The sequence below is a fragment of the Mustela erminea genome, chromosome 6 (genome assembly GCF_009829155.1).
Source record: "Mustela erminea isolate mMusErm1 chromosome 6, mMusErm1.Pri, whole genome shotgun sequence".
NCBI lineage: Eukaryota > Metazoa > Chordata > Mammalia > Carnivora > Mustelidae > Mustela > Mustela erminea.
Window position 1 is genome coordinate 58394138 of NC_045619.1, and position 265365 is coordinate 58659502.

The 265365-nt window shown below is 37.5% G+C and overlaps 1 protein-coding gene, 1 non-coding gene and 1 pseudogene across 7 annotated transcripts; 1 reads left to right on the plus strand and 2 right to left on the minus strand.

Annotated features, from left to right (window-relative positions):
• Window positions 1–1218: 1218 nt before the first annotated feature.
• EPS8 (epidermal growth factor receptor pathway substrate 8) lies at window positions 1219–183430 on the minus strand. Of its 6 annotated transcripts, XM_032347429.1 has the most exons (23): window positions 183148–183430; window positions 122712–122782; window positions 66572–66651; window positions 64246–64322; window positions 56076–56126; window positions 54331–54398; window positions 52772–52933; window positions 50459–50608; window positions 47601–47683; window positions 46900–47036; window positions 43803–43876; window positions 41396–41522; window positions 39371–39459; window positions 38706–38780; window positions 33486–33634; window positions 30888–31071; window positions 26310–26440; window positions 22748–22856; window positions 21729–21872; window positions 12390–12612; window positions 5618–5798; window positions 4245–4374; window positions 1219–2488 (listed from the first exon to the last, which is right to left on the minus strand). In XM_032347429.1, the coding sequence occupies exons 3-23, from the start codon at window positions 66628–66630 to the stop codon at window positions 2375–2377; spliced, it is 2517 nt and encodes an 838-aa protein (XP_032203320.1). In that variant the 5' UTR covers window positions 66631–66651; window positions 122712–122782; window positions 183148–183430; the 3' UTR covers window positions 1219–2374. The 6 variants fall into 6 exon arrangements, with proteins under 6 accessions (XP_032203320.1, XP_032203321.1, XP_032203323.1 ...); XM_032347430.1 differs by lacking the exon at window positions 122712–122782; XM_032347432.1 differs by lacking the exons at window positions 122712–122782; window positions 183148–183430 and adding an exon at window positions 102016–102244.
• Window positions 183431–238353: 54923 nt separating this feature from the next.
• On the minus strand, window positions 238354–238460 carry LOC116594568. Its single transcript, XR_004287283.1, has one exon. It is a non-coding gene; the product is annotated as a U6 spliceosomal RNA (small nuclear RNA).
• Window positions 238461–252364: 13904 nt separating this feature from the next.
• Window positions 252365–254619, plus strand: LOC116593333 (annotated as a pseudogene).
• The last annotated feature ends 10746 nt before the right edge of the window (window positions 254620–265365 follow it).

The window sequence follows — 265365 nt, forward strand, 5'->3', positions numbered from 1 at the left end:
AATACGTGTAGAAAAGTTAAAGTATACAGATTAGCCAGAATTAGAATGGGTTGGTTACTGAGCTTTTTCAAATCCATCCTTCTATTCTCAGCTTTGTGATCTGGAGCTTTGTCAGGTGTGTTCCCAACAGATTCTGCCCAAAGAGTATGCTGTGGGGAGATGGGAAGCTAGAGGGGAACAAGGCACCTGCTCCCTTCGGTCGTACTTCCGGCTCGTATTATCATCACCCGAATAATAGCTCTTCACTCTGTAAGTAGCAGCTGACCCCCAGTAGGCTCCAGTTACCAGTTTGTGTTTTCCGGCCCTCCCCAGAGCAGCCTCATCACGCCCTCACAGAAGTCTGAAAACCAGCTGGCTGGCATGGTCTCCTGAGGTCTGTCTGTATCCTTCTCTGAATTCCTGAGGTCACAGCACTAGGAAGGCCATGCCTCCTTCTCAGAGGTTTCTTTACCAGCTCTGGGGTCTTTCTTCTAAACTTCTCAGGTACCAGGGACCGAACTCCCCAGATGTCTGGATCCGAACTCCGCAGTACCTCTCCCTCGAGATTCTAAATTCTGAGAATCCCATCTCTTCCCTTTGTCCCCACAGCCCTGAAGAAAGCAACTGCTTTCTGTCATCGCCACCACTGTGCTATTTTCCATTGGAATTTCATAGCATAATGACATCTTTATAAATTACATCAATTCTTTTAATATCATATATGTCACATTTCATTCAGGCTATTTTAACTCTTCTATTTTCTCGAGTCTTATCCCTATATTTTCAGAGACTTTCAGTAAAGGCTAAGTTATAAATGCGTGTCGAGTGCTTAGGGCATGGAAAAGATCTAGAGTGACCTTCATCATTCTCGTGTTTGTTTCACTTTGTCCGAGGGGCATCGTTTAAGGGAAGATTAGCAACTCCCTATCTCTCATAATTTGGGGGGGAATGAGACCCTAGGAGGTCGTTTCCTTGTCTATAAAATATAGCTCACACAGTTACTATAGATACCTAAGGAAGCATTTCTGTGGAAGCACTTAGTAATCCTAAGTGCTGTCATACATTTGTTTTTACCCTGAGACCAGCTCTTACTAGATGCTGAACAGTACTAGAAATCAGTTAAAAATAAATAAATAAATAAATAAACAGTGGGCCTCTGTTTTTCCCCATTCCGCACAACCCTGGTCCATAGTCTACATACCAAAACATCTCTTTTGCCAATAAGACAGAAGCCATTTATTACCATACAGCAAATACTGTTTATTGCAGACTTTCCAGCTGACTCATGTGAAAAAGGCACTATGAAAATTAATGAATCTAGATAATCTCTCTAAATGGATTTATGTTAAAATATACAACATTCTTACATAACATCTGTTTTATATATGTGAAATAATATAACATTTAATGACAAAAATTGTGTTTCCAAAAATAACATTTGTTGAAGGTTAAGTATCTTTCTTTTCTCTATCTAGAATCTTTCACAGGATTAAAATATGTGTAAATTAAGTGTTTCTTATTACCAGAAAAACTTGACACAGATAAACACATGAAGTGGCCCCAATATCCATTTAACTACTCTTATCAATATTCAGAACTGAGGCCTTCATTAAGGAAAACACTGTAACGCACACCAACGCAGGACCTTCTGGGACGCATTTTGACTGCATCTGACCTCTCTTCCACTTGTGCTTTCTCATATATAAGAACACAGTATAGATAATAAGCGGAACATAAACTAAATCAAAATACAGGCCATACAAGGAATTGTGATCAACAGAGCCATGACAAGTGACTTGTCTTGGAAATGCTCCATAAATCTGTATTTGCATGTCCAAGGCCTTGTTGTATTCTACAGTCCATTAAATGTTTTGATTTAAAAAACAAAAACAAAAACAAAAACGGTTGGCATGAAGAACTTTAAATAAATCTAAATATTCTATCATTGAGTATGTCAAAGAAGAGACCTCAGTAAGCAGAGGCTACTCTAAAGTAAGCTATGCTCTGAATGACAGACACCAGGGTCATGGGGAAAACTTAAATTATTTAGATTTTAAATCACGGGAAATACCTTTGTTTTGCTGCAGTAAATAAATTCACCACTGTCAGAAGGTGCCTGCTTACACACTGAGATAGGGGTTGAAATAATTAATCCAATAAAAGAACCCTCACCTTGGTAAAGCAGGCAAAAATATTCCCCGAGGGCAAAACATCTATTTAAATTATTCAGTTTTAATAAAAATAATGGGCCTATGCTTACTTTATGTTTGCATTGTTTCTTTATGGCCATAACTTAGGGATTCCGAGAAATAAGAATCTGACATTCCCTTCATGGCTTCTTAAAACAAAGCACATTGGAATAATGCCACAGATTTAAATGGAGTTTAAAGACAAATTAGTGACTGCTCCCCTCATCAAAAGACTCCACTCCTGAATCACTGGCCGCGGCACTGATTTTCTCCTGCCGTCTTCGCATGATCTCTTGCAACTCGGAGCTGCCACTATTATCCTGAAAAATAGACATGGTTCAGACAAGATGGTTATGGGATTGTGCAGGCTGAGGGTCATGTGATGCAATGGGTCAGGATAAGAGAGTCCTTTGTTTTTCTCCAACTATCTCTTGGGGAGAAGAAGGCTGCCCTTCCTATAAAGTGATGCTTCTGGACTTCACTAATACATCACAGTAATCACTTTTCATTTATGAATTGTGTCTTAAGGCAATTCATTCACCATGCCTTTCACTCGGCCATGATAAAAATAAATCAATAATGTATATGGAATGCTCCAGATTCCCTGGGAGAAATAAGATATGTGTACAATAAGCATAATATGATGGCAAGTTATCAAAGAACCTTCTGAAGTTGAGCAAGATACTCATCTACCCTTAGGGGATTCTAAATTAAGCTCAAAGACTGGGCTCAGGGTACAGCAAGCTCCTTCCAGAATACAGGAAGGCTCTGACCCTCTGACCTCATGTTAGCTTTTCTCCTTGCCACACTCTTCCTACTAAGCCCGTGCACCCTGATTATTCTGCTCTCATCGGTGGAAGTTTCTGGCAAGCCAGGTGAGTCATCTAAAAGATGGACTAGATGCAAGAGAAGGGTGTGGTGGGAGGGCAGTTGAGGAAGATAAAGAACCCTGGTTCATATCCAGAGCAACTGAAGGAAGAGACCAAGAGGAAGTGGGAGGTGAGGGCAAATTATACGCAATCTGACACAAAGGAATTCAGGAGTTTTGGAACTTTCTCTCGTACCCTTGAGAAGGAAATTTATATACTCTCAATAAAGTTAAAATGTATAATGGTAAAAAAAAAAAACTGTCTTAGAAAAGATACAATCCTTACTCATATTCAATATATGGAAAGCCTGATCCAGGACACGCCCAAGATCCACCTAATATAGAACTCCCAAGATCAATGTTATAGGACAAATTTCCAAGGAAATAAACTTTCTTCTGACAGTAGTTACAAGGTTGCATGCATGAAGCTATTTCACTGTGAGTTATTTCACTGTTGAATTTAGAGGATATACTGGCTAGGGGAAATTACGTATCAATTTTACACCAAAGCCAATATTCTTTCAGTTGAGTGGAAGTATCATGAAAGCTATTAAGAGCTATGAGATATAATAGTGAAACTACTACCCTTACAGAGCCCATTTTAAGAAGAGTAGGAGGAGGAAGCTTAAGGATATTCCATCTAGAAAACATTTCCTCTCCTCCTCTCCCACCGACAATTATGACTAAATATTTATTCTTCAGCACTCTCTTTTCAATGAATATTACCTAATATTTTCTCTCTGATTATTTAGATATATAACAAGACCTAAGACCCACAGCCAGGGTTTTAAGACCTTATAGCCACTGGCCTACAAGAATCTTCAAACTAAATATTAAGAACAGGCAAAAATTCTGACCTCTTAAGGCATTTACTCATTCAGAAGTGAATGTCCATTACTGTGTCAAAATTTAAATTACTACAGAAGTAGTTAATGCATATAAAATGAGAACATTAGGCTTTTCATTAAATGCCCAAAAGCATATGCTCCAAGCTTCATGTTACAGGAACATTTATGATAAATTAATCTACTGCAAATGGTCATGGATGGTCTCCTGTGATCAATTACAAAAGTGGAGTCAAATTTAATTCAGCTCTGTATGAAAGGGAAATTGACAACTATGGACATAAACAGCTGATTTCAGAGCTTTCAATTTGCAGTGCACACTCTTAATTAATGCAAACACCAACTTAGGTTGACAAGTCATACCTCTAATGCAGCTTTTTGTACAGTGATTTGGCTAAAGACTCTGGACCCTTCAGGGCAGACTGTCCTCAATTCCTCTTTGTTGAGAGAGAAAAGTTGTGCACCGTTTAATACTCCAAGACTATTGACAGTCCTGAAAAGCACAGGAGAAAGAAAGAGAAATACAACATTAAAAATATTATCTAGATAGGGGTGCCTAGGTGGCTCAGCCAGTTAAGCGTCCTGCTCTTGATTTTGGCTCGGGTCAGTATCTCGGGGTCAGGGGACTGAGTCCAGCATCGGGCTCTGCACTGGGCACTGAACCTGCCTCTGCCCCTCCCCACCCCCAGCTCATGCTCTTTCTCTCAAAATAAAAGTTAAATAAATAAATAACTTAAATAATAAATAAATAATAAATTAATTAATTGACTTTCTTCTTTTGTTTTATATATATTTATATATAAAATAATAAAGTATATATATTTATATATAAAATTTAAAAATTTATATTTATATATATAAAACAAAGGAAGAAAGATTCTGGTCCTGCCATAACCTCTCTTTTCTAAGTGTTCCAAATAACAAAACTCTTATAAAATGGTACTACAGTGCTTATTCAGAGCAGTGACAAAGGACTTTCATGATGAGGACCCTGAGGCTATAGAAGATGATTATGAAGTATCAAAAAGGAGCCAATTGTACTTAGTATCATTATTGTGGAGTACCAATTCCCTGAAATATGGTGTTTCATAGGGGGAACACATAACTTTCTAACCAGGCAACTGACTAATCAATATATCTCATTTTTCAGTCATGTGGGTATATGAAGTTTATAAAATTCTCTTAAATATGTATGACTGAAATAGTTCCTTGTATCAAATACACGTAAAGTATTTTCAGATTTTTAGATTATAGATAAATTGAATTGTCGGGCTTACCCAACAATGGGCTTACTAAGGGAAAAGCTCTATTACATTATAATATATAATAGGTAATTTATCTGTTTTTTATTTGGTTGAGAATCTATATCCTGCAGCAGAACATTCTGCTCTATGCCCTCTAATATCTGGGGAGTCCAGCTAACACCTTAGTTCTACCCTGAGTGACCAGATGAGGGGGAAAGAACGCTACCGCTTCAAAGCTCCTGATGGTTTGCTTCAGGAACCACCAGTATGTAGTCATTATTAACTAGAAAACAGGGTAACACCAAATTATAGTTACAACTGATTCCATTTTTTTTTAAGCTACAAATATGTATAGTTATTTCCTGAGCATGGAACAAATGCAGTCTGGGCTCCCCAAATTTTTAAAGAGTCATGTGTGACATCTTAGCCACCACACTGAAAGTAAGGCATATGTTACATACAGAAACGCAAAGTCTTCCCAGAGAGACTTACACAGGGCTGAACCCCTTCGACTGTAACCACGTCTTCACATCTTCTGGTGTGGAGTCATACGTGATATTGACAACTGGCACATTCTGCCGTGGCACGTGGAACTTCTTCTGGGCGGCGCTCCGACCGATGGTCAGTCTGTGGATGAGCTCGTCCTGCACTTCCTCCATCTGAGATTTCCTTCCTGCACATCAGCATGGGGTAGGTTAGTTTCGAAAACCCGTAGCATGTGTCACACTTGCTAGAACCCCAATGCCCCAAATCCTTTGACCCCAAAAGAACTTATAATCTAGTGTTCCTACCATCTTTCCTCACTGTCATCCTCACCCAGAACAAATTCCATGATCAATTATTAAAATCACTCCTTGGCTCTTCTCTGCTCTCTTCATTGTACTCACCTGGCAAAATGCCAACCCTTGTTAAATCGAACTTTCTACTTATTCTGTGCCTGCACCTGCACAGTGAGTATAACACAACAATGCTGAATGATCTCATGTTAAATTCATGAATATGAACCTCAACCAGGCTGCTGTTTCCTGACAATCAGACTGCATTTCCTTAGGTCCATGGTAACAAGTGGGGGTAATTTTGATCCCAGGGACATCTGCCAATGGCTGGACACACTTTTGGATGGTACAAGTAGAGGGGAGGAGGAGAAAGGACGCAACTATCATGTCGTGGGGAGAGGCCAGGGCTGCATAAAACATTCTATGAGGTACACGCCAGTCTCCTACCACAGAGAATTATACCGCCCCGTGTCCACAAGATTCAGGTTGAGAATCAGCCCTAGGCCACGTTGCTGCCCACTGTTAGATGCGCATGTACTCTCTTCTTTGTCTGCAAACCTCCAACACTCATTCCCCAGTTCCCACCTGGAACTGATGATCTCACTTTCCTAATGTCCAACAAAATAAAGAAGTTAGAAGAGAACCTCCATTAAGTTCCCTCAGTGGTTCTCCTTGACTACTGGCACTTTCCCCTCGCACTCTGCCTCCCTCCTCTTCCTCCCTTCCTACTACATTATGGATCAACGGTTTCTACACTCCTAAAGCCTACCCCTCTACGTGTGCATATTTCCCATCTCCTCTGCCTATTTAAATATTTCAACAGTAATTTCTCTACTTAATCTAGGTTATCCATCTTCCTCTTTTACTGAGTCATTTCATCAGCACGCAAACACATTTTGTATTATTTTGATATCTTTCCTCTTCCCTGTAAGCCCTTTCTTGACCCCATGTCCCTCTCAGCTACTACCCATTTCTCTGCTCCCCTTCTTGTTAAACTTCATGAAAAGTTGTTTATACTCACTAACTCCCATTCTTGTTCTCCAATTTTCTCTTGAATTCATGGCTAAAAAAATGGGCCTTGGGCCCCATCCCTCCACCACATTTTGCTAAATTCCTATGGTCAGTTCCTAGTTACCATCTCATTTAACCTACTGGCAACAAATGACGAAGAAGATCGTTCCTTAAAATCCCTTCTTCCTGTGGCCTCTAGGACACCACACTCACCTGATTTTCTTCCTGTCTCACTGGCCTCTCCTTCTCAGTATCCTTCTCTGATTCTTCTCTTCTGCCCAGTAAGGGCACAATCCTGGAACCTCTCCTCTGCCAGCACTCACTCCATTAATGATCGCTCTGCCGTTTAAAAGCTGATGACTCCCCAAATTATTTCTCCAGTCCAGACCATTCCTCAGGACTCTAGACCCATATATGCCAACCGTCTACTTGATAATATTCACTCAGATGTCTATTAGATAGCTCAAACAGAACGTGTCCAAATCTGAACCACTTCCTGAAGCTTGCTTTTATGCTATATTTCCCAGCTCAGTTGATGGTAATTCCATTTCTTCAGTTTCTCTGGCAAAATGCCACGGAGCTCTGCTAGACTCCTCTTTGGCCTCTGTTATACCCAATCATCAGCAAACTCTATTAGGCCTATCATCAAAACATACCAAAAATCTAGCCACTTTACTCCATTTTTTCTGTGACGAGCTCTGTCTGAGCCACCAACCTAGTCACAGGTGGCCTTCCTTCTCCTCTCGACCACAGCACCCCTTGCTCTTCTGTATTCAATAGAAAAGCTAACGTGATCTTTTTAAAATGTATGTCAGATAATGCAACTCTCCGGCTCTAAGCCTTTCCAAGTAATACAAAGTACTCCCAGTAAAAGGCCTTAGATGACCATTTTCTGAGGTAACTCTACTGCTCTTGAAGACCTCTGCTCTAGCTAACAGCTTCCTTGGTGCTCTTCAAAATTAAGGGCCTGTACCTAGAATGCTTTTCCCTTATGAATCCATTTGACTCACTCTTCCCCTCCTTTAGAATTTCCACATTTAAAATTGCAACTCCCTCCCCATCAGCACTTCCAATCCACATGGCTTTATTTTTCTCCAAAACCACTTATAATATTCCCTATCAACTCAATCATCTACCTCTTTCCTTTCATCAAAATCTATACCTGAAAACAGATTTGTGGTTGCTTTGTTTTCTTTACCTGAAATACCTAGAACAGGGTAGGGACTCAATAAATATTCACTGAATAAATGAATGACTAAGGCATTCTGCTGAGGTTTTCAGTGAGAGAGACTTTGAAAAGCATCATATACAAACCCCTAAAAGAAAGAGCAAAGAAAATGGAGGCCACAAGAGATCTGTTGAAATCACAGTTTTAGCAGAATTTAGTTAGAACTCAAATTTCCTGATTTTCAGTTCATGGCTGCTTTACGATCAAAGTCACTGAAACTACCTTCGATCAACTTATACATTATCGCTCTCCCCAACCCATTTTATGCTTATGGGAAAGATGTATATGCAAATATCTTTATGAGAAAAATGGGGAAGAAATTAATGTAGGGGAAAGAGAATAATGTACTTGTGTATTAAAACATATATATACACATACACATTCTATATAATTACATACATAATATACTTATTATATATATGCACACACACATTATTTGTAAATAATCTTTAAGTAGAGAACTGATATAGTAATTCAGTTAACTAATTAGCTCGGCAAGTGGCAATGACCAGGCCACTAAGGGAGCTTTTTGTGACAACTCTTTCATGATCTTTTTTGTCTTTTTTCTTTTCATTCCTCCCTTCTTTTCTTTTTCAGGGAGAACATTTCAGAGTGTTTGGTGTCCTTGAGAAATAAATAAAAATGTGAAATAACCAAATAGTTCTTTCAGTCTAATTTTTTTAAAGCCTTAGATATTCAGGAAACCTGGAGAAGTCAAAAGACAGCAAGAGGAGAGATGAAGGCCGAGAGAGCCTGAGAGAGCGCTGCTGACTGGCTCATTTAAGTGACACACAGCATGCATTTCACTAGTTCGCTTTTTTAATTCACTTCAGACTGCCACACAGAATACGAGGATGTCTCAAAGGTGTAAAACGGACAGAGTATCACCACCCTAAAAGATTTATTTTCTTATCTATGAACGTAGACCCTGCATGATCACCTCTAGTTCACAGCATAACTTTCCAAAGAGTAAAAAACCCTCCTCTGCTGTGCTCTGGGCTTCTGGTTTCCATTTCCAATGTTCTAGCACACAGTAACAAAGCAAACTGACGTTACACCTCTTTCTGAAATAACACTTCTGATTACAAAAGATTAAACCCAAATAAAAGGACTAACACTTCAAAGGAAGTGGAAGAAATGCAAAATACCTGAAGCATTGGTATCTTCTAAAGTGATAAGAGAACCTTTTTGAATCCTGTGATAAACCAATTTGAATAGCTTATTTGACTCATGACTCCAAGCAGCCAGCTTAAATAGGCCTGTCTCTCTCTCTCTCTCTCTCTCACTCTCGCTACCTGTTACATTTTAAAAAACAGGCATGTTGCCTTTTTCCCCTTTTAAGGCTATTTGGTAACTCTTTTCTTTGGAGTATCACTTTTTTTTTTTTTTTGAGTAAGTATCACTTTCCAGTTCCTTCCATTTTATTTTTACCAGAAGTCTAGGTAGTAAGCAGAGAATGTAGGAAGTCTAAAAGGCTTATTTTGAGAGAAATCTGGAGATTGACAAATGTACATTTAAATATGTCTGTTTGGTTCTAAAAGACTATTGAGAAGCCCCAATGTTCATTTAGAAAAACCATTCTCCAAAAACGTGCTTGCTCAGGAAAAAACTATCATGAAAATAAGCATTTTATAAAAAGAAATACATTTAGTTAATATGAAACTATGCTTCTGAGTTATCTTTAAAAGGGAACTTTGTGTAGGGAAATGTAAACTTTTATTGTTAACAAAGAAACAAGTACAGATTTAATTCAGGGAGAGATATATATGTTTTATATACCAATGCTACCCTTTTACTTATGAAAAACAGATTCAAAAATGATGAGTCACAATTATCAGGAGAGTTCTCTATCTTTGAAGTGTTCAAACTATGCCCCTTTCCCATTAGGTTATTCTTAGTTTCTCAGACTAGGACAAAGAACAAACTGTCCCAACCCACAGACTGTTCCAAACGGGGACTAGATGTCTATGAACTCTGATCTAGGCCTGGAAAGAGTACTGCAGTGTCAAAGATTACTGTGCTGACGTATCAAGGAAGGGAGATGTTATAAACTTGTGGTAAAAATGAAAAAAAGAACAGTCATTTCTGAGAGGGAAATTTTCCTTAGGGAAATCAATAAAAATATTTACAGAACTTTCTCATCTCAAAACTATGTCTTTGAAAAAAATAAAAACATCTTTTAAAAAAATACACAAACATTTAAGAAAATTTAGTAGCACAGCATACTTCTACACACTTACACATTCTCACACGCACAGTTGTTTTTGCTGCACAATTAATCATTTCTCTAAAGCTTCACTTTTCCATTACTTTTTGGCAAGACTGGGATATGGATAAGAAGATGATAAATCAGCTCTATTTCGGAGAAGAAAATAAGGTATAAAAGTAGACTAATGCTTATTGCATTTAGCCAGGATTTCTAGAACAACTAAACACTAATATACATATCTTCTTTTAAAATTTAAAAATTTATCAAAAAATGACCACAACTGAATAGATGCAGTTATGACTTATTGAGATGAGAAAAATGTCAGATGAAAATGGAAGTAAAAGATTCGGTATTTACTTTAGAATCTAACCATCCAATGTCAGCTTTAAAGTTAATAGTTCAGGGGTGCCTGGGTAGCTAAGTGGGTTGAGCAGTTGACTCTTGGTTTCAGCTCAGGTCATGACCTCTGGGACAGGAGGTGAACCCCCACCTCGGGCTCTGCACTCAGGGGGAGTCTGCTGGAGATTTTCTTTCCCTCTTCCTCTACCCCTCCCCCCACTAAAATAATAAATAAACCTTTAAAAAAATAATAGTTCAACACTTGTATTTGAATGGCAGAAATGAGATTTGATAAGAAGACAAATTTGGGAGTCATTCCTTCTCTACCAATATGGATAATATTAAAAGAGATGGAAACAGATTGATCATTGACAGTAAAAGTTAAGTTTATATGGCGGGAAGAGCCCAGAACTGAGCCCTAGGAGACGCCACATTGAAAGACCAAAAGACATGCTTTATACATAAGCATACCTGCACGTTCATGTGCATACATACATATTGAAGAAGTTATCTTCCTGGCTCTAATTTTCCAAGAATGTTTACATGTCCAGGATAGGTAAAGCAAGGTAATTTTATAATATATATACAAACATAATTTGAAGATAAAATAAGAAAAATTGTCCTAGAATTCCTTTCAAATTTCAAATTTCCTACACTGCTGTTCAACAGTATAAACAAGGATAATCCAAAGTTTGCCACAGTGTCCTTTCAGCTTTCTAAAATCTGGTTTTTCACAGAAATTATTTATGTAACACATCAAACTTAGTGTTATGAACATATGAAGTTGAAGTGTAAAGCGAATAAAACCTGAATTTGGAGGGAAAATTTGAAACTGGTATTGGCAGGCTGATTGTGTTAAGTGAGTGTGTGTGTGTGTGTGTGTGTGTGTCGCAAATATGAGGAAGAGGAGCAGGAAAACCATGATGATGATTCTGATGATGATGGCAGCAAATATTTAAACTGCTCATTATTGGCCGTGATCGTATAGTGGTTAGTACTCTGCGTTGTGAACTGCATTATTAGTCATATTGGTCAAAAATCAAAGTTTTCAACCTCAGCATCACTGACATTTTGGAGCAGATAATTCTGTTGTCGGGGGCCGATCTGTTCTTTGTAGGATGTTGCTAAACAGCCCTGGCTTCTACCTGTTAGATACCAGCAGCATCCACCTGGCTGTGAACAAAACATTCCTCCAGTCAATGCCGGATGTTCCCTCCGGGAAGGCGGTATGACCATCTCTGGGTGAGAACGACTGATCTAAATGATTTATATGTACTAACCTCACTAAATCCTCACAATCATGCTATGAAGAAGAGGCCATCATTTGCCCTCACTGTTCGAACATGGAAGTGGAGAGAGGATTATTAAATTGTTGAAGGTCAGTGGCGCTAAGTGGTGTTTCACTCTACCAACTCAAGTATGTTCAGCTCCAGAATCCATATTCAACCACCACAATAGATTGGGATATGTGTATGAATATACACAATGAAACAGTGGAGAGAAGTTCCCGCTTCTTAGAATTACCTGAAGGACAAGAAACTAGATGAAAGTGTTTGCAATCCATGAAGTAGAGGGCAGGTATAAAGGGTCAGTATTTATATTTAATAATGTTTAGTACCCGTAGAACCAACAATATTTTACTTAGCGGTGCTTCTCGTTCACGGGAGAAACTGCAAATTGTTGCCTCCCTCGGAAACTTACGGTCCACGGGAAGTTGTTTGTGTCTCTGGTTATCTCGCACGATGCTGCCGCCGCTGTCGCTGGAACTGCTGTTCTGACGAGTGACATTTGCCGGGATCTTTGGCACAGAAACAGGTGCTGGAGTGGAAGGAGGAAGCGGGACAGGAACAGGAGCCGGTGTTGGAGGAGGTGACGGAGCAGATGGAGTGTCAGTTGGTCGGGGACCATACTCCATCCTTTGTTTCTATAAAGACAAATCATTAATTTGAAATGGCAAAATTATAAAGCCTAGGCTAGGAAACAGTATATACTTGACAGGACATTGCTGGCTATTTATTTGTAAACTCACCTGCAAATTCATAATAATTTGTGTGTGCGCACACCCTCTGATCTTTTATGATACAATGATGATTAAAAGTCATCTTTTAAATATTCTACATATTTGTTCAAATTCAAAATGTAAATTAAGAAGTCAAAAGATATATCAATAGCAAATAGTAGTATTAGTAATAGTAATAAATGTAAAAAAAAATAAAATCTGAACTTGGAATGACATAAGACCAGGGTAGGTCAAAAGATTATGATTATTTTATAATTTCCATCAATATTAACCTCTAATTACACTGGAAGTTTAAATGTCAGTAACATAAAGCATTACTTACTCCTTAGTTTTAAAGTATGCTAGATTAAATAATGTTTAATTATGCTGCTTCCACGTAGTTTGTTAAGAAAAAGGATAATATCTCAGCAGATAAAAGGACTATGTTTTAATATAAATAAATAATTTTAAAATGCTATTAATTTTTTCAAGTCATAACACTTTCTGAAAGGTGAATGTGTCAAAATACACAATAACTTTCAGTAATTTCTAAATCATAATTGTTAGGGTATTAGAAAACTGTCTCTTTGTATATTCCCTATTAAACTCCACAGAAGAGTTAAAACTTTAAACAAAATAATTTTAACTGATAGATAATTGCATTGTAACAAGTTCCAAATTCCCAAAAGGCAGCTTTTGGTTATTTTTTGGTTTTGGTGTTTTTTAGTAGAATCAAATATACAGAACAATGACTTACAATTTAGGTGAAATTTAGATACAGCACTAGCGCAATTTTAGTTATGCTAATATTCAAAATTAACAGGCCTTTTGGTAATCTGGTCCTTTGGTTAGAACAGTATTTACTTCTAATTCCTAAATTGGCCCAAATATAAGGTAACACTGATTTTAGAAGATGCCTCCCCAATTTCCACAGAGATGAAAAATATAAAAATACACAACACACACACCATTTTAAAATCAAATCATTACTCAAAAACAGAACAAACAAACAAAAACAACCAAAAATCACACCATCACTGTAGCTGTCTTCACAGCAAATGAGTAACACCTGTGGAAACCGGTATGGGAAGAAATCCTGGTTCTTCTCTGCTGTTTCTTTAAAAACTACCACTCGCCAGCCAGTGGGTGAAGAAAGTCGGAAAGGTATGAAGCAGGCCCGAGGAGAAGTGAAAGAAGGGTTTCTAATGATGTTAGATACTGAAGAGAGGACAGGAGGGGGAAGGGAAGAGGCAGGGAAGTAATAGAGGGTAAGATTCCTAAGTGCTCTCCAGGAAGTTAGATGGGCTAGAAACAGAGACTACTGACCCACTCAGCACTGGAGGCCTACAAACACTCCTAATATATTCAATAATAGACTTTTATTATTATTACTTCCCATAAAACAACTTTCCTATATTTGGGCCAATAAGATATTTAAAAACAACCAAAGTACAGCAAAGATCACCAAAATATCATACTTAGCACACACCAAAGTCATCTGATTAATGTATATGCAATGTTCCCGTGACAAAAATATCCTTTGCATATGTAATTTCATAAAAGGTTAGTGAATTCTCACATCCGGATCTCAAAAGTGTCCATTTATGTTATTGTTTTTAGAGCTTAAACAAACCAACAATGCCAGCAGCTCCGCACTCCATGATAGGATGCCAATTTTCCTGCATTCATAAAAACAAGAGCTGCCAGTGTTCTGCCATCCATCAATACAACTGTGAAAAATGGGGTATGTGCTGTGTGTGACTGTCACCACTGAGCCTCGAGACAGGCTCACCAAATCTTGTGCCTCATTCCTCTGGCATTGCTCTATCATGCAATTTTAGCTGCGTGACCTAAGAGAACAAGAGGCTTAAAACACACATATTTGATTAAAGGGAAACCATATGAAAACTTGTCACGAATTTACTTGCATATTTTCCCCTTTTCTTGGTCCTTTCTTCCTGCCTCATGTTTCCAACCCATGGAATGAAAGGGGGAGGCAAGTGTTTCCTCAAATCACTAGAACCTGCCCCGAAACAGCAACCAAGGCTTTTCCGGGGAAACCGATTCCTCATTCTTGGCACGGAGGAAGTGGAAGGTCAGTGTGGACTCCTGAAATCACTTTTCTGTGTCCCTCCCAGTCCTCCGCTCCCCTTCGCCTACCACCCTGTCACTGCTCCCCCCTTCATTATTTGTCTCTTGGTTATTTTTGGTTGGAGGTAGATCCAAATCGATGGCTCCTCAATATTATGGGAAGTCTTGGAGAGCAGAACTACACCCTGAACTTTCTTCTCCTGAACCGAGTGCTGAAGCTCTACATCCTGACCCCCCAAAATCCTGACTGAACTCTTTCTGGTTTGCCCAGGACTTTCCAAGTATTACACTGAAAATCCCACATCCTTAAAAGCCCTCAGCTGTAAGCAAACCGGCATGACTGGTCACCTTGATGGGGACCAACTTCTGTACAGGGACTGTCGCCCTTTGAACTCTTGCCTTTTATTTCCCAGAAATATATTTAAAGTTCTGTTTAAAACAAAATCTCTTTCTCTTTGTCTTCTGTTTCTCTGAAAGGAGTCAGAATTACTAGACCCCATGGCAAATGTACTTTCTTACTGATAATTAAGGTAGAATGAGTCACTTTTCTTTAGCCACTAAAGCTGAAATTCTCTAGGCTTAAAGAAAGTTATTCAGAGATAAGCTCTTGATTCATGCAAGATACTGCTTCAGAGGGGAAGTTATGCAAGCAAGCCTAACAAAGCCATTGAAATGGAACTGTTCTTAAAAATTTAACCTAACATTCTTCCTTTAAATTTGGTTTCTTTGGAATTCTGCAGTGGAGGGGGGGGGGAGGCACAGCTGGAACATTTGGAGGGTGTTAAGTCCAGAAATTGAATCCAAAATATGATATTAAAAAGAAGTGCCATGAGGGAACAAATGTGGGTTACCTCTGACAGCTCGCCAAGTAATTGCTATTAGGAAAATGGAGCAAATCACATCAAATGAGAAAATTAACACAGGAGATGGAACTAAAATAATATCAATTACAGTTCACATCAGATATCAGAACATATGAGCCAATTAGTTTTTGACAGTAAAATTACCTGCCCGCAAATCAACCAGTGAAGATGCTTGTAAATATATAATTAATTTCCATCATTCTTATCTAGCCGTGGAAACTAATTACATAGAATCATGCTACAGTATAAACACTATAGAGTATTTCAGTAACTATTTGTATATTAGAGTATTTTTAAAATATTAAGATGGGTTCATCTTACTCTTACAACTTATAAAGAATACAATTAAAGCCGATTAAATATAAGGCTAATTCCTCTTTAAAAGCTGACTTTACAAAAGGAAATATACATCAAGGTGTGTTTTAGTGAGCTTTAGGTTTAAGCTTGTAAGTGGTATAAATAAAATTTTATAATTTTGTACATGTGCATGTTTGTCAGGCATTACTATATACAAATAGTAACCATATAGGGTCATCTCTACCTACATAACATGTACAGAGCTATAGAGAGACAGCACGCAAGAGACAAGAGATGGAGAAGACTATTCAAATTGTTACAAGAAATCTTGGGAAAATGTCAACACGTAAGGTAGAGGAAGAGTAAGCATCCTTATCTAAAAACCGTGCCTCTAATTAATAGATGAATAGAATGTTCTGACATTAATTTTTAAAAACACACTTTTGGGGGGTTAAAAAAAACCCTTTTTACTATGAAAAATTTTAAAAATATACTAATATAAAATATATAGTACATCATATAGTATAGTACACCATATATTGTGATGAATACTCATTGCCAACATTTTGTCAATCTGTTTTTATCTATCCCCCTCCTTTTCTTTTACTGCTAGGCTATTTTAAAGAAAATATTTGAGGGGCAACTGGGTGGCTCAGTCACCAAGCGTCTGCCTTCGGCTCAGGTCCTGATCCCAGGGTCCAGAGACGGAGCCCCGCATTAGGCTCCCAGCTTGGCGGGAAGCCTGCTTCTCCTCTTCCACTCCCCCCACTCATATTCCCTCTCTCACTGTGTCTCTCTCTGTCAAATGAAAAACAGAATCTTTGACATCAATTAATTTCAGTTGTATGTATTTTGGTATGGATCACTGAGAAGGTAATTTTTTTTTACATGACCTACTTTTTTAAAAACACATTTTAAAGAACTGAATGAATATTATCAGGAAATTGGTCTGCTGGAATGAACATGGAAACATCTTTAGTAAAATGGTCCCTGTCTGTCCAGCTGTATCTGAATTTCCAGACTGAGCTTGAAAAACAGAGCAATCATAACATGGGGTGAAGTTAGTGCCGCTAGTGGTTTAAAAGTCGCCCACAGAAAATATTTCCATTTCTAATTTAGGGCTACTTAAACATGGATAGAGAAAAATACCAAAGGTTTATATCTAGACCGGATTGTGGAGATCATGAAAGTTGTCGACCCCCTCCACGTCACAGCTGAGCAAACCGGGGCACAGAAAAATAAAATGTTTTCTTTAAGGCCACACAGCTCACCAGTGACAGAACCCAGGACCAGAATCCTGGACTATCAATACCTAGATTGGGGCTTTTTTCCATATTATCACAGTATCCCTTGCTAGGAAACAGAGAAGACAAGAAGCTTTCTGTTCAATTCACAGGACCATAATGACCAGATAATCATAATTATTTGCCCCTTTGTAGAGTAAGAGTATTTATAATAATAATAAGCATGTAGACTTAATAATAATAAACAATAAATGAAAGACTTCTTTAGTCCAGGCGTTGAGTACACCAGCAATAATAGCAGGGAGGGGTTAGTTTCTGCTTCCCTACAGCTGAGAACCTACATGGGCAAAAAGGTAACTCTAGCAGCTCAACAGTCACAGTGCCAGAGGTCTGGGAATCAAGTCAAAAGAATTATCAGGAAACTTTACGTGGCAACTAGACTCCACATGGGGAGAAAGCACCCTGGATATCGATCTGTTGCCCAGCTAAAATACAACAAAGTCCTAGAATGCTCTACAACAAAAATGTTACCAACAGGTATGTCATTTATCTCCATTTCTCCATAATCTCTCATAAGCACCTACTTCCTTTTCCCTGTTCACTAAACATTCACTAAAGATTCACTAAATCTTTTTAATGTACCATATCTTTCATAAATTCTTCATTACCTCCCTCCTTTTCATTTTTAAAATTTTGTGGAACCCATGGGGGAAACACATTTGGTGGGAATGGCAGTCTTTACAGAGCTGTTAAAAATCACTCCAAATGTGAGGATATTAAATAACCTAGACGCTCGGGGACTTCAGGTGGCAATTCAACACCTACTGGCTTCTATTGCCAGGTACTAGCATCCCTGCTATCAGAAGAGAATCTCCAACCCAAAGTGTGTGAACAAAGGCAAGTGCTGCCCTTGTGGCCCCCGACCCCCACCCCGGGGGACAGCCATGAGTCTTCACAGGACACACGGGGGTATAAAAAAGGAAGAGTCACAACTGTGCATTTCCACCAAGTTGGTGACTTGTCAATGCTACATGGAACAATTTACAGGTAATTCCCTTATTCCCACCACTCACAAAATGTCTAGTTTCTAAGTAAACTCTGTAACTTGGATTATTTTCCTAAATGATGAAAAAAAAAAAAAAGGAAGAATTGATGAAATCCAAGGAATTGATGGGTAAGGCAGAAATCCCATTCTGAGGATGGTAACTATCAGAATAACTTTTATAACAGTACAATGTATGGTAAAACTATTCGGAGAAAATGTCCCTGAAGCATTCATGTAGTGAGAACCATATGTATATACAAAATGAGAATATAATCTTTTCTAAGCCTGATTCCCCACGGGCTCTGAATCCAGAGTTGTAGGTCCCAGTCCTGGCTTCACGCAGCTGTGTAACTGTGGGTGACTTACTTTTCCATGCCTCGGTTTCTTCATACATAAAATGTACCTAACTTCATTAGATTTGTGGTGGGAATTCAATGAATGAGTATTTGTGAAGTCCTTAAACAATGCCTGGCCCACAGCATGAACACTGACCCCTGGCACGCTCTGCTTTGGAGGTAATACTATTACCTCCAGTAACGAAGCAATTAACCACTACGTATCTTTCTGCAGCCCAGTCCAGGTTTCTAAAATGTTTTTGCAAGAAGTAGTTTCTTTAAATTCCTTCCAAATTTGATCTCAATGAATAGAAGATACCAGGGGAAAAGTATGTCATCCATTTCTAAGGAGAGGGTCACTGCTCGTCATACTCCAAGCACAAAGGAGCAAAGCTGTGACAGACGGGTTGGAGGTTCTGATTCCAGACAGTAAGCTTTTATGGAAGATCTGCTCAGTGCTAGGCTTTCTGTCTTCCTTTTCATCAAATGCAAGATGCTGGTGCTCAATAAATATTTGGGAGGTGAATGAACAAAAAGATGAGTAAGACACAGAATTGCTTTTGGTTTGTTTATAATCCAGTGGAGTTCTCAAAGGCTAGGGAGTTAGATCACTGGAATCGACATAGATAATGTGGGACCTTTATTATCATTTTGAAATAAGCCACGGAGTTTTTCTTTAGATATTGTAGATAAAGGTAACAGATTGGCATATATTTCCAAGGATGTCCTTCTTTTCCAGCTTACTTTATCTAGTCATTGTGTGCTTGTTACAAATGCTTTGAAAAACAGGAATTCTTTTAGAGTAGGATTTATGCCAGATAGCAGATTGTCAAACCTACTTATTAAAATTTTACAAGATTTTGGCGGTTTTGTTGGGCTCAGCCCAAAGTTTTCAGGAGCTGTTAAAAAATAAACTGTTTTTAATAAAACCTTTAAAAGTAGGGCTCTTAACCTAAACACACACATACACACACAGCTTCTATAATGTTTCCACATACATTTCACTGTATTCAGAGTTGCATCCAGAAATTTTTAGAAGACAGTCAAATAGTTTTGAAAAGTTTAAAAGGAAACAGCCCAAACAGGCAATATCCACACATTTCTATTTACATAAAGTAGCAAAACAAACTCCTGAAACTTGTGAGCACTTAAAAAATTTCTTGGTTGTGCCAAGGTTGATGAAAATATAAGACGAGGCTCTGTTCAAGGAAAGAAGGATAGAGTTCATGTTCTCAGAAAGTACTCTCCTTACCTTGGATGTGTATTAATAGTTTTGCTTCAGTTTTAAACAGAAGCAATCATTAAACAGAAATGTCAACTGATGGCTCAGGCCAAGGGTCAGAATTGAAGATAAAGATAAGACTGTACATAAATAGATGAAGGAGAAGAGGTTAAATTCACTAGGAAATCTCGGATGGGAAAAAATACTTCTAATTGATATTATTTGCAAGTTTTAGGTCTGTATTGGATTTGCTTATTCTTAGCAACTATGTGCACACACACACACACATACACCAAACTTGAATAACTGTTTTTAACTCTAAAATATAAATCTTGGCTCCACTCATAGAGAGGCATCTAGCGATAGCCTCTCTGAACAGTGTTTGTTATTGCTTCTCACAAGTTAATTGCTAAAAATATTCCATAAGTTCAAAGAATATATACTCTATACCATTTTAGGCATATATTTCAAGCATATACTCTTTAATATTGTTGAAGGCATTTGGTCTAAATCTCTACAGGAAAGAATGTAAACGACATCATTTATAAACCAGGCAGGAGCCTATGTCACGTCAGGTAACCACATCTCAAAATCAGAAAAGAAGTTAGGAAACAAAAAGGTATTCAGACGGAGTTAGAAAATTCACTTCAAAAATCCACAGGGAATGGAGTAGACCATACCTTGAATAACTCAAACTCCTTCTTTGGCATCAACAGCTAATGACAAATGATGAACATAAATTAAGTACATGATACATCCGCACATCCAACCAAATAAAACAAGCGAACAGAATTCCCACTGCCATCACTGTAAGGTATCAAGATACATAAATTGTACATAAATTTATTTTAAAATTTGCTTGACTCTTGGATTCTAATAAGGCTGAGGGTCACTCCAGGTAAGTAGAGGACTGGTACTCCACTTGAATGCTATGAGAAGCTAAAAGTAACTTAATGAATGGTCATGACAGTAGGAGTATGATCACAAGTCTAGGTTTGGTCAATCTGTATCTTACTAAGCGTAGACCTGGCACGAAAATGAACTATTTCACTGAATATTTATTCTATGTTGCTTCTACTCATACTTATGACATTATTATGGGGTCATTTGTGGTCTTTTGCTCAAGATTCTGAAAATTAAAATTTTCCTGGGGGCACAGTATAGAAGCCACCACAGGTTCAAAGCTATACATGAGATGTTCCCTCCATTCTGCCTCTGCTAGCAGACCCGACTCTAGAGATCCTGTCATAGGTCAAAAATCCCAAGGGTTTAATAGTGAGTGAGTTCAGATATCAGGGTGAATGGGATAACCAGGGTCACCAAAGTCCTGAAACTGTGGCATATCACTCAAAACTTATTTATGATCAAGGAGAGACAACCTGCTACCCTATATCTTAAGTATATTTTAATCATAAAATCAAGACAGGAAAAATATTACAGTTCAAAGGAATACTCATGTGCTAGTGTAAGGTGAGAAGGGTGAAAGTTCAAGGTTAGTCAGGGATGGAACACTTAAGAGAATGGGGCAAAGGATGGTGAAAATGAGTTGCTGGACACTCCAGCCACTGTCACAGCGCCACCCTCTATCAAGAGGAAGCCACTGGATGGGAAGGCTCTGGGCAAGAGTGAAGAGGCAGAAATACTACTTATCCACATATCAGAAGCATTGTAGGATGGGGGAAAAATAGCATTCAGAGAAGCAACATTTACTGGTAAACATTTTGAGCAACTTTCTGAAGAAATACATCAGAAAAAACATATATATAATTCTTCCCTATATCCGTAACCATTGCCCCTCAATTACCCTAGGAAAAAAAACTATACAAATTGTACAACAAATTAAATCTCAAAATAATTAATACACAAAAGGTATTTAAACCCCATGGAAAAGTGATGAATTTGAAAATTTAAAAAAATTAAATTTAGCCAAAATGTCATAAATACCTGTATGGTATGCGTGTAAGGTGGATCAGCACGCCCTAATCCTGATTCTGGAGGTCTCACAATATCCAAAATGTTATTTGGCACAAATCCAGAGTCTCCACTTGCATTTCGAACTTTCCACCACTGCTTTCTATCATCAAGGATCTGTCATCACGCAAAAAGATAGAGACATCATTCCATACCAAAACCAATCTATGAAAGAAATTCAATTTTTATTCCTTAGAACAAGAAGCTCTTTTCACTTATAATAAACTGGCTTACTATCAACATATTGCGGGCTGAATGATTCCCAGGAGTTACACTAATAATTATAATCACTAGTACAGGACAGGCATGGAACCACCACTATCATGAATATACCTGAGGTTCTCATTACCTGCCAAGAATTTTTAACTATTGGCATTATTGGAAGTACTTATAGATGATGAAGATGACTTGCTTGGAGAGGCCTATGTCCTTTGAATAGGAAGGAACAGTATGAAAACCATTATTTTTCACAAAAACTATGTGACTATCTGACATTATTTACCACAGAAGAGGAACTCTCCATTATGACCTAAGAAAGAGATTTGGAAGTCATAGTAAATTACTCCCAGGATCATTAGCTTACTCACTGATGGGTATATTTGTGCAAGGGTACTAGGACAGGAAGAAAAAAAATGTGTTCTTATTAAAATATTATGATGCATCTATATAACTAGCATCGGTTACAAAATGCATAAAGCCCAGAAGAAGAAAGAGGACAAAGTAAGCCAAGAAATCCAATCTCTGTCCTCCACATCCCCATCTCTGTCCTCCACCCCCTCCCCCAGAAAAACCCAATGAACAGAAAATAAGAAAAAGCAGCTCCCCCTCCTAGTTAGATATAGGCATCTATAATATACCTATATCCTTGATAAAATAACACTGTTTTAAGAATAATTTCTTGATCTCGTCATTTCTTTGAGGAAGGTTTAGATATATACCACATACAATAAATCCATTTTATTAAGAGTATTAAAAAAGTACAATTCTATTACCTCTAAAATATCATCCTTTAGAACAGAGAGCTCACTGTTGTTCCTTGCCACAAAGTCATACTTGGATTTGGCATATTTCTTGGGTTGTGCTTTGAGTGGTTCATAATTTCTATAAAAAGAAAGAGAAAATATCATTCAGCTAGCTCTTCCTATAGGCTGAAAACAGAAGTAAAACATCAGGGCAAGCTAATTCCTACCAGAAAACATCCTGACAAATTATTTCTATAGCAGTTTAGTTGATCACATTACATAGAATACGAGAACTAAGTAAAAAAAAAACAAAAACTTTGAAGTCCGTCTATTAAAATGAGCAAACTATGCCTACAGCAGAAATAAATAATGCAAAATCACAAGGTTAGTGGGTACTAAGGCGAATCTAGAATGCAAATCTATGAATTCTTTGTCCATTAAATATACTGGGGTATTGCTTTGTTAATTAGCATCTCTACCATGGAAGAACTACGACAAAGATCAATGTTAGCATTTTTTATAAAATTAAAGAAGACGGAACATAATTTCCATAGTGGTAATTTAAATTATATGTTGATTTCAGTAATTCAAGCAATGTCTTCAATTCATATTAAAAAATTATGACTAAGTGTCAATTTTTAGGAAAGCTTTGTCCAGTTCCTAAATTGCAAGGGAAGGTATAGATTAAGTACAAGATTAATAACACATCCTAGTTAATTAATTAATTCCTTACAAACTTATTTTAATAGTAAAATTTTAACAGGTTCAAGAGTCATATGTTTTTTTAAAAAAGAAAACTTCCTTAAAGAACCACATAGTTCCTTCAATCATTAAATGATCATAAATAGATTTAACATAATTTAAAAAATACTTCTATACATAATACAATAAAACTTGGCTATTATAAGTTTATTCATTTCAATAATCAAATAACTGGTTTTTTTTTTTATTAATTTTACTCCCTGTTCTCCTTCACTATCTTTCCAAATTTCCTTACTCATTTCTACAAGAGAAAGAGCAGAAAGGAACTAAAGATGTTTGTTCATCGTTCCGTCAAGTGGCCTACCAGGGTCCTCTGGAATCACCGCATGGTCAGCATTATAATTGTGGACACAATGTATCCTGTGGTCACAGGTAATCTGCAACCTCTTAGCAACTCCCGAAGAGTTAAGGTACAATGAAAAAGATGGCCCCTATGCTATGCTACCAATTGGCCATTTTTGATTTATAAAAAAATAGTAAAAAGGGAGAAAAGTAACATTATAGCCAAATAATTATTGTATAATAATAATAACTTAAAAACAGTTCCATGGGCTTTCCACCCCTATTCCCTAGTTTATATGTTTACATTCTACTTAGATTTCATTTGGGGGAAAAAAAATTCAACTACTTCAAAAGTCAGAAAAGCAGTAATTTCAGTTTCCTATCTCTCTTCCCTCAAGTTCTGCCCTTCCATGATCTAGAAAACAATCACTGTTAATAACAGAGTTGAATAATCTAGAAAACAATCACTGTTAATAATAGAGTTGAGTACACTGTAACAAAGGGTAGAGTAACTCGCTGCCACTGTGTAACTGAACCAGCCAGTTAAAAAGAAAATTTTGCTGTAGTTCTTGAAATCTTTGTGATCCTGAGTGTCTCAGAGGTGACTGCACTTTGTAAATTGCTTTAGAATGTACAAATCTTCATGGTTCAGTTTCTCGTCCTCTACAGATTAAACGTAGCTATGATATGGACCACAGTAATCAATCTGAAAATCCTATTTTGGAATTTTTCAGATATATGAAATTTTTTAAGAGATCTATACTATATCAAAACATATGGTTTTGAAGTAATAAATATGCACTTGAGCCTGGTGGTGGGTCTTAAGGAGCACAGATTGCATGGAGCACCAGGTGTGGTGCATAAACAATGAATTTTGGAACACTGAAAAAATAAAATAAAATAAAATACTTTTAAAATGCACTTGATAGAGAGCAGACGTGGAGTTGGCAATGATCAGAGACATCTCTAAAATGGAAACTGCTTTTGGATAGCAGTAAACTATAATCCCTAGGTGGTGAGGGCTCTATATTCAATAGGCAGTTTACCTAATGGCATGGTAAGTTTCACAGAAGAGTGACTATACTTCACGTCACATTTACTGCCTTTCAGGCATGTAACAGAATTTACGGTAATAAAAATAATTATAAAAGCAAATTTCAAAAAAGGAAAAAGAAAATATTAGGATGAGTAATAGGTTAGGGCGCCTGGGTGGCTCAGTGGGTTAAGCCGCTGCCTTCGGCTCAGGTCATGATCTCAGGGTCCTGGGATCGAGTCCCGCATCGGGCTCTCTGTTCAGCAGGGAGCCTGCTTCCTCCTCTCTCTCTCTCTCTGCCTGCCTCTCTGCCTACTTGTGATTTCTCTGTCAAATAAATAAATAAAATCTTTAAAAAAAAAAAAAAAAAAAAAAAAAAAGGATGAGTAATAGGTTAGCCAAAAAGAATTTCAATGAAATAATTTTCAAACTTCTGAAAATAATGTTCATGTGTTATTTACTAAAAATTAAATCTACAATTAAAACTTATTTCGTATGTTGTATTTTCAAAATGTATTATTCATTGCTGATACTCATTGCTGACTTTATACTCAATATAATATGTTACAGGTGTCCTTAGAGTAATATCTGTGTAATTTCCACACCAGTTATTTAATATTACCTATTATCATTCCTAACAAAAATCACACATTTTAGATCCCATCTTCTTTAGATTCTATTAAGAAAAAAGAATAATGAGAAGAAGGAAAGGGACTGTAACACTAATAGTGAGTGAGGCTTTGAGGTAGGAAGGTAGCTGGGCAAATTCTCTATCCTACTTCCTCTGAATGACCATGCTCCCGCATGTTTTTCACTTCCTTTTCTTTCCTTTTTGTAGAGGGGTTGGTCAATCTCATTTGCACAGGTTGGAAAACAAGACCGAAGAGGTAAACCTACTCCAAAGTGCCTTTATTTCTCCCCCATCTCCAATCTCCATCTCTGCCCACACTGAATTTTTTTCAAGAGTGAAACTATGGGAAAATAAATGAAATATAAAACTGGAAAGTGAAAATACAATCTAATAAGATGAAATAGCAAGAATGGCAAATAAAGCACTGAGTCCTTCTAAATATTTAGTTTATACTTAGAAACAGCTCTATCTACAGGAAGGTTTGTTTTTGTTGGGGGAAGAGAAAGATGGAAATCATTTCCTTTAAAAGTTACAGAGCTAGAAGGATCCTTAGAGACCATCTGGTATAAACTAATGGGGAGTTTCAAAACAATTCTTTCTTCTTAATTCACAGATTTTGTCAGAGCATCTTTTTAAAAAGGGGAAGACATCCAAAGGCACTACACTAAATTAGAGTTATAGGCTGGAGGTTTTCCAGTAAGAATTATAGACTAGAGGCTGTGTTTATCAAAGCCGATTCTATAAAGGAACAACTGAAACTTCATTAAACAATTAACAGATGGAAAGTTTAAAGAAGTTGTGAACAATGCGGACGCTGGGACCTCTATTTGCACTAAATGAGAGACAGGTATCTGTCTCTTCAAGTGGTGCCCATGAAATGTTACCTATCTACGTGGCGATTAGGAGTTGGCTTAAAAGCCACAGCTGCTTCCCCTTGGTCCAGATGGGGCCCTCTTGTGTACATGTTATTGAACGCATACCCATCTGCTGGAGGATACTCTGACACACCGGACTGCTGAAAGACAAAGGAAAAGAGATTAAAGAGTCACTAAGACTATTGGAATGACAACTAATATTAGTCAACAAAATCCTCCACTACATTGTTATGTTTCTCATTTTTAAGTATTTGACCATTATTAACAAGTTATGAAATGGGGGTGATATACTTTTGTCAAAGACCTATTTATAATAGGAAAAGTCTTTAGTATAAAAATTCTGAAAATAAGTGGGTATACAAACGATAAATTCTCTCCTCGGGAACTTTAGTAATAGATGGTTTTGGTAGTAGGTGGACTTTAACAGTTTACATAAAATAAAGCTGGTTTAAAAACAACAATAAAACTCTGCCGACTCGCTCTCTATGTTTAAGAAACAGACCCTTACCACTCTAGCAAAGTAAATAATATCACATGAAAATCATTTAAACTCTGTGTATTAAAATCACACTACAATCTCATTTTTTAAAGGTACACAGATACTTTTTTTTTTTTTTAACTTTAAAAAAAAATGGCAGCCACTTTTACCAGATTTACTATTGAGGGAAATACAGAAAGACAGAAGAAAATACAGAAAGACAGAAACACATTGATCTTAACATTCAATACAGGATCAGACAATGCTGAAGTAATTCCTTTTTGTAGTTAACCAAATTTCAACATGAGCCCACTGGGAGCTACCAGGAGGGGGAACTGAGGTCTATGGGCCTCAGTGAGCACCATGGTTTCAAAGCTATGGGGAAAAAACAAAGAAACAAAGATTAAAAAAAAAAATCATGTAAAGACAGTAGCCGTTTCTTTATGTGAAATGAAGTATGGAGAAGGCACAACAGACCATGAAGTACTGGAAGTCCTTGGCTATTTAAATTGCTTGTGAACTCATTGGGGCAAAATATCTGAAACTGGAAATGTTTTAGAAAAGTCTTAGATACATGTTTACCATAGTTCATCCTAATGACAGAGTTGGCAGGGGTATAGATGTGTTTAAACACAGATGTGTAGGTAAGTTTTCTCCAATGGGCTAGTGTGACTGTCAAAACACCCACACTATATTACTCCTTTAGAACAGGCTTAACACATAAATACAAAGAAACAATTTTCACCATTTAAATACCTTGGTTTAAACCATCAACAAAATGAAAAAGCAACTATGGAATGGGAGAAAATATTTGCAAATCATGTATCTGATAAGGACTAAAAATCCAAAATATATAAAGAACTCATATAGCTCAAGAGAAAACAAACAAATAAACAAAAAACCCAATCCAGTCAAAAAATGGGCAGAGCAACTGAACAGCCACCTTTCCAGAGAAGGTGGACAATGGACAATGGGTTCATGAAAAGGTGCTCAACATCACTAATCATCAAGGAACTGTAATCAAAGTCACCATGAGACGTCACCTCACACCTGTTGGGATGGCTATCATCTAAAAGACAAGATAAAACAAGTGTGGGTGAGGATGTGGGGGGAAAAGGAAACGCATGTACACTGTATTAAAAAATAATAAATTTAAAAAAGAAAACAGTATGGAGGTTCCTCAAAAAATCAGAACTAGAACTACCATACTATTCCACAGACTCGCTAGTGGGTGTAATACTAAAGGAAATGAATTTAGGATCTTGAGGAGATATCTTCATCTCCATGTTCACTGCGGCTTTGCTCACAATATGGAAACAACCTAAGCGCCCATCAACAGATGAATGGGTAAAGATACAGTATTAATATATAATGAAATATTATTCAGCTATGAGAAAGAACCAAATCATGTTATTTACAACAACACAGATGAACTTTGAAAGCATTCTGCTAGGTGAAATAAGCCAATCAGGAAAAGAAAAATACTGCATGGTATCACTTATATGTGAAATTTTAAAAAATGTTAAAAAGCTGAACTCATAGAAACAGAGTAGAAAAGCAGTTGCCAAGGGCTGGGGGAAATTGGGAGCAGTTGGTAAAAAGGTACAAACTTTCAGCTATAAATGAATAAGGTCTGAGGATCTAATGTGAAATGGTGAAGATAGCTGATAACACTATATTGTGCAATTACAATTACAATTTGCTAGCAGAACTTCAATGTGCTTACCAAAAGAAAAACAGATAAATATGTGAGGCGACAGATGTGTCAGAGCGCTAACTAACTAGATGGGTGGTGGGGGGGGGATTCTTTCACAGTGCCTTACAAATCACCAGATGAACACCTTAAATATCTCATGATTTTGTCAATTATACCTCAATAAAGCTGAAATTAAAAATGACAAATAAGTAGCTTAATTAATTCAGTTTCTCACTTCCCTAGTTGAGAGGAGAGGCCCTGGATGGTTAGCAATGTTTTATAGACGGGGGGAGTGCAAGAACCTGTCAGAATCACCCTCACCTTTGGCTAACTCTGAACAGAAGAGAATGTGGTCAGTCAGCATGAGATCACCAGGTCCTGAGAGTGACCGGAATTATTGCAAGGGAGGAGAGGAATGATGCCGAGTGACTAACTGTGATGACTACACGAGCTTGTTTAGGTCTGCTGCTCCTTCAGAGGAAGGAAAGAAGTTGAGTATTGCCACTAATGTTTGACACACCATGTCACCTATGTCTTTCGATTCTACACAAAACCACCAGATCCTGAATCATCCAGGTCTTATCCTGAGTGTATTTATTTTAGTAGCAATAAAGTATAATAAAGCTCCTCTTCTGGGGATGACTGCATTTTTTTAATGCATTTTAAATCACCATTAGTTGGTCTCTCTTCCAACAAATTCTTAAGGCATAAAAATCCCCCTAAAACAGCTAGCAGGCGCTTTTCATTTCATTTTTTGAAACCTCTGAATAAGTACTTAGGCCATAAAATGGAAAATAGTTTACAACAGGAAAGTGATAACTCATTTCTAGGAAAGATTCTCAATAATTCTTTCTTTAAAATTACTTCTTCGGTGAGGGTAGACAACTTCTACATTGGAAGCCCAGAACACGTTACTCACTCTTTAAATACGTCAGTTTTTGAAAAAGAATGTTCGAAAGTGAATTTCTGAGGCAATACATTATTAAGTGAATGTATTTTCCCATTTAAGATATAGGACTGTAAGCTAGAAATTTCTGTGATTTCAAAATAGTTGGCTGTAACTATAGCAACAAGTGTGTCATAATTTCATGTTCAATTACACCTTTTTTTTCCTTTAGAAAAGCTGCCCTCTATGAGGAAAGGAAATCCACAGTGATGAGGTCTGAACTATAAAATCCACAGTGCTAATGTCCAGAGAGGGACTGCCAACCAGTGCAAAGGCTGTGAGGTCATCTTCTTAATCACTTGGAAGAAACAGCAGTTAGAGACTCTACCCTTCGATGAGCCAGAGGAAAAAGCAATTATGTTAAAAAAATATATATACCTTCAAAGCAGTACATTTGTTTTATTTCTAAAGTTTCAAAATCTAACAAATCTTCTATAATATTATGGTTACAGTCCAAGGGACTGATTTTTAAAAATTTAACTTATGTGCTTTTCCTTAAAAGTGAAGATTTACTCTGGTTTGTTAATCATTCCTTCATATTATGTTTGCCTTATTACAAATACCCACAGCATGCTGAGAAAATTAAACTATGGAATTAAATAAAGGAAATGAGCCAGACTTCAAAGAGGATCTAGTCATCATTTACTATTTCTTCTCCAAACTAGACCTCATTCATCTAATTCCTTGGGTTCTGATCCTTCTATTTGGTTTCATTCGGCTTTAAGCAATGTTTGATTTTCTTTTCTGACAGGACAAGAAGAGTCACAGGAAAATCATTTTTAAGAAACGTGCAGAGAAAACTTACCTAATTTCAATGCCTCAATTTGCTCCCCATGTAGGTTATACTCTAAAGTTTACTAAAATACTTAAAAGGCACAATAAATTTTGTGATCTCCTCAGGGTGTGTTAGTGTTATAAATGATCATTTGAGCCTAGGGACTGAGTCCAGAAGAAACTCTGGCTTTCTAGAGCCAGGCAGAGGTTTCAGAATTTAGAACTAGGGGGAAGGAAGGAGGGAAAGAGGGAAGTCAGGAAGCAGGAAAGAAATGGGACATTTGGGAAAGAGCTGCTTGGGACAGGCTTCAGGGACCTAGGTTCAGGGAGCTGTATTAAGCATCTGACGATGGAGAGAAAAAACAGAAAGAACAAGCTGAGCAGCAGTCAGGCAATTTTCTACAAGGGGAGAAAGCAGGCACTCAAAAATTGAGACGGGATCACCGGGCTCAGGGAACAGCAGCAGGTGGGTAGGGGTGAGAGCTAACAGGATTCTAAGGCTGGCATTAGGCTTCACAGGGAAACAAAACAACTGTCACAGCAATGACAGAGAAGTGAGAGGTAACCAATGGCAGCCAGATAGATTATTCATTAGTTCTAGAACAATCTTCAGATCAATGAGAACTCACAATCAGAATTACAAGAGAATCCACGTTATTACACGCTCTTAAAAAAGTGGTGCTAGAAAATTACCTCTGTGGATAATCTTTTCGTCTCCTGTTTGCGCTGATGTTCTGCTACATTTGCCACAGACTCGGCCAGCTGATAAAGATCTTGTTCCATTGGGGCTCCCATGAAGTTCAGCATGGGGGGCTCCCAACCATTGCGGAACCGTGGGACATATGGTGGGATGAACTGCTCTTTTGGCCACTCTGCTCTGTAGAGGAACATTAAGGCACAAAATTAAGAAATGTATCTATGTTCAAAATTACTTTCAACAAAGTTAGCCACAAAAAACAAAAACATGGCAACAAACAAAAACAAAGCATACCTAATCTGCCCTCTCTCCACTCAAAAAGGGAAAATGGACATGCTTATAATAGTCTGTAATGCCAACGAAAGGAAAGAGATTGAATTCTGCTTCATGATCTGTTTTCAGTACACTGCCTCAATTCTCCATTAACTCAATTTTGTAACATGGATACAGGTTTTGAAAATTTGGAAAGGGAGCATGAGGCTAGAAGTGTTAAAAGTATTTAGAACATGAACTTCTCTGGTATCTAAAGTAGTTTCAGATTCTCCTTCTCTTCCCTCCCTCCCAACGGTATGAATGCTCCTGGTATCAGATATATCTTTCAAAAGAGAAAACAACAGAGAATGTTCTTAACATTTATGATTTTTTAAGTTATAAAGTCCCCTAAATGAAACATTACCAATTTTATAAATTAAATTTATCAGTGAGCCATTAATCAGTAAAATCAAGTTAGGACTAATCTGAAATTGCAATCATTGCCCATTCATTATTTAATGACTCTAAGTGAGGCTTATTTCTACAAGCTCCTAATCACTCATGAACCACAAAAATAACTGGGACAGAAATTATAGCTTCATTTCTGCTATATTGTGTTGTTTTATCTTTCACAAGTGAAAGATTAATTCTTCAGGTTATATTTCTACTACGATGAAATGAGCCATTTTATTCAGATTATTATGTACCTTCATGATCTTTTTATCTTTATGAATTTTTAAATCAGTACATCCATTTCCTAATACTCTCAACAATTAGGATTTTAAAATTACTTTTTCTCTTGTCAAGAGCTAACAATATATTTCCTTTTGATGTAGTTTTTCCAAAAGTCAAATATTTTCTCATTTTGAGGTATGACCCAAAATTAAGAAATTAGAAAGTCTGAGCTATTTTTATACTAGGAGATCTGATTAATTTAGTAAGTTTCATGGGAAAACACTAAAAGATCCTACCTAGGCCTATCATTAGATTATAAACTATGAAAGTCCAATAGATTTAAGAAATCTATTTAGCCAAGTACAATATACAAATAGCATGATACAGTAGGTTATATTAATATGTAACTAAATTTAAATCTTGTTTTCAATATAAAAGCAACTATGATGCTTTTAAATTTTTTGCTTGGTAAATCATTCAATATGTAAATCGTATTCCAACACAAGCTATTGCCTAAGTCCAAAATATAAGTTTTATATTTTGTATACAAACACAGTTTATATGTTTCAACAGAAGAAAAGGAGGAGAAAAAAAATTGTGAACTGATCCATTACTTTCAGGCTAGCCCATTCAAAAGCATTAGGAAGAAAAGCTTCTAAGTGACCACACTGAATGACCCACTCTAAATAGTGAGAGAAATAAAATGATCTGAGTAAGTTAGGAAGGCAAAATTATTTATTTGCATATCATAAAATGAGAATTTTGCCTTGCTCAGGAAACTTTAACACTGCAATGTTAAATGAGGCAATCAATGTAAATGATTTGTCTTCCACAATCTCTTGACTGACAAAATACGATTTTTAAAACGATCCCCTCATCACAAAGCTATTGGTTCTCCACAGCCCACCTGCTTCTTTCCATGTACCTCATTTAACACCATCCCTCCTCGCCTCGTTCCCCACCAGCGCCTGCTACCCAAAGTCGATATACCAGCCAAATGCATTTTTCATTCTCCATTCTCTTGACTTCCTGCTTCATGCTCTCATTCATGCTTCTCTTTCTATTAGGAAGGCCCATTCCCCACTATGTATTTGTGGAAATCCTACTCATCCTACTGAAAGGCAGCACAGCGAAATAATTAAGAACATCAACTCCAGAGCCAGACTGCCAGGTAAAAATCGCACATCTGCCACTAAAGACTTACATGGCTTTGAGTAAATTACTTAACCACTCTAGGCCTCAGTTTTGTTATCTGTAAAATGGGGATAACAATAGTACTTATGTAAAGCATGGAAGAGTGCCTGGCAAACACTATCTGTATAGTCTGTACATATATATTACATAATAGACTAGTATTATTATCTATTGATTTTAAAGGCCAGCTCTTCTTTGAAAGGTAACTACCCACCCCCCGAACCCCCTCATCAAATCTTCTCCCTCATGGCTCCCCGTTGCCAAACATTAGCAGTTTATGGTCACTCCTGCTACTTAATATCCTTATACTTTATATCTTCTCCACTAGACTAGCTTTTTAAGGGTTTAGGCTTTTTCATCTGTAATGCCTAGTCTTTTATAAGTAGAAGGTTAAATAACTATCTCATTAGATTCAAGTAATAACAAAGAACAATACTTGAAGTATTACAGGTATTAAACTCCTACACATTTACCTGGCTTTCATCCAAGTTTCTCCCAGTGATATCCAAAGCTGTCTTTCATCATTGTTGACAGTATAATTTAAGAAATCAATTGTGTCCTTAGTCAGTAGGGGGCTGAGTACCGAACTGGCTAGTTCAGGACCTCCTGTTGCCTGCACCACCTAAAATGACGATAAATCATTTTTTAGCAAGAAAATAATGATTAATGTATATTTTCCAAATATGTAAAGCCATGCCAAAAGCAAGCACTGTTTTTATAGACTCAAATTCTGATGTGGTGCGGTGTATTCCTGAATGAAAAACAGCTTATTAAGTCAACCTGCCCAGCCCAATCATGACTAAAAATCTAGAATGAAAAGTCAGTAGTTTAACAACTTTCACAGGATCTGTCTATTGGCTGCACAGGACTGTATTTTCCCTGGAAAATACTAATGGCTATCCAGAGAATTCTTAGTCAGGTGGTTTAACTATCTCTGCTTTTTGCTTAAAAAATGACATGTATTTTTCCTGGCAAATCTATTATCCCAAGCTTGAAAAATATGGTTCTATAAATGAAGACTACAGAGAGAAATAAGGCTCAACTTAATGGTCTATGGCTATGCCTATAAAGACATTCAAAAATAAAAGGATCCAGAGAGAAAAGTGAGCGACGAATGAAAACTGGTACTCTGAATCTATAATATTTTTCTCCAGAATTTAATTCTAGGAAATTGTCCTGATTTAAAATGGGTAATTTAATGATTAGCAGAAACAAATAAGCAGGTGCAACTCTCTGATAAACAAAATGATGATAAGTGCATGTCTGGAAACTGCTCCAAATTGCCTTCTCAGAGGCTATTTCCTGGCTAAAGAATGGTAGTTATCTCCTAGAGCAGAAACCAGAGAGCTTTTATAAAAAATCTCACCTTCCCAGAGATATGGCACAAGAAAAAAGAAAAAAGGGATTTTTTTTTTTTTTTTAAATGGCTCCAGACCAAGAATCAGTTTCTCAGATTCTCCCTGGTCATCCAAGTGTTCTGAGCACACTGTGCTGTTGTATGCCTCTGTGTATCTGCATGTGCTGCTTCCCAGTTCCCCAGAAGGCCCTTCCTTTATCACTCAGAACTCTACTCCAGTACCACCTCTTTCAAGAAGCCCTACTTAATCCCAAACCATTGCTCTAAGGCACTTCAGAGTCCTCGGAACAATTTATGCATATAAGTTGTTACATTTTAACTTATGGCTTATTTTTCATACTTTTCCCTCCAATGAGGACTTGGACCAAGTCAACTGCAGAAGACATAAGTGTTAGGGGGAGAACTGAGAATCAGTGAAAGAAAAGATGAGAAATAAGAAGGGAGGCTGAGTCTTACATGAGAACAAAATTTACCCTGACAGCCTGGTACAGTAATTTTCTTACGTCCGAGTCCCATAAAGCACTTCTGGTGAATATGCAGGGATGATTAAGAGGGAAAAGTACAGGAGCAAAATCTAGGAGTAGAGGAACTTTAAAATCTGTGGCTTCACAGCGGGAAGAGGGAATGAAATAGAAGAAATGTAAAGGAAAAAAGCTTAAAGACAAAGTTCCCCCTAGAGAATGGATGCTAAGCCCATATGCATATATAGACACTACGGGTGGGTTTGTGTGTGGAGATGCTGAGGGCAGAGAGTGGGTCTTGCAAGGTTTAAAACCACAGATTTGGTGTGGCTGGTCATAGGCCCTAAATAAATGTTCCTTCCCATGTCTCTTGTCCAAGTAATATGTCTGGGGTTCTATAGGCAGAACATTAAAAGGAGCAACAGATACATTCTGATTGGAGAGACCATGAATAAGGAGTCATTTCTGATGAAAAAAGATCCTATTTTCAGATACACAGCTTGATCATTAAGGCAAATTTCTACATTTTAAGGAAACCAAACCAGTCCCATTATTTTATAGATCTCCTTTATGTAATGACTACATATCTACTTATGATGTGTGAAAGAGTGTGCCAAGAATGAGGAGGTGGCAAAAACAGCTTTAGAGTCAAAAGTTCCTAATATTCAAACTAAGACAGTATCAAATGTGTTAAAGAATAAGGAATATAAATTTTGTTAATTAGCTACTATGGGCTTCTTTGCATATGAATGTCCTTGATCTAATTTTTAAAAGAGCTTATAAAGCAAGAATTATTCAACAGTAACTAGACAAGTAGAAATCTGATGTTCTATACGTAGCAACAACATATGGAAGCATTCATAAATTATTGATGTAGTCTTGAACTTTCATCTTCTAATCTCTTATTGCCCAGTTCTGACATTTATGCTGATGTTACTTTCCTATGCTGGTAAGACAATATTCATTTTACATTCTACTTCAGGTCTTGTCTAGTTGCCCTTGGGGAAAGAAGGAGATTTATTATCCCTTTCGTTACTTGGATACTTTCTTTCTCTCTCTCTCTCTCTCTCTTTTGATAATCAAGTAAAACCTATGGGAAATGCATTTGAATTTGCTCCATTTTCAGTAAATACTAGAGTACTTCAACCATAGCGTTCCTATGCCCTAAACCAAAATTAATGAGATTTATTTATTTCATACAGTTCTTACTCTTTAAAAAAACAAACAGAAATAATACACTGGATAATCACACATTACTAACAATTACCATTGCTACTAGTGTCATCCTACAAAGGAATCATTTGCTCTTCTGACGGAGAGAGCTATTCACAACCATTCCACTCGTGCCTGCTTTAGCCCAGAAAGTAGGAACTCTGTCCTCCTCGAAGTTTTTAAAAGAGATTCCACTCTCTTTCCACTCCTCCCTCACTCACACTCCCACAAAAACCGGAATGCCCTATCCGATAGAATTGTAGAAAAGGGTGATTTGTCACCTACTCTCTTCTCAGATCTGTCTGTATGTGAGGGCAACAACTGTCCCATCTACCTTCTGCCACACACTTTCCCCAAACCCCTGTACTCTTCTGTTGTGTTCTCTTAAATATTCCAGTAAATCCTCCTAACTGCCCTGTAGGACAAGACGGTTTGTTCATTATGTCAGCCTAGAAAAGTTGCTATTACACCATTTGCAGATATAAGAAATATATAACAGGAAGGGAAGTATATTACCTTACTATATAAGGAAAGAACATAGCTGCCTATTGAAAATCTAGATGTGTATCTTGGATCCCGGCCTATGGCAAAGGGGTATATAATCTTTGGCTGGATAAACTCATAGGAACCTCCAACTCCTTCACAAAGGGAATTGTTCTCAACACACCCTTTTGTTAGTTTCAAAAATTATACCTTAGGTAAAAATACACATGTATGAGAAGGGAGTTTTCTGGGGAAAAAATGTATTCTATGTATATCACTCGACCTGGAACAGAGTGAGCAGGTAAAGACTACGAATTGTTCCCTAGTGTCCACTCTCTTCTTCCTTCTAGAAAGAGAAGACCCTACATTTTAGATAAACCTACAGCCAAAACAGTTGAAGATATTCCTCTGGTGTTCAGTATGGCCCCATGAAAACATTCAGGCCAAATGGGCAAAGGTAGAAATTATCTAAATTCAGAGTCACCTCCTGAAAGATAAATCATCTTTCTTTGCCCTTGTACAGCTATGACAAGGGCACAGAGGTAAATCAGCTTCCACTACAGAGATAACTGACACAGTTGCTCAATTCTTCTCTTGGACACATTTTCTTCATTTGGTTTCCAGAATACTATAGTATCCTTATGTTTCCTCTCCTGACTTAACTGCTTCTTCTCAATTTTCTTTGTTGGTTCTTTCTGTTCTCCTAACACTGAAATTGCCCAGAGCTCAACCAGTCCTTGTTCCTCTTCTTAATTATAATTACTACTTTGGTGATAATTTCATGGCTTTAAATGCTTTCTATATACAGGTGATCCTCAAATATGTCTCTCTAGCCTTGATTTCTCCACTGAACTCCAAATTAATCTATTCAACTACGAAATCAAATTTTTCCATTTAGATGTAACAAAATTTTGACATGTCTTAAACTGAATTCCTTATCTTCCTCCAAAAAAACTGTTTTATCTATTGTCTTCCCCATCTCAATTAGTAATTAGTCCGTCCCTCCACTCTTAGGCCAAAACCTTTGGAGATACCCTTGGTTCTTGCATAGCACATCTAATCGACCAGCAAATGTTGCTCTATGTTTTATAATGAAAATCCAACTTCTTTGTACAATTTCTAATGCCACCAGGTCCAAACACCATCATCTCCAATCTGGATTATTTTAATAACCACCCCAGTTCCTTCTTCCCCCAGATTTCTAAGTATTCTAGCCAGAGCAAACCTTTCCTGCTGAAAATATTCCAAAGGTTTAAAAGATTTCATAATCACTTATAAAGACCAACAAAATATGACCTCCTGTTGCTTTGCTGACTTCATCTCCTAATTAAGATCTCCCTCATTCTGTTCAAGTCACAATACTTATTTATTCCAAGAACACAATTTGCAATTACCATCCCAGAGCACTCACAATAGCTGTTCTCTGTCTGGAATTGTCTTCTTTCAGAAATCTGCATGACTCATTCCTCAATTCATTTGCTGAAATGACACCTTCTCACCTTAACCAACCCTATTCACAAAGGCTAATACTCCATCTCACACACATGTGTATGGTTGCATGAGCATACACTGGAAACCTTCCCTATTCTGTGTCCCTGCTGTATTTTGTCAAATAACACTTCTTTTTAGCAAAAGGTACTATTTATGCATATATTCAGGTTACTGATTGCCCAGCCATACTACAAGAGGTTATAAGAGGGTAAAAACTTATGTTTATTTTATTCCTGATAAGCTACTAATAATGCTAAGCATATAATAATAGTCTCTAAATGAATATTTCTCAATGAATAAATAAATGATCAAAGCCCTCCATACAGTATCAGTACCCCCTCATGCCTAGCCTATTTTGGGAGAAAGAGAAAAACTTCTATATTATTTTAGCCATTTGTATTATATCCTAGTATATTTTGAAACATGAGCATCTGATAAATGTTTCTTTTCATCTTCCTTGCTCTGTCACAGCTATTGGTTTCCTCAGCTATAAAGTAAGGCACTTGAACAGGATGATTTCTAAGGTTCTTTCAAACTCTCAAAGTGGACATTCTAGATGCTTACATAGATGCCAAGGGAAATCATAACTATGCAAGGTAATGAAGGAAAACTGTTGAGATACGTCAGACAGAAACTTGGGGTTGAAAATCATACTAAGAGTGATTACTTTCTTAAATTAACAGTCTTACCATATTTAATGGAGTAAATAAAAAATGAACCAAATCTGCAGCACTCGGATTCTGGATGTGAGACTTCAGTTTGGACTGTAGCATTAAGAAAACAGATGAACAGATTACTATGATGTCATCAAGCAAAAAACAGATGCTCCTAAAGGTCCAACACAGACTCAAAGCAAGAGTTCTTTACTATTAGTTTCACTTGTGAGATACGAATCAGCCTAGGTAAATCAGATTAAAAGAATTTAGTTTAAAAAAAAGTTAGGAGTTGCTCTTTTTTAAAAAAAAATTTTTAAAGATTTTATTTATTTATTTGACAGACAGAGATCACAAGTAGGCAGAGAGAGAGGGAGAAGCAGGCTCCCCGCTGAGCAGAGAGCCCGAGTGGGCTCACGGGGGGCTCCCGGGGCTCCATCCCAGGACCCTGAGATCATAACCTGAGCCCAAGGCAGAGGCTTAACCCACTGACCCACCCAGGGACCGCAGGAGTTTTCTTTTTTGATAATTCACTTGGATATACAAGTTTTATTATCTGTTGGCCTAATGAAAAGCAAATCGAGACACACATACCGAAAAAATCCACAACTTTAGCTCTTCATTTCATCAGGAATATCCTGGCTAGAATTTGATCTCTTTCATTTGTTTCTTTTAACTATATACAAACAAATTTCACTTACCAGAAGGTTAAATCCATGTTTAAACTTTTGTAAACAGTCAATGAACTCATCAGGAGGGGGAGGTTTTGCTCGCAGAGTTAAAACACCCTCTAAAAGAAATAAACGGGAAGCGGGACAGATGAAAGCAAAGTTGTCAGAAAATCTATTAAATGAAAAAGTAAAAAGCCACATTGGTGTCTGTAAAATTTGATCATTCCAGATACCGCGCTTCTTAGCTACTCTACTGCGTCTCATAGACTTACTGTAACAAGCTAAGACAATCCAAGACATCCTAAGACAATCCAACATTTCAAAAGGACCCTTCTCCGCTTAGGCAGTACTAATTCTTCATCAATTCCATAGATATACGCTGTATCCTTTTTATGTCCCAATGACTATGCTTATCATCCCAAAGACTATAAAAATGTGTGATTTAGAAGACACAAATCGGTACATAAAAAGATACACCAAGGAAGTGCTATAGAAAGAGACTGCACTGGGTTGGGAGATGGAAAAATGGATACCTAAAAGATGTTTCAAGGGGAAAGTAGCTTTTAAAACGGGAACTGAAAGGTCTGTTACACAGCAATTTGGTAAGAAAAATGTCATAGTTGGATATAACAGCATCAGTTAAAAAAAAACAAAAAACATGGGGAAAGGAAACTGCATGTATGTGAGACGAAAAACCAAAGCACAGAAACCTGAGAATGGGAAAGTAGACCAAGGTTGGATTGTGGGGTGACCATGACAATCAGGGGATTGGAGTAGACTTAAATCTTAAATAGAACATGGACTTAAATAGAACATGGAATTAACATGCTGTTCAGAAGAATGAAGTGACTACGTTAGAGCCCGAAGACAACTGTCCTCCCAGAATAAAAGACTGAAGGCTTGAAGACTCTTAGAGAGCTAAAAAATGATGACAGCTTGAAGCAGACATTAGCTATGAAAATGAAAAGGGAAACAACTGGATATAAAACACACTGAAGGAGTGCCTGGGTGGCTCAGTGGGTTAAAGCCTCTGCCTTCGGCTCAGATCATGATCCCAGGGTCCTGGGATTAAGCCCCACATCGGGCTCTCTACTCTGCGGGGAGCCTGCTTCCCCCTCTCTCTCTCTCTGCCTGCCTCTCTGCCTACTTGTGATTTCTGTCTGTCAAATAAAAGAAAAAAAAATCTTAAAAAAAAAAAACCACACTGAAAAACTAAAATCGATTTTGGCTGCATGCTGGAGAATGAAGTCATGCAAGAATCTGTGCTCTTAAATCTGGATGACCAAGAGGATAGTACACTGAATATAGTACACAGATAGTACACAGAATACAGCAGGAATAAGTGTTTGAGACATAAGGAAGCAATAATACTTAATTTCAGACTATAGGGAGGTGAGGTATATTCAGATGTACACATCTGGAAGAAAAGTTTACAGGTCACAGGCTTAGGATGTAGACATGAGCCAGAGAAAGACTGGGAGGTCATGCGTCATTAAAGGGATATCTACTTACTATTCTTTGATGTACTTCATTTGCTCCACAATTCTAAGTTTATACATTTTGAGGCCTTTTAAATAACTACCTACAACATACCCCAAAACCGCTTGCACATGAGCTGGATATATTGTTTGGGAGTTATGGGATTAAAAAATTCAAATCTATTGGTATTTGTTAACTATTTTAATGAGAAAAAATCAATCCTTTTAACAAAATAATGAGGTTCTCTATAATAAAATAAATCAAAATATGGTAGGAACAGAGCTATGATTTTAACAGACATTAACGAAAGGGTCACTGGCTGAATCTCAGAGTCTCTGTGATTTAGGTTAAGTATCCCAGAGTCTTTTCTTACCGTAGCCAACTTGGAACCAAAACCAACCGTTCCCTGGGCTCTGCTTAGTCTCTGCCTAAATCCCAGGTGCAATCCCAACACTAGAAAAGGGACTTTTTGGCCCACTGTCAGTGGAGTTTTGCTAAGCAGTTCCCAAGGGCAGAAACTCTGCCTAACACTGGAATTCTGAATGGTTTTTAGAAGATCAAGAAAATCCAACTCACCTCCTGGTCCTTTCTTTTTACCTTTCTTACTTTTCTTCCTTTTAGAAAGCTCAGAAAATGCTTCAGCTGCTTTTTGGAGTTTTGTGATAAAAAATTCAATGTCATCCAAAATATGGTTTAATATTTGCTGGAATTAGAAATCAGAGAATAAAATATAAGCCAAAATAAAACCATTTTTGCCTTGACTGTATACTGTTAGTCAATAAAGGAAAATCAGAAAGCTTAAAAAAAAAATACCTCCCACATGTAACTCTCAAGTTTATCACTAATTCTATGAAAAAGAATTGAACTAAATATACGTATATGTGCAGCTAAAGTCTGACATTTTTCTTTACCTTAATTTTGTTCTATTTTCAATACCATAAAGAAAGCATTCACAATATCTATTCAGATTATTATTTTCAACTACTTTAATTCTCTCATGGTGTTCTCCCACATAAAGTTAGGGGGAAAAATCTGAAGAAACACCTTGTTAGAAGAGCAATGAGAAATTTTGTTTTTCTAATAAATGTGCCAACAATATTATTTCATGGAATTAAAGGTTTATAGAATGTTGTGATAACCAAATAAACACACAGATAATCTAGAATCATTATTAATGAGTTTCCATGTGGTAAAATAGAATTCATGGTGAACTGTTTTCAGGGATTATTGGATCAGTTATTTTTCTCCTTAAATGGTTTTATTTTTAATTTTTATTTATTTTTTAAATTTCTTTTCAGTGTTCCAGAATTCAGTGTTTATGTACCACACCCAGTGCTCCATGCAATACGTGCCCTCCTTAATACCCACCACTAGGCTCACCCAACCTCCCTCCAAAAGCCTCAGTTAGTTCCTCAGAGTCCACAGTCTCTCATGGTTTGTCTCCCCCTCCGATTTCCCCCAACTCTCTTCTCCTCTCTATCTCCCCATGTCCTCTGTGTTATTCCTTGTATTCCACAAATAAGTGAAACCATATAATAATTGACTCTCTCTGCTTGACTTATTTCACTCAGCATAATATCTTCCAGTCCTGTCCATGTTGATACAAAAGTTGGGTATTCATTCTTTCTGATGGAGGCATAATACTCCATAGTGTATATGGACCACATCTTCTTTATCCATTCGTCTGTTGAAGGGCATCTTGGTTCTTTCCACAGTTTGGCAACTGTGGCCATTGCTGCTATAAACGTTGGGGTACAGATGGTCCTTCTTTTCACTACATCTGTATCTTTGGGATAAATACCCAGTAGTGCAATTTCAGGGTCATAGGGAAGCTTTATTTTTAATTTCTTAAGGAATCCACACTGTCTTCCAAAGTGGCTACACCAACATGCATTCCCACCAACAGTGTAAGAGGGTACCCCTTTCTCCACATCCTCTCCAACACATGTTGTTTACTACTGTATTTTTAATTTCGTTCATTCTGACTGGTGTAAGGTGGTATCTCAATGTGATTTTGATTTGAATCTTGGATCAGTATTGATTATCTCACATACTATAGTCTTAGGTGACTTTCTCAAGTACATGTGAAACCTGACATTCTTCTAATTTAAAAGACTAGAAACTGGGATTAAATAAACTTTTAAGTATAATAAATAATGGTATAATATAAAAATTAAATCCCAATCTTCAAATTCCTGTATATGTTTCCAAACAAGCTAGGAATGTGTATAACATAAATGGGAATTATATTGAGATCATATTTTATTATTACATCACAGGGCACTGTCATTCTGTTAAGTAAATTACTATTTTATTGCTAATAAAAATAAATACAGCTTTATCTTGAATAAAGAGTTAAAATCTACATATCTGCTTTTTAAAAATTCCACTTAACTTTTATGTTTCAGGCATTATAAACATTTTTAAATAAATGTCATGAAGAGATATTTAGCAGACATTTCAATTATGAATTACCAACTACCAAAAAGTTAAAATTCCCCAAATCTGATAATTTAAATTCTTTTATAAACTAGTTAATATGCTAGTTCTTCTACTAGAGCCCTATGCTACTAAATATTGGCCTCAAGGCAAAAATGGTTAAGAAAAAAACAGTTCAAAGGGCATAACCACCAATGGAAAGAGAAAATACAGTATCCACAAAACATCTTTATTTAAATCAACTTTGTTTTCTCTGCTGATATTTTTTTCCTCTTCAAAAAAAAAAAAAGGCAATGGGGGCTCCTGGGTGGCTCAGTGGGTTAAAGCCTCTGCCTTCAGCTCGGGTCATGATCCCAGGGTCCTGGGATAGAGCCCCACATCCGGCTATCTGCTCAGCAGGGAGCCTGCTTCTTCCTCTCTCTGACTGCTTCTCTGCCTACTTGTGATCTCTCTTTCTGTCAAATAAATAAATAAAATCTTTAAAAAAAAAAATTAAAAAAAAAAAAAAAAAAGGCAATGGCCTAAAGAGGAATGTTGGACCTACCACGTCTCTGTCAATTCGGGCCGCCATCATCTCTGGTGGTTCCTCCTGCTCATGGTACTGCCTTGGTTTCTCAACTGAAGGAAGAAGAATCACAAGTCTTTCAACCTGTTACCTAAGCAAGATCAATCTAGGTAATGAAACATGAAAAGCAGCTACCAAAGAGTGCCACTTGCAAAAGGAAACACCTTCACTGGACACAAAATCAAAACTGCTCATCATCTGTGAATGACATGCATTCTTGACCTCACTAAGAAGCACTTGGCCAGGCTGATGTGCTGGCCTTCAACCTTTATGATGTCTATTTACCCTGTAACTTTCCTCTCTATTCTCCCTCTTCTCAATGACAGTTGCCTGTAGAACCAACCCTAATTTCTCACCCTATTAACTCCTACACAAGAAAGAAATATAAACTCACATTTAAGCACCTGCTCCTCGAAAAGGGGTCAACTAACTTCTAATGCAACCTCTCAAGTTTATACATTCCACCACTGTGATTACAACAAAGCTCTGGGGGTTCTGACATTAATGTACTTTTCATTACATTCATTACAACAAAGCTCTGGGGGTTCTGACATTAATGTACTTTTCATGTACATTCTAGTTGTCATTAAGCTTAAAACCCACAGTGTTGGGCTTACTGATTTACACTTTCAAAGTATAAATACCTACAGGATTTGCAAATTAAGTAATACATATCTTAAGAGCATTCAAGATGTTAAGTTGGCTCAGTTAACTAAAGCATGTTGTTAATCATAAGGTTATTATAATGAACTCCCTTCTGGTTAATACTACCATTAAACAGATACTTCTACATATATTTCACAATAGATTAAATAAAAGAAAAATTGTACAGATGAAACAGGAAAAATGTAAGATCAATAATGGAAAAAACTCATACTACATCATCATGACTCATGATGTTCAATATAGAAAACTACAAAAAATACTGGGACTTCTGTATTGCTATACCTCTTCTATGCCTTTCCCTACAAATGGAATACTGGCCCCCAAAAGAAGAAATTATGGAGTCTTATGAAAGTTAATTAGTGGTTCTTTAGTACTTTAAGATAATTAGAATTTATATTTATGAAATCTTGCCAGTTAAATGCTGTTTTACATGGAGTTAGTGGCTTCCTTGGGTATAGTATACTACAGAAAGCAACATGTTGAACTTGAAATATAGCTAGTAAGAATTCCAGATTAGCCCCAAAATATCATTTAGAGGGTGAGGTAAGCAGAGATTCAGTATCTCGAAGGCTTTCTCACAGTCTGTGGCACCACTTGGAACCCACTGCCACTACTCTACAGAGTTCACTGTTGGAAGTCAGGATAAGTGCATGTCAAGGATTCAAAGGAAAAGTTTAGTCTGAGTTAGCCAGAGCCTTCAGAGGGACCAAAAAGATACTCCTTTTGGGGGGATTTCCAACCAAAAACTGGCTTGGATCCAGACAGAGCCTCACATGATAAGTGTTACATTCTATTTGGCCTAGTAGAAAATAAGAATTTCTGAAAATTCTTACTCTCATTTAAGTAGATAAGCTTGCACAGCATTTTTTAGACAAAATCTAATTAGAGCCCAAAAACATCCCAGAAACAAAATTTTCTCTTTCTTGTAAATTATATTAGGTTTTACAGATGTTTTCACAAATTTACTCAGAATATTTAGAAACTCCTCTTAAAATATTTCCTCAGCTTCAAGGAGGACTATTTTGATCCCTCTCAAAAACCCACACCTCTTCTACCAAAACAGTAGTAACAAAAGTACCATATGAACACAAAAAGTAGGAAACACTCTAAACTCCAGTTTTCTTAAACACAAAATTTCACAGAAAAAAATGGATCAACAGAAATTTGTATGATTTCTAAAAATAAATTGTTATGAAGTTAAGTATTCTGCTACTTCATTTTTGATAAATGGATGTTTCAGAGATTTCTTTCTTTCATCTGATTGGTAGCTGGATTTAAGTGTAAATCTCTAAAAATAACTTCAAGAATACAAAAAATATAAGTAAAATGGAAAGCAATTCAGAAATAAAAAAGTCGATTTGGCAAAAATGAGACAAACCACATGTTGTATGTATTACACTGCAGTAGAGACTGTTGTAGACATTTGCTTTCAGATTCACAGCAACCCATGAATTATTATCCCTAATTTACAAGTGAGGTTGAAACACACAGAAATACTGTCCAAGGTTATTACACAGCAGATCCTGGTCGTACTCCAGGGTCCAGCCTTTGACTCAGCAGACTTAATGTCCAGAGTCACTCACTGATGGCCACCAAGTTCTATTTTTTAACTACATTGTTAGTTATCTGCATGAATAATGCCTTATTAGATAAAGGATAAGTGACTTAAGTCCATTGAACAATAAGGCAAAAGAGTGATGCTCTAGTCTTCATCAAACTCAAACTCACTGGATCACAGTTTATTTACTCATAATGAAGAGACTGGACCAAACATATTTGAAGGCATTTTCAGTCATAAAAATTTCAGATTTGATAAAAAAAAATTAATAAAACCAACATTCTTACATATAAAAAGTTATGCTAAGTTCTATGCTAGGATTATTTGTCTTTGAAAAAAAATGTCAAGGTAAAGTGATGATGCACAGAGAGGGCCCCTTTGACAAGTTTAGCAAGAAGGAGATGCTTTTACTCTTGTCCTAATACTGCCCTGATAGCCTTTATCATGTAAGCACAACAATTTTCCAAACAGGAGAGTGGTAAGATAATAATAATGGAAAGAATTTTGAAGGACAGTCTTTGCAAAAAAAATTTTTTTTGTATATAAAAAATGTATAAAATGTATTACCATTTTTTGTTAGTTGAGTCAAACTTCCTATTTTTGATCAGATTTTTTTAAAAAGACTGTAATCCTAATGCCATAATTATTTAAATGACTGATCTGAACCCTCATATACAATAGTCTTATAGTGTCCAACACTTAAATTTCCTTCATCTAAGTGTGGTATTTTTTTTTATTAATAAAAAGCTAACCTCAAGCTTCAGCTCAGAAATCAGTACCTGAATTTGAGCAAGAATTATGTCACAACCCAAAGTCAATGTTAAATAAACAACAGTCCCTAGAGATACTCACAATCCCCTTGGTCAGCGGCCCATGCAGACCAGGCTGCCACCCGACTACGAACATCCACCTGGGTAACAGTCCCAGGGGGCACCGGGGCAGGAGCTCTTGGTGGAGGCGGTATACCGGGGTCTGCTTTGGAAATCATCCTAAAAAAGATGAAAAAAAATAGAATTTTTACCATCTCCATGTCTATCAATTCTCAGTTTATGGTATTAGTTCTTCAACCTTAAGAACAATGTCAGGGGGAGGACAAAAAGGATTTCCTAACCATTTCATATTATGTATATTTACAAGTATATATGAAATACAAAAACACAGAAAATTTTTAATTCATCTGAACATTAGGTTTAATTTTTTTCTGGGTCTCCCATGACTGGGAGAGGTCTCCACATACCTATTTGTACTCTCCCAGGCTACCTTCCCTTAAACTGCCACTCAGCTGTCCTGACCCTGACTACACATATGAGAGAAGGCTTCTCAGAGAAAGACCAGAAAACACACAGAGAAAGGTGCACACGTGTACCGGACAAACTCGGAAGAGCGAATGAGCTGAAATCACAGGCTGTATTCTGTAAAACAGACCTTCACTGAAGATAATTTTTCTAAGTCCTTAGAGCAACAAGAAAAACAAACCCAAAAAACAAAAAGAAAAACACAAATAAAAAAACCTTAAAATAATTCTACCCCTTAATTTCTTTCAATGTTTTTACCTCAGGGCTTCTGGCCGCCTCTTCTGTTTCCCTCCTTTACTGTCACTGATTGCACTCTCAATGTCTTCACTAATGAGGTTTGCCTGCAATGGAAGACAAGTTACCTGGGAGGTCATAGATTTTTCTTGTCTTGATGTATAGGTTCAAACAGCAACAACAAAAGGGATTATGTTCCCTGTCTGAATCAGTAAGCGTCTTGATGCAAAAGAAAAGTGTTCTTTTTTGAAAATGTGCTTTCAAAACATGACTCTTGGCAGTTTTTTGGTGTGACTTTTATAATGACAAATTTCAAAAACTGAAGAAATTCTCAAAGATTATTTAATCCAGATCCCATTAGTTTAGACAAAAGCTATCTCTGCATACAGCCAAAGAGAAAAGGATTTGCATATGCTGGAAATGTAAGTATATATGGAAAACGTAACTGTGAGAAAATGTCTGCCTAGAAGGGGTTAGAAGTGCACGCCTGTAGAGCAGAGCTCCTTCCCCTTTCTCATCCTCAGGCTCCAGGAGGGGCACCCATTAACCTATTGGAACAAATCACTCAATCCCAGGAGACACTTCCAGTTTGGGACAAATACAATATAATCATGGGATGAACCCCAACCCTAAGATAGAGAGAGCATGAGCGAGGAGAAGGTCAGAGGGAGAAGCAGAATTCCCATGGAGCTGGGAGCCCGATGTGGGACTCGATCCCAGGACTCCGGGATCATGACCTGAGCCAAAGGCCATCGTCCAACCAACTGAGCCACCCAGGCATCCCAGTTGTACCCTCTTTGATATCTACTTTATTCTGTCATTTTAGGTAAAAGCTAACGTTCTCCAAACAATTAACTTCTCTAATACTTTTCCAACAAGAATATTTGATTTGGTCTTCTTGGGAAACAATGAGAAGTTAGCAGCTTCTTAAGTTTATTTTGTTTGGTATGAAGTTTATTTATGGCCAGTGATTATTATTGCATATTAAATTCCTGCTGGGATGTACTTACCTTCTATCTTTGTTCCTGCCTGTTCTCTGTCACTATGTATGTTTTTCTCAAATATGTACAATGTATATTCTTTTACCATAAGCACAGATAATCATAACATTTTAGAGCTGAAAGGAAACGTCAAGATTATCTAATCTGTCCTCTTTGCTTTATAATTAATGAAACTAAAGAATTCTCATATAATGGCTTGGCCAAGGTCACATTCCCTATTAAATGTGAGGGCTAATGCACCCTAGTTCAGAGTTACTTCTATAAAACTATCTTAGTTTCAGGAAGACATCATAAACATCATGTCAAAGACTCTGTTACGTGTGATATTAAATAAAATTGAAGATGCTTAGGAAACCTGAACTTCCTGGGCTCATCTTTCTAAGGAAAATTTTACTACAGAGGTGGGCAGGAGCGTTGTATAAAACCCCGTAATAAAGAAACTTCAAAACTCAAAAGTGATGTTGTAACATGACCCGTATAAAAGAAACTACATCATATTTCATTGTGTTTATATTTTCAATGTGTCAAGGGTAAAAAAAAAAAAAAATGGCCTCATGTGGAACATAGCACTCATGAGCAAAAACACAGAGCTGCATAGTGTTATTTGAGTTTTTAGACAAAACAGTAATTCAGTAAATCTGTTTCAGACCCATCAATACCACCATCCCCGATCAGATAAAGCAAGCCCTTTATTCTCAACATTGAAATCCAGAAACTTTACTCAGCACAGTAACTCTTAGTTTCACAGTAAATTTTAGAGCACTGAAGCAAACACCAGATTTAAAATGTCTTTTAGTTTAGTCCTCTGTTTTAAAAATATTTTAATTAAACTTCAATATATTTTCAGAAAAAAATATTCACATTAATACTTACTTAATACTTAACAAATCTAACCTTGCAAAATTCTTAATACCTTTCATGACTTTCAAAATGTACTACATAATATTCTGATGAACATCACTATGTAAACTATATAAATACCACAGTTATTTTCAAGTAAAATTTTTAGAAAGTCATCTATACATAAAGCAAGAAAAAGAAAATTATGAAATAGACTGTTGACAGTCAATCTTAATTCATCTATCATATTTTAATGTCAAAGAAATACAGAAAAGATCAAATGACACTTCATGCTAATCTCCCAACATTTCTTTATAAAATAAAAATTACCTGTATGTTTTATAATATAGTCACAGTGATAAGTCACTGCTTTGGCAAAGCACCAATCAACTCAACCCAAAATGATTCCCCTTTTGGAGAAATCAACTCATCACCTAAAAATATTCAAGGTTGGTGATAATTTCTAATGTCCAACAAAGCACCACAAGTGATATGTATTTGCAAATTACGGTGTACTGTGAATACCAATCTTCAGAATACAGCATGTTTTTACTGGTAACTGTGCTTAACTACTTTCACATTATTACTTAGGGATTACCCATCCTGAGCAATTATTCAAGTCACATAATTAAATGGTGAGCTTTAAATCTGTATCATGGAAAATGTCTAAGGGTTTCATTGCAATAATCCATGTTATGTGATTAGTGCAGAATAAAATAGGATGGCATGATTATTTATTGTCCATAAAGCACAATTTTAGAAGAATCAATTTTTAATTATATAAGTCCAAGTAACTCAATGAAGAATTCAATATATTACCTATGCCTGTTTTTTTAAATTAATAGAATGCATCTTTCTTTTTTAAAATACTACTCTATTTCCTCTTTATTTACTGGAACTCCCAGAAAGATATTAAGGTATTTGTTTTCCTTACAAAATCCTAAGAATCTAGAAATCCACTGGTCATGTGACTAAAGTGGCTAATCTAATAGCTGTCAGAACATCTAACTGAAAGGGGGAAAAATTTTGCTATTCTTTTACCTTAATCTCATCACACTGGAAAAGATGAAGATCTGGCTTGTTCTGAGTTGGCTCTTTGCACACCAGGGCAAGAATTGAATCATAGTTACAGGAATGCATCACAGCTTGGCAGTGCTGGATTGTGCTTAAAGGAAAATTCTCTAGTTCATTCTGTAAACAAAGTAAAAAAATAACTTGTAATTTTTATTGAGTATCTAAAATCTACTGAACAAAGAGCTGTAGACACTGTACAAATAATTTTTGAAGTCTGAAGTCCACACTGACCGTGAATACTAGTAAACCCTGCAGACATAGAGAAGGAGTAGATACAAGGTGGCAACAGAGAAACAAGGTGGAGCTAGAAGGTCAGTGGGAGAAAGAGCAACAAAAAGGAAATATTTAGCAGAGGAATGAAGTTATGTTCTTAATAAACAGAAGAAATACTGAATTTAGCACTACTGACTTCCTCGGGTTGTGAAGTAGAAATGATATTTTTAAGAGAAAAGTAAAGTGGGGCCTCTTTCCACAATGATTCACCATTTTAAATGGCATTTTTTCCTCTCTGCCTATATAGTGTCAGAATTTCCTTTTACTTGAACATTGAACAGTCATACTCTTTTAATTTCTACCTTCAGTAATTCCAAATGTTAGGCTAAAAATAATACATCATTTATACTTTTTAAAAAGATTTTATTTATTTATTTGACAGAGAGTAAGAGCGCAAGTAGGCAAAGTGGCAGGCAGAAGGCAGAGGGAGAAGCAGTCTCCCCACTGAGCAGGGAGCCTCATGTGGGGCTTGATCCCAGGACCCCAGTATCATGACCTAAGCTGAAGACAGACGCTTAAGGACCGAGACACCCAGGAGCCCCACACTTTTTTTTTTTTTTATTTCAATGACTATCTCAAATGAAAAGTTCATTATATATATATTCATTCATTCTAGCCAAAAATGTTAAATAGCTGGGCCAGAAGGATCTCACTAAAAAATACATTCTTCAAAGTAATTAACATGTTTGTTAGTATAAAAGTGAATACTCCCTAACCTATGAACAGTTACCTAAATAAAATACTGACAGATACTTAATGAGCTTTCTGAATTCTATACTTAATGAGATATATTTAAAATGCTTATTGTGATACTAATGCCTTTATACAAATAGTAAGTGGATCATAATGAATTAATGAGAGAAACTGATTTTTTTAAGTAAAGAAAATACAATATCTGCAGGGCACCTGGGTGGCTCAGTGAGTTAAAGCCTCTGCCTTCGGCTCGGGTCATGATCCCGGGGTCTTGGGATCGAGCCCCGCATCGGGCTCTCTACTCAACAGGGAGCCTGCTTCCCCCTCTCTCTCTGCCTGCCTCTCTGCCTACTTGTGATCTGTCTGTCAAATAAATAAATAAAATCTTTAAAAAAAGAAAATACAATATCTCCAATAAATGAAAATTGTTAAATAAAGAACAAATAAAAGAAAAAAAGCAGCAACTTTGATTACAGATAGCATATACACACATACAGCATACCATGAATTTATTCTAACTTTTGATTCCCTGAGGTCCAGCAAAGGCAAATTTGGGTTCCATCAAAATAAAATGCAATTTATCAGAGGACCAGAAATAACAAAATTTTCTTTCTTTGAAAAAGTAAATTAAGTACTATCCTTCCTTTATATATAATAACGTAAAACAATGAGGATGAAAGAAGCACTCAGTTGCTGTTCTCTCACTGTGTCCGATGGAGTTGAGAAAACAAAGGGCAGATCTTACTGAGTCCTACCAGAATAGTCTAAGATGATAAGGACCGTTGTTTTCTTTATCTTAGCAACTCAAATGCTTATCAGATGATGGGGCTCAGAAAAGTCCTGTATTGAGAGCTCCAGCATCATACCTACCAGTGGTTGTGCAAATTAAAGGTGCCTGCTACAGGGCTGGTGAAAAGTTAACACACACACACAAACACACAATCCCTTCATCCCAGGTTACTCAGTGACGGTTTGCCTAGTATATAATTAATATATGTCATAATGAATAAGGCTCCACTGGGGCCTTATTTCAGTGTTACGATTTTTTTTTCTCACTTCCTCCATCTCATCCTTTGTGGTTTAAAAAAAACAAAAACAAAAAAAACAAAAACATGTATCCCTCTATCTCTAGTTTCAGGAACTGATTTTTGTGGGCATAATGTGTATGCAGTAGTATATTTCTTCTTTAAATTCACTGACAAATATTTTATTTTGTCAAACTTTCATCCCTTTTAAACAATATGACCTGCATGCCAACATAAATACCTGTGGAACTTTCCTGGAAGTGAAATCATCTAAATTTTACAGACTTACCTTTGATTCCAAATCAATCAGGCTCACAGCTCTGTCGTCCACTTGAAGAATCATATCCTGGGTCCACACTTTGCCCTTGGCATCGAGCAATTTCAGCTTCCTTATTCCATCATCAACAGTTATCATAGCATCTTTCCGATCCAGAACAAAGGTAGTCAAGTGCTTATGATTGACAAGAAGGAAAAAAGTACTTATAACACACACATCCAATCCAGAATAAAGGCAGTCAAGTGCTTACGATTGACAAGAAGGAAAAAAGTACTTATAACACACACATTCTCTTAGTTTTCCAAAAGAAAGCGACCTAACCAAAGTGACCTAACCAAAGTCAGTGACCTAACCAAAGTCAGCGAGTGGAGCAGGGAGGGGCCAACACAAGGTCTCCTCCAACGTCTTGGCTCTCTTATTAAGATAAGAAAGTCAAGCAGGTTTTTGGTGAATTGAGTCATAAAATAGCTAAATCTGTATAATACTGAGCCATGCTGAGCTACATAAATAGAACATAAATTCTGAACAGCTTAAAAGCATTCTCTTAAGACTGATCCCTCCCACATCATTCCAGGCTGGTTACTTAGGTGCTGAGCCACAACAGGCCCTTTGCGCTGCGGCTAGAAACAGACACAGGCAGACAGGAGTGGGTAGTCAGCTACCACTGTAGTAACTGTCAAACTCGCCACGGTACTGAAACGAAACCTCACATCTCATGAAGCATGCTTGCTATGGGTAGAAAACAGAAAATAAGAGCAATTTAAAAATTACTTCCTACTTAAATATGTTCTATAGGAAGCAAAAGTCACCTATGTAGATTCCAATCAAGAGCAAATATATCTTAAAAGATAACTACACAGGAAAAATCAAACAAGAAAACCGTTGTTTAAATAGGTCTAAATCATGACTTTAGATAAAACTAAAACTATCATATGATCTCCGTGATATGAGGAAGTAGTGATGCAACATGGGGGTTTAAGTGGTAGGAGAAGAATAAATGAAACAAGATGGGACTGGGAGGGAGACAAACCATAAGTGACTCTTAATCTCACAAAACAAACTGAGGGTTGCTGGGGGGAGGGGGGGTTGGGAGAAGGGGGGTGGGGTTATGGACATTGGGGAGGGTATGTGCTTTGGTGAGTGCTGTGAAGTGTGTCAACCTGGTAATTCACAGACCTGTACCCCTGGGAATAAAAATATATGTTTATAAAAAATAAAAAATTAAAAAAAAAAAAAACTAAAACTAAAACTAAACCACTCAGTGAAATCAAAGGTGTAATTTCAAAAAAAGATTCTAAAATATAAAACAGAAGCACCTGTCCTGTTTTTAAACAAAATAAAGCTGCCAATGATAAATAAGTGGCCAATTTATTTTCTATGAAAACGGACCCCAGATGAACAAGATACTTTGTTATTTTACACCTCAGTTTTACAAAAATCACAAAGAAAAAGATGAACACAACTCACAGCACATCACAGGAATAAAATAAAACATAATTCTGATTTTACTACCCAATTTTTAGGTCCCTCAGGGTTCATTCTAAATTTTAGCAAACATCAAAACATCTTACTTCGACACGATATTGGGATATATCGGACACACTGCTGACACTGTCCCGAGCATAATTCTTCCTTTGTTCTGAAAGAGAGGTTGAAGAAGTCATTATTTAGCCACTAACAGGCTGAAGTTCATGTATCAGTGTCTTGTGGCCATCTCTAAAACGAGTCTATCTCACATATAAATACAGTAGCTGAAAAGTCACCATTGTGTGGCATATCTGAAAACACTCATTATTCACATTAAATGAAAAAGCCTACAGAAAGCTTAAATGATATGCAAGAACAATTTGACCCAATACAAATTTTCAGAATCCCAAAAGTAAATCTAGAGTGTCAATGTTGTCAGAAAAAGTTATTTAGTGTATGGGTTTTATTCATCAGATATCTACTCTTTGGTAAAAAGATAAAAACTGGCTTATAATTCTCTTCTCTTAGTGTACAGAGAACAAAACAGAATTGCCCAATACTGTCATAGATACTGTATTCTAGGAGTTAGACTACCTTATCAAGATAATGGCCACTACAAGGAACACCTCCTTTCACAACATCCAAACTATAGAGAGTGTCAGAGGAGATTCAAAACATGATTTAATCATACCGATTGCCATTAAATTTTAACAGTTTCCACACAGCTACAGAATAAACAAATGTGATACTCAGAATTGTAGATATTGGCTTTTAGAAAATAGGAGAGTCAGGTAGAAAGTTACTGCACCACACATTGGAAAAAGCAAAAATAAAACTTTATTTTCTTTCGTAAAATGCTGCAAAACCAAAATATAAGATATGTGGAGGCAATATTTTGTATTTGTTGTTCTCTAGTCAGGTAACTTGCTTATTTGTCAATTCAGAGCTGCCTATTCTTTCTAAAACAGAATGGTATGATGAAAAAGAAACCTGAGTAAGAACCAGAAGATTACTGACTCTAGCTTTGGCTCTCTCACTAAGTAGGATGCTCAATTAAGGCAAGATGCTTAGCTCTGGACCTCAGCACTCTTCTTGTAAAATGAAAGAGTGAAGTAAGATCAGACCTCAAGATTCCCACAGCACTAAGATTCAGACCCACACAGACACAAACACACATGCACACGTGTGCACACACAGGCACACACACACGCTCCTCAGCTTTCCTAATATCTAACTGCTTTCAAATATAAATATGTTTCTTTCAGTTAATATAGAAACTTTTAGATCTTCTTACAACTTCAGAAGTTGAAAAGTTCTCCGGAGCTATGAAAGCAAAGCAAGTATAAAAATATAAAGTATGGGGCGCCTTGGTGGCTCAGTGGGTTAAAGCCTCTGCCTTCAGCTCAGGTCATGATCCCAGGGTCCTGGGATAGAGCCCCGCATCTGCATCTGGATCTCTGCTCAGCAGGGAGTCTGCTTCCTCCTCTGCCTGCCTCTCTGCCTACTTGTGATCTCTGTCTGTCAAATAAATAAATAAATAAATAAATCTATCTTTAAAATCTTAAACAAACAAACAAAAAATATATATATACATATATATATGTATGTATATAAAGTACATATACAGATTTGGAATGTTAACAGAATTTTTGAAAACTCTGATAGAGTATTGTTTCACAATATATACAGTAGTAATCATCTTCTATAGTTACCTTAAAACCTAGATGAAAAATATCCATATTCCTCATATTATATCAGTCTGATATTATTCCTATATCTTCTATTTTGCTTTTGCAGCATTAAGTTATGTAACTGAAACAGACACACTACAAAATTCGGTATCTTCTACCTTTCTTCTTTTGTTTGGATGATGACCTGAAGAAGTATGATCCATCTGTTCCTACCAAAATAATGTGATCAAAAAGAAAGATCTGGTTTCACCTTAAATTTTTCTATTTCAATATAACAAAATGTACATAAGCTTCACTTACATGACTATATTCTACATACTGAAGAAAAAAAGACCATAAACAACCATGAATTTTCTGATTATTAGCCGAGCATTAATCAATGTGAGATAGTTAACAAATGGAAAACTGTTCTCAGGAGTACTGGTGACACACAATATAAAACTGAGGAACATATCTGACAAAAGCACTTTGAGAAATAATCACTATTTCAGGATCACGGGTCTATCGCTTTCCAGCACGACTCTCTATGGCAGATGCAGGACATGGAGGTGGTTCTGTTTCCTGTGGTCTGACCGGCACAGCAAGAGAAATGGCCGTGGTTGCCATGGTAGCCAGTTGTGATATGGGAACCCCAGGACACTCAAATGCTTCACCGAGTCTTTCAAATAAGTGACTGGTAAACACAACTGAAGCTCAACTGTATGTTTTGTAATTAAAGATTCTCATTATGAAGTAGTAAGATGTGTTTTCCCCCATTTTTTAATACAGTTTCTTAATATCATAGAAACGTATTTTACAAGTACAAGAGAAAAACACTGCCTATTTGATAGTCTTTGTAAAGAACATGACATTCACTGATCACTGAATGCCTAGAAGATACGTGTTATTTCTAATACTCCAAATGCAGAATCCATTTTAGAAATTGTTAACCTGCTTTCTCTGCAATGTTGCCCAATAAATAAGAGGCATGTGTTACAAGAAATTACCTTTTAAAGATCCTAGCAGTATATAAATGCCATAAAATGGATTTATAAATAAGCTAGTAGTCCTAGTGATTTAAGCCAATGAATAAATAAAGGTTAATATTAACATTTTAATACAAAAATTTTGAAAGAAAGTTCCTAAGAGGCAATTATGATACATTTCTTTTTTATGAGCATCGTATGTACTCTCAGGCACAGTCGTAAATAGTAATTATGCTCTAAGCAGAAAATCTCACCAAAAGCCTTAAAAAAGCATGAGAAATCTAAATGAAGTCTCAGTGATACTCAAGATAAAGCCTCTAATGACGTTCCCTCCTTTCACAATGGTCGTCAGCCTGGGCCACACACCAGAGTGAACTTGGAAAAACAGTGCCTGGATCCCCCCTGCTAGGGACTCTACTGTAACTGGTTCAGGATGAGGTCTGGGCACTGGAATTTATAAACGCCAATTCTATTGTGCAGTCAGGACTGAAAACCACTGGTCCAAAATTTGTACAAACGCCAACTCATCTACTACATGTTACTCCCTGATGTCGAAAATCTTTCTTTCCAAATTAAGAGCGTAAATCATAGTCAAATAGTATATTAAATCATCACTGAAGAAATCTGGCAGCAGATTTCTGGGTTTCTCATGTTACAGGCAGCTCAACTGCTCAGACAAAAGCCTCAGTTTCTATCTCCTTTTCTCTCTCAATCTGAAGTGATTTTTCCTACTCGCTTCTATACCACAGACCAGAATATACAAACCCAAAGAAATGGAATAAGGTGAATTCAGTAACCAACGATGAAAATCCTTTACAGATTATTTTAACATTATCGGATTGATGCTGCAGAATTTGATAATTCACTTCCAGACTGGGAGCATTAAATTCAGGTTTCAGAAGACTTCGGGTGCCTGTGATGTATCGATGTAGGTTCATCGACTGTAATAGCAAACATACCACTCTTGGTGCGGGTTGTTGATAGTGAAGGCTACATGTGCAAGGTGGTACGTGGGAAATCCCCGTAGCTTCCTCTCAATTTTGTTACGAACCTAATACTATAAGTCTTATTTTTTTTTAAATGTATGTTTTGGGGTGCCTGGGTGGCTCCGTTGGGTAAGTGTGTGACTCTTGATTTCAGCTCAGCTCAGGTCATGACCTCAGGGTCCTGAGACAGAATCCCATATCAGGTTCCGTGCTCAGTGGGGAGTCTGCTTAGAGATTCGCCCTCTCCCTCTCCCCCACACTCTGTCTCTCTCAAATAAATGAATAGATCATTAAAAAAAAAAAAGAGCTAATATTCAGATAATTTTATTTTCTCTTTCTCTGAAAATAAAGCATAGCTTCAAAGTGAGGATTTGGCAATTAAAAAGAAAAAAAAGTAACATAAAAGTAGCTGCTGAGTATTTATTTCTCTCTCTAAATAAAACAATGGGCTACTGTTTTAATTACTTTAGACTTTCAAGCACAGTAAAAGAGAATTCCTTTCCCACTATTTTAGTGTATAATTTCCACAGAGGTGAGGTGCTTAATGGGAATCAGGGGAGCACTGCGGGGTAAGAACAGCCTCTCATTATCTAGGCCGCCACAATCACAGTTTGACAAATCAGTATCAAAACTAAGATACTGTTTTTAATAACAAACAAGGTCATTTTTACAAAACTAAATTATTTAAGAGTTAATTTTACTTGCCTGTTCAACAAATTGTTAAGACAGCTTATCCCATGAGGAGAAAAGAAGCTTTAAAATTTTCAGGTAAGGTGAACACTGCCAGTCTTCTTGAGTCATAAAACACCAGCACATTCTATGAAGCTGAACTGTGACTCTAACATGGCCTAACTGCCTGATAATATATACTCATGGGCCATTTATTTCTTAAGAATTAAAAAAAATTGTTCTTAAAAAAGATTTGGGGTGCCTGGATGGCTCAGTTGGTTAAGCAACTGCCTTCAGCTCAGGTCATGATCCTGGAGTCCCGGGACTGAGTCCCACATTAGGACCCCTGCTTGGCAAGGAGTCTGCTTCTCCTGCTGACCTCTTTCCTCTCATGGTCTCTGTCTCCCTCTCTCTCTCAAATAAATTAAAAAATAAATAAATAAAAATCAAATAAATAAATAAATAAATAAATAAATAAATAAAAGATTTACATATTTTCTCCAGTTAAATACTCACTGTAAATGAAGATAGAGAAAAGAGAAATGGATTTTAATTCCTGAATACCACCTGAATGTGTAAGAGATTGCTTGGCCTCCAAATCTGACAATACACAAAGAGATTAATTCCCATCCAAGTTCAGAAGATAGAAAGGGACAGGAAGGGAAGATAGGTACAAATTAATTAATGAATTAAATAAGTAAATAAAATGTGGGGTACATATCTATTAAGAAAAGTGCTATATTCAGGAATATTCCTATGAGATAAGTCAAGCACTGTATAAAAATAAAGAAAAGTTTATTGTAAAGTCAATTATATAGAACTGAATTGTATGTTTACAGATTAGTTATACTCAATTCTTACTAACCCCTCCTTCAGAAGAAAAAAGAAAAACAGGAAAAACACAAATATATTTTCCTCCTTCCTGGCTTCACAAAAAAGTTCAAACTTGAGGCGCCTGGGTGGCTCTGTGGGTTAAAGCCTCTGCCTTCGGCTCAGGTCATGATCCAGGGAGCCTGCTTCCCTTCCTCTCTCTCTGCCTGCCTCTCTGCCTACTTGTGATCTCTGTCAAATAAATAAATAAAATCTTTTTAAAAAGTTCAATCTTAAGGCTGAATGAAGAGAGAACTTGTCTATCACATTTAACCAATACAACAAAACAAATCTCATAGTTACTATAAATGCCAGTAATGATAAAAAATATATATATATACAGCTAACTGGTAAGTCTGTGAAACCTGAGTTTTTCTGGACAGAGGATGACTTTAAACAGCCGATTAGTATAAATGACTATATTACAAATTCAGCAATATTGAATTTACAGAGAAGTTACTCTTCTAGGAAATTAAGCTATTCAGAACATAGCAGAGCCCACACTTAAATAAGTCCTCTGAATGGCAGACCGATGTCACAAGTCTGTACATTGAAACTTGCACATTTTAATATGCAGACTTTAATGCGATTCTTGATTCCCCACTTATAGCTTACTCTACTAAAGATTTTCCTTCTAGTTTTTCAGCCTGTACGTATCAAAAGCAATGCTAGAAGGAGGCACATTGACAACAGGCAAAAGAAACAGGCTTGGGACATAGCCACATGGAAAAAGTAGCCACAAATGTTCAAAAGGGAAAAGATTTTGAATGATTTGGTATAAAGGTAGAGAATACAGCCTCTGAGCACACCAAGGCACACGAGCTCATGTGCACTGATGACTGTGTGAGTCATCAACCAGAGACTACAGGCACCGCGCCCTGGGGGAAGGGAAGTTTTAATATATTTTACAAGTACTTCCTTAAAAATGATATTAAATTTTAGTGCTTAAAGACTCTGACAAGCAGGCTTTTTGGAGAAAAATACAAAAATTTCAACTCCTCAATAACAGTAGCCAAATGAAATGTTACTGTCATGAGGTATGTGGAGGAAACTGAAATTAATATTTATTCTCTATTTATTTATGCTGTCAGGGACTTTGGTGATGTAGAGCCTCTCACATCCTGGCTTTGAAATTTCTTGTATCATAATGAAGAAATGACAAAACAGGGTTATTAAACTGCAGTATATTTTAACTCCTTTCCGTGAATAAATGAGCACATATCCAAAAGAAGCAAATATATCATCATAATCGTATAGTTCAGAGTACAAAAAAATATTTCTGGTAATATCTGGAATATAAGCTTAAAAATATGATGAAGATTACCCTTGATCCTGTCCAAGCATCACTGAGATTACACATATAATATCATTTGGGGGTAACATCAAAATATTAAATTTGAGGGGCTTGATTAATCTGAGGACCAAGGACAAAAAGTGACTCTCCTATGTTCTTCCTCAATGCCATGACAGACTCATTACTTCTATTTTCTCATATAAACTTACCACAATATTATTATCACTTCTATTTTGTAGATGAGGAAACTGGGGCCAAGAGGTAAAATTATTTGCCCAAAATGGCAGTCCTCTGGTAGAAGACCCATAATTCAACCCAAAATTGCTTGGCCTCCAGAACCCATGTTGCCTCTCCGAGACTGAAGTTACTGAGTTCCTGAAGCAATATAGGGGGGACATGATGGTGTCAGACCTGAAAAGCATTCTCATGAAAAAGACAAGCTGCATGAAACTCTAGAGGCAGTCAGTATCAAACCTGTGGCCAGTGTATAAAAAACAATGGTCATTACCAAAAAACTTATGTTCCAGTGCACTAAATAGTATCTTCACATACCAAAGAAGTTCATGTACCATCCAGGAAAGAAACTAATTCTTGAAAGATTTATTCAACTGGCTTAGTCACTGTGAAAGGAGAAATTTTAAAGAAAATGGATACACTGTGATAAACTACACTAAAAATCTTTACCAATTCCTGAGGAAAAAAAAAAAAGAAAAAGAAAACTCGGGAGGCTAAACACTCAATGCTAACTAACTACAGTTGGAACTTCAACTACAACTTGCTTACTGCAAAGGTTCGTTCAAAATCTGAATGTATTTCTTCCCTATCTTTCACACCATTCATTCCACGGGCACCGACTGAGCGTTTCTTTTGGGAGGGAAGGGGGAGGATTAGATACAAAGAGGAATGAAACATTATCTGCAACTTCAAGGAACTTAAAACCTGCTTGTTTCTCAGCCAAATACATTTGCTAAGTCTTCTTTCTTCTTAATAAATGTCTCTTGGATTTGCCCCTTTCTTTCCCTCTCTTTGTATCCTGTTTTACCCATACACCGTTCATTTTTGTGACTATACAAAATTGTCACATTTTCTTATAATCAAGATTTGTAAAGTTATGTGACTCGGACAAATCATCTCACCTTAGAAAGGAACCTCAGCTTGTTCTATATGTAAAAAGGGGAAAACAGAAATTTCCTGCTTATAGGCTACTGATTTTCAATCCCCAGATCTATGATTTTTTGAAGACCCTCTTAACACAAAGTAAACATTAAAATTTGCAAATGACTTCTACATTTTATCCCTTACCCCTTTTCTTAACTCTCTGAAAACAGATTTTTGGATCTATGGTATTTGCGAGATGATTGACACTCTTTCATCTGAACAAAAGTCTTAGGGCTATTACTTAGATGTCTGACTGACTTATTTCTATTCATACTCATCATAACCATCCTCAATACTGCTATGAGTGACCCAAGACAACAGACCTTTTATACCCCTGACTAAAAAACCTCAATGGCTAGGCATTTCCTGCAAACAACGTCCAGACTCCCTAGTATGATTCTTCCCACTGTGGTCCATGTTTAGATTTCTAAGCTTACTTCCCAACGCACCACCTTGCACCTTCGAGTTAAGACCAAACTGTGTGCGGTTCATTCATTCATTATACATTCATTCTGCAAGTATTGACTGAGTGTATATTATATGTTAACCACTGTGCTGTGCTATGCTTGGGGGATCCTGAAGTACTCAAGGCAGACATAGCCCAACTTCACAGAGCTCACAGTCTTGTTTATAAAGGGTTCGTACTGCTCTTTACAGCACCCACCAATCTCCCAAATGCCTGCCGCAGAGTTCAGCTCAACGCTCAGCTCCTCTATGAAATCCCTTCTGACTCCCAGCCCTACCACACAGAACTGACCGCCCCCACTGCACCTCAGACACTGCCATCCAAGTTTACGTAGCTCTTTACTATAACAACGCATTTACTAGTCTACCTCACCAAACCAGTGCATAAGCAAGGACCACGTCTTGTTCATCTTTGGAATGACTAGATCGTCATGGAAAAGAGGCTATGAAGACTTTGGCCTGGCACACAGAAGTCCTTAATAACTACCTGCCTAGAAATGAAAGACTGAAGGAATTAATCATTTTGGTTTTTTTTTTTTTTTCAAAACCAAACCAAACCAAACGACTTACTTTCTTCTTTTTCAGATTCTTCAAGTCATTCTCTAGACTGCAAGTCCATTACAGTCAAGAACCACATATTACTAGCTCTATTCTGTGCACATATTAATCTACAAAATAAGCATCTGTTGGATAGATTCTCTGGATCTAAAACTCACAACTACTAGGACACGGTAAGGATGTCTTAATATAGTACTGGAGAAAAGTGAAACTAACACTAATCAGATAGACAAAGCCATATGAAAATCTATCCGTTATGGTATAAAATCCATTTTATAAATGTATGATTTGAGTCCTAAGGCCCTGTCACTCACTACACAGGCAGAAAGAGTCACAAAACCCTAGAATTGTTCCATCTTACCACAGCCAAGACACTGTGGATCCAGATAATGAAAAAAAAAAGGGGGGGGATTCCACATTTATAAAAGGGTGTTAGTTCCTATGACGGATAATAATAAGGATACTCCCAACAATAACAACAACTGTATACACTACTTCCTGATTATCAGGCACTACTAGGCACCACATGAAGCATTTTACATGTACTAACTCATTTAATTGTCACATCAACTCTGTGAGATATCCCACATTATAGAGATAAGCAAAATTAGGTACAAGAATCTTCTCCAAGATCATTCAGCCAGTAAATGATAGAACTGAATTTGAACCCAGGATGTCTGGGTCCAGAGTCTTTGTTCTTAACCACAATACTGTTCTGAGTCTTTAACCATAATACTATTCTTATTCTTTATTATTGTACAATAATCAAAGCCCATGCAGACCCCGTGAAAAAAATACATTTCCAGACTTATGGGGTATATTTCAGGAGTCCTTCACTTCTTTTTAGTAATGACTTCTAATTTATACTAAAGTTTAAAAATACATTATTTACACATGAGACAATCTAGAGAGAACAAAGGAAATTAAAGCAGAATCAAGGAGAAATCCTGCTACTTTCGCAGTACAGAAAGAAATGATACTATTACACTACTAAAGTTCAAGAGCTATAAGGAAGAAGTCCTGTGAACTGTCAGCCCACAATGAAACGGGTCATTCATGAAGATCAACAATTATATCACAAATAATTAGCTGGGAAAATCCACCTAAGGGACTGACTCCATTTAAAAGACTCCTTAGAAAACATTGCAATACATCCGTGGTTGCAAATCACATGACAGTAAGCAGAAGTCATATCTTAGTAGATTTTTATAAAAACTTTTTTAAACAATCCTTATCTCTCACTATGTCACTCCAAATAATATAAACAAGGCATGGGTTCAAATGACGAATCTGAATACAAAAATACAAATTTGTAAAATGTGGTTAGAAATAGAATTACACCTTGTCAAATAAACACACATACCATAAAGGGCCTTTGCACTTGTTTTTGAACTGTGCTCTCTGTCCATTTGGGAAAAGGTGGGTGATGTTCCATAGCCACTGTAATTTAAATAAATAAATAAAGGTCATTGTTCTCGGTTAAAGTCCAAAGTAAGCAATAAAAATTCAAAACTACAAATAAAAATTCCAATGTACCACAATCATCATGTGTTTTTAAAACACATAACTTAGGTTTGTCAAAATGAGACAGATCCTGCTCTGGTCAAGAATATAAACCACACTACCCCAGTGTAGACTGAGGTAGGTACAAGTCACAGCCTCCTCTCAAACTCCAAGTCAGAACCTTCATAAGAAGGAAGTCAAGAAGGCTCAAACTATCTCAGAAGAGTTTAAGTGTGCCATACTAAATTGAGTTGAGAGCAGTGATCCAGTCATAAAAAGTACTCAATGACTGAACCTGTCATGGAATAGACATTATTTTCACAAAAACTTAAAAGGTAAAATAACACTTTATCATTAATTGGACCCGCTTTTCCCTATTTCTAGCCTCCTGCTACTAATAATGGGAGGTGGAGTAAACATATCACTTGAATTTAAAAAAAAATTATTCAGTAAACATTTATAAACCCAAAAACCTATTAGAATAAGGAATATGGCGGGGGACATGATCCTTTTAATATAACAAGTAAGTAAAATGGTTACAATAGAATGTGACATCTGGATAAAACTAACAGATATAACAGGTGAGATCAAAGAAGGATTCAATTTTTATCAGGATGTGCAGAAAGTCTTCACTGCCAAGTTGGCATTTCCGCAGAACAGAAAAGACTGGGAAGAAGTTCTACAGACAGGTGGAGAATTAAGTGAGGAAAAGGCAGGAGGAACTGGCTCAGTGACTAGCATGGTGTCCAAGGGAACGATGCATCTAATGGGGCATGCCTAGAAGAGAGGAATGGCTTCAGACATAGGGAAGGCAAATAGAGGGGATAAGAATTTTGAACTTTTATTCTTTAGATGCAGCAAATTATTTTATGCAAAGACATGCCATGATCAAAAACATTTTTAAAGAAAATAATTCAAATGGCAAGGTAGCCGGGTAGAGGCTACTGCAAAAATCATGGTAGGAAAAAGGCCCTACGTAGAACTAGAACAGAAAGAAGGAAGAGACAGGGCGCCTGGGTGGCTCAATGGGTTAAGCCTCTGCCTTCGGCTCGGGTCATGATCTCAGGGTCCTGGGATCAAGCCCCGCATCAGGCTCTCTGCTCAGCCTGGAGCCTGCTTCCCCTTCTCTCTCTGCCTGACTCTCTGCCTACTTGTGATCTCTCTCTGTCAAATAAATAAAATTAAAAAAAAAAAAGAAAAAAAGAAAGAAGAGACAGAATCAAGAGTTCTTTATAGAAGAAAATGTTACACATTCATGACTAAATGGATATTTATTGTAAGAAAAGGGAGGAAGACTGAGGGTGTGGCCAAACTTTCTGGCTTGAATAACTGATGGACATGATACAATTTACATCATGAATAACCTATGAATTCTGAAAAATAATGAGCGAACTCCAGACCACAATGGCCAACATAAAGTAACTACAATATTATCCACAATAAATAAAGGGACAGCCACTTATGTCAGGGACCTGATTTCAACTTCTACCCGGAGCCATAGGGATTGCTTTGTTTGCTCGCCTGACTTTTTATTTGATTTACACAGTGAAAACTATCTTGACAGATTGGACTGGAAGACATTTAACTCTCCTCAAATGCCAGTGTTTTATAAATAAAAGTAATAGCATACTCCAGAGAAACGGAAATCTCGGAAGTATACATTCCACCATGGAAAACAGTAATACATAAAATAACAGAAGAAACTGCCTTCTAGTAGGTCATTGTCCTTGAGGCAGATATTACTTAACCATCTTTTTCTTTCCAGACACAGTAAACTTTTAAATACAATCACAGCTTAGAATTAGAAAGAAATTTTATATTAATGAAGAATAAACTACATAAAGAACTGGCAGTTAATCTTTTCAGTTAAAATATAAAACAAAACCACCAAATCAAATCCAAAAAGAACCCCAACAGGGGCGCCTGGGTCGCTCAGTCAGTTAGGCTTCCAACTCTTGATTTTGGCTTAGGTCATGATCTCGGGGTTGTGGGATGGAACCCCATGCTGAGCTCTGTACTCAGAGCAGAGTCTGCTTAAGGTTCTCTCCCTCACCCTCTACCACCCCCACCCCTGGCCAAGAGTCCCGGCTCATGCATTCTCTGTCTCTCCTTCTCTCTCTAAAAATATATATATAAATCATAAAAAAAAGAACCCCAACAAATTAAATATAAACCTTCCAACTTACTTCATTTGAGCTGGGTACATTCCAAAACCACTGGGATGATTAGAAATATGACCATTCATTGTGGTTTTCAGTCCTGGGTTCTGAAAAAAGAAAGGCACATAGATTAAAGGTAATAAAAAGGTCAAGACATTTCAGTTTCAAGTTATGCATTCAACATATACATGTCACTGCCGGGATGACAGAAACACAAAGATAAAGATCTCCATCCTTAAAGAGCTCTGGCGCCAGAAGTGCAGATGGACATATAAACAAAGATTCAACTGGCCTTTAACATTAATGTATTAGAGCGGTAAGCAAATTGAGGCAAGTTAAAGAGAAATCTAAAATATAGTTCTGAGTCCACTACATATAGAAGGCATAACTGTATATTCTGCTCAACCCTTAAACAATTCTTGGTTTTACGAAATGTTACTTTGTTTACTGTTTCATTATGAAAGTACTATAGGTTTATTAACTTTAAAAACTTGAGAAAAGTGCAAAATACAGAAAAGAACAAAGGGGAAAAGCAGTACCCAGAGCACTCTCATTTAACAATCCTGTGAGCTCCCTCCAGTCTTTTTCTTGCATCTACTTTTCTTCTTTCTCCCTCCTTCAAAGCACATTTGACAACATTGTGTATACACACACTTGGATACACCTTTTTTCCAAGAAGGTATCCATTTACACATTCTTTTCACCTTTTGTGAGAAAGCAATTTCAAAAGTTATCACCTGACATTTCACTTCAGAAAACATTTTTAATATGTTTGACAAACTTAACAAATTCTTTCAAACAAGATGAATAAACAAAACTTCCTTCTTGTTAAATCCAATGGCCTTTTCTTTCCTTGTTCTCCGAGGCAATACTGCTTACACCTAATTTCTTTCCCTTTTTTTTTTAAGATTTTATTTATTTATTTGACAAAGAGAATCATCAGGCTCATGAGCTAGCACAAGCAGGGGGAGGGGCAGGCAGAGTGAGAGGGAGAAGCAGGCTCCCCACTGAGCATGGAGTCAGACAGGACTTGATCCCAGGATCCTGAGATCATGACCTGAGCAGAAGGCAGACCCTTAACTGACTGAACCGCCCAGGAGCCCCACACCTGATTTATTTCTATTTACTCCTGGACACTTCCTCCTTCTTGTGTTCTGTGACACAATTCTGGATCTTATCTTACTTCTCTTTGTACACATTACATTACTATGTCTTTTCAGTAACTAAGAGGTTGGTAGGGCGCATGCCAGCACTATTAGAAAACAAAGGCAGAGGGAGCAGGAGATTTAACAACTACTGAGTGACTATTATAGGTCAGTAATAGGACAGATACTTCCAAGGTGAACAGAACACAGTCCCAGCTTTGGGCCAATAATCTACTGGGAAAAACACTCAGTGAATAAATATGAAATTAAAAATTCTTGTTTCTGTTACAAAGGGTGATATGGGGGTCCATTTTGAAAGGGAACTTCATTCAGATTAGAAGGCCACAGAAAGCCTACACAAAGAAATTATATTCAAAACCACTAACTTCAAGTTAATTCTCTCTCATTTGTCAGCTTTCAATTCAATCACAATGTCCTCTGGGAAGCTTTAACTGAACTCCCTAAAGAGGGAAAAGCCCACTATCAGACATTCTCAGACTATACACTTTTTTAGTTTTGTCGAAATACTTTCCCCAACTACAAACAATTTTCAAAGTACTTATCACAGTTCTAATTTTTCATTTGTTTAATTCCTGACTCTTCACTGGACTAGAATTTCTAGAAGGGCAGAGACTTTTGTTTAATGCTGTTTCTCAAGCAGTAAGAACGTAGAATAGGTATTAATTAAATATTTATTCAAAGAAAGAAAAAAGAAAAAAAAAAGAAGGAAATCCAGGTCCCACCTTTGAAAAACTTTACTGCATTCTTAACAATACAAAATTAATTCAAATGGAACACATAGTAGATAAGTTCCAGTGTGTGTGGCTTGATTTTAAATCAACTAGAAATTCAAAGGGAAAAGCCAAGCTGACTGCCATAATTTTTGGAAGGGGTGAGACCTGACCTAGTTCTTAAAGAATAGTTAAGGATTTATAAAGGTCCTCAAAACACTCAAGTTTCATTCAAGATTTCCCAATAGTCCTGCCCATACTTATTCACAGCTTAGAAGCAAATTTCTAAATTAAGGAACAAAGAAATACTTCTCCCTTTGATTTACAAGATTACAAGTATTACATTAATTCACAAATTACTACATTTACAAAATTACATTACACTTATATTACATTGTTATATTGTTTTTATTGTTGTTTTGTTCTTCTTCAGTTTATACTTCGATATGATCAGTCATAGGCAGGTAAACCAGTTCTCTGGGAAAAAATTAAATCCTGATTTGTAGTGCTTACTGATTTCCATAGTATAAATATTTCCATTATAGCTCATCTCAAGCTAGCAATACTTCTACAGCGGCTTACAAATTTCCTAAATATCTCACAATTGGTTCTCATTCACCTGTTAAGCTCCAAACAGAACACATCATTGTTTTATTCTAGAATTTGGGCCAGGACAGAGGCCTGGAATCACCTTCTGGATCTAGAGCCCATGGCTAGACACAGTCATTCACAGAAGCCTGGAACTCTGCTTCTGGCACTAACTAGCTACACAAGTCAAATAAGCCTCTGTCTCAGTTTTCTCACAGTAAAACAGAGATAATTCTTGGGTCTTTCTAACCCACAGAGCTAGTGAAAAATTAAATGATGGATGTATAAGTTTCTTCTCAAGTTTTTTTTTAAAGCACTCTTTCAAAGCAAGCTGGTTCGTTCAGTATATAAATTAAACCCCCAGGGTTTGTACTGGTTTTGATCTGGTTTGCATTTTAAAACCACAGCAGCTGGTTTTAATGAAAAGTGATAGCCACAGCATCTCATCCTTTTCATGTTTAATTCTTCATGACAGTCAAATAAATGCATGGTTTGTGTTTTGTTTTAAAACAGTGATCTGTCAGAATAAGAGAATATTAGAAAAGGGAATAGAAAATGTCAATTTGCTAAATTGAATTTTAAATATAGAAACTTTTCCTATTTGGCAATCATAGTGTCACTTGTCACAGATGCTCATGTAGCAATATGGAGTTTTCAAATATTCAAATATAGCAATTAGAGTGCATACCTTGCACAGAAAACAATTACAAATGCCTGGTTTTTCCCCAGGCTTTTAAAAGACATATCCAAATTATAGCTATGTAGACCATATATATAGTTTAGAGGAACCTTCAAGTCTTACTAAAATAGAAGTATAGTATTTTCTCAATATCAATCAAGAGTAATTCTGTACCTTTAAACTAATACATTGTAATCACTTAAAATAATTATTTTGATTTCTCTCTTTTTTTTTTCTTTAATAGTGCAGAGAAAATTCTGAGGCTGTTTACAAATTAGGACGATTTGGCAGGCAGTCTATATTCAATCCAGAATGTTGTTGGCTTAACAACTAGCTGAAGAACAATACTTGTTGCAGAAATTTAATAAGCAACTAAAAAGCACATTAGTACCAACTGTATGTTCGCTATTGTGATAGATTTCATAAGAAGGCCTAATACAGAGACAAGCCATATATATATACTTTATCACTGCTTTCTGAGTATTTCCCTCCAACTCTAGCTGCTGTGACGGCATCGTTAGAGCACATTTACTGCTTGATTTTATACATGGGAAATGACTAATATCTCAGTTCAAGAACACGGTCGATACTTGACTGATCTGGGAAAACATGCTGATTTTAAAAACAACTACTGTTATTTATTGACACTTTAACCTGTACCAAGTATTGTGCTAAATGTTTTCTAGCCCTTACCCTGTTTAATAGACACATTAATTTTTGATGAAGTACTATTTTCCATTCTCATTTTATAGATGATGACATTGAGCTCAAGAAAGTACATGCCATTTGCATGTGCCTTTGAAATTTTAAAAATCATCTAGATCCATGAATGACTAGAGAGGAACATGCTATCTGGGTGCCTGGGTGACTCAGTCAGCTAAGCATCTGTTTTTCGCTCAGGCGATCATCCCAGGGTCCTGGGATCACCCACCCCGCTGGGCTTCTGGTGGGTGGGGGTTTCTGCTTCTCCCTCTGCCTCATAGCGCCAGCTCCCCCCCCCCCCCACAATACTCACACTCTTGCTCACTCACTCACTCTTCTCTCTCAAATAAATAAAATCATAAAAAAAAGAGTAACATTCTGTTTCTTTATCAGATATAATCATAAGCAGAGAACAAAAAGGGGGAAAGAAAATGACATTTGATGAGCCCCACTTCATAGGACATTTTAGAAACCTCATCTCATTGCATCCTTAGAACAGCCTTAGCTCCATTTTGTAGGTGAGCTGTCAATTTCAAATAAGTTAAGACACCTGTCCAGGTGGTAACACAAGAAGCTAGAACCGGAAACACATGGGTTCACTTAGATGCAGATTTATCTCGGTAACTCCAGTACAGTACTGTAAATGGATTTTCTCTCCTTATGATGTTCTTAATAACATTTTTTTCTAGCTTACCCTATTGTACTGCATAGAGTACATAATACATATATAAAATACATATTTATCAACTGTTTATGTTATCAAGGACACTTCCGGTCAATGATCACTATTAATAGGTAAGTCAAAGCTACAATCAGCTAATAATAGGAAATCAAAAGTGCTATGTGATAGTTTTTGACTGTGAGGGGTCCGGTGCCCCTAACTACCTCATGTTGTTCATGGGTCAAGTGTATAAAAGTAGGTCTTCTGAGTGCTTTAGCACGTGATACTCATATATTTACCTGGATCATTTGCATTTTTTCCATTATAATTAAATACATATTAAAGGAAGGGAGAAATAAGTCTCCAATTTAGCTGGAATCCTCCAACAAAAATAAAAATACGGTAGGACAGGGAACAAAATTCAGAGAGAGAAGAAACTGTCTTAACCCTTCTTCATTACCAGGCTCCCTATCCCCTATCCCACTAAAGCATACCTTGGGGTTGAGTTCTGGGAGAAATAGTGGTACGATTGGCTGTTGAACTGTTTCTCAGCAAAGTGTCCATTAAATTTCATAAATGACATGAGGAATTTTAACCGAAATCTCCACATACTTATTTAGGTATGAGTTTTCCTTTTTTATATATACCTTGTCTACATAGGCTTGAAAAAAATCTTTTATCAAAATGTTTATCTCCCTGATTGTATTATTTCCATAATTCATAATGGACTTATACTTAGCCTTATATAATGACTGCTGCAATAAACTGACATTTAAAGGAGTATATACTTTATCAGTGGAAGTTCCTGATTTAATCATTCTGTGACATAATTAATCAGCAAACACAGCCCTCAGTGCCTGGTCACCATGGCCACACCCCTAAAACAGACTGTCATCTACTCCATCACATATCATAGAGGGCTCATTAAAATTACAACTGAATTTGGGGTTTTTACATTTTCTTGTAATCAACTTTTCTATTTTTGAGGCACTTCATATTTACAGAAAAGTTGTGAAAATAGAACACAAAGTTCTTGCATAATCTGCACCCTATCTCCTTATTGTTAACATTTTGCATTAGCATGATGTATTTGTGACAATTAATGAAGAATATCAATATTTTATTATTAATTAAAACCAATACTATATTCAGACTTACTTCACTTTTTTATGTAATGCTTTTTTCTGGTCCAGGATCCTGTCCATAATACCACATTGCATTTAGTCCTCATGTTTCATTAGGCTCCTCTCCACTATGACCATTTCTCATACGCCCCTTGTTTTTGAAGACTATATTAGTTTTCTAGGGCTTCCATAACAAAGTATCACAAAATGGGTGGCTTTGAACAACAGAAACTTATTCTCTCATAGTTGCGGAGGCTTGAAGTCCTAAATGAAGCTAAGCTCTCTCTGAAGGCTGTAGGGAAGGAATCTTCCTTTGTCTCTTCTAACTTCTGATGGTTGCTGGTAATCTCTGGCTTTCCTTGGCTTGTAGATGCATCACTCAAATCTCTGCTCTGTCTTCATATGGCCTCCTTTGGGAGTCTATCTATCTCCAAATTTCCTTCTTCTCGTAAGGACACCACATTAGGATTCACTGGCAAAGACCCTGTCCAAATGCGGTCACATTCTTACGTACAGAGTGGGAGGACTTGAGCAAATCTTTTTGGGGCACACAATTCAACCTGCAGTAATGACCCTGACTGCCTTTTGAGGAGTGCTGAATTTTGATATACTATAGGGTATCTCACAACTGGGATTTGTTTGAAGTTTTTCTCATGATTAAGATGGAGTTAAAGGCTTGGAGGAAGAAGACCATAAAGATATGTGCCACTCTAACCACTTCATATCCAAAGTCCATGTTGTTAGCTATGACAACACTGCTTATGCTTACCTTGCTCACTGACTAAAGCAGCATGTGTCATGTCTCCCCATTATTAAGTGACCTCCCTCCCCACCACTCTACAGACCTGTTTAGAAGAAGTCACTATATGTAGTCCACGCTTACATGGTGGAGAGTTAAGCTCCACCTCTTAGAGAGGGAATGTCTGCAGGAATTATTTAGAATTCTTCTGTATGGGAGATTTGTGTATTTTTCCACTATCTTCCTATTTATTCTATTTTTTAGTTAACAGAAATGATAGAAAACTGTACAAGAGAGGATCTGATTCATCAAATAGAAACTCTTGATTGTTCATCCCCTGCTAAACTCCTATTCCAGGTGGTTCAGATGAGATCTGAATTAGGCTTCCATTCTGCACTGGGTACAGCACAGTGTTGAGTGAGAGAGAGAAAGAGAGAAATTGAGGCATAAGAGAGATCATAGCCTTTAACACAAAACCTTGGCTAACACCACCAAAAGACAAAAGGAATTTTAAAAAGTAAACATTATCTAAGAAGTTCAGATCTTCCCAGAAGCAAAAAGCTGTTGAGTGCAGATTCTCAGAAGAGGTAGAAGAATATTCCCTGTGGGCATTTTCTTCCAAAATAAGAATAAAAGTACAGCTTTTCCTGCCAGATCAGTTCTCAACCAAACACGTATCAGGGAACAACATTTGGGAATAAGAAGTAAAGAAAACCATCTCACCTAACTCACCTCTTCCCTCCCCCCGAGTAATTTTTTTTTTTTTCAAATCTCTATTTTTTGAAAATTAACCTTAAGGGTTAGTATTCATTGACATTCTATGAACCTTTTGGAAAGGTTCCAAAACGAAAGTTTGTGTCACTGACTAGTGCAAAACAAAAGCTACTGAGGAAATACTCATAGGAGTATTTTTATTATGAGACAGTGTTTTTCCATAGTAGTACCACAAGCTAAATTTTTACATTTCAACTTATTTTACAAAGGCAAACAGATAGAGTATGTGGGCCAGACACGACCCAACCTGGAAGAAGCAAAACTATGTTCTGAAATCATCTTTAATGAAATGGAAACTCTGGAATTCAAATTTTATTATGACGTATTAAATGGCCTCTAAAAATAGTAAATCATAAAACCTTACAGGTACAGTGAGAAGAGTTTTAACCCACGGATGAGATATAACATTTTAATATTTAACTACCCTGTTGCCACATGATTACCTTTCTCTGTCTTACCTCGAGCAAAGGACATGAAGAGGTAAACAAAACAGTGCTGGCGCTTTACTCTGCATTTTTAGTACAGCTCAAGTCGATCTACGGTTTTACAAACTGTACAACTTATTGTTACAGTAAATGGTTACAACCTATAGAGTGGCGAATGTCACCTTAAAGAAATGATTACACTGAAGTCATCCTGCGTTTCTAAATCATAAATCCATGCCTTCATGGTTATAAGTAAGAAATGTTTAATTTCTAAACTATATAAAACATTAAGCAATGCAATTCTGTTTATTTTCTTTTTAAAGATTTTATTTATTTATTTGACAGACAGAGATCACAGGTAGGCAGAGAAGCAGGCAGAGAGGAGGAAGCAGGCTCCCTGCGGAGCAGAGAGTTCGATGCCTGCGGAGCAGAGAGTTCGATGCGGGCTCGATCCCAGGACCTGGCATCATGACCTGAGCCAAAGGCGGAGGCTTTAACCCACTGAGCCACCCAGGCGCCCCTGCAATTCTGTTTACAGGAAGGTTAAATAAAGCTTTCTACTGTATTATAATATATATCACCCTCAAATTGTTTCCCAGATATTTTTATTAAAAGATGCTACTTTTCATCTCAAGCTCATTTCTTTTTGTCTGACATACTACTCAAACATTGGTTATTCTGGTAAGAGGACACAGAGGTATCATATCAATAATTACTCATTATTTCAATTTGTTCTATTTTTCTCAAGATATGGTTTTAGAGATACAAATGTGAGCATAATGGTTATATGGGGGCAGATGTATCAGGTTTAACATCCTTAACTTTATAAGCCAACAGAAAGTTGATGACTTGGGTTAATAAGGTAAAATTCTTCAATCATTAACCAACCCTTTTTCCTATTATTCCACACTGCTTAACATTTTGTTGATAAAGATAAAAATGGACTCCTTTCAAAATACTACTCTTCACTTATCTTCAAAAACAGAGGCAGTCCCAATATGCTGTGAGAAAGTGATTTGACAAAGAACAGTCAAAACAAAACAAAGATCAATTCCAGTAATTATCTACATTTGGCTGAATATAAAAATAACTGATCATCAGTCAGTACTGCTCCTAAGAAAACAAATCCTAACAAAATCTTCCTTGAAAACTTTCCCATCATATTTGGAAATTTTAGGTTAAAAAAGAAAGAAAGGAAGGAAGGAAGGAAGGAAGGAAGGAAGGAAGGAAGAAAGAAAAGCTATATTTAGGGGAAAAGCACATTACAAGCAGTGTTAGGACAGCATAGTATCAAGTTTAAGGAAAGTTAGATTAGGAGTGGGTCTAGAAAAGAAAATCTCCCCCAAAGAAAGGTTGAATCAAAGAAGGCAACATAAAGATCTTTAGAAATGTATAGAAGAGGAGGGGAGGCAGCCATCATCAGGATCATTTAGTTCTATGTGGCAAGGAGAAAGCGCGAAATGCAAAGTGGGCACCTTATGCTTGGTGGGGGGCATGGGAGGGCATTCAGTTAATAAAAGCCTTCCTTCAGGCTGTGATGCATGGGCTGAGTAAGCTGAGAAGAGCAAAGACAAGAGTCAGCATGGTACATTTAGGAAACCACCAGCAGTTCAGAGTTACTGAAGAATAATTTAAGAGGTATGAAGTAATGAGGGAGCTAAAACAGCACTGCCTTTCACAGGGGGCAAACTTAATTTACATCAAATTTTGTTGGACCAAAAATCCATGTTGTGTAATTGCTATTCACAATAAATATTAAGATTACATTTCTTTCTTTGTATAATCTCTTATCTTTAGAATGATCATCTTACCTTCAAACCTTAGTTTTCCTTCCTTTCCATTAATGTCATCCCTTCCCTCTGCGCCAGGAGTGAAGTTTCCTTTCAATGCATTTAAACATAATCTATTCCACTTTCATTTCTGTCTTTCTGCAGGCATCTCTCCCTGATCTCTGTGCATTGCCTCATGCACAGTGTTCACTGTGGTATCCAAATCAACACTATCCAATCCATTACTTTCATTTCCTCCTCAGATCCTTGTTTCCTGGATCCCATAACTCCCTCTTCTTTACTTTTACTTTTTTCTTTTGGGAGGGCACATACTTCAGAGGGTACCAAAGCTAATTTCTAAAGCTTTACATAACTGAAACATGTTTAATTCAACCTTCACAGAGGACCAGTAGTTTGTCTTGGTTTCCAGATCTATACTGCAAATTATTTTTGCCCCAGAATTTTGAAGCCATTGATCTGTTTTCAGTGTCGCTGCTGAGATGTTAGGTGCCATTCTGTTTATCAGTGACCTATTTTTTTTTTTTTTCTTTCTGCAGTTCTGGAGTTTGGGAACCTTCACTTTTCTCCCCCTGATTTTTCTGAAATCTCATGAATATACCGCTATAGCTGTTTTTAAAAAATTCAATATATTAGAAACTCAAGAAGTCTTTTCAAATTTGAAAATCACTGTCCTTAAATTCTAAGAAATTTTCTTGAGTTCTTTCTTTGAGCATTTCTTCACGACACTCTTCTAAAACTCTGCCTTTCTAAAGAATTCTACTGTTCTATTCTGAGGACTGAGTCTCTAATGTTATTGCCTTTTCGCATTTGTTTGTCATTTCCTGGTGTTTCTGTTCTATTTTTTGAGTGGCTTCCTTAACTTCATCTCCAAAAAAATCATTTTAAATTTTTCAAATCTTCTATCAATTTTCAATTTCCAGGAGCACATTTTTATGCCTCTCTTAAAAAATAATACTTGTTTTTAATTCCAGATTGCAGTATATTCTTTGATCTTCCTGAAAATATTGAAGATAATATTCTCCTTCTTCCTTTGTGTCTACTGCTGTCAATTTCTTTGTTTTCTCCAGGTTTGTGTTGGTCTCCAAATTTCTTTAAATGTCTAGCGATCATTGGTTACCATTCACACTGAAGACGAAACACTAAAAGACCAATTAGAAAGTCTGTGTAGGTGAGTGGGGCTTGCCGAAAGGTAGGCTTCACTGTGGAACGGTCTCCTTGGGCTATTCCACTGGGAGACCACCAACCATTAGTATCCACAGGTCTTTTGCACAGAAGCATCAGATTCTTCAAAGAAGCATCTTCCAACTGAGTATCTGAAGAATATAAAACTGACTGCCAAATTTTTGGAGATAAATAGGAGAATGTGCACTGGGGGCATCACACTACTTAGTGTTTCATTTAATTTCCTACCCTCCTTCTGTACCTTGGTATCCCCCACTCAAGAGTTCTCTAGCTCACATTCTCCAGAGAACTGACTTCCACTGTTGCTCGAGTGTGGGGAGGCATCTGAGGTCTAAGTTCACTTTAAACACACTTACCACTGCTTTCACGTCACTCTCATTGTCAAGTCTTTCTAAGATTCTGAAGTGTCTCTCCCTAGCAGCTCAGGTTCCAGCTTCTTAATACTTGTAGGCCAGTTACCATCACCCATGGGCTTTCCAGAGTCACTTTATCTCACTGGGTTTCTACAGGTTATGAATCCCCTTACTGTCACTGTTTTGGAAGGAGTGGAATAAATCTGTGCTTGATCTGCCTTTTCCTGTGACATATTTTCATTGTCAAACACTGGTAAATATTTATTAATGAAAACCTTAGGAGAAAAATTCAAGTCACCTCCACTATGAACTTGAGAGGTTAAGATGGACTATGAAATATGAGCACAAGTTTATACTAAAAACAAAAAGACTAGGATAGCCAGAGGGAAAGCAACACAAAAATGAAGAAAATTTACCTAACATAAAGTCAGCTGATATTTTGGTAGTGTGTGTTTAACTACCTGTTGTTATATATAACAACAAATGCTATTTTCAAATCCCAGGAAAGAAACAACAATTATAGTGTTTAAAAGTGAGGCAATATCCCCAACTAAATCAGGGATTATTGTTAATTTTAAAAATGCCTTAACTGTTTTTCTAGAAATTAAGTCATACCTTTAAATGCCCAATAGAGTTAGATGACTAAGTGAAACTTAGATAAATAATCAGTGATTTAAATTATTCAGATTTTTTTTCCAAAGAGAAGTCCTATTTACTTATTTTTTTTAAAGATTTGCTTATCTATGAGAAAGAGAGAGAAGGTGTGTGGGAGAAGGAGCAGAGGAAGAGAATCTCAAGAAGACTCCTTGCTGACCACAAAGCCAAACTGGGGCTCAAGCCCATGACCCTGAGTTTATGACCTGAGAAAAAATCAAGAGCAAGAGCCAGATGCCCAACCAACTGAGCCACCCAGGCACCCCAAGAAGCCTTATTTAGTGAATACAGGTGGGAATGAATTCTTTGTCAGCTCCCCAAAAGAGAAATCAGAGATATCTGCATTAGTTTTAAAATCAAGTTGCCCATAAATGTAGTGTGAAACTCTTTTATTAGGAGATTAGATATTTACATAGTCATAAAAATTAAAGAAGAGGGGCCCCTGGGTGGCTCGGTGGGTTAAGCCTTTGCCTTCGGTTCAAGTCATGATCTCAGGGTCGTGGGATTGAGCCCCATGTCAGGCTCTCTGCTCAGTGGGGAGCCTGCTTCCCCCTCTCTCTCTGCCTGCCTCTCTTGCCTACTTGTGATCTCTCTCTGTCAAATAAATAAATAAAATCTTTAAATAATAATAATAATAAATAAAAATTAAAGAAGATAAAACTTTAAGTCCAATGGGAAAAAATTTATAATTGACACTACTAAATTTCATATTTAAAGGCAGTAAATATAAGCTTTGGCTATGTATAATACTAACCTTGAAAAATGTCTACTATATTCTAACAACAGAAGCACTCAAAAATAGGAGCACAGTTCTTCATAAGGCTCAAATTACCCATGCACTGGGATAAATCTAGACATATTTCTGTTTGCTACTGTAAAAAAAAAAAAAAAAAGATAATTTATTAAGCATTTTAGTGTGCGAGTTACTGTGCAAGCACTTTACATACATTATCTTACTTAATTCTTATCCAGCTTACGAGGTTGTAAGAGCTTACTTATACCGGACAGGCCAAGACCCCTCACCAAGAGGGTTCCTGGCTTTGTGGGAGGAAGAATTCAAGAGGAAGTATTTTAGAGAAAAAGGACAAAGATTTATTAAGTACAGAAGAATGGAGCTACCTCACAAAGAAGTGGTCTCTCCTCCCACATAAGAAAGAGGACCCCCACTTCACTTCTAATGAAGGATTTTATTAGGTTTTTTGTTTTTTTTGTTGTTTATTTATTTTTTTTAATAAGCTAACGTATAGGGAGGGGCTTACTCTAACTTTGGATTTATCACTTACCTTAGGTGGTTAGTTATTCCACTGTCTTAGGGTTAGGGAATTACCCACAGTAAGCATTTTTTAAAATGTCCACCTTTTGTAGCTTTTATTCCTGGAGGGAAGGGAGTCTCATAATTTTCCATGAGTTGAACCTTGTGATTCTGTTTATGATACTCATTTTTAGGTTAAGGGTCAGCCTAAAACCAAAATGGCTTTACTTTGGTCAGCTTGTCTCTTTAGTCTCCCTTCCCTCCTGCCTCATCATTATCCTGTGTTAATGAGGAATCTGGGACTTACAAAAGCTGTAAGTAAAGACGACTTGGCCATGACAACTACGTACCATGGCTAAGGTATACCAAGTCATGTTTTTAACTATCACATACTTCCCTTTAACTATTGATAAATCCAGTATTTTTAAATTGGTCAGGGATATGTCAACACTGATTAATTAAAAGCCAAAATGACCTTCGTAAATTCAAATAAGATCCATTCAATAGTAATCGTCACCAGCCAATACCGGTACTAATTTATTCAATCATTCACTCATTCAACAAACATTTACTATGTAACCATTATTTGCCCATCAGTGATCTAGATGGGCACTGTTAAATAAAACTTCCTGTGATGCTGAACATGTATGATATCATCAATATCCAATACAGTAGCTAAGCACAAGTGTTGAACACTTGAAGTGTGGCTAGTACCATTGAAAAACTGTAATTTTAATTTATTAAGTTTAAATTAGCTTAGGGCTACCTGGGTGGCTCAGTTGGTTAAGCACCCAACTCGATCTCAGCTCAGGTCTTGATTTCAGGGTCATGAGTTCTCACCCCATGTTGGGCTCCACACTGGGCATGGAGTTGTTTTGGTTGTTGTTGTTTTAACTAAATTTAAATTAGTTTATATTTAAATATAAATAGCCACATTTGGCCAATGGCTATCATACTAGACAGGAAAGCTCTAGATACCGAGGGCCCAGTTGGCAGAAATAGCCACATTTGGCCAATGGCTATCATACTAGACAGGAAAGCTCTAGATACCGAGGCCCCAGTTGGCAGACGTGGTTCCCACTTTCATGGAGCTCACAGTCTAGTGAGAAAGCCAACATGAATGATAATAAATATTACAGTTTCTGTTAATGGCTTAGAAGGAAAAGAATAGAAAAGGTGTATTTATAAGATATAAAGTCAGACTCAGTCACATCTAGCAATGAACATCTAAAAACTATAGGATTAAGAGATTCATGCTGAAAATGTTATTTCAGGGTTTCCTCATTTAAAATCCAGGATAGGGGCGCCTGGGTGGCTCAGTGGGTTAAGGCCTCTGCTTCGTCTCAGGTCATGATCCCAGGGTCCTGGGATCGAGCCCCAAATTGGGCTCTCTGCTTAGCGGTGAGCCTGCTTCCCTTCCTCTCTCTCTGACTGCCTCTCTGCCTACTTGTGATCTCTGTCTGATAATAAATAAATAAGACCTTTAAAAAATAATAATAAAATCCAGGATAATTAGTGAACCACTGAAACAAAGAGCTGATGCATTTTTTAAAAGTGCCTTTAATATTTTAAGACTGATACACAGAAACAGTGTTCTGTGAGCAAAGAAATCTATGTACAAATAATTCTGAATAAGGATAATTTCTTTTTATCCTATTAACAACCTGAATTTAAACAAAATAAACTGAAAGAAAGTAGGAAAGAGAAATAAAAAAATAAGACAGTAAAACCTATAAAATGTTAACTTTAGAATTTTAAGAAGTTTAAGAATCTGAATTTGAGGGATCAGGAAGTGAGAGAAAAACAAGTGACGTACTATCCACTTGGAAAGAAATGGAACTTTTTTACGGCAACAAGTCCTTTTTTGGGCCAATGTCAATTAGAAAGAAAGAAAGAGAGAGAGAGAGAGAGGGAGAGAGAGAAAGAAAGAAAGAAAGAAAGAAAGATAGGTTGGTTGGTTTTTCCGGAAATTACATTCCTAGATTTGAGCACCTGGAAATGTAATAGAGCAAACAGAACTCTATATATTAAATTAATAAGATAAAAAGAGGTGCTTGGATCAGCAGAGGAAGGGAGAATCACCAAATACCTTCATGCTCATGGATCATATTGTATGGATTTTTGTTTGGGAAGTTAAGATAGATTTGTTTGGGTAAGTAGGCTATTTCAAGTCAAAGGGAAGAGGAAATTTGAAGAGGGAATTAGCACAAGCACTAGTAATGCCACATTTGCATTTTCTTCCTTTCCCATCTTTCCCATCTCTAAGCTACTAGAATAGTCCATAGACTGAGATAAGTAAAACTGGGGGAGAAGCATGACCTGATTTAGTTGAAATGTGTTGTTCATAAGAAGAACAAGTTTAGCAATTCTAAATAGTTCCCCAATTAATTCTAGCTCTGTATTAAATAAACTAGGTGGAATTTAGCTGGCATAATTGCGGTCTACCATTTTAAACCAACTGTTTTATAAAATCAATGCACTAAGAGAACTGAACTACTACTATAAGTGCTAACAGCGATGGAGGAGGAGGAGCAGGAGCTGCCATTTAGATAGCACTATATGCCAGGCACAATTCTAAGTGCTTTAAATATATTTGTCACAACCACCTCATGAGGTAAAGACCATTACTAGCCTCACTTCACAGATGAACTAAGCTAGGGACTGACTTTAATCAAATTCCCAATGTCAAAGAGCTAATAGGGAGTAAATATGGAATAAAATCTAACCACTTTGCTATACAGAAGAAAACAATGTTCAGAGAGTTGGTTTTTGCCCAAAATCACATGATCACATAGCATCTAAACAGAACTAAAAGAATTTTTTGTGTTGCTATAAATTTATTATAATAAGAGTACATGCATTTGTACAGAAAAGAACTAACAGTGTAACTTATAAAGAAGAAAGAAAAGGAATGACTTTGAATGCTTATGAAGTAAAGGCAAGACAAAATCAGGATGCAACCTAGAGTTTCAAATGATTACAAAATTCCAAAAGGTCATGGTATCACCTTGACTTTTGATCAGCAAAATCCCTGCCTATAACAGAGTATTTCTCTATGGGAACACATTTCCAATTGTATAATAGCAATCAATAAAACTAGAATTGACTTTTATATTCAACTTTCAGATAGCAAATGTTTTTACAAACATGGTAACATATGAACTGTTTCAGGGTTCAGCTATAAGGTAATAAAAAAGGCTCTATGAAAATGTAGAAATAATCCATTTTATCTCTATTAAGCAGAAGTATATACAGTGGGTGATTTTCCTCCAACTTCTTTGGAAAATATATTTTCTCAGAAATTTCAACAAATCAACTTAAAAAACCTTTGCTGATTTTCCTAACATAATTTTACATATTTTTACTGAATTTGATAAGGAAAGGAGTTAAGTTTTCCTGAAGCTACTAAACTAAGCATCAGCATAGCTTAAACTCAGCAAACTCATTTCAATATATTACACTATAAGAGAATACATGATTATTTCTGATAAAACATTTTTTTTATATTTGGTACTATTTCTTTTTTTTTATATTGTATGATTTCATTTTTTCTTTTTTTTATTAATTTTTTATTTTTTATAAACATATATTTTTATCCCCAGGGGTACAGGTCTATGAATTGCCAGGTTTACACACTTCACAGCACTCACCAAAGCACATACCCTCCCCAATGTCCATAACCCCACCCCCCTTCTCCCAACACCCCTCCCCCCAGCAACCCTCAGTTTGTTTTGTGAGATTAAGAGTCACTTATGGTTTGGCTCCCTCCCAATCCCATCTTGTTTCATTTATTCTTCTCCTACCCTCTTAAGCCCCCATGTTGTATCACCACTTCCTCATATCAGGGAGATCATATGATAGTTATCTTTCTCTGCTTGACTTATTTCGCTAAGCATGACACGCTCTAGTTCCATCCATGTTGTCGCAAATGGCAAGATTTCATTTCTTTTGATGGCTGCATAGTATTCCATTGTGTATATATACCACATCTTCTTTATCCATTCATCTGTTGATGGACATCTAGCTTCTTTCCATAGTTTGGCTATTGTGGACATTGCTGCTATAAACATTCGGGTGCACGTGCCCCTTCGGATCACTACGTTAGTATCTTTAGGGTAAATACCCAGTAGTGCAATTGCTGGGTCATAGGGCAGTTCTATTTTCAACATTTTGAGGAACCTCCATGCTGTTTTCCAGAGTGGTTGCACCAGCTTGCATTCCCACCAACAGTGTAGGAGGGTTCCCCTTTCTCCGCATCCTCGCCAGCATCTGTCATTTCCTGACTTGTTGATTTTAGCCATTCTGACTGGTGTGAGGTGATATCTCATTGTGGTTTTGATTTGTATTTCCCTGATGCCGAGTGATATGGAGCACTTTTTCATGTGTCTGTTGGCCATATATTTGGTACTATTTCTTAAAGTAGTTTTTAAACTCCATATATTTGTGTCATGTAAGCAGTAAAAATCTGTTAATAAGAGGACTGCCAGGATATTAAGTGATTTTTTTTTTTTAAATTGGGGCTGGGGGTGGAGGGTCAGAGGGAGGTAGAGAATCTTAAGCAGGCTCCACATCTAGCACAGAGCACAATGCTGGGCTCAGCCTGATTTCACAACCTCACAACCCTGAGCCAAAATCAAGAGCTGGACACTTAACTGACAGCCACCCAGGTGCCCCTTAAGTGATCATTTGATGAGCTAAACTGGAATCATTTCAGATGCTTCTTGTGATAAAATCTGAATCAATCTAATATTATTGTCTCCTAAAACTTAAATTTTTTTTAAGATTTTATTTATTTATTTGACAGAGAGAGATCACAAGTAGACAGAGAGGCAGGCAGAGAGAAAGAGAGGGAAGTAGGCTCCCTGCTGAGCAGAAAGCCTGATGCAGGACTCGATCCCAGGACCCTGAGATCATGACCTGAGTCGAAGGCAGCAGCTTAACCCACTGAGCCACCCAGGAGCCCCTTAAATTTATTATTCTTATACTTAAATCCAAACAATGATTCCTCACCACTCTCCAGAAAGCATCCAATTCAATTAGCTAGCATAGTACTCTTTTCTGATCTAAATTTTTATACATTTAAAGCTTCCTTTAGGGGCACCTGGGTGGCTCAGTGGGTTAAGCCTCTGCCTTCAGCTCAGGTCATGATCCCAGGGTCTTGGAATCGAGCCCCGCACCAGGCTCTCTGCTCAGCAGGGAGACTGTTTCCTCCTCTCTCTCTCTCTGTGCCTGCCTCTCTGCCTACTTGGATCTCTGTCTGTCAAATAAATAAATAAAGTCTTTAAAAATAAATAAATAAATAAAGCTTCCTTTCCGCCATTTCTGCCTTCCTGCCACCTCCCCTGTTTCATCCCAGACCACTCTTCCACCCTGAACCCTCCCTATACTTGCAAAGGCAGACTATACATCATTTTGAAGATTCTTGCCATCAAGTAACATCTTCTATCTGGAATATTCTCTCACCCAAAAATCTCCCTGCCACCTTCATCTGGACAGCTCCTAGTCAAACTTCAGATCTAGAGAGGTCCTCCCTGATTTCCATTTAAAGTAGGATGGAGAGATGCCTCTTTCATGTGTTCCCATTATATTTGAGACTAACATGAAGATGCACTTAGCATACTACAGTAACTTCCTACTTTTGTTGTTTGTATACAGGACTATGAGTTTCTTGAGGGCAGGGGCTAAATAATTTTATTGAACACAAAGTGTGAAGCAGAGTGCCTAATACATAGTAAGTTCTCAGTAAAAATGTATTCAATGAATGAAAAACATTATGCCAACAATTATTTTTTTACTTGGCCAAATTAAGATGTTTATCTCAAATCTTCTTAAGAAAAAACAGAATGAAACTATGTTCTAAAAGTAAGAAAAACTAACAGGAACTATTTTAGTTAGTCAGAGTTAAAAGCAGACAATATTTCGCACCAACAGCCTCTAACAGAAGCCACTCAAGGAAAACAGCAAGCACCGTCCACTACTATGCCCAAATCCCTCTAAGTTACCCCGTTCACACTGTAAAATACACATCTCCCTCCTCTTGTCTTTCCATCTTGACTTCACTTACCACCAGCCACCTTCCTTATTTTTCCCAAATGGAAAGGAAAAAAAAAAAAAAATCCTCATCTACTCATCTAACCATATCCTCTCACCTTTGCAATTCTGCCCCTTGTCTGATAGTATCAGTCCTACCGGAATCTAACCACTTTCTGCGAGTGTGAGGAAATTCTGTTCCTAGACTTGCCATTGCGACATCCTGGATGCCAACTTCATTTAGGTTTGTTGTGAGATTAGAAAACACTGAACACCAAAGTTAATATTATTCCTTGCTTTGTGAATACTATTCCTAACTCTGGGTCCTTGGACATGTTAAACTCATGGGATGTTCATTTGTACTTATTAATCTAGAAATTAAGGTATTTCCAGGAGTTCTCTGCAGCTCTAAAGTCTAGTGCATTAGTTCGGTGACATCAGTCACAGAGGCTAGCACACCGGCTCAGTGTACTTCTTGTCATCTAAATTCACTCTAAGGATCACCTGACAAAACAAATGGAAGAAAGTATCGTATTTTCTCATGGTGTTGGGGAGAAGTCAGGGGGAGTTAACATAGGTAACTTTGAGGACTTGATATACGTTACCCTCAAAACCTCTAAAGCATGCCTACACTGCCTATAAAGAAAGCATGTAATATACATAGATATAGATATATCTATATACCTATAAATAAACAGATCTATTTTTTTACAGTTTAGCTGGTAAGAAGCCCTGGGAACAGCACATAGCAGCACAGAGTAGCACACTCCTCCAAATTCAGTTAGCTAGGAAGAATAAGATTTAAGATGAATGTCCCTGTTCTCCCAAGAACCAAAGCTGCTCTATTCTGGGATGCTAAAAAGGAAATGTCTCTAGGAAACAAGTGTTTGAATTTTATGAGATATGATATGTTTACAAGAGTGGTACTTAATCTTAACTGCCATTGTTGTCACCTCGGGGAAGGCTAGTTTTGCCAAGAGCCCTGTGGCTGCTTCCCTGCCATGAAAGAAGTAGGATGAAGCAAATTGGCCCTACTCCAGAAGCAGCGGTAGGTGCCAAGACAGAAAATCAAAGAATCCACCTGATCTAGGCCCAGACGCTTAAGAAAGAAGAAGTGAAAAATGACCGACTAATAATCTACTGATGTAAGTGGGCAAAGGACAGGTGATCCACAGCATGGATTTGGCTGCCCTTGCCAAGCTTACAAAGCCTCAAATGGCAATGCTTGACTCAGAAAACAAAGCCCTTCTGCTCCCCTGCACCCCCCGGAGGGCATAAGCAAGCTTGCACATAAGGTAATTCCCCAGCATCCAAAGACCACTTTCCAATTCCTAAAAAATAATAATAGTATTTCTGCCAAGAAAACAAAAAATGGTTTTGGGGCGCTATTTCAGAGCTCCTGGAAACAATCAAAACTTACTCCAATGTTTGTGCTGTGGTACCTTGGGACAGTGAAAAGAGCATACCATGAAGATAGAAGAGACGAAAAAGCACACGTGGCTCACTTAAGATCTATTACCTACAGCTACATCTTTTAGTTCTTTATTTTCCTGAAGAAATGTATATTGGGAGGGAAATAGAAACGGAGAGGTTTTCTTTAAATATGGATTTTTAAAAATGAGATTCACTGAAGTAAAAACCAATTCCAATCAATCAAATACAACTCAAGAGAAATACAAGATCCTCAGAGCAAAAACATGTTACCAAATACATTCTCTCTCTCTCTCTTCTCTCTCCCCCCCCACACACACACACAGAAATTTCCTTTGCTTACCATTCCAGGCCCAACACATTCTGTCCTCAGTAATTTCTCCAGTCCTCCACATTCTCTCTCGCACTCACACCTATCAACCTTCACTTCGTCTCACTCTCTTCTGAGCATATCTTGCACTGATTCACCTTCAAGCCTCTGCTCTTATCTTAAATGTTCTTCCTGCCACTTCATACCTCCCTTCTAGCAACTGCTCAATTCTACTCTTAGTACCTACATTTTAGTCTTCCCAGACCAGACATTAACAGTATCTAGTCCTTTGACAACGATTTATCACGTTTAGTATTTTCTAATGTAGTTACAAAGAAGAACTCTATTTGTTCCTTTGTATCTCTGACACAATTCTGGGGTGTGGCAAATTAGTACAATCTTCTGCAAAGTAAATGCTGTACTAAAGTCAAACGTGTGCTAAGAGACGAGACCTGGAATTGTAGTGATCAAAGACATTTACACATGACTACCTGATACAAATGAGTCTTGAGGTAAAACTGATGCAAAATAAAAACTAGTTTAGAAGTACAGAAACAACTGAACTGTTTTTTAAAAACATTATTTAACAGAATTTCAACAATCACAATAGGTAAGAGTGGAAATACCAATAAAAGTACTATTGTTGATGTGGTCATGTATCAATGATTTTAACACATGATCTAAAAAGCAGAACTTTGGATAAAAGTAAGCCTATTTATATCAAGGAGGCTCAGAACTGACTCAGAGGAAAAAGTATTATCCTCTGACTCATCAAGACCACTTCCTGAAACACCCAATGTTTTTCTTGGAAGGAAGTCTATACAAGTGCCATTTCATTAAACACTGATTAGACAAAATTGAAGTCTAACACAAAATGGACAAAAAGACATGTATTTTCCAAAGCCAACCAAGTTTCAAAGTAGACCATTCCATAAACATATATTATCTGGTCATAAAAGGGAAGCTTTTAAACACAGAGAAAAAGGAATAATCCCACATATATTACAATGACTAAATCACTGACTACGTACACATATCCCTCTTTATACCATAATCTCTTAATAATAAAGAAACAACCTTATGATTTTAATCCACAATTAACTGATGTCTTTGGCTTCAAAACAATCATTTTTTTTTCAAAGTAATTCTTTTCCCTCTCTGAATCAACTCTGTAGCCAATATTTAATAATAATTTACAAAAAGAATAAATGATACTTATTAAAGGCTTACTAAATATGGCACACTAAATATGTGCCAAACACTGTTATAGGTTCTTAGCATACATTAATTCAACTGATCATCACAACCCCTCTAAGAGGTAGATACAATGATTATCTCAATTTTACAGATGAGGAAACTGAGACACAGAACAATGAAGTACTTTGCCCCATGACACCTAGTACATAGGAAAGCCTCAAATAGGCTTTAGACCAACTCAAGAGCCCATATTTTTTCTCTGCTGTGTGACCACATGCCTTCCATTAGAATGCCTAGTAAGCATTCTAGCACACACACACAACCCACACATATAAGCAAACATATACATATCTGTATAAACAGTTCATTTACATAATTTGTGCCAAAATTTCCTATGTCCTCTCACATTGGTTTTTAACTCCTAATGTAACTATAACATCGATGATATAGTCTTTTACCTAGAAGAGTAATTACCTAGATAAGCTTTGAAACACTGCACTTTCCAGATACATTTATGTCCTTCTCATTTGTTTTTTATTTCTAAAGCACTGGAAATATCTCACAGAACTACAAAAACACCAAAATGATACTGTCCTGGACACAGCCCTTGGGGAAGAAAAATACACATAACATTTCCTATTTCAAAATAACAAGCAATTAAACTGAATCTTGCTGTTTGTTTCCTCTTGAGTAATCTAGACTGGAAAGAGTTCAAATATCTGATTCTTGCAGTATTTTGCTTTCAGTAGAAAGACCATCTTTTAAGATGCCAGTTCAGCTAGTAAGTATTCACTCATATCTATACCTGGTTCACAAAACATAGTTTAAATACCAAATGGCTGCATATTTCTAGTTCTAAACATTTGAAAAAAAGTTCCTAGTTAGTTAATGAGGCAGAATAAGCACTTTGAAAAAAGCCCCTCCACTCTGCCCTTCAGATAATTAAAAAGCGATATAAGAAGGGCCAATTTATCCCAGAGTGTGAGGTCCTTACAGCAGCAGCCTATGGAAATACAATATCCCCAGGGTCAACACCACTCTGGAGGTGCTGAAGATGGACAGGTGCTGTTGGAAGCTGGCCTGCCCAGGGTGATTTTAGGGCCAAGATAGAGTCATCCTGCTTTATTAAAGTGTATCATTTACCCAAGTGACATAGTAATTGAAATTCTACCACTGGAAATTAATTTATTAGTTTGAATTAAGTGTTTTCACCCCTAAGAACCACTTTTAAACTTCAAGCACTTCTAGAAGTAAAAATATATGGTGTTATGGAGACATAAGTATGAATTACCAGATACTTTCTACTAGGATAGGCAGAATTTAAAGTAATGTGAGAATAGCTATGAAGTCAGTGTGCCCATTAATGTAAGAAATCTGTACAGAAATAGAGCAGTAGTAAGTTACCGAGAGAACATGACTAAGAAAGGATGATTAAGAAAGTCATCTAGTTTTTTTTTTTGCCTAAACCTACCAGGTGGTGGGCTTCCTAGCAAGGACATATAAACAACACGGCTGCTCTGTCCTAGGAGCATTCAGTTTAGCAAAGATGTAATTACAATGCAACTTAGTAAACGCTATGGTCAGGGTATGAACAATGTGCTATGGAAGCATCCACCTAGGGTAGATTGTTGGTAGGTTTCATATAAGAGGTAACAGTAGAACCAGGTGAAAGACACAGTGTGTCAATCAGTAAGTGTAAGGGGGCAGTGAGAGAACATTCTAGGCATATGCAAAGAGTAGTACATGGAAGGACATGAGTTTCAGGGCATAGTCAGATAATCAGTGTGGCTGCAACCTAGCCTATATAAAAAGATAATGTGATTGAGAAAAACTTGATGCCAGAATATGAGTGGTCTTATAGAACATGTACAGAAATTTGGGTTCAATTTTTATGCCACCAGTAAATCAACCGTGGGATTAAGTCATATTGCCAATTTTTAATAAAATAATTATGGGGCATGCTGGAGGCAGACTGAATAAGGAATCAAAGTTAATTAATTTTAAGAAAATTGTATTGCTTTCTTTCATTCTTACGTGAAGTATCCCAATTGGATTTTGCTCTACATATTTTTTTGAAAAACTAAGACTCACCTATGTCATAATTTCTGAGTTCTCCAAAGAGAAAGAGGAGGATAGTTTAACTAAAATGTGTTTACCAATAATTTACAAGGACACAGCCCACATTTTCTAGAGTTACAGGTTACATAAGGCATCCATTGAAGCGATATTCATCCTATTTTAGAAAAGTTCATTTTAAAAATCCAGAAAGAAAGAGAATTGAAGGTAGTTTTTTGTTTGTCAGTGAAAAAACATTCTTTTAATTATGCATTTGCTGTGGAGAACTATGGCAGTGTTCCTCAAAAACTTAAACACAGAATTACCATATATATTCCCATAGTTCCACTCCTGGGTATATACCCAAAAGAACTGAAAGCAGGTACCTAAAGAGATACTTAGACTCCATGTTCACAGCAGCATTATTCACAACGGAAAAAGCTGGAAGCAATCCAAGTGTCCACCGACAGGTAAATAGATAAGCAAAATGCATATATACACAATGGAATATCACTCAGCCTTCAAAAGGAAGGAAATTCAGATGCGTGCAACAACATGGAAGGAACTTAAAGCCATTATGCTAAGTCAAACAGGCCAATCACAGAATGACAAATACTGTATGATTCCACTTATATGAAGACCTAGAGAAGTCTAACTCCTAAGAATAGAAAGTAGAACGGTGGTTGCCAGAAGCTGATGGGGATGGAAGAATGGGTAGTTACTACTGAGTGGCTTCAGTTTCAGCTCATGAAGATGTATACTTAAAGACAATGAAAATGGTAAATTTTATATCATGTATATTTTACCATGATAATAAAAAAAATAACTGAGGAATGAATGGACAACTGAATGTCTGAAAGCCCATCAAGTATGACCACCTGGTCCAAGGTAAAGGCTATCAATGACAAGTACTGAATGCATAAAGAATTTCTGTGGCAAATACACACGTTAAAAAATTAAAATTAGGGGCGCCTGGGTGGCTCAGTGGGTTAAGCCGCTGCCTTTGGCTCAGGTCATGATCTCAGGGTCCTGGGATCGAGTCCCGCATCGGGCTCTCTGCTCAGCGGGGAGCCTGCTTCCTCCTCTCTCTCTCTGCCTCTCTGCCTACTTGTGATCTCTCTCTGTCAAATAAATAAAATAAAATCTTTAAAAAAAATTAAAATTAAAACCATCCCTACGGTTTTATGTTTGTGTCTATGTACCTATCCATATGTACAAATGTGTGTGTGTATATATTTTTTAATTTGAAATAAACTAGATCATATACTCCACTTTAGTAAAGATCAAGACACAAAATCCCTAATCTATAAAAACAGTGAATTAAACTGTGGGGGGGAAACCAAGAGCCCTGATCCAGATTTTACCAATTCTCAATTTTAGGTTCATCTCTCACATTATTTAGCAGTCTCTCTTGCAAATGCCATTTCTCACTGATCCTTCATTTTCTCACCAGTCAAAAGGAGTATCTATGTTTTATCCTAAACACAATCTCACAATATACAGAGTGGATAAAATAAGACAATGTATACATACAATTACTTATAAAATTTAAAATAAGCTGGAATAGATATGTTCCTTACAAAAGGATCATTTGACTTATGAAACAGGTTAAAGGAATCTTTAAAATTTCTCTGCATTTTTCACTTTTTTATTGAGCTCTTAAACAATATGAAGGACATAGAAACTTTAAGGAAAACATGCACTGAACAAAATAAAATACATCAGTATTCCTAAGGGTATAAATACATACAAATATCTAAGTCACTAATTTCAATACTCAAGAAAGAATCTGTTTAAAATAAACACCTAAGAGTGGGCACCTGGGTGGCTCAGTCAGTTAAGTGTCTGCTTTCAGTTCAGGTCATGATCTCAGGGTCCTAGGACTGAGCCCTGCATCAGGCTCCCTGCTCAGTTGGGAATCTGCTGCTCCTTCTGCCCCTACCCTTGATTGCACACACACACACACACACACTCTCTCTCTCTCTCAAATAAATAAAATCTTAAAATAAATAAATACATAAATAAAATAAAATAAACACCTAAGAGTTTTTCACATGCCAGTACCACCCCCCACCCTGCCAAACACACCCTTTGAAAACCATGTATTACTGCAGGGGGGCAGTAATTGTGTTCTCATTTTTTTCTCAATGACAGAAACAAAACTTAGAGCTCTTGGTAAATACCTACCTCATCTGCTGGCCAGTATTACTCTTTTTGTAAGGAAATAGATTTATGACATCCAGTAAGGAATTCCTCAAACTTCACAGGAAACCTCCAACAATGTGATGCCATTAGATGGAAGTCCTCTGAAGTGTAAGCTTAAGTAAAGCATATATAAGTGTCACCATTAAATCCTTGTATAAGCAATTCTATGTATGTTGTTTTTACCACTTAGAGGCTACTTTTTTTTTTTTAACTCAAAAATGTTTTCTTTCCTTGTTGTCCAATTCTCATTTACCTTCCCACCTAAAGTTATCCTCTCTCTTTCCTTGACTGTTGCAAGCCTCTACTTCACTTCCATTGTATAGTCAATACTTTGTAAAAATAGTCCTTCCATGGCTGCTATAACTTTATTTCACAGACTTGGCAAATATGCAATCCTCTCCTCATTCTTTCTACTTTATGAATTCCTCATTGTGCTCAAACCGCTAAGTGAAATTATCTAAAAGTCCAAATATGAGTTCGAAGAAATATTCTCCACAAATAAGTATTTGAGTACTTAACTTCTTAACTTAAACCTAAAAGCCTGATGCTCATGTGCTATTTGGGCACCAGTGATCACTCATGAACCAGGGATTGTATGTTCTAGTACAGGACACCCTTCCTGTACTATCCTGTATTTTAGAAAAGTGGCTACATTCATTCCATCTCAGATTCATTCCTGACATTGTAATAACGCAAATTCACTTTCCTTCTCAGGATCACATCCAGCTTGAACAGTCCACGTTCTTTTTTCCTGCTTTTTCTGTGCAGTCTATCTCTAGGTCAAAGCTCCATTCAGATACTTTGACAGAGGTTACCAAGGTTTGGAACACCTCAGCTGCAAGTGACCCAGGGTAATCTGGATTACCAACAACCTGAGTAGTTTAATGTAATTAGGTAGACTTCAGAGAGAGGGTAGTAGTCTTCATCTGGGTAATCGCTGTACTCACAATTATACCATGAATTTCCTAGAGAAGTGTCCATTCATTCTTTGCCCATTCAATAAATCTTGCCAAGGGCTTTCTATTTGCCAGCAGATGCTATATGCATGAAGCTGGATAAACAAGGATAAACAAAGCAGATATAATTCTCGTCCTCAGAATTCTCAGGGGATACAATGACCTTCTTTGATATTCCTTTGAATATTCCAAGCTCTTACCATCCTCAAGGCCTATCATTATCTGTCTGGAATAATTATCCTCTTTGTCTTTGCCTAACTCCTATATTTCAGCTTAAATGACCCATCTTGGGAAGTCTTGTCCTGACCTTCCAATCTATACTATTAGATCCTTCATTATATGATTTCACAGAACCTTGAAATCTTCTTCTTCTTAAGGCTTTATAATTAACATATGGGCTAATATTTGTCTAACATGGGCTTTTCAAAAATAAATTGTTGCCTGGTGCACTTTCTACTGAAGCAGAATAAACTTTCCTATTTTTTACTTTCTACTCAAAACATTTTAAGTCTCCTCTTTCTTTTAGGTGAATATTATTTTTAGTTTTTAACAAGAGTCCTGAATTTTTTCTTTATCTTTGTAACTCCACAGTTTAACCGAAGATCTTCCCTCATATGAAAATTTTATAATTAGGGGTGCCTGGGTGGCTCAGTGGGTTAAAGCCTCTGCCTTCAGCTCAGGTCATGACCCCAGCTCATGGGATGGAGCCCTGCTTCGGGCTCTCTGCTCAGTGGGGACTCTGCTTCCTCCTCTCTCTGCCTGCCTCTCTGCCTACTTGTCACCTCCGTCTGTCAAATAAATAAATTTTTTTTAAATCTTAAAAAAAAAGAAAATTTTATAATTACAATTCTCCAACCAATTCTAATTTTTGTATGTAAAATTTAAATGTTTTGTTTATATTTTTAGATACTAACTTAAGTTACTACAAATGTCTACATATGATACCTGTTTAGATATTTTCAAGCCAGAATTCTGAATGATAGATACTCAACTTTTACCATTTTCTTATCTGGGAAACCCAGAGAAATATATATGAATCCCACTATTTCTTAAGTGTGAAACTTTTGATTACTTAAGCCTCTATGAGCCTCATTTCTTCATTTTAAAGTAGTTATAATATCTTTCAAGGGTACAAGAAATAAATATAAAGTATACAAATCCCCCAGCAAAATATATAAAGTAAATATCAATTCCTTCCCACATGTGGAAGGAAAGAAAGGCACAAGTTCAAAAATGTAGCCCTCTATGAAATATAATAACAGTTTCATGACCAAATCTGATTTCCTCAGAGAATAAGTCTAACTTTTTTTTGGACAATATTTCAGGTCAGGTGTTGACAAAATTTCTGTAAAGGGTCAAGTGGTAAATATTTGAGGTTTGTGGGTCCCATATGGTCTCTGCTGATATTCTTCATTTTTGTTTTTGTTTTTAATAACCTACTAAAAATGTAAAAATCATTCTTGGCTTGTAGAAAGAAAACAGCCCACTGGCCAGAATTTGTTAATCCCCTGCTCTAAATACATAAATACTCATTGGTTCCACCCTTATTTATCCTATTACCTGTATAATATTTAGCTTTTAATCAACACTCAACTGAAGAACTACTCTCTCTACTATTTATAAACATTTCTGTTTAACAAATATCAATTAAACACTTGTTTAGTTGTTTTTATGTAAAGCTCTATGAGGTGACTGGCCACCTAAACAAAAAGTGATTCAGGACATGCAATAAAAGAAGTACAGATAAAGCCTCTCTCCTCCCAAGCCCTCCAGAATAAAGCCTTTGGAATTCTTCATCTAGTGTCACTTCTCTCTTCCCTCTGTTTGTTTTGTTTTGTTTTGTTTTCTGAGCATACTACTAATCAGGATTTACAGTATAACCAGTTTATGCTCAAGACCTCAGGTTTCTCTCATACTATAACCCTGTACTGAAATTGGTGCTAGTTTTAGCTCCTTTATGAGAATCTGATTGGGCTTTCTGTACCAGAGTCAGAGGTCTGTGTACCACAGAGCTAGAGGTCTCTGTACCACAGAGTTAGAGGTCTGTGTACCACAGAGCTAGAGGTCTCTGTACCACAGAGTTAGAGATCTTTGTACCACAGTTAGAGGTCTCTGTACCACAGAGTTAGAGATCTCTGTACCACAGTTAGAGATCTCTGTACCACAGTTAGAGGTCTCTGTACCACAGTTAGAGATCTCTGTACCACAGTTAGAGGTCTCTGTACCACAGAGCTAGAGGTCTCTGTACCACAGAGATAGAGGTCTCTGTACCACAGAGCTAGAGGTCTCTGTACCACAGAGTTAGAGGTCTCTGTACCACAGAGATAGAGATCTCTGTACCACAGTTAGAGGTCTCTGTACCACAGAGTTAGAGGTCTCTGTACCACAGAATTACAGGTCTCTGTACCATAGTTAGAGACTCCCTCCTTTCAATTCTGACATAATGTTATAAATTCATCCCCTTTTATTCCAGTTTCCAACACAATCATTTCTCCTACTCAGCTCAGTTCACCTTACTGTTAATTATCAAAATTTTCTCCTTTTTATGTATAAGCTCCAGAAAAAAAAAAAAAAAACCTGAATTAGGTATTAGAATTAATTTCTGTTATTATTCTGCCTCTGACAATCTGTGCATTTTTTAGCCTGGGCACATTTGTTTCTTCATTTATTACTGGGGTTGAAATAGCGTGGGATATCAATCAGACACAGTTAAGTGTCGAGGAAATAACACTTGTAGAAGTTATTAATTTATCATCTATAAAGCACTCTGAAAGACCACTAAAAGGTAAGTCTCAGAAGTCAGGCTTGCTTGTAGAACTGGCTCTGTCATTTATATTTATGAGTTATCTACCTTGGGCAAGATAATTAACCCTTCTAAGTTTCATTTTTCTCATCTGTAAAATACAGTAATCACATACTTTATAGGGTTTTATGAGGATTACATGGCATAATCCATGTCGAGCACTTATCTTAGTGCCCAGTACATAGTAAAGGCTCAAAAACGTTAAACATAATTATTATTATTATTTAAAGTAAAGATATATTTTCACTCCAGAGTCCACAGGCTTTTTATATTTACATCTTAGCCTCTACATGCTTTTGAAGCTATCCATTTATTTCCACCAGTAAATTTATGTCCTTTTTTTTTTTTAAGTCCTTTGGCATTTTGCTCTGTTGTGCTGTGTTTCTCCTACAGCTTAGTGTCTTCCACAATCAAAAAAGAGGGTAGACGAGGATTGGAAATGAAGGAAAGAGAGAGAGAGAGAGAGAGCCATCAGTTCACACTCTGTATGTTAGCAATTAGTAAAGCCAGTTCTCTTTTCATGAACATACATATTCCTAAAGATTATGATGCTATACAAAAATCACATCATTAAAAATCACAGGGCTTATGACAAAATGCGGTTACAAACACAACACTCAAAAACTCTTGTCAGTGATGCTTCATAAAAAAGAAAAGAACCTAATAAATATCACAACACAGTTTTACATGTGTCAAGTAGTTAGAAAATCAATAAAAACTACAATAAACATGGCATCTGACCTTGAGAAAGATCTGAAGTTTGCCTGTGGAATTGGCTGTCCAAAGGGTTAAAGCTTAGAGTTATCGTGAAAGGGTGGATAAAGGGTTATCTGAAAGTGGAGGGAAAATTATAAAACAAGATAGAGGTCTTTGTGGCTCACAATGTGAAATGAAGTTAGGTGGCCGGAGGATGTCTGAGGTCTGTGCACATGCATTTTATGTATTCGTATGAGGTTCAGTCCAACCAGGGGGCACTCTCTGTCACCTCCTGTTTCTCAAATAAAATCACATAAAACAAACGTGAAATTTACATTATCCTCAAATTGTTCTCCAGTACCCATAAAGTAGATAGAAACTCCCATTTTCAAAACAAGCATTAGAGCTGAACTGACTGTATGCGTTCCCAAACTATGAACTCGTGACAGATGTTCTCTGACTCAGAACTGTAGTCATGATTTACAAGACCTGTGTTACTCTTCAGTTTCCTATCAACCCAAAGTCTTTAACTACAAAAGATTGTTTTTTCTTTATCAGTAGTGAGCCATTAAACATGATCTAAATTTTTTCTTAACTGCATCTTTGACGTTTATCAGCTTTTGCTCTTGGGAACAGCTCAGACTCAGACAGCCATGCCATAATTGTTTAGTTCCCTAACTGCTCTCCCTGTTCCCCACATGTCCATACCAACAGAGCAATAAACTGTCTGGTGGTCAATAACTCACTGTCATGTCATGCCATTTATTCAGTCACCAAATATTTATGAGCATTACTGGATACAAGGAAAAACAGGAGAAATATGACGAAACCAGCTACACCCATCTTAGTAACAGAGTAAGAGCCTTAACTCAGTGGAACATTTAAAATCAGGCAGTGTTATACAGGAGTTGTAAAATATTATAACATGTGTTGGGGCACCTGGGTGATGCAGCAGGTTAAATGTCCAACACTTGGTTTCTGCTCACGTCATGATCTCACTGTTGGGAGAGCAAGCCCCACATCAGGCTCTGAGCTCAGCGGAGAGTCTGCTTGAGATTCTCTCTCCCTCCCCCTCATGCTCTCTCTCTCTCATTCTTTTTCAAATAAATGAAATCTTTAAAAAATATATTATAACAGGGACGCCTGGGTGGCTCAGTCAGTTAAGCCGCTGCCTTCGGCTCAGGTCATGATCCCAGGGTCCTGGGATCGAGTCCCGCATTGGGCTCTTTGCTCGGTGGGGAGCCAGCTTCTCTCTCTGCCCTGCCTGATTGTGCTCTCTGTCTCTCTGACAAATAAATAAATAAAAATCTTTAAATAAATAAATAAATAAATAAATATATATATATATATATATATATATATATATATATAAAACAACATATGTAAAAATAACTAACAAAAGATATAACATGAAGCACCTTAAGAAAATGTAGAAAAGAAAAAAAAAACAGATTACTTTCAAGGTTGTTATAAGGAACTAGGAGAAATTTAATGGGGGTGATTAGCAGACCTAAAGGATGATGTGAATTTTGATTATGAAGGAAAGACATTCTAATTGCTGCATGAGTGAAGAAAAAGGTAGAAAATGTGAGATATATAAAAGCATGAAGATCAAGTAGCTCAGGGATTAAGATACACGACTACAAACTACAAATAATAAGTTATATAACACACTTTGGGGGCACCTAGGTGGCTCAGTGGGTTAAGCCTCTGCCTTCAGCTTGGGTCATGATCTCAGGGTCCTGGGATAGAGCCCTGCATTGGGCTCTGCTCAGCGGAAAGCCTGCTTCTCCCTCTCCCTCTGCCTGCCTCTCTGCCTACTTGTGATCTCTCTCTCTCTCTGTCAAATAAATAAAATCTTAAAAAAAATAAAAATAAATATTAAAAAAATGTTACATAACATCCTTTGAATTTTATCTGATGGGAAATGGGAAAGCCACTGACAATTTTTAACCAGAAGAGTACAGCATCAGTTATGAATGGGCAAAAGGGAGCCCAACAGGCTTTCACAAATCCAGGCTTTGAATAAGTTAAGAGACTTCATTCAGAGTCTTTGGAATGCCAAGCAAGAGCAGCAGGAGGGCTTTCCCTAACAACAATCCCCAGCTTTGTGTCCAAGATTGATATTCACAGCTCTACTTAATGGATCCTAACTGTGTCATTTGGTCTGGCAAATTATATAAAATAGTGGAATAAAAAGAAATTACCTGCAAAATCAGAGGGAAGTATATTTCTAGAAACAATGAAGGAATAAAAGAATAGAAGGCAATCTAATAGTAATAATAATATTATCAGATATTTAAATCTGATCATTAGGGTCATGTAATTAGGAAAGTTAAATAATTTGGTTATGAATTACATCTACATAGCTGACACAACATATTTTTAACCCTAAAGAAACTGTTCACCAATGCTCCCCAAAGCAAAGCCTTCTTGGATAAAACTTCATATAAGGTCTAAGGAAAGCTTAAGAAATATACATTCCATTGTAGATCAGATTTTACCTTGATAAACACAAAGAGATAGTATATCACATATTGCTCTAAAATTTTAGAAACTATATTAAGAATTAAAACTACCACAAGTTTCTTCTAATCATAGTCCTGAATATACTTTTTTTGGTTTTTTTTTTCTAAATCTAGTTAATAAAGTTTATACAGAAGACAGAAATATCACAAATTTTAACTAAAATAAGAAATATACTGAGGGGTTTGGAGGGAAGGGGGGATGAGGGTTGGATGAGGCTGGTGGTGGGTATTAAGGAGGGCATGTATTGCATAGAGCACTGGGTGTGGTACATAAACAATGAATTTTGGAACATAAACATACACAGACACAAAATTAAATTTAAAAAAACTAAAAAATATATTTTTTCATACAGCGGAAAAATCAAAAAAATGTTTCATGAAAAATTTAAAAATACATACACAAACCTAAACTCTAAAATTTAAGAAAAACAATTTTTTTTTAAGAGAAGGAGAGATTAAGATTCAAGGCAGGGAAATGGGGAGGGACAGAGGAGAGGGAGAGAGAAAATCTTAAGGAGGCTCTAAACCCAGCACAAAGCCCCAAGTGGGGCTCAATCTTAGGGCCCTGAGATCAGGCAGAACCTGAGCCAAAATCAGGAGTAGAACGCTTAAATGACTGAGCCACCCAGGCATGCTTAAAATAGTTAAGAATTTTTAAAGAATAATTGTTTAATTAAATTAGAATTATCCTACAGGGAAAATGATCAAAAGACTATATGAAAATCTACTTTGTTAAAAAAAAAAAAGAAAGAAAAGAAAAAGAAAAAAAATCTACTTTGTTATATTATCTGCACAAAAATTTTACACAATTCAAGTAAACTATTATTTAAAATCTAAAATATAATAAGCTAACTTTTGTCCACTTAAAATTCCAAGGCAGTAGCTTGATGAATTAAAGAAAGATGATTTCACTGAAAAAAACAACAACAACAAAAAAAGAAACTGAAAAGGAAACTTCTCTACACAATTTATTTCAGAATTATATAGAAAATGAGTTTATACATCTTATCCTCTCCAAAGTCATTTTCTCATATGTATAATTTACTAAAACAGAAGAAACTGTTTCCAAGCCTATCTGTAGAAAAACAGAAACCACTTTTAAAACACCCCAGGTACAAGAGATGCAGGGATATCCTCCTTAAGGTGAGAACAGGTCAAAGAACAAAATACATAACATTCCCAGAGCACATATGAAATTTACACTCAACAGGACACTGACACTTGATTTAGAATTTGGCCTATAAAGCTGACCAAGACTTTGCAACAAGGTTAAGAATAACTCAAGCCATAAACATTCCAAGGAACCTCACCTATGTATGCTACCAAACAGCTACGTACATGATGTTTGCATGGGTAGTTTCTGGTATAAATTAATAATGTTCCTTATGGTGTAGTCCTAATACAATAACAGACACATTAGAGGAAAACCAACATATCCAAGAATGTACTTCAAAAAGGATCAATGCAGGCATAACCATGGCATGTGAACTCAAGAATGCATTACATTCCCCAGCACCAAATCAGAATGTAACCAGTTATTTACTTTTGTTCTCCATCTAGTTTATAATGATACAATATTAACTCTTATTTTTAAATAGTATAAATCTTAACCTCTCATTTAATCGCCAGTAACAGAACAAGGAAAAGACTCCTCCTGAGTAAAATTAAATGTAACAAATCTATAAGAGCTACAAAAAATAGATCTCTATGTAAGAATTATATAAATTTCTCGCTAAGCTCAAATTTGATATTTAAAACAACATAATTATATAATTGATTTTTTTAAAGAGTTGTTCCTTAAAAATTTCCATTAATTGACTATTTAAATGTTTACAAGTTCCAATAATATTCGTGGGTTTAGGGGAAGAAAAAAACCTTTAAATACACATATTCACCACATTTTAGGTCCCAAGCAAAATGTTTACACAGAAATTTGGCAGTGTTAAGTTGGTGGACTCAAAGCCAATAATAACCTAAGAAAACTGAACTTAATAAGCAAATTCTCACAGTACAACTAACATTGTATAAATAATCCAAAGCAGTTAAGATTTATAGTATAATCACAGTATTTTGCATATCAGAGTAATTTAAAAGTAATTTTAAGAAAACTTGATATGTTCTGTCTGTGCTTCCCCAACTATTATTACTCAACAGATTTCTTCATACCTATAATCTGGGGGGAAGGGGAGTTTTTCTCTTAAACACATGACCTAAGAGAAGGAAATCCTTTAAATCCCCAAGAGGCAGAAGGCAGGAGGCAGGACTCTGAGGAAGCTGAGGTACCAATTTCAACAAGTTCAGAATCCACTTGGAATACCAAAAGGGAATTTAAAATATTGTCAAAAGGCTAACGGGTACTAAAAGTATTACTGCATGTTTCAAGGTCTACAAATATCCTCTGTAATAATTATGCCTTTGAGAGCCCTCCTTAGCAAAGTAAATATTCACAAACTCAACTTACCTACTCACACAATCCAGGCAAGACTCCTCTAAGCGATCTTCCAGGCAATACTGAGAGGACATTCCTCTCAGTTCCCTCTTGGTGCCAAGTGACCTTCGGCATATCAACAGAAGGGTGGGACTCTAAGCTTCAGTTTCAGCATTGTACTGTAGCGAACAAAGTTTCTCCTTTGGTTTCTCTAGGGCGTTAACTAAGACTTCCTCTTCTTGTTAACTAAGTAAACGCAACCACTACTGCATGTCCAACTCTTCCCTAAAGTGATAAAATAAAGCTTTAAATGGTGCAAATAATATGGCTAACACTAACTGAGAAATTATTATGTGCTCCAAACTAATACTATACACACAGATACTATTATTATGCCCACTGTAAAGAGGAGGAATCTCAGGAATAGTGGTTAATAAGTAACTTGTAGGAATTTCAGATACAGCAATATGGTTAAATGAGCTCATGAAGAAGACCTCCCATGGGAGACAAATAAATAGACAAAAATGAGTATAACAAAATTTTAAAATAAATACACAGCTTTACTTACAATAAAGAAAATCTGCTGGTACTAAACCAAATCTAGAACCAATGGCCAAAGTGGTATGCACAAAAGCAAATATCGCCAGTTATGGCCTCCAGGAAGGATCATGGCTATTTCTTTAGTATGCAAGTCTAACAGAGATTGGTAAGAAGATGTCCCCTCCAGTAAGGAGCTCAGAAGAAAGTACTCTCTCAGGAGAAGAGTTGGGCTAGATTTCTGGCCCTACTTTTTCTCAACATAGGATACAACCTACCCAACTGTACTTCGGTGGCCATGTACGAACAGAAGAAGAGATCTCAGGCACACAAGGCATAAAGTCAATGGTGAGGTCCCTCTCATAAAACCAGAACTATTTTCAAAAGGCTGAAATCACATTAAAAAATGATGAGGAGAACAGAACAAATCCACCCACTGTCTTAATAAGACTTCAAGCGAACTTGTCTCTAACAATCTGGAGAGAAGTGCCGAGGAAATGCTACAACCAGAAATTAAAATCCCTATGCCTGTGTCACAACAGTTTTGAAGTCTGAATTCATATAAGAATCTTCAAGCTAAGAAATTAAGATAAAACTGGGTTCTGTGCTTATGATATCCCTGGAGTATCTGGAAGAAACAAACATGAAACCACTTTAGAGTAACACTTCATAAACAAGGCCACATGGGATCTCTACAAGCTAGAAAAACCAAACCAAACCAAAACCGAAAAACAATCCCCACTGAAGATGAGCCTATAATTCAGAAATTACAAAATATGTAAGAAAAGAATTTCCTGTGACTGGGCATTGACAAGTATACCAAATAGAAAATTTAGCACTCAACTAATTTTATAATATGAAGACAAAAAAACAAAGCATTATTAGTAAGAAATGGAGGAAGGAAAAAAAAACCTATAAGGAATAGGTAACTGAAAAACAAAGTAGGTTTTACAAAAACCATACAGAATTTATGTGTAAAGATATACACATTCTCTGCATGGAGCACCCAGAGTTCTCATTAAGTTTTATAACTTAAAAAGAGAATAGTGTTGATATAGATACATAGAATTTTAGACTTACTTAGGAAAAAAACAATAATCAAGGCAGGAATTCAATTATATGGTAGCATCGATTCCATACCAACTTTCCCTGTCTGCTACATCTGACCACTCTGCCCTTGCAACTCCTTATTGCTGGAAATTCTGACCCATCCCCAGGCCACTGTGAACCATCTCCAGCACCCTTGCAAAAAAGATGGAGTGGAAACTGTGATGTGCCACCCAGATCCCCTTTCAGGACTGAATGATTTATTCCCCTGCTGTACAGCTGCCAGCAGACAGCCCTCCGCGATCAGCTCTCTTGAGAACAGTCTTGGCTAAAGATTCTCCTCACAGAAACTCTTGCTCCCTTCCCATGGAGCCCACATCCAAAGACTGGTTGACATGGGGACTATAAAGACTTGGCCCTGTCTCCCCAACTGGAGACAGTGGTGAACAGCCACTGGGCTTCAGAACTCTCCGTTGGGTCAGCTCTCCATGAAGACCAACACAAAAGGGACGCCTGGGTGGCTCAGTCCATTAAGCGTCTGCCTTTGGTTCAAGTCATGATCCTGGAGTCCTCGGATTGAGCCCCGCATCAAGCTCCCTGCTCAATGCAGAGCCTGCTTCTCCCTCTGCCTGCTGCTCCCCATGCTTGTGCTCTCTCTCTCTCTCTCTCTCTTTCTCTCTCTCTCTTCCTCCCTGACAAATAAATTTTAAAAACCTAAAAAACAAAAACAAACAAACAAACAAACAAAAAACCACTGCACAATAGCCTAACTTTCCTTCTGCCCAATACTGGTTTCTCCCTTCCCCTCCACAGGGGCTGATCCAAAGAGCACTTTCTAAGAAACTTCCAGCACACTAGTTTCCATCTCAGAGTTTGTATCCTGAGGACCCCAGACTGCAACAGAAGAGCATCATAAACAAAAAGGACAGGATATGGGGCAGCACTATTAAAGGAGTGAGAAGAGAAAAATAATAAAGCTTTGAAACCAATGAGGAGAACACTGGAAAGTGCTAATATTTGTTTGGTGAGATCAGCAGCACAAGGGAAAGTCTTTTTCAAAATAAACAGTATAATCACAAAATTCCAACACATTTCAATTGTCTCGCTGAACTTGAAAGCGAACAGGGATCCTACGGGGTATCCCGATTCTGACCCATCTTTTTTAAAGATATCAATTCTTAGGTCAATGGGTTTGCTAAATGCCAAATATGTTGCGGCTTATACACAGGCCATTGATACTTCTAAGACAATCATTTTCCTAATAATAAGTTCAGTGGTACATTTAATTCCCAGCTGGAGAGCAAGGTTACCAATAGAGATGTATGTATGCAATTTCCAGGTTCCTTCAATAGTCCTAGAAAAATGTTCAGCAACCAAATCTATATATAAATATATTTCTTATGGCTACTTCTGGTAAATTCCCTCTCTCAGAACAGTGAGGGACTCAACAAATATCCAAAAGCCTTGTTTGTATTTGTCCAAGTAACAGAATTTTGATATACCTTTTGGTTCTAAACCATCAGTAAAGATGTTAATGACAGCTTTATAAAAGATCAATCTGGTTCAAGTTGGTATATAACTAATCGTTATAAAGAATACTAATAAAAAACTGAATGGACTAAAACCACATTTACTCATAGGCACACCGAGGATGCCAATGACATGGGACCAATCTAAGCAAGGCTCACGAGTGTTTGTTGATCGTCTCACTCTTCTACAATAGGGCAGTTTACCAGACGTAGCTATGAGAAATATATTTGGAACACAGTAGATTTGGTTGCTGCAGGTTTCCCTGTAACTAATGAAGGAAGCTGGAAATTGGACACCCACACCTCTCTACTGGTAACCTTGTCCTACATTCCACACTTGGTAACCACAAATACAGAGGCAGACAAGATAAGCTGTAGCAAAACCTGTCAAGTAAGACCATTGGATCCGAAAGGACAGGAAGTCATTAACATATGTTATTAGGGCAGGCAAGCAGAATGGATCAAAGTGTCACAATGCATTCACCTTGGAAATATGACAGAACTTCACTCTCAGTTCCTTCATTCTCAGTTCCTGTACACCTTCAGTTCAATCACAGTTCCTCGCCTGTCTTTCATTACTTCCTCTCCTAAGAACCACCATCTGCTTCGTCTTCTGTAAATCGCTCCTTCTACTCTTTCTGACTTTTTAACTCTTTTAATGGAAAAAAGAAACTAGTAAGTTACTAATACGAGAATCCAAAAGAAGTTTCTAAATTCTAAATTGCATATTGCCAAATATCGATTACATACAAGTTAAGCTAGGCTAAATTCATATGGGTAGAACAATCAACCAAATGCTTTAACAAATTACCTAGAGATGAAATAGCAGTGCAATATAATTCATATTTGGTGAGAATAATATAAAATTATTAATACATTATAGGCAATAGAACAAATATGCATGACATGTGAATGAGATGAAAAACCAACTGGTTCTTATGAAAAAAGACTGAATGAGTCATTATCATTTTGGAGCTACTATTTGGACACAGAATCTGGATTAAAGGTGGAAAAAAAAACAAAAAAAAATATAATGGACACTTCTTGGAATGAATAAATATACACAGTAGGACCAACAATATTCATTCTTAACATAAGTTATTTAGAAGAGTGGTAGCATAATTAAATTTTCAAGCCTACAGATGGCTTGAGTCTCTTAAGTTAGGGAAATACTAATTCTGAGAAAAATGAACTGCAAAATTAGGTAAAATAAGGGTAAATGGTAGTTTCACCTTTACTGGCAAAATTTAGGTCTACACTCTGGGAAACACCATAGAAATTCATTTGTTTATGGATTTTTAAATGTCACTTTCAACCCACTATTTACCACACAGTTCCAGTAAGTCACACTCTTATTTGGCCATCACATTCAAAAAGAAAAAGAAAATTTAATGGTGGAAAAAAAAGCGATTTCTCATTTCTGTTCATGTCCTATAACCAAAGACAAGTAGAAAAGTTAAAGACCTCAATACTAAGAAACTGAAGGCTGGTGTTTATGCACCAAGTTTGCCACTTAATAGCTCTGTAACCTTGGGCAAGTAATTTAACCTCTCTTGGCCTCCATTTCCTTACCTGTAAAAATGTGAGATCAAGGAGACAAATTTTTAAGGTCTCATTCAGGTCTATTCTAGAACATTTACATAGTTCAAAGTTAAAAACAGAAAATCTACTTAATTAGATTTTGGCTAAAACATAATAAATGGCAGTTTTACACTTTTCAACATAAAACGGTAAATTTTCAGAAAAAAAAATCACCGAATAGTCAGGAAATCTGTGATAACTAAGGAAAAAGTAGTAGTTGCTGATGAGGACATTGTCAATTCACATCACAAATTATGAAACAACACTTTTCATAGAAACTTCAATTTATGCTGAAAAATTCTGATTTAAATGAACTCTGCCAAAGCACAGTAAGTAAAAAGAATTTCTGGGAGGCAGGAAAAATAGAAACTTTCAGCATATTGTACCAGTATTTCCTATCATTATTAAGATTTCACTCAGAGCTTCCTCATTTCACCTGACTTGGAAGGTGCCAGCATTCCAATTGGCTCAGTGAATGCACATCAAAAGAACTGACAGGGTGTTCCCTGTAAAACACCATTTTAAAAAATATCATCTCCCAAACCTGTGCTGTCCACAAAACGTCAAACTCTACAAAAAAGAGAAAAAAAATGAAAGGACTACTTAGTTTTAATAAAATCATGGGCTGCTTCTGGATTCTTAAGTGCCATTTGGAAAGAAAAAGGCATTTCATTTAAGACTACTAATCCTTTCCAGATTATCTTTTTTAATCATAACTCTGTAATACAGTCAAGAAATTATCACATTAGCTAGGTAATGAGACTTACCCTCTCCTAAAAAGTACAATCATGTGCTAGAGCACTGGGAAGAAAGTCACAGAGGAAGGCAGGGGGCAAATCAGCAAATACAGAACATGAACTCCAAACACTCATAAGGTACTATCATATCCGAAAATCAGGAGAAATGCCCAAGTTTAATTTCAAAGCATCTACCTACTGAAATACTGCAAAGAATCATCCTATATACACTTGAGCAAGCTAAGTGAGCAAGCCGCCTTGAAAAATTAAATCGGGAAGCATGACAATAGACAGAATGAAATACATGTTTTCAGAGCAGCAGTTTAGAAAAAGCTGTATAAATCGCTGTTAGAATGACATAGCTTATGTCATCCTTCAAAAATAAAACCTGCAATTAAATTTGCACATCCAGTGATCCTTGAAGCTCACATGTTGTCAGTCTGTGGGGGTGGGAGAGGACACTCCCATTAGACAGGCTGCACAGAGAACTGCAGTCACAGAAAAGACAAGACACTGCAGCGAACCTACAACAGGATCCGAAGCTGAATGTCACAGTGATACACTGACAGGAAAGTGCCAGAGGTTATATCCATTTTAAAAGCGATTTAACTTGATAAATACCACTGGACTAGAGTTTGCACAGGCAAAAGAATATATAACGATATGGCACCTTTGGCTGAAGAGTTAATACAATGAAAGTTTACCCTGGTTGGGCAAAATAGTAAGAATTACTTTCAAGTTTATTTTCAGTGAATGAAATATTGATCCTCCAAACTTGTTCTCAATCTTTGTTTAGTGTAGAGTTTCAAGATCTTGCAGTGACAACTCTAACATTAGTATCTAATAGGTTTGTATTCAGGACATGGAGCCATGGAAAACAGATCCAATAAACTTAGGTCAAGAGGTTAAATGTGATGGTCAAAAGAGCCACGGATTGGAAATCTAAAAGCTTAACTTCTCTCCTCCTCTATAGTTTAGTCACATGACCTGAAGCAAATCATTAATGCAGGCGACAAAATATAATTGTAAACAACCCAGATTCATATGTAAAACTGGTACAAATACCAGTGCTGTTATTGACAGCCCAAATGACTTTGGCCAAGTGACTCTACGAAGTCTGTTCACTTGTCTACGAAATGAAAATAATAGTTTCTTCTTCAGAGACACTGAATGAAATAATGCATGTACAGGACACAGCATAGTATAAAAAAGCAGTTAAGTAATAAACAGCTTAAAAAAACACCAATATTTCTTGAGTTTTCTTTACCTTTTAAGTAATCTGTCTTGTATGTTGTCTTAGAATAATTCCCTGTGCTTCATGCTATCTTTATTGGGTCTTTGATTACTTAAGAAAACTGAGTTTTCTCCATTTTAAAATGGAGAAAATTTCTGTATTTGTTTTTAAAATCTTTTTTCACTTTCGTTAAATAGATAACTGAATATTATTTGTACAGTCATCTGTGATCCCATTTGGTCAAACCTGTCGGTATTTTTGACAAAATTCCCAAAGTCTTTGAGGTCAAATTGATGGTAAAGTTTCCCAGGGGGCCCTCAGAAAATCTCAAAGGATTTGTGTCTCCTCTTATAAAAGAGCGATGTTAATATAATTAGGTTTATTTGGTACGGTAAATTACATGGGAAAGACTGTCAAAAAAGAAATGTGATAAACACTCACCAGTTATATGTATATAGATACATCTTATTCTTATTTTCATGGCAATATAGTTATTTGCATAAGTTCAATAAGCGTCTTTCCTCCTTGTAACAGGAAACCATTGTAAACATTGGTTGTATTAGAAAGACTTTGACTGGAATGCCATATTTGAGAATGACATGCGCAGAATCTGATACGACTGGACAGCTTTAAGGAAGTAAGGTTGGCATTAAAGAACCAAAGCTTATAAAGCGTCCCTTCTAAAAACTGCCCAGTGGCTTACTTATAGGATTTCTACCTAATAGGAAAGTAAGGAAGGTCACTTCCTAGCAGAATCTACGAACCTCAGGATATTTGGGGGACCTCAAGAAGAGAGGAATTCACCCACATCTGTAAGTGTTGCAGGCAAAATCTGATGAGGGCTCACTGACTTAGTGTCCTAGCCTCAAGAAACTTTTATTATTTTTTTTTTACTTTTTTTTTTTTTAGTGTTCCAAAATTCATTGTTTATGCACCACACCCAGTGTTCCATGCCAAAATATCATCTTGGGTTCCTCATTATAAGTTCCAGCAAATATGACTTTTAAAAAGCATATATGGTGAATAATTCTTCTTGAGCACTGACATAAATAACCAGGTCAAGTTAATGAAATGAGACTTATTTTGCAAATTGGTCTTACTTAAATTATCTTTGATTGAAATGGGGGTGACTGCAGACATGAAAATTAAGTTTCAATGGAAAACTAGGGTATATTCCCACGGGTATTAAATTCTAGTTCTCTTCACTATCCTTAAGGTTTTGTTATCTATCTAAAAGGTGTCAGACCCTGATTTCCTCCAGTTTCCTAGCCACAATTCTCCAAACTAATACTTCCAATTTTTCTCCCATCCTTCTGACTTAGAATCACTAAAAATTAAAACTGCCTCTTTCCCAAAGCCCTGCAAGTTGAAGCTGGACAACCTGATATCATACTCAAAGAAATCACAGCCTTCCTGCCTGTTGCTCTATGGGCCACTCAGAAAGTTCACCAGAGCACCTGATAACATCACAGAGACATTCACACTACAAACCAGGAAAACCTGCCAGATTACTACCATCTGCCCTCATGCTATCTATAGATGCTTTGAGTCAAATATCTATAAATATTCTTCATGACTAATTGCCCTCTGGACTCAACCATGTTTATAGTTTGTTCTAACCATTAACCATTAAACTTTTTTTTTTTTTTTTTTAATCTCCATAGAAAGGGCCAGGATGGAGAAACTGGTTCAATGGGCTACAGGATAATCCACTATATCATTTTCTAGATCGAAGTTGGCAAAGTTTCAGATGGGAACAAATGACATGGTTCAGGACATACCACCCAAAATATGGCACCTCGGCAAACTGAGTATTTTAAGCTAAAGGGATTTGAGACAGGATGGTCATTCTGACCTTCCCTGGTGTTTCTCTCCTCAAACAAGTCACAAAATCCTTGTGTCAAAGATACCCTCCATTCACCAGAAAGATAGGAGTATCCTTATCTCTGAAGACCAAGGGACACTGAGAAGAACCAGAACAAACAGGTCTTGCTAAGTTTCCCTCAGTTTACTATACTTACCCCCTACGCTTCGTTCTAGCATATTCCTCCATGATTTGTCACTCTTCATCAAACATAGATAAAAATACTCAGGACTCCTTCGTTTCTTCTGTAAGAAGGCTCCTACCTCATGAAAAGCTTCTTACATAAATCTATGTTCTTTTCTCTTATTAATCTCTGTCAGTTTAATTTGCAGATCCAGCCAGAGACCTAAGTTGGTTCAGGTAAACTTTTTCCGCCCCTACACTCCACAGACACTACACTTCACTCTCACCAAAGCTGCATGTATATCACTTGTAAAAATCTATCTCAATTTCACAGAGAAATTTTTTTTACACAATTCTTAGTTTAGCAGGGATCCCTCATTAAAACACTTTGCCCATAACTTCAAATTTTTCTTGCTGATTTTTCACCTTTTTCTTTTCTTCTAGATCAACAGGATTCATTCTGTTAGTTGTCAGAATAGATTTTTTTATTGTTTGTGTAAGGCATAAACATACATTTTTCCTCTAGACCAAAATAAACATACACCTTGCATTTATGTTATCAGTGTGTCAAGTTCTAACTTAGAAAACATAACATAGACCTATTATAAAGCTATATCTTAAAAGAAAAAAAAGTAGCAGGTTAGGTCTGTCACTACTCTCAATAATGTCAGACATTATTCCCTAAATTAACAACCACATTTCTGTTTCTTTTTTAAATCTGATACATATGTCAATACTTTCTATATACCTGCCTAGATTATTCTAATTTTACTTATTTCCTTAAGCTTTATTTATTTGAGAGAGAGAGAATGCATGGGTTGGGGGGAGAGGGCAGGACAGAGGGAGAGAGAGAATCTCAAGCAGCCTCCAGGACAAGTGAATAGGACCCTAAGATCAAGACCTGGGCCAAAATCAAGAGTCAGACACTTAAGCAACTATACCATCCAAGCACCCCTATTCTAGTTACATTTAATCCAAAACCAAAAGTGCCTGTTGGGTAACTCCCAAGTTAAGATCATTTTACATATTAAACCTAATGCCACCTTTTCCATCTTAAAGAGGGCACACCTTAATTTCTACTGCAAACACAGAATTCAATTTTTAAGACAATCAATATGTTGACTGTGCTAGTATTAAAGCATCACTTCATTTATATAAGGATTCTTATTGTCATTCTTTCTTTATTTCCTATTGACTTTGAGTATTACAGTATTCATTCACACAACAGAAAACTTCTACGGCTTCTTAATAAGAAATCAAAATATAACCCATGAGTCAGTCCCTAAGGTTTATAAACTTTCAGAACTTGATGTCAACATCTAATTCACATCTCAGACCCCCAGGATCAACTGTACACTTGACGTATAAGATATATTTTAGATCCCACAAAAAGTCTCCATTAATGGACTTCAACAGTAGAGAAGACTAAGATGCAGAAAGAACAAGACAGCTTCTTTTGTTAATAAATTTTGTCAGAAGTTTTCTACATCTTTAAATACAAAAATTAATTCAAGTCAACTATAATTCTATTTTAAAATTTGGCTGCTGTGCTATAGTAAGTACATATTAAAAAGTCACTTACATGGATTTTCAGATTTTTATAGTTCTTTTAAAAAGACATATACATATACATAACTCCCACACAGATTCTGCTGGCATTACTCCATTTTGTAAAAGGGCTTGTTTACAGACAACTCAGGATCTGCAAGTAATAGATATTGCTTTCTTGTTAAAAACCTATTAATCTAATCCTCAAGGTCCCCCCCAAAAATTAAAATAGGATAAGATGCATTAAAATAATGAGTCTTTAGTTCCGTTTGTAACATTTTGATTCATTTAACAATGAAATAAAATTCAATATTGAAACAAAAGATCACTTAGGTATCCTGTTAGGGAACATGGAAAATACTTTGTTCACTTCAAGAACAAACAGTATTCTGCATTCAGTTAGAATACCACTAGCCCAACGATCCATGCCAATAAATTATGATAAGCCAGCAGATCTTCTACTTGCATGTTAGATCTCTATACCAATTTGTATTCATTTATGGGAACTGTCAGTAATTACAGCAGCAACATGTTTCATCTCTACCACGAGCTTTTGCAAGGACTGAAATCATTCCCAGAGAGTGTGTGTACGCACACATGCTATAGTTTACATAGCACTTTCACTTGCATTACTCTTTCTAATTCTTGTACTTTTGTTACCTTATCAAAAATTATTCAATGGGGTTACACTAGTGACTCTTAGTCATATGGTGCCTCAACCACTAATCGGTACTGACCTTGGACATCAGATTTGTAGAAATCTCACTGCAACAGCTCACTGACTCACCACCAAAGAACAGAGAGATGCATGAGGGGAAAAAATACAAATGAGGGGGAAAATATGAATTTTAAAAATTCATAAGCTCTGTCAACAATGTCTTAAACTTTTGTTGGAAGTTCATCGCACGTAGTAGTGAAGGGGAAAGGAAAACTTTTGCTTTGTCCCCGTCCAGGTTCTTTGGCCGGTCTAATAATTAAACTGACATAAAACAGATGAACAGGAGAATAACAAAATTAATTCTTACGTAAGGAAGCTCACAGAAATAAGAGTTTCAAAGAAGTAACCAGAAACAGGCAGCTTTTATATCTTTTAGACAAAGAAAGAATGTATTTGTGAGGAAGTGATAAGACAAAGGGGTTTGGGCTTAGGATAGGAAATCAGTAAAGAAGTAGTAACAAGGTTTGTTTATGCAGCCTTCTCAGACTTGAATTCCCTCTCTTTGGCAATAAGGATGCTTTTTACCCTCCAGGTGCAAGGAGGGTAACCCTTCTTCACATGGGGAATTTATTTCCTGCTTTCAGAGCAAGAGAAGAGAGTCAGTGTCCTTAAGGCTATTTCTTAAGTGACTTTAATTCACAATAATCAATGTGCCAAAGCAGCATATTTTGGGGCAGCCTGCCCCGAACCCTTCAATAGGCTGACTGGTTCATAAAAAATAGGGAATTTGGGGGTGCCTGGGTGGCTCAGTGGGTTAAAGCCTCTGCCTTCGGCTCAGGTCATGATCCCAGGGTCCTGGAATGGAGTCTCACATCGGGCTCTCTGCTCGCCAGGGAACCTGTTTCCTCCTCTCTCTCTCTCTCTCTGCTTACCTCTCTGCCTACTTGTGATCTCTGTCAAACAAATAAATAAAAATTAAAAAAAAAAAAATAGGGAACTTACCCTTTAGTTTGTATTAGAGATATAGATACACATACTAAATAGAGTTTGCCCTTGAAGTTAATCTGTATTACAGATCTACATACATATACTAAAAGCATACAAGTAACACAGGTATACGTATAGACATTGAACACAGCATAAATCTAATAAAATCATACTTACATATAAATAAAAGATCAGAAGCCTTTAATATGATAGCCAGTGAGGAGTCAGTCAGTCAGTCATAAAAACTGAATAAAAAGAAAGGTTTCAGGAAGTGAATTGCCACTTCTTTTCCAGTAAGGATAGAAAGGCTTTGTAGGGAGTTGATTATCTGAAGATAACACCACAATAAAAATTAAAGAGCCTGATAAACCTAGAAGGATTGTTTCTGTCACACGAAAGACAAGTTGAAAAGAATACAAACAGAAAACAGCAAGAAACAAGAGGAATCCTTACTGCTGGGGATGACAGAATCATGGGTTTCAGGAGGGAAGTGAGAATTTCATATTCACCTATGGGATATAAACTTCAGTCCCCGTGGTTGGCAGGAAAAAAACATCTTAAAAACAAATCACCTGGAGAAGGCAGCACTGGCTCAGTAGAATTCAAATATGTGCCAAAGTCCAGGAAAAGAACTTGAACAAAAGTTCTACAGTGATACGTGCCAGGTGGATTTATGAAAAACAGTCAAGAGGGAAGTGCCAGGTTTTGTCAAAAGCCTGTTTGTCTATGGAGTGACAGCAATGAGTGAAGAGAAATGCATATGTATGTAGGTCAGTACACACACACACACACACACACACACACACACACGATGCTTTCTTGCTGGACACACATTAGTGATACAGTAGGCATTCCTCCCAACAGTGAAATGGTAGTAAGAGGCAGGTTTTGAAGTAACAATGTAAAGCTTTATCTTTCAATTTATTTAATATAAGTTGGTGATTAACCATCCTGCCACTCCTTGTCACCTAAAAGAACAAATAAATATTTACTGAGTGCCTATTATGTAATGTGTACTACATTAGGTATAAATGAAATCACACAGTCCTCCTAGGAGCAGAAATTATTATAATTAGATCAATAATGTAGAAGTAAAAGAAAGAGAGAAAAACTCTTCAATTCAAACTAACTAAATGGAAAATCTTTTCGATTACTGAGAGTCATGGGTTAGAGAGGACATATGGATATATCATAACCAGAACTAATTTAAACTTTGTTGCATCTATGACTTCTTAAATTTAAATTATTAAATCGATAAGAAAGACTGTAATTCAGTAAGCGATATTTTCCTCAGGGTTTGAAATTTACTAAGCTCTCTTAAATCATCATTCCATTCAGGAAATCTTATAATTTGTATGGTTAAATCTGAATTACACACAAAAAAGTAGTTTTACTGTTTAAATCTCACAAAGCCTGTGGCACCTGTGTTCTATTTTCTGGGCTGATTTGACTTCTAAACACCTAAAGCTGGGTTTGCTATTGGAGCACTGACCCCAGGTAGGAAATCCTCATTATATCCAGTTTGGACATTTGGCAAAACATGGTGTGGGCACCTGGGTGGCTCAGTTGGTTAAGCAACTGCCTTCGGCTCAGGTCACGGTCCCGGAGTCCCAGGATCGAGTCCTGCATCGGGCTCCCAGCTCCATGGGGAGTCTGCTTCTCCCTCTGACCTTCTGGCCTCTCACGCTCTCTCTCACTGTCTTCTCTCAAATAAATAAATAAAATCTTAAAAAAGAAAAAAGAAAAACATGGTGAGAGTGTGTGTGTGTGTGTATACACGTATCCATCTCCAATCAACAAATCACCATCCCCAATTCACTGTTCTGCTCTGTACTCACCCCTTCTCATTCTTGTTTTGTATTGTAAACCTACCTGAAACAACTTAACGTTTCTTTTAACGTCTGTAGAAACCTACAGGTTTCTGACAACTGATTCCTTGCTTATGCAAATAGAGTAAAGAAAACTATATGCAACACATGCAATGTTGCCTCAGTAAAATTAAGAATGGATAAGCCTAGTTTCCTTCATCATGGTGTTTCTGTTGGTTTTCTTCTCTCTCCCCCCCAGTGCTTCAACAAATGATGAAAAGTTAACAACTACAGTACAGGATAATAACCCCCCACAGTTCTGACTGCAATGGAAAAGCTTAAAACTGTGAAATGAATAAACTCCTGCTAGTTAGCATAAAAGGAAATAATCAACAGATTAAAAACACTGATGTAACTAATTCTACTAAACAACTAGTTTTGCATTCTAACTATGCTTTTTAGTGGTGAAAATTTAACTGTTGCCGAAAGTGTGGGCAATGGGTAGTAGGCAAACTCAGGTGACCCTACCTGGAAGAATTACGCCAACCACAGAGCTAATAAGCAGACTATTCATCCCCATGGTAATAACTCTTAAAAAAGACACAGAAGCCAATTCATAGATTCCATTTTCAAACCAGAGAGCTATTTGGGGGTAAACACACATATATAATTTATACAGTACCCTGTGCCAAACTCATAACAGTCCAAGAGATGAAGCTTAAAGAAATGACAGCAGTGGCCCTTTTAATAATATTGACTGCTAATGCATAGAAAGGTAATCTGTTCTCAGGCAAAGAACCACAGTGGATGTTACAAAAACACAATAATAATCAGGGGCATTCTCCAGGGTGTGGAGTCATTAACTGAACTCAACAGGTCAAGCATTTCTCCTAACAGTACCATACCTACTTGAGGACAGCATATACCTTCTGCATGAAAATACAAGTCTGATATTTACACTTTGTGACTTGAATACAAAAGAACCTTAAAATCTAAGACTTTATATATTTGTTATTATTATTATTTTTTAACCTGTTCCCCTGAGCTCTGCTTTCAAGCCCTTTGCTTTGCAGGTGGCTCTTGTAAGGGAAATCGGGTTTGTCCACATACACAGATTCATTACAGCCCTCTGCCCCCCTATTTATAGGGCCTCTTACCATAAAATGGATCCCAGGCTTAGAGATTTGAGGTGAATCTGGAGATGTGTCACCCAGATACCCCTTTCAAGGAGTGGTTTGTTCGGGTACCTCGATGGCTCAGTCTGTTAAGCATCTGACTTCGGTTAGGTTGTTGTTCCTGGTCCTGGGATGGAGCCCCAAGCTGTACTGGGCTCCCTGCTTGGCGGGAAGTTTCCTTCTCACTCTGCCCCTCCCTCCACTAATGCTCTCTCTCCTCTCTCACTTCTGCTCCCTCTCTCTCTCTCTCCCTCTAATAAATAAAACCTTTAAAAGAAAGAAAGAAAGAAAGAAAGGAATGATTTGTTGCCTGAGAGTCTGGCAGCACAGTCAACAACAGCCTTGAGCAATCAGCCTTTTGAGGGGCTGCCTCGGAGGCAGCAAGCCACCATGCTGAAGGTCACACCCTTCCCAGGGAGCCCCACAACCAAGGAGTGATCAAGGTGGGGTGTAGATACTTGGCCATTTCAGTCCAGTGCAGGACAACTTTTCCAGGCCATTTTTGCTCCAAAACTCAAGGTGGTTGCCTGCAGTCTGTGTCACTGATTTTTACAATGTAACCTGATTTCTCCCCCTGCCTATTCATGGCATATCTAAGATTTTAAATAAGCTTTACTGAAAATAGTCATTTCAAAGATAAGATTTCCAGAAATAGTCAAAGCACAATATATTTTGGCATCAAGTTTTGGGAGCAAAATATTTAAGCCAATAAAAATATGCTAAAAAACACAATTAAAAAAAATAAAGAGACAAGCCACGGACTGGAATATTTACAAATCATCTTTCTTTTAACATTTCTTTCAAGGCACGTGTATGGATGACAAATTCCCAGTGAGGTGCCGTCCTTGTTTTTTTGTGGTTTTTTTTTTAAAGATTTTTTGGTATTGTCATTGTTTTATCTCAGAAAGTCTTTATGTCTCCTTCAGTTTTGAAAGATAATATGGGGATATAGAATTCTAGGTTGGTGGTTGGAGGTGTGGTTTTCCCATAACTTTAAGTATTTCACTTTCTATTCCCCTCATGCCTACATGGTTTTTGAAGAGAAAACCAGTGTAATTCCTCTATAGGTAAGTTACTTCATGTGCTGTTAGTCACTCTTAAGAATAAAAGCACAGCCTTTCCCTCTAGCACTTGATTCCATATTGACAGTTTCACTTAACCAATATATATTCCAAACACTGGGCTCGGTACTTGGAAATGATCTAAAAAACACAGATTCGGTAAGATAAATTAGAACTCAGCTGCTCGTATCTACAGGGAGCTTAGAAACTCAGAGGCTTTAAAACAGAACATTGGTCAATGAAACTATGAAGTTTTTGAGGGCACAGGCTTTACTGTGGTCTATCATTACTCAACCTTCTTTACATATGCTTCCTGGGTTACTAAGGAGAATTATAAACTTGACAATCAGACATTGTATAAATCTCTATCAGTCTTAGTTGGTCTCCGACAGTTGGCTATCAACACTTTATCATCTTGTTGATTCCACAATAAATTCCCCATAGTAACCATACCCTCAAGTCATAATACGGCACAGCTCTACTTTTCCAGCACCTGTCCTCAGAAAATAATTACATTTCCCGCGTAACTAAAAAATTAGAAACCACATGAGCTCCTTATCTACATGTAAATAAGAAAATCTTTTTTTAAAGAAAACGTTTAATAGTACAGAAGACCTATTAGATGTTAAGCATTTTTTAAAAAAATGGGTTGACAAACGACAAACTTCCATATGACGTCTCAATATTCCAGTTACTCATTTCAGAAATGCATCTGAAGCAGAAAGTTCAGTCAACAATATGCCTTATAGGACCTTAAAGGCACATCTTTACATCCTCTGTTATCAATTCTCTTTGGATAGAAGAATCAAAATGTTTGTTATCCAAGTTTTTCACTGATTTAATCAAATCCCCTAAACAGAATCTTTGTCCTCTCGGAAATATTTATTCTCTTTTCAAAATATTTTAAGGGTTAAATTCAGAATATAAAACTTTCAGGACAAGCTTTTCACCATTTTATATTTTTTCTTTTTAATTAAAGATTTTTCTTTATTTATTCGCAGACAGAGATCACAAGTAAGCAGAGAGGCAGGCAGAAAGCGAGAGAGAAACATGCACCCCGCTGCACCGAGAGCCCAATGCAGGGCTTGATCCCAGGACCCTGAGATCCTGACCTGAGCCGAAGGCAGAGGCTTAACCCACTGAGCCACCCAGGTGCCCCACTTTTCACCATTTTAAATATTTCACTCACTCAGGTCTTTTTCACCTCATGCAAACTTTACACTGAATATCCAAAGAGCTAGGGTATTTTCCAAATAGAAACATCTTTTTTCTTGCATAAAAAGATTTCATTGCATTCTATGTAAGCATCACTGTCTTCAATCATCCCCAAATGGACAGCAAGAAGTCACTGGGTGTGCTGTTTGTTTTCTACTGCCTATGGCCTGTATGCTCACACTCTAAGATGAAAGACAGAAATTAAAGTGTGCCACTGTGTAGGCAAAAAGAAAATGAATGATTAATCACTATATATCTCTGTTCTTTAAAATGTGATTTTGAGGGCACTGGGTGGCTCAGTAGGTTGTGTCTGCCTTCAGCTCAGTTTGGGATCCCAGAGTCCTGGGATCAAATCCCACATCAGGCTCCCTGCTCAGTGGGGAGTCTGCTTCTCCCTCTCCCTCTGTGCTCTCTAGTTTTCTCTCTCTCAAATAAATAAAATCTTTAAAAAATATAAAATAAAATCTTATTTTGTATAATTTTTTCATCATATCCATAAAACAGAAATACACACTGAAAAGGTAAATGTTTTAAGTGCTTAATACTTCTTTGTATGTTGTTTCTGCAAAGATAGTTCAAATGACTGCCTACTTCTGAGAGCAATTAAATCCGAAGCTAAACTGTGCATTTCAAAAAACTTTATCTAACACTATTCTCCAAAACAGCTCAATAGTGACCAATTAACCATCTCAGTAACTTGAGTCAGACATGCTGACCTATCTCTAAGCTTGGACTTGTAATGATTCAAAGAATCCACAACTCCACACAACTTCAACAAGAGACCGGATCTGTCAACACTGCATACCATTACAAGCTAACCTATCCTTAAGTCCCTTCCGGCTTTATCTCACAACCATGACAATGATAAAAAATTGAGGGAAGAGGATAAATCACCAATGACAATAATTACCCAAGCACATATTTGTGTCCATACCACACTGGACACTTTTTTTTTTAATCCCTTTTAAGATTTATTTACTTATTTATTTTAGAAAGAAAGGCAGAGAGAGATCAAAGAGCGGGGGTGGGGAGTAGACGGAGAGGGAGAGAGAGAATTTCAATCAGACTCCCCACTGAGCACAAAACCAGATGCAGGGCTCAATCTCACAACCCTGAGATCATGACCTGCGCCAAAATTAAGAGTCAGAGGCTTCCTCGACTGAGGCGCCAGGCGCGGCTGTCCTGGCTGCTCTCTGCATGCTATCTCTTTTAATCCTAACCATCCTATAATGTCAGTAACACGATACCCATTTTACAACCATGAAGTCTGAGGCTCAAGAGGACACTTCACAAAATTTTATTAATGTCAGATGGTGACAACTATGAACAGGCTTTCTCCTACAGGCTACACCAACCATCTAAAAAGAAAAGCAATTGGTAAAATCCCCCTACAATTATGCTTCTTTAGACTGGTCAATTACTTCTTCTGGGAAGCCAAAGAAATGACTTATAAGTGGAACTAAATAAGCCACTTATTTACTAAGTAAGAAACAAAATACAAAAGAATATGCCTTGCAACTGTATTAAGAGAAGACAGAAGTAGTTGCCAGATGACTCAGCCAAACAATAAATTAGAGGTGAAAGTAGCAGCAGGAGAGTTAAAACTATTGAGCTGGCACTGGAGATTAAGAGACAGTCCCTGATCGCTGGGAAGGACCTTGAACACCACCTCCTCAGTCACTCCACAAAGAAAGAGTAAATCCATTGTGTGAGAAAAACATCATATTTTCTTCTGGACGAAGACCCAGAGATAGCAGTGGCAACATTCGACCAAATGATCTAGCTACAGTCATGACCATCACACCAGAATCCATGACACCCGAAGACAAGAGTGCAGGAAGACAGGAAACTTATTACCATTTTCCCGATTTACTACCTACCATCTTTCTCTCCCAAGACATAAGTAAATTACTCTCAAAACATAGTTACTAGAAAGAAATACAGTAATCACATTTGCTAAATAGTATCCTGGCACCTTTGAAAAGCCTTGGGGAACAATCTGGGAGACCCAGAATACCAGGTTATGTGCCAACACTGAAGCCCAGAAAGAGGTAAGACATGACATGGGCCGGGTGAGCTGAAGAAAAACAAGACAAATAGAGGACATTAAGAAGACAAACAAAACAAATGAACAAAAACCGATGGAGTGAGAACAAACACCTATTCCGTTTTATTCAGGCCTCAGATGCTAAGGCATCCGGATGAATGGCTGAAACTCCAGGGAAGAAAAAAATCAGAATTAGATGTTTTTCCCACAGCAAGAAAGTAAAATATTGAATATAAAAGTACTAAAAAGATGTAACAGGTTGTCTTTTTTTTTTTTTTTTTTTAAGATTTTATTTGTTTGTCAGAAAGAAAGAGAGGAAAAAAACACAAGTAGGGGGAGCGGAAGGCAGAGAGAGAAGCAGGCTCCAGGCTGAGCAAGGAGCCCATCTGGGACTCTGTCCCAGGACCCTGGGATCATGACCAGATCTGAAGACAGACACTTAACTGAGCCACTAAGGTACCCCAATGTAACAGGTTTTCAATAGAAAATGCATTTTTTGTAATCCACAGATTAATAATTTTTTCAAATACATCCTCATAAGTACAGAAATTTTTAGTTCTAAAAATGCCAATACTGGGCGCCTGGGTGGCTCAGTGGGTTAAGCCGCTGCCTTCGGCTCAGGTCATGATCCCAGGGTCCTGGGATCGAGTCCCGCATCGGGCTCTCTGCTCAGCAGGAAGCCTGCTTCCCTCTCTCTCTCTCTGCCTGGCTCTCCATCTACTTGTGATTTCTCTCTGTCAAATAAATAAATAAAATCTTTAAAAAAAAAAATAAAATAAAAAATAAAAAAATAAAAATGCCAATACTTTCAGAGCCCTCTAATTGGTTTGGCTTTCTTTCCTCTGCCACTTCTTCCTCCTTTTACTTCCCTTCTTCCTTTGTGCTTGCTAGTTCTCTCAGAAACAAGATGGCACAGTCTTCCTACCATTCCGGTGGCTGAGCGACAGTTACATCCAAAAATTTCATACTTACCTAGATTCTCTGCACATCACTGTTCATTCCCATTTAACTCACTGACAGTTTACAGTACTAATATCTCCACCTTACATTTTTCTTAATAAGACACTTACATATCCATGATCTCAATTTATTCTCACAACATGTAATCTGGAAGGTAAGCAGAGTCCATAGGCCCATCATTCCCATTTTAAAAATAGGCAAAACAGGGAGCCTGGGTGGCTCAGTGGGTTAAAGCCTCTGCCTTCAGCTCGGGTCATGATCTCAGGGTCCTGGGATCAAGTCCCGCATCGGGCTTTCTACTCAGTGGGGAGCCTGCTTCCCTCTCTCTCTCTGCCTGCCTCTCTGCCTACTTGTGATCTCTCTCTCTGTCAAATAAATAAATAAAATCTTTAAAAAAAAAAAAAAAAAAAGGCAAACTGACACAGAGAAGTCAGGTAACCAGGACTGGGCATGAAGGTGGGGAGAGCTCCAGATTCAGCCTGGAGCTCTCCCAAAACCTCACACTAACGGCATGTCACAGATAACCATAGTATTTCTCAGAATACATGCAAATGTCAAAATTTCCTAAGAAACAGCAGATGGCTTTAAATAGCTAAATTTTTCTACAAATGGACCCACCTTAAAAATGAAAATATGCTCCAATTCTTATGCTTCTACTTCAGTCCAATGAGAGCAGTGTTAAAAATAACCTGTGAATAAAAATAACTGAATAAAAATAAAATCTCATTTTTGAGGTATGACAGCAGTACCTGCTCTTGTTTAATATGTATATTGGTTCTCTTTCACTTAAATTTTTTGTTCTCTTTTTATGTAGATTAAAAATTTAATGGATGGAAAAGTTAAAGAGGAAAGAAGTCATAAAGGATCAAATATTGCAATGGGCACACTAACATGCCATCTGATGAATCCTTGCAGTACTCTGAGAAGTACTTAACTTCTAAACAAACTGAACTTCTAAGACTTATACTAGGATCTGAACATACCCATGCCTCAGAGTTACTTTATTTTGCATCTTTTTATATTTATCTAGCATTTCACAAACTATATTTATAGAACAGGAATATTCCATTTTTTCCTATATATAATTAGACTTGTATATTCAGCTCAAGGTGTACAAACACACATAGTAAACTAGGTATTTACAATGAAGACCCACACTATGAGTGCCTGTTTTTAAATGACATTATCTGTGTAACTTACAATATTGTAATATATTGTAAGTAGGCACCTATCCATTAGATAAAGAATCCATATGTGTGAAAATGTTTTTAAAGTTAAACAAGACAAAGAGTTTGTGCTTTAAATTAAAAAAAGATCACTAAAAAGATTAATTAAATGAAAAAAATCAAAACAATCACTAATACCGTATAATGCTTAAGAACTAATAATTGCAGAACTTAGAATTTGTCACATGATTCTAAGAGCAATGAAAAGGGACTCTGGAGTACAGGAGTTCGAGTTTGAATCCCAACTCTATAACAGCACAGAAATCCTGAAGATCGGCAATTCATTCTTCTGTTCAGATCCTCATATAATCTAATCTCACTTGCCTAGAGGCCACATATCAGTGACAACCTCAGCAATGTCACAGAGTAAATTAAAAAGTTACATGGCTAGTTAAATAGATGCCACAAAGTCTATGTGTTAAACTTCTACATTTTACTCAGAAAATGCCCTCAAGCTCAGTTTAGATCATTTAAAATCTCATTTTAGAAAAAGTTCAAATGAAGTTGGCAATCAAATGAATCCATAGCAGTTTAGAAGTACTGGTCAGATTCATTAAATCTGAATTTGCGGAGCTAGGGTTGCTAGAGGTACATAAAGAAAAGAGCAGAGAGAAACTGATAGATTATAATAATAAGAGAAATATGACATACAATGGGAAGAAAAAATTCATAAGGCATCCTGAAAATATTTGATATAGAACCACAGGACCATGTACTATATTGCACCCATATTATAATCCAAATAAAGAGTATGCATAATATATATGCATATTCTAAATTATATTCTATTTAAGTGATAAATTTTATTCTATTTAAGAAGACAAGAAAGTACTTGATACTGGAAAGAAAAATTACCATATTAATAATTTAAAAATAAATTTTAAAAATTCTAATATGTAAAGAATTATACTTGAGGGGTGGAAGGGATAGGGTGGCTGGGTGATGGACACTGGGAAGGGTACGTGCAGTGGTGAGCGCTGTGAATTGTGTAAGACTAATGAATCACAGACCTGTACCCCTGAAACAAATAATACATTATATGTTAATAAAAAATAAAATAAAATAAATTTAAAAATAAAGAATTATACTTTAACTCAAGAAGTAGATAGCTAGGAAATGCACTTGTTTGTGAATCTGAAAAGGATATTACTAGTCAAACCTAATAAATGAGATGCTAATGTAGTTAAATGAGCAAATACAGAGGACTTACGCCACATAATTAAAACCAAGCACTATAGTAGATACAATAGTGTGAAGTCTCTCCCCTCATAAAGTTCACAGTTCAACAGAAAATGCCACCATATATATGAATAAATTTTAACACTATTTAGTAGTATAGTAGAGGTATAAGTAAGACACATAGTATTTGGTTGTCTCTCAAATGTTGATGTGCGATGCTTAGACACTTTAATTTAGAAAGGGTTATAAGTGTGACTTTAAAAAAGCTGGAACATATAAAGTACACAAGAAAAGATATATCAAAAGTAAAACTCTGTGACACGTATTAAAAATGAGCCATCAAAAATTCCCTCCCTCCGGGGCACCTGGGTGGCTCAGTGGGTTAAGCCTCTGCTTTAGGCTCAGGTCCTGATCTCGAGGTCCTGGAATCAAGCCCCGCGTCGGCCTCTCTGCTCAGCAGGGAGCCTGCTCCCCACCCCCCTTCTCGGTCTGCCTCTCTGCCTACTTGTGATCTCTCTCTCTCTCTCTCTGTCAAATAAATAAATAAATAAATAAATAAAATCATTTAAAAAAAAAATTCCCTCCCTCCTTTTTTACTGTAATAGCAAAGAAAGCTACTGACAACCGTTAACATTTATTGAGAATTCATTATGTTCTAAGCTCTGCTCTCAGAGCCTAACATGTTTGAACACATTCAACCCTCAGCAACAACCATATGATGAAGGTTCTATTATTTTCCCGGTTTAAAAATAAGAAAATGGAGGCACACAGACAGTAATTTGCCCAAAGTTATACTAGCTAAGAAACAAAATTTAAATACAGGAAGTCTGGCTTTCAAATCCATGCTTTTCACCACTAGATACCTAAGAGGGAAATAAATGCCTAACGATGTCTTATAGAATGTATACTTCTCGAGACTCTTAGCATCCATATTCATCAGAGATATTGACCTGAAATTATCTTTTTTGGTGGGGTCTTTGCCTGGTTTGGGGATCAGGGTAATGCCAGCTTCATAAAAAGAGTCTGGAAGTTTTCTTTCTGCTTCAATTCTTAGAAACAGCTTCAGGAGAATAGGTATTATTTCTTCTTTGAAAGTTTGGTAGAATTCCCCAGGGAACCAATCAGGTCCTAGGCTCTTGTTTTTGGGAGGTTTTTGTTTGTTTGTTTTTTAAGATTTTTTATTTACTTATTTGACAGAGATCACAAGTAGGCAGAGAGGCAGTTAGAGAGAGGAGGAAGCAGGCTCCCTGCAGAGCAGAGAGCTCCGTACAGGGCTTGATCCCAGGACCCTGGGATCATGACCTGAGCCAAAAGCAGAGGCTTTAACCCACTGAGCCACCCAAGCGCCCCTGGGAGGTTTTTGATCACTGCTTCAATCTCGTTACTAGCTATCGGTCTATTGAGGTTGTCAGTTTCTTCCTGATTCAGTTTTGCTAAGATTCTCAACAAGATCCTAGCTAATAGGATCCAACAGTACATTAAAAAGATTATCCACCATGATCAGGTGGGATTTATCCCTGGGTTACAAGGGTAGTTCAACATTCACAAATCAATCAATGTGATAGAACAAATCAATAAGAGAAGAGAGAAGAACCACATGGTCCTCTCAACTGATGCAGAAAATGCATTTGACAAGATACAGCATCCGTTCCTGATTAAAATGCTTCAAAGTATAGGGATAGAGGGAACATTCATCAACTTCATAAAATCTTCCTGTGAAAAACCCACAGCAAATATCATCCTCAATGGGAAAAAGCTAACAGCCTTCCCTCTGAGATCAGGAACACAACAAGGATGCCCACTCTCACCACTGTTGTTCAACATAGTATTAGAAGTCCTAGAAACAGCAATCAGACAACAAATAGAAATAAAATGTATTCAAATTGGCAATGAAGAAGTCAAACTATCTCTCTTTGCAGATGACATGATACTTTATACAGAAAACCCAAAAGACTCCAACTCCAAACTACTAGAACTCATTCAGCAATTCAGTAATGTGGCAGGATACAAAATCAGTGCACAGAAATCAGTTGCTTTCTTATACACTAACCATGAAAATACCAAAAGGGAAATTAGAGAATCAATTCCATTTACTACAGCACCAAGAATGATAAGGTACCTGGGAATAAACCTAACCAAAGAGGTAAAGGATTTGTACTCAAGGAACTACAGAACACTCATAAAAGAAATTGAAGAAGACACCAAAAAATGGAAGACCATTCCATGCTCATGGATCGGAAGAATAAACATCGTTAAAATGTCTATCCTGCCTAGAACAATCTATACTTTCAATGCCATTTCGATCAAATTTCCACTGGCATTTTTCAAAGAACTGGAGCAAACAAGCCTAAAATTTGGGATGGAATCAGAAGAGACCCCGAATTGCTAAGGAAATGCTGAAAAAGAAAAACAAAACCGTGGGCATCACATTGCCTGATTTCAAGCTTTACTACAAAGCTGTGATCACCAAGACAGCATAGTACTGGCATAAAAACAGACACATAGACCAGTGGAACAGAGTAGAGAGCCCAGATATGGACCCTCAACTCTATCATCAAATAATCTTCGACAAAGCAGGAAAAAATACACAGTGGACAAAAGTCAGTCTCTTCAATAAATGGTGCTGGGAAAATTGGACAGCTAGGTGTAGAGGAAGAAACTCGACCATTCTCTTACACCATATACAAAGATAAACTCGAAATGGATAAAAGAACACAAGTGAGGCAGGAATTCATCAGAATCCTAGAGGAGAACATAGGCAGAACCTCTTTGACATCGGCCACAGCAACTTCTTTTAAGACATGTTTCCAAATGCAAAGGAAACAAAAGCAAAAATGATTTTTTGGGACTTCATCAAGATTGAAAGCTTCTGCACAGCAAAGGAAACAGTCAACAAAACAAAAAGGCAACCCTCGGAATGGGAGAAGATATTTGCATATGACAATACAGACAAAGGGCTGATATCCAAGATCTATAAAAAAGTCCTCAAACTCAACACGCACAAAACAGATAATCATGTCAAAAAATGGGCAGAAGACATGAAGAGACACTTCTCCAATGAAGACATACAAATGGCTAACAGATACATGAAAAAATGTTCATCATCTCTAGCCATCAGGGAGATTCAAATCAAAACCACATTGAGATACCACCTTACACCAGTTAGAATGGCCAAAATTAACAAGACAGTAAACAACAAGTGTTGGAGAGGATGTGGAGAAAGGGGAACCCTCTTACACAGTGGGTGGGAATGTAAATTGCTGTAGCCACTTCAGAAAACAGTATGGAGATTCCTTAAGAAATTAAAAATAGAGCTACCCTATGACCCTATAACTGCACTACTGGGTATTTACCCCAAAGATACAGATGCAGTGAAAAGAAGGGCCATCTGTACCCCAATGTTCACAGCAGCAATGGACAAAGTTGCCAAACTGTGGAAAGAACCAAGATGCCCTTCAACGGACAAATGGATAAGGAAGATGTGGTCCATATATACAATGGAATATTATGCCTCCATCAGAAAGGATGAATACCCAGCTTTTGTATCAATGTGGACGGGACTGGAAGACATTGTGCTGAGTGAAGTAAGTCAAGCAGAGAGAGTCAATTATCGGATGATTTCACTTATTTGTGGAGCATAAGGAATAACATGGAGGACACGGGGAGATGGAGAAGAGAAGGGAGTTGGGGGAAATTGGAGGGGGAGACGAACCATGAGAGACTGTGAACTCTGAAAAACAATCTGAGGATTTTGGAGGGTCGAGGGGTAGGAGGTTGGGTGAGCCTGGTGGTGGGTATTATGGAGGGCACATATTGCATGGAGCACTGGGTGTGGTACATAAACGCTGAATTCTGGAACACTGAAAAGAAATTTAAAAAATAAATAAAAATTAAAAAAAAAAAAGAATGTATACCTCTCAAAGCATCACACATTGTTTGTTTTAAAAATATCTACTATCAGGGGTGCCTGGGCAGCTCAGTTGGGTAAGCATCTGACTCTTGATCTCAGCTCATGTCTCCAGATGCTTTTCATAAAAATGTCAAAATTTCCCCCAATGACTCCTACTTATTATAAAAACTCAAGAAACTGATATAGAATCAAGCATTTACTCAAACTTTTTTTTAATATTTTATTTATTTGTCAAAGAGAGCACAAGCAGGGGAAGCAGCAGGCAGAGCAAGCAGATGGAGCAGGCTCCCCGCTGAAAAAGGAGCCAAATGTGGCACTCAATCCCAGGACCTTGGGATCATGATCCAAGCCAAAGGCAGACACTTAAGGACTGAGCCACCCAGGTGTCCCAACTCAAACTTCTTAATATAAACTGTACAATTAGCTAAACAAATAGGAGATGTAGTAGATGAGGGAGAGTTTTTCTTTGTAGACAATTCCAGATAATAAATCAATATAAAGTAGAAAGTAAAATACCATATTCTGCAACTCCTAATGAATTAAAGTATCTAGGCAAAATAGCTAATAAAAGCTAATAAATAGCTGAAAAAAAGAAAAACCACCATATATTTTTTATATCTCTAGAGGGAAGAAGAAATACCATTTATGTACAAAACATGGGAACAAAGGGAGGAAAAGAAAGAAGGGAAGAGAGACAAAGGAAGAAACAAAGAGAGGGAGGGAGTGATGGAGGAAGAAAGGGAATATGCATTTGATTAAACCTCTAGATCCTTCTATCATTTTATAAAAAATACACAGGAGAGAAGTACATGTTAAACTATACCACAGAGACATCATCAGCAATATCTAGCAAAATACATATTAATAACCATAACGAACATTATTTGGACCTTGAATCAAAATATAAAAAGAAGACTTATGAAACCACTGGCAAATCAACTATTAACTAAATATTTAATAATACTCAGAAATAACTTTTATTTTCAGGTATGATAATTAAATTTACAACATTTTAAAAGGGGCTGAGGGGCTCCTGTGTGGCTCAGTCAGTTAAACATCTGCCTTTGGATCAGGTCACAATCCCAGGGTCCTGAGATCGAGCCCCACATCGGGCTCCTTGCTAAGCAGGGAGTCTACTTCTCCCTCTCCCTCTGCCCCTCCTTCCTGGGATCATGCTCTCAATCTCTCTGTCTTTCCTCTCTCATCCACTCTCTCTCAAATGAATAAATAAAATCTCTAAAAAAAAATAAATAACATACTGAAACTATTACATACACAATGGTGGTATCTGAGATCTGCTTTGTTTCACAAGGGAGGAAAGAAGTGGGCAGATGGATGAACCAAGATTAGACCAGAGTTAATAACTGCTAAAGCTTGATGGTGGCTACATAGGGGTTCATTCTGCTATTCTGTCTACCTCGTATATTTGAAGGTTTCCAAAATACAATTTAAAAAAATATGAAGTATAAAATAAATCAAAATAAATGGTACTTAGATATTGTAAGAGAAGTACTCTTAAGAATTTAAAACTTAACTACATGTTCCTATGTTATAACAAAATAATAATTCTTTTTTTTTTAAAGATTTTATTTATTTATTTGACAGACAGAGATCACAAGTAGTCAGAGAGGTAGGCAGAGAGAGAGAGGAGGAAGCAGACTCTCCACTGAGAGAGAGCCCGACATGGGGCTCGATCCCAGGACCCTGGGATCATGACCTGAGCCGAAGGCAGAGGCTTTAACCCACTGAGCCACCCAGGCGCCCCAAAATAATAATTCTAACTAATGTCTGAACTAGTAGAATGTGTCTTAATTGCTAAAATGTAATGTTCTGAGACAATTATCATATGATCTCCCTCATATGAGGAAGTTGAGAGGCAACATGTGGGGTTTGGGGGATAGGAAAGGAATAAATGAAACAAGATGGGATCAGGAGGGAGACAAACCACAAGAGTCTCTTAATCTCACAAAACAAACTGAGGGTTGCTGGGGTGGTGGGTAGGGAGAGGGTGGTTGGGTTATGGACACTGGGGAAGGTATGTGCTATGGTGAGTGCTGTGAAGTGTAAACCTGGTGATTCACAGACATGTACTCCCAGGGCTAATAATACATTATATGTTAATTAAAAAATTTAAAAATTTTTTAAAATGTTATATTCTGTATATAAGTAACGGTTGAACTCTTTTTTTTTTTTTAAAGATTTTATTTATCCATTTGACAGAGAGAAATCACAAGTAGACAGAGAGGCAGGCAGAGAGAGAGAGAGGGAAGCAGGCTCCCTCTGAGCAGAGAGCCCGATGTGGGACTCGATCCCAGGACCCCGAGATGATGACCTGAGCCGAAGGCAGCGGCTTAACCCACTGAGCCATCCAGGCGCCCCACGGTTGAACTCTTTATTAAGTATAGCTAGTACACAGAAAGCAGCAATTTCTCTGAAATTCATTTATTATGTATCACAACCAATATGATGTTTGTTTTTTTTTTAAAGATTTTATTCATTTATTTGACAGGCAGAGATCACAAGCAGGCAGAGAGGCAGGCAGAGAGAGGGGGTAAGCAGGCTCCCCACCAAGCAGAGAGCCTGATGCAGGGCTTGATCCCAGGACCCTGAGACCGTGACCCGAGCCGAAGGCAGAGGCTTAACCCACCGAGCTACCCAGGCACCCCGAGAAGTGAGTTTAATATCAGGTGACATAACAGTACTATTAGCTATCAGAATAATGATTGGATATTGACAATTAGAATATTAGCTACTGTGAAACACTAACAGAACAGTGCTAGGAAATGTGTGTGTGTGTGTGTGTGTCTATACTGGCACTTTTGTAGCTTATATGAAAGATTAAAATATATTGCATCTTTTATAATATATCAAATCCACATATCACAACATTACATGGAAGAAACTATTTTTTTCATTTTACAGATAAAGGAATTGGAACTTGCTTGAGATGATGTAAAACATAAGTGAGGGATCAAAATTTGTATTTCTTTTTTTTTTTTAAGATTTTTATTTATTTATTTGACAGACAGAGATCACAAACAGGCAGAGAGGCAGGCAGAGAGAGAGAGAGGAGGAAGCAGGCTCCCTGTTGGCAGAGAGCCCAATGTGGGGCTTGATCCCAGGACCCTGAGATCATGACCTAAACCAAAGGCAGAGGCTTTAAGCGCCTGAGCCACCCAGGCGCCCCCAAAATTTGTATGTCAAAGCCTTTGTTCTTTTCACCTTTTTGTGATGAATACAACTGTTTCTCACTTAACAGGATTCATCATACAATAAAAATTACATATGTATTATCCATATATGAAGAATTTGAGCCATACTGTGCACCCCAGTAGTTCATTATGTGTCTTCCTAGTGCCAGCTGACATGAGCAAAAACCTTTGTAAGTAAAACATTTAAAGTCTGACAATTTGCTTATATTTTTAAAATCACTACTTTTCCATTTTCAGAAAAATTGCAGTTTTGTAAAGTGATCTTTTTCTGTAAAATTTGTTGGTGTACAATAGACAGAGCTGCAACACTGCACTGTCAATGACCTAGCCAGGGTTTCTGCTGTCTCCTTAAAACTGTGTCATATCCAGGGGCTCCGGGGCGGCTCGGTGGGTAAAGCCTCTGCCTTCCGCTCAGGTTGTGATCTCAGGGTCCTGGGATGGAGCCCCACATCGGGCTCTCTGCTCAACAGGGAGCCTGCTCGCCCCCCCCCCCGCCCCGCTCTCTGCCTGCCTCTCTGCCTACTTGTGATCTCTCTCTAATAAATACATAAAATCTTAAAAATAAAATAAAATAAACTTACTTCTTTCCAAATGCCAACAATATTCTCCACTGGTATAAATAATAATTTGGAAAACATATCCACTCTGATGAACTAAGAAACCCCCTTTATACACTGAAGCTATGAGTGTCCTTTATGTAATCAGCAGGACAAGAATTTGCCTATAACTTTTATTTACCTAAGTTGTAAAGATTTGGGATAAATAATGTTACAAATGTTTCAAGATAAGCTGCTTTCAGTCACATAGCCAAATGTAAGTTATATCTGGAATTTATCTTTAGTGTTTGATGGATAAGTCTACCCTAAAAATACCAAAGTAATTCACTGGACTAATGGTTCTGTAAGAAAATTCTTATCCTTGAAGATAAAGTAGCAATAAGAATGACCTTCCTTCCAACTCAACTGAGGCCCTAGGGCATATCTCCCATGTACCTTAAAGCTTTCTTTTGTCATTCACTACTTTACATACTAGTCCCATAATTGGAATATAAGCTCCAAAAAGACAGAGGAAAACTTTTTTTTTTTTTTTGCGGGGGAGGGGGGCTATCATCAGCATAGAGTGCCCAGCAACAGCAACTGCCTAATATGTGTTTGCTGAATTCACATATGAGTATATACACTTGCTTCCCTAAGGACTTAAGTACCCCCTTGTTAAACACTCCATGATGGGACTGAGCCTGCCAATCCTGGGACCAGAACCTAGAGAGACTTCCACTGTGGTCTTATCCTATCCTTATTCTGCAGAGGACACATCTACTTCAGATCATTCAAATTCAGCACAGACCATATCCCTGGGTTCCTCTTCCAAGCCTAGCCTCCAATCTGCCATACCAGCTAACATTCACTGACAACACTCTCTGCAAAAAGTACTCTACCAAAAGTTCACGTGATCTTGATGATATCCTAGGAGTAAGTATTAGTATTATTCCTATCTTACAGGTGAAGGCTAAGGCTTAAAGAGGTTATGAAATACATCCAAAGTCCCAAGGTCATAGACCAGAGGAAGGATTTGAGCCAGGGCTGTCTGAATGTGGTCCATACTCTCAATCACTGACTCCCCTGAAGAGAAGACTACTATTAAACAAAATTTTTCAAAAAAAACTCTGACAGTCCCTTGAGATTTAAATAAGCTTTAGTAAGCAACATTAGTTTCCTTTGGGGAGGTCTTTCATTTTTTCCTCTTACATTTTCTGACACACAGGGACCCTAATCAACAGAAGCTACTCTAAGCAGCAGATAGAGTTTAGGATAGAAATCATGCTTAAAGAAAAAAATCTGAGCAGTCTAGAAATCCTGTGAACAAGACTAGAAAAATAATGAAAAGGAGAGATGCAGAATCTAATTGTATAAAAGACTAGATCGCTATTAATGACTAACATCTATATAGAACTTAAAAGCTACAAAGCCCATAAAAATACACAAGCTAATCCACTAAACAGGGATTTCCTAAGGTACACGGTGTAATGTAGATTTGACACTGAAACTTTCATTAGAGTAAAATAGTAAAGGCTAATGAGTAAGACAGTTCTTCCCAAGTTTACGTCTCAGCTTTGAGAATCACTGCATGGCTTTAAGAAAGGTACTTATCAACCACACTGAGCCTCAGTTTCCAGGTATGTAAAATAGAAATAATACATCCTGTACAGCAAAATCATGAGAAAAACCATTAATACATCATGTTGTCCAAAGCCATTAACCTAAGTACATCTGTTCAAAAGCAGCAGCAGCAAAGAAACTATTACTGAGCTGTCCTCAGGCTTAGATTCCCAGGTAGAACCCAGACTGCCTACATGGGGCTCCCCACCCATATAGGTATATCTAAAAACACTGTTCTTCACCAGAGCAGGCTTCAAGGACAAGCAATAAGAATAATTAGCACAGGGACACCTGGGTGGCTCGGTGGGTTAAGCCTCTGCCTTCAGCTCAGGGTCCTGGGATTAAGCCCCAAGCCCTACATAGGGCTCTTTGCTCAGCGGGGAACCTGCTTCCCCCTCTCTCTCTGCCTGCCTCTCTGCCCGCTTGTGATCTCTGTCAAATAAATAAATAAAATCTTTTTTTAAAAAAAAGTGTCAAATAAATAAAATCTTTAAAAAAAAATCTAAAAAAAAAAACAACTTTTTTTTTTTTTTAAACTGAGCTCTATGCCTAACGTGGGGTCTGAACTCATGACCCCAAGATCAAGAGTCTCATGCTGTACCCACTGAGCCAGCCAGGCACCCTGGTTAGCACATACCTTCTAAAGGGTAAAAGCCACTGGGAAACTATTAACCACTCCCAACTTAGATTAACCAAACTGCTTTCCTGATAACACCAAGTTGGGATCAGTACAGTCATTGTTAACAAGTAAGGAAACAGTTTCACCTAGAGTGGAGGCGAGCAAGAATGGAAATAGCTCTTGTAACAAAAAGGCTGGCCTCTTCCTGTTTCATTCTATGAGAAACCCTGTGACACCTCCCTCTGCCTCCCCCCTTAGTCAGTTACACGGCTCTAGGTCCAAGGCACAAAAGGATGAAGAACCATGAAGGTTCACAGGAGAGTTAAGGGCAACAGATCAGTACCAGTAACCATAGCATCTGAGAGTTTGCTGTGTGTCAGGCTCTTCAAGTGCTTGACATCATGTTTAATAATTTAATTCTCACAGCAAGGCCACAAGATAGGCAGTAATATTGTTAGATCTAAAAAAAAAAAAGGCATGGAGAACTGTAATAACTTGCAAATCCTTCAGCCACTAAGCAGTGAAGTTGGACTCAAACCCAGATAGATAACATAATGTGATAAATGCTGGAACGCCAGTTATGAGAACATCAAGGCCCCAAAATTTAAGTAAATCAGTTAGGTATAGATCCAGTTAATACATATATTTTAGGGGCACCTGGTAGCTCAGTCGGTTAAGCGTCTATCTCTTGATTTTCGGCTCTAGTCTTCATCTCAGGGTTGGGAGATCGAGACCTACAGCAGACTCTGCCCTCTCCCTCTGTTCTTCCCCAACACGCTCATGCTCTAAAATAAATTTTTAAAAATCTTTAAAATAAACAAATAAATAAATATGGTTTAAAGTCTTAGAAATCCTTACAAATACACAAAGGGAAGGTAAACAAAGACATGGGCCGCATCTTTAAACCCTTCATGGGCCATATAGATAACAGCTCAGGTTCACTACCTCTTAGCAGAGACATCAACAGTTGTTGCATTTGGTTTTGTTCATACAAAGAAGTTTAAAAACAGTAAATTGTGAGTGATTAGGGCAAAGCATTGCCCTAATGAAACCAGTTGGCATTATTAAACTGATTTACAATCAGAACAAAAAAAAGTGATCACATCATAAAATATCATGAACCACTCTGGCAATGAATGGCTAAAAGGTTAGGCCATCTTCTGTAATACATAGGTTTTACATGGAGTTGCACATCCACCTGATACCTTTATTAGAGAAGAAGAAGCATCACACAATCAAGCCAGTAAAGGTCTTTTTGAGGTGAGCCTGCCCACACCAGTTAATTAACCAGATGTTTCATTCAGTGACACATCTAACAGATAAGTTATTGTTTCTTGAAGCAACAGTCTTAGGGAGATTTTCTGGAATTAAACTGCCCTCGGTTTTACCGTGTGAAGAGATTAGTTCTATAATACATGCTATCCTACTAGTCAATCCTCATTATCTGCAAAGTGTAATTTAACATTTATAATATTAGCCCCATACTTTTGTCCAATAAAACATTTCTCCCTGATTTCCTAATTTATTCAACATAGAACTTGATCTTCCCCCACAAAACAAGTTTACTCTCCAAATTTACTCATTTATTTTAATGCAACTTTCTGATCACTCAGCTTGAAACTCTCATTGTTACTGACTTCTCCATCTTTTCCACTCTGGATCTCCTCGTGCCAGGATTATTAAAATATACTTAACTGGTCTTCCTATCTTCTAATCTTTTTTCTAAGACTGAAAATTCACTCTTAGAAAGCAATGCTTTTACTTTGCTTTCTTCTATCCCAGAACCAAAGATGGCAACATATAAGATCACCTAGAAGCAATATTCACTTTGGTAATCAAGAAGGCTGGGTTCTAGCCCCAATTTCTCCACTCACTTATTTGAATGATTCATTTTGGTTTCCTTACCTGGAAAACATGAGTCCTAGGCTATAAGAACTCTGTGATCACTTACTTTGAGAGTAACAAATCTCTTGTCCTGGAATTCATGGTCCAACGTAACGGAGCTAATTGAACTCATCTACAACTATCCCCCAGCAAGTATTCTCCTACCCTTAGCTACTGTCTATATGCTCCTAAATATGTCAGTCATGCTTGTGCCATACTTATTCCTTCTTCTAAAATGACCTCACCCTTCTCTTATCAAAAACATTCTCAAACAGAAGGGTTACAAGGAATTATGTTCTTCTTTGTCCTTTCCTGACATTTGCAAATTTTTTACACTCTGTATTATGTATGCACTAAATTTTCGGGGGGGGGGGGGAATTCCCAAACCAGAGCTATAAGGAAAAAATATCTCAACACACAAAGCCTAGTGATAATTACCTAGTAATTATCAATAATATGTCCTTTTTCTTCCTAGAGATTTTATTCCTTGTACACATCTGGCCCCATTAACTCTAAAATTTAACTTTTAAGCTGTGGCCCCCATTAAAGGACTCAATAGTGAATGAACTGATTTTATTTTGGTTCTTTGAAGAGCACAGTCTAATTTATCAATGCTCAGATGAAGTGGATATCAATGTAGTTAGTGAAAGTACTTAATTTTAGCATCAACAAATTCACTCCATTTCCAAGGAACAACCAATTTTTAAACACCAAACCATACTATTTTATGAGCAGCGAGTTAGTTCCAATCATATCAATTCAGTAATTTTTAAGTTATTTTTTATGAGCTGATCTGAGAACCCCCAATTACCCTCTCCAAAACCGCACTGATAAGAAAATGCCAGTTGATGAAATAATAACCGGGAAGGAAGGCCAAACATGTGCTCAGCTCCCCCCGGGGATCATTCAGCTTACCGAAAGGAGAAAACAAGGACCCAGAGATACCACACAGACCTGATTTTTGACATACAACATAACCAATACTCATTTACAAAAAAAAAAAAAAAATCAGTGCCCCTTAACATACTAAAAAGAGCAAAGAATGTGCTCTGAGAAGGCCTGTGCCAAGCCCACCATTTACTAACATATCACCACAGGAAAAGTCTCACAAACTCATGTCCTCAGGTATCTCAGCAGCAAAATGGGGATCGTCATAATACCAGCCTTGTCTACTACATAAGATCTTTGAGACTCAGGGGCGCCTGGGTGACTCAGCGGGTTAAGCCTCCGTCTTCAGCTCAGGTCAGGGTCTCAGGGTCCCAGGATCGAGTCGTGCATCGGGCTCTCTGCTCAACAGGGAGCTTGCTTCCCGCCTCTCTCTGCCTGCCTCTCTGCCTACGTGTGATCTCTCTCTCTCTGTCAAATAAATAAATAAAGTAAAATCTTAAAAAAAAAAAAAAAAGACCTTTGAGACTCAAATAACACAATTATATAAAAGTGTTCCCATAACAAAAAAAGGCTTCACAATGCAAATTAAGATATTATGTAAATCAAATATTCACCAATTGTAAGTATTTATTATCAAATAAATTTACCTAATAGGAAAACTAAAATGATAAGAGAAGAATCATCCTTAATGATACCAATTTTCTAAGTCTGGGTTTTTATATGTCTTGCTTTTTAAAGTAGGACACACCTAACTCCACATAAACAATTTCAGACAGTTAAGTGTCTGAGCACCTTTTCTTAAAGATCTCTAGGGAGAGAAATTCCATAGCTCTCTTGGTGTTTTTCCCTCTGGAACTGAACAACTCAATGTATAAAAAAGTTCTGACTTCTTTTATCTGACATAAAGAAAATAAAACACACCAAGGTGGTGTAAAACAGTATTTGGCTAAGAAAAATTCTATTCTACAATAAGTTTTATGGCAGATAAAGAGACAAAATATCCAAGGAATGATGGACCTAAGCTTTCTCTCTTTCAACAAATCCCTCCTTGCAGAGGTGAAAACATACATTGCCTAAACAAAAGAAAAAAAATGCAGATCAGGTTTCTTAAATTTCATAATGGAATACTAACCTTCACACTTGCCAACGCAGCATATAAAACAAGGTCTTCTTTTTAATCCATACCACAGAACATCAGTGCTTCACACACTTTCTCAGATGTTATCATTAAACTCCTGACAAAAGCAAATACTAAGACAATTGATGCTAGAAAGAATTTAAGGCCCATTTAACCAAATTTCACAAGATCCATGCCTGGAACAAGATCCATGTTCCTTTGGAAGAGCTGAATGTAATGTACCTTAACTACAGTACTTTCATTGTTAGCAGAATGTTTTATTACCGGACTATTTAAGGTTATGCCTTGGCTCTTACTAAGGGGCAATGTAAGAAATAAAGACTTTAAGAAGGGTTTTTTTTAAGATTTTAGTTATTGAGAGAGAGAGATTGAGAGAACAAGTGGGAGGAGAGGCACAGGCAGAAGGAGACTCCCTACCTAGCAGGGTGCCCCACCCTGGGGCTTGAGCCCAGGATCCCGGGATCGTGAGCTGAGCTGGAGGCAGACGCTTAACTAACTGAGCCACCAGGCCAAAAAAATGTTTTTATTCTGGCTTCCAAACTGTCCAATATGCTATTTCATACATCTTTTAATATAATATCTTCCTATAGCAAGCACTCTCTGTGGCATTTCACTGACAATTCACATGTTACAATTTATTGAAATTCTTACTTGCTTGCCCATCACCTCCCCTGGACATTAAATTTAAGGACAGAAACTCTATTTTATTCAACATTATTTCGCAAATACTCAGGGCAGTGTCTAGCATATAAGGGAGCTTAACGATCATTTACGTAATGAGTAAATCATATATCTGAATTTTACTTTCTTAGGTCATATGTTCAGTCCAAAATAGAAAATAATCATCTCCTTTAAAAAAAGAAGTCACATCTTCCACTTATTTATCCTCTCCACCTCTTCCTAGAACTTTCCTTACTTAATAAATATCTGATGAGGAGAGGACAAAGACAAGAACAATTATGCCAATAGTAGTGGTGGAAAAACAAATCCTCCTCATCAAAATAACACAGAGCAAGCATTTTGTTCATCATTAAAATCAAATACAGAAATAGTAAGCAACTGTCCTTGTATATTAAAATTATAGATCATTATTTTCCTATTTTCTAGGTTTTCCAGCACTGGTTAGGAGATTTTACTTGTGATATCCTACAACAATAAGCCTAAAAAGAATCCATACTCAAGAATCTAGACGGGCTAGAATAATTCATCAAAGAAAAATTGATCACCTGCCGTAGAATATTTACATTTCAAAAACCTCAAGCTTCCTGCCTTTTGCCCCCTAAGGCCATGATTTCAGATGATAACTTTCCCTGGTTCCCTCCTGCTGAGGACAACTGCCTGGAGAGTTGGACTCTATCTTTCTGAACCTGCCGGGTGCTTGGATGATGATAAGGAAAAAGCAGGGAGCCAAGAGTGACAGTGATCTCCTACCCTGCAGAGGACACACCTGCCATTCTGGTGCTCAGTGTGAGTTTGCCATAGCCCTGCCCTAATTCCAACTCCAGTTTTAGGTTTACCTGGCAGAAACAATTACTCTTCATTTAGCAAGCCTAGCTTTACACACTATCCTATGGCAGACACACATGCTCAAAAGAAAAAAAAAAAAAAGAGGGAAAAAATACTCCTACTTATATATAAGACTAATATTTATCATCCCCTAAGCAGTACAAGCACTCAGTGAAGATAAGACGATTGAGAAGAAATTCCTTTAAGTGCATCTATCAAGATAAGCCCTCCTCCTCAATAAAAGCCTTTAGTTTATATGCTGGATAGGTTTCACCTTTCCAGAGTAATAGTATAGGGAAAGTATACATCCTTATGGCCTAAAATGGCTCATGTGAGTGTCCAGAGATAAAGGCAGACGAAGAAGTGTATTTTGATACCAGAAACACTCACTCCAGCACCCGGATTCAAGGAGCCTGAAGCAGTGAATACTTGCTTAACACCACAGAATGCCAAAGGAGACCAGAAAGAATGAAAACAGTGGATGCCTTTCATCACCTTGTTGAGTCCCTGAAAGCACAGCTTTATTCACATGACATTAAAAAGAAACTCTTTCTGGAACTGATGTATATAAAAGTGTTAACTATTCATACAAGCAATTTTTAAAAGCATGTTTTGGAAACATATCTACCTATTTAGATGTTAGACTTAACTCAGAAAGGAATATCCTACATAAAAATAACCCTTCTTTCCTCAGCTTCAAAGGGATTTGCTTTCTGAACCCTTTGGCTCAAGAGTATACTTAGAGAGTAAAACTCGGACTACATTAGGCAGTAGATGTGGACAGTAAGATCCTGAATTCTGACCTTTTTCTTGTCATGAGACCCACCAGATCCTTGGTATGACATTCAAGATTTTGCATTATCAACTTCAGCATTCTAGCCTCTACTCCAGTAATCCTATTACTTATTCATTCAACAAAAATAGCTGGAGTTCTAGTGATAAACAAGGTTAAAATGATCCCAGTCCCTAAAAGTTCACATTAAAGTGCCCTCCGGGCAAACCAGTCAATTCAGTGTATCTCCCAGTCACTCAGCAAGTATTTACTGCACAGGTTAAATGCTGGGCAGTTTTAGACAGTTTTATAGAGATAGAGCAGTAAACAAGGAGACAAGATTTCTTCCTTCTGCAAAGTTCACAACCTTGTGAATGAAGAAATGTATCTGTCTTTTTATACTTTTCTGCTATGTTCATGTCACTTTCCCCTTCTTTGTACCTGTGGACACCTTCCCTTCTACTTAGCACCAGTCCTACCAAATCCCATGTATACCATAATTCAGTCCTACCAAATCCCATGTATACCATAACATGTGAACTGGATTGCTGGTGAAGAAATGGGAGACTCAAACAGGACTTAAATCTGTGTGGATATGGGAAGGTTGGGAAGGGTGGTCAGCTAAATTTAGGAGATTAAAGAGAATTAAGGGATTCTGGGCAGGTTCTTAAGGCCGAGACAAAGAGTCAATATAGGAAAACTGTGACTAGGTGTGGGGTAATTACCATACCAGCAAGACAGAAATCCAATTACCAACTGTAGCACAAAGTTAACACAGAATCAACAGCAACAATATTTGCTATCAAGTCAGAAGCTAATGAGTCAGGCTTCTTAAAAGTCTCCAAAGGACAGAACTGGCCCTTCATGACTAGACAAAGCCTTAAAACAGAAACCAAATACTCTCAGGAATGAAATTAAATGGAATGTGTCTTTGCAAACCATATATCTGATAAGAGGTCAATGTCCATAATATATAAGAAACACAATTTAATAGCAAAAAAATAATGGTTTTTTTTTTTTTAAAGATTTTATTTATTCATTTGTCAGAGAGAGAGCGAGCACAGGCAGACAGAATGGCAGGCAGAGTCAGAGGGAGAAGCAGGCTCCCTGCGGAGCAAGGAGCCTGATGTGGGACTCGATCCCGGGACACCGGGCTCATGACCTGAGCCGAAGGCAGCTGCTTAACCAACTGAGCCACCCAGGCGTCCCAAAAAAATAATGGGTTTTAAATGAGCAAGGGACCTGAATAAACATTTTGCCCAATAAGACACACAAATGGCAAACAAATACATAAAAGATGCTTAACATCACTAATCATCAGGGAAATGTAAATCAAAACCACAGTGTGATATCACCTCACACCTGTTAGGATAGCTATCATCAACAAGAGATAACAAGTGTTGGCAAGTGGATAGAGAAAAGAGAGCCCTTATTCACTGCTGGTGGGAATGTAAATTGGTACAGCCATTATGGAAAACAGCACGGAGGTTCCTCAAAAAATTAAAAATGGAACTACCATGTGATCTAACAATCTCATTCCCAGAAGCAATCTCTTCTGGGCATATATACAAAGGAAATAAAAAACAGTATCTCAAAGAGATACAATCCCATTTTCATTGTATCATTATTTCCAATAGTCGACATATGGAAACAACCTAAGTGTCAGTCAAAGGATGAATGGATAAAGAAAATGTGCTACATATATACACACTGGAGTATTACTCAGCCAATGGAAAGAAGGAAATCTTGCCATTTATGACAACATAAATGAACTTGGAAGACATTATGCTAAGTGAAATAAGCCAGGCAAAACAAGACAAATATTGTATGATCTCACTTATATGTGAAATCTAAAAAAAGATAAACTCATAGAACCAGCAAATAGAATGGTGTTTTCCAGGGGCTTGGGGAGTGAGGGGGGAAAGGGGAGATGCTGATCAAAGGATATAAACTTCCAGTTGAAAGACAAATAAGTTCTGGGGATCTAGTGAATAGCATGGAGACTAGACTCAGTAATAGTGTTTTCTTTTTTTTCCCTTTTTTTTGTATTATGTTATGTTAGTCACCATACAGTACATCATTAGTTTTTGATGTAATGTTCCATGATTCATTGTTTGCATATAACACCCAGTGCTCCAGCCAATACATGTCCTCCTTAATACCTGTCACCAGATTAACCCTTCCCCCCACCCCCCCCCCCCTGAAATCCTCAATTTCTTCCCAAGAGTCCATAATCTCTCATGGTACATCTTCCCCTCTGATTTCACTGTTTTCTATACTTGAAATTTGCTAAGAGAGTAGAGATTTTAATTGTTCTTGCCATATCAAAACAAAAACAAAAAACAAAAAAAAGTTAACTACATGAGGTGAAGGGTATGTTAATTGATTATGGTAATAATTTCACAATGTAATCAAACCATCACATTATATATTTTAAATACATACAATTTTTATTTATCAATTATACCTCAGTTAAATTCAGCAGAGGGGGGGAAAGAAATTTAGGGGTCCAGAGTCAAGATTACTATTACAGTGAGGCCTCAGATTCTCCAAGAAAAACAATTAAAAAGTCTCCAATTACAAACTCCAGATTACCAATTGGCATGATGTGCCTTCTCTTTTCTGGTAAATTTAGTCAGTAAATAGAGAAGATGGGTCAGAGAAATTATACTCCAATGGTGAAGATGTTAACAGTGATGTTGGTTGTGATAAAAGTAATAGTAGAAAAGTTAAATTATAATAATAATAATAATGTCTCTTTATAGTTATTGATCACCTAAAATCTTAAAAAAGACTTTTGAATCTACTACTGTATTTCATTTCATCAAATCCTACGAGGAAGGCAAGGCAATGATTATTTTTCTAATGACATCAACAATATTAACTACATCATTGCAGTGATGTTATGTTAGAAAAAGCATTTGTAGGATAAGCATCATTCAGTTTTAACATGTCTAACAGAAACGTGCTTCAGGCTGTCCTTATGAAATCAGGACATTTCCCAGAGCTACAGATCCAGTGGTGAACAAGAGACCCAAGTGTAGGCCAAAAGGAAAAGTGTTTTTCCCCTAAACCTACCAAATTACTTGGGTTTGTTTAGAAACATTTACATGTCTCAGAAACATCAATAAAATTCCCGGGTTTTCTCTGTTACTGTCAAAAAGATCTTTTTTTTAATTCAATAAAATGTAATTTAAGAATGCTATTAGGAATGCATCATAATTTCAGGAAGCAAAGCTAGAGTTAAAATGGAAGATCCATGCAGATGAATCTCTATGAAATGACCAGGTCTTTGTTCCTTTTTCAGAAGTCTCTCTTGATTTCTTCATATACCTCCAACTCCATTTGAAACTTTAAAACAAATTGTGACAGGTATGCATTCTATTACCACTACTCAAACGAGGCATACTTCATATTATACTGCAACTCAGGCACAAAAGCGTAAGTACCATCTGATTCAGCAGATACACATCCACTTGAGGGGGACCTCGGATGCTCATTTCTGTCTTACATACGTCAGAGAGTGACAAAAAGAGAAAAGGTACTAAAACTAATCCAAACCTTGCTACAAGTATTTCTAGTGATCAAAATAACTATATATAGCACATGAACTACACTAGTTCCATAATTCTAGTCTTCACACTCCCTCTCCCACGCTCACTCCAGAAGCTCTTTCAATACTTAAACAGCCTGGTGTTAAATGGATTCCATTCTTGAATTCTGGCAAGCAATCTGAAGCTTTCATGTTACTAATAAAGCCATACTGGTAGTACTATAGTTACAAATTTAAACAAAATTATGTAAATACCATGTAACAGTGAGAGCAATTACTGTTTCCACAGGGTAAGGGCTGCAAAGGGACAGCTGGGCATTTTATCTTAGACATGAGGGGGTTGGGGAAAGGCCAGAGCCTATGGTTCCCCCACCAGGTTGCCATCTGGCTTGGGACCAAGCAGAACAATCAAGCCTGGCAAAAGAGGTCACTGTGTTGTGTCTCCCAACCGGGCATTAGCTTTATCCCAATGGACACTGTTAGGAGGCACAGCTTCATGCCATTCTTCTACTGTGAATTCTTCCCCTGTGCCAGGCGGATGAGGAGAAGATTCTGTCACAGTCAGTGTTGGCCTGTATCAATTATCAAGTATCAATTAAGATACTTGTCCCATTTGGAAAAAAGGAGTTTAAATGGCTCCTGTTCTATCCCAAAGAGTCCAGAATCCGAAACAAAACTGCAGGCAAATGAAGGAAAGGATGGAGTTAGCAGGGGTCATGAGCTTGGCAAGAAAGGGAAAACAGAAATGGAAATCCTGAATCTCTCCCCACCATATCATTATAAATCTGGAAGACAGGGGAGAAAGAGAAGGATGAGTCACATAATAGCAGATTCCTGTTTTATTCAGTAGCTCATCTGAGGATCTAGTAAATGAGTGAACAGGTGTTCAGGTGTAGGTCCCGGGTGAGCAGAGTACCAGTCATGTGTGCTAACAGAGACAGAGACATCCCCGAATAACTCTCAAACTCTTTTCCACAACTGGAAATGATGACTCCTGTCCCTGAACACCCAACTCCTTATATTCCAAGCAAACTGTCAACAAGATTTAGCTAAAAATGTGTATGAAACATGTGAAAGAGCCACACACACACACACACACACACCCCCAAAAAAATCTCAATGAGCAACAAAACTAGCTTTAATTTCTCCCCGTGTGATGGAGACAGGGACGCAGGCTGGCTCAGCAATGTGTAATGGGATCCTGCGACGTGAAGAGGCCAGGGCAATCACGAGGCGCCCTGGGTGTTCCCTGCCACCCACTCTCCTCTCCACCTCTCCGCCGGAAGGGAAAGAGTGCTTCCTGCCTAAAGCCTAAGCCTGTGAGGCCGAAGTTCCTCACTTCGGTACCCTCTCCACCACGGTACCTCAAGGCCCTATGTGCACCTACCCACAAAGGGTGTGTCCTAGATCAGGTCTGCTTGTTCCGACTGGTTAAAGCTGTCAGGAGAGTAACTGTTTATGGATGACATCTACCAAAGATTCACGGAGAGGCCATCACTCACATGTAGGCACACTTTCAGAGTCTTTTAAGTCTGTCAGCCAATGCTTTCTGTCTCGAGATTTGGGAAAACCAGCTCTTCCACCCAGACACTTTAAAGGATTCACCTTGCCACCACCTCAAGTGTCTTGTTCTGCGGGTTTCCTGCTCAGCAAATCCTAAGGCTACTGTCTGTTTCCTAAGCACCCAAACCCACACCTCTACTTCAAAATTTAACAGGCTTCCTCTCCCCTCTCCTCCCCTCCTGTCTGCCAACATCCACACTTAACCTAATGATCTCTCCCTGCCCCTCCACTGACTCTTTACATTGCAGTTTCCCTGCAGATTTCTCGAAAAATCCCATGTTCTTGCACATTTATCTCATTCTCCCAGAGTGAGGACTTCCTATCGCCACATGCCTCTTAGAATTTCATACTTCCAGGCAATATTCTATTTGATTGCTCTTTTCCCAGCTAAATACCATTACTCATATATTTTAGATGATTCTGAACTAGCTCCAATCACAATTCCCCTCTATTAAATATATACCATTTTTACTTAGCAAGAGTTGTACTCTCATATCCTTCTCTAAATTGTTGATTGATCAGTTCACTCTCTCATGGAATTTTTCCTTTAACCAAAGTTACAAGGAAGAAAATGTTGCTAAATATTCAGTCCTCGAGTAAGTAACAAGTTAAACTGTAGAGTTTACAGAGAAATTAAATATTGTGAACCTCATAACATTAGCAAAATAGTCTAACCAACAGAGTTTCACCAGAAAAAGACAACAATGAAATGCTCTAAGTAAACCTATAATGATACATTAAAATGATGAAAACAATAAGTAGCTAAAATCAAAACTTATTGCAGGACTTCAAGAAGTGTTTTTAGACTCAGAAAATCCCAGCATTTCAAATCCATGAGCTTTCACAATCTATACACAACAAAAGGATATATATTTAGTGTTCACAGTATACACAGGGATGAAGTCATCCTTTGGGGAAAGTTTAACACAACTTCAATAAACACATGTAAAACTGTTTGATTACACAAGACATTATGTGGCACATTTCGTACTTTTTAAATATTACTTACCTATCAAAAACCCAGTTAAGATCCCAGGATTCTAAAGTGTGGGATTTATTCCTTTTCATTTGTATTAAATTATATATCCTACCAAGAACTTTAAATAGAACTCAAAACGCATAGATCTGTAAATTTACCATTATCAAACCAAAACAAAAAGTGCTTCTATCATTCTTATGTCCCAGAACAAAATAAACAAACAACTATAAGAAAATTATGAGTTCTTATGGGCAGAACAAACTTTTAAATCCCCATAGAGCTAATTTATATGTATTCTAGTCAAAATCAAGTAACAGTTCCTCTGGTTCCTCTGGTTCCTCTGTATAGAATTCACTCAACAACTATTTGGGGCACTATATTAGATACTACCATGGTTCCTTAATCCACTGTTCCCCATATTTTTTTAAATATCATACAACACTACCCTTACAGTCTTGAATTAATAATTATTATTTACTAAGTATTGAATAATAAATTTTAGCTATGATGGATGTTGTAAAACACATACATTTCTATATTTAAAAAACAACACATTCAAATCCCTAAAATACAGGACTCAGATATTCTAATATAAAAGTGCACTTAAAAAGTCTGTGGGGCACTTGGGTGGCTCAGTCAGTTGAGCAACCAACTCCTGATTTTGGCTCAGGTCATGATCCCAGAGTCATGAGAGGGAGCCCCCTATTGGTCTCCATGCTGGCATGCAGCCTGCTTGATTCTCTCTCTGGGCGCGTGGGGTGGCTCAGTTGGTTAAGCTCTGCCTTTGGCTCAGATCATGACCCCAGGGTCCTGGGACGGAGCCCTACACAAGGCTCCCTGCTCAGCCAGGGTCTGCTTCTCTCTCTCCCTCTGCTGCTCCCCCTACTTATGCTTTTTCTCTCTCTCAAATAAATTATATCTTAGAAGAAAAATAATTCTCTCTCCCTCTCCTGCTGCCCCTCCCCCCACATGCTCTCTCTCAAAAAAACAAAACAGAAGGCAAAAAAAAAAAAGCCTGTTTTTAATTTCAATTCTGTCTGATAAAAGTATAATTCAGACAGCACCACTGACCAGTCTTTTCTTTTCTTTTCTTTTTTAAGATTTATTTATTTGAGAGAGAGAGAGGGAAAGAGAGAGCATGAGCGGGAGGGACAGCAGGAGAGGTAGAGTGAATCCCAAGCGGAATCCGTGCTGAATCTCACAACCCAGGGATCACGACCTGAGCCAAAATCAAGAATCAGAAGCTTAACAGACTGAACCGCTCAGGTGCCCGTAGTCTTAAACTACAATATACAGTTAACATAATGACATCATTTTACTCTTTTAGAAAAGAAAATGTCTTCATTGAATCATCTTGGAACACAAATGTAGTATCACCCAGACTGTTTTGAATTCCAGCCATGTTAGCTTTCCTCCACATGTTTCAAGGCAGTAAAATCAAATTTCCTGTATTTCTATGTCCCTTGTTACAAGGCAGTATCTCCTATGGAAACTTAATTATGTTTACTAAGTAGGCTGCAAAATGACAAAAGTAAAATGATTTCTAGGATCATTTCCATTTTTAGATCCACTCAAAACAGTAGTGTAGCATGACATGTGGACAAGGAACTTGGTGGAAGCTTATATTATTTGCAAAGTTAAACCTTCTCTAAGGCTACTTATTACTTTTAAGAGGAAAAAAGTTATTTATGATGGAGAGACAGGACCACCATCTTAACCAAGTGATGAAATACCACCAGTCAGTCACACTGACATACGTCCTGATGTGACGCAATGGGAAATTCATACCATCACTCATGGAGTATCTTACGAAATCATCTAACCTGTGAAGTTATCTACACTTAAAAAAAAATAGTAATTTATGAGCGCTCTCTGTTTCTATGCACCAGTTATTCAGACAGACCCCACTAGGACTGTACCTTTAGTACACGTAGGACCTCAGCTAGCAGAATTAAATCATCGGAAGGCCTATTCACTCACACATCAGGCTGTCAGCTGAGACCTTAACTGTAACTGTCAGACGACCTAGGCTTCCTCACAATGTGCTGGCTGGGTTCCAAGGGTAAGCATCCCAAGGTTGAGTGAGTGAGACTTAAGGGACAGAGCATGACTTCCACCTCACTTCAGTGGTTAGCTATCACAAACCCTTGCCCACACCCAAAGGGAGGGAACAAAGGCTCCACCTCTCATGTGAAGAATGTCAGTCACGATTTTAAGAAAAGGATGTGAGGGGACACCTGGGTGTCTCAGCGGGTTAAGCATCTGAATCTTGATTTCAGCTCAGGTCATGATCTAAGGGTTGTGAGAATGAGCCCCCTATTAAGCTCCACACTAGGCGTGGAGTTTGCTTAATATTCCTTCTCCCTCTCCCTCTGCCCATCCATTCCACCTTGTGGGGACACACACAGTCTCACTCTCTCTAGAAGAAGAAGAAGGAGAAGGAAGGAAGGAAGGAAGGAATAAAACAATGCAAAAAGAAATAATCTGCTACAACCAAATGTAATCACTAAGAAGCAAATAAGGCAAATTCATAGTGTGGAATATTCAACAAGACAACCAGCCTGAATGCTTCAAAAAATAAATTTCATGAAAGATAAATGAGGTGGGCTTGTCCTTGATATGTCCAATACAACTTTCTGTGATGATGGAAAAATTCTTTATTTGTGCTGTCCAAGGGAGTGGCCACTGGCCACATATGGCTACTCAGCACCTGAAATCAGCAAAGTGTGACTAAGGAACTAAATTTTTTATTTTATTAAATTGTAATCTATTTAGTCACATACAGCTAGTGGCTACCATTGGACAACACATGTATAGATCAGAGGAGGCCGGTCCTGAAGAGACAGGATAACCAACTATAATACATTTGCCTTGATAGATCCTAGCTCAAACAAACAAGGAAAATCAAGAAAGGCAATTTTAGTACAACTAAAGAAATCAGAAAATGGACTATACAATTGATGATAGTCCCCAATCACTGTTAAAATTTTTATAATAAAAGTGGTATAATGGGTATGTAGGAGAATATCCTTGTTCTTTAAAGATAATATAATGTAGTCAGTGATCAAGCACCTTGACATCTACAGCTTACAATGAAATGACTGGGGGGGAGCATACATGTGTATGTATCTATACACAGAAAGACACATATATCATACATGGGGGGGAGAAAGGAAAGAATGAATTCAAATGTTGGTAAAATGCTGACAATTGGGGGAATTTAAATGAAGCATATGGGCAGGTGCTTACTGTACTATTCATTCAACTTTTCCAATGGTGTAAAAAGTTTTTAACAGAAAGACGTAGGGGAATTAAGTTTTCTTTCTTCTCTAATACCTATTATACTTCTTATATAAATTGTATTATCAAAATTAGCTATGGTTTCATGTTTTATGACTTGGTACTGTATAACTCCTACATTTTCAATGGATTTCAATAGTAACCAACAGAGTGCTATGATACACCAAAAATGTCCTAGTAAATATGTTTTGAGGGGTGTCTGGGTGGCTCAGTTGGTTAAGCATCCAAGTCTTGGTTTCCACTCAGGCCATGGTCTCAGGGTCCTGGGATCGAGCCCCATGTCAGGCTCTGTGCTGAGCAGGGAATCCGCTTGAGATTTTTCTCTTTCCCTTTCCCTCTGCCCCTCCCCAGCTCGTACACACATGCACACTCTTTCTCTCTTTCTCTCTCTCTTAAATAAATAAGTACATTTTTTAAAAAAATATATATGTATTTTGATTGACTAAGTTTAAAAAAGTAACACTTGTTACTGTGAAACAAGGGCCCCCTTGGCTGGCTCAGTAGGTAGAGTATGCAACTCTTGATCTCAGAGTTGTAAATTCAAGCCCCATATTCGGTGTAGAGATCACTTTTAAAAAAAAAGAAATGAAGAAGGAACATTTGTGCATTCAATTGAAAAGCAGAATTACTCCCTGCCAAATAAAGATACATCATGCTTTCTAAAAAATTTTTTTTACTATTTCCAGATATGTTTTTACTGAGGTATCACTGACATATAACATTATATTGGTCTCAGGTATACAACATTATGATTCAATATTTTATGTGTTGCAAAATGATCACCACGCTAAGTATAGTTAACATCCTAGTTATGTCATGTTTTTAATGTCACAATTAGTATATTTTCAGAATGTTGATCTGATTCAACACATAAATGATTTTACACAATAAATAAAATACTAAAGACCCAAAGTATTTAATACAAGTCAATTAAGATAATACAAAAAAATTATATTGAAATGAAAAATATATTAATTAAAAAAAAGATATGAGCATCAGCAAATTAAATCTCCATATACTAAAAAAGCTCTCAAGCTCTTTTAAATCTCGGGTTATGTTTTCACTATAAAATTATAATTAGATGTTTCTGATATAGACTTATATTTTAAAATGGTTTTTATTTCTTTTTTTTTTTTGAGGAAGAAGTCATAATCATAGCTGGATAATAAGAAGAATAGTTACGTATGCTAATGACATCAGACAATGACATCTGGCCAAGTTCAAACACCCGACTTTCCAAGTTGGGTTATAAAAACGAGGAAGGCAATGAAATGCGGAATTTAATATTTAACAACCCGGAAGGATAGCCCATCTGGATCAGTTTCAAACTAAATGAGAGACTGAGCCAATAGAGAATACAGAAATAGCCCGACGGTCGCCTTAGTCTTCCAACAATGGATCCTTAGGGCATGAGAATGAGAGGCAGGAACAGACTTGACATGCAAGGCCACCTACCACCTTGCACCCCAGTGACTGTGCTGGATTTACAACAAGGGGCCTCTGTTCCTTAATGGAAAACACTCAAAGATTCTAAACTCTTAAGTGACTTTGTAAAGGTAATGATGCTTCTCTCAACTAGATACTAAAACAAACAAACAAAAAAGATAAATTCACAAGGTTACACCGGCACATGTTACACGGCACCCTCCTTCCTCTCTCCCATTTTAGCCTGGCATTAGATTTTAGTGAGGCTCTTCCAATACTTCCAAGCGGCTCTACCAATAAAGCCACTGATCTAGTTTAGACTTCAGAGTCACAAATTCCAAACACATTTCACACTCAGGACATACCTATCCCATGGCCCCTCTACTTATTTATGTCTCTACAGTTTTTTGTTGAAGTATACAAAATTATTTCTTTTTCAAGTAGCTTCCCTGTTACTGTGAAACAATGACTTACTCGGTTTTTTATGCAGAACAATACTCAGCACAGTATTTGTACAATGCCAAAGTATAAAAGATATTTTGTCAGAAAAGTTAGCTGTAGCTAGACAAGAGGTCAAGAGACAATCTATTCAAATCAACATGGTTCTAGGCAAAAGCAAATTAAGAAATCAGTAGGAAAGAGAATGAATATCATATAAAAGCTATCAGGACCATGGACTGACTGACTGTATGAAAACTTTAGGAAGACCTTTGAAGACCTATTCTCTCTTACGTCTATGACTCACTGTAAGTCATAAAAGTTGTATTTTGTGGATTTAGTAAAGCTTCAATGTGACAAAGCAGGAAAAAGTAGGAGATGCTGAAATTATTGGAGAGGGGAAAGGGTGAAATAAACAGGAGGCCAACAAAAATAAAAACTGAAGAAACAAATTTCTTCAGAAAAGAAGTATGATCTGGGTGCCTAAGTGGTTAAGCACTGACTCTTGATTTTGGCTCAGGTTATGATCTCAGGACCACGAGACCAAGCCCCGCATCAGGCTCCGAGCTCAGCATAGAATCTGCTTGGGAATCTCTTTCTCCAACTGCCCCTCTGTTCCTCTCTCTCTCTCACATGCATGCTCTCTAAAAATAAATAATTTTTTTTTAAAAAGGAAGTGTAATCATTAGCATTACAAAGAAGTGCTTTTCAAACTGTCTACAGGGAGTGAGAGAAATTACAAATATCTCATATAAATAAGATAAATCTCATAAAGTATTTTTGTTTTAAATAAATGCCTACACTTGGAGAAAAGTTTGGTTAACAGAGGAATGAATACTCTATAGTGATTTGTTCTGGTATTTAAAAAAGAAGTTTAAGAAAAAAAGAATGTGATACTGACCATGACACCCTTGTCAAAGTTAAAAGCTAAGTGAGGGGCGCGTAGGTGGCTCAGTGGGTTAGAGCCTCTGCCTTCAGCTGCTTGGGTCATGATCCCAGGGTCCTGGGATTAAGACCCACGTCAGGCTCTCTGCTAAGCGGGGGGCCTGCTTCTTCCTCTCTCTCTGCCTGCCTCTCTGCCTGCTTGTGATCTTTGTCTGTCAAATAAAGAAATAAAATCTTTAAAAAAAAAAAAAAGCTAAGTGAAATTTATTTTCATCTAGGCTCAAACATGCAAAATAAGACTCCATAAGGTCATTCATATATACATCTGACTTGATTCTCTGAAATAGGGAAAATCATTCAATTATTATTACCAAAAGGAATCTGTCTTAAGTTGTAGCTGTTCATAAAATTTCCTCTAACTTTAAAAGACAAGGTCACATTTTAAGATTCCCAGATGTATACTTTTCAAATCCTACAGGCCAAACAGCAATCCCTGGTTTTTGACGAAGGGGACTATGCCAGTGGTGGTGATGTTGGTGGAGAAATATAATGGCAGAAGCTAAGGTCTGGTGTTCAGTGAAGAACAAGAGACTGCATGATTACTTATTGTATTCCACTCAAAAAATAACAGTGCATTTATACAGTTAAGGAGCACTTAAAGACTGTTATTTAAAATATATATCCATACTAATGAGCTTACAAAATGGAAAGAGAATGAAATATAAATAGAACCAAGGGAGTTCATGCCACTTTTGTCACAAATTAATTTTGTAGAAATAGACTAGTTCTATTTCTAGTTCACTGAGACCTGGGGAATACTGCTTACCAGTTGTATTTTATGAAAAAAAAATTTGTTTCTGCTATAAACTTTACTTTTGAAGATTTCTATTCTAAAGGCACATGTTGTACACAGGACAAGGTCATCAAATGACAGAGAAGAGTGGTACAAACAAAACCCTTCTTGAGCAACATCTTAGTGAAAGGAAAACATAAGCGTTCACAATAACAGTCAGGCTCGGTGCATAAAAAAGTACTTTGTACCAACACTGTGAGTTTCGCTAGTCTTCATAAGAATACACTAAATGCTCTATTTTTCTAATACATTATGAAAGTTTTATATTCACCCACCCCCCCAACACCAAATACTTGTTTCAAACTGTGGTATGTCTTAGTTTCTACTAAACATAGTTGTTGTAATAAGGAAATTGAAAAGATTGGTGGCTATAAGCTCTCCCTCCAGGAATGCTGGAAAATGTCCATTTGTCAGTTTCAAGCTGTTTGGAAATGTATTTTCCCCATAGGATCTCCCAAAGTAAAAACATATCAAGTAGAAAAATATATTACAGAATTACCTTTCCCTAGAGAATAAAAGCTAGATATTTTGGGGTTGTTATTGTACAAACAAAGTTTTCCATTAGATTTAGAATAATGTTAAAAAAATGATAAACATTATCCAAAAAAATTAGAATGGTGCTACCCCTTCCACTGTATTTGAGAAGTGACATAGATTAAAATGAAGGACTTGTAGAATATTAGGGTTGGGAAGGAATCTTGGAGATACCCAAGTTTTTAATGATTGTTCTGGGTTATATAATTAATTACTGAATAAAATCCTGGGGGAATGGGGAAAGATTGGGATCTGTGAATTTTAAAAGAGATTACAGCAGTTTCCCTGCAAAATATACCAAGTCAGATATATAGTAGTTACGAAATAGTAATTAAAAAATACCACTTTAAAAGTTGGATTCTTGATACTTTAAGTCACAAAATTAACAGAAACCAATTTTCTAAAAGGGGAGAAAAAAATTTAATGTTAATATCAATCAAATATAATCTCTTTCTAACATAGTAGTGGTTTGTCTATCCACATACACCTATATAGGAAAAAACTTTTTTCCTATCTGTATAGGTGGATAGCTAACATTAAACAACTCATCTTAACAATGATACCCAGGGAAATGTGATACAATAGTGATAAAAGACAAGAGAGAAGGCCTGGCACTCTGTAGGTTTTCTAGGTTCACAGACCTTTTGATTAGGTTGAAAAAGAAAAAGGAAAAAGAAACTAAATGGACCAAAACCATTTCTTAGACACATACTATTTTAATCAGAGTATACTTCAAACATTTTAGATGAATTTAAAATCATCTGAGCATTTAAAGTAGAAAATAAAAATTAGACACAGCTACAACTGATCATAATTGTAGCAGCAAATAGTTCTCTGGAAGATTCTTAAATTCTTTGTGAAGAAATAGCCCTCAAGTTAAACCAAACATTTACTTTATGTTCCAAGAACCAAAAAGAGAAGGACAGGAGTGATCTTTCTATAGAATAATGTTGGTAAAATAAATTGCTGTGTACTTATCAAAAAATAAGTGATATAATCAGGTACGTGTTATAAGTCATTCCTCCATCATTAAGACAAAATAGAAATTCTACTTCTGTAAATTTTATCCAGAGACTCTCATTAAAATACATACAACAAGGAAGAGATAAATGAAAAATGTATTTTTGTGGCACTATTTAAGGGAATCATTCAAAATTTCAGCTAAAAGGGTCAATGGGGGAGGTTCAGTTGGTTAAGCACCCAACTCTTGATTTCAGTGCAAGTCATGATCTCAGGGTTGTGAGACTGAGCCCTGCATCCAGTTCCATGCTAGGTGTGGAGCCTGCTTAAGATTCTTTCTCTCTCGGGGCACCTGGGTGGCTCAGTGGTTTAAGCCTCTGCCTTCAGCTCAGGTCATGATCTCAGAGTCCTGGGATCGAGCCCCACATCGGGCTCTCTGCTTAGCGGGGAGCCTGCTTCCCCCTCTCTCTCTCTGCCTGCCTCTCTGCCTACTTGTGATCTCTGTCTGTCTATCAAATAAATAAATAAAAATCTTTGAAAAAAAAAGAAAAAAAAGATTCTTTCTCTCTCTCTACCCTCTACCCACCTGGCTCATGCTCTCTCTCTTAAAAAAGAAAAAACAAGTGAAATAAGAAAATTAACTTTATGGTTATCAATCAACTTTCAAAAGTTCAAACAAATATGGTATAAGACATTATTGTTGGCAAAAATTAAAACAAAACATTCCCACAGAAATATCTTAAGTATCATATCTCGAAAGCAAGATACATTTTAAGACATTAATATATAAAAGGCACTTAGGATTTAAAACAGTCTCTACAAAATTATTCCATACATGTCATGAGAATATTCAAGATTCTGTTGCATTTCTCCTTAAACAATGAACATCTCTAAATAGTAACCATATTTTCTGTCCTTTGTCTAATGCTAGCATTCTCCAGAATCTGAGAACACAGCAAAATGAACTGAACACAGTACAAAAAAATTTCCTGAGCATGCTGACCAAAGCCGTATTTCATTATTTTTCAAAGGTTTTTCAGTTTTATTTGTTTTACTCCAAGCAGCTGAATAATACCCAAAATAGTTTCACTGCCATAATTATTTGAAATTTTCATATTTTTAATTGGATTTGATTCATTATGAAAACCTGGATTAAGAATCACTTAATAATACCCTAATAGACAACAGTGAATCTAATTCACTTTACCACAGAAAATGTACAAAAGGAATTAAAAAAGAGCAGGAAAAAAAATGGATAGCATTATTCATACTATTAAAAAATTCATAATTACTAGTGAGCTGATAAAAACAATGTGCTAAAGCATGGCTTTTGAGGACTTTTTCATGAGCGGTTGTTTTTTTTTTTTTTTTAATGAAAATACTCAGAAAGATCTCATTGTCTTACTCATAGGTTGTTACTTTACACAAACCTTGAAAACTACTCTAATGACAGGAATGGATAGGAAGGGAAGGTGTAAAATTGAAACACTCTCACCTTTGCTGGCCTTTATTTCAGTTCCGTTTCCCCGGGGAGTAAGTTATAAACTACCTTAAGACAACAAATGGTTTAACTTATTAAATCTGTAAGATGTTTAAAGGGAATAATCATAGCCTACATTTAAAAGACCTTATAAGAACTTGAAAAACAGGCATGTTTGCCAGAGGTTTTATTCTAAATAACAGAGTACATTCTGATTGTCTCCATGATTAAACTTTTTCAGAGTATTTCAATTTAGACTCACTAAAAATTATGGCCACTATCACATTTTTCCTTTTCAGACTGAGAGTTGATGTGCTACTGGTATAAAACTCACAATGGAATATACAAAATTCACAATGGAATATACAAGACAGGAAATCATTTATTTCATCATTTAACACATGTATATTGAGTTACTATCACATACAAAATCCCCACTCTAGGCCTTGGTTGTCTCAAAGTAGAAATTAGATATAGAACCTCTCTTGGAGAAGCTTAATATCTGCTAGAAGGTAAGACATATATATATATATATATATATATATATATACAGTGCATGTTAAAAAGAAATGACAAAGGATCCTGAGAAAACATATGAGGAGAACAATCAGAGAACATAAAGATTATCCCATCATGGCTCAGAATAAATTTGCCTACTAACAGATTCGATTTGCATATGAAGATAAAGTCAAACATATTCCAGTTAAAAGAGGGAGGAAAAATACTAAACACAGAGAAACTGGAAAGACTGAGGTGGACGGGGAGAAGCGCTCAGTACTTCACCTTAGCTAATCAGCAATTCATAGGAAAGAGAGTAGCAGGGCTAAACTTAAAATGAAGGGAATTCACCAGGTTATAGAGGGCCGAAATTGAACCTGCTTCTGTTGGCAGTATTTGAAGTAATGGACCGACATGACCTAAACTCAGCTTTAGCAAAGCTGATTTAGAAGTAGTACTTAAGAATAAATTGAAGTAGGATGGCGGCAGATGTAGAGACCACTTAGAAGGTAACAGTTTAAGAAAATAGTCATATGGCCCTAAAATAGTGAAAGTAGGGCAAATAAGGCAAAAACAAGGATAAACTTCAAGTGAAAATAGCAGTACTTGGCAACCAACTGGATATGGCAAAGAAAGAAGTGGTCAAAGATATGTTCTTCTAATGGGCTAGAAATTCTCCCTAAAATTGAACTATTCCTGGAGCTAACTCACTGTAAGGATTATTTGTGCCAGTATTGAGAGTGAATTTCAAAATACAAAGAAAGGGAGGGGATTTATTTTGTACAATTTCATCATGAACTCAAATGAGATATCATAAATACACTGTCCACATTTGCTTTACTCTGCCTTATATTTTTATACCTTTGGAAATGAGTTAGAGAAAACATACCCATCATATACAAGTCATTCAAGTGACAAGGAAACACAAAACACAAGTATTATCCAATCGTAACATTCTTTTCAAGCTGTAGGCAATAAGCCACTGAATGGAAGAGTAAGCTTTGCCCAAATACTAAATGAGCATTAGAATAAGCATAGGGTTAGCACTTGAGAGTGAAAAGCTTTGTTTTCTAGAAAGTCGTGGAGTCAGATCCACTCCCTACCAAAACAAGAGAGCTTAACTTTTGGACATCAACCAAAGACAAGTCCTAGCCCAAGCAACCCAAAATAACACACTGTCACAAGAAGGAATAAAATTACCCATGAAATATGGCTGAATAAATTTTTGTCCCTCAAGCCTTTTACCTTCAATGCTTTAATTTTGAATATTTTACCACCAGTCTCCAACAAAGTTTAATTTCAGCTGTATCAGTCTAGTAGATGATCTGGGGGGGAAAAATCAATTTATCAGGATGTTAGAGACTTTGGGGAGTGTCTGGATGCTAAACAAAAGACAGTTGACCCTTGAACAATGTGCAGGTTAGAAGCACCAACCCCTACAGAGTCAAAAATCCACAAATAACTTCTGACTCTCCAAAAAGTTAACTACTAATAGCCTACTGTTGGCCCAAAGCTTTATCAATAACATAAAAAGTTGATCAACACATATTTTGCATGCTATATATATATACATATATATATATAAAACATATAGTTTTCTTATAATAAACAGTGCTACAGAAAATATTAAGAAAACCATAAGGAAGTGAAAATACATTTACAGTACTATACTGTATTTATAGAAATAAATCCAAATATAAGTGGGGTACAGTTCAAATTCATACCGTTCAAGAGCCAACTGTATCCACAAAAAGGAGATTTAAATAGCATAAACATAAATTAAGAGCAAAACAGCTGAAATGAGATAAACCAACTTAATCATTTTATCATTCAGAAAATAGTATCTTCTTTTGGCAAAAGAAGTTCTTCTACCCTGGCTTAGCAAAAGGAAAGAAGAGATGAAAACCTCTCTCACGAGGACAGTGGGTCAGGGGGTACAAGGTGGAACAGACTGGTTAAACACATGAGAAAGGGGCACCTGGATGGCTCAGATGTTAAGCGTCTGCCTTTGGCTTGGGTCATGATTCCATGGTCCTGGGATAGAGCCCCACATCGGGCTTCCTGATAGCAGGCAGGAAGTCTGCTCCTCCCTCTCCCACTGCCCTGCTTCTGTTCCCTCTCTGACATATCTCTCTGTGTCAAATAAATAAATAAAATCTTAAAAAAAAATAAAAAACACATGAGAAAGGCTGGAAAGAATATTATTCAAGAGGTTTTGGCAACAATAAAGATAGAATATGTTTCTCAGTTTCCCAGATGGATCTTATGATTCTTATTCCTATTAGGAAAACAGAAAATGTAGTCCCTATAAATCAGCTCTACTGGGGATTAAATAAACTTCTGCAATCTCACCTGAGAATAGAACATTTTTCAGAATGTTTTGGGAAAATAATTTCAAGCTGGAGACTTTATTTCAGTACTCAGCCAACACATTTATAATCTCTGTAAGAAACCCAACTCTAACTCTGGCACTGGACAAGAAAGTTCTTTTTAAAGTTCCTACTCTTCAAAAGGTTATATGTACACTTCTAACGGGGTATAAATATAAGTCAACAAATATAGCCTCTAAATAACAAGAATGATAAAACAGACCACTTCTCAGTTCACTTCAAGTATAACATACAGCTTTTCCATATACATGACTTTTCTAGATAATAGAGTACCTCTTTAAGTAATTTTTAAATTATTTTACTTTTATTTCTATTTGTATAAAAGTTTAAAATATATTTTATTACAACAATTTATGTATTTTACAGCATTTTTTTCTTACTTAATCATTTAAAAAATCTTCTTCATGCTTCCATTTGTCAATCTTTCCACAGAGAATTTTGAATATTACAACCATTTCTTTTTTTCAGCTTTACAGAGATATAATTAATATATAACATTAAGTAAGTTTAAGGTGTGCAATGTGATAATTCGATACATACATTGTATACTGCAAAATGATTACCACATTAACCTTAGTTAATACCTCTAAAACCTCAAGTAATTCCATTTTCATCTATGTCATGAGAACATTTAAGATCTATTCTCTTAGCACCACTCAGGGATGTAACTCTGTACTATTGACTAAAGTCACAAAGTGGTTTACATAAGATCCTTACATAAGATACTTATTCACCTTATAACTGGAAGTTTGTACTCCTTGACTAACATCTATCTCTCCATTTGCTACCAACCAGCCAAGGCAACCACTATTTTACTCTTGTTTCTATAAGTTCAGCTTTTTCAGATTCCATATATAAGTGAAATCATAGAGTATTTGTCTCTCTCTGACTGACTTAGCATAATGCCCTCAGTCTATACACATTGTCACAAGTGGCAGGATTTTCTTCTTTCCACTGGCTGATAATATATATGTATGTGTATATTCACAAACACACATACACACAACACGTTTTCTTTACCAGCTCATCTACGGAGGGACCCTTAAGGTGGTTTCCAAGTCTTTCCTATTGTGCATAATGTCTCCTTCATTATATTCCCCATCTTCAAAATTCTTTCAGTTTTTTTTATAATTACTATCTCTGTTAAACTTCTCATTTTGTTTGTGTATTGTTTTCCTGATTTCACTGAATTGTCCTTTCAGTGTTTTGTTGCTTATTTGTAGTTCCCTGAGCTTCCTTAGAGTAACTATTTTGAATTCTCTCATCAGGAAAATTGAAAACACTCTCCGGAGGGGAAAGGGTATCAGTTACTTGAAAACTGTCTTCCTTCGGTGGTATCATTTTTCTTTGATATTTTTAGGTTCCTCTAAGTTCTGTGTTGCTGTCTTTGCATTTGAATAAAAAGTCATCTTCTCTAGTCTATACTGACTGGTTTCAGGAGAGAAAATCTCCCTTCAGCCCTGTTAAAGATTCTGAGGCTTTCCCAGATCTTTTCTATGGATATCCCTACTGCATACTTCTTATTCCCTTCTCTAGGGGGAATTCATAAGATTGTACACCTTCTGTGGATCCTGCAAGTCAGGTCAAATGCTGATAACCTTCCTTTGCTTTCCCTAGGGCAGTACTGAATGCTCAAGCTTGTGTAGTTTCTCCCAATTCTCTAGAGTCAGGCCAGCTTTCTGCAAGTGCTCACTGTCTGCAAAAGTTCATTGTCACTGCTTCAGGAGCATACACGGAAGCTGGCCCGCTATGAGGTCCCTGTGGGGAAGAGCAGGGGTAAGGTACATGGAGTGTTGGTGGGGAGGGAAACTGGGGCCAGTTGTAGAGATCTACAGGGGAGGCATCCACCACAGTTCATGGATGGGTTTCCTAATACAGTCTACAAAGCTGTCAGTAGGATCTGCAGCCCTTTGATACATTCTCTCCTGAGCCCTAACTGCTGTTTTCCCAGTCATCACTACTTGCTGCTTTCCCAGCAAGTCACTACTTGGTATTGATGGGGCAGAAAAGAAGTAGGTCTCTTTGGTGGCATTCCACATACTGGGGAAGCTGGACACTCATTCATATACTCTCCACTTTCCCCCACAGGAAAAATCGCAGGCCAAGAAGTTCTCTTTTGGCACTGAGCTATGCCTTGGGGGAGGGGCAACACAGGTAAAATAAAATCGCCCCTGTTACCCTCTCCACTGGGTTCAATCTCAGATTTTTTTTTTCCTCCAATGGTATGTTTGCTGGCATCTCTGCTAGATTCCCAGGCTTTCACAAGGGTACTACTGTCCATGAGTGATTGTCAATGTCAAAACTGGTGTTCTTTGCAGGAGGGAGAGAAAAGAATGGAAAAAACTAAAAAAAAAAAAAAAAAAAAAAAACTCTTATTCCACCATAATAATAACATCATTCTTCAGTAGCACAAGGGGAGCTCACCCACCAGCATTCTGCCATGGTTGCGGCCTAGAATCATTTCTTAGTGGTCACTTTATGGTTGACATTTTTAATATCAAGTACCATAATGTGTTACAACATTCTTACAGTGTACTGAGGTGTAAAACATAGTTTTCCCCCTTAATTAAAATGTCCTTAGTCTATAATGATTTGGGTTCTTTTACTTTATATATATATATGCACACATATATATTATATAAAGTATATAGTATATAATATGAGCCAGAATTTTTTCCTCTCTTACCAGCCTCTCAGCTGTCTCTTCCCTTGCTATTTATATACAACTCTAGAACCTCATCATAACCTTCTATTACTTTATTGCTCTGGGAGCTGGAAATAAGCTGAGCAAATTAGTTCTAAAATTTCAATAAATAAATTTTAAATAAAAGCCTAAGTACTATACCTGTGGAGAAGATGAACGATCATTTATATTATTGTAATTATTTATGCCTCTCTCCATGATTTAGTCCCAGCTACGTAGGCTACCATATTATACCTTACCATCCTTACTGCCTAGCACTACACCTAATACAGAGAAATGGAAAAATAGAGCTGATAAACATTTTGAGTAAAAGAATTTTCAAATTCCTGACCAAATTAAAGAGAGCATCAGTACAGTTACACAAAGGCTTAGAATACTTAGATTTTAAGACTAACTGTGCAATGAATTAGTTGTATGACATTGGACAGATCATTTGGCCTGCCTTGGTTTTACTTTTTTCATTAGCAACATAAGATAGCTATACCACACAGTCTTTACATATCTCATGTATCATACATTTAAAGATTCTTTATCATCTATTCTGATTACTAATAATCTTTTCCCTTAAATAAGTAAGATTATAAAATAAGTCAGCTCCAGAGAGGCATTTTGATTAAATCCTGATCCAGTGGCAAATACTGTAGGTCCACTTTTACTGAAAAGGAGGGTTATAAAGGGTGGTGGCAAGAAGCAAAGGTTCAATTTTAAAATTTCCCATACTGGCCCAATCCCCTCATTTTACCTATAAATCACAGGCTCCAGCTGGATATAAACTGAATGTTAAATTTCATAAAGGTAGAGGGGTGGGAACAGTGATGTGTCTCGGGCAGCTGGAGGACAACCTTGTGACATCTATGGTAAAATATGGAAGAATGACAAGAGATAAAGAAATGGGATGATATTGCTGATAAACTCTATCTACCTTTCAACTTCACCTCCAGAACACTCTGGTAGAGAGAAAACATGAAACAGTCAGTGAATAAATGAACCCTGCTCAGTTTTTCTACCATACTTTGTTTACATGTAGAACAGATACTGAGACAGATACTGAAATCTCACTAACATCAAAAAGCATTTTAAACATTTATTCCTTGGATATGTATTAAAACAAAAACTGAGTACACACTGTACACTTAGCATTGTGCTAAGGCACATGAAAGACCAAGATTACTCAGACACATTTTCTACCTCCAAGTGTTGAGACTAGTTAAACGGAAAAACAAGTAAATAAACCATAAAATGCAGCCTAATTACTACTTTAAAGTGAGTATAAGATATCACTTGGGCACAAAGAAGGAATTGACTAATTTTTTTCCAGGAAAGTAACCTTTAAGCCAAGTGGAAAATAATATAGACAAAATGATGAGGTTGACAGAGAGCAAACTCCAGGCCAAGGGAACAGCTTGTGTGAAGTCATGGAAGCATGAAGCTAAGTGTATTCAATTACTTCAATTATTAAAGCATTTGTGGAATAAAAGAGTCAAAGAATGAGACCTGAAAGTAAACTAGGAAGACTTTGTCACAGAGGACTTTCATTTTGCGCCACTATAAGCAGGAACGGGACTTCCTAATGAGCATATGGGGAACACTGAAGAATTTTAAGCAAGGTATTAATATGATCAAGAGAAGAAGAGAATGCTCTGTCAGCCATTCTGTAATAGGAATCAACAGGATTTGGTGACTGATCACTTAAAGGTGGGACAGAATGGTGCATAAGGCAAAAAAAGAGTCCAGAAAGATGCACATACCATTAATGTTACCATTTCAGTAATAGTGGCTCCATTTAGAGGAACGGGAAAAGAGAGGGGAGCAGGTTTAGGGGAAAATGCAACAAATATATTTTGGTAAATGTGATGTCTTGGAGGCCTGTGCAAGCTTCAGGTATAGTCAGAAACAAAGGATTAGAGTTTAGGGTAATGTTGCCAGCAGGAGATAAAAAATTGAAAGTCATCGTTCTAATGAAAACAATGTGAAGTGCTGAAGTCATCTTGGAAAACAATGAAACATGAAATGAGATGAGAGCTGAGAAAAGAATTCTGGAAAACTATGAAACTTCTCAATTTGTAAGTTTTCAGATTATGAACAAAACCATAAACAGAGAAAAAAAAAAAAAAAAAAAAAAAAAAACCACTGACTTTCTCTGCTATCAACAGATGGAGTTACAATTTTCTTGAGATTACCACTTCGCAACTCTCCCAGTAACTTTTAGTTACATATTATACTCCTAGAAGTAGAGATTCTGAAGGAACATCTAAGTGCAAATAAGTAACAAAAGAGAGGTAGGATGTAAAGCAGAAAAGAACTGCAAAGCACCATGAAAGCCAAAAGAAGACAACATTCTTTGAAAGAAAAAAGTGATCATTACGAGCATACCTTCATTCAGTAAATGGACAATCTACAAAGTAGTACAAATTCTAAGCAATAAAAAATACAATAGTGAACAAAACACAGCCCATGTCCTCTAAGAGCTTGCAGCAAATGCTACAGCAAAATCAAGATAAAAACTAAACATTTGCCTTTTGGCATGGATTTTTACAAGACTACAAATGACCTAGAGGTATAATGAGCTCAGGCACTAGACTACAGTGGGTAGACAACTGCAGGAAGAGTGAGGAAGAGGAAACAACAGGTAATAAGGTTCTCCTCAGGAATCTCACCTGAGAACAAGACAGAAATAAGACAGCAGAAAGAGGGCATTAAGAAAATAACTTTCAAACATGCATAACATCACATCAAGAGAATTAAGAGACACATGGACTCTAGGAGCTTACAATATAAAGAGTCTGACATAGACAAATACACGTAAGACAGAGAAGAATAACATTTTAAATTGATTCCATAATACTTTCTACAAGAGACAGAGGTCTAAATTATTAAAATTATATTCCAATGTTATTAATTTTGATTAATAATGATTCTCTTATCACAATTTGGTTTAAGTCAAGTTGAAATCAGAAGAAAATCCTGAGGATCAAAGAAATTCAATCACCTCCCCCCATCGAAGAAAGGAAAATGAAGGAGATATTTTGATGCAATTGGGTATTAAAGATATGTATGGGACCAGTTACCTGGTAAAGGGAGATGCATAGACTATTTTAGTACTGGGTTTACTGGCCCCTTCAAGAGATGTTAGAGAGAAGTCAGAAAGTGTTGGGCGTGGGGAGAGATGTCAAAGAAGTAAATAAGTATTCTCAGTACTTACTAGAAAAAAATAGGGTGATTTATGTAGGTCCAGTTGACATAAGTCTGTGTCACTTTCATCATCCCAGCTGGTTCAACGTATTTCAAAATAGCATATGACATGAACTATATCCATACCAGGAGAAAAAGAAAGATCTCATCCATGTCTAGCTAACATTATAGAGGCAAGATGGCAAGCAGAAAGCAGTGTATGACCTAATAAAATTACCTCATACTGGTGTCTAAAATTCTCATTTTTGTAGTAGCAATTTGTAAAACTTATAACAAAGATTGGAAATCTTATGTAATTTTACTAAACATAATAACTACATGTACTCATAAATATTTGCTTAATGAGAGGAAAACAGTCTTATCATCTTGGGACCATCAGGGAACTGCTACCAGAAATGCACCTCCTAATCTACTGCACAAGAAAAACATAGAAACAATTCCATCTTTAACCAACCAACACACTCTCATACTACATTTTTCTTAAAAAAAAAAAAGTGTTCAAAATAAACTTCAAAAATAACTGAGTATGCCATCAATCTTTAAAAAAACAAACAAGATCCTCTATTAATTATTTTTTTGAGACCTATAGAAGAAGGAATAACTAAAATGAGGAAATAATGAATTAAGTTTTCTTTTTTAACAAAAGGGCTTCTATGTTATGGGATCTGGCAAAACTAGAGAGAGAGATTTATATATCTATTCCTACTTCCTTCTCTTCCCAACCCCCAAACTTGTATACAAACCTAGTGTTATTCAAGATAACAGCATATAGCCATAATTCTACAGTTGCATGGACAGAGCTTGGAAAATTAGGTCAAAAGCTTGCCACCGGGACTCCAATCATCTGTCTGGCAAGTTTGTATGACTTCCTCCTCCCTGGGATTCTCTTATACACTGCCCAAAAGGCAAGATAAGGGAAAGGTTATCAGGACTTTCTATAATAGCTACAAAAAGATTTGGTTCACATCACTAACAATGTGGGAAAACTCAGGCACTTTTATCCTTCTACAGTCAACATAGCAATCAGTGCTTCGATAAATATTTATTGAGAACCTTCTTTGCACAGAAATTCTCTCTTTTAAAGTTCAATGCCAATCATGGCCCAACCTATACATGCCAACTTACAACTTGAAAGAAATTCTTGATCCTGTTTCCAAACAATTAAGCTCTTTGCAATGCAAATAAAGATGTTTTTTGAAATAGATCGTTATGAATCTTTCATTCTTAGTAGCTAACTAGAACCACATGAGCCAAACACATTGTGGGGATCATTTCAATGGTGTGTAATTTGAGAGGTGTGTCAGAAAGTGCTTTGCTCCACTAAAGGAGTATACATTTTTCTCTTGTAAGTAAAATACAAAGGCAATGTTGCTTCATACAGCATACAGTTGCTTCATAAAGTTACCCACATTCCAAATTCAAGATAAGAAATATTTCCCCTTCTCCAAAGATTAACACTTTACAACCAGCCTTAAGTCTTCAGCATGACTTCATTTTACAAATAACAATTTCTTCATTCCTAAAAATTTCCAAGAACAAAATATTGAATAGTGTCTATAAAAATAACACAAACCATGCTTGTCTGATCTGATCTTAAATTAACCTTAACTGCTGAGTATCTTTCAAAGGGAGTACTGTTGTATTATAATTTTTACCAAAGCTCTTCATAAATAAATCTTACTGTAGTGGAATTATTGTAAAATGACTCATAATTTCAAAGTACTTATAAATCTACAATATCACTACATGTAAAAATTATAATACAAAATATGACTATCTTCACTCTCTTAGAAGTTAGAAAGGAGGAGGAAGAGAAGGTGAGAAAAGTTATTATTTTCCATATTTTTACCATTTACCTAGAATCTGATTGCTTAAGTTTTTATGGTTCTTTTAATTTAGGCTTCTGACATCTGTAAATTCAGTAAGGATATAAATCTTATCTGCTGTCTCAATTGCAGCATCTTTATTATTTAGTAATACATCTAACACTTAATAGGCGTTTACTTAGTATTTCCTTTTTTTTTTACTTCTTTATTGACATATAAATTCCACTAACTGAAACAAGCTATTTTCTATTAAATAAAGCTGTCTATGTCCAAGACTATTAGATGAAGAAATTAAAGTGAGTTGAATTAAACCAATGACTCTGCTAACAGTTTAGCCAAATCCCTAATCTCATATAACTAACTCATATATACATATCACAAGAAGAATTGCCAGAGAAAGTAGAAATGGATCAAACAAGCTCTATCACCAGTACAACAAACAAAACTCACCATCACATACAAAGGACAGTTCCAAATGCATTTTGTTGTATTAAGTATTCATTTGTGTACACGTTCTTCTTGCACAATTTTCTTTTAAAAGAAATTTCAAAAAAAAAAAGAAAAAGAAAAAGAAATTTCACCCCAGTATTATCCTTCCCAATGATTGCTAGGGTTGACAGCAAAACCTTGCTAAGAGTAATTAGAGAGGGAGGAATAGGAAGCTGAAAGATCACAGCTAGAAGTTTTTAGAAGTTCTTTCAGAAACAAAACCAAAAACACTCTGAGCTGAATTAGTTTCTTTGACCTTAAAAATTAAGCTATGTTCTCAAATCAATCCCTTGCAAAAATCTATAGGCTCTTGTCCTCCATTGGAAAAAAAGAAAAACTCAGCAGGCTTGGATCAGCTACCTAATCTAAAAAGCTTTCCCTCACATTCATGTCCGTTCTCTCAAGAATATGTAACTACATCAGCCTCCACACAGAGCAAGCATTTGTTACACCTAATGTCTAAGATCCAATTAATGTCCACATTAGTCTAACAGAATCAATGCTAGCTAAAAGCTCTAGCTGTCAAATCTTGCAATATTAAGAATGTCTGTCTTTTATTTTGTGTTTGAGTAAATATTTAATATATATTTCTATTACATAATACATTGTTACAATATATATATAAACAGAGTTTCCCCAGATGCAGCTGATCAACAGCAAAGTGATGGTCAAAATGGTTTATATGTTCCTGTGAAATTTTAGTGTTTCTACTTTTGTCACACCAAACTATCTCTATGATCAGATACTACCATCACTAGTTTTCCCAATCATTTTACTACTTGATCCATTAGTATGGAATCTTTCTTTCAGTTTGATCATATAAGTACTTTTAAAAACCACAAATACAAAACAAAATATAACTAGTACCATTAGGTTAAGTTATCCCCTATTGTCAGGTCTTCTATTCTATAATAAATATCTCCCAAATTTATACTTCAATTATTTCCATTAACTACATGGCAGAGTGAGAAAAAAGAAATAACTACTAGTAACAGATGTAGGTGAAGGGCAGGAAGTCTTGGAGGTAAGACAGAGACTTTTATTCCAGTTCCAAGACTCTTTAGAAAGCCATGGAGTATTCCATTGTAAAATTATTTTTTATATTATATGACTTTACTTGAGATATATTTGAACTCAAATTCTAAAATTCCCTACGGTGTTAAGGAGCTCCTACAAAACAAAATGTAAAAAAGGAAGAAAAAAAGAAAAAGAAAGAAAGAGAGAGAGAGAGGGAAAGAGGGGAAAGCCAGTAGCATATATTCTAATATACAAACAAAACCATAGTGGGTCTTCCCTAATTACTATAAAAACTGGTGTTAAAATGTATTGCAGCTGAAGTTAATCACTGTTAATGTATTCAGTCTGGACAGGATTTCATTATCTTTATAATGAGACTTACTACTTCCAAAATAATCTATTTACTACCCAAATAAGATGAAGGTGATGAGGCCTTGAATCACTCCTTTGTTTCAAACTCTCTAGCAGCCTAAACTTAACCTTCACTGTCATAACCGCCATGAATGCCCCCTTTTATTCAGACTTCAGTCTCCATGACTGAGATCTCACCAGGCAGTGAGAAAAAGTTACAGCAGTAACTGGAAAGATAGCAAAGTAATGAAAGATACATGTTTCAACTAAGTCATCTGAGGACTGAAAAAAAAAAAAAGCTATCAGACACTGGGGCTAGAGGATGGGGTAAAACAAGGATGAGAGAAGCAAGATGGAGAAGGCCTATCAAGGGAAAAACCCACATGGTCATTTACCTGCTTCAGAATCTTTATGACTATTTTCTTCATGAGACCATAGAAGGTAATGAGTCTTAAGATAGCTTTGAAATATGTGAAACACGGCCAAGCGCATAGATCTTATAATAAATGGTGCTAAAACTTTTTGTTTCAATTATATGGATAAGAAACATTTAAAAAAAATTAAATAATATGAAAAGAAAAGTTGAAGCTTTGAACATTCTGTAATTCTACAAAGATAGCAAATATACCAATATACAAACAATATAGAACTGATCATTCCTAAATTTAAATGAGGTTTTAATTTTTTACACAATTTTGTTTTATTATTCTTTACACATTATTATTTAAGCTTGGCTATCATGGATCGGTCATTTAAAAATCGAAGAGATGAGGGGTACCTGGGTGGCTCAGCCATTAAGCACCCAACTCCTGACTTCCATTCAGGTCAGGATCTCAGGGTCATTAGATGAAGCCCTACACAGGGTTCCTCACTCAGCACAGTCTGCTTGTCCCTCTCTGACCCCGCCTTCCCTGCCCTACCCCCTGCCTGTGCTCTCTCATACAAAATAAATAAAGTCTTTAAAAATAAAAGAGATGAAACATTAAATAAATCTGTGAATTAATGTAAATCTATTTAAAATCTTTAGAGGGCTCCTTTCCTCAATAATTAACCATACCTCTTTCATATAAATTCTTTAGACATACATATTGATTCCCCACCTTTACATGCATGAGCATCATGTGAAAAACGCTACAAGACTTGTCCCAATGACTAGATTTTTATCACAGAAAGAATTCTGTTGCTTTTAAACTATTCGGAACCGAACAAGGCCCCAAAAAAGAATGAAATAAAATTACTACCAATAAAATTAATGTCTTCTCTTGACTAAAATGATCCTGAGATATAAAAATAAATAAATAAATAACACGAGTTGTGGTATACAGTCCTGAAAAACAAGATTATACACCACAAGTTTTAAGAGCGAAGATAAACATGCTAAAATAAACAACTGAACCTAAAGATAGGGTTTCTAATCAATATTTTTTCTATATTAAAAAGTAATATTTTAAAATCCCAATATATGGTTGGTCATTTAACAGTTAAAGTTTTGAAAATACGCTGGAAAGGAAATTGGAAACTACCTACACACATACGTACAAACACAAGCTGAGCAGCATGCTATTGGAGGAAGGGGGGCAACTATACAGATATATAGTAATGTTCTATTTTCCTCCGTTTATCAAAGCTAAATGCATATTCTCTAACATCACAAGTATATCTTTCTTCAAATTTAAAAGTCAACATATTCAAAATCACCTTACTGTATGTTCATGTCTAAAGATAGCATTAACTTCAAATGTCAAAATTATTATAGAAGACTAAACATTGTATTCAAGGACTTCAACGACAAATTTCACATATACTTTTCTTTACAGATTTGTTTCACTACTTGCACTTTTAAAGATTTTATTTATTTATTTGACAGAGAGAGAGGCAGGCAGAGAGAGAGAGAGAGAGGGAAGCAGGCTCCCTGCTGAGCAGAGAGCCCGATATGGGACTCGATCCCAGGACCCTGAGATCATGACCTGAGCCGAAGGCAGCGGCTTAACCCGCTGAGCCACCCAGGCGCCCCTCACTACTTGCACTTTTAAAATATTTTATTTTCTAGTGAAAAATAGAAACAATTACAATATTACAAAATATTACAAAAACTATAATCAGCAAAAAATTTTACAGTGTTTAATGATCACAAACTTTATATTTCAGAACTAGAAACATTCTATTGTTGCACTAAGCAAATAAATAATATACCAATAATACACATGTATTTCTAAATAAATAATATACCAATAATACACGTGTATTTCTAGAATAAGGAATAATATTCTAATAGTAATATTCTAAAAGAAATATAACATTTTAGTGGTGCTAATCAAAGACTTTCTAAATAAAATGAAATTCATATCAATAGCCTTTAAGAGGGATTTAAAAAATGTGTTTTCCCTTTTTTTTTTTTAACTTTTTTGGTTATTGTCCAAGAATAGCTGATATACAATATTTTATTAGTTTCAGGTATATAACATAGTGATTCAATATTTACATACATTATGAAATAATCACCACAGTAAGCCTAGTTACCATTCATTACCATATCCAGTTATTACAATATTACTATTTCCTATGCTGTACCTTTTATCCTCATGACTTCTTTTATAACTAGAAATTTATACCTCTTAATCCCCTTCATCTTTTTGCCCATACTCCCATTACATACGCCCCTCTGGCAACCACCAGTTTGTTTTCTGTACTTAGGAGACTGTTTCTGTTTTGTTTGTTCCTTTGTTCTCTAGATTCCACATTTAAGGGAAACCATACAGTATTTGTCTTTCTCTGCTTTATATCACTTATAGAATATCCTTTAGGTCTATCCACAATGACACAAGTGTCAAGATTTCATTCTTTTTTATGGCTGATTAATATTCCTGTGTGTGTGTGTGTGTGTGTGTGTGCGCGCGCGCGCGCGCACTGTATCATCTTTATTCGTTCATCATTCATCTATTGACAGCCACTTAGGTTGCTTCCATATCTTGGCTACTGTAAGCAAAGCTGCAAAGAACATATGAGTACATACTCATGTTTTCATTTTCTTCAAATAAAATAGAATTCCTTGATCATAATGTATTTCTATTTTTAATTATTTTAGGAAGCTCCATACTGTTTTTCCATAGTTGCTGAACTAATTTAAATTCCTTCCACAGTGTTTGAGGATTGATTCCCTTTTCTCCACATCTTTGCCAACATTTATTACTTTTTATCTTTTTGATACCAGCCATCTGACAGGTGTGAAGTGATACCTTACTGTGGTTTTAATTTGCATTTCCCTGATGATGAGTCTATGAGTGATGATGTAGAGCATTGTTTCATGTGTCTGTTGGACACATGTCTTGTCTACTTTGGAAAAATGTCTATACAGGTCCTCTGTCCTTTATTTATTTGGATTTGGGGGGGGGGGGGTTCTGCTGTTGAGTTGTATTTTTTTAAAAAACACTTTATTTACTTGAGAGACAGAGAGAGATAGCATGCATGAGCCAGGGGCCAGGTGTCGGGGGTGGGAGGGAGCAGAGGGAGAAGGAGACTTCCCACTGAGCAAGGAGCCTGATTCAGAGCTCAATCCCAGGACCCCGGGATCATGACCTGAGCTGAAGGCAGGTTTTTAACAGACTGACCCACCCAGGCACCCAGGGTTGAATTGTACTAAGTTCTTTATATTTTTGGATATTAAGCCTTTATTGAACATAGCATTTGCAAATATCCCTTCCATTCAGTAGGTTGCCTTTCCATTTTATTGGTTTCCTTTACTATGCAAAAGCTTTGTAGTTTGATGTGGTACCACCTGTTTATTTTTGCTTTTGTTGCCCTTCCTTGAGAAGAGACAAATCCAAAAAAAATGTTGCTCCGACTGAGGTCCAAGAGCTTACCGCCTAGGTTCTCTTTTAAGAGTTTTATAGTTTCAGATCTTACATTTAGCTCTTTAGTCCATTTTGAGTTTATTTTTGCATATGGTATAAAAAGATAGTCCAGTTTCATTCTTTTGCAGGTAGCTGTCCAATTTTTCCAACACCACCTACTGAAGAGACTGTCTTTTCCCAACTATATATCCTTGCCTCCTTTGTTATAGATTGACCATATGAGTGTGGGTTGATTTCTGCGCTGTCTTTTCTGTTCCACTGGTCTCTTTTTGTGCTAATACCACACTACTTGAGTATGACAGCTTTGCAGTACAGTTTGAAATCAGGGAATGTGATACCTTCAGCTTTGTTCTTTCTCAAAGTTGCTTTGGTCATTAAGGATCTATTGCGGATCCATACAAATTTTAAGATTTATTTCTTCTAGTTCTGTGGAAAATGCTATTGGTGTTTTGATGAGAACTGCAGTGAATCTTAAGATTGCTTTGAGTGGTATGGACATTTAATGGGCATTAATCTTCTAATCCATGAATATGGGATGTCCTTCCATTTGTTTGTTTAACTTCTTTTATCAGTGCTTTGTAGTTTTCATTATACAAGTCGTTCACCTCCTTAGTTCATTACTAAGTACTTTGTTCTTTTTGTTGCTATTGTAAATGGAATTGCTTTTCTCGTTTCCTTTTCAGACAGCTTGATGTTAGTATATGGAAATCGAACTAGTTTTTGTCTATTGATTTTGTATCCTGCAATCTTACTGAACTTGTTTATTAGTTCTAAGTTTTTTTATCGAGTCTTTGGGTTTTTCCATATATAGTAAGTATAGCAGCATGCTATCTACAAATAGTGAATTTTACTTCTTCTTTTCCAATTTTCTTGTCTGAACATTGTGGCCAGACTTCCAGTACTATGTTGAATAAAAGTGGTGAAAATAGGCAACCTTGTCTTATTCCTGATCTTAGAAGAAACGGTTTCAGTTTTTCCAAAGTTCGGTATCATGTTAGCTGTGAGTCTGTCATATAGGGTCTTCATAAGGTTGAGGTATGTTCCCTCCTAATAAAGTGTTTATCATAAATGTACATTGAATTTTGTCAAATGCTTTTACTGCTTCTAATGAGTTGATCACGTTAATTCTTACTCTTCATTTTGTTAATGTGGTTTGTCACACTGACTAATTTGCAGATATTGAAATATCTTTGAATCCCCAGAATAAATCCCGGTATAGGATCCTTTCAATGTATTATCAAATTCGGATTGCTAATATTTTGTTGAGGATTTCTGCATTTATGTTCATCAGGGATACTGGTCTGTAATTTTCTTTTTTTGTAGTGTCTTTATCAGGTTTTCATATCAGACTAATGCTGAACTTAGAGAACGTATTTGGAAACACTTCTTCCTCTTAAAACTTTTTGGAACAGTTTGAGAAGGATAGGTATTAACTCTTCTTTAAATGTTTGGTAAAATGTAACTGTGAAATAGTCTGGTTCTGGACTTTCACCACTCTCTTTATTTTCTATTTTCTCATTTATTTTCTATTTTGTCTTTCCTTTTTCTCTTCTCCCCTTATATTAAAAACATGATTTTTCAGCTGTAGAACTCTAACCCCCAACAAGCACATAATTCATACAATTAACAAATTATTTTAGTATATTGCTAAGTATTATGTTCAGGTTCTATTCAGAAACCATTCATGGCTCTTAGAATTCTGGATTGGCTCAAACCGGACTAGATGGTGCCTTTATAGGATGTTACATTTCTAATATTGCTATGCTACTAAATATAAGCATGGCTTGAGACAGAACCTCTGATTTTACCCCAAAACACACAAGTCCTCTTTCTTAATAAAAATCACTTGAGTATCATAGGACTGGGGGAAAACAAAAAACAAAAAACAAGAATTTATCTACTATATAAAGGACTATATTTAGAAAGTCATAGGATTAGAAGAGGAGATTCATGCAATTAAAACAGGTTTGGAGGGCGCCTGGGTGGCTCAGTGGGTTAAAGCCTCCGCCTTCGGCTCAGGTCATGATCCCAGGGTCCTGGGATCGAGTCCCGCATCAGGCTCTCTGCTCAGCTTGGAGCCTGTTTCCTCCTCTCTCTCTGCCTGCTTCTCTGCCTACTTGTGATCTCCGTCTGTCAAATAAGTAAATAAAATCTTTAAAAAAAAAAACAACAACAACCAGGTTTGGGATCTTTATCCTCTCCTATTATGATGCAATGAATACTGTATTGCATTGTTACTACAAAAATGAAAAATAACTGATTATTCAGTTCTTTCTAATATCCCTATAGGCTCTGTGAGAATGTGCAGAATTTCCCATTACTCCTGTCATGTCTACCATTCTTCAAATCAAACATATTCATCTTTCTGCCTGGAATGCCCCAGAGTCCCTCCTCATACTCTTATTCTTGGCCTCAAAAATTCATTCTACAAAACCCAAATGTCACATTCTTCAGTAAAGATTTTTCTGATTCCTCAGCCACAGTGGGCCTCTCCTTTTGTCTATGTGATGAGATATAAATATAATTTTTGTTCATTTAACCTACCCCCAACAACTGTGTCAAATAGGTACTATTATTGTTTCCACTTCCTAGATAAGAAAACTAAGGCAGATAAAGTCTTTCTGATTTCAAAGTCCATTGCTTGCTTGCTTGTTCATTTAATGCATACATTCATGAGTTCTATACTCTATTAAAATGATTGTCCCATTCTCTGGGTTCCCTGAAGACAGAAAGCAGAGATCCTGTCTCATCCATCTTTGTATTCCCAGGGTCTGGCACAGAACAGATACTCCAGAAATGCTCAATAAATGATGAATGAATGAATAAATGAAAGGTAACAATGTTCAACTTACTCTGGGAGGAAAATCCTTCCCCTTCTAAATGTTCTTCCATAAAGAGTATGCTAGTAAGTGCTTATTTCTTTCAGAAAACATTTTGTGTGTATCATATACGACATATATGACACATTTAAGCTGTGCTTAAAGATAACTGAGTTTAGTTCCCTGCCCTCAAGAAACTTACAATTTAGTGGGGGAAAGGTATAAACAATTAGCTACTTTTACTATTATGCGTTTTATTTTTCCTAAGCCCCACAAGTTCCTCTCTTTTTTATTATTTTTTTTTAAGATTTTATTTATTTATTTGAGAGAGAGAGAGCATGAGAGGGGACAAAGTCAGAGAGAGAAGCAGACTCCCCGCGGAGCTGGAAGCCTGAAGCAGGACTCCATCCCAGCACTCCAGGATCATGACCTGAGCCAAAAGCAGTTGCTCAACCAAGTGAGCCACCCAGGCACCCAAGTTCCTCTCTTTAAAGGAACTTCGTTCTTTATAACCATTTTCCAATAATTCACACCTCTGAGCCACTAAGATGCAGATCAGACAACAAGAAAAAAAGAAAAAGGTTAAAAGAACCTCCATGTATCTCAAAAACAAAATTTTTGAGCCATTCTCATTTCACCCAGTAGTCATTTAAGACATGTACAAATTTTCTTTTTTTTTCTTTTTTTTTTTTTTTAAAGATTGTATTTATTTATCGGGGTGGGGGTAGAAAGCAAGCACAGGCAGACAGAATGGCAGGCAGAGGCAGAGGGAGAAGCTGGCTCCCTGCCGAACAAGGAGCCCGATGTGGGACTCGATCCCAGGACGCTGGGATCATGACCTGAGCCGAAGGCAGGTGCTTAACCAACTGAGCCACCCAGGCGTCCCAAGACATGTACAAATTTTAAAGAAAAGAATAAAATCAAGGACATATGATACTAACTATCCTTGCCCTTTTTCTTTTATGAGAGATCACACAACCAACTGGAAAGTTTTGGAATCAAAAAGATCAAAGTTCCCATCCAAACTCTGTCTCTTTCTCTCTATATGGATCACCGACAAGTCACTTTATCTTTCTGAACACATTTCTTACCTGTAATATGCAAAAAGGAAAACTGCCTTAAAGAGCTTTTGTAAGAGTTTAAAAAGATAACGTATGTAACACCTGCCACACCAAAGCTGCTACTTTCACTATGTCAAATCTCACCAGATTCTTTTTGGAAGCTAATGGTTCTATCTATAGCATAACAATATTAAAAATTATGGTCCCAATGTCATTAACTGTGTTACTGACATATCAAAAGAAAGGTACTTTTTAAAAAAGCTACTTCTTTCTGGCAAGAAGAGTGGCATGGGATAAGAGTCAAGACCATAGAGTTATATATCAAGTTTCTAGATGGTAAATATATCATCTGCCTCTTCTCAGCATACACCTTGCAATACCCTTATTTCGGATACTCTTTGTGAAATAGAAAACCTTAATAATTATTTCTTATGTCTAGATCTGAAAGAATTGATAGATATCACTCTGTATTAACAATTCCATCTTCTGGGCACCTGGTGGCTCATCGGTTAACTGTCTATTTGCCTTTGGCTCACGTCATGATCTCAGGGTCCTGGGACAGAGCCCAGCATCAGGCTCCCTGCTTAGTGGGGAGCCTGCTTCTCCCTCTCCCTCCTCCTTGTGCTATCAAATAAATAAATACAATATTTTTTAAATAAAAAACAAATAAAATCTTTTATTTAAAAAAAAAATTCCATCTTCCACAAATGCCAGGAACAAATCTCAACACACAGTCTATACGTATTACTACATTTTAGGTTCCGAGTCACTTCTCAACTGTTTTCTTTAAGCAATTTTGCAGAAGGCTTTTAAAAATCAAATAAAAACACTTTCTTTTCAATCCTAATCCCAATTTATAATCTAGTTGACTTAAAAATTTCATTTACTTGGTACTGGTACAACTGAAAAAAGAGAATCTAGACACAGACTTTACACTTTTCATAAAAATTAACTAAAAATGGGTCAAAGACCTAAAAGTAAAATTATACTCCTAAAAAAAAAAAAAAGGATAAAATCTAGATAGCCTTGAATTTGGCAATGAGTTTTTAAAACTGCAACACCAAAAATTTATCCATAAAATTGACAAGTTGGATTTCATTAAAATTAAAAACATTTGCCCTGAAAAGACACTGTTAAGAGAATAAAAAGAAAAGCCAGAATAGAAGAAGATATCAGCAAAATACATATCTGATAAAATGATGATATGAAAAAGATACAAAGAATTCTTAAAACAATAAGAAAACTGACAACCCTATTAACAAATGGGCAAAAGTTCAGAACAGATAACTCCCCAAGGAAAATATACAGAATACAACAGCATATGAAAAGATGTTTAACACTAAATGTCATTAAGGAATGGCAAATTAAAGCAACAATGAGATATTATTATACCTACTAGAATACATAAAATCCATAAAAATGACAATATCCAAAATTGACAAGGAGAAGAAACAGGAGCTTGCGTTAATTGTTGATGGGAATGAAAATGGCACAGGCACTCTGGAAAACAGTTTGGCAAAATCATATAAAGCTAACAACAATCTTATCATATGATCCAGCAATCATGTTCCTAGGTATTTACCCAAATAATGTGAAATCTTTTAGTCTACGCAAAAACTTGCGCATGAATATTTGTAGCAGCTTTGTTTATAGTTGCACAAAACTGGAAGTAACAAAGATGTCCATCGATAAATGAATAGATACACAAACTGTGATAACACCCATAAATTGGAAAATTACCAAGTAATAAAAAGAAATGAGCTATCAAATCACAAGAAGACATAACGAACCTTAAATGCATATCCATAAGTGAAAGAAGCCAGTCTGACAAGGCTGCATGATTCCCATTATATGATGTCTGGAAAAGGCAAAACTATAGGGACCATTTAAAAAAAAAATCATCAGTGATTGTGGGGGGAGGGGGGACAGAGGAGAGGGGGGATTAAGGGAGTGATAAATGAAGCACAGGGTTTTTTTTTTTAATGTATGATACTTTGATACTATAATAAAGGATACATGAAATGATACATTTTTCAAAACCCAGAGAACTTTATAGGACAAAGAGAGAACTTCAGTGTATGCGAACTTTTAAAAAATCATTTAGAAGGTTAGAAGGATCCCAGGATGGAACAAAAATTGTGACAAAAGGATCTGACACTATTATTAATGCGTGCAACTATCTCACTAAGTGGGATGGGGGAAAAGGAATGGAATCTAAACTAAAAGCAAAAGAAACTGTACATAAGAACTGTACTCTAGTTGATAAAGTTGTTTCCCACTCTCTGTAAAGAGAGCACAAGTTAGCAATTTCAATACTGGTATAAGTATATAAAAGGATTGACAATTAAGTAAATGGATGACGGGTGGTGAGAGCCAGGTTTCTTTTCATGGTTGGAATGAGTTTACAGATAAACAAGAGAAGGCCAGAATGACACAAGTGGTAATAGGGTAGGTAAGGTTGTAGATATCCATATGAACTCATATTTCCCTTAACATGGATACATATGATTATGTAGAGAAATATGTATAGATAGGTGTATATACAGGTTTTGCATACAAACATATGTTTCCTGCTCTATAGATAAGAGGATCTAGAGGCAATGACACCCCAGCAGCAACAAGAACTCAGCACCCAAATCTGGGCTTCTAATACTATTTCCCAAGAAGATTAAACAGATTCTTTCTGGCTGATTCTGGGACTGGGACAGGTAATGGAAATATAAAAAATGAGCCTGGAACATCTTTTAATGTCAGAAAGTAAGGAAATTATTAACAAACAAAAAAAAAACCCTCACATTGATGGAGACATGTCAAAGGGACACAAGAGCCAACTGAAGGAGCTCCCAATGGCCAGAGCTGAAACAACTTGAGCAACAAAATAAAGTAGTACTGGATTATAACCAAAAGTATATAATGTATATCCATGACTACAGACCAATATAAGTAAATGACTGAGTAAATACACAAATGGAGAGAAAAGAAAAATCTGCCGTGCAGAAGAATTCTAAATAATTTATATAGATACCCCACCCTCAGGGAGGAAAAGTAAAACTATTCACTCCTTAAATGTGTGCTGTGCAAGATGACTTTCTTCTAAAAGTACAGCATAAAAAGAAGAGTAACTTTTCAGGGTAGAAACCTACCAAACACTAACTCGGGCAGGCGATCAAGATCATTATCAACAGTGATAAGTCATGCTGATAGCTCGTACCTTTTATATGATGTAATAAAAACAGCATTTTACTTCTGTGATCTTCCTTTCGAAAAACTACAAGTCCAGTCTGATCACGGCAACAAAGTCACACTAATTTCAGTAGAAGGTCATTCTACCCAATATCTCATCAATATTCCTCACAACCGTGAAGGTCATCAAAAACAAGGTCTACCAAGCTGTCACAGCCAAAAGGACCATAAGGAGACATGACAACTAAAGTGTAATATGGTATCTAAGACAGTAGAGTCCTGAAACAGAAAAAGGACATCCGATAAACACTGAGGAAAGCTAAATAAAGTGTGAATCTCAGTTAGTGATGACATACCAATACTGCTTCATTGTTTTTTTTCCAATACTGCTTCATTAATTATCACAAATACTAATGTAAGATGTAATAAGAGAGGAAATTGGGTAACATAGTATATAAGAAGTCACTGCCCTATCTTTATAATTTTTCTGTAAATCTAAAACTAGTCTAAAAGGAAAATATATTTTTTTAAATATTATCTAAGAATATATCTAGAAAACACTGCAGAGGGGTGCCTGGGTGGCTCAGTGGGTTAAGCCTCTGCTTTTGGCTCAGGTCATGATCTCAGGGTCCTGAGGATCAAGCCCCACATGGCATCCCGTCCAGCTCTTGGCTCAGCAGGGAGCCTGCTCCACACAACCCCCCACCCCCAGGCCTCTCTGCCTACTTGTGATCCCTCTCTCTGTCAAATAAATAAATAAAAATAAAATCTTTAGAAAACACTGCAGAAGCTGTACTGAAACACCGAGCACCTTTCCTGCATACATTAAAGTTAAAATGTTGACAACTATGTTGTTACAGAATTTTCCTTAAGAAAATATTTTCAATCACTAACAGCTGCAAACAATTTCATGCAGTAATTCCCAGCAGGGATGTACTATAGCTAAAGCACTTTAACTAAAATTCCACTTTTCCCCTTACATACCATTGCAGATGTCTGAAAGTTTATAACCTATCATTAACTTAGGTTGTTTTTGTGATGATCCAAATCTGTTTAATACAACTCACCAAAGCTAACTTAAATTTTACATAAATGAAATCAGTGCTAAAATACTCACCCATTAAAACTTTAAGCATTTAACGAGTGACCTTGAGAAAAACTATCATCTTTTATTGTGGATACCATATTCTCCTATACAAACCATGGTTTAAGTGAGCTCCTGCAGAATTAAAATGGGTAAATGAAGAAAACAGAAGAGTCAGCAGAAAAATAAAAAGCAGTGAGTGAACATGTATGCAGCATAGCTCAAGAAAAGGAAGGGTCTAGGATTTGGGGTCTATCAAATAAAAACTGAAAGCAAAAATACAAAATCTATGTTATAGCATGGAAAAGGATTAATAACTGAAAAGTATCAGCGTAGGTAAAAAATTGAAAAGAGGAAAAAATCAGAAATGAAAACAAAAGGCAATATTTTCATTTGACCTGAAACAAGCAAAGGGTTCAAAATTAGACATTAGACTCCTGATAGAAAACAATCCAGAATAAACCACGCTGAAGAATCACCCCAAATTCAACTTCAAGTATGGTCCCATCATTAATAAAAGGCTGAAAACTACTACTTACTGATATTCAATGGCATTGGAAAGTGGGAAGAAAAAAGATTTCAAAGAGAAGGTACCAAATATTGTGAACAGTGGTTATTTCAGAATGGTGGGATTAAAAGTTTTCTCTTTTTTTTCTTTTTTCTGCTGTGGATTGAATGACTTGTGGAATTTTAAAAAGCTTTAATCTATGAATTCTGCACTAAAGGCTTTCTATAAAATGTTATTACATTTGTGATACCCTTTAGTGGCAATTGTATAAAGCGCATTATTTTTCTAATTATAAGTCAAAGTGTGAACCCATGACCAAAATTTTTTGACACTAGCAACTTAAGAACTGTAACAATCTATCTGAAGAACTCCGATTCCAAACTGGAAATCTATGAGACAGGATGACACTGACTTTAATTTCAATGTCTACACGATCTACATGAAGTGTACCCTTTGCAAAACCCAAGTCCCTTCAGAATAGTATCCTCTCGGTACAAATAAATTAGAAGCAACACACAACACAACTAGTTTGCTGTCTGGGAATCCTAATTCTCCTATCCCGCAAAAGAATAAGAAAGCCAAAATCAAGTTGTTCCTATGCATCTGAAACCAAGTTTTATCTGAACTCTTAAAATATTACTATTCCTCTTATGAGACAAAAAAAAAAAAAATGAAATCTTCAAAAGAAATGCAGTAATGCCTTTCGTTAAAATACGTTTTGTAAAGGAGAATTCCAATTCTTAATGCTCTACGGCCCTAGACGTCTATGGTTTTCAAATCCTAATACCACAGGCGTCCTACCCCCAAAGAGATTCCAGCAGTACTATGGGTCTACGGGAAAAGAAGGATTTGAGAAACAATGCCAAGGAAGAGAACGATCCGCGCAAAGAATTCTGCACACAGATAATCCTCGAAAAGAAAGAAGAGTGACCACAGGAGAAGCGAACCGGCTCTTCATACGCGGAGAAGTCAACTCCAAAGGCGTTAGTTGACAAAGACACCAGAAAGGCCATCTTCCAAAAGTAGAATGGGGATTAAAGTGGAACAAACTAAGAACGGAAAGTCAACAGGAATCAGGAGTGACAACTGTTCAAAAACAAGCTCTCTTAATTTGAGAGGGTATGCGACGGTGGGACCTTGCCCCCAAACTCTCCATCTGCAAAGACCCCCTCCATCTGAGCGTGGGGAGGGTAGCTCTCGAAACCCCGAGCCTCCAAGACGCCGTGAGAACACCGCTCTCGTAGTCGCCCCACGGGCCAGACAGGCGCAGGTGTAGAGGTGCGGAAGCTCAGGTTACCAGGAAATATTACAAGGACACTGAGGATCTTCTCTGCCCGCCCCTCCCGGAGCCTCGGGCTCCGCGGGCGGCGCGGGGCGGCGGGCGGCCGAAGGTCGGCACCGGCTCGGCGGCGCTCCACGGCCGGGCGCACCGGCGCGCTCCGCAGCGGCGCCCCGGCACACCTGGCTCCCGACACCAGTTGAAAGCAGTCAAAGTCAATGGAAGCGGACGCGGCGCCTGGCACCGCTCCACCCGAGCACACAAAGGCGGATTTTTAAAAATCCAGTCGGAGTTCCAACAGCTGGACCCCCGGCCGGCGCCTTTCGCCCGAGGGGCTCTTACCTCGGATCCGCCCTCGGGGCCGTGGCTTTCCCCGGAGGCGCCTCGAGGCGGGACGAGGCAGGCGGCGGCCGGGAGAAAGCCCCCGACCGGGACCACGCCCTTCCAATCCCCCCGCGAGCCTCAAAGCGGCGGTCGGCGCCCGGCTGGAGAGCAGCGATCTCCCGGGCGAGCACAGCGCCGGTCTCGCGCTGGGCAAGACCGCCGCGCCCGCCGCCGCCTGTGAAGTCTGGAGCTGCCCGCCCGCTCACCCGCTCGCCGCCAAAGCCAGCCGCGCGCCGCGCATGCCCACTACCCCTGCTAGCAGCGAGCGAGAACGCGCGCGCGCGCCCCCGGCGCGGCCGGAGCTGGCTCCACTCTCCGGGTCTTGGCGGCAGCCGAGCCGCGGAGTATCTGGTCGACCCCAGCGCTGCAGGCGAACCCGGCGGTGGGGCCGAGTGGGTGGGAGTGGAGCGGGAGAAAAGAGGTCAGGGCGCCGGGCTAAGTTATCAAGGCCATCAAAGTCGGGCCAGGGTTCCTAGTTACGGACAGGTTTCGAGAAGTGCCCTAGCAGGACCGACTAGCAGCTGGGAGACGCGCGAAGGGGAGCAGAGCATGTGGAAAGGTTCACCCCCGGGCAAGGTTAATGCCCCTGGCCATGGGAGCGCCCAGTTACAGCGCCCCGGGACCTGGAGCACAGCTCCTGGGCACAAAGCTCGCCGCGCCCAACGACCCTTCGTCTTCCTTCTCACGGTCCTGCCGCCTATTTTCCCCCTTTTGTCTCTCTGCGCTTTTTTGTTTCAATCCATGCCATCAACTGGTGGCACCCAAGGGCCTCCATGCGGTCCTTAGCTCCAGCCAGCAAGCCCAGACCCGCTTCGCAAGCCTGCCTTAGATCCCATTCTTCACGTAGTTCTTGCCGAGAGCCTGATGTGGTTTGAAGTGGAGACTTTTTTCACTTAATTCCTCTCCCAACTTAAACCTCCTAATCGTTGCCTCCTCCTTGAGTAGCTCACTGAGCCACTAAATGAGAAGCCCTGTAGTAGTCTTCGTCTTAAAACATTTGTCATAGCTACGCCCCCTTTCCTGTTCCAACTTCTTTAAAGGCAAGTGACTCTCAGAAATCAACAAAGATAAACTTGGTTAAAACAGTGGACATGCTTGCTTTGTGAGATAAGGAAAAGGACACGAAGTCCGGGGAAAGCAAGTTTTCACACTAAGGTGGAAATTAAAACCATTATGCTAAACGTTCAAATAGAACTTAGGTCCAGTCCCCTATCTTAAGTAGAAATCATCTCTGCAGTATTTCCATCATACCATCATCCACTTAAACTTTTGTTATGTTGGAAATCTTTATATTTATTCTTTTTTTTTTAAGATTTATTTATTTATTTGACAGACAGAGATCACAAGTAGGCAGAGAGGCAGGCAGAGAGAGAGGAGGAAGCAGGCTCCCTGCTGAGCAGAAAGCCCAATGCGGGGCTCGATCCCAGGACCCTGAGACCATGACCTGAGCCGAAGGCAGAGGCCCAACCCACTAAGCCACCCAGGCGCCCCTTTATATTTATTCTTATATATAATCATGATTATTCAATTTTTACCTACGTGATTTTTATATATTATTTCTAATCCTTAAAATGAGATAGGCCTTATTATTCATAGTCAACAGGGTATTTCTCAGAAGTAGCATCTCTTTTGCCACAACCAATACTGATGCCAGAATTAAAACCCAGCTCTGCTTAGAAGATCCATAAACATTTGCTTTGTAAACATCAATTCAACTTCCCTGAGCACCACTCTGCTGATTCTGACCCCTAGGAATTAATCTCACTCTTTATAGCCATCGCAAGCCTTGAAATATTTGAAACGAACTATTTAAGTAACTATCAGAATTGGTAATATTTTTCAAAATTTTTAGACCCTTTTACTTGTCAAACGGAATGGTGAGCCCTCATAACCACAATTTTTACCCTGCTTTGCATTTCCTTCAGCTTTTCCTTTTCCTTCTTAAATCATGCACTCAAGGAGAACACAACATGCAAATATAGTGGGCCAAGAACTTTGTTACAAAGTGATCAATAGCCCCTTGATCCAAGCATACCCTGTCAATAAGGCATCCCAAACTTGTGTTAGGTTTTTCTTTTAGCAAACATATTACTTAGAGTTGAATAAAATATCCAAGTCTATTTTACATGGACTATAATTAAACCATAGCTTCCACCTTACATAGTCTATGTTTCTATAATTCTACACGTTTAAACGCAATTTTTGCCTTTAATACATATTAAATTTCATCTTGTTTGTTTTAAGACAGAATTTCAGATTTTAAAATCTTATTAGTGATCACTTTTAACTTATGGTATCTGTAAAGTTAATGAATAATGAACATGGCTCCTTTCTTTCCACTGAAGTCTAATAAAGTTATATAAAACAGGTTTAGAAAAGAGTCTTGTAGCCCACCACCAAAAATAATCTCCAAGTTAATAATAATTTATGAACAAACACTTTTCGAGATCAAGCACTTTAGTTCATACAATCATACTATAACCATAATTTCATGAATGGTTTCCTAAATACTTTACTGAACTGAAAATTCACTGCCTCTAGCATCCCTAAATATACCAGTCCAAGTATCTATTAAAGAAAGGAAGAAAAAAATCCAAAGCTAGTTAAACAGGATCCATTTTCAAAATAACCCATTCTGGCATCAATGATCCCTATTACTTTTTCTAAGGGTTTAGAACCAGTGTTAATAATCTCTTTTATACTTTTGCTGAAAAATGGGCAAATTTGCCTGCTTATAGTGCCACCATATACAAGTTTCCCCTTTCTAAAAATCTCATGTAATAATGTTGGAATACACATTGAAAATAATGCAGGACAGAATGAAGAAGTATGGAATTAATAGGGTCTTTCAGATGTGGAGTGAAGTTACAAAACTTGAAGAACAGATTAAGTCTACAGCTGGGTATAAAAGCTAGACACAGAAAATGTGAAGAAATTATAGAGGCTGAATGTATGTAATCTGAACACTAGGTGCTATATCTAAAGTACTGAAAAGTCAAATATATTCTTCAAATACCCTCCCCATTCCAGTCCCCCAATCTAACCCCTGAATATCATTTAGGGACTGCTGTGTGCAGCTTTATGGGCAGTCTTAAAAACAAATAATGCAAAACATATCTGTGGATAAATGAAAAAAGGTATACAGGCATCACCTGCTTTACTGCATTTCACTTTATTACATTTCAAAGATACTGGGTGGGTGTTTGCTTTTTTTGTTTTGTTTTGTTTTTTACAAATTAAAGGTCTGTGGCAATCTTGCATCCAGCAAGTCTATCAGTACCTTTTTCCAACAGCATTTGCTCATTTCATATCTCTGTGTGTCATTTTGGTAATCCTTGCAATACTTACAACTTTTTCATTGTTGTTATTATATTTGGCATGCTGATCTGTAACCAGTGATCTTTAATGTTTCTATTGTTATTGTTTTGATGCTCTAGGAACTAAAAACATACACTATATCAGGTATAAGACATTGAAAAGAAGATTGGTGTAGCTATATTGATACCACACACAGTGGACTTCAGATAAAAAAATATTATTGGAGACGGACAGGGTTTCCACTGAATGATAAATCTATAAGGAGAAATTGATGAATCCATCATTATGGGGGGTTATTTCAACAGCCTCTCACTTGTTGATAAATTATTCATAATTCCATGTATATAGATAGTTATAGATATATAACATTTAAAGAATGGACATTCTCATCAAATCTATTAGAAATATTTCCAAAAAATTGGGGCACCTGGGTGGTTCAGTCAGTCAAGTTTCCAAATCTTGGTTTCTGCTGGGGTGGTCTCAGGGCCATGATATCCAGCCCCTTGTTGGGCTCTGTGCTCCAGAGGGAGTCCACTTGGGATTCTCTTCTTCTCCCTCTGTCCCTTCCCCACTCCCCCATATGCAGACACACACTCTCAAATAAATAAATCTTAAAAAAAGAAAAGAAAAGAAATATTTACATAAATTAACCATCATACTTAATACATTTCAAAGAATTTGTGTTATCTAGACCAGGGGTTGAAAAACTTTTCCTGTAAAGGGCTAGACAGTAAGTACATTGACTTTGCAGGTCTCTGTTGCAACTATTCAACTCTGCTACTGTAGCATGAAAGCTGCCATAGAAAATACGCTTATGCAATTCACCTATCTTCCTGCAGGAGCAAGGATAGTCATTAATTAAGTGAATGACCATGACTGAGTTTTCCAATAAAACTTCATTTAGGTGCACTAAATCTGAATTTTTTAAAATAATATTTATTTATTTATTTATTTATTTGAGATAAAGCATGTAGAAGAGCGGGTGGGGGAACAGGAGCAGAGGGAGAGAGACAAATAGACTGTGTTGAGAATAGAGCCAGACTTGGTGCTCAATCTTAACCACCCCAAGATAGTGACCTGAGTCAAAATCAAATCAATAGCTTAACCAACTGAGCCATCCAGGTGCCCCCTGAGTTTGAATTTTATGTAATTTTCACCTGCTTCAAACTATTATCCTTCTTCTGTGTTTTTCAACCTCTTAAAATATGCCAACCATTCTTAGTTCAGTAGTGTAGAAAAACAGGTTGGAGACTGGGTTTGTTGATCACTGATTTAGATCCTGTAATCTCTACTAAAATCTTCCAATAGATTTAGAAATAGGCTAATTTTTTTAAAGATTTAAGTTTAACTTAAAATTCAAGTAACAGTATATTTTAATTTCTAAAGAGTAACTTAAATAAAGGGGATTTTAAAATAGATTTCTACATAACTCATGGATCAAAGAAGAAATCAAGGGCACCTGGGTGGCTCAGTTGGTTAAGTGACAGCCTTCAGCTCAGGTCATGACCCTGGAGTCCAAGGATTGAGTCCCACATTGGGTTCCCAGCTCCATGGGGAGTCTGCTTCTCCCTTTGACCTTCTCCCCTCTCATGTTCTCTCTTACTCTCTCTCTCAAGTAAATAAAATCTTAAAAAAAAAAAAGAAGAAGAAGAAGAAGAAATCAACAATGAAAATTTAAGTGAATGAAAGAGAAATAAATTTTGATATATCCAGATCATGAAATACTCTATAATGGGGAACATGAGGAAACAGGAGGTATGTTCGACAGCCTAGATAACTCTTGGTGGCATAACACTGACTGGAGTTCACAGATTTTGTTCAAGTTGCCCTTTGACAAAGCTTAAAAACAAGCAAAACTAAATGATATGTTATCTAGGAACACATATGCATTTGTTTAAAACTAGTGTGTAAACAAAGAAATGTTAATCATAACATTCAAGACAGTGGTTACCTCTGAGGGACAAGAAGGGAGATAGAACAGCAAAGCTAACATAGATAAATTGCAACAGTGAGTCATCGGTGTTCACCTTACTTACTGTCCTTGCTCCTGCAAGAGGAAAAGATTGTTGAATTGCATACAGCAGGGAGGACATTAATGCACGAAGACAGCTATAGCTCCGGAAGGTCTGAGAGAGATGAGGCAGAACAACAGAAGGGTAAGACAATTTTCTGATTTGCGACGCAAGTGATCCGGTTACTGTTCTTTTATTTACCTGGACACAGGTCGTCAGAATCCCTCATTCCTTATTACCCCCGACCTTTCAATGACTCATTCAATGATGAGCTCTGCAGAGAGAGCTCTCCTTCTGAGCAGGATCACAGATACTCTGTTCCTAATTTTGAATGTGAAAGTTGATTTTTACAGTACAATTGATTTTGCCCAGAAATCCTGCTTCTACAATTGAGGGAAATTTAATCTTTGAATCTGAGAGAGATTGATCCATTTACTAGTAACACCTGAGTATTTCTTATTTTTCTTATTTATTTCTGAATCTTCCTTAAAATGCAAAGCAGACATCGTTTGTTTTATCTTTTTAAGATTATTGTATGCTTATTCCACAGAACTGGAAAATTGCCATTCAAAAATAGCACTTGTTTCACTATTTGCCACTTTTTCTAGCCAAACTAGGCTTTTTATTTTCCTATGTGTGTCTAAACAGAAGATATTCCAAAGGGAAAAGTAAAATAACCAGGGGGAAAAGTAAATAATTATTGATTTTATTTTTTTAAAAGATTTTATTTATTTATCTGATAGAGAGACAGCGAGAGAGAGGGAACATAAGTTGGGGGGGAGCGTCAGAGGGAGAAGCAGACTCCCTGCTGAGCAGGGAACACCCACCCTCCCAAACCCATGCAAGGCTGGATCTCAGGATCCTAGGATCATGACCTGAGGCGAAGGCAGACGTTTAACGAATGAGCCACCCAGCCACCCCAATCGTCAATTTTAAATTACAGTATAGCCATTAAATGGAATTCTGTCTTATGACTGAAAAGAGTGAGGTGGTAATTAACTACTTATTTGGGTGGATATCAAGATATATAGTTGTTGGGGCACCTGGGTGGCTCAGTGCATTGAGCATTTGAGTCTTGCTTTCCACTGGGATCATGATCTCAGGATCCGGGGCGTCAAGCCCTGAGTTAGGCTCTGTGCTCAGCATAGTTTGCTTGAGATTCTCTCTCCCTCTCCTTCTTCCCTTCCCCCTGCTTGTGTGCTAGCTCATTCTCTCTCAAATAAAAAATTTAAAAAAAAAAGATATATAGTTGTTTAGTGGGAGGTGGGGGCAAGTTGCAATGCCCTATACAGTATGAGTTAATTCATATTTAAAAAATGTAAGAGAAATACAAGTCAACATTTTAACAGCATTTTTATGGGGAGACAGGTGACACTGTAGCTAGGAGTTAATTCCACTCTTTCAGCTACCATAGTTCTATAATATTTGAATTTCTAACTACAGACCTATATTATTTGGGAGCAGAGAAAATAGCACAATAATACTTTATTATCTATTGTGAACTTTGGGGATTTCTGAATTCTTTACTCCTTCTATAACTCAGCTAGATTTTTCCAATTTTCAGCCCTAATGTCCAAAATTGTGTTTTCATGTCTTTAGGTTACTGAGCTATAATAACCCTCAATCTATTTAACAATTCCCTTTGGGTATGCTCATTGACATTGCAAACACAGACTCTGTTTCCTTAAGTTGGCACCCAAAATTTGTTCTTCATTAGCAGTAGAATCTGGGAGTGGAGGGAATAAAACACAACAAATGAAAACTCCTATTATAAATTTGGAAGTTTTTAAGAAGCAAATTCACATCTCTGAATAACTTTCTCACTCAGATATCCCTGATGCTCAAGAAAACTCCAACAACCTTAAATAATTTCTCTGATAAGTGTACAAGTCCATGTTTCATCAGTACAAGTATATCCCCTAGATTCCATGTCTAATTTCTTCTTAAAAGACTTGGAAATACACACACACACACACACACACACACACACACACACACAAAGGAAAACCTCTAAAACGTACTATTAAGACTTGTTGACTTTCCAAATACACTTGCAACTCTCCTTTCCTCTAATGAACACTTACAAATACAAAGTTTTCAAAGCATTTCCCACACTCTGTTACCACACTAAGCACAGCATTTCTGATCTTATTAACCATAGGTATCATTGCCTGCATTCATGAATTTACTACACAGGTGCACAACCCCTCCTTATGCAAAGCTCTTGCAACTAAGACGTTTAAATCGTAGGAAGGCACTCTGAAGATACAGGTAAGCTTTGTAGGATCTTGCGTGGGGCTTATTTCTTATACGCCTAACAACCCCAGCAGGGTCTGTAATTAACACATTATTTCTGCAGAAAACATATTCACAGGAATTAAAGTTTGTAAGTAATCGCCTATCAGTTCATATCAGATTTGGGGGCAAACAAGTACAAGTCAAGGAAGGCTCTGTCAGCAGATGAGATTTGAAAAGCAAATAAAAAAGTAATTATTTTAAAAAATTGGAATCTTTCGGGGCACCTGAGTGGCTCAGTGGGTTGGGGCCTCTGCCTTTGGCTCAGGTCATGATCCCAGGGTCCTGGGATGGAGCCCCACATCAGGCTGCCTGCTCAGCAGGGAGCCTCCCTCTCCCTTTTCCTCTCCCACTCCCCCTGCTTGTGTTCCCTCTCTGTGTCTCTCTCTGTCAAATAAATAAATAAAATCTTTTTTAAAAAATTGGAATCTTTTAACTCAGCATTGCAGATTAAGTCTGTATGTGGGTGCCGCAAAGGATAACTGCATTGTTGTCCTCAATAGCTATAACTTTGAGTCCTTGATGTCAACTTCTTTAAGTCTTTCTGTCTTTTCTGGGCAGTTGGACATCCCTCCAACCACTTTGTGGCTGTGACTTCCTCTACCATCTTCTGCTCTGGTGACTTATTACGTTTAGTCCACTGTTACTCAAAACAATGGGCAACCAAATTATTGTAATTGTGTATGAAATTAGACTAAGTAGGTTTTACATAGGGAAATCAAAAGTTACTTTATGATAAGATGTATACATTTTGCTCATATTCTTGATGACACGTATTTTGACAATTTGGAGGCTGTTTTGTTTGCTGATGATTATTACTTATATTCACAATCGTCGAAATTCTTATCCTTTACAAATTAGCTCAAACTTCTTGCTCTAAAAAAAAAAAGAAGTTTCATTTTATAGATGTCACCGTTTACAGGGACTGATATCTTATGAAACCATGTTATTCTTTTTTTTTAAGATTTTTATTTTACTTATTTATTTGACAGACAGAGATCACAAGTAGGCAGAGAGGCAGGCAGAGAGAGGAGGAAGCAGGCTCCCCACTGAGCAAAGAGCCCGATAAGGGGCTCTATCCCAGGACCCCGGGATCATGACCTGAGCCGAAGGCAGAGGCCCCAACCCACTGAGCCACTCAGGTGCCCCGAAACCATGTTATTCTTTTCATTTATCATGTTATTCTATTCATTTATCAGTGCCCTGGTGAGCCTTCCCACAGCTCCAATAATCAGTGCTCTTTGGCCACACGTGCCACATTTACAACTGCAATATGTCAGAAACTTGGGGAGGAGTAGAAGGTCGTGACTAGAAATCAATAGAGGAATGTCCATGATGCAAGGTGCCAGGAAGGAAGTAGCCAAAGCTGGTAGTTTACTACCAGATGCTAAGAGAACGAGGTGATGAAAAGAAGAGTGTTGAAAACAAAGGGAACCCAGAAACTCAGTCATGTGACTCAGACATGAGAAAGCATCTTAAGGGCCTCTGATTCATCTTTTCAGCAAAGGTTCCAACACCTACCAAGCACAGGGGTAGGCCCTGGGGATACAACAAGGAGTACAAAATGGTCCCCACCCTTGAGGGCTTACAGTTTTGGCAATTAAATAGTCATAACGTAACCACAATATGCCTTGTCATAACAGCACAATGTAATACCAAGTACTGTCTGAGCACAGAGAAATGGATGCCCAACAAAAACAGGAAAATCAGGCTGGCATCATAGAGACTTGCTCTATGGCCTTTCACTGACCCCCTTCCATCTTCCTTGTTTGAGCACTCTGACACACTTCCACCGCAGTGCCTTTGCACCTGCTGTTCCCATCCCCTGTAAAGCTCTTCTTCCAGAGATCTACATGGTTCACTCTTTCACCTCATTCAGGGCTCAGCTCAAATGTTACCTCATCAGAAAAGATCTCTCTGACCAGTTACCCTATTTAAATCCTAACTTGTCTCCACTCCCTGTCTTCTATTCCACCAATCAATGCTCACATATTCTCTAAGATGAAAACCTGTCATTAATTCAGTCATGCATTCACTCACTCATTTATGGGCTCCCTCACTTATTTTTGCTTAATAACATATAATGAAAACCCACTGTATGCCAAGTATAGATCATTTTATTTTCCTCTAAATTCCTCAAAGTGCCTTGACTCTTTTCTATTATCCTTGTGCCTGTGTATGTTCTGTGTCTGCTCTCCCAGCCTCCCACTCCAAGTTCCCTTGACAAACGGCTGCATGTTTTTCATAACTCAGCTCAAATTTTCCTCATTAATTCATTCAGTTCTACTCAGGCACTGGGGAGGCAGTAATAAATACAACTTACAAATCCCTGCTTTCAAAGAATTTACATAAGGTAAATAGACAATAAAGAATTGGACAAGATGATTTCAGATTGTGTTAAGTGCTATGAAAAAAAAAGCCATGCAAGGCAACTGTGGAGGGGTTTAAGAGAGAAAGAATGTGTGTGTGTGTGTGTGTGTGTGTGTGTGTTTGTATGTGTGTGTTCAGGCTCATGCATGACCATGCATGTGTTATGGGGTACAATGATCTGTACTCAGCACAGGTGGTTTTCATTAAATGTTATTATTAAGTAAATACGTAAGTGAATAGTAAATGAGTGAGCGAATATGTGATTGACTTCATGATCTGGTTTTTATCTGAGGAAATATGTGAGCAGGGGTTGGTGGAATAGAAGGTAGGAAGTTGAGACAAGTTAGAAGGCTAGTCCTCTATAGAGAAAAAAATAACGAAGGCCTGAACTAAGAAAGGAGAATAGAGAAGAGAGACCACACTTGGGACGCGAGTAGACTCATCATATGATTGAATGTAGAAGAAGCCAAGGAAGGAAAAGGATTCTGATGTGGGTAACCAGATTGGGGGGGGAGTGCCATTGACTATAAGGTAAATCCAGGTCTGGTGAAAAGGGAGATAATCCGTTCTGGGATGTACATCTTGGGACTGAAGTATCTTTGCAACAGGTGGCAACAACTAATAAGTACTTTGAAGTGTAAAACTATGAGGGAAGTCAAGGCAGAGACATGTTTAGAATAACATGGATGCTTTTCTCTTTAGGAAAATGTATTAGAGTAAGAAGACAAATTTTAAGGATAACTTAGGAGGTCAAGAGGCAGAGAGAGGCAAAGGAGATTCCAGTGAAAACAAAGAAGCAAGTAACAGACTGAAAGAGGACAATGAGATGAGCCTGTGGGAAGTAAGCAAAGAGGGAGGGATGGAAGGAAGCTTAGAAGGAGAGACTTGGTTAACAATAATCCTCCATAATATCGAGAAAGATAACGATAGCTAAGAATTCCGATTTATTTTCTTAAGGAACTATAACATGCCAGGGACCATTTTTGGCAATTTGCATGGCTTGATACCTTCCACTCTCACAACACCCTTGTGCAGTTAGAGATTACGATGATCATAATTTCTCATCATGGATGAGAAAATGAAGCTGAGAGAAAAAATGAAAATGAAGCTGCCCAGGCTGACACGGGAAGCAAGTGACAAAGGCAAGATTCAAAGTTCAGCCCTCCTGCTCCAGAGCCCACGTTTGCACAGATGGAGGAGGGGGCTTTATGAACCCGCTTTGTGAGGCCAGTTTCCAGACAGTGGCAGCTCTGTGGCCTGGGGAGGTGAACGGAAGGTGAGGGAGTAGGAAAGCAGATGCAGGCCGACTGCTGTTTGACAGAGGCTTAGCTCAGAAGAGGGCCGGAGTAAGAGCTGGAAGGGAACGCGGGAGTGGCAGAAGCTGGTTTGTGCTTAATGAGCACGTCTGGATCACGTGGACTTGATCAGTTCTGTTTACCTCACACTCCAGAACTGCTAGAAGAAAAATGAGGGGGTTGGAGGAAAAGACAGGCAGATTACTTCCCGCTCTGATTCTACGGTTCCACAACTCTGAAATTCTCTCTCAGTGCAGCCAGATGGAAGATTTCACTCAATAAAATTAGTTGGAAAAATAATCTCATACACTAAGAAAGACAGATTGAAATAGAAACCTAACGGCCTCTGTATTTGAGTTTCCTTAGTTGTTTACCATCCTGGTCTGTGACACTTCTTATCCTCATGAGCGAGACTTGAAGTTTTTTCTGTCCTTGGATTTGGCCTGATGACATATTTTTTTTGCTTTCTTTTCGAAGCTCAGGAAATAAGGAGTCAAGGTCATCTGGGCTCATATTCTTTTCCTCCATTGCTTTTCACTTTTGTGATGTCTACTTCCTTCTACAGGAAAAAAAAAATGAAGTTTTAGAAAAGAAGTTATAGAAAAACCATATTGTTTCTTTCACAATTTGTCCTAATGTCATCATGAGTGTGGTTTCCTGCCATTCCCTCTCTACGGTATCCCTTGAAACACCTCAGCGCTTCTCCCTGCTCTTATGCTAAACTTCTCTTTTCCTTCTCCTGCTGTACCTGACTGCAGCAGACATATGCTTATTCTGGAAATTATACTAGCACTTCCTTTTTTCTCTACCTCATTTGCACAGAGCCCTTTCTCAGCACACACCCTCCAGTTTATACATATTCTTAATTTTTTTCATATCTCTGTACAACCTTTCTATCTCCAGTTTCTCCTTGTCCTATCCACACAATGTCAGTTTTCCATTATCCACCAGAAGGGCTGTAAGATGGGGGAGAGATTGGCTATAAAAAAAAAAAATATAGAACTCATTTCTTTTCTGGCTCTCCGATGTGTTTTCACACTTACCAAAATTGGTATATAGCCACTTTCGGAAAAATCACAACACTTCAAACAAAGTAAAGCTATCCTTGGAAGGCATGTCTCAAAAGGAATTAGGAAGCTGTCCACTTAGCAAATCTTTGCTCCTTCCTCATTTCTATTCTGGGCACCCCTCCATACAATGGGTGAATAAGGTTATCTCCTAGACAAATGCAAATAATCTTCCTAGAGAGATCTTCATTTTCCTCTCTAAAACATGGCATCTTTCTAGCTCGCAATTCCCTAGAGCTAGGTGATAATTCAAGTGTTTCAGGTTCAAAGGCATTCTCTCAAAAATTCCTGATGAGCTAGCTTCAGACAGTACTGGGGGTAAACAGAAATGGCAATGATATCATAAGTGAATCAGGTTATAATGTTAATAAGAAATTGAAAATAAGAAGTGTCTGTCTAGTATCAGTGATTGACTATTCACATCTTCCTTGACACATGTGAATCCAAATCCCATCATTCGCAATAGTAGTTATTTTGGCAGGCTTCTGTACCTGGCAAAGATGAACGGAACACAGATAAAGAATCTCTGTCAGTGCTATAGCCTGTCCCATGATAGCACCTCATTATAAAAAGACCTACAACATCTTGTGATAGCAGGCAATACTTTAGATATAGCAAAAATCTTCGTAGCTCTGAATCCAAATAATGATTTACACTCTTTATCTTTATAGGCCATGTTTTGCAACTATAAAAGATTTTAGAATAGTCAGCAATAATCTGGGGTAACCTAAGTACTTTTTTATACCGTAAGCAACATTTTTGAATATTGACAACTCTGATGATTCTAAACCAATTTCATCAGCTTGATTGGGCAAGTTTTCCTTCTTACAAGATCTTACAAAGATCTTATAAGTGCCTTCATTTTACTCTTGGTAAAAAATATTCTTTTATATTATCTGATACAATAAAAAATAATTCCTTCATTCTATTTTTTCTTATTTCTGATTTTTCTTGATGGGGGGGAAAAAAAGAGAAACCAAGTGTTAAACCAGGAAAATGTTACGTCGGCTAGGAATATGGAACTTTTTAGGTTAAAACAATTAAACGGCAAATAACCAGGGCAGATGTTTTTGTCTATTAAAATGTTATGTCTATTTTTAAAAGGCTAAAAAAAAAAAAACCAAACAAACCCTAGAATATGTGTTTTATACCCTTCAATAATGAGGATTCATCTATACATGAGATTCACCTGTGAAAAGAACAATTTCCCCTAAGTGCGTTTCTGCATGGACCCATTTCCTGTATTCCTGGGACAAAATAGTTTCTGATTTTTTGACCAGACCAAGCTCCTAGAGCTTCTGATACTCTGTCCTAGTGGTCAGTGGGAAGAAGCTTCTCTTTGCTTTCTCTGGGGGAAAAGGCCAGCGCAGCTCCTCTCTGTTCTTTTCTAGTGACCTACTGTCCTTCCCCACTCTTAGCTCCCAGGGGTCCTGCCAATTGGTTTTAATCCAATTCCAACTTTTTAACTGCAGTCTTGGAAAAGCAACCTACATATTTATAACTTGTTCCTCTTGTTTTATAAAATATGAGATTAAAAGATTATCATAAGATACTGACTTTTGAACACCTAAATGGCCTCGGCCATGCTTTTATCAGCAGAGTCTCGGAGAGTACTGTGGTTCTAAGACCCTTTGAGAGACAGAATCTTATTTCTGAAGTGGATTTGGACCATATGCAGTACATACAACAAAGTTGTGTTTTCCCGCCGCAGCGGAAAACATCTGTTTTGCTCATGGATTTGGCTCTAGTTGCCAGAATAACTTTCCAGATGTTTTAAAAGCTTGAAACATCTGCAGACTTTCTGATCTTCTTTGGTCTGAAAACTGGTTTACTAAGAAAACGTGTGGGTCTGTGACATAAATGAAAACAAAAATATTTCTCTTAACTACTTCATAAAACCCAGATATTTTAGATGTGGCCTCAGATCAATGGCATCAATAGATTTTTTTTTCCCAAGACATATACACAGGCATTTATCCATGTAATCTCTTTGAAAGGATTATAGTGTGAATAGAAAATCATTCCTATTTTTCTCAATGCCAGGAATTGTTACTGCTAGACTATGCGCCATTGTCATTTCCCCAGCTTTTTTATTGACTTTGTGTAAATGATATCCTAGTAACATATGAGTACGTCCAGCACATATTTGATGTGCGTTTCTTTAAGGGCTTCTAATGCATGAAAACTATTTTATGCACTAGGAAGCTTCTACCCTGGCCATTCTTTGTAGTTAGCTTCCAGCTATGTTTTGTTAGTGTGATTTGTTTGTTTAATATTTGCATAATTTAAGTAGACTATTTTTATCCTATTCTTCTATGATCCAGACTGTCAGACAATACTCCTTTTTTCTACCTCATTATTACTTAACTGACTTCACTCTGGGCTATTTTTCCTAACCCTTTTGAATCTAAATCCTCTATGTTTTAGTTTCATTTATGAGTTCTACTCAACTTTTCTCCTTCCTTCTTTACAAAATCCTCCAGGAGAGGATAATCTCATGTCCACTATAATCCAGAAATGCAAATGTTTAAAAAGGAAATTCTAAATAAAACAGAACAAATCTATTGTGTATTAAAATTCAGTATGTATTTCCCTTTCTGAAGATTTGCTAACCTTTTATATGTCTCTTTATTTCATGTTATACGTTAGTTTCCAAACATCAAGGATCTGTTTTGGGTATCCTTTATTTTATTTTTTAAAATATTTTATTTATTTATTTTTGGGGGAGGGGGAGAGAGAGAGAGAGCGAGACGGAGTTGGGGAGAGGGGCAGAGGGAGAAGCAGGCTCCCTACTGAACAAGGACCCTGGGATCATGACCTGAGCCAAAGCAGACACTTAACCCACTGAGACACCCAGGCTCAGTATCTTTTAAATACTAAAGTTAGCCAGTCATTTCTAATGAACACTTTTTAAATTTATCCCCTAGATGTAGACTTCATCTTGTTCACCTTAGTATGACCAGTGCCTAGAGAAGAACAGCTGATAGGCATGAAATTACCACTGGTTAAATAAATCTGACATTTCTGGAGGGGAGATGGGGTGGTATTATGTCCAACGCACTATGTTTAGTAATTTTAGTAATATGTTTAGTAATTTTAGTAATTTAGTAATTTAGTATATATATATGTAAAATACACACACACACCATATGTATCTCATGTAATATTCTCAAAACTCTGTGGAGGAGGTATTATTACCCTCATTTTATGATCAAGGAAACAGAAACTCAAGAAGGGAAGGAAATACTGTATCCAAATTCACACAGGTAGAAGGTTGCCAATTACTAAAGTCCAAAGGTAGTCTCTTTCTCTTCGAATAACATAAAAAATAAACACGACCCAGACAAACTCCTTTCTTTCCCATTTCTCTCTATTGTGGCTGATCCTAAGGAAAACTTTAAAAATAAAATCAATCTTCAATTTCTCTTTCCCCTCAGGACCTAGGATTTGGTGCTCAAACTTTTTGATTTATCCATCCCAACCAACTTCAAAAAAGCTTCTGCTGTGGACACTCCCTCTCTCACTGTGAACCTGTGTGCCTTGATCTGTTTCCTCAGCTATCCTCATGCTAACATCCAATTACCCTTCATCAAATCTGGTATCTCACTGCTTATTGCCTAATAGGTAACTATTCCTAGTTATTCCTAGTAGGTAACTATTCCTCCCTAACATTGAAAGCTAGAAGTGTCTAGAATTACCTCATCATAATTTTTATGGCCAAAACATCACTGCAGTTATTGTAATCAAAAGAAGTGAACTTGGTGGTGGTAGTGGTGGGGGTGAGATGGGGGACCTATGTGGCTCAATGGGTTAGGCATCTGCCTTTGGCTCAGGTCATGATTCCAGAGTCCTGGGATCAAGTCCCTAGTTGGGCTCCCTGTTCACTGGGGAGCCTGCCCCTTCCACTCCCTCTTTTCCTGATCTCTCTCTCTCTCTCTCTCTCATTCTTAGACAAATAAAATTTTTTAAAAAGAAAAAGAAAGAAAGAGAGAAATAAATAAAGAAAGAAAGAAAGAAAGAAAGAAAGAAAGAAAGAAAGAAAGAAAAAAAAAAAAAGAATTTGGGGCACCTGGGTGGCTCAGTCAGTTAAGTATTTGACTTCATCTCCGGTCCTGGTCTCAGGGTCTTGGAACTGAGCTAGCATTGCATAAAGCTCCCTGCTCCACAGGGACTCTGCTTCTCCCTCTCCCTCTGCCCCTCCCCTTGCTTGTACTCAGGAGTGCATGTGCGCTCTCTCTCTCTCATGTAAATAATTTTTTTTTTTAAGAAAAAAGAAATGAGCTTAAATTGAGCTGAATAAAAGTTTAGGGCAACACCTTGGCAGGAACCTGGTTTCTACCTCCAGTGAAACTTCGGGAAACTAGACTGACCTATCCTTTACTTCCTGAGAGGAATCCTACTTGAGACACACAAATGGCTTTAAATTTCCTTATGTAACTTCCATCTTGAAGTCAGGATTAAAATTATATTCAATGATAAGGTCCAAAAGTAAAAACAGAAATAAACCACCAGAAAGTTTAGTCATTATTGTGTTATTTTGTTGAATTACATATACACACACCTCAAAGGTACAGTTCTCCCTGGAAATTAAGATGCCTGCTTTTCTTCATACTTATATAATTTAAATACATTGACTTAATTATTAATTCATTCAACACAAATAGCTTTACTTACAGGAGTAATAACCAAAGTTTTTAAACACATGCTATTTTTCAGCTACTTTGTAAACAGTTTATAGCCTTATTGAATTAGGATTGCTTTTGGCTCTATGGAGTAAAATATCCTATTACAATCTGACAAAACAATAGTAAGGCATTTCATTATTTCACTCAAAAACAAAGTCTGGATGTAGGCTATTTGAAAATAGGACAAGAGTCTCAGTAGGACAAAAGACACAGGTTCTTGCCATCTTTCCCCTCTGCCAATTATGTGATTGCACAATGATTGGAGGATCTTCAGTATCGTGCAGTCCCCCAAAAGCTGCAAAAGCAGTAAGAAAGGAGTTATTATCCTTGAGGGACTTTCTGTTACAGGGGAGGAAATCTTTTCCAAGAGGTCCCCGATAACATCCCCCATTTCTCTTTGGCCTGACTTGGTTCACATGCTCTCCCCAGCAATCAATGGTGAAGGACAACAGGATTGCTATGATGCAGTAAACCGCATTCCGCCCCCACCCCCACCCCGTGAACTTCCTCCTCATTATTTCCCAAGACCGCAGTGGAAATAAGCAGTATGTTTGCATTGTTAATAGAATTTATAATGACTTCTCTTAATAGAATTATTACACTAGTTTGCTATTTGTCAACCACGGCCACAGTCTAGTCCCACAAATGTATATCAGTTTTATTTTAGTAGCAAGAAACAATAAGTATTGTATAGATGGGAATAGTGATTTAGGTAAAGTTTTAATTAATTCTTCTGTCATTTGGTCCAAACTGGGACCTGAAAATTTCGCTGAGGGTGTTCCTACTAGCAACTAGGTAATAAAAACTGGTCCGTGTGTAGCTAGTACAGGAATGTCAGAGGAAAGTGCATTGCTAACATATGTGAAAATATTGTATCTGTCAATATAGTACTCGGTTTGAATTTATTGTGCTAGTTTCTTATACTTCTTATATTTACCCAGAGTTCCAACTTTTCACTTCACTCAGTCCAAACAGGGAAGGTGGTAACTCTGCTGTCATCTATGTGTAGAATGACAGAATATTTCAGCCATTAAAAAAATAAAATACAGGGGTGCCTGGGTGGCTCAGTTGTTAAACATCTGCCTTCTGCTAAGGGTCCTCAGATTGAGCCCCGAATCGAGGTCCCTGCTTGGCGGGAAGCCTGCTTCTCCCTCTCCTTCTCCCTCTCCCACTGCTTGTGTTCCCTCTCTCACTGTCTCTATCTGTCAAATAAATAAATAATCTTTAAAAATATATAAAACCTTTTTTAAACATCATGTAACTTTAAAGCTTCAATATAATAATTTTATTTAAGGATTCTTTTTCACTTATGCTGTGATATTTTCAAGACTATATTCCAATAATCTATTACTGCATAACAAGCTACCCAAAACTTAGTAACTTAAAACAAAATAATCATTCATTTTGCTCATGAGTCTGCAATTTGGGCAGGTCTTAGTCAGAATAGCATGTTTTGTTCACGCCAGCATCCTCTGAGGTTGCTTCCTGGGGTAGAATGTATTTCCGTGATGGTTCACTTACACAGCTAGCTAGTTGCTCTTGCTTAGCACAGACTCATCTGGGGCTTTTGGCTGGGTGCAGTGGGTCCTCTAAAGATGAGCTTCTCTGTGTGAGCCTCCCCACAAGACTGCTTGTGCTTCTTCATGGCATGGCAAACAGATTCCAGAAACTAATATTTCCAGAAGCTAATATTTCAAAAGGAAATTGAACTGTTGGTATCTTATGGCTTAGGTTTAGAAACTGTCACATTTTTACTTCTGCTGTATTCTATTAGTCACACAAACCCGACCCAGATTTAAAGCCAGCAAACATAAATTTTTCCTTCTAATGAGAGGAATGCCCTTCCCCACACACACCCCCAAAATAAGAAAAAGAAAGAAAGAGAAGAAAAAAGTGGCCATTTTTAATTGCCATAGACTAGAAGGAGAATCTAGTTCTCTTTTCAAGGTTCATTCCTACGGAAATTCTCTATTCTTTATAATATAGTAAGAACAAACCTTAAAGAGTCCCAGAGTTGTAAATAAAAAACACAATGAAAATAGAGCAGAGTTTAAGGATAGAAACTATCATAATTTGGGGCATTAAAAATATTCTCTATTAAAGTTTTAACTGGAAAAGCAGTATTTTCTGATAAATTAAATTGTATACTTTATATTTTATAAATTATGCTAATGATAGGTATTATTTTAGATCATTACTTTGGGTTTTGAGTATTACAGAGTTATAGCTTGATTTTTTTTTTTAGGTGTTTGGAAATATTCTCTCATTCAGAACTGAGATTAAGAAAAATTCTAATTATAGAACTCCAATTTTTTTCTAAGTCTTTTTTGGTGATATCACCTTTACCCTTCCTTCTTATGCTTATCACATAAGCATATCACATTTTTTTAGACAAAAAATCCTATTTATGTGAATTAATTTTTTCAAGATTATTAAAAATATTACCAACAGAATCAGGACTCAACTTTAGTACCCAACCAATGCTTTTCTACTCTACTCAAAAAATTGGCCAAATTTTCACCATGAAGCAATATTTAATATGGTGCTCATGATTAAAAGCATATTCCTTGCTTATATGTCTTTGTTTTAATTAAATAATTCTTAATTGGATATTTTTTCCTTTAAAAAGAAACATTATAATTATGGAATCTGTTAAATATTCTAAAACTGTATTTTGATATGTAATTATAAGAATGAGAACTAGAATGGGAAGTTTATCTCTATGGAGTTATGTAGAACATAGCAGATAACTTCTGATGATAAATAAATGAAAATTATTATTTTATAGTGAGAGAATAGTATTAACTCAATAGAAGCATTCTTAGGTAGTTTTCAATTAACTTTTTATTTTTATGAGGATGATAGAGTTGGAATTTATAGAAATTGAAAGATTTCATGACACAGTAAATGACAAATCTTACAGGTTTTTCTTCTATTTATTATTTTGCTGCTGAAGAGAATGGCTTTTTTTTTTTTTTTTGATTTGTGGGAAAACTCTGTTCCATAGTTTTACAGGCATCGTTAATATTGCTTATCAGTTATTCCTCAACAACAAATGCCAGGTTAGGCATGAGCAGTCAAAGCAGTAAAATGAGAAACAAACAAACAAACAAACAAACAAACAAAATAAGAGTGTGTATTTGAACCGGTAATGTCTTTCCTTCTTCGGATAAACTATTCAGAGTTTCTAGTACTGTCAGAAGACCACTTCCTTCTTGAACATTTTGACGATAGTTGCTCCCACCTCACCCCACCCCCCCAGCTCTATTGCTTCTTCTCAGTCTCTGATAGTCCCTCTTTCTACCTGAAGAGTGTTGTTATCTGCAATGTTGCTCCTGGTCCTCTTCTATTATAATTCTGTATTTCCTGACCACAGCTCCCAATATTTATATCTCTAGCCCAAACTTCTCTACTGAGTTCCACACCTATAAGCCAACATTTCTATCTGTACATTTTACAGGACTCTCAACTCATCAGTCCCAAATTAGAATCATCCATCTCCCTAAATAGTTGATTTTCTCCCCTTCACCCATATCCATTAGCTCAATAGGTAATTGGGTCAATTTCTTCTTAAAAACACACCCACCTTGGGGCACCTGGGTGGCTCAGTCCTTAAGCGTCTGCCTTCATCTCAGGTCATGATCCCAGGGTCCTGGGATCGAGCCCACATTGGGCTCCCTGCTCAGAGAGAAGCCTGCTTCTCCCTTTCCCACTCCCCCAGCTTGTGTTCCCTCTCTTGCTGTCTCTCTCTCTGTCAAATAAATAAATAGATCTCTAAACACACACACACACACACACACACACACACACACACACATACTCACTCACTCTCTCACCTTCACCAGGTCCTTTTCATTATCATGACTACTAACATATTTCAAGCCCTCATTTCTTTCCTAGGTCATTACAAAGTTCTCCTTCTAGGACAAAGTAGCCCCAGCTTCACTCTAAGCCATCCTACAAACTGCTGCCAGACTGACTGTCCCCAAAATACAAATAAGAACATGTGACTTAAAATACCTACCTTCACAGTCCAGTCAATCTCTGTCATCAAATACACTATATGGCCCTTGTCTTCTTTTTTATTAACTTCTTCCTGTACTGATTCTCCAAACTATTCAGTTTCCTGAAAAAGCCATCATATTGTTTCATGCCCCCATGCCTTTGTGTGCACACATGGGTGCAAACACACAAACACACACACACACACACACACACCCCTCCTAAGGAGAATGCCTTTCCTCTCTTCATGGGCATAGAGAGGGTCTCTGTTTGCCAAGATCTTGTGTAAACACGGCCTTCTCTTTGAAGGTTTCCCTCACCCCTCCTTCTCTGCTGCAGGTGGTTTATTATTAAATGCATTATGTTACCAATTTTGCCTAAACCACACGTAACTCTTACTATTACAGTTATGGTATTATATTTCCAATAACTTTTGCATCTCCATCTTCTGTAGAAAAGCCCGAGTTCTTTAAGAGTAGGAACCATGGCTTTTTACCAGCAGTATCTTGTTGCAGGATCCTCCACAAAATCCATTCAGTAAACTAGGTAGTAGGAATGAAGGAAAAATGTAAAGATAAACTGCACTAAATGTGGAATGCTTACTAGTTTCTGAAATTATGTTGAGAGAGTAAGAACCACATTCTACTGTAGGAGAGAAAAGGAATAAAAATCAAATATCCAGAAGAATAACACTTTGAAATCCAGTCACAACAACAACAAAAAATTCAGTCTGTCAGGTTTTTAATAAGTAGTATCCAATGCTTTTCTATATAACAAAGTCAGAATTTAGAAGAAGACATGATTAGGGAAAAAAAATGAAAATAATTGACATTCCAAACAATTGTAGAGGCAGAAAGACAGAAAATTGTTTACTATAGAATGAACACATTGATATTAGGAAAATAAGAAGAAGAACAATGTGAAACATAATCAGTAGGAAAGGAAGAATTATAAAGAAGAATTATAATCAAAATAATAATCTCTACTATTTATTGCTTATTACATGTCAGACACTATTCTAGAACTTTGTGTATCTTACCTCATTGTACTCTCACAACCATCTTTGATATAGATATTACTAGTTAAGTTACTTTACAGATGAAAAACCGCTATCTTACAGGGGTTATGAGACTTAAATTAGCAAAGTCACCTAGTGCAGAGATACAGTCAGGCCTTGAAATCTGACTCGAAAGCCAAGTTCTTATTTAGTGCACTAAAATAGAATTCCTTTCCCATGTTTGCCCATGTTTCTCTAGTCCCATAGGGGGCATAAATTAAGAATCACATCAGAACCAAACATCCTTTTAATTGTAGTAGTTGTATTAGATGACATCTTGTGATCAAGGTCTTGGGATTGTGAGAGCAACAGTTGAGAATGGTGTTTTCTCTAAAGGGGATATATGTTTACCATATCTTCTGCCCATTACATAAATCCATTGTGCATATCTGAGACTCAGACAGCAGGTGATGGCTTGAGAGGGGAGAGAAATTTCCTATTTCTTAAACTAGAAAGCAGATAATTTTTGTCTCCCAATCAAGAAAATATATGAATGGCTTTGGTGGACATTGATGGGCTGGTTCCCATACATAGATTTAATCAGGGGGTCGGCCTGATCAGAAGAGGGGGCCAAGAAGAGGGATTTGTACAGAAGTTGTATTTTAATTCCTGAGAGTTGCAGAAGCAGTGGACAGAAGGCAGCTGTGCCCGGGAAGGTGGATATTTCATGAGGGTCAGAGGCAGCAGAAGCCGTCCTACAGATACTAAACAGAGAAAGCTGGGTTTAACAAATAAATAAACAGCAAAGTGTTCCACGAAAAGCAGCTGCCACACAGACAACATTATATAAATATTTGTCATTACGATCAACATAATTTGATCACTGAAAGTAAGTATGACCTTATTTTTAGCCATAAGCTGTTAAGGCTGAGACCTCTAAAATCACATTAATCATATTAATGCTCTGCTTTAAGACCTTTAGTACCTCCCTGCTCTCTTCAAAAGGAAGCTCAAGTTCCTTAGCATGGCAGAAACCAGGCAAATCATGAACAGCCCTACTGCTAATGTCCTATCCTACCAGCCTTCTGCCTCCACACAACAGGCCCTCAAACTCAAATATATTGAATTATGAGCATTTCTCCAAATATGCTCTTCTTTCTTTTACCTCAGGACCCATGATACTGTCTCTGTGTGTAATTTGCTTTCCTAAACCCTTCACCTGGTTGTGTCTCTGAAACTCAGTCTTTGGGGCACAGCTCAAGAGTTATCTTTTCTAAGGAGGCTTTCCTAACTAGAATTCAGCTTAGGTACCTAGCTTCCTCTATTCCTTCTCAGAACCCTACAAAGACTTATATATCATCACCCTGCATTGTTAGGATGTTTACTTATCTGCTTCCTTTTTACACCAGGTGCTCCTGGAGTGCCTGGCCATTATAGGTAGGATGCAGTCCTATTTGTTGAGTGAATGAACTGTTAGTAATCCTCTTGGTATGATGTAGTCCCTGCTCTAGTCCTAGGAAATTTGCATGTACCATTACTTCTTTGAAAGTCATGTGAGCTGGAGGCTGGTTCTTCATTTAATGTGCAAATAAGTTTGACCAAGATTGAAGTTAGTGAGGAGAGTAGAAAAGAACTTAAGAAGAAAACATTGACAATATTTTCTTTTCCTTTCTTACTTATATTCATTGAAGGTTATTACTGATTTTTTCATGTATTATATGAATTACATTGATGATACTTAGAATGTTCCCAAATGTTTAAAATAAGGGCATATTATTTATTGCTTCCAAAAGGACTGCTAAAAGAGGTCTATGTTTCTTTTTATGTGCTCACAAAGTAGAGTTTCTCACAGTGAACCCTTTTAATGCTCCTTTCTCACTATGAAGAAGAAGAAGGAGAAGGAGGAGGAGGGGAAGAAGAAAGATATACTTTCCCCTTAACAAGGTACAGTATTTGAAATGAAAGAGAGTACTTCAGGAAACAAAGATTCAATTAATTCTCCCAATCCATACCAACTATGATTTCACAGGTCTTTGTAAAGAAGTTTTTCACCATCCTGTCATTTTTCTGGCACTGTCATCCTATGCATGGAATAGAAGAATCTATTGCTCTGATCCTTGACCTAATAATAAATTTCATCAAATTTTATTTTTTTTTAAAGATTTTATTTATTTATTTGACAGACAGAGATCACAAGTAGACAGAGAGGCAGGCAGAGAGAGAGGAGGAAGCAGACTCCCCGCTGAGCAGAGAGCCCAATGTGGGGCTCGATCCCGGGACCCCGGGATCATGACCTGAGCCAAAGGCAGAGGCTTTAACCCACTGAGCCACCCAGGTGCCCCAAATTTCATCAAATTTTAAATGAATCTGAATTTCAACAGTCTGTAACAGACAGTAACATTTGCTTTTTAGCTTAATATATTTTTATGGAACAGACTATTTTCACTAAAACTTTCTGTCCCAGATTTTACGATCTCTCTAATTTAAATTATCAAGGAAGAGCACCCAGTAGTTCCAAATTATTTTGTTAGTATTTTATTGCATAAAAATGGATACAGATAATGACTCATCAATCATGTTGACACCCTTTTACACCCTTTTCTTCTAGTTGTGAAGTGGAGGTTTTGTATTTTTAATATAATTACATTAATACTCAACTAATAGCTTTTCTCTCCATCATTGGTTGAATATTGTTCTTGCTTTATGTTCTGTACAGCTTTGTCCCAAATATCTATCTGAAAAAATACTCAAAGCATTGTTCTTTTTCAACACTTACTCAAATCAGTGTTAATAGGCTTCATAGGCCATCAGCCTCCCTATCAAGATTTAATTTGCAAGGATTACTGTCAATTTTTTTTTAGTTACAAGATATTTCATACATTCAAAAAGGAGGAGAAATGATAAACACATGAAAAGATGCTCAATATCATTAGCCATTAGAGAAACACAAATTGGAACCATAGCGATGTTCCACTCCACACTCCGTAGAATGGCTATATGCAAAACTAAAGATTAAACAAAACTAACTAATGATTAAACAAAAACTAAAACTAGCAAATGTTGGTGAGGCTGTGGAGAAATCAGAATCCTCACACATTACTCGTGAGACTATACGATGGTGCAGATGCTCTGGAAACAGTTTGGCAGGTCCTCAAAATGCGGCACACAGAATTAACAGATGACCCAGCCGTTCCATTCCTAGATAATGTGAACACATGTCCACAGAAGAACTTGTACACAAACGTTTATGGCAGCATTACTCACATTGGTCAAAAAGTGGAAACATTGCAAATGCCCACAGCTGATGAATGAATAAACAAATACGATATCCCCAAACAGTAGAATAGTATTTGGCCCTAAAAAGAAATGCAGTACTGATACATGCTACAACACAGGTGAACCTTGAAAACACGAAGCTAAGTGAGAGAAATTAACCACAAAAGATCCATATTGTATAATCCCACTTATGTGAAAGGTACAGCATAGGCAATTTATCTACAGAGACAGGATGGAAATTTGTGCTTGCCTTGGGCAATGGGGTGTTTGGAAGAAGTGAAGAATGACTGCTAATGGGTACACAGTTTCATTCTGGAGTGATGAAAATATTCTAGAATTGATTATAGTGATAGTTGCGCAAGTCTGTGACTATACTAAAAATTCATTGAATTGTATAATTTCAATGGGTGAATATATATGGTATGCAAATTACATTTCAGTAAAACTGATAGAAAATACCTAGAATGAAAAAAACCCTGCATATTACACACATAATACATAGTAGACCCATAAATATGTGTTCAAGATTTCAAAATATGTTGTTTGGCCATTTTTGCACCAATTTTTTAAAAAGATTTTATTTATTTGTTTGTCAGAGAGCGAGAACGCACAAGCAGGGGGAGCAGCAGGCAGAGGGAGAGGGAGAAGCAGGCTGCCTGCTGAGTAGGGAGCCTGATGCAGGACTCACTCGATTCCAGGACCTTGAGATTATGACCTGAGCCGAAGGCAGACACAACCGACTTAGCCACCCAGGCACCCCTGTACCAATTTTTTTTAAGAAACAGAAGGCTACAAAAGAAGTTGAAATCCCTGGACTTCACATTTGTCACCTGAAAAATAATCAGTTTCATAAAGTTGGTATGTATTATTCCCATGCATATTTGATCCTTTTCTACTTATGTGTGTATCCATAAATTACATATGTATCTGTTCTGAATGCTGGGACATTTTACATGCATGGTAAAATAAAAATAGCTTTCAAAGCCTGCATTTTTACACTTAGCATGGTGTTTGAAATGTAAAACTGTATCCATGTATATATATGTAAACAGTTCATCCATTTAAATTCTAGATAGTCTTTCGCTGTGCTAAAATAGCACAATTAATTTATCCATTGTTTCAGCGATAAAAATTTAAGCTGTTTCCAAACTTTTGCTACTGTATAAAATACTGGAACAAACATTCTTTGAACATGATTCTAATGGACATGTTTACAAATGTTTATCAAGAAGTATATATTTAGGAGTGCAGTAATACTTCAATATAAAGTATATATGGATATTTGTTATGTACCATAAAACTCATAATGATTACTATGTCTTACTATTCCAGAATTTGGTTCTTTTGCTTTTAAAATAGTTTTCCCATTCACAGTTTTATATTATACATGAAAACTCGATGGGGCGCCTGGGTGGCTCAGTGGGTTAAGCCTCTGCTTTCGGCTCAGGTCATGATCTCAGGGTCCTGGGATGGAGCCCCACGTCGGGCTCTCTGCTCAACAGGGAGCCTGCTTCCCCCTCTCTCTCTCTGCCTGCTTCTCTGCCTACTTGTGATCTCTCTCTGTCAAATAAATAAATAAAATCTTAAAAAAAAAAAATCGAAAACAAGGCTCTAATGTATTTCTCATAGATCCAGTGGTTTAATAGAGTTTTGTGCACCTTTAGATGAAAATCCTTTGCCACAGTAGATACAATATTCAAAGTCCAGAGGCAGATGGCCATGATTCAAAACATGTTCTGATAGTTGCACATATCACTAACAGGTACCGCCGTGAATTATTCCAAACAACATTCCAGAATCAATGCCAACATCTTATCATTTTGAGAAACTTATTTCCCTAAATATTTTGTTTTACAAGTTTATAAGTTTATTATGTAATTGGTCAAAGCAATGCTGATAGGGTACAAGAAAAAATAACAAGACAGCAAGACTTAGGGGGTAGAATAATTAAAATGGCATTATATTAACACAAGAAAAGACAAATAGACCAAGGGGAAAGAATCAATAATCCAGAAATAGACAAAAATCTATACAGGGAACTTCATGTATAACAGTTATTAATCAGAAAGAAAAGGGTTCTAGCATAAGTGACCTTTAAAGAAAAAAGAAAGAGTATCTTTCTACTTCACACAATACAAAAAATAAATTTCAGGGGGATTAAGATTCATATATGAAAAGTGAAACCTTAAAACATTTAGAAGAACATATAGCACAGCACATTCATGTCACTAAAAGCACCTGCCATAAGGAAATGGATTGTTAAATTTAATGACATAAAAATTTAAAAATTGCGTTTGACAAAGACGTTATTTAAAAACTTAAAATGTAAGCCAACATTGAGAAAAATGTTTAAACTAGATCTGACGTACAAAGAATTACAGGCCAGAATGCATGAAGAGTCCCTGCGAGTCAGTAAGACTAAGACAAATAACCCAAGAAGAAAATAAGCAACGGATAGAGAAAAAACATAGAAACAACATCCAAAAAATAACAAAGACAGAGATGTACAATCACACTGAAATTCAAGAAGAAAATTAAAATGCCGGGTGCCTGGGTGGCTCAGTCATTAAGCATCTGCCTTTGGCTCAGGTTCATGATCCCAGGGTTCTGGGATCAAGCACTATATTGGACTCTCTGCTTAGTGGGAAGCCTGCTTCTCCCTCTCCCACCCCCCCATGCTTGTGTTCCCTCTCTCACTATCTCTCTCTGTCAAATAAATAAAATCTTAAAAAAATTAAAATACAATGATACATATTTTTTTAAAGATGTATTTATTTGAGAGAGGGAGCAAGTACATGCAAATATGAGCCAGCTGTGGAGAGGGGGAGGGGCAGAAGGAGAGAAGCTCCAGCAGACTCTCCACTGAACTCAGTGCCTGATGCAGATCTCAGTCTCACAACCCCATGATCATGACCCAAGCTGAAACCAAGAGTAGGATGCTCAACCAACTGAGCCACCCAGATGCCCCCAAATATAATGGTATATTATTTTACCATGATCACGCTGGCAATAATTTGAAATGATGATAATACCAAGTAATGGCCAGGGTGGGAGGAATTCATATTCTCAAATTCTGTCAATAAGGATGAAAACTGATACAAATGTTTTGTAAATTAGCCTAGACATTGTTTAAAGTGATCATAAACTTTAACCCAGAGACTTGTGACATTAAATATATACTTCTTTTTTTTTTTTAAGATTTTATTTATTTATTTGACAGAGAGAGATCACCAGTAGGCAGAGAGGCGGGCAGAGAGATCAAGGAAGAATCAGGCTCCCTGCTGAGCAGAGAGCCCGATGTGGGGCTCGATCCCAGGACTCTGAGATCATGACCTGAGCTAAAGGCAGAGGTTTAACCCACTGAGCCACCCAGATGCCCCATTGAGTTTTCATGTATAATATAAAACTGTGAATGGGAAAACTATTTTAAAAGCAAAAGAACCAAATTCTGGAATAGTAAGACATAGTAATCATTATGAGTTTTACGGTACATAACAAATACCCATATATACTTTATATTGAAGTATTACTGCAAAATTATTGAGTATACTTAAACATACAGGTAGAAAAATTAAGAACATGGAAAAAGTCTTACCATAGTAGTAATTAGCAGTGTCAAACAGGAACTTTTCTAATACTGATTAAAAAAATCCTCAATAAAGTCTGCTAGGAAATTTCATCTGAATAATAGCATTATTGAAAACTCAACATTTCTCAAGATGATTTGCCAGTCACCACTCTCAGCTGCCTTATTTCTGACATTGGTAACATTTTCTTTACATTTTTCCAGATTCAAAATCTTGGAGCTACCCTTGATTTATTTTACCTCCATATAATCTGCACACAGTAGGCAGAAAAGACCCTCCAAAAAAATGTCCGTGTCTGAATCCCTGGAACTTGTGAATATGTTATGTTACATTGCAAGGGGAAATTAAGGTTGAAATGGAATTAAAGTTGTTAATATGACATTAAAATAAGGAAATCATCCTGTTTGTACGGGTGAGCCACAATGTAATCACAAGGATCCTTGAAGTGGCGATGAGGGAGATGGAGGAGTCTGTGTTAGAGTGACTTGGCTTCAGAAACACTCAAGAGGCCAGTTCTGGCTTTGAAGACAGAAGTTGAGCCACAAATCAAGAGAGGCTGGCAGCCTCAAGAAGCTGGAGAAGACAAAGAAACAGACCTTCCCCCAGAGCCTCTGAGAGGAATGCAGCCCTGCCAACACCTTGATTTTAGCCCGGTGGATCCCAGTTTGGACCTCTGACCTTTCAGAATGGTAAAATGATAAATTTGTGTTGGTCTAGGCCAACCATCAAGTTTGTGATAATTTGTTAGAGCAGAATAAGAAAAGAATATGCTATCCAATCACCACTCACGCCTTCATTAGTTCTTACTTTACACTTCCTCTCAAATGTCTTTTTCATCTCAATTTCAAACGGCAGTATCTAGTTCAGGCCTTCATCTGTGAGCGTCAGATGTTGCAGTAGATTCCTAACCATGATATAGGGGAAATAGTCCTAAGTTGTGAGTGAAGACACCTAAGTGAAGACACCCAGTCTGTCTCTTGACAGACTCTCACTATAGCTTGTGACCTGAGGAAACCTTTGTTCTAAACATTCTTATCCTCCACCCTAACACACACACACACACACACACACACACACACCCCACACACACACTCACCTTATCAGAAAAGGAGGGAGTTGAATAAGATGATTATTTAATTCATTTCTAGCTCTTGTTAGGGTAGTCTGTCTAAATCTTAGCTCCTGACATCTTTAATCTATCTTATATGTCAATTCAGAATTCTTAAAATCTGCTTTGAATATATTACACACTAATGCCAGTTCATGTTGACTTTTCATTGCTTATAAGTTAAACAAGTCCCTATCAAAGATTTTTCCCGGGGGTGGCTCAGTTGGTTAAGTGTCTGCTTTTGGCTCAGGTCATGATCTCAGGGTACGGCGGTCAAGTCTCCCGTCAGGGTCCCTGCTCAGTGAGAAGTCTGCTTCTCCCTCTCCATTTGCTCTCTCCCCTTGCTCATGCTTTCTCTCTTAAGCAAATAAAATCTCTTATTTTTTTTTAAAGGATCTGCCACAATTTGCCTAATGTCCCATATCTCTCCAACGTCTTTTTCTTTCCCAGAGTACTTATCCTACCTATTTCAGCAAAACCTATCTACTCACTTATTCCTCGAACATGGGCTGCTGGAGCTCTTCTCCCTCCCGAGATATCCAATCCACATCTCCAGTTATTAAGCTCCTTCTGTAAGAGGCCCAGCAACCACAGTAAGCCCCACACTTACTGCCACGTTTACTCCTCTTCCTCAATTGCTGCCTACACGGTTTCTCAAATTAAGCTATGATGAGAACTTATAAATGATCTAAATTTTCCAGCTTCTCAGGACTGACGATGACGGTCAAAGGATGATTGGAGAGGAATAAAGGAAAAGAGAAACTAGTTCAAAGGAGTAAATCTGTGCCTCTCAAGTTTCTGGAGAGAGAGGAAACAAATATGTTCAGAACTAATGTGGTGCAATCTTGCACTATTATTTCTCTTTTTATGGATCTGTCTTGTCTCCCAAGGTATAAGCCCTTAGTAACAGGGTCATTTCTGATATTTCTTTTTATTCCCACCACCTAGAAAAAGTTTTATGTTTTACCAACAAAAGTTACTTAATTGTTTGCTCAGTGTTGGAATACATATATGATAATGACATCAACACACCAAATCTAGTTTTAGCCTCCACAATTCATGAGGGATAGGAAATACTTAGAGAAGATTTAATCAATGAGTTCATCAATCAAGTATATATCAAAAGCTCACTTGAGCTCAGTGTATTTTATTCAAATAATCCCCAATGTTGGATGATACAGACTCTTACTTAATCTCCTTCATTTCTTGGCTTCCAGAGTCCACCTTTTTAGCAGCACTTTTTGGTATGTCCAAACATGACTCATAGTTCTTAGATCCCTCTGGAATTTCTCTGGTTTCTGGGAGGCAGTTCTTCCTACCAATGGTCCAAAGTCTACTTCATGGCAAGATATAGTCACAACCATATCCTGGAGCACTCAGGGGTGGCTAGCAGGCAAGGCAATGGCTTGAATGAATCCAAAAGGTGTCTCAGTTTCCAAAAGGAGGGCAATTTCTTAAGAAACAAGGCATCTGTGGAGGGTCATATAAAAAAATATATTCCCATCCTGCAACGTTGCGAAACATTTGTAGATTTCCTTAATTTATTTAACTCATAATAGCACTTAGGTTCTTTGCTTAAAACTCTGTGTCGAAACCATCCTAAGCCCATATTTGCAATTCCAAACACAGCATCATCTTCACGGGGGTGCCATGACTTTCTCATTTTATTCTGAAACCAGAAGGACTTCTGTCTGATCAACTTACACTCCTATACTCCACCGGCCTAACAGCTGAGCCTCCACAACAGAGGAAGCTCTTGGCTAGTATGGGGTAATGATTTTAATCCAAAGAGAACAGAGTACTTGGTTGAAAATCTTAGACACCATGTCAGCACAGATCCATCACTGCGTATCTGATGTGATGATATTTTAAATCATTACATATGGCTAAGCATTTTATTTTTTGTATTGGTGTTCTCTCTCTGTAGTCTGTTCTCTTTCAGTTTCCTCTTTCCTTTTTTCCCCACACTTAAATTCATTTCTGCATACGTATTTTATCAACTGTCGGTAGAATCCAAATGCCTCTTTCTTTGGCTAGTCAATGACATAAATTTTCTCTAATATATCCTGGCAAGGGTAGTGTATTTGAAATATCATTTCCTTCTCTCATTTAGTCACAGATTTTGAGTCTTTTTCAAACATTTTGTATCTTTTTCATACAAATTCCCTCACCTATACAACATTTCTTTCTTATGCAGAACACGTATTTCTTTTTTTTTTTATAGATTTTATTTATTTATTTGATAGAGATCACAAGTAGGCAGAGAGACAGGCAGAGAGAGAGGAAGGGAAGCAGACTCCCTGCCAAGCAGAGAGCCCGATGCGGGGCTCAATCCCAGGACCCTGGGATCATGACCCGAGCTGAAGGCAGAGGCTTTAACCCACTGAGCCACCCAGGAGCCCCAGAACACGTATTTCTATAAGACATAATGAAACTCGTAAGGAGATGAGTACTTCGGTCTTTTAAAACCATGATAATATTTTGGACCTAACATGCTATGCGCTAGTCAGTTCAGTCATACATAAGTGTGTGTGTATATAGATACACTTACGATACACAACTACCTTTAAATGGTGTATTATATACAGACTCATTCACATACATAGTCATACATCTACATTAACTGTTGCTGATCTAGACATACAACACGGGCCTACCCATACAGCCATAATCTCTAACACTTCCATTTTCTCCTTAACCTTATTTGTCACCACCAGGACCATGGTGTACTGATGGATAACCTGATTACTGTGCCCCAAACTATTTGGAAGAGCATTCAGATGAAGTGCTTTAATGGAATAAACACAATTAGACTTTACAGGGTAATGCAAAATATTTCTTTACTTTTATATCACATCATCTCATTTGAGAATACACAATAAACCTTCTGTGGGCATCGTCAAGTTACCCTTTCTTCTAAGAAATCACATTTCTTTTCTCTTTCTCAGCATTGTTATTGTCACCCCATAACTCTGGTTCTATCTTGGGAGACTAAAAGTTTATGCATTTATGGTTCTGTATAGTCCTTTATGAAGAACTTATGAAAGTAGACTTAGGGGATGCCTGGATGGCTCTGTTGGTTAAATGCCCAACTCTTGATTTCAGCTTAGGTCATGATCAGTTGGGATTTCAGTTAGGAGACTAAGACTTGTGTCAGGCTCTGCGCTCAGCACAGAGTCTGCTTTAGATTCTCTCTCTCTCCCTTGCCCTCTGCCCCTCCCCTCACTAAATAAATAATTAAATAAAATCTTAAATTAAAAAAAAAAAAGAAAGTAGACTTAGGTATTTCAGATTTTCTAGATTCTCCAGAGCCAACAACTATAACATAAATAAATCCTTCTCTTTCTAATACTGGTCTTTATTCAAAACAAAATTTCAGTGCACAATCATGCTATGAAGAACAAGAGCTGAGACTAGGAAGAAGGGGCCAAGAACAGGGAGCCCCTCCTACCACAAATGTATAACAGCTATACACAGACCCACAGTCTTGAGGCCCAGCTCAGGGCTATTAAGCAATGGCCTGGGCAAAACTCTGACTGACCTGGTTTTCAGGCCTAAAAGGAACAATTGCTTTACACAAAAAGTTACTTTGAATGGGTAGTGAGGCTTTGAGGAGATTGCCTGGGATTATACCTGGAATCCAGTCTTGATGACAGCAGTGTGGCTTCTGGGGTATAGGCACACGCAAAATCTGACAAATATGTGAGACTTAAGACGTAAATAACCACAGACAGTGGAGCAACAGGGAGTGTGAAAACTGAAAATGAGGAAGAGACCAGTGAAAGCTTAAGGTAATGTTGATAGTAGTTCTTGAGTGAAATGGCATAGGATGAAATCCCTTAAACCGGTAAGAATCCTAACCTCAGAATGTAAGCTCTATAAGGGCAAGGATCTAGGGCTTTTGTGGGCAGGAACAATCTGTTTGTGAGCCCTGAGAATCCCTGCACAGCCTGGCTATATACAACAAGAATAAAAGACCCTCAGTGGTCTTTACCTGGGCCATTTTTCAGGATTACATTAGTATCAGGCAACTTTGAAGGGAAGAAGCAACATCTCCCAGACAGAGGACAGGCTTGTTACCATTTACTCTGAAATTGATAGATTCTCCAAGGGCAATTTTCTTCACATATCATGTAATCCAATGGGTGTGTGGGCACCTACATATTTCCCCCATGTCACTCAGTAGCATTTGGGGGGAGTGAGAAATAGATACAAGCAAACATGAAGCTTATTCTGCCTGCTGTGTCATGAGCAATAAAGTCCCGCTTCTCTGACTCAAGAGTCTCCTCTCTTTTGCCAGCATCATGACAGAGCACAGTGACAGGCTAGCTTACTAGCTTGACAGTAGAGTAAAATGCTAGACCCTTCACACACAGTTCCTCATAGCTCTAGTCCCAGCACCCAGAATAATACCCAGCAAAGAGGGGTCATTCTATTTGTTAAATGAGTCCTTTACTTAATGAAGATTAAATTTGGTTTATCTCACTATTAACCTCATTTATGAGCACTAAGTTAGTCAATAAATTCTTGTGAAATCTTATGGTGTATAATTTATTCCTGGTTAAAAGATCATGCTAGGTGTTTGCTGCTCAAATTCAAATCAAATGGAGTTAGTGTAACTTCTATTAAGAAATGCTGCTGATAATTTCTTTATATTAATAATGAAGCAGCAGATGGCGAGGATGTGGAGAAAGGGGAACCCTCCTACACTGTTGGTGGGAATGCAAGGTAGTGCAACCACTTTGGAAAATAACATGGAGGTTCCTCAAAATGTTGAAAATAGAACTACCCTATGACCCAGCGATTGCACTACTGGGTATTTACCCTAAAGATACAAACGTAGTGATCTGAAGGGGCACGTGCACCCAAATGTTTATAGCAGCAATGTCTACAATAGCCAAACTATGGAAAGAACCTAGATGTCCATTAACAGATGAATGGATAAAGAAGATGTGGTATATATACTCAATGGAATACTATGCAGCCATCAAAAGAAATGAAATCTTGCCATTTGCAACGATGTGAATGGAACTAGAGGGTATCATGCTTAGCGAAATAAGTCAAGCAGAGAAAGACAACTATCATATGATCTCCCTGATATGAGGAAGTGGTGATGCAACATGGGGGGGTTAAGGGGGTAGGAGAAGAATAAATGAAACAAGATGGGATTGGGAGGGAGACAAACCATTAGAGACTCTTAATCTCACAAAACAAACTGAGTGTTGCTGGAGGGAGGGGGGTTGGGAGAAGGGGGGTGGGGTTATGGACATTGGGGAGGGTATGTGCTATGGTGAGTACTGTGAAGTGTGTAAACCTGGCGATTCACAGACCTGTACCCCTGGGGATAAAAATATATCATATGTTTATAAAAAATAAAAAATTAAAAATAATAATGAAGCAGTAAAAAAAGATATTAAGAAAACAATTCATTTACAACTGCACCAAAAATAAAAAAATACCTAGAAATAAACATAACCAAGAAGGTGGAAGACCTGTACCCTGAAAGCTACAAAACTTAGATTAAAAAAAAAAAAATTGAAGATGACACAAAGGAATGGAAAGACATTCCATGCTCATGGACTGGAAGAACAAATATTGTCAAAATGTCTATATTACATAAGACAATCTACAGATTTAATGCAATCCCTATCAAAATACCAGCAGCATTTTTCACAGAACTAGAAAAAACGATACTAAAATTTGAATAGAACTACAGAAGACCCCAAATAGCCAAAACAATCTTGAAAAAGAAAAACAAAATGAGGGGTGCCAGGGTTGCTCAGTGGGGAAATCCTCTGCCTTCAACTCAGATCATGATCTCAGTGTCCTGGGATCAAGCCCCGCATCGGGCTCTCTGCTCAGCAGGGAGCCTGCTTCTCCCCCTCTCTCTGCCTGCCTCTCTGCCTACTTGTGATCTCTCTCTCTTTCTGTGTCAAATAAATAAATAAATATTTTAAAAAGAAAAGAAATGAAAAAGAAAATGAGGCATAACAATTCCAGACTTCAAGTTATACTATAAAGCTGTAGTAATCAAAACAGCATGGTACTGACACACATAGACACACACACACACACACACACACACACACACACACACACAAGATATAGATCAATGGAAGTGAAGAGAGAGCCCAGAAATAAACCCACAATTACACAGTCAGTTAATCTTCAATAAAGGAGACAAGAATAGGCACTATGTCTTCGACAAGTGGTGCTGGGAACACTGGACAGCTACATGCAAAAGAATGAAACTGGTTCACTTTCTTATTCTAAACACACACAAAAAAACTCAAAATGGATTAAGGACCTAAATGTGAGACCTGAAATCATAAAAATCCTAGAAGAGAGGACAGGCAGTAATTTCTCTGACATTAGCCATTGCAACATCTTTCTAGATATATCTCCTGAGGCAAGATAAATAAAAGCAAAAATAAATTATTGGGACTATATCAAATGCAAAGGAAACAACCAACAAAACTAAAAGACAACCTACTGAAAGAGAGAAGGCATTTGCAAATGACATATCTCATGAACAGTTAGTACTCAAAATATATTAAGAAATTATAAAACTCAATACCTGGAAAAAAAAACCCAATTTAAAAAATGGGCAGAAGACGTGAACAGACATTTTTCCAAGGAAGACATTCAGATGGCCACCAGACACGTGAAAAGATGCTCAACATCACTCATCAAGAAAATACAAATCAGGAGTACCTGTATGGCTCAGTTGGTTAAGCATCTGCCTTCAACTCAGGTCCTGATCCTAGGGTCTTGGGATGGAGCCCCATGTCGGGCTCCCTTCAGTAGGAAGTCTGCTTCTTCCTCTCCCTCTGCCCTTCCCCTCTGCTTGTGCTGTCTAGCTTTTTCTCAAATAAATAAATAAAATCTTTAAAAAAGAAAATACAAATCAAACTTACAATGAGCTATCACCTCACACCTGTCAGAACAGCTAAAATCAGTAACACAAGAAACAAGCGCTGGCAAGGAAGTGGAGAAAGAGGAAGCCTCGTGCACTGTTGATGGGAATGCAAACTTGGTGCAGCCCCTGTAGAAGGCAGTATGGAGGTTTCTCAAAAATTTAAAAATAGAACTACCCTAAGATCCAGTTAATGCACTACTGGGTGTTTCCCCAAAGAATACAAAAACACTAATTCGAAGAGATAAATGCACCCCTATGTTTAAAGCAGCACTATTTGCAAAAGCCACACTTTGGAAGTTGACCGAGTGCTGATAGATGAACGGGTAAAGAAGAGGTGGTATATATATGTAACAGAATACTGTTCGGCCATAAAAAAGAATATTACAACAATATAGATGGATCTATAGAGTATAATGCTAAATGAAATAAGCTACTGGGCGCCTGGGTGGCTCAGTGGGTTAAGCCGCTGCCTTCGGCTCAGGTCATGATCTCAGGGTCCTGGGATCGAGTCCCGCATCGGGCTCTCTGCTCAGCAGGGAGCCTGCTTCCTCCTCTCTCTCTCTGCCTGCCTCTCTGCCTACTTGTAATCTCTCTGTCAAATAAATAAATAAATAAAAATCTTTAAAAAAAAAAAAAAAAGAAATAAGCTACTCACAGAAAGTCATATGTGGAATCTGAGAAACAAAACAGTGAGTAAAGGGGTGGGGTGTGGGAAACAAACCAAAAAACAGATGCTTAACTATAGAGAACAAACATGGTTACCAGAAGGAGTGGGGGCGATGGGTTAAATAAGGTGGTGGGAATTAAGAATATACTTATCTTAATAAGCACTGAGTAATGTATGGAATCTTTGAATCACTGTATTGTACACCTGAAATTAATATAACCTTGTATGTTAACTACACTGGAATTAGAAAGAAAGAACAAAAGAGCAAAAGAATGGAAGAAAGAAAGAGAAGAAATGCTGCCAATAATTTCTGAATATTTGTCAAATCATGTGCTAGTCAGTTACTGTAGATATTTGAGAAAAAAGTATCAAAATCTTAATTATGTGTCATATTTTAAATTCATGTGTTTAATACAAAAATGCATTTTATGAAGACCATGAGTAATGATTAATAAAGGAATGAAAAAAGACCTCTCATCATTAATTTTTCATTGTATCCAGACCAGAATCCAGAATAGGATGCTTTAGATAAATAAACAACTTCATTTTCCCCTCCCAAGGAAAGCTTTGTTCTCAGATTCTCTGAGGCTATTTTCCATTAAGACCTCAGGGGTATGGGGTGCCTGGGTGGCTCAGTGGGTTAAAGCCTCTGCCTTCAGCTCGGGTCATGATCCCAGGGTTCTGGTATCGAGCCCCCCATCGGGCTCTCCGCTCTGCGGGGAGCCTGCTTTCCCCTCTCTCTGCCTACTTGTGATCTCTGTCTGTCAAATAAATAAATAAAATCTTAAAAAAAAAAAAAAAAGACCTCAGGGGTAATCCTCTCACTTGTGTCTTTAATTGACTTGTCAATAAAATGAATAACCATTGATTAATGATACCTTTCAACTGAGTCTTTATTCCCGGATATACCAGAAAATAAAGCAGTTTATACTTGAACTAACATTTGTGGCTAATGTGTTGTGTACTGGTCTCTGTATTATGTACTTTCATATCCACAGTGATGCATAATCTCTTTGCAACACACGGCCAGTGTTAAGTCTCCATAACAGGTTCATTGTATTTTCCTCAATATGTCACAATCCTTTTTGCATGTGGGCTCCACACCTCTCTAAATACTTGGTAATTTATGGGAAAGGCAACTTTTTTTTTTTTTTTTCCTGGTGAGATGTTGTAGAATTTGTTTTAGCTGAAAAGAACTTCTTTTTCATTTCAAATAATGTGAAACTGTAAGCCACCAACAGAGGCATAAATAATACTGGAACAAAACTTCAGTGAGCAAAATGGATCATCAATATTTAATCCAAATCTTTAAATATGGTGATTGCCTTGAAATGATCTTCCTGCATAATCTTCTCTAGATGACTAAGATTATGTTGAAGATGCAAAGTACTTTATTATGTAGAGAGAATAAAATCGGACTTTGAAGATAACCTCATTATACTTTCTCGCCTCCACTCTTTCTCTAAGGATTCATTTATATAGGATTCGGGAGCCATAAGATTTAGACTAAAATGACTATTAAAATCCCATCTTTATGAATGAATGTCAAAGAAAACATTTAGATTATTCAGAGCATCACATCTTGCTGGAAGAGAAAGAAACATGGAGATAGGTAAATTTTCTACCAGGTGTTGTACCAAATAATAATGCAAGATTTTATAAAATGTATATGTATTTTCCATGTCATCACATAGCCAATATGACAAACATGAAGTAGATTTGCCTCACATCTGCCTAGAAACAGAATTTGCTATGATCAGTGATCTCGTTATGGGCAAATAAAATTGTTTTCCTTTTGTTTTCACTTTTTTAAAAGATTTTATTTATTTGAGAGAAAGAGTGTGTGAGTGTGCACACGTGAGTGGGTAGAGGGGCAGAGGGAGAAGCAGGCTCCCTACTGTTCAGGGAACCTGATGTGGGGCTTGATCCCAGGCTCTGTGATCATGACCTGAGTCTAAGGGAGATGCTTAACTGACTGAGCCACCCATGTGTATCTTTTAGTCTTCATTTTTTTTGAAGCCATCACTAGTCACACCTACCTTTTTTAATACTCTTTCTCTGCTTAATGTATATCACAACCATCTCCTTAACAGGCTGTCACCCCCACTGGAGGACTGAAAATCTTTGATTGGAGAGACTACTTCTTATTCCTTTATTAAATATAGCTAAGTGTTTGTAACATTTTAAATAATTAATAAATATTGACTGAATAAATGAATTTGTATCCCTTCTAATTAGTCCTCAACTTAGAGGTTTTTTTGTTTTTTTTTTTATCTCTATACATACTTCTTTGGCTTTCACTTTTATATGGAAATCATCTAAATATATCTGTTCCTCCATCCATTCCCTCTGAGCTTTGAGTTTTTCAACTCCAAATCATGGCAGGATATTTCCTATTGGATGCCCTGGAAGTCTGTAATCTCAACATGTATTAAATTCTTTTTTTTTTTAATTTTTATTTATTTCTTTGACAGAGACAGATCAGAAGTAGGCAGAGAGGCAGGCAGAGAGAGGGGAAAGCAGGCTCCCTGCTGAGCAGAGAGCCCGATGCGGGACTCGATCCCAGGACCCTGAGATCATGACCTGAGCTGAAAGCAGAGGCTTTAACCCACTGAGCCACCCAGGTGCCCCAACATGTATTAAATTCTTAATAGTTTCCACTAATTCAGCTCATCTTCGAAAATACAATTCAGGGCGCCTGGGTGGCTCAGTGGGTCAAGCCGCTGCCTTCGGCTCAGGTCATGATCTCAGGGTCCTGGGATCGAGTCCCGCCTCGGGCTCTCTGCTCAGCAGGGAGCCTGCTTCCCTCTCTCTCTCTCTCTGCCTGCCTCTCTGCCTACTTGTGATCTCTCTCTGTCAAATAAATAAATAAAAATCTTTAAAAAAAAAAAAAAGAAAAAAAAAAAAGAAAATACAATTCAAAAGTTATTTGTTGTCAGCCTGTGTAAAGGGCATTGCACTAGTCATTGCAGATGAGATGCTTAAGAGTAAGCCACAGTGACTGCTTATAAGACAGTAAGGGGGATGAGCATTTCATAGTATAGCATAAAAGAAGTAAAAACTAAGGACTGAAAATTTTGCAACTACCTCATAAGCACTAACCCTTTGGGAAGGAAGAAAGATTCATCTAGAGTGGTGCCTGGGTGGCTCAGTTGTTTAAGTGGCCCACTCTTTATTTTGGTTCAGGTCTCGGATCAGGCCATGATATCACGGTTGTGAGATCGAGCCCTGGGACAGGCTCTGCACTCAACACGGAGTCTGCTTGAGATTCTCTCCCTCTCCCTTTGCCTCTCCCCTGCTTGCATTAAAAAATAATAATAATAATTAAATAAATAAAATTTTTAAGAAAAAGAAGATTCATCTAGAGCTTGATGTGAACTTTAAAATATTTTCCAACATGCTTTGTTCCATGTTGACCCCCAGATCATCCACTGATTCTTCACATTGGTATCAATGCTCTAATTACATCCAAAATTTTGGCTGCAATATTTGGATCCTGATTGGCTTTCCCCCTTGCTCCACATTTTTATCATTAACATACTAGAGGTGGTTTATGTTACCTCTCCAACTCTAAATCCCTACTTGATGTCTAGGACCATTGATATCTTGACTCTCATCCTGCCTCAGGTTGCTTCTAAATCTGTAAGGTATATACTAGGAGGAAGTAACATCCATTGTATTTCAGGAAATACTTTAAGAAGTGCTAGTTGACTTAAATATTAAAGGATGGGTTTGATTTTTAATAGATCGAGAAAGTGAGAAAATTAATTAAGGTTGAGAGACTGGTATGAGCTAAGACATCAGAAGAAACATAAGGGTACATTTCAGAAAGTGTGGACAGGTTAATTTGGTGTGCTTATGTCTATTAGGTTCCCAGCTACTTACGTACTCCTCTGCTCACAAGAACTATTTGACCACATTATCCTCATACTCAAAGACTAATCCTTATATTAGGGAAAAAACTAATATGCTAGAAAAGGCAATATGGAGATGGGAAAGGAAGATACACAGTAAAATAAAGCAGAAAATAGCTCAAGGGGGTAGCAGAGTTGCCCGAAGACAATTTGGGCTTGTTGGTGCTCGTGCATACTAGGATTCCCCATTCATTGGCCTAAGGGAAGATAGCCAAGGGATTTTGAATATCAGAATTATAAAATAGGAGATACTCCACAGAGTCTCTGGATGAGTACTCACTAGATGAAATCTATCCTAGCTACCCAGATTTCCTTTCTTTTCCCAGGCAGTATCAGAGGGATCAAGAGCTCTCCGTGTTGGCCCTTGAGTATGCTAATGACAGTAGTCTCTGCTGGGAGTCTACAGATGGAAGTGGTGCTGTTCTTTTTGATGAATGCCTCCTCTCATCGATTCTATGGCATTGCCCAGTACCCTTACTGCCACCAACTTTGCCTTTCCTGCAAATCTGTCTTCCCATTGTGGCTGCTGCTTCCCCCCCTCCCCCCAATAAACTCAAACCATTCTGCTTAGGAGTTAGGAGGTCTTTTGCTACAGCCTGGAGTTTGGGCTGTGTCAACCCAACTGTATGTTATGGAGATGAACAGATAGAATAGAGGAATATTCTAGCATAGAAGAGAGAAAAGTAAAATGGTTCTTGAAAAAGGTAGACCTTGTCCTGAGCTATGAAACATGGAGGAAGGGGAATTTTGAAGGGCAGAGAAGATAAAGAGAGCTTTCTGAGACTGAGGTAAAATATCACCTGCAGAATTACGTATGTTTGTGAGTCACACCGTAGAACTGTTTAGCAGGTGATAAGAATTCACATAAGGGACTGGTGACATTATATTTTATCTCAGAGCTAAATATTTTCTTTGAGCTGTCCTGACAGAAAAGTAGAACTAACGAACAATAGCCCTTTATGAAGCTGGAATATTTTTCTCTCTTTCTCTAATGAAGAGAGTTGAAAGTTGTCTTTATGAGTTGAAAATTTTCTTCTTCTTCACATGGTCTTCACACAGAGAAAGGAAGGCACCCACTTTAAACTCGAATAGGAAAAGTCAAGTTCTCCAGGTACAATTGATACATTTGCTTGGGTACCAATAGGGTGAACTTCAGTAGGGCCATTTACTATAAAAATGCCAACTTCATCAAAGCATATATATTCCCATGTAGGCACATAGATTGGCAAGCTAAGTGAGAACTGAATTTAACCCACTTGCCCCCTTAGCCACTTGCCCTTGGGTAGCACACACCCTACAGTAAAACAAACAAACAAACAGGCTCTAGCTATTTTAAAGTGAATGTGGGAGGCCCTAACCCTCTCTCCTGTTTGACTTAAAAATAGATATAGGTTTCAAATGACAATTTACTTTCTGGTGCAGTAAGATATAATCCTGGATTTCCCACCCCTATGCCTATTTTTCCTTCATCTGTTTTCCTTGAAATTGCATTACTTGTAGCCTTGAGTGTTTAAAAGGGAAGATCCAATCCATTTATTCAATGTCACTATCAATATTGATCCCAGGGCTATCTACTTGAATAGATTCTCTGTAGGCAGTGCTCACTGTGACTTTCAGGAGTTCAGGGAGAATTTACTAGCACAATTCTTTGTTCAGTTAAAAAGGAAACACATTCAAGATGTACTAAAATAGCTGAAAAGAAGTGTAGTGCCCTGCTTTACGAGCACAAGATGAACTTGTATTTACTAGACAAAGAATTTATGGCTGGGAGAAGTAGACTTCAGCTTGTAAGAATCTCTAACTACCTTTCTCCTTACTCCAATAGTGCTCACTGTAGAAAATTGGTTTCTGAGAGACTCTGAAAAATGATAAGGTCATAAACAATTGGATAATAACATTCAATTACTAGCTTTCTCAACTAATAATGTTGCTGGTATGATTTAATGTAATTTATAAATATCCATTTAAAATATATTCTCCCATTACATAAGTGAAATATAACTCTGTAGATAGGTTATTGCATAGAATGTACACAGCTATAAACCATGCTTTCTAGTCAAAGATTTGTGGGAATCTAAAGAAAGTGCAGACCCAGAAGTACTTTTTCAACTTACATAACTATAAGACAAGATGGAGCATTTTTACTTTATGACATCTTTTAGCTAGATGAGAAATTAATATCCTGTTTTATTGTCTCTGATATGAATATGCAATTACATGTAAGGCTACTCACATTTTTTCAAGTTGTGAGATAGTGAAAAAACTAATAGGATTTTCTGTTTAAAACAAACAAAAAAACTGGACAAAAGGATCCTATGTTAACACTTTGCAGGATGACATGGATCATGTGACTTCATATTTTGGCATTTTATTTTCCGTGTTTCAAATGGGTATTTTAATTCTTGTTACCTTAAGGTCTGCTGTGACAAAATGGGAACAATGATAACTTCTCATTTCAATAATCCAAATTCTACCTGTAATCCAAACCAATCTCAAGTCTCTGTAGGAAACCCTGCTCGGTCCGTCTCCTCTCCTTTGAGATCTTCTATCACTCATACCCATATATTCATTTATCTCATTTTAATGCAACCCCATGCAATCTTGTATTATGTCTGTCTAATATGTACGAGCTTTGTTTCCTTAGCAACACTATAAGCCCCAGAATAGGATATGAGCTTTATCCCATTTTTTTCCTGTAGAGAGTTTGGTATAGAGCTGAGCTCAGAATTGATGCTACTCAGTTTAATTCAGTAAATTCGAGACAGCTTCCCCCCAAAATACAGACTGTGTAAATTCCCAGGATGTTTGGCTATGTGTGTGAGCATCTCCACACACAGCTCGTTACCCACCACAACAAACTGTATATATTTTTTTCTTTTTTTAACTACCAACACTCAACGAGATTTTATCAGCTCTTACCTGTAGTCTACCATTCAACCTCAACTGAAGAACACAACACATATAATCCAATTATGTTCAATGAATTTTGCATTAAGATTTCCTTCTCTCAAGAGACTTACTAATAGTTTGGAAATGAAACATGTTTGTTAAAGTGTAATCAGCACCATAATATGTGAACAGAGAATCAATGTGGATGACCTCATCAACTCCAGGAAAAGGAGTAAGGAGGAGCTCTTGAAGTTGAGGAGACTGCACAGGGTATACCAAAATCTCCACAAAAATACATGGGATTAAGAATTTAGATTTAGATAAATTCATGAATGACAGATGTACTACAGATCACCAAGAGGGGAATATAGAATATAAGATAATGTCCAGTATTTACTAAGCACTTACATTGTGTCAGACTCCATTTAAAAGGTGTCTTCTTAATCCTCATAATGATGCCTGAGTGGGGGTACTATCATCTTCATTTTTCAGAGGAGAAAACAGGCACAGAGGGAACATTGCACAGTTAACCCACGACAGAGCTGGGATTCAAACACACACAGTTTGACATAAGATCTGGGGTCTGAAGATAGGACATGCTTTTATCCATTTGATTGACATTCTAGTGGTAACTACTGCATACTCAACATACCTAAAGTTGCTCCTCCTCCCCACCCAGGCCTTGTTCACTGAACTCAAAAAAACTAAAAACCACTTTGATTTGAACTTCTTCCACAGTCACTCTGAGTGTATTTTTTCCGGCAGACTCACCATAAGGTGACTTTCAGTGAGTCACACCTTTGCATAATTTCCTTGGGTGTTGGATAAAAGTTAAGCATATGGGAAAGGTAATGTCACTCCCATGATTAGATTACATCATAGAAGACTATTTTAGCAGACTTGAGAAAGGTATTCTACTGGTGTTCAAGAAGCAAACATCTATGTTGTGAACTGCCTGTGGAAGTTACATGGCAGGGAACAATGGGTACCCTCTAACACTGGTGAGTGTCACCTAGCCAACAGCCAACAAAAATCCAAGGTTCTCAATCATACAGCCAGCTACAAGGAAATGAATCCTAACAACCTGAAGCAGCTTGGAAATGCATTCTTCCCCAGTCAAACTTCCAGATGAAAATACAGCCAATGGATGTTTTGATTATATTCTTTATTTTTTTTTTTTTATTTGACAGAGACCACAAATAGACAGAAAGGCAAGCAGAGAGAGAGGAAGGGAAGCAGGCTCCCTGCTGAGCAGACAGCCCAATGTGGGCTTCAATCCCAGGACCCCAGGATCATGACCTGAGCGGAAGGCAGAGGCTTTAACCCACTGAGCCACCCAGGCACCCCTGATTATATTCTTTTTTTTTTTTTTTAAAGATTTTATTTATTTATTTGACAGAGAGAGAGAGAGCAAGCGAGCACAGGCAGGCCGAGTGGCAGCAGAGGCAGAGGGAGAAGCAGGCTCCCTGCCGAGCAAGGAGTGGGACTTGATGTGGGACTTGATCCCAGGACGCTGGGATCATGACACGAGCAGAAGGCAGCTGCTTAACCAACTGAGCCACCCAGGCGTCCCACCCCTGATTACATTCTTACAAGAGTGATAAACAGGATTCTAAGATTGTCCCCAAGACTCCCCCTCCCACTGGTATACACATCTTTTTTCCCAGTTTATTCAAACATTAACCTAAGTGCTGCTGTGAAGGGTTGTTGCAGATGTGACTAAGATCTCTAATCAGTTAACTTTAAAACAGGGAGATTATCCTAGATAATCAGACATCCTAACCTAATCAGGTGAGTCTATAAAAGGGACTAGGACCTCCCTTGAGAGATCTGAAGTGTAGAGAGTGCTCAGCCTGAAGTAGAGTCTCCACCACTGGCTCTGAAGATAGAGGGGGTCATATGGCAAAGAATGCAGGAGGTCTCCATGAACTGAGAGTAGCTCCTTGCTGAAAGCCAGCAAGGCAATGGATGCCTCATTCCTATAGTCACAGGAACTGAATTCTGCTTGGAAGAGGACCCTGAGATCCAGACAAGAATGCAGCCTGACCAACACCTTCATTTTAGCAACTTAAGAATCTAAGCAGAAAATCCAGTCACACCATGACTAAAATTTTCACCTACAGAACAGTGACCTAATAAAGGGTAGGTGTCTTAAGCTGCTAATCTGTGGTAATTTTTTTAATTTGTTACATACCAGTAGAAAACTTATACACTGTGCATGTTTGAAACTGACATGAATTGAGACATTTTGAGTAAATAAAAGTGAAAACACCCAGTACAGTGCCTGAAATACAGAAGATAGTAAATATTTGTGGGATGTTTTTCCCTAGTGAGCCTCTGAAATACAGAATTTCTTCTTCCTTCATTGTCAGAGATCCCCAGTAACATTTGCAAGAAAAAAGAGTCACCATGAAGAACAAGTGAAAAATATTATACTACTGTCTACGGAAACACGGCACAGCCAAACTATCCTGTGGACACCTACAATTTCTCAGGAACCAAAAAAAAGAAAAGAAAAATCCATAAACTGTACCTGCACATCTCAGAACTTGGGTACAGAAAATCCAAGTTACTGTGCTGGTTCTGGAAAGTGGACTTTGAAGTTGTTTTAGTTATTATACTTATTATTTCTCCAACTTCCAGCCATTCACTCTCTAAAGTCTGAAGATGTTGAGATCATGGAAAAAAATTCCAACAAATCATGTTCTGACTGAATCATAAAACTTGGCAGCTGTGAATTTGTTTGTTGTCTGTGTAAGAATATCTCTGTGCTGAGAATTCAGATGCTTAAATTCTGGCCCATGTGTCATAGATAATTTGAATATCAGTTCCAGGGTTCGGGGATCGATTCCAGGGTAAATACGTGTTGTCTGAAATTGAGCAGTTCTCCTATAGTTTAAAGCTTTTCACTTTCTGCTTTAAGAGATGTTATGCATCAAGTTGGTACAATTTGAGATGACTTGTATGGCCCCAGGGATGGTTTCATATCACTGTTAAAAATAAATGATTCTCATGCATATGTCTGTTAGCCATTTTAGCCCCTTGGGTTTTGAAATTTGTAAGTGATCCTGACCGTTTCAAGATTCCAAGAATGATGATTGAAATGAGTGCATTTAAAAATCACTCTTTGACAGTGTAGAGAGAGTCAGCATCTAACATGCTGATTTCAGCAAGGTTACAATCGACATCTGAGCACTACAAAGAAAAGAAAAGAGTTCTTTTTTGTTAGAAACACATTTGAACAATGAACAAAGTTACTTTTCAAGGTTGTGCTGATAAAGGGAAGTATGGGGTGAGATGTCCCCAAATGTTTACTTATGTGAAAAAATTTACTGATGGTCCACTTGGATATAAATGTATTCTTTTTTTTTTAAAGATTTTATTTATTTATTTGACAGAGAGAAATCACAAGTAGTCGGAGAGGCAGGCAGAGAGAGGAGGAAGAAGGCTCCCTGCTGAGCAGAGAGCCCGATGCGGGACTCGATCCCAGGACCCTGAGATCATGACCTGAGCCGAAGGCAGCGGCTTAACCCACTGAGCCACCCAGGCGCCCCAAATGTATTCTTAATAAGAAAAAGTAAAGTATTTGAGACAGTGAGTTGTTCTATGTTGGTTGTGAGTTTATCATATTTATTTCATTTTTTAAAGCAGACCCTTTTGCTTTTGAATGGAGAAATGGTTCGATACTCAGTTTAAAAAGAGTGTTTTTTCCTCTCTCCTTTTTAAATTTTTTTTTAAAGATTTATTTATTTATTTATTTGACACATAAAGAGAGACCACAAGTAGGCAGAGAGGCAGGCAGAGGGAGAGGGAGAAGCAGGGAGGGAGGGAGGAAGAAGGAGAAGCCCGATGCGGGGCTCGATCCCAGGACCCTGAGATCATGACCTGAGCTGAAGGCAGAGGCTCAACCCACTGAGCCACCCAGGCGCCCCTCCTTTTTAAATTTTTAAAGATCAACTATCTTTGCTACCTTTGTAGTTCTGCCCTTAGGAATAACTGTTTTTTTTTTTTTTAAGATTTTATTTATTTATTTGAGAGAGAGAGAGAGAGCGCGCACACCAGTGGAGAGGGAAGGGAGGGAGGGAAGGGTAAAGGCAGAGGGAGAAGCAAAGTCCCCACTGAGCAGGGAGCCTGATTTGGGGCTCCATCCCAGGACCCCAAGATCATGACCTAAGGCAGACACTTAACCCACTGAGGCACCCAGGTGCCCCCCACTCTGCTTGTTTTGAAAGACAATGTACTGCTGTAGAAAAGTAGATTCATTTTTTTTTCAAAGGAGCATGACGTCTTTGCCTATGAAAATATTATCTTCAGGGAGTCTACTAGTATTTAAGAGTTTATTGCTTCAATTTTATAAATTTAATACTGCTGCTCACCAAAAAGTCTCACTCACAATCTGATACAAAAAATATATAAGGGAAGTGTCATTCTTTGAGGGTTCTGGAATGTCTAAGACGTTCTTATTATATGTTGAAAAGTAATTTCCTGTAAGAATGACCTAGGGGCTTAGTAGCTCTCTTCTTAAATTTTACCCTTGGAGTAGTACTGTAGGATCAGTAAAACACAGGGAATATACACTAGATCAAGGGGTCCTTATATATAAGGGAAAAGAGAGGCTTCCGTTAGGGCTGTTCCACACACAGTATATTGAGAGGTTCTGAAAGCCTGACAAATGATGAGAAGGAAGAATCATGGCCCTAGCTATGAAAAGATCAAGCCCAGTGAAAGCGCAGTATTATAAATAACTCTCTCGGTTCTCCACCTATCTCTTGAATCGAATTTCTTCTATTTGCTTTACAAGCCCCATTATTTTCCCACCTCTTGGGTCCCCAAACAGAATTCATTATTTTTCCTACAGCACTGCCGTCATGGATGGCACCAGCAGTCAAATATCTAAGAGTTGTCCTAGACTCTCTCTTTCACGGCCTGTGTACGATCACCAGCTCCTATGGCTTAAAATTTCCAGATATTTTTCAGATCCCTCCCCTTTGCTTCATTCCCATCGCTTTGGCTTTAGGACCAACCCCAGTCACGTCTTGTCTGAAACACTGTAACAGCCTCCTTCTAATTGGTTTCCCTGTCTCCGCTGTCACATGGCTACCCCCCTTTACACCCGAAGCCAATTTCTACAGCGCCAGAATGATCTTCCTAAACTACAATGTCTTTTCCCTTCCTTGAATGATTTCCCATTACCTAAAGAATAAAGCCCAAACTCTTCAGCATGATATGTGGGTTTTTCATGAGTTGGCTTTGAACGGTTCAGCTTTTTTTCCCTCACAGTTTCTCCATAGACAGAATGTGCTTCTCACACTTGATGCCTTTCTCACAGGCTCGTGTCTCAGCCTACCCTCAGTTCCCTTTTTCCCCTGGTCCATATGATGAGCCTTTACGTTTCCTTCTATTTGTCCCGATTGTCTTTTCAGTGGATCTCATCTCCTTTATTTGTCCATGTGCAAGTAATTATGAAGATGTAAAGCTGAATCAACATATAGCCTCTCAAGAATCTTATAGTCTAGGGGCACCTGGGTGGCTCAGTTGTTAAGTGTTTGCCTTCAGCTCAGGTCATCCTTCCAGTGGTTATGGGATCGAGCCCCACATAGGGCTCCCTGCTCAGCAGGAAGCCTGCTTCGCCCTCTCCCACTCCCCTGCTTCTGTTCCCTCTCTTGCTGTGTGTCTCTCTGTCAAAGAAATAAATTTTTTAAAATCTTTAAAAAAAAAGAATCTTGTAGTCTAGTGGAATTCAGTAGAACTATAATAGGGTGAGGCGGGTACAAGTAGCAAGATGTTTGGGACAGTGAGTGTTCAGAAAAGGAAATAAAATGGCAGTTTTGGGGCACCTGGGTGGCTCAGTGGGTTAAGCCTCTGCCTTCAGCTCTGGTCATGATCTCAGGGTCCTGGGATGGAGGCCTGCATTGGGCTCTCTGCTCAGCGGGGAGAGCTGTCTTATTTGTCTTATTTGTATGTCTTATTTGGAGAAGTGTCTGTTCTCTTCCCCCTCTCTCTCTGCCTGCCTCTCTGCCTACTTGTGCTCTCTCTCTATCAAATAAATAAATAAAATCTTTATTAAAAAAAGTAAATAAAATGGCAGTTTTTGCTTTTGCAACCTTTTGACATCTTCCTTAGCAAATATAAAAACCACAGACCATAGATTGATCCAATATAGAGTTTCATTTATTCCCTAAACATTTCATATTTAAATTTATTGCCAACAAAAACCATTACTAAATGCAGCAAAGGCATTACTATAACATCATACATAAGCTAATGTATTTACTTAATTCTCTTTACTGCTTCTTGCTAGGTGCTAATATTCAACCAATACTTGCTTCATTTACTTATTTGTTTTTTAAAGATTTTATTTATTTATTTATTTATTTGAGTGAGGGAGATAGAGAGCATAAGCCAGGGGAGGGGCAGAGGGAGAGGGACAAGCAGACTCCCCACTGAGCTCAGAGCCTGGTTCCAGGGAATCTCACAACCCCTGAGATCGTGACCTGAGTCAGAATCAGGAGCCTGATGTTCAACTGACTGAACCACCCAGGCGCCCCGACAGATACTAGCTTCATTATAAACCGACACTTGTCCAAATAAGACATAGAAATTATTAACATACACATAAAAAATTGTTCATCATCACCAGCCATCAGGGAGATTCAAATCAAAACCACACTGAGATACCACCTTACACCAGTTAGAATGAACGAAATTAACAAGACAGTAAACAACAAGTGTTGGAGAGGATGTGGAGAAAGGGGAAACCATTTACACTGTGGGTGGGAATGCATGTTGGTGCAGCCACTTTGGAAAACGGTGTGGAGATTTCTGAAAAAATTAAAAATAGAGCTTCCCTATGACCCTGCATTGCACTACTGGATATTTGCCCCAAAGATATAGATGCAGTGAAAAGAAGGGTCACCTATACCCCAGTGTTCATAGCAGGAAGGCCAAAATCACCAGACTGTGGAAAGAGCCAAGGTGCTCTTCAACTGACAAATGGATAAGGAAGATGTGGTCCATATATACAATGGAACATTACGCCTCCATCAGAAAGGATAAATACCCAACTTTTGTATCAACATGGAAGGGACTGGAGCAGATTATGCTGAGTGAAATAAGTCAAGCAGAGAGAGTCAATTATTGTATGGTTTCAATTATTTGTGGAGCATAAGGAAAAACATGGAGGACATTAGGAGAAGGAAAGGAAAAGTGAACTGGAGGAAATTGGAGGGGGAGATGAACCATGAGAGACTGTAGATTCTGAGAAAGAAACTGAGGGTTTTTGAAGGGGGAGATTGGGGGAATGGGTGAGCCTGGTGGTGGGTATTGAGGAGGGCACGTATTGCATGGAGCACTGGTTGTGATGCATAAACAATGAATCTTGGAACACAGAAAAAAATAAAATTAAGATGTTAATAAATAAACATGATACTGAAATTTGTTCAAGTTTGCTATTGTGCTTTATATTTTATTCTGGTTCTTAATGAAATATCTTTCTCTACATATACTTAAGCTATCTATACAGTAATTCGGCCACAGTTTATGTTCATTGTGGCTTCATATTTAGTTAAAACACTCACTAAAATACTGTAGTAGCATTGCTTTCCTGTATTGCGTGATTTCCAACTGTCAGGAAATTTACTGTGTACCTGCCTGACACACGCCAGTATTCCATGACATCAAAACATTTCTTTTGAAATGAGAGATTTCCGTTTTTCAGGGTTAAAGGTTAAAAGTTCTGCCTTCCCAGAATTTGTGACTTCCTATTGGATTATAGTATTCAGTATTTACATAAAACAAAAATACATGTTTCCTCACAAAACCAATTTCAATATATGTTTGCTAATATCCACTCATTACTATAACACAAATTTTATTATAAACTGGTAATATATTTTACCTACCAATAAATGTCAGCTAATGGAGTACTTCCAGTCAAGGGATTTGGGGAAAGATCTATAGATGAAATAACATTTAAACAGGGTTGTGATAGATGGTTCGTTGTGATAGGCAAGACTGACAGAAAATGAAACCAACTCTGTGAGGAAATTTCATGAAGGTAGGAAAGTTGAGAGTATAATTGTGGTATTGCTGTAACTCAAGAAGACTAAATCAATGTGTGTAAAAGGAATTTTAGGAGGTAAAACTGAAAAGCCTGATTGGAGCCAGATCATGGAAGCCCCTGAATAGGGGTAGATATAGATGTTGTGAGAAACTGGGAGCCATTGGAGGTGTCTGTTTGTTTAAAGATTTTATTTTATTTATTTGTCAGAAAGAGAGAGAGCACAAGCAGGGGGAATGGCAGGCAGAGGGAGAAGCAGGTTCCCTGCTGAGCAAGGAGTGTGATGTCGGACTTGATCCCAGGACCCTGAGATCATGACCTGAGCTGAAGGCGGACACTTAACTGAGCCACCCAGGTGTCCCCTTTGTTTGTATTTTATGTACGTTGATAATACAGTGAAGGGTGCCCTTCTGAATTAAGCCGGCTGCAGCACTTTAAGAGTATTAGAAAGGAGAGCCGGGAGATGGGAGACTCCTGCAGAGGGGATCACAATGCATAAAAGTAATGAGATTTCTTTTTTTTTTTTTTTTTTAAAGATTTTATTTATTTATTTGACAGAGAGAGAAATCACAAGTAGGCGGAGAGTCAGGCAGAGAGAGAGAGAGAAGCAGGCTCCCGCTGAGCAAAGAGCCCGATGCGGGGCTCGATCCCAGGACACTGAGATCATGACCTGAGCCGAAGGCAGCGGCTTAATCCACTGAGCCACCCAGGCGCCCCAGTAATGAGATTTCTAAACTAAAGCAGTAACACAGGAGCCCAAAGAAGGAGCAGAAAGAAAAAATGGGGTATAGAGTCAGTCAACAAATTTCATTCGTTATTGGGATCTGGAAAGCAAAGGAGAGAAGAGACAAAAGTTTGCCCTTGGTACTTGAGGGAATGGTGGTATGAGTTAGGACAGAACGAATGCACTCATTTTAGAAAGCACTGAATCACTGAATCCGATATGTCACCAGATCATTTCCAAGGAGCTTTCCAGTAGGCGGTTCACAATTTAGAAGCAAAAATCTCCAGGTCTGGAGATGCTGCTTTCATGGTTGTGGCAGCCAGCCGTGTGAATATATCTGACAAACTTCCCACGACAGGGAAAGTAGTTAACTGAAGGCTCCAGCTATTAGACTTTAAACTCCCCTCACGGTTTGAGCTGAGGACATGCATGTCACCGGCGGTTCCAGCCAAGGAGCAGGTGCGGCAGAATACCAAGACAGATCAGCCTAAGAACACAAAGGACTGGGGCGCCTGGGTGGCTCAGTGTGTTAAAGCCTCTGCCTTCGGCTCAGGTCGTGATCTCAGGGTCTTGGGATAGAGCCCCGCATTGGGCTCTCTGCTCAGCAGGGAGCCTGCTTCCTCCTTTCTCTCTCTGCTTGCTTGTGCTCTCTCTCTCTCAAATAAATGAATAAATAAAATCTTTAAAAAAAAAAAAGACAAAGGATTTCTTTGTTGACCAACTTGAGCTCAAGGACTCATCAAGGGCTTTGCTGAGCCTTCTTTCCGCTCTACAGGGCTCCTACCCAAACTTCCCTCTTCCCAATCTTCTTTCTCTCTCCTTCACTTGGCATCAGACCTGTCTCTCAACCTCTCTGGACTCTTCCATTTCACACCCACATAAACTCTTTCCCCATTTAATGCTGTCTCAGCATCTGCTTCTTAAAGCACCTAGATTAACACAACAGTTATTTGAGAAGAAATGATAAATATTCCATATGTCACTTTGTATAATTAGAATTAATGTTCAAAATACCGATGCTAAAATTTTTTTAAACTCTTGAATCATTAAAGCAATATTAAATTATTAAATTTAACTCATAAGCCGTAAAATTATGTTTAGTAGGTTATAGCTTTAGGTGAGGGTGTTCTTTATATTTTAAAAGGTTACTTTAAATGGAAAGGTGGAATCATTATAAAAAATTCTAGTTGTTGGATGTATTAAACTTCATTTTTTTTTTTAATTTCCAGCATAACAGTATTCATTATTTTTGCACCACACCCCGTGCTCCATGCAATCCGTGCCCTCTATAATACCTACCACCTGGTACACCAACCTCCCACCCCCCGTCCCTTCAAAACCCTCAGATTGTTTTTCAGAGTCCATAGTCTCTCCTGGTTCACCTCCCCTTCCAATTTCCCCCAACTCCCTTCTCCACTCTAAGTCCCCATGTCTCCCCAAGTTATGAATCATTGAATTGGAATCATAAATAAGAGTGAGTATTTATTTATTTATTTATTTATGTAAAAGACTTATTTATTTATTTGACAGAGAGAGAGACCACAAGTATGCCGGAAGGCAGGCTGAGCCAGAGGGGGAAGCAGGCCCCCTGCTGAGCAGAGAGCCTGATGCGGGGCTGGATCCCAGAACCCTGAGATCATGACCTGAGCCGAAGGCAGAGGCTTAACCCACTGAGCCACCCAGGCACCCTAAGAGTGACCTTTCAGCAAGCAAAACTTTAGAGAATTAATATTTATTGTTTTCCCGGTATTCAGAAAGATGTACCTCCATTTATGTTGTTCTTCAGTACTCTACTGCTACTTTTTAAAGCTTTTGAGCAACATTACTGCTTCTCATACTAGAAAATACATTCTGATAATATATGTATTTGATAGATGAGATGAGTAAATACATTAAAAAATTATCTAACTGATCACCACTATAGCATATAGCAGTAAGTTTAGCAGACACTGAAGGTCTTTTTGACTGTAGGCAGCAAATAATTTTTTCTTTTTCTTCACGAATTTGCGTGTCATCCTCGCACAGGGGCCATGCTAATCTTCTCTGTATCATTCTAATTTTAGTATATGTGCTGCCGAAGCGAGCACGGCAGCAAATAGTTTTAAGGGTTCTCTTACAGCAATGCTTCAAAACAAAATCCATGTTCTCTAAAAAGATGTGGTTTAGAATCAATCAAAATCAAATGGCTTAGTCAATATAATAATTAGGCTAGCATCTGAATCATTTAAGCTATTATAATTTTTAGAATTATTTATGGGAAAATTCCAAAGGCCAATGTAAACTGAAAATTGTTGCTTTGGTTGCTACAGATATGGGTAGTGTATCTCTTCAGATGTTAGAATTTAACTTTAAGGAAAACAGTGTATGGGTAAGCCTTTACTCAAAGGACTTGAGTTTCTTTACTTTCTTAGGAATTGCTTACTTTCTCTTTTGCATTAGATTGTGGTTTAGAAATCTAGTATGTTGTTAATTCTGTCTCTATTGGATGCCTTTTGACTCAGGAGACTAACAAACAATCGTAGCAGGAACATCTGTAGATCTTTTGAAAAGTAGCCAATGAATTTGGAGTTTCCTCGGCCAGACAAATCGTGGGATCACAGCCCAGTCCTGAGCTAAACTTAAGGACAATAAGATTAGTTCTGACATCTCGAAAAGGAATGGAACACATGGGAAAAGGCTACACTTAGAAAATTTAATATCCTTTGATTTTTTCACAGTTAAAATGAATGGAAAGTTAAGATTAGCGCCTGCTAGAAAAGGCTGTAAAATTTTATATATGCACAATTAAAGGGTTGAATGATTGCATGGAAAATTTGGATCCTATAAAACTGCCATGAAAAAACCCAAATATTTGGTCTTGTGCTGCTCAAACTTGATGGTTCATTAACAATAGAATTATTGTATTTGATACTGAAATGCTTAAAATAATTGTTTCTGGAAATAAGGCATCTCTCACTAGTGTACACTACCTTTGGATATTGTGGATGACCTCTCTGTAAAATTTCAGGTTTCAACTCTTTTTAGGGTTTTGTTTTTGTTTTTGTTTTTTGTTTTTTTACATTCTCTAACTACTCAATAGACTACCATGCAGTAGACTACCTTGTCTTCAAGTCTTCCCTTAGGTGTTATCCTACAGACTCTTCAATTCCCTGCAAATCTTTATTCCTTGTACTCATCCTTGGTGATAATATTAACTCCCTTGCCCCCAGTTGCTATTTGTCTACATGCATTTCCTACCCACATCCATCCTCCTATCCCTATCTTGCTCTCTGCCATTCTAACTACTACATCTCATGCCCCACCTCTAACCAAACTTACTAAGATAATTTTTAATGGTCTTTGAACTATCATATATCCCCAAATCTAATTATATTTTCCTCTTACTTGTTTGCCATTATCTGTATATTTCATCTCTCAACTATGTTTGCAAACTTTCAAAAGTTACATATGCTTGTACACTACCTTTTTTTAATATCTCTCATAGGTAACATTTGACTTTACCTCGATCCTGGTAACATATAACATCTTCACAACCTCTTTATTTTTAATTCTCACTTCTAACAAAAATAAAACATGATCAACATGGACAGATGTTTCACTGTAAAACACTCTCCCATGGGCTTCTTCATTATCCCAGAGTCTGCTCATCCTGCTACACCCTAGGTAGTTCCTTTTCTACCAACTTTGCTGATTCCTTCTCCTCTACCTAGTCCTCAAAAACCCAAGCTGTTGTAACTTTTTCTAGGTCTTCCTTTCTTACAAATTCCTGTCACTTGAAGTGATTTCTCTTCTTCAGTAGCTTCCATTGTCTTCTCCATGGATATGAAGATTTTAAAATACGGCTGCAAATTCTTGAACAATTTATCATTTCTAAAATATTAAGATCCAAACAATATTATCTACATGGGAGACAGTTAATTCTTTGCTATTCACTGGCTACCATTTTCAGGGACTAAAAGAGAGCTCCTTTCCAGATTCATCTTCTCATGCGACTTTCAGGTTACTGTATCAGTTGTTTATTGCCTCATGGCAAACCACGCCAAAGCATGGTGGCTTAAAACAAGGCAATTATTTGGCTTACAAATTCACAGGGCTCAGCTGGGCAGCTCATCTCCGCTCTCGGTAGTGCCAGTCAGCTGGAATGGCTTGACCGGTGGTCCGGAGGATCCAGTTTCAATATGGCTCAGTTATATGCTTTGCAAGTTAGAGAAAACTGTCAGCTGGGAGTCAGCTGTGGCTGTCGCCAGGGGCCTCAGTTTCCCTTTACATGGGTCCTTCCATGGATTTCTTGTGTTTCTTTAGAGCATGGTTGTTGTTTTGATAGTGAGTATCCCAAGAAAACAAGGGGATGTGGGTGACATTTTCATGACTTTGCTTTATTTGAAGCAGTCACAATGGCCTTCCCAAACTCAAAGTGAAGGACCTAGACTCCAGTTTTTGGGTGGGGGCATGGGTCTTGAAGAGCACATGGGTAGGAGACACCACTGCAACTGTTTTGTTTTGTTTTTTGTTTTTTGTTTTTCTTTTAAATCACAGTCTGGAGCAATGGGCATTAAGAATGGCACATGATGGGGCGCCTGGGTGGCTCAGTGGGTTAAAGCCTCTGCCTTCGGCTCGGGTGATGGTCCCAGGGTCCTGGGATCAAGCCCCGCATCGGGCTCTCTGCTCAGCAGGGAGCCTGCTTCCTCCTCTCTCTCTGCCTGCCTCTCTGCCTGCTTGTGATCTCTGTCTGTCAAATAAATAAATAAAATGTTTAAAAAAAAAAAAAAAAAGAATGGCACATGATATATGTGTTAACATGAGCACTGGGTGTTATATGCAACTGATGAATCACTGAATGCTACCTCTGAAACCAAAATGCACTATATTTTAATTAATTGAGTTTAATAAAATAAAATTTAAAAGTAAATACATTTTTAAAATTTTAAAAATAAAATAAAGGGTGCCTAGGTGGCTCAGTGGTTTAAGGCTCTGCCTTCAGAATGGGTTGTGATCTCAGGGTCCTGGGATCAAGCCCCGCATCGGGCTCTCTGCTCAGCAGGGACACTGCTTCCCCCACTCTCTGCCTGTCTCTCTGCCTACTTGTGATCTCTGATATCAAATAGATAAATAAAATCCTTTTAAAAAATTAGAAATAAATAAAAGATAAAATAAAATTACAGTCTGCTACAGTGACTAAAGTGCCAAGTCAGTCTCTTTAGGTTACTTCTGGATTATACACATAATTCAAATGCTAACCCAAATGCATCTCTAATTCTAATCAGTACAACTTTTTGTTTAGCTCTCCCCAAGTGTTTAAAGATAGTAGGAAATTGCTTTCATACATTATGTTGCCAAATTGTTACACATTATACTATCATCTATTAACCTATTCTACGTATATAACATGCACTATATATGTATTACATATATGTATTATATATAATACATATGGATTATATAATGATTGCATAATGTAGTAATGCATATCATGTAAATAATTTCATGCATTACAATATCAAATTAGATCCCACAGTAGCATCTAAGTTAAATGCTGATTGATAAGTCTATACTCGTCATGTGTCATCTTTCTTTTTCCCAGCTTTTGGAGGTTAGAAAGTAAAACAAACAAATAAAAACAGCCCTTTGAACATGTCATCAAAGAATAAGTCCTACGAAAGTGAGATAGTCAAATAGACAATCAAATTCAATTTAGTCCTTTCTGCCAGATGGCCAATTTTTAGAAGAAGCATTAATTTCCTAGAATATGAACTGTCTCCTTAATTTATTTCTCCTGGAACATAATTTTTAAAAGACTGAAAAAATTGTAGTCGGCACCTTTGTAAACATACACTAGAGAACTTCAAAATTAATACTTAATGTCTCATTTAAAAAATTTGATGTAGTCTTATATTTAACTCAGCTTCACTACCTAACACATAGCAGAATGTAACTTTTAGGATCATCTATCATCTATCGCAGGCAGAAAATAACAAATAAACCAACATGCGACATTCCTACATCTCCAGGGTCACCAAAATATTACTCTTTCATAAAAGACAAAAGAGAGCGAGGAAGAGATAATGTTTTATTTTGTTATTTCTTTCCAAATACAGATTATGCAAGCTAACATCTTGTTTTCCAAAGAAAACACTTGCTTGAATCTAAAGCTCATATATTATTAGGTTTTCAGTAAAAGTCTTGATTCTGTTCATTAACCCTATGCAGAGTATGGATCTTTTATTGGTTTTATGGGTTTACAGACTTGCCGTTCTTAGCTTGATGGTCTGGGGAAAAATTACTTTACCAGTTTCATGTGAAATGAATAAAATTCTGTTTAGAAACAGCAAACCAAGGGGTGCCTGGGTGGCTCCGTGGGTTAAGCCTCTTCCTTTGGTTCAGCTCATGATCTCAGGGTCTGGGATCAAGCTCCACATTGGGCTTTCTGCTCAGCAGGGAGCCTGCTTCCCCCTCTCTGCCTTCCTCTCTGCCTACTTGTGACCTCTGTCAAACAAATAAATAAAAATATTAAAAAAAAAAAGAAACAACAAACCAAGATACATGGGATGCACTTTATCTTAATAACTTATGTGTTCTTAAGTATGGGAGCTTAACATCTTCCTCATAGTCTTAAATGTTTTTTTATGTACACAGATTTTGAGAATGATACTCTGAATCAGAATTATGTGGTAAGACTTGTTTAGAGGATACACAACACCAAAAGAATAAGCTAAAAAGAGAAAAACATAGTAAACCAACTGATTCTTATTTAGTCGTGTAGTATCTGTACCAGAATGAGTTTATATTTAGATTAACTGGGTTCAAGGCCAGGTTCATATATTTATTGTGAAATGAGAATGATTAATAGTCTCTGCCTTTTAGGATTAGCAGGATTAAATGAGAAATTCCCTGTAAATCTCATTAGCATAGTGGCTGACACAGAGATGGGACTTGATGACTCTGAGCCATTGTGATCATTGCCAAGCTCAGCTGTCACCTCATCTGTGAAGCACATCTCTCGAACCTTCCCAAATACTTTAATGAGAACTATCCCTCTCCTTCTGTAGTCCTTTGGTATTTTGCTTACATCTCTCTTATACTCCTCTCTATTGCATATATGAACATAGATGTTTATCTTCCTCATTAGATATCAGGTTCCAAAGGGCAAGGGCTATGTTGTTTTCACCTTTACATTTTTCTCTCAGTACACCTTTTCCAATACCTGATACCAGGCATATATATTAGACTTTTAAAAAATATATTTATTTATTTATTTTAGAGAATGCGGTGAGAATTCATGGAGGGGGGTAGTGCAGAGGGAGGGAGAGAGAGGGAATCTCAATCAGACTACCTGCTGAGTACAGAGCCTGATGCAGAGCTTGCCTGAACCAAAATCATCAAAAGTTGGAGGCTTAACCGAATGAGCCATCGAGGAGCCCCGATATCTTAGACTTTAAATTAATGATTATTAAGTTAAGATGATAGGTTCCTTTTCATCCTTTTCAAATGTCAACTTTCTGTTAACTCATTCTAAAGAAGCCTCCACTATCCCACTCACCCCCACCAAAGTAACTCTATTATATTACCTTGTGGTTTTTTTTTTTTTTATCATTTTGGGAAATTATTTAATTGACATATGTACTTACTTACCTGTCCTGATAAAATGCAAGCACTATGACAGCAGAACCCTTACTCACCACTGAATTCTTAGCACTAGGACTTAAGTGTCAATTTAAGTATTCAGGAAGCATTTCTTTTCTTTCTTTTTTTTTTTTTTAGAGAAATGGATTCCTGGTGAATTTGAAGGTTTCTTGATCCACCTATGCCTAAAGCTGAAACTTGGAACCCATATGCTCTCTTTTTGCCTATGCTGATTTTCTTTTAATTTTTATTTATTTATTTGACAGAGATCACAAGTAGGCAGAGAGGCAGGCAGAGAGAGAGGAGGAAGCAGGCTCTCTGCTCAGCAGAGAGCCCGACGCGGGGCTTGATCCCACCCCGGGATCATGATCCGAGCTGAAGGCAGAGGCCCCAACCCACTGAGCCACCCAGGCGCCCCTCAGGAAGCATTTCTTAAATGAATTGTTACAGGGCGGCTGGGTGGCTCTGTTGGTTAAGTGACTGCTTTCAGCTCAGGTCATGATCCCGGAGTCCCAGGATCTGAGTCCTGTATGGGGCTCCCAGCTCCATGGAGAGTCTGCTTCTCCCTCTGACCTTCTCCCATCTCGTGCTCTTTCTCACTCTCTATCAAATTGACAAATAAAATTTAAAAAAAGAAAAAAAAAAGAATCTCTACACCTCCAATGGACCAGGTATGACAATGGCAGCAGAAGTGATGAGTCCCAGGGACCCTTATTTAAATAACTAGTAAAGTTGGTGATGACTTTTGAATATGAAAAAAGTGATACTCAGGAACAACTGTGAATGAGGTGTCAGTCCCTGTCTGACCTCCTTTGCCTTTGTCATAGCCAGCTGCTTCTGCTCACAGAGAGCCCCACCTGCAAGTTTAAACTCAAATGAATTCTCAAACCAATCTTAGCATGAAGAAGGAGAGCTGTAAGCAGCTGTTGGAGCCATGACTGGAACAGAGTTCCTAAGGCCTTGGTTATACCTGAATGGGTTAGACAAACTTACATGGAAGGATTAGCCAGATAACTCCCCAGGCAAGTACTGCCTCTTACCATAGATAATGAAAGAGCCTGGTTCACCAGAAAAGAGCAAGGACATGACACCATTTGAATGATGCAAACAAAGTTTTGAATCAGTATTATTAAAGATAGTGAATGGAGATGGGTCTTCCACTTGGCTCATTCCTGGGGTCTGGTCAATAAGCTGGTAAAAACTGATCTGAAAGATCTGGCAGGATCTTTGGTAGAAATAGGGTTGAAGCCTGAGAGTCATTACAGAACAAGGTTTTCTTACTCTTTTTCTGACTGCAGATTACAGGACGCCTAACCAATTATATGGAGTATGGTGTCTATTAGGGCATGGAAAAGAAATAAATCTTTTTGGCAGAAATCTATAACCGTAGTGTTAAAAAAATTACACGGACTATGTCATAGTATAAAATTATCAATGCTGAATCTCATCAACTAAGAATGCTATCACTTGGACCACAAATCTTGACTCTGGAGTTCCCAGGGTGGTGAAGATGTAGAGGTGCTGGGAGAGTAGGACCCCCAGGGAGGGTGTGGAAACTCCACCATCCTTTCTCACATACCTTGCCCTAAGCATCTCTTCTATCTGGCTGTTCCTGCTTTTTAATAAACCAGTGATTTTAAACACAGAGAGGACATCACACAAAGACAGAGGCAGACTGAAGTGATGCATTTATAGCCAAGGAATGCCAAGGATTGCTGGCAACACCAGAACTGAAGACAAAGGCATGAAACAGATTCTTCTCTAGAAACTTCAGAGAGAGCACAGCCCTGCTAACACCATGATCTTTGTATTTCTAGCATCCAGAACTATGTGGGAATAGATTTCTGTTGCTTTCATCCACTTAGTGTATGGTACTTTGCTATGGAGGCCCAAAGAAACAAACACTGGTTCCTTTATGTGCTGCCACCCCCACGTATAAATCAACCACATCATAAAATTTTCCTCTGAGCACAGCATTCACTTCATGGTAAAAGTGGCACAAAGATGGTTTGGCTCTTGGAAAATTTATTGTAGCGGCTGGGTTATCCCTTATTGAAGGATTCAGTGCATTTGCAGGTGTGATAGGTTACTGAGATAAGATTAAAGAAAGACGCACTGGGGCATGTTCTTTTCTGTGAACATTATAGAAATAACCATGGAATCTTGCCATTTGCAATGATGTGGATGGAGCTAGAGTGTATTATGCTAAGTGAAATAAGTCAGGGAAAGACGAATACCATATGATTTCACTCATATGTGGAATTTAAGAAACAAAACAGTTGAATATAGCGAAAGGGGAAAAAAAAAGAGAGAGGGAGGCCAACCGTACGAGACTCTTAACTATAGAGAACAAACTGAGGTCGGTAGAGGGAGGTAGGTGGGGGATGGGCTAGATGGGTGACAGGCATTAAGGAAGGCACTTGTTATGATGAGTGCTGGGGGTTATATGTAAATAACGGATCACTAAATTCTATTCCCAAAATCAATATTACACTATATGTTAACTAACTCGAATTTAAATAAAAACTTAAAAAAAAAGTGCACTATTTAACTATACTTTACTTCGAATTTTTAATAACAAAAGAAAAAATATCTTTACTGCAATTTTGCCTCAGCTTTCATTTGTGCTTTTAACCAACACTGTAGCTACGATGTAAACTACAAGTTCAGAATTAGTACTTGGAAACGGACACCAGAAATTGGGGAACCAAGGTGGCTTCCTAGAAATTAAAATTTTTCTAAGTATGTTTTGGAAACATTAGTTCTACAAGAAGGTTGTGGGTAAAAAAGGGAAGTCCACAAGCGAACGTATGTGGTGGAAAATGCACACATCGTACTGGTCTTTTGTTATGTGTGAATCAGAATATCACAGGCTTTGTTATAACGCGTAATAAAACTGCTTTAACTTTGTTCAGTCAAAAAGAAAGACAGAAACATGAAAAGAAGGCCCTTCAAAGTTTATTATGTAATACCAGATGTAAGATGAGAATATAATTGGTTTAACTGCTTTCCAGAGATAATCTAGCAAGTCAGGATTTTAAAGTATATTGCCTTTTCTGACAAAAGCTACATCTCCATATTCTCAACTGCATTCTATTGGAATTGCAAATTTTGATGTAGGATAAGGACTTAGCTAGACAAATAAGTGATAAAATAGATGACAAAAAAATACCTACTTAAAGCCATAAAATAAAAATAAAATTAAAATAAAAACCAATCTCAGGAAGTTCCTGGAATAAACAGTAGTCAAAGCAGAAGAGAAGCTGTATTTTATAAAGCATAATATAGGCATTTAATAAATGTGAATGTTTTCACTAAAACAAACCTTGACTCTTTCTCTCATAGCCTTCATCCAATCCATCAACATATTTTGTCTGCTTTTCCTTCAAAACACCCTAGAAGCTGACCACTATATTACCACCTCCTCTGTACCACAGTGATACAAGTTTCCATCATCTCTCAGGGGATTATTGCAATACGCTCCTAATTAGTGTCCCTTTGTCAACCTCAGATCATCTCACTCTTCTGTTCCAAACTTTCTAGTTGGCTTCCTACCTCACTCTAAGTAATAGCCAAAGTCTTTGCAACATTCTGAGAGACCTGCATGACCTTCCCTTTGGCCGCCTCCATCTCTCTCACTTCATCTCCTACCAACCTCCAACTCGACGACTACTCTCAAACCTTGGTGGCCTCCTTGCTCCTCTCTTCCTGAAATTTTCTCACTCAGGTATCCATATGGCTTACTGCTTTATTTCCTTTGATAAAATGTGACTTTGATTTGAAATGACTTTGATAAAATGTGACTTTATTAATGATGCTCCCTGTAGCCCATTATTTTTTACCTCAGCTCTCATCACCATGGGCCACACTGTGTATGTTACATGATTATGTATCTACTCTCTCTGTCCCCACTAAAATGTAAGTTCTGTGAAAGCAGAATGGGGGTGCCCATATATATTGGTCAGTATAGCATGCAACTCTTGATCTCAGGGTCATAAGCTCAAGTCCCACGTTGGGCACAGAGACGACTTAAACAAACAAACAAACAAGCAAAACAACCCAGAAATATTTGTGTGTTTTGTTCACTGCTCTAGCCTGGTCTTAAAGACACTGCCTGGAACACAGCAGCACTGTAAATCAGTATTTTTCATACACTATAATTCTACATTTTTCTTGACTCCTTCACTAGATTCTATGTAAAGCTATGTCTTATTCATCTATCCCTGTGATCTACAGTGTTCTTTGGATGAATTAATATGAAAGGTTTTTAAAAGAACTGCACTGATTTAGAAAAATCTCTCTACATTCACACCAAATCACAATTAATAGGCACAGATGGTGTTATTTTTAAGTTTGTTTGTTTGAAAAGATGAGAAAAATAACTGAAGAGCAACGCATATTCATTTTGAATATTGACTTCTCATCTTCTTATTTTAAAATTCAAAGTATGCTCCGCCACACACAGAAGGACTGAAGCAGACATTTTTAATTCTCTAGATACTGAAGCTGTATTTCCTAGGCTGATGCAAAACTTGGGCTCCCCGTTTCTCTTATTTTAATTCTTTTCCCCATTGCTATATGCAGAGGATAAAGAAAAACATTCATCCTCATCGAGTATTACAGCAAGCAAAAGAGATGAGGGCTGCTCTCTAAGAGGATTAAACACACAAAGAAGATAATTAACTTGCTGAGGCCCCACAGAAAATCATGGAGTAGCAAGAACAGCATTCAGAGTTCCTGTTAGCCTAGGAAAGATTCTGTCCAATAGCTCCGGTTCATGTCACAGCGTTCCTTTGTAGCCTCAAGTGTTAATATAAACTGAGAAAAAATTGAGCCTCACACATACTGCAAAGAAAATAAGCTGTTAATAATTTACAAAACTGGTTTGTTCTTGAATATAGGTTGACCTCTACTTTGAGACCAAAAGGCACTGCATTTTTGGCTACCATCTTTAAAATCATTCACAACAGCCATGAAACTCCAAGTAAGAAATGTCACTGGGCAAAATGATGAGAATGCAGAGATACAGATTTACTTCTCAAAATACAAACCCTTATAATTGGGTATATATTTTGGGATACTTTCCCTGGGTGGGGAAATTAAGAGTGATTTTAATTTTTCTTCTTTGAGATTTTGTAGTCAAAAATTTTATAAAGAACATATATTTTTGTATCAGAAAAAATATGAAAGTTATAAAGTGCTTATATATTCTTCTCTAATATATAGTAACTCCCTTTGAACATAATGTTCAGGCCTTAAATTTAGACATTAAACATGTACCTCATGTGTTGGAAAGCAAAAGGCCCAGTCGATCTGAAAAGCAGTTCCAAGTCTTCCAAATTTGACTTATTCCCTGAGTACTGTTTATTTTAAATAGAATGCTAGGCAGATAAGTCATCATCTAACTGAAGTGAAGCATAGACAGGAATCATTTTTAACAAGCAACTGGACATGGAAGGAAAGGGATAGAGTAAGAGAAAGCAGCTGGAGAGGACTTGGGACTTCTTTGATGCCTGCAGTCTCCTATATGCAAACAGCAGTGAGAAATGGGCAATAATTAATTTTAAAAATCATGCCTAAAGTTCTGGTATCCTCTAACATCTTAGAAATAAATATTATCAATACCCCTGACTATATTATCTCAGGAAAGATTTTAAATCATTCTGCATAGTTATGTGTCATTAGGACATTCTTCACCGAATATCCCTTCTCCTACTGCTCTCTGACTTTGGGAAGCTTGACTGGATTCTTAGGTCTCTGCGTGCATGGAGTTGATAGTCTCCTAGCCCTGAATAGCATTAGCTACACTAAATAATTCCTGTGGGTATCATCCTTAAGTCTAAAGGTCTAAGTCAAGAGTAAAAGCAAAAGGAAATTCAAGCATGAAAGGAATTTCTGCCTTCTTTTAAGTAGTGAGATGGGGCTATTAGTCTACAATTGATTGTGAGGATACCAATAAATGCATGTTTAAAAAGAAATAGACTTAAATTTTAGAGGATAAAACCCACAATTTTCTTAGCATGTATTGCAATATCTTCTAAATATTAATATATTATAATTTGTTAGTTGAAAAATAAAAACTTTTGTGTAAACCCTGCACAATCCCTGCAGAGGTGCGTCAAGGCTATAAATGGGCCAACACATGTGAAGGGACTGCCATCTGGTGGCTAAAAAAAAAATATATTATTTTTGTGTGGGATGGGGGTAAAAACTTGTTAAGGCAAACGTTAGTATTTCCCCATTATCACATTTTATTAATCAAACACTTTTATCTTTAGGAGTTAAAAATGTTCAGATAAATACATATATCTTGTATTTTAAAATATATAAATGATTTTGCTGATAATTTTTTTTCTGTTTAACAGTGTAATATGTACCAATATAGAAAATTTCTAAACTACGTAAAATTATAGAGCAGAAAGAAAAGTCTATAACCCCACCATCTAGAGACAATTATAGTCAACATTTTAATTACTTTTGTTCAAGTCCTTTTCTATGCATTCACAATTTTTCATATAATTGACATCACAGAAAGTAATCTATTTAGAGGGATACTTTAAAATATTAAAGTTACATTATGTGTTTTTAACCATGTGATTAAAACTTGCTGTGGTTTGAACGAGGTTCCTTTCCTGTAGGGAATAAATTATGCACATGCATGGATAAGTGAAAGAATATCTCATTAGAAATTGCAATTGGCTCAATGCTGTTGGAAAATAAAGTGAGAAGTTTACAGTTCAGTGAGAATGTTAGGAAGAATTAACAGGAGTTGGAGAGGTATGGACCAAGCACCAGGAGCATGCCAGTTGGATACATGGTTGATAAGGATAACTGCTGAGGAAATTTGGGTCACGGACCGACATTATTGGATTTGCCTGTCACACGATAATAATAAAATAATTTGATACTAAATATGGAGGGCAGACTGAAATAATAGTTCTCAAAGCTGGCTAGGAAGCTTTGAGAACCCAGGAACCTAGGAAGCTTTAAAAATGCTGATCCTCAGACTCCAATCCAAACCAGTTAAATCAGGATCCTTGGGAATGAGATTTTTTAATAAATTTTCCCAGATGGTATTATTATATAGCATAGGGTGAGAATCTCTAGACTAAAGAGAGATGAAACTAGATATAGAAGTACCACTTAGAAGGGTGTCACATTAGATCATGTGAAAAATGGTGTGTTCCTAAATGGGGTGAGTGACAGCATACACGACAGTTATTTAATTGGCATAAGTTGATAACTGCACACGAGGAATCAAAGATCATTCTCTTATGCTGCCTTGGTAAATGATGGTGTCAGCAGGAAATACAGCCAATTGGGCACATATGTGGGAAGTGGGGAGCATATTAAGAGGCTAGCATCTTCCTTTAAATTCATCACCAGGGACACAAACACACTTGGATATATTTCCTGTTTTCCCTAGTATAAAACCATGGGCCGGCTTATTTATCTTAGCTCCACCCACCCTTTAATTCACTCCTATGCAGTGGGGGACACCCGGACTCCACAAATCACATGTTAGGCTCTTCCAGCAGGGGCAAGAAAGGAAATCTACAATACAAGAGGAAGAAAGGATTTGCTCTTTCCTGTTTGATTCTTGGGGTGCTTCCAATCTGCTAAGGGTTCTACTAAAAATCTCTCTGGCTGTACTTGTTCACCTCTGTAGCAGTCATGCTATTCTGTACCTGCCACCGAATCCAGTTCACGATTTTTACACTCACAGAACGAGCCTCATCACCAGCCTCCACAGACACAGCACTAACTCGCTGGTGTCTGCTCCCCAGAAGTCTAGGTTTCAACCCCCAGGTTGAAGTTTTTCTCTTTTTCCTTTAGGCCTACACCTGCTTCCACTAGACCCACCTTACAAAAGATGCTTAAAAGAGTTATTCAAGATGAAACGAAAAGATGCTAATTAGTCAACAGACATAAAAACATACAACCCTGGTAGAGGTGTGTTAGTGCCTCAGCCAGGAATATGAGGGACTGTTTACCACTTAACCGTAGGATAAAGGTTAACATATCAGGGCATTAAAAAATAAGTATAGCTACAATAATTTGTTAATGGATACATATCACAAAGGTGAGATAAATTGTGACATTAAAAACATAAAATGGGAGGGGCGCCTGGGTGGCTCGGTGGGTTGAAGCCTCTGTCTTTGGCTCAGGTCATGATCTCAGGGTCCTGGGATCGAGCCCCACATCGGGCTTTCTGCTCGGTGGGGAGTCTGCTTCCTCCTCTCTCTCTGCCTGCCTCTCTGCCTACTTGTGATCTCTGTCTGTCAAATAAATAAATAAAATCTTAAAAAAAAAACATAAAATGGGAGAGTTTTGTATGCAATCGTATTTAAATTGTTATCAGCTTATTGAACGCAGGGCCAGATCTTTGGATTGCTGTCTTCTTCTCAACCCGAGCCAGGCCTATACGTAAGCAACCATGTCTAAGGGACCTGCAGTTGGCATTGATCTTGGCACCACCTACTCCTGCATGGGTGTCTTCCAGCATGGGAAAGTGGAAATAATTGCCAATGATCAGGAAAACCGGACCACCCCAAGTTATGTCGCCTTCACGGACACTGAACGATTGATCGGTGATGCTGCCAAGAGCCAAGTTGCGATGAGCCCCACCAACACAGTTTTTGATGCCAAAGGCCTGATTGGATGGAGATTTGATGATGCTGTTGTCCAGTCTGATATGAAGCATTGGCCTTTCATGGTGGTGAATGATGCTGGCAGGCCCAAGGTCCAAGTAGAATACAAGGGAGAGACAAAAAGCTTTTATCCAGAGGAGGTGTCTTCTATGGTTTTGACAAAAATGAAGGAAATCGCAGAGGCTTATCTTGGGAAGACTGTTACCAATGCAGTTGTCACAGTACCTGCGTACTTCAATGATTCTCAGCGTCAGGCTACCAAAGATGCTGGAACTATTGCTGGTCTCAATGTACTTAGAATCATCAATGAGCCAACTGCTGCTGCTATTGCTTATGGCTTAGACAAAAAAGTTGGAGCTGAATGGAATGTGCTGATCTTTGACTTAGGAGGTGTCACTTTTGATTTGTCAATCCTTACTATTGAAGATGGGATCTTTGAGGTTAAGTCCACAGCTGGAGACACCCACTTAGGTGGAGAAGACTTTGACAACTGAATGATTAACCATTTTATTGCAGAGTTCAAGCGCAAACATAAGAAAGATATCAGCGAAAACAAGAGGGCAGTTCGTCGTCTCCGTACTGCTTGTGAACGTGCTAAGCATACACTTTCTTCCAGCACCCAGGCCAGTATTGAGATTGATTCTCTGTATGAAGGAATCGACTTCTATACCTCTGTCACTCGTGCCTGGTTTGAAGAATTAAATGCTGACCTGTTCCATGGCACCCTGGACCCTGTAGAGAAAGCTCTTCGGGATGCCAAGTTAGACAAGTCTCAGATCCATGATATTATTCTGGTGGGTGGTTCTACCCGTATCCCCAAGATTCAGAAACTTCTCCAAGATTTCTTCAATGGAAAAGAACTGAATAAGAGCATCAACCCTGATGAAGCTGTTGCTTATGGTGCAGCTGTCCAGGCAGCCATCCTTTCTGGAGACAAATCTGAAAATGTTCAAGATTTGCTGCTGTTGGATGTCACTCCACTTTCTCTTGGCATTAAAACTGCTGGAGGAGTCATGACTGTTCTTATCAAGCGTAATACTACCATTCCTACCAAACAGACACAGACCTTCACTACCTACTCCGACAACCAGCCTGGTGTGCTTATTCAGGTGTATGAAGGTGAGCGTGCCATGACCAAGGACAACAATCTACTTGGAAAGTTTGAACTCACAGGCATACCTCCTGCTCCTCGTGGTATCCCTCAGATTGAGGTCACTTTCGATATTGATGCTAATGGTATCCTCAATGTCTCTGCCGTGGATAAGAGCACAGGAAAAGAGAACAAGATTACCATCACTAATGATAAGGGCCGCTTGAGCAAGGAAGATATTGAGCGCATGGTCCAGGAAGCTGAGAAGTACAAAGCTGAAGATGAGAAACAGCGGGACAAGGTGTCTTCCAAGAATTCACTGGAGTCTTATGCATTCAACATGAAAGCAACTGTTGAAGATGAAAAACTTCAGGGCAAGATAAATGATGAAGACAAACAGAAGATTCTTGACAAGTGCAATGAAATCATCAACTGGCTTGATAAGAACCAGACTGCAGAGAAGGAAGAATTTGAACACCAGCAGAAAGAGTTGGAGAAAGTCTGCAACCCCATCATCACCAAGCTGTACCAGAGTGCAGGGGGCATGCCAGGAGGAATGCCTGGAGGCTTCCCTGGTGGTGGAGCTCCCTCCTCTGGTGGTGCCTCCTCTGGGCCCACCACTGACGAGGTTGACTAAACCAATCTGAGAATAAATAGGTTGAGCATTGTTCCACATACAATATTCAAAGGACCCAAATTTGTAGCAAATTCCATGGCAGTTGTAATGTTGAGCTGCTATAGCAAAAAAACTGGGCATTCTTGATACTTGAATATGGAATATGTGCACAGGGAAAGGAAATAAACATTGCACTTTATAAGCACTGTATTGTTAAGTGGAAAATGCAATGTCTTAAATAAAACTGTATTTAAAATTGGCAAAAAAAATTGTTATCAGCTTAAAATAGGCCGTTATATTTATGTTTTCTTAAGCCTTTTGGTAATGGCAAAGGAAAAAACTAGGAAACCAAAGAATATCACATGGAAAATCATCAATTTCAAAAGAAAGCAGCAAGAGAGGAAGAAAAGAACACAGACTTACAGAACAGTTCCAAAACAATAAGATGGCATCAGTAAGTCCTTACATACATATAGGCTCAAAAAGCCTATATAAATGAATATAAAAAATATAAGTGAATATAAAAAATATGTCCCGGGCACCTGGGTGGTTCAGTGGGTTAAAGCCTCTGCCTTCGGCTCAGGTCATGGTCCCTGAGTCCTGGGATCGAGTCCCGCATCCGGCTCTCTGCTCAGCCGGCAGCCTGTTCCCTTCTCTCTCTCTCTCTCTGCCTACTTGTGATCTCTCTCTCTAATAAATAAGTAAAATCTTAAAAAAAAAATATGTCCCATGCAAGAAAAAACCAAAAGAGGCCTGGGTAGCTAAACTTACATCAGACAAAACAGACTTTAAGCCAAAAATAATAATGAGAGACAAAGGAGGTCATTATATAATGACAAAGGGGTAAATTCATCAAGAGGAAATAAAGTTATAAATATATATACACTCAACTCAGAGCACTTAAATACATTAAGCAAATACCAACCAATCTGTGGGTAGAAATGGGAAACAATGCAGAACTAGTAGATGACTTCAGTGTCCTACTTTCAACAAATGATAGATCATCTAGACAGAAAATCAACACAGAATCATTGGACTTGACCCATATTTTAAACCAAATGGACCCAACAGACATATATAGAACATTTTATCCAAGAGCAACAAAATAAACAGTCTTCTCAGAGAGCACATGGAACGTTCTCCAGGAGGGAACACATAAGTCACAAAACAAATCAGAGTGAATTAAAGAAGATTAAAATTGTGCCAAGTGTCTTTTCCAACCACAATTGTATGAAACTGGAAATAAATAATAGGAGAAAAGCTGGACCGAAATCTATGAGACGCAGCAAAAGCAGTTCTGAGAGGGAAGTTTATAAAAACATGAAAACAAAAGAAAGATAAAAGGGCACCTGGCTGGCAAAGTCGGTAGAGCATGACTCCTGATCTCTGGATTGTGAGTTTGAGCCCCACAATGTGTATAGAGATTACTTAAAAAAAATCTTGGGACACCTGGGTGGCTCAGTTGATTAAGCTTCTGACTCTTGATTTCAGCTCAGGTCATGATCTCAGGGTCGTCAGATCAAGGCCCTCATTGGGCTCCATACTTTGTACAGGATCTGCATGAGATTCTCTCCCTCTCTCTCCCTCTCGCCTCCCCCTGCTTGCATGCTCTCTCTAAATAAATAACTAAACAAAGTCTTTAAAAGAAAAAGGAAAAAGAAAAGACATCAAGTAAAAACAACAACAACAACAACAAAAACCCTAACTTTGTACATCAAGGAAATAAAAGAAAAAGACAAAGTAAGTCCAAAGTTAGCAGAAGAAAGGAAATAACAAAGATCCCAGTGGGGAAAAGAAGGAGAGAAAGAAAGAAAAAAAGCAAGCAAGCAAGCTGAAAAGACCAAGCAAAGAACTGATTTTTTTGAAAGATACACAAAACTGACAAATCTTAAGTAGACTAAGAAAAATGAGAGAAGACTCAAATAAATAAAATCAGAAATAAAAGAGGAGACATTGAAATATACCACAGAAATATAAAAGATCATAAGAGATTTTGAACATTTATCCATTTATATGTCAACAAACTAGATGACCCAGAAGAAACAGATAAATTCCTAAAACATACCTACCAAGACTGAATCATGAAGAAATAATAAAATTGCAATAGACATATTAGGAGCAAGAAGATTGAATCAGTATCCAAAAACCTCCCAACAAAAAGCCTACTGCCAGATGGCTTCACTTGTGAGTTATACCAAATATTGTTTTTTTGAATGAATGCTTTTTTAAAAAAGATTTTATTTATTTGACAGAGAGAGAGAGAGATCATAAGCAGACAGACAGGCAGGCAGAGGTGGGGAACAGGCTTCCCACTGAGCAGAGAGCCTGATGTGGGGCTTTGATCCCAGGACCCTGAGATCATGACTTGAGCTGAAGGCAGAGTCTTAACCCACTGAATCACCCAGTCACCTCCCAAATATTTAAGTAAGAATTAACATGAATCCCCTTCAAAATCATTCGAGGGGTGCTTGGGTGGCTCAGTGGATTAAAGCCTCTGTCTTCAGCTCATGTCATGATCCCAGGGTTCTGGGATTGAGCCCCAAATCAGGCTCTCTGCTCATCCGGGAGCCTGCTTCCCCCCTTCTCTCTCTGCCTGCCTCTCTGCCTACTTGTGATCTCTGTCAAATAAATAAACAAACTCTTTTTAAAAAAATCATTCAAAAATTTGAGAGGATGAGACACTCATAAAGCCATTTTTTGAGGCCAGCATTACTCTGATATGAAAGTCAAATAAGGACACTACAAGAAAACTATAGATAAATATCCCTGATAAATATATATACAAAATTCTTAACAAAATATTAGCAATAAAATTCAATAGCACATTAAAAGGATCATACATTGGGTGCCTGGGTGCCTCAGTTGGTCAAGCAACTGCCTCCAGCTCAGATCATGATTCGGGAGTACCAGGATCAAGTCCCACATCGGGATCCCAGCTCCATGGGGAGTCTGCTTCTCCTTTTGACCTTCTCCTCTCTCATGCTCTCTCTCACTGTATCTCACTCAAATAAAGAAATAAAATTTTTTGTCTGTACTGTTGATATCCAGGATCTATAAAGAACTCCTCAAACTCAACACACACAAAACAGACAATCATAAAAAAAAAATGGGCAGAAGATATGAACAGACACTTCTCCAATGAAGACATACAAATGGCTATCAGACACATGAAAAAATGTTCATAATCACTAGCCATCAGGGAGATTCAAATTAAAACCACATTGAGTTATCACCTTACACCAGTTAGAATGGCCAAAATTAGCAAGACAGGAAACAACATGTGTTGGGGGGGATGTGGAGAAAGAGGAACCCTCTTACACTGTTGGTGGGAATGCAAGTTGGTGCAGCCTCTTTGGAGAACAGTGTGGAGATTCCTCAAGAAATTAAAAATAGAACTTCCCTATGACCCTGCAATTGCACTCCTGGGTATTTACCCCAAAGATACAGATGTCGTGAAAAGAAGGGCCATCTGTACCCCAATGTTTATAGCAGCAATGGCCACGGTCGCCAAACTGTGGAAAGAACCAAGATGCCCTTCAACGGATGAATGGATAAAGAAGATGTGGTCTGTATACACTATGGAGTATTATGTCTCCATCAGAAAGGACAAATACCCAACTTTTGTAGCAACATGGACGGGACTGGAAGATATTATGCTGAGTGAAATAAGTCAAGCAGAGAGAGTCAATTATCATATGGTTTCACTCATTTGTGGAGCATAACAAATAGCATGGAGGACATGGGGAGATAGAGAGGAGAAGGGAGTTGGGGGAAATTGGAAGGGGAGGTGAACCATGAGAGACTATGGACTCTGAAAAACAATCTGAGGGTTTTGAAGGGGCGGGGGAGGGTGGGAGGTCGGAGTACCAGGTGGTGGGTATTATAGAGGGCACGGATTGCATGCAGCACTGGGTGTGGTGCAAAAATAATGAATACTGTTATGCTGAAAATAAATAAAAAATAAATTTAAAATTAAAAAAAAGAAATAAAATCTTTAAAAAAAGGATCATACATCATGATTAAGTGGGATTATTGCTGAGATGGAAATACAGTTCAACATATACAAATCAATAATTGTGATATATCACATTAATAGAATGAAGGACAAAATCATATGATCGTCTCAATAAAGGCAGGAAAAGCATTTCACAAAATACAATATCCTTTTATGATAAAAATGTTCAATTTGGGTATAAAGGAAACTATTTCAACATAACAAAGGCTTCATATGACAAGCCCACATGATGAAAGGTTGAAAACTTTTTCCTCTACAATCAGAACAAAACTAGGGTGTGTACTCCCACCATTCCTATTCAAGATAGTACAGGAAGTCCTAGCCTGAGCAATCAGATAAGAAGACATAAAAGGCTAATGAATCAATGAACACTACTTCAAAGACTAATGATGTAATATATGTTGGCTAATTTAATTCAAATAAATAAATAAAATAAAATAGCACAGAGTTCTGATAAAAAAGAAGAAATAAAAGTCATTCAAGGGGCACCTGGGTGGCTCTGTGGGTTAAGCTTCTGCCTTTGGCTCAGGTCATGATCCCAGAGTCCTGGGATTGAGTCCCACATCAGGCTCTCTGCTCGGCAGGGAGCCTGCTTCCCTTCCTCTCTCTCTGCCTGTCTCTCTGCCTACTAGTGATCTCTGTCTGTCAAATAAATAAAAATCTTTTTTAAAAAAGTAATTCAAAACAGGAGAGAAGAAATAAAATCACCTTTGTAGGGGATGATATGGTTTCATATGTAGAAAATTCTAAAGACTCCACAAAAAACTGATAGGACTATAATAAATTCAGTAGAGTTGCAAGATACAAAAACAACATACAGAAATCATTTGCTTTACTATACATTAACAATAAAACATCTGAAAAAAAATAAAGAAGATAATTCCATTAGGAATACTTAGGATTTGAGCATTTATTTAACCAAGGAGGTAAAAGATCTAGATACTAAATATCTTGATTAAAGAAGTTACAGAAGGGGTGCCTGGGTGGTTCAGTGGGTTAAGCCTCTGCCTTTGGCTCAGGTCATGATCTCAGGGTCCTGGGATCAAGCCCTGCATCGGGCTCTCTGCTCAGCAGGGAGCCTGCTTCTCCCTCTCTCTGCCTGCTTCTCTGCCTACTTGTGATCTCAGTCTCTGTGTCAAATAAATAAATAAATCTTTTTTAAAAAGTTACAGTAGATACAAACTAATAAAAAGATATTTCATAATCACAGATTGGAAAAATTAATATGGTTAAAATGTCCATACTACCCAAAACCATCTATAGATTCAATGTAATCGCTATCAAATTTCCAATGGCATTTTTTACAGAAATAGAAAAAAAAATCCAAAATTTGTATGTAATCACAAAAGACCCCCAATACAGGTAACTGTCTTGAGAAATAAGAACAAAGCTGGAGGCTTTGAACTTCCTGATTTCAAACTATACTACAAAGCTATGGTAATCAAAACAGTATGGTACTAGCGTGAAAACAGGCATATAAATCAATGGAACAAAATCAAAAGCCCAGAAATAAACCTTTGTATATAGTGTCAACTAATACTTGATGAGGGAGCTGAGGATAGACAATGGGGGAAAGACAGATAATTCAATAAATGATGTTGGGAAAACTGAGTAATCATATGCAGAATAATGAAATTAATGAGATGGTTTAAAGACTTAAACATAAGAACTAAAGTGATAAAACTTAAAAAAAAAAAAAGCAACAACAAAAAAAACAGGGGTGCCTGGGTGGCTCATTCAGTTAAGCATCTGCCTCCGGCTCAGGCCATGATCCCAAAGTCCTGGGATATAGCCCCAAGCTCAGTTCCTGCTCAGTGGGGAGTCTGCTTCTCCCTCTCACTCCCCCTCCACTCACTTTCTCTCTCTCAAATAAATAAATACAATCTTGAAAAAATAATACCAGAAAAAAGAAGGACAAAGCTCCTGGACTTTGGTCTTGGCAATGATTTTTGGGATATGACACCAAGAGCACAAGCAACAAAAGCAAAAATCAGTATGTGAGACTACATCAAACTAAAACACAACAGCATAGCAAAAGAAATAACAAAAATAAAAAGCAAGCTATGGAATGGGAGACGTATTTGCAAACCATATATCAGATAAGGAGTTAATACACCAAATATATAAAGAACTCATAAATTCAATAGCAAAAAATCAACCCAATTTAAAAATCAGCAGAAAAACTGAATAAACATTTTTTTAAATTTTATTTATTTATTTGACAGATAGAGATCACAAGTAGGTAGAGAGGCAGGCAGAGACAGAGGAGGAAGCAGGCTCCCTGCTGAGCAGAGAGCCCGACACGGGGCTCGATCCCAGAACCCTGAGATCATGACCTGAGCCAAAGGCAGAGGCTTAACCCACTGAGCCACACAGGCGCTCCAACATTTTTTCAAAGAAGGAATACAATGGCCAACAGGTACATGAAAAGGTACTCGACATCACTAATCACCAAGAAAATGCAAATCAAGACCATAAGATATTATTTCCCAAATCTGTTAGAATTTGGGATGCCTGAGTGGCTCAGTCTGTTAAGTGCCTGCTTTCAGGTCAGGTCATGATCCAAGGGTCCTGGGGTTAAGCCCCACAATGGGTTCCCTGCTCAGCAGAAAGCCTGCTTCTCCCTTTCCTTCTGCTACTCTCCCTGCTTGTGCATACACTTGCTCTCTCTCTCTGTCAAATAAATAAAATCTTGGGAAAAAAAAGATGTTAGAATGGCTATCATCAAAAAGAGAAAAAAAACGTGTTTTGTTGATGTGGAAGAAATGAAATATTTGTGCCTTGTTGATGGAAATGTAAATTGGTATAGCCACTATGGAAAACAGTATGGAGTTTTCCAAAAGAAAAAAAAAATTGAGCTCGTCTACGATCCAGTAAGCCCATGTCTGAGTATATATTCAAGGAAAATGAAATAAGTATTTTGAAGAGATATCTGTACTCCCATATTCATTGTAGCATTATTTCAATGGCCAAGATATGGAACCAACCAAAGTGTCCATCCATGGATCAATGGGTAAACAAAATGTGATATATATGTAATGCGGTAGATATGTATAATGGAATATTACTCAGCCATAAAAAAATGAAATCTTGCATTTTGTAACAACATGGATGGAATTCGAGCGCATTATGCTAAGTCAGGCAGAGAAAGATACTCCATGATTTCACTTATATGTGGAATCTAAATTTAACAAAGCAAAACAAGCTGATAGATACTGAGAACAGATTGGTGTTGTCGATGGTGAGGGGGAGAGTGAGGAAAGGGGGAGAGAGCAAAATGGGGTCAAAAGGTACAAAATTCCACTTCTAAAATAAATAAGGCATGGGGATGTGATGTACAGTATGGAAACTATAGTTAATAATACTGTACTACATATTCAAAAGTGATCATTTTGCAATACACACAAGTATCGAAGCATTATGTTGTATATCTGAAACTATTATATATCAGTTATACCTCAATTTTTAAAAATTAACAGCTTGAGGGGGTGCCTGGGTGGCTTAGTTATTAAGTATCTGCCTTTGGCTCAGGTCATGATCCTGGGGTGCTGGGATCGAGCCCCACATGGGGCTCCCTGCTTAGCAAGGAGTCTGCTTCTTCCTCTTCCTCTGTCTGCTTGTGTTCTGGCTCTCACTCTCACTCTCTGTATCAAATAAATAAAATCTTTTTACAAATTAACAGCTTGAAACATCACAAATTTGTTATCCCACAGTTTCTATGTGTTAGGAGTCCAGCATGTTTTAACTGGGACTTCTGGTCACTATTTTAAAGGCTGAAATCAGGTTGTGGGCCCACTGTTTACTCATCTGGAAGCTGAACTAGAGACTGCATCAAGTCTCCCTCAAGAACTTTATTATTCCCCCCCCCCGCAATCCACAGTGTCGCTCTGTCATTAATTAGATTTTTCTATATATGGACTATTATTTTGTTCCTTTTTTTCTATTTTTATCCGGTGCCATTGTGGGTCTTTTTTTTAAGATTTTATTTATTTCTTTGTCAGAGAGAGAGAGAGAGAGAGCACATGCAGGGAGAGCAGCAGGCAGAGGGAGAAGCAGGCTCTTCACTGAGCAAGGAGCCCAATGCAGCACTCGATCCCAGGACCCTGGGATCTTGACCTGAGCTGAAGGCAGACACTTAACCACCAGGTGTCCTGCCACAATGTTTACTACACTTCAAATTGAAAAAAAATATTCATGATATCTAGAGAAGTCTTCTCCCTTGTTTTTCTTCATTTTTTAAAAGACTGTATTTAGTCCATCAACAGATGAATGGATAAAGAAGAGGTGGTATATATACACAATGGAATACTATGCAGCCATCAAAAGAAATAAAATCTTGCCATTTGTGATGACATGGATGGAACTAGAGGGTATCATGCTTAGCGAAATAAGTCAAGCAGAGAAAGACAACTATCATATGATCTCCCTGATATGAGGAAGTGGAGATGCAACATGGGGGGTTAAAGGAGTAGGAGAAGAATAAATGAAACATGGGATTGGGAGGGAGACAAACCATAAGTGATTCTTAATGTCACAAAACAAACTGAGGGTTGTTGGGGGAAGGGGGGTTGGGCGAAGCGGGGTGGGGTTATGGACATTGGGGAGGGTATGTGCTATGGTGAGTGCTGTGAAGTGTGTAAACCTGGATTCACAGACCTGTACCCCTGGGGATAAAAATATATGTCTATAAAAAATAAAAAATTTTAAAAAAAGTATATAGTCAATAGTATTGTAATAGCATTGTATGGTCTGTGGTGAGCATAGCATAGAGTTTTACAATCACTATGGTGTTCACCTAAACTACTGTAACAATGTATAACAGCTATACTTTAATAAAAAAGGAAAAATAAACCTTTGATAAACTTCTTCAAAAAAAAAAGATTGTATTTATTTTTAGAGAGAGAGAGAAAAAAAGTGTGCAAGGGAGAAGGGAGGAGCAGAGGAAGGAGGAGAGAATCTCAAGCCAACTCTGCCATGCCTTGCACAAAGCCTGTCCCAGGGCTTGATCTCATGACCCTGAGATCATAACCTGAGCTGAAACCAAGGGTTGGATGATTAACGGACTAAGCCATCCTGGTGCCAGTTTTGTTCTTTTAGAGTGTGTCAGGTAGTTTTGGTCTTTTGCTATTCTATTAGCATTAGTATGTAGAGGTTCATTTTAAACAATTGGGACTATTATTTGGAATTCTATTGAATCTGTCTATCAATTTGGAAATGTATTAGTTTTCAAGGGTTGCCATAACAAAATACCACAGACTGGGTGGCTAAAACAACAGAAATTTATCTTTTTCATTGTTCTGGAGGATATAAGCCCAAGATCAAGGTGTTACAGGTTTGGTTTCTTCTGGGCCTCTCTCCTTGGCTTGCAGATGACTGCCTGCTCCTATGTGGTCATCCATTGGTTTGTGTTGTCTGTGTACTCATCTAATAAAGTCGCCTGTTACACTGGAATAGAGCTCACCCATATCTCATTTTATCTTCATTACCCCTTTCAAGGCCTTACCTCCAAATCTCCAAATATAGTCACGTTCTGTTGTTAGACTTGAAGGTATAGATTTGAGAGAGAGGCATAATTTAGCTTGTAATAGGGGAGTGCTGACATTTTCCCAATATTGAATCTTCCAATTCATAAACACAATGTATCCATCTATTTATTTTTATATTCTTTAATGCTTTTCAGTAAAATTTATCTTTCCCCATAGAGGTCTTAAAAATTTTGTTGAATATTCTCAATTTACTTCAACAGATCCTCACTCCTTCATTTTGCACTGTTTCGTGTCTTAGAGTGTTGACATTTATGGACTCCATCAAAAGGTTTCCTTGTCTCCTGACTTCTGAATAGGTTTAGCTAGTGAGAAGCATGGACAGGAGATCTGAGTATTTATGCCCTTACTGCTTGTCTACTACTGAACTCACCATGGTTGGATGCACCTGTGTTCCTCTCCTGAGTCTCGCAGTTCTAGCCTTCTCTTGCAGCCATAGCTCTGGGAATTCAGGTTCAGATAACAGCTCCCTATCAATTAATTGCCCACTCAAATTTATGGTTAGAACCCCATCTTCTCCCTGGGTTTCACCATTCCTTGTTGGTTACTTTTTTTTCCCTTCTTTTTTTGAGAGTGAGAGAGAATGAACACATAAGGGATAAAGTAGGGGAGGGAGGGAACCTAAGTAAGCTCCAAAATCAGTGTGGAGCTCCACACTGGGCTTGTTCTCAAGACACTGAAGTCATGACTTGGGCCGAAATCAAGAGTCAGAGGCTTAAGCAACTCAGCCACTAGGTGTTCCCTTATTGGTTACTTTTGATCCTGACTATATCTTAGTAAACTGATCCATTCATTAACCTCTCCTCAATTTCTACATTTCAGTGTGCCAGATTTTTTTTTTTTTTTTTTGCTGGGAAACATACTTGGTCAGATTTAATTTTAAGTACTTTTTATGTCCTGATGCTATTTTATACGGCACATTTTAAAATTACATTTTGTTTGTTGCTAGTTATAGAAATGCAGTTTTGCAATACTTTTTTTCTTTTTTTTAAATCCAGCAACCTTGCTAAACTTTCATTACTTCCAATAATATATGTTAGGTCTTTAAAACATTTTTCTTTAAATATAATTTCTATAAATAATCTTTAAATCATTATAGATTCATAACTTCCTTTGCAACACTTATGCCTTCTTGGGTTTTCTAAACATCTAATAAAAAGAATACTGTGTTGGAATAATATTACACTAATTGCATTAATCTGTCTTCTAATATTAAACTCCTCTTGAAGTCCACACCATTGATCAGGATACAAAATACTCTCAAAAATCAGAATCCAAACGAGAAGGAAGTACACTTTTTCAAAACCAGTTTTCCCCTCTATTTTCTTTTGTTTTAAATTGAAGTATCATTGACATACGATGTTATATTAGCTTCAGGTGTACAACATAGTGATATGACAATTCTGTAAATTATGCAATGCTCACCACCATAAGCATAGTTACCATCTGTCACTATA

Excerpts from the sequence above, each read along its gene's own strand:
- EPS8 (XM_032347430.1), bottom strand. The coding sequence starts at position 66,630 with ATGAATGGTCATATTTCTAATCATCCCAGTGGTTTTGGAATGTACCCA. Across the intron at positions 54,399-56,075 it reads ATCCAAACAAAAGAAGAAAG|AACAAAGGAAGAATTATGCT; the intron begins GTAGAAGATACC and ends CCTCTCTTTCAG. Across the intron at positions 12,613-21,728 it reads CTTACACGCATACCATACAG|AAACAAAGGATGGAGTATGG; the intron begins GTATTTATGACA and ends TTGTCTTTATAG.